Source organism: Triturus cristatus, chromosome 12, assembly GCF_964204655.1.
Source record: "Triturus cristatus chromosome 12, aTriCri1.1, whole genome shotgun sequence".
Lineage (NCBI taxonomy): Eukaryota > Metazoa > Chordata > Amphibia > Caudata > Salamandridae > Triturus > Triturus cristatus.
The window spans coordinates 309264223-309508015 of NC_140595.1; the positions used below are offsets into that span (position 1 = coordinate 309264223).

Sequence of the window (243793 nt, forward strand, 5' to 3'; positions counted from 1 at the left end):
GTGTTGGAACCGTCACCGTGATATTCAGCTTCGCAGCCCCTCGCAACAGCACCTCCTGGAACGAGACCAAGTCGTCCACCGGCGACACCCTAGTCCCCGGGGAGTCCGACAGCGTCGGGGAAAGGTCCCTGTCCGAGGAGCGCGACCTGGACCTATACCTCCTGCGGCGTCGTCTTGAGTCTGACGAGGATCGCCCTCGGCTCTGCGATCGTCGCCTCCTGTGAGAGCGGGAGCGCGACCTCTTCGGCTTAGGCCTGTCCGCCGGTCTCGCTGGTCCAGGCGACCGTGGGCGTCGTGGCTTCGGGGTCCCCTGCGGCGGAGTCGGGTACCGTGGAAGGGAAACCGACCTCGGGGGGACCGGCGGCGGTCCCGCAGGAGTGCGTGGCAGCAACAGAGGCTGGGGTGGCGGAGACAGCGTCCGCGGCCGAGGAGGAGGCGGTGGCGGAGGTGGAGACGGTGGTGGAGGAGGTGGCGGCGGTGGAGGAGGCAGTGGCAGAGGTGGGAGAGGAGGAGGCGACGGAGGCATCCGAGGCGGGGTATACACCACCGAGTACACCGATCCCGGCGACTCTCTCTTCCTCGACGTCGACCTGTGCCTCGACGTCGACCTGTGCCTCGACGGCGATCTTCTCGGCGTCGATCTCTTCCTCGGCGTCGACTTTTGTCTCGACGTCGATCTTCGCCTCGACGTCGATCTTCGCCTCGACGTCGATCTTCGCCTCGACGGCGATCTTCGCCTCGACGGCGACCTTCGCCTCGACGGCGACCTTCGCCTCGACGGCGATCTCCTTCTCTTCATCGACGGCGAGCTGCGATCCCTCGACGCCGAACGCCGACGCCGGGTCTTCACTCGACGTCGACCGCTGGACGAAGCCGAAGACGGCGTCGTCGCCGACGACGCCGATGTAGTCGACGGCGGCCTATTCAGGTCCCTCGACGGCAATCGTCGACGCCGCTTCTCCCCAGAGCCCTGGGGAGACGGCGAACAGACGGTGGTCATCCTCCTCGACGTCGCCGTCGACGCCCTCGACGTCGACGGGGAGCGGGAGCGCTTACTGGTCTTCCTGCCCCTGGGGAGCCCCCCAGAGGCCTCAGTATGGGCCAAATCAGCCCCTCCAGACCCACCTGGTGCCTTCAGTCTTCGCTCCTCCAGAGCTTGAAGCCTGCTCTTCATCCTGTCCCTCAGGGTCCTGGCTGAAAACGAGTGGCAGATGGTACAGCTTTCAGGCACGTGGGACTGGGGAAGGCAAGCTATGCACACCTCGTGTGGGTCGGTTTTAGCCTTCTTTCGACCACATTCCGGGCACTTGTCGAACAAGCCAGGCATGTTGACAGTACCAGCTACTAAACACAAGAAAAAGTGACAAAAATTGCCAAAATCTCAATGAAAACCTTGAAAAAGGGAGAGCTCAATGCTCCAGGGTCCTGCTAGCAGGAGCCAGAAAAAAGAACTGAAAGTAAATGGGACCTGCTGGGCATTCTGGGATACTGGGGAAAGTTCTGGAAAACTGGAAAGTTTTCTTAAAGGCACAGTATCCTGTTCCAAGCCACATAATGGCAGCCTATGGGGCTTGTCTGTCCACTCCTTCCTCTCTATCATTCCAGAGGCTTTTGCTGGTAGACACAGGGTTTTTTCCTATGTGGAGAAAAACTAGACAGGCAGTGCTGTTTGTGGATATTGGTGGAATTCTAGTTGAAGTACTGGACAGTGTAGCCTGTGGGTATAGGCTGCATTATCTGTCTTTAAATTAAATTCTCTCTTAAAGGTGTATGCAGGTCTGCATGATTTGTCACCTTTTAGAGATTATTTTTTATTGCTCCGGGGTCCACGCACATGGGCGGGACTATTCACTAGATTATGACTATACACAGAGATCCCCTACTACAGAACCTCCCTTTTGGACAGTTTCTCAGGCTCAGAAGAAATTGTTCTGAGACTAAGGACTTCAGAGCACATGCCAAAGACCTAGCTGAGAAATTACTCACTAGGAAATACCCTAAGAACTTGATATGAAAAGTTAAGAAGAGAGCCACAAACAACCACAGAGAATAGCTTCTGGAAACACATCAGAAACAAGACAGAGAAAAAGATAGAAGACCAATATGTATCACAACTTTCAACATTGCATCGGACTGTGTCACCAAAATGGTAAAAAAAACATTGGCGTACCCTCAACAGTGAAAAGCTTGATATCCCAAAACCCATGTTCTCACATAGGAAAGGGAGAAACCTAAGGGACATTTTGGTACACACCCGCCCCAAACTAGGAACGATAAAACACAACCATTGCTGAGCACGCTAACAATGGGTCACTACCCCTGCGGTAATTGTAGCGTGTCATCTTACCTCCACCACAAAGAAAGTGACTTTTAACAAGATGATTTGGGAACTACGTATTTTCACTAATTGCAAGACCCCTGGGGCGGTGTACATGATCACATGCACATGCAACCTGCATTATGTAGGTGTGACCACTAGAAAGGTCAGCACCAGGATATGCGAGCACTGAAGCAACATCAGGTGCAATAGGATCACCATAAAAATGAGATCACATTTTAAAGAAATTCAACATACCCCAAACGATCTGCATTGGGTGGTGTTAGAACACATCAAACACACTGACAATCTAGAACACAGGTTACTAGACAAATACAAAGATGGGTGTACAAATTACACATGGACACTGAAGGGTTGAATGACAACATTCCGTGGGGGCAATTTGTAAAATGATTCTGGTACGCACAATCTACAATTTAGATACAGTGTTCTAAGAACAATACTTCGCTAACAGTATCACTCAGGGGAATGATCAATCCTTTTAGGAGACCCACACTTGTAATATGTAATACAATTTTTCTTGGTCTCCTTGTCATCAACCTGATCACCACCGACATCCAACATTAAGAATGTATAAGCTATGTCTAACGAACGAGTTGCTTACCTTCGGTAACGATGTATCTGGTAGAGACATAGTCTAGCCGCAGATTCCTTTACTCAAAATATCCCCAGGCGTCAGACTGGATCCGGAATACTTTTCCTGCAGCAGCACCAGTGCACGCCAGGGGGCGGTGCTGTCCGGCTCCGCCCTGACGTTGTCCCCGGACATGACGTCAGTGGAGCCATATATGCCCCTCCCGGCCCGCTGACGTCAGTTTTCGTCAGAGAAACTTTTCCGTGTCAGAACGCGGAGCCATCACCAAAAAACTGTGAGAATATGGGAACAGTGTGCAAAAATGATGAAAAAATAGAAGAAATTGACAGGTGAGACAGAGCAGTGCTCTGAAGAGCCACCCCGCAAGAGCGACTCAATCAACGTTAAAGGGGGGACAAGGATGTGGAAAAACAGCCTGGCAGAGGATAGAAAGTCCACATCCTGAAAGTAAAACCGTGAAGGAGAACAGGTCCGGAACACTAGATTATGGAGAATTCACCAAAAAGACGTCACCAGAAAGAGATGTCGCAATCCCAATCAGAGATCCACAATGTACATAGCCAATAGACCTGAAGGAAAGGCCGCCGAGGTGGCAAAGACCACAAGGCAATGCGGGAGGGTGGGAAAAAGCATGAATAGATTTCACACCCTACAATCCAGGCCAAGGACTGGAAGGAACACATGATCTATGAACAGAACAAATCAGTCTGTGTTGGAGTGAAAGTATATCACCCTGCAAAAGGGCAAGCCACCCCAAAGGAGGCGAGTATAGAAAAGCCTCTACCTGAAAAGATCCTCGCAGAACGGGGAGGATGGGCGGGCGTTTAGGGATCTGCGGCTAGACTATGTCTCTACCAGATACATTGTTACCGAAGGTAAGTAACTCGTTCATCTGATAGAGACGTCAAGCCGCAGATTCCTTAACTTAGAATAGATACCAAAGCCATACCCATAGAGGAGGCGGGTCTGCGACTGAATCCCATGAAGTTCTAGAAAGAACTTAGGGGTCCATAAGGTGACTTAACACCATAAGGAGGACAGAGCGCAGGTAACCACCAGAGCATGACGCTCTAAAGGGAGCGGAAGCAGTGGGAGGCAAAGGCAATAGAAGCTGTCACGAACAGCAGGATAGAACCCAGTTTTGGAAAGTGGGTTGAGGCTAAGTGAAAGTTAAGGACTTGAAAGAGGGAGATGAACCCACCCAGAGTGGGAAAGATCTCCAGGATTTGAAGCGGCGACTAAAAAAGTCTAAACAAGTACAGGTCGTCCAAGAAAACAGTGTGAAAGAACACTGAGGAACTTGTACCCGCAACTGCACGTGGGACAGCAGAGGCAATAGGTTACCCCTTACCCAGAAAGCACCAGCATGGAGAAGAAACCATATCCCAGATATGGTGAGTTTTGTAGATGCAGATGGAAGCCAAGTTGTGAGAGACAGCAGCCGGTAGGACTGAGACCTCACATACCGGCCTAAAGAGCACAACAGCGAAAAGGAGCTCTGTGGAAACTGGCACCAGTAAGACAGAAGCGACATAAGTGGCAAAATACCAATTTATGGCGTAGGATGCCGGTAGCACGGAAGTTAGAAGACACGCCATGACCAGGCGATGGTGCCACAATATGTGAAGGCAGATTACAAGCAGTGGGGCGTTACCAACCAGAGCGAAGACAGGAAGGAACCCAAGCACGTTGTGTGGATACTGGAGCTATACGAAGGACGCAAGGACTTCGTGTAGGGTAGCAGAGCAGCCCGGAGGCACCAAACTGCAAGAAGGCAGCAGCCTAAAAAGGGCACCAGGCAGCCGGACACTTTAGTAACTGGCGGAATGAGTAGACACGGGCAGGACCCAAGGACACTGAATGAAGGAGAGAACCTTCACGAACCCGTCGGGTAAGAGCACCGAGGGGAGCCAGAGCAGGAGGGAGAAAAACGAGGCACAACCCTGGCAAAAAGTGAGGCCAGAGGTGAAGGTTCCCGAATCGAAGGAGCGAACATCCAAGGGAAAGACAGCCCTCGGAGAGTGTACAGCATGAACCCCAAGCAAAGCTTGGAAATCCCCGTACGGAAAAAGCAGGTATTAAGGACACTGCTATAGGATAAGCGGCCCCACATATGACAGACAACCTCTGCTAACCCAGTAGCTTTGTAAAAGAACCGCCACAACCAGGCGGTGCACCAGACGTGCGAGATAAGACAGTACACGACACAGGACCCACGTCAGATCCTGATGTCATACCGACAGACCAACCCAACTTGCAATAAGGCAAGTTATACGAGGAATCCTGTAAGAAGAGACAAGGGATTCGAGCAGGACCTCTGCTCAGAGACTCCATAGGAGCGTACAAAGACAACAGTAGAACCGAATGCCATCAAATACCCCCCATAGGGTAAGGCAAACCAGTATGGGTGTCCTCTTGGGCTAAGCACACAGTCAGAGGACTGAAAAGAAAGGAAGCTGCCAACCGGCTGCGCCGAACAAAAAGGAAAAATGGCTAACCAGCCGTGAACAGTAACCAGCCCAGAAACTGAACCTGTGCATCAGGGCGGGTCCCGGAAAATAACACCGAGAACACAGCAACCAGAGTTATCGCAGGCCGGACAAAATACGGGAGACCGCCAAATCTGCACGGCGGTCAAAAAGATCCACTCCATTGAACGGAAGATCCCTGAGGGCATCTCGAATATGATCAGAGAAGTGACTGTCGCGCAGCCAAGCATGGCGACGTAAAGTCACAGCGCGAGCTAGGACCCGTCCCATAGAGTCAGTTGCATCCAGGGAAGACCAAAGGGAAAATTGCGCCATGCATCTTCCATGGAGAAGAATGCGGAGCAATTCCGTACGTGACCCTTCTGGAATAGAGGGGAGAAGGTGAGCAACTAAGTCCCAAAGAGCGGCAGATGCGCGTGCAAACACACAGGCTGTATTTAAAGCCCGGAGGCCTGTGCTAGCGGAGGCGAAAAGCCTACGTCCACAATCATCCAGCCACCGAGACTCTCTTGTGGGAGGCAACAATGGTAAAGACTGTGAGGAGTGCAAATCAAAAGCTGCCTGAACAACTAGGCCTTGAGCAGGCGGGTGAAGAGACAGACAAAGAGGATCACCTGGTGCCGGGCGGTGCCTACAGGCAATAGCCCAATCAACCACGTCACCCGAAGAGGGTCTGGACCAAGTGCCACGCAGGGTGTCAAATAGCGAGTCCCCGAAGAGCAGCAAAGGTTCTACTTCAACAGGCTCCAAATGGAGCCGATCCAATAAAAGATCAGAAAGTAGAGGCACCACAGGGGGCTGTAGGCCAAGCACAGCAGCCGCCCCATGAATAGCTTGCGAAGGCAGCACTAGATTCAGTTGCCATCCGAGTAGGTGATAACAAATGGTCAGTAGGAGATGGTTGAAGGCTAAGTCTACCACTGGACATGAGGAGAGACTGACCGGAAGGCCAGGCTACACAAGGAACTTGCACCCTGGCCCCTTGATCAGGGGAGTCCAGGGAAGCCCCAGGATCCACAGGAGGAGGCGTCAACGGATGCCGCGGGGGAGACCTACAGCCGCCCGAGGAGTCGGGTGGGGATCATCCACCAAGGGAAACCGTCTCGACGCCAAAACTGACGTCGATCGGCGCCGTGGTGGAGTCACCAGGACGCCAACAACCTCCCTGGAGAGAGTACAACACCCGGAAAGGGTGGATACAGAGGATGCCGTACGCCTTTAACCGGCTCATCACGAGAGGAATGGCCGGTAGCGGCACAGGTGGAAGATCTCTGTAAGCGACGCCTGTGCTTACGCTTACCTGGTGTTACACGGCGGTCGCGGGAGCGACCTCGGGAATGAGCCCGATCCCAAGAAGAAGAGCGGCAACGGAAGGGAGCTGTTCCGGACAGCCGTGCGGCCAGCAATTTCATGCACCGCTCCCTCAAGGACTTCGGCTTCATCCGTTGATATGCGTCACAGTCCTTGGAGTCGTGGTGCACGCCGAGGCACCACATACATATGAGGTGCGGGTCAGTGGCAGACATCTGACGTGCACAGGCTTCACAAGCCTTAAAGCCCAGAGGCATTGCACACTGTTCCTCCCCACAACACACACAGTGTCGAGAAGGCCCAAAAACCAGGCCAAGGAACTGCTGGTTTTCCAGGATCCGCGTTCGAACACGGAAAAGAAGAAAACTAACGTCAGCGCGCCGGGAGGGGCATATATGGCTCCACTGACGTCATGTCCGGGGACAACGTCAGGGCGGAGCCGGACGGCGCCGCATCCCGGCGCGCAGAGGTGCTGCTGCAGGAAAAGTTTACCGGATCCAGTCTGACGCCTGGGGATATTCTAAGTTAAGGAATCTGCAGCTAGACGTCTCTCTCAGATACCTGTGTTGCGGTGGTCCACTTGTTTAGAGCCCCCGTATCATTACATTATTCTTAGACATTCCAAGATGGCCCCCGCCGTTTTTAGACATTTTAGGACGGCTTCCTTCCATATTATCTCCAATCTAGCCGACCTCTCTTTTCGAGCATTCTGTTTGCGCTCAATAACCAGACCCTTGAGTATTTTGCTTTTGGGTTGGTTTCATAACTTCAGTTCCCATTTCATTTATGAAATATGCCACACGGAGGTCTCAACGAAAGGCATCTGAGTCACTCGCGCAAGATGGCCCGCGGTATTGCCATATGGAGCGGCCATTTTGGAGGTTTACAGTCTATTTGTCAAAGCAATCCTGACTGGACGGTTCTGGCAGTATCTAATGGACTCTGGGAGACAGACACGGGAAGATGCAGTCTCCAGGAGTGCCATTAGGTGATTTGCCAGAGGGGAGCTTTGACGAAGTAAGTCTTGCTAACCCTTTTCTCCTTAAGTTCCTTTCCTAGGAACTAATGAGTTTTCAATCCCCCATTTTAGATCAATGTGAGACACCGGGAGAATTCCCCTCAGTTTCTTTCCTTGCTAATTACCACTCTGTGTCCCCAATATTTCCTTCCATCTACCCCTGCAGATCACGAGGCAAAATTCTGCCTAAACTAAAGCATGTGTCACTGAAATGCTGACAATTAAGTGTTATATGTTGTATGTCACGTGGTGTCTCTACACAAGTGCTTTTTCGTTATGTATTTACCCACTTATTTATTACCAGGCATCGCGAGTGTGAGATTCTTACCACGCTGGATGCTCGCACTAATTATTACTTTTAATTACACCCACCCGCTATAGAGGAGTACATTGATTAAGTTAAGACGCCGCATGTGTCAAGGGCCTACGAGCCTGGCTGGGAGGCGGGCACGTTTTTATTTATTTATTTGCTTTATTTCCTCAGATACTATGTGTCAGTGATTAACCGTATGTATTACATGTTAGGTGTATACACAGTAGATGTGCACCTCATTAATTCCTAATTGTAGGTTTGCTTACGAGTGGCACCAACAGGGCTGGTCCCCATGTGGTCCTGAAGAAGAGCTTTGAGGGGACAGCTCGAAACATGTCGACCCAATACTAGGGACTCTATACTCATTATATTTAGACTTTCTCTAATATTAAACCCCGATTTTAGTCATACCAACTAGGGGCAGGAATAAAATACTATCCCACTAATTAGGTATTTTTAACTTTGTTTTTCCACTCCACTTTCACTGCACTACACATTTTCCACAACTTAGTGCTCCTACGTAGTTCTGCAAGTTGCAGCACACCTCAATTCGCAGCGGATTGAGAGGACCTCACTGATGAAGCATGGCACCTAGAGGAAACTCTGATGGGTGAGGGGACTCTAGAAAAGATTTTGTTCTTTCTGGAAACAGGATTTTCATACATGTTTAGTGAAAACCCTGTTTTTCCCAACGGTTAGGTTTTTATTCTGGTATTCCAGAGTTTGTGAAACTGTCATAGGGGGCCGCCATTATGATCTGTACTGTAGCACCGATTGTCCCGTTGCCCTTGTACCACCTAAAGTTGTAAACACCATAAGCCGAGGGGAGAGGGTATTGCTCCTGTGCCGCTTAAAGTCATCAGCCCCCATATGCTAGAAGGTGTTGCCATAAAGATCAGCTCCTCTGGACCAGTTAGGTCGCTGCCCTTAAGTCAACAGCCATGGATGACAGAGGGTGCCACCATGAAGAGCAAAAGCCATCACCCTGGTACAGTGTGAAACCAGATCACCTTCTTGGGCATCAGAAACCGGGTCGCCACACAAAACCTACTGTCGGAATCAGACGAAGTTACTGCATCACCAGAGAGGCACCATGGAAGTCCAGCCACCCTGCCTTCAGTGACAAGACTATTTCTTATCACCAGTAACCGCTGCAGTGTACTGCGACACAAACTTCTAAATGCTCCTGGGTCTTCTGTATCATAACACCAATGGGAATGAGTAAGACTGATCACAAAGCTGAAGAGCCCCTGGAGAACTTGCTCTGACAAACAGCACTTCGGCTCTGGAACACTATGACGTCTATGACATCATAGTGGAAAGTCTAAGACTCGTATTCATTAGCCGGACCTAACCTGAATTTTGCCTCAGAAAATACAGAATAACCACTGTCAGTAGCCTGGGAAGTCGAACTCAGGATCCTACCCAGATAACACTAGAGTGTCAGTCTTACGAAGACTATGTATTTTTGTGTGTGCAGTATTTTGCTTAGTGTTTGTATATAAATAATACTTTGTCATAAAAATGAGTGTATGGCTGGACATTCATTTATTGGTCTAGTTGGATGTATTTTGAGTCTTGTGCCCTTGGACACGCTCTACCACAGAGTATCAAGTGCTGAAGGAGTAGTACTTGACCCAATTTCTCAGAGCCCATAATAAGCCTGGGGCATAAGGAGTAAAAGGCCTCAACCCCGATGATAGGACCCACTAGCTGTAGCTTGACCCGTGGCCTTCTGAAAGAGGTTCAGAAAATTGGCTGCAAGCGGTGGGGCACCTAGCGATTAGGAGTCCAGGGTGAAAGTGCTGTACAGGCCATTTCCAATTTAATGCCAGTAACATAATAAGTCCAGATTTCACGAATGAAGCCTGCACACATAAAACACTTTTAGAGTAGTCATGCTCTTTAAAAATGCATTGATTGATTGGACACAGGTTTAGAAATAGACCTATGTCTATAGATCAGTTGAATGATCTATGTAGGGACAGAGGGTGGAGGGCTCACAGAAGCAGTGACAGGGAGGTCCTTGTTTAATTAGGGACAAGTTTGAGAGGGTGAAAGGGATCAAGATGTGGAAGACTTTGCAGAGGGAACCATGGTAGGAACCCAGGAGGAGAGTTCTGTGGTGGCAGGCTCTCATATGTCCCTTAGCACTGCTCTATCCCAGTCAGATGTTCAGCATTTCCCCAATGCAGTTTCCAAAATTCCCACCTTATACACACACCCTTTAATTTCTAGGGTACTACTGCCACAGATTCCAAGAGTAAATTCTTTCAGTGGATTGAGTCTAGCAGAGGCCTTGAACTTGCAGTTGGATTTCCAGAAAGCTAAAGTCGGGCAGGAGGAGAAGGCCAAGAAATTTGAGAGGGAGAAACTGAGGCTAGCTCTCCTGGAAAAAGAGGAGAAGAAGCAGGAGAGATAGTCCCTAAAAGTTAACTGTAGAAGAGCCGAGCGTCTCTGGAGACAGGATTACAGTAATGAAATGAAAACAAACTATGATTTAGCTATCGAACAATATAAGGAAGCAATTATTGCCGCAAAAAAGCTATTTTTCACAACTAAGATAAAGGAAGCTGGAAATTCCACTAAAGAACTTTTTAAATCTGTTAATTTGCTGGCTAAACCGCAACAGGACAACGCTTTTAAACCAGACCAAGCTATGTGTAACAAACTGGCCCTATTTTTTCAGTATAAGGTGCAAGGGATCTATAACGGCCTTTTGAGTACTCCGGGGTTACAGGATAAAAAAGATCAATCACAAGCAGCTTGCTCTACTCACTGTAGACTATCTAGTTTTCAGACGATGAGGTACAAAAACTCCTCCTTTCCATAAAATCTGGCTCACCCACAGATCCCTGCCCCCCTGCCATCATGTATTTGGCCGGCAAGAAGATCTGCGACAATCTCACACCTCTTATCAACAAAGCTCTAGAATCAGGCTACTATCCAGAAACCTGGAAAAAAGTATCTATCAGACCTATTCGTAAAAAAACAAATCTGGACCCAACCGAACCAAAAAACTATCGTACTATCGCTGGCCTACCAATAGTACGTTCCTCGTACTCCTGGATCTGTCGGCTGCATTTGACACCGTGAATCACACAGTGTTAGTGCAGCGGCTGAGAGATGTGGGGGTGGACTGGCCCTCCTATCCTCTTTTTTGGAGGCGAGGGAGCAGAGGCTGTTCTGGGATGGAGTGCAATCGGATAGTTTCCAACTTCCATGCGGTGTCCCGCAGGGATCAGCCCTATTCCCGACAATGTTTAACATCTACGTCACCCCGTTGACCAGATTTATCAGGAGGTAAGGTTTTGCCTTGGTCTCATATGCTGATGATTCCCAGCTTGTTGTCTCCATCACTAATCAGCCTGAGGCCACAGCCGCCAGGTTTCATGTTTGTCTCACTGAGATCATGACCTGGATGAATCTTAGCTTCCTGAAAATGAACACCGACAAAACAAAGGTGATGGAGTTCTGTCTGGGCCGGCCCCTGTGGAATGATTCCTAGTGGCCGGCTGAGGCTGGGGATTGTCCGTGCCTTGTCTCTAAGCTCAGGAACCTCTGGGTCATCTTTGATGACCAGCTGAACTTTTCTGCCCAGGTGAATAGTCTCACTTCCTCCTGCTTCTTTCTACTAAAAACCCTCAGAAAAGTCTTTCCGTTCATTTCACAGGAGTTGCAAAAGACGGTGATGGTGGCACTTTTCTTGTCCAAGTTGGACTATTGCAATGCCCTTTTTTGGGGCATTGACAAGTCCCAGATGAGAAAATTGCAATCCCTACAGAACGCCGCAACAAGACTACTTTTAGGCATACCTAAAGGACAGTCAACTTCGGCAGGAATCAAATCACTACACTGGCTCCCTGTCCAACAGTGGGTGGAATTCAAGGCTTTATGCCTTGTGCATAAGCCACCCTATACCCTCCCACGCTCCCTCAGATTCGCCAGTCTGGGTCTTATTAAGATTACTAAGACCAGACGGGCAAGATGGGGGGGTAGGTCACTATCGAAGTACGCAGCAAAGTTATGGAATAAAATCCCTACGGCCATGAAACTTCAACCCAATTGGCAGCTCTTTAGGAAGGATCTGAAAACATGGCTGTTTACCCCCGCATAGGTTTCCGGTTAATACAGGGCACAGATCCTGTCTACACATTCTAGCGCCAAGACACCACGGCAATCGAGCGCTCTATAAACATATAAACATAAACAAACATATGGGCTCAGTGGAAGACAGTGAAAAGGAATGGGAAAGAAAGTTGGAGAGGGAAAAGATCGCCCTTAAGCAGCAGAAGCTTCTGATGGCAGCTGCAACAGCTCCATCTGGGAGAAGTGACTCCACCTCCAGTTCAGTCAAGGTTGTGACTAAGATTCCAAGAGATCTTGCACACTTATATGTCAAAGGGCAGGATATCGTGCTAAGTTTTATGATCACTGAGGGCACTTGTAAGGCACAGGCCTTGAATGAGGTGTCTAAGGCGCAAGCTTTAACGAGCCATGTGCTCTTTAAAAGGACAGCCATCATTGAAAGGACCCCTGTGGCCGACCAGATGGTCTATAAGCTAATGAAGGAAATGCTGATTCAAAGACTGGACTTTAGCCAGCTCAAGGAATGCAAGAGAACAGATGGTGCCTTGCTTGAGACCTGGATTCAGGGTGTATTGTGTGACTTGAGCGACTGGGTGAGAGGGCTAAAGGTCAAGGATTTTCAGTCCCTTAACCAGTTGTGATGCCAGAGTGGCTCAAGGAGGAGTCCTGTACCAGACTTAGGCAAAGCCTGTCTGATCTGAAACAAAGGTTACCCGTGAAGCTTGCATTGATGGCTGACAAGTGGTTAGCTAACAGGGTTCACCAGGGGCTAGAACAACATGGCAATAAGCCCAAAGGAGAGAAGAACTCTCCAACAAGTGGTTCCACACCAGAGGGTAAGGGCCAGGGTAATTCCTATGGGACCCGAGAAGCGCATAGACGAAATGGTAATGGTAATGATGTGTCTCGGAAGGAGCATCAAGAGAAGGGTGAACAGGAAAAATGTTCCAAGTTCAAGTTGGTGACTTGCACTAAGGGGCACCATCTGGGATACTACAAGAGGTACTGTCAGGTGAAAGACCCTGAACCAGCTAACACAATGGAGTTTGTGCAGAAAGTTAGTACAAAGTGGAGGAAAGTGCCTACCCTGAGTAATATTGGAGCCTTCCGCACTATGGTTGACAGGACGTACTTTAAGCCCTAGGAGATTGAAGGACACAGTTTTGGTAGCCAGCTAGGAGGGCATGGAGTACCCACTTGGCCGACTTGAGATTGAGCTTAACAGCAAGGCAGCCACAGTCAATTTTTGGTTAAGGGGAAACCTGGATGTCTTGTGGGTAATGATCTAATTGTCCCTAGCTTGGTGCCAGGGCACAAACCCCTTATGGCTTGGACCAAGTCTGCTATGCATGTCTCAGGATGAGACTTGGACCATTTGCAAGGACCAGTACAAAGTAGTTTGCTGGAAAGGGCAGACTCCAGGATGCACGAGCTGTGGAGGTCATCACTTCTGCTCCAGAGGTAGAGGCGGATGAGGCTCCTAAGTGGACCAGTTGTTCAAGACTTGGTCGCATACAGAGCAGCAGGGTTGGTTAGCTGCTGGAGGATCTACCTACGATGATTTCTCCAAAGCACGGGAAGAGTGTGCTACGCTTGTCGGACTTCGTAAGGAAGTCCAGGAACAGGCCAGTATAGAAGTGGTTAGGGAACACTATGTTAGGTGGGAAGATGGTCTACTCAATAGTGAGCCAGTGAATCCTGGGCTAGGATCTAGCAGAAGGCTAGTGGTTCCATTAGTGCACAGAATTTCCTGTTGTCACTGGCCCACTAAGTTCCCTTGGGCATTAGAAAAACCCAGGATAGGTTGGACCCTCTGTTCTACCGCCAGGGATACACAGAGGTTCCGTAGAACCTATCCCACTTGCCAGATGAGTTGTTCGTCAGGAGGGAGGACTAAGGAACCATTAGTGTCATTTGTAGGTTTTTCGTTTGTGTGGATAGGAATAGACATTGATGGTCCATCTGGATAGTAAGAGACATTGATGGTCCATCTGACCTCCCCCTCACAAGTGTATCTTGGTTGTGGTGGATCATGCTTTCAGGTATCCTGAGGTGGTACCTCTGAACTGCATAGGTGGTAATGAGAGCGTTCCCAGGATCTTTTCAGGAGATTTCCAAGGATGGTAATCTCTGACTGGGGAACCAATTTCATCTCCTCTTATGAGAGAGATGTGGGAGCAAGCTGGTGTGACATACCACTTCTCAATGGCATAGTACCCACAAGCTAATGGTTTGATGGAACAGTTTAACAAAACCCTAAAGAGCACAACTTTGTTAGAGAACCTCATGAGGAAGTGGGATTTTCTCCTGCCATGTCTTTTGTTTGCTTACCAAAAGATTCTGCAAAATGGAGTAGCGCACAGTTGCTTTGAACTTCTATACGGACATTCGATGTGGGGTCCACTCACTTTAACCAGAGAAGGGTGAGAAGGAACCTCAGAGTTTCCACAGAATTAAGTGGTTGACTATGTAAATGGCCTTAGGAAGTTAATGACACAAAACATGAGTGTCACTAATGAGAGTAATGTTGAGTATAGATGGACCAGTAACATTTTGCAGTATATGAGAAAAATAAGACAGTAATCTTTAGGTTATGCTCTTTATTCCAACTCTTGGTCGCAAAGTAATGATATAGTACTTTCTCTCTCTTCTTAGGTTGGGTTGAGGACGCTGGGACAACCATGAAGAAAGGATGCGCCTCGAATGAAGAGGAAAAAGCCACAGGAAAGTGTTCAGAATGCCTTTTCAGGTCTCGCATGGCGTTGCAGGGCAGAGCCCTGCTCCGCCTCAGCGAGAGATTTTGTAAGAGAGGACTTTCAGAAGAGGGCTTTAAGCCCCGCCCTTAATTTCCATTGGCTGGCGTCACCGTTTATGCGAAACGGTGACCTGCCATTTGAAATGAGGGTTTTCTGTTCACGCCCTTTCTCTCTGAGCCAGACTGGCTCACATGCTTTGCTGCTGTCGCAAAGCAGTTTTTTTTATCTTCATGGGGCCAAACAAATGGCCCCATAAAGATCAGAGATCGATGCTTGTTTTTAGCTGTCCTCGGGCAGCGTTGGTGCTCAGCTGATGGCTGCCTTTCCTTTCTCGTTTTAGATGTACTCGAGCAGCATGATGGCTTAGTTCATACACGGCCCTTTCTAGTCTATCTAGATCGGCTCGCATCTAGTCTTCATGGTAACGGGTTTAGAGAGCCCAAGCTTGAAATGTAACAAGCCCGAACTATGTTGTCATTAAACATAGATGGCTTGGCCATGACGCGGTAATGCCACACAATTGTGCACAACGGATGAAAAATTCAGGGGCGCGATATATTCTGTAAGGGGGAGGGGCATTATCCAGCATTGTGTCCTCCCTAACTTAACGCTATTACATTGCAATTACTTCTGTATAGAGCGTACTACTCCTCCTGGCGGGATCTTGAAGGGCTTTTGGGGAAGGGATGATGGAATATTTTTAGCCCATGGCAATCCGCTGGTATTCCTTTCTTCCCGGCTTTTATGGGATGTCAAATAGTGTGAATAAACAATTTACCCAACATGTTTTACCACTGTTGTGAGGACAGGATCATGCGCTAAGTGAGTTCCATAAAAAGTCTCATTTACAATGCAGTCTCATAGAAAACATTACTTTGCAGATTTGTAAAGCAAATTTAAGGGTGGATAAAAACACAGTGATTCACGAATAAAGCAAGGCCCATGAAAAACACGCGTGTATACTGTGCAGCGTCATTCTATCTGTTATATTATAAAACCCCTCCCATTTAGTATGTACCGCTGTGGGGCACATTAAAGCAATCGCCACAATAACGAGCCTCACTCAGCCAACAGCAGGCACACAGTCGCCCGAGGGCACCCCCAGATCGAGCGCATGCCGCAGGAAAAACAATGATTTCTAATGTAATCCTATACCAAACCGAGACACATGGATTTACAATCTAATGGCAAGGGCCGCTGGGAAGAAAACACGGATTTACAGTGTGCATCGTAAGGTAATAAAAGCTTTCGGGACACATGAAATGCGTCGGTTTGAATGCAGCTGTACGTGGCAGGTTACAAACACAGGTTTATGTTATCTAGTGGGGCGCATTAAAAAAGCATTTACGATGCAATCTTATTAGTCACACGGGTGCAACTGGGGTGCTATGCAAAGGCCAAAAACTGATAAACTAATGAAGAGAAATATAGTGCTTACCTGTCCCAGGGAGCTAGCTGGGTGCGTGTTCCGGGCTGGGCCAAGCCGATGGGTGTTGTGTTTGGCTTCCTGGGGGTGCTCTCCGGGGTATCCCTGCGCCAGGCTGGTCTGGCCTACTTGGCGCACAGTGCTCTTATCTTTGCCGGGCCCCTGGACGCACATCTGGAACTCATGCCTATAGGCGCGCCGGGACTTGAACCCAACCACGAGAAGCCATCCTTGGTGCCAGCTGTCAGCCGTGACATCAGCAGGGTCTGCCTTGAGAATAATGGCCCCATGATGGACATGAGCAGGCCCCTTCCTCATAATGAGGCAATCAGAACTCAGGCAGACCCTTATTGATCAAGGGTTGGTTATTAGGGGGTGCTGCACACACAGCAACCCCGTAATAACCAAGATATGATAAAGAGCAGCCTGGGGGCTTGCAGCTGGTTGTGGGAATTAATAGCAGGGTCTGTATTAACCGGGGAGGACGAAGGAAATACGTGAAGGGCTTTCACCTCTTCTGCAAACTAGAAAGTAGCATCAGAGGCAACAGCACGTGTGTTACAAACTTTCACCGAATACCATTTAGGTGCTAAAACTTTCACCATTTGAAAAGTGCAGTCAAGGTACCCCTCACTCCAAGCGTGTCATGGGGCTGCCATTCACAAAGGACACTACAGGCACTTCTCGGCTGCTAATGTTTTCAATCAGACGCTCCGGCACGTCTTCTCATCAGTGCCAGCTGGCAGTGGAAGATGGCTGCCAACCTTTTATTGGACCTGTATGGGTAGTTCTCTATATAGGCTGCTTTATTTTAATGGGAGATTACCAAAACACGTTGTATGTTTAATGGGACACAAACCAGGCACCGTGCAAAGATATTCTGTCCATGGGTCTAATCAGCTAATATAATGCCACTGGAGCACTCAGTAGTGTTGCCGGAAGTTGGACAACTCCATGTCGTACGCTGCGAGTGTAAGTGTGGTGGTATGGTCTGGCGTGACGTGTGATTAAAAAAAAAGCCCGGGGTTCCGGTGTAGTCAGAGTTGGGACCACCAGTGTGACAAATCATGTCCTTATTTGTGCAGGCCCATCTGCTTCCACACTACACTGGCGACGAGGGGGTCTGCGTTCTCCACGAGTTCTCCCCTCACACCACGTCCCCAGCAGCTCACCTCGCTGGGCCTAGTTGTGCTGCTTGCACCTCAAGCAGAACCAGCACTGCTGACGACAGCCACCAGGATCTCTCCGTCCGGCGCCGCCTTTGACCACGTGCAGTGGACTGCCTCGTCCTCTGGCAGCGGCACTCCCTCAGTTTGGCCCGAGGAACGGAGATCCCTCCCTTTTCCACCCAGCCAACACAGCGCTCCACCTTGCCCGAGGGGGCGCTTCATCGGCACGGCTGCTTGGTGCCACCCTGCTTTGCCTGGCAATGGAACACCCAGTCTGGAGAAGAGCCTACAGAGGTCAGTGGCTCGCCCCTCCAACTCTCTGTAAAGCTGCATGAGCCAGACTGTATATTCTGCATCACAGGCTCTCCTCACGAGTGAGCGGGCATATGAGGGAGAACTGTGCAGTCCTATAAGCCAACAGACTGTTTCTTCTGTGGAAGGCCCTCCTTCCTGTCCCAGCAAGTTCAGTCTTTCTCCAGCAGCTGATCTTGCAGCGCCTCAGGTCCCTGACAGTGACCTCCATGCACCACGATCGAACGCACTTGCTTGCCCTTATTTTATCATGTACATACACGGCATATCCAAACAAGGCTCAAGATATGAATTATTCCCAAGCATATCTTTACATTGAAAGGCGTAGTAAATAAGCCCATGTGTTCCCACGCTGACTTAGACACTTCGCAAATATATTTCTGAACAGCTGCATTGCATGTGCGTGCATCTATCAGTTACTCCGATAGTCTTGGGAATTGGCCAAAATGATTAAGACTACACTACACGATACCGGATACAACTTGAATTCGGGCAATGGCCGCGGATGTGATTACGAGCACGTATTTGGCATGAAGTTTATTAGCATGAGTGGTGCCCACATTAACAATACTGGTAAGTATAGTGGATAGTATATAGGAGCCGGCGTAATAGCATTTTAGTCACGGACTATCACACACACTGGAATGACAACTAGCATGTGCTCTTCCTACCCACGTGTTGATACGATGTTTATGCTGAATTGATGGGGTATCTATTAGCGGACTTGTGCTACTCCTAGTCTGGACGTAGTGTATTTATTTCAGCAGTCTTCAATATTGGTAATTCATTGGACATCGTTCATTTATTGGAATTAGTTTATTTGGGCGGCACAAGTGGAAGGTGCTTTTGAAGGAGGAAATTGAATTACCTACAGAGGATGTTGTGACTCTGACTAATGTCCTTGCAGTTCTGGTGATATGGACTCAAATTGACTTTTGTGGTTGACATCCAACGCATTATATGACTTATTGGTTAGCTCTGCAAGCATATATTCTTGCCAATTTGAACAGAGATTGATAATCAGGTGTGTATGATAGAGATTGATGATTGGTCTGGGTTTCTGTCTCCCGACATATGAAGATACTGACCTAGACGACTTCATCATGAGGAGATCTTTTCACTCATAAGGGGTCGAAAAATCAACAGATCTCTCCCTTGGTTCCCTGATTACTTGTAATCCACATTGTGCTATGTTGTGCGTACATGTATGTTGGAACAGCGTGGTTGAGAACCAGGGAGTATTAACTGTGTCTTTTGTATATAGCTTAAGTATTTTTGCACACACTTAAGCACTGCATCATCTGCACTTTTTTGTTATGAGTTTCACTGTCATTTGCATATTTATATATTTTGGAGCAGAATATAGAACAGCAACAGAAACCATCTCAGTCTGACAGTTTTTTTGTCTATGCAACCCAAATGAGAACTTACCAATAGGTTGGTTTAGTAATACATTAACCGTTGGTCACCCTAAACTTATACAAGAGGGTACCTACTTCATACAAAGAGACCCACGGTGGACTCTGTAGATATAGAGTCTTTCGCTGTTTAGCAATGTTCAGCTTCACTTCATGTTCTCGGATCGCCTTCGGACTCATAAAAGAACACTCCTCACACATTTTGGAGTGGTGCCCCAAACCCAGACATAGAGGCATAACTCATGGGGGTCAGTCACAGACATTTGTTTTTGACAGTCCCTACAAGACATAAACCCTTTAATTTTAGGAGCAGACATTGTTCCTTTGCACATCAGTTTTGATAAAAAATATTTTGAGAAATAAAAAAATGTGGGGAACAAATAAGAGCGAGTTTTTGGATCTGCCTAAGAAGGCCTGTAAAGAAAGGAACTGATGTCAAAGCACAGGGGTGGAGCACTTATGCGGCTCCATATTCACATCCTGGCAAAATGAAATCAAATTCGAGCACCACAGCGCCACCTACTGGTGCACGGGAGCAGTGCTATTTTACATCTTCTTGGTCCAGTCTGGTGTCTAGGGATATTCTAACAAGCATTTGCAATGCAATAGGTCTCGAATTTGCGAGAGTTGGAGCTATTGGCATTGTATATGACAATGCCTTTTATTCATTTGTTTAGAAAACCTGCAAGCGGTGCATAAACACGCACTTTGTATGTGTAGTCCTTGCTTACGAGAAGCAAGGCTGGCAGTAAAAGAGACTGCCAGCCTTGCTTCTCATAAGCAAGGGCTATAAGTACAAAGTGCTTGTTTACGCACAGCTTGCAGGTTTTAAAACGCATTAAAAAAAGGCTTTTACAATGCCAATAGCTCAAACTCTCGCAATGCGAGACCTATTGCATCGCAAATGCTTGTTTTTTAGGTCATGGGGATTGGGTGTTTGAGGGAAGACACCACCTTATTTTCCTATCCCGCAACCAGGTGAGGTTTGTTAACCAAATGGGTCTTGTTCTATTTATTTTTCACTAGAACCCTGATATATGAGAATTGCTTAACCAATAGTGCGTCAGAGAAAGTAAAACCAGGAATAAAATTAAAGTCGTAACCAAAATCATTTACTGACTTTTTAATGGGGTATTTACTCAAACACTTGCTATTTATTTATGATTTGTAAGGTAAGTTCCACCTTATTATTATGAATATAGTTAGACTGGAGAGCCCTTGACAGCTTCCGTCCCGGTGTCTCCCCACTTAGCCCCCTCCCAGTTCCCGCTATTCCTGAGCACGTACCTGGGCTAGCCATGCTCTTTCAGGAACTTGGTGGGGTGCTGCGCATAACCAGTGGCCTCCTGGCTTCCCTTTGTCTTAGTGGTTCCGTTCTTCTCCGACATCTCGGGGAATCCACTCTCTCCAGGTTCCTGTGTCTGCTGCGGTCTTCTCTCGGTCTCTTTAATTTCAAATGCCACTGGTTCTATATCTGATGATTTCTTTTATGGTCTCTTGAGTGCCATCTCCTTCTGTGATTGGTCCTCAAGCACGCCGCATTCTAAGGTCATAGGTCATGGCTTCCGAATAATAATGAGCTAAAAAGTCTTATTAAAGGGAGGATAGGCATTCCAGGGGGCCTGCGTAACAAGCGTCAGGGAAGGGCCAAACAACCGTAGAGTCTACGCACTCCTCTCCATCACACACCCCCTCCCTAGGATTTTCCTGATCGAGGAAAGTGGGAGACAAAGTAGGCATTGCTCTGTTATTTGCACTTCCAATGATGTATTTCAAACTGGAAGGGTTGCAATGTTAAGAACCACTGTAGAAACCTGCCATTGTTTGCTTTATTCCGTTGTAGCCAAGTGAGGGAAGCATGATCCGTGTATAGGACAAATGGTCTGCCTTTCAGGCAGTAACAAAGTTTTTCAATACCTCATTTAAGAGCAAGACATTCCTTCTCAATGGTAGGGTAGACATCAGACTCAGGTGCAACTTTTGAGGGTCAGAACTCGGACTCCAGGCTGCACCTCAGCTTCTTGGAGCTGGCCTCCCAAGGGTGCAGGCTTCTCTGTTTTTATAGCACTGTGGCTGTAACAGAGAGTCAGACAACTGACTCTTGGAGTCACCTTCTCTGTCTGTTGTTCGGGGACGAAGTTTCCACAAGTGGGACACCAAATGCACAGTCCTTTCTTTGCTAGCCCAAGGTGCAGAAGGTGTAGTCCAGCCTTTGGTGCAGCCTCTCTTTGCTGGGTCCAGAGACCAGAAGGCCAGTCCTTCTTTGGTCCTCTTTACAGTCCAGATATGATCTGAAGTCTGGGTGCCAGGGGTGCCATATTGTTAGCCCACCACAAGCCATGGGGCATGTGGTGACTAACTAGCCAATGGGCTACCCGGTCCCCTCTCACCGATGACTTCCTTTGAAGCGTGACATCTTTTCTGCCCACTCCCAACATGGAAAAGCACTTGTCTTGGTGTATGGCGCTCCCTATCCCAGCCCACGGGTGTGGCTACCTGGGGGCTACACGCCATCTGAATAAAACAGTTAAACAACGGGTTCTCCCTCTCTGCCCAAGAGGCCAGCCTGTCTCCTAAAACAAAACAACAGCCTCATCTATGTGCAACTACCATTTGGTCTTCAAAGGTGACCTCCACTTTGAAGTTCGCATTTTGGGCTTACACCCACTATGCAAGGAGGAGGACACACCTGCTGCCTTGGCAGGGCCTTTGTTCCTCTTCGTGAAAGTCATTCCCATCCCTCCAGAGGAGGGCAGAAATCTGCTTCAAGGACAGCAGCTTGTGTGCAATCATAAATGGCCACTGGAAACTCTGGGAAACAAGTGGCAACTTTTCTAATCTTGACATTTGTACATACATTATGTTAAAATCAATTTGAGCAACAATTCAGGGTCAATGCAATGATTGATTTGATACCTTGAAGTTCCATATTTAGTAGTCATATTTGGAAGTTTGCATTGCTGAGTTGTCAGCATATAACTCCATACTCACCTAAGGGGCTACTAGCCTATCAACAGTAAAAACAGCAAGGGGTTTTACTGTCAGGATATGTAAAGTTAATAAAACGCATGCCCATCTTTTTTAATATAATGCCCTGTCTTTAGGACTCAGTAGACCTGCCTTAGGGGTGACATAAATATTAAAAAGGAAGGTCTGGGCTTTGCCATTGACCTAAATGCAAACTCAGGTTAGTAGTTTAAAAAACACTCTGTGGCTGGAGTCACGCTTTGATTTGTCACACTCGTGGAGGCAAAATAAGTGCTGCAGTCCATGAGAGGTTTAATTTACAGGCCCTGGGTACCCCTGATACCATATACTAGAGACTTAGAAGTAAGTTAACTAATGCCATTGAAGGTAAGCCAATTGGACATACCTTTTTAAGGGTCAGAGCACAGGCACTGAGGCCTGATTGGCAGGACTCAGTATACTTTCAGAGTTGAAAAACCAGCAGCATCAGTACAAAATGTAGGGGTGATCATGCAAAAAGAAGCATTTCCTTACACACATATATAGATCTAATGCATTGTTATATTACTAACCAAATTCCCCATTAGACACAAGTGGCCAGAGCCTGAAAGGTTAAATTCCATAGTAGGTTTGCCAACATGCACACTCAGTAACTTTTTCCAACCATACTTTTAGAATCACATTTAGGCAACAAGCTAGGGAAAGGAGAATACAGCCTATTAAAGAGTGCTCTGCAATCAAAGAAGTGCCTTATCACTACCTAATTTTTTAACTCTGCGATAATTGACCATAGACCTTTGAAAGGGTTTTGCTTGACATGTCATCAATTTTAAATGAAAATAGTAAGCTTTTAGAGGGGAAATTACAGTTTATATGGTACCAGTACACCCCACATTAGATTAGTTGCCTAAAATCCTCATGTTATAGTTGATCTACTCGACATCAAAGGTATGCAAAAGAAGTAGAAGGGCTCTGATTTTAATTTAAAGTTTTGGTTTTATCCAACAACTGCAGAATTTATAGGCTGATCTCACGCAAACATAACAATACACCGAAATAACTTCCTTCCCAAAAACAAAAGAGGTGGAGGTCATTTCTGGCTTGTAATAAATAATGCTGTATTTGTAATATGTTTCAAAGCTTCATGAGATAAAGAAACAAATGTATAACGTTTGCACTATAGGAAGTCGGTAAAATTAATCTTGAACTTTAAGTGTATTTTTGTGTTTTGTGTTAGACATGCGATCAGAGGTAGCTAGTATAGTGCCAAGATCTGGAGGAATTTTAGTGTTTAGTGAGCCTCTTAGCATATAGAGCAGCTCAGCAACAGAAGGCACAAAGCTGTATTTTCTATTTGACACTTTGTACAAGGGAAATAGAGGCATGGAATTAATTTGATATGCTTTCAAGCTGCAACCGGTGAGCATATTTTTTGTATGATTAAAATACTCTACATGGTGTGAAAGTTTGTTGCATGGATATATAACGTAAATGCACACTTGGGGAATCAACTGAGGCACGATTAAAATGGTACAGAGAAAGTGAACTGTGGCATAGTCATTACAGATAGTTGCTTCTAATGCAGAAGTGATCAGAGATAATGTACATGTTTATTCATGGAGGTTTCGAAAATTGATAATTGAGTTTAATTTTTTTCTGGATAAAGGTTGTTTACATTGAGGAATTATGTGCCTGAATTATCTCTATGCAGATGTCATGGGTTGCCACAAAAATGCATATTAGGGTCAGGGGTTATGTGGTTCTGAATTGATTAATCGGTTGGAGGAATTGAACATACCCCAGAGCCAAACTTATGAATGATCCTATTCACTTATAAAGAGAACTGGGGACAGGGAGTGTGATAATTATAAACTGGTTTTCCTTTCTAGGTATTCCCCTTTTTAAGTTACACATGTTGATTAGATATGTGACTAATATAGTATATATGTTTAATAATATAATTTTTTTAACCAACACTCTAATCAAGTCTGCTCGAATATGTTCACAGTAGTTATTCTGAACTGAGTTATCAGTTTTAAATAATTATTGTTGAGTTGTGAACATGTTTCATGGAAGCTGATATTTTCATTTGTCATTTATTGTTATTATTCAAAGGGCATGGATTCAAAGAATGAAAATAAGTAAAATGGGTTCAGGCCTTTTTTCTGCTAATAGCTTAGTCTGAAATATTCAACAAGATAATGCTATATAAGCCAAGAACAGAGTGTGAAAGGCGAGGGAGAAACTTTGTGCCAGAAGACTGAGGTAGGACAGGTCATGCAGAATCATATCATATACTTTTGCTGAAGGCTAACAGGAGGCCCACTTAGCCTACTTGATTAAAATTCAGGTATTGAGCTCTACAACAACTTATAACTAAGCATTTTAAGGTCGACCTTGCAAAAGACAATATTGTCAGCTTGCCAACAACAGAGGGTATGCAGCCCGCTCATTGCTTACCAATGATTGACATTATTGCCACTTTAATTCCCATGCTTATTTGATAGCTTGTCTTGTGCATACTGTGTTTGTCCATCCCCTGGAGTGTATCCTCTTTACTTGTGTCTTTCTTCTGCTCACATTTAGGGAACTACTTTTTCCTTAATGATTAAGTACACCATGAGAGTGCATGTGTTTCCAGCTGTCTCCCGCTCCCTAGTGTGCTCCCCCCAAATGCCCCTGTGGTCTGTGCATCATTTACTTCTCCCCTTGCGCCTGCACTCTGTGTTGTACTCTCTTGCCCCGTGCTCTTTGTTCCTTTCTTCAACCTGCGTCTCTCCCACATTGCTCCTATGCACTGCTTTACCTGTTTTCTCCACTACCCACTCGCCCATGTTGCTCTCCTTAGTGTTCTGCTTTTCCCTGCTGCTCTTTCAGGCCCGTCAGCAGTTGGAACACCTTGTAGATACTGAGCATTGTAGAGTTCAAATATTTAACCTTTTTCTCTATATGTCAACAACCTCGAAGCACACACTAGCAGAGATGCCAGGATTGTGTGAATAAAGAAAGAACTTTGCACATGTTTAAGGGAAAAAAGGTCAACTGACTTGATTAATATCAGCTGAATTTGTATGTTGTGTTGACATTGGGGTGTGATGTTAAAGTTAGAAGCCTTTTTAATTAAACCTGTGCAGAACTGATTTTCAAATGTATAAACTGACACCCTTCACCATTTGCCTGAATGTTATTAGGCAGTAATTATGTTTTTGTTAATTTATTTTTCTTAATTTATATAGCATGGACCATATCAATTATTTCAATATAGCGCTTTATAAAGAAAGAGGTGGACATACATATAAAAGCTATACATCACAATGAGCTGAGGTCCTTCTATGCTAACAATCAGCTTAATACCAAGAGCAGAACATTATTTACATTTATTAGAACAATTAGATTAATAGGAACATGAAGGCTTGCATAAATATAGACATAAACATCTTTTCCATACCCTTCGTTGAGGGAGTGGCATTATAGTAACAAAACATAACTGGAGAATGTGTTCTTTATATCATTCTCATACAGACGTGACCCTCAATCATCAAAATCAATGCGTATCTGGAAGGTGCTTCCTTTACTGTTGAGTGCACTGCTCACCTCTTTCATTCCCTAATGAAGGCCCTGGACAAGGTTGTTTTTCATAGTGCTAGAGGGAGAGTGGTCCAAATTGTGGTGCAGCTTCTGAGAAGTACTGGTTAATGGTTGTTTCTTGAGTTTGAATCATTCTTGTGGAGAGCATTTCTTTGTTCCTAGAGTTTTAGTGTTTTCCAAGAATTTTCAGTTTCAATGGTAGATAGTAAGGAGTATTGTGATGGAGGACACTAAGTGTGATGCAAGACATGCTAAAAATGCACTTTTTAAAATTAATTGAGAGCCATTTTAGAGATCTTAAAACTTGAGAGATGCACTCAGGAGAGTGTCTATAAAGATATGTAGTCTACATCAAGAAATTACTTGATGTTACAGCTGCAGTCTCCATTCAGGGTTCTCCAATGTCGGTCCTAGACCTCAATGTAGATATGCTAAAACTCTGGCATGGATCCGGCCGGCCATCCAGGACCGACATTGGAGAACCCTGAGTTCTAGAGGAACATTTATAGGGCACCACAATGATCATTTGTCTTGAGAGCAAAAGAGAACAAGTGCATTTAGTGGTTATGGGGTTGTTTGCCATGGCTTTGTGGTTCAACTCCTGGCTCACCGTTTGCTCACAATGTGCCTTCCCGGTCAAATCATGTTCTATATTTAACCTTTGGGTTCGTTAGCTGTCACAAATTGAGAGCACTAAGAAACTAGCCCACCACCACTGAGTGTGGTATAAAAAACAGTATTTTATATTTAGTGCTCCTGGGTTTATGCTGTTTATTTTATAGAAACTGTGTCTGTATCTGTTCAGATTTATAGTTTCTTAATATATTGGTAGTTACCCATATCTTTTTGGTTGGTGGAAAAATTCATTTGTAACTAATTTATTTCCACATTTCTTTAACCAATGATAAATGTATGCTTACACTAAAATGTCAGTTAGATTTCAGTGCACTTGTTAGCTACACTCTCATGAAAAAGATAGAAGTGTAGTACAAGCACATGTGCATATCTGCAACTAGGCCATCTCCTACTTTGTAAGTTGAGCATGCCAGATGTCTGATTGGGTTTCAAAGGACCTATTGTGGACTTACAAAGAACCTCCAGCAGCTTACAGCCCACCTATAGCTTCCCATCAGTTGGTTTTATCGACACTCACATTTGCTTACGTCTTATTTAATGACTTTTCTTGCCCCTCCTTGACCCCTGGAGCAAAGTTTATTTACCATCTCTCTCACTTGGTGGCCTCTATCATTCCACAGCTCATGTTTACGGAACAACCGGTTTTCTTTTTGTTTAAGCACTCCATGAGAATGCATGTGTTTTTCAGGTCTCCTCCTTGTGTCCTTCTTCCACTCCCATCCACACTCCTTGTTGCTGTCTCCCTAATGTTCCTGATTATGTGTGTTTTCCCTCATCAGCCACATTCCCTCCCTCCCCCATGCTCCTTGTTGCTTGCCGATGTTGTACAGCATCACCTAAAAGGCATTGTCAAAGCCAGTAAGTACCAAAGGTCAGCCCTCCTGGCATTGCCAATGATTTTTTTTAACATGTTGTTGCTTTCTGTTTTACAATGTAGCGATTCCTTTTTAGAGAATAGGACCACCATCAAGACTTTAAAGGCTAGCTGTAAAATTGCTTTAACAAATTTGTTGAGGACAGCGGACCTGTTTACGTTCTGCAAATAACCCTTGCATGCATAGTACTATGTATTTATTATATGAATAGGATGCTAATTCTAACTATCTGGATTAGAATACAAAGCCCACCTCTCATGCCTTCTTAACAAGATTTGGCTACAAAAGCACTATTTTAGCTATAAAAACTGGAATGCACACTACATTATAAATGGGAAATGCAGGCTAGGATCTTTACATGTGTTGAGCGCATGGTATTATGGGAAATAATACAATAGCACTTTTTTGCAGTGTTAGTTACCAGAGAAAGAATCTTCAACAAAATGATCTAATGCAATTAATAACTGTTGAGAGTTGTGTGGGAAATTTTTAGAAGGTTTTAGCTAAAATCAGGTGTGCCCTCTTCTTATCGAACTGTAATAACAATTTATTTTTTGTATAGAATGAAATTTTCATACTGTTAGTTTGCAAACTATACATAAACTATGTTCAAAATGAAAATATGTAACGTACACTATTTTGGCCTGACTAAAGTCGCAAAAGTTGAGAAAGTCGCCTAAAAGGCACACTACCCTGACCCTACTAACTGCATATTTCCACAATCTTAACCAGATCTCTGTCAGTCACAACTTTGGAAATATTTCGCCTGACTACTGAAAGAGCTCCCATGCCACACTAATGGTAGAGTGTGTGAGCTATAAATTCCAAATAACAAGAATAACAATGTGTTTTATGTATGTTTTAGTAACCATGGATAAATGTGTGATAGCTTTGTTATTAAGGGCCAAGGAGCTTTTGCTTGTAGCCCAAGTTCAGTATGCGAGTACATTAAAATCCATATAAAAAATTAGTTCCTAAAAACAGATTTAGGAAACTATAACTGTAGTAGTGTATTTCTGAAAAAGGGTGTACATTCAGGAGTTATTGCAGCACATGCTATAAAAGTTTGATAGCCAAATTAATTTTGTATAGTGTATTAGCAACTAAAAATCTGGATTCATTGTTCATTTGAAATTTCTAATGAGCCTTCATGATTAACGTGTGGGTACTTGTGAATTGAGCCTGCACCTACTTTATTTCATTTTAAATAATTTTACTAAAGATATGAAGACAAATGACTATTTATTTCCGATCTTAATTTTGACCCCAACTCCTTTACAAAGTGCTCTCTGAACCATGGGTAATGCATTTTTTTATAATCTAAGCATAAACTATCCAATTTTTTGGTTTTGTGCTGTAAAATCTGTGCGTTTTAATCTGTCCATCTATCCTCGATCACAACTTTAAGGTTTAATCGTCGCCATAAGGTTATCTTCGGAATGGAAAGTCGTCCACAGTAACTGCAAAGAAAAAAAACTAGACAAGTCAAAAGTATCACTTTATTCGATTTGAACAATGCAAATCATAAAAGTACATAAAATCATGCAATTAATTTTGGCATAAAAAAGTAAGCAATAAAATTGGATGACAAATCAGACATTACAGCTCAAAAACCTGACTTTAAAACACCAGATAAAAAACCATGTTAAATAGAAATATACATTAGGAGTGGACAAAAGTTACAGAAACAGTAAGGCAGGCCGCACTGGAGTAAAATTCATTGACAGGAAAAGCGGGTGAATAAAATGATATCTAAGTGTATTATATTTGGGACAAATGAAAATAACATGCAGAGTGACCGGAATAGAAGACAAATCGCAAGTGCATACAGGGAGCTCAGAAAACGTGCACCATCCTAACATAAGCTGAGGGAACAAATTCAATCTGAAATAGGTCAGAAGTCTTCTATGATGGCAGGGCATATCTAGGGTCAGATAAAATTCAATATTATTCATTGATTTGACCATGGAATAATGGGTCAGTGAGCTCTTAGTCAATGCAAGGACTTCCCTTTTCGCAGGTGCCTTGGAGTAAAATGCCCGTTTGACCCACATGATGTCTGCTTTGCAAATACAATCTGGATCAAAAAAGATCAAGACTGGTAAGGTCACTCAAGGTACGCATGATATAATACAACCATGGTATACAATGCTACCCGTCCAGACAAATACGATCCCTTACAATATCGCTATTAAAGGTAATTTCACCTTTCAACCAAACTGAGAGGCATAGAAGCAGTGGGCGGATTTCAATGAAATCTAAAATATATCCCAAACCCAATTCCTCGTGGACAATCTCAAAAGGGACGCTTTGAGGGATCTTTCACACACGCCTCAGAAAATTGTTTTGTGCTACCTGAAGGCACAAGACTTGTGTCCCCAGATCTCACACCTAAAGATAATTGCAGGGATACATTTTGCTTCATAAATATCAATGGTCTACTTGATGTGAGTTCGTTCCAAGCGTCTTGTTAAATCACCTTTACTATGTGCAACTCTGTTGAAAGACTAAATTATTGTTAATCAAAGTGTGCCAGTTCAGCTGAGAGTCCAATAAAATATCCAAATATGGAAAATAGTCAACTCTTCTAATATGTTGGTCATTAATCATGTTTTCAAAGTTGTAACACTTTTTGGTCCAACCACCATAAAAAATGTGTTTTCAGATCCAAACTGTCCATAAATTTGACAAAAGGATCAAACAGATGTTGCAGGCCGTTAGCAGTACGCACAATCAAAACTGTGTCATCTGGGTAAAGCAGGGCTGGCACAGGTCTGCGCCCAACCTTTGGGACGTCCTGACACTGCTCAATTTAACAAGCATTTGCAATGCAATAGATCTCGCATTTATGCGAGTTTAAGCTATTGGCATTGTAAATGACGATGCCTTTTATTTATTTTTTAAAAACGAAAACAAAACTAAAAGGCATTGTCATTTGCAATGTCAATAGCTCAAATTGGCGTAAATGCGAGACCTATTGTATTGCGAATGCTTGTTTTTATATATACAAGAGATGGTATCTTGTGGGTAGAATCCTATATTAAAAAGCAGAATCGGCTTAACTCTACACCACAGTGATTACCATGGAGCCCTCTCCTACGCTGCCAACAAGTCTACCTTCCCTCATACCACCAGATAACTACGCCCAGCAAATAAAAGTCTTCCCTGGCCGGATGCTTTACAACTGCCCTCGATAGGAGGCCGTAGGATCTTTACTGAGGGCAATACACTCTGGAATGGCTTACCAGAAGCTCTTCTTTCTGAGCATATATTGATGTGCTCAAGAGTACTAGAGCCCTGTTGACATACAGTGACCTCTTTCCATACCCTCTAACATGTCTCACTAGTCCAGCAGGATTCAGTGTCAGTGACCATTTATTTTCTAGAAAGTAGATGCCCGAGCAGATCTTAAAGTCCAAGGTGAATGTCAGGTCAGGGTGGGCCTTAGCGCGCCCAAACCGCCAAGGTTTACTTCACACTGGTCCTGATGAAAGCCTGATTAATAATCACACATAGGCAGAAACATATTGACCACCCTTCTAGGGATAAAACTGAACAATTAATTTGGTTCTTTATCCCACACTAGATTTAAATTTATGTCTGATTGGCAAAACTAATAACATTTTTTTTTGACAGTCTAGACATTTTTAATTCAATCTTCACCCTTCACAAATCACTTGTTACCAGCTCCGCAGTAATTCTGGCGTTGCAGCACACCAGGGTGGCACTCGGCCTCTCCTGGTGGGGCCCGATGATGAAGTATGTCACCAACCAGGTTGGTGAGTGAGGGCTTTCTTAAGAAGGAGTAGTTTCTTTTCTGTAACTCCAGTTCTGTAGTAGGGGTATCTCTGTTATAGCCATAATCTAGTGAATAGTCCCGCCCATGTGCGGGGACCCCGGAGCAATAAAAATAATCTCTTAAGTTGTCAAGCCATGCAGACCTGCATCTACACTTAAGAGAGAATTTCAAAGACAGATAATGCAGCCTATATCCACAGGCTACACTGTCCAGTACTTCAACTAGAAAATTCCACCAACATCCACAAACAGCACTGCCTGCCCAGCTTTTTCCACAGAGAAAAACCTGCCTCTACCAGCAAAAGCCTCTGGAATGATAGAGAGGGAGGAATGGACAGACAAGCCCCATAGGCTGCCATTATGTGGCTCAGAACAGGATACTGTGCCTTTAAGAAAACTTTCCAGAACTTTTCCAGTATCCCAGAATGCACAGCAGGTCCCTTTTACTTTCAGTTCTTTTTGAAGGCGTAGCACGCCAGACCTGTAGCATTCCTTACATTAACATTTATCTCTCTACCGGGGAGGAGGGCGGGCGCTTATGACTATAACAGAGATACCCCTACTACAGAACTGGAGTTACAGAAAAGAAACTACTCCTTCTGTAGTAGGGGATCTCTGTGTATAGTCATAATCTAGTGAATAGAATGGCAAGCCCATCCCCACACCAAAACGGCAGTGGAGAAGACTACAAAATAATACCACTACTGTGCGAACAAATTTCGCAGCGAAGCCTGCCCAACCTGAGCATCTGCCCTGGCATCCGTGTCCAGACAGTAATGCTCAGCAAAGGTATGGCCCGACTTCCAAGTGGCCGCCTTGCAGATTTCTGCAATCGGAACACTACGCAGCAAAGCAGTCGTGGCAGCTTTGCTCCTGGTGGAATGAGCCTTAGGTTTACCCCCTAAGGTCTTATTAGCCTTTTGGTAACATAATTGTATACAGGACACAATCCACCGAGAGATGGACTGTTTGGAGGTAGCAAGACCGGTCCTGACTGATCCATAATTGATAAACAATTGGTCTGACCTACGAATATCTTTGGTCTTATCAAGATAACACTTCAACACCCTCCTAACGTCCAGGCAATGTAGAGACCTTTTCGCTGGAGAAGAGGGATTCTGAAAAAACATAGGTAAAGTTATGGTCTGGTTGACATGAAAATCAGATATAACCTTAGGAAGAAATTTAGGGTAAGTACGCATAACAACCTTAGCAGCATGAAATACCGTATAAGGTTCTTGGCAACACAACGCCTGAAGTTCACTCACCCTGCGGGCCGATGTAATGGCCACTAGGAACGCCGCCTTCCACGACAGGTGCTGCAACGAAGCCTTGTGAATAGGTTCAAAAGCCTCCCTCATCAATCTGGACAGCACCACATTCAATTCCCAAGAAGGCCCGGGAAGTCTGACAGGAGGGAACACTTTCTTCAAGCCTTCCAAAAAATCCTTGATCACAGTGATCTGAAAAAAGGAAGTCTGTGAAGGGCATTTCCTGTAAGCAGTCAGAGCAGCGAGATGAACCTTAATGGAATGGAAATTAAGGCCAGACTGCGCCAAATGCAAAAGGTACGGAAGGATGACATCTTCCTTACATGTCGTCGGGTCAAAGTTCTTGGACTTGCACCAGATGCAGAATCTCTTCCACTTGTAAGCATAGGAAGGTCGCTTAGCCTCCTTCAGTATATCCATACAATCTGCTGGTAGATTCAAATGGCCATATTGCACTATCTCAGGAGCCATGCCGCCAAACTCAAAGACGAGAGGTTAGGGTGCACCAACCGCCCCCCGAACTGCGTGAGAAGGTCCGACCTGCACGGCAGCCGTATGTGAGGAAGGAGAGACCGGTGAAGCAGGTCCGTGAACCACCACTGTCTGGGCCATTCCGGGGCAATCAGGATCATCCGAGCCCCTGACTGGGACAGCTTGATGAGCACCGCCGGAATCAGGGGAATGGGTGGAAAAGCGTACAGAAAGCTGTTCGACCAGTCGATCCATAGTGCATTCCACAGCGTCCCCCGCTGGTAGTACCTGGATGCGAAGTCTCGGCATTTGCTGTTTTCGGCGGTGGCAAACAGATCTACGTCTGGAGTCCCCCACCTTGCGAAGACGTCCCCTAGTACTTCGTCGTTTATGACCCATTTGTGGTTTTCCTGAATCATTCTGCTCAGTGCGTCCGCCTAAACATCCTGCACACCTGGCAGATGCGTGGCCATAATCTTCAGTCCTCGGGCCAGAAGCAAGTGCCAGATCGACTGCGCCTCCTGCGACAGAGTGCGTGATCTCGACCCCCCCTGCTTGTTGAGGTAATACATCGGGGTTGTATTGTCCGTCTGTACCCGCAGCGAGTTGGTCTGAAAGGACGGATGGAAGGCTTTCAATGCCAAGTAAACGGCTCTGAGTTCCAAGAAATTGATGTGGTACGTCGATTCCAACGGGGACCACTTTCCTTGTATCTGTAAGTCTCCGGAATGCGCTCCCCAGCCTTGGAGAGACGCATCCGTCACGATCCTCTTCGTGGGAATGTCCTTGTGGAAGAGAACCCCCCCTGAGGAGATTTTCCGCCGAACACCACCACTTCAGCAACTGAAGAGCATGCAGAGACAGCCGTATCTTGTCGTCCCAAGAACCTGTCCTCTGATCCCACTGATCCTCCAAGCACTCCTGCAGTGGTCTCATGTGCAGCCGTGCGTGAGGAGTGAGGAATATACATGAGGCCATCGATCCCAGCAGCGAAGACACCTTCCTCACTGTCGCCGATGGGGCGGTCATAAGAGCCTGAGCCTTCCGAAGGAGTGATAACCGTCTCTCCTCCGAAGGAGACACGCTTGCTGACAGCGTATTGATGGAGGCCCCCAAGTACTGTATGCACTGGACCGGAGTCGGGACAGACTTGGACATATTGACGTGCAACCCCAGCTTGTTCAAGAGAACGCACGTCTTCTGGAAGTGTGCTTGTGCTTCCGAGAAGGAGGCGGCCTTGATCAACCAATCATCCAGGTAAGGGTAGACAAACACCTTGTTCCTCCGCAGGTGTGCGGCTACCACCGCCATGCACTTCGAGAAGGTCCTGGGCGCAGACTTTAACCCGAATGGCAGTACTGTGTATTGATAATGATTGGCGCCGACTTGGAACCGCAGGAACTTCCTGTGCTTCCGTGCAATGGGCACATGGAAGTACGCATCCTGTAGGTCTATGGCACAGAGCCAGTCTCTCCGTTGCAGCTGAGGGTAAATCTGATGCAACGATAGCATGCGGAATTTCTCTCTGCGAATCCATTTGTTTGCTTGCCGCAAATCCAGAATGGGCCTGAACTCGTTCTTGTCCTTCTTGCGAACCAGGAAGAACCGAGAGTACAGACCTCTTCCCCTTTGAGACAGAGGTACATCTTCCACCGCCTTCTTCCTCAACAGGATGTCTGCCTCCGCCTGGAGCTCTCGCAGTTGATACTGTGAGCTTACCGGCGGAATCGCTGGAGGCGGGCTGATGAACCGAAGACTGTATCTATTGCAAACAATATTCAGCACCCACTTGTCCTGAGTAATTTTTCTCCACTCTGCCAGAAAAAATTGAACGCTTCCCCCACTGGAGTGGGTAACGGTTGCAGGGGAAGTAATCGCTCAGGGCCGAGACCCAGCCGGGCCCTTGGTCGCTGTAGCGGACTGCTGGCCTCCTCTACCCTTCTGGCGCTCTGGAAGGGTTTGCGGAACTGCTGCTGCTGTTGTTAATGCTGTCCCGAGGCCTGCCCACGCCCTCTTCCTGCCGCCCCGAACCGTCTCTGGAACGGGCGCTTTTTCCTCTCAGGCTTCTCTAACCCGACAGGGTCTCTGCCTCCGTCTTCATGCGGGCCATTTCGTCGTCCGCATGCTTGCCGAACAGGGTCTCCCCGAGAAAGGCAGGTTGGCCACTCTTTGCTGTGCCTCCGGTTTGAGTGAGGTCAGGCGAAGCCAAGTGTGACGCCGTTGGTTGATGCCATGACAATAGCCATGTGCCGCTAACAGAGACACATCGGCCGCCGCGCTGATGACCTGATTCGACACCAGCATCCCCTCACGCAAAGTCTCCAGAAAGTCCTCATTCTTGTCGCGAGGCAGCAGCTCCGCGTACTGCTGGAGAGACTCCCACAGGGCACGGTCGTAGCGCCCCAACAGAGCCCCGGCACTTGCTGCCTTCATGGTGGTAGAAGCCGTCCCACAGACCTTTCTGCCCGCCGAATCTAGCCAACGGCTATCCTTATCAAGCGGCACTGTCGAGGAAGGAGTGGTCGCATGCTGCTTCCTTGCCGCCGTCACAATGACCGAGTCCGGTTTCGGGTCCATCCTCAGAAAGGTTGGGTCCGATTCCGGTGCCCGATACTTCTTCAGGAGCCTAGAGGGGGCTGGTTTCGTTACCGCCGGAGTGAGGAACAACTCCGTAGCAGGCTCCACCAATCCCGGCACTAGTGGCAGCAGGGGGCGAGACAGGTGCTTCTGGTGCAGCGTCTCGAAGATCACGGACGTCGTAGGTGTTGGCACCGTCACCGTGATCCCTAGTTTGGCAGCACCCCTCAGTAGCACCTCCTGGAAGGAGACTATATCGTCGACAGGCGATACTCCCGTCCTTGGCGAGTCCGACAGCGTCGGCGAGTAGTCCCTGACAGACGATTGGGTGCGGCATCGGGCGCTGCGCCTCCTGCGGCGTCGCCCAGATGTCGACGATGCCCATCCACGGCTCCGTGACCTTCCTCTCCGTCCGCAGCGGGAGCGCGATCTGCTCGGCTGCGGCCGCTTTGGCGTCCTCTTCGGTGGCGTCGGATACTGCGGCAACGACACCGACTGTGGCGGGGCCACAGGTGGGCCCGACGGTGTGTGAGGCGGAATGTTATGCGGTGGAGGAGGAGAAGGAGGAGGAGGTGGAGGAGGCGGTGGTGTTGGTGGTGGTGGTGGCGGAGGCGGCGGTGAGGGCTCCCTTGGCAAAGGAGGAAAGGGTGGCGACCTCGGCTTAGGAGGGGTATACACCACTGAGTACACGGAGCCCGGTGACTCCGTTCTCTCCCCTCGTGACCCCGAGGAACTCCCGGCGTCAGGACTCCTCCTGCGCTGCCTCGGTGTCGATGAACGCCTCTTCGACGGCGAACGCCTCTTCGACGGCGAAGGCGAGCACCTACGCCGGAGCTGTTCTCGACGCCGATGACTCGACGGAGAAGTCGACGAAGATGCTGATGTCGTCGACGGCGGGCTGCTCAGCTCCCTCGACGGCAAGCGTCGACGCCGTTTCTCCCCAGAGCCCTGGGGAGACGGTGAGCAGACTGCAGCCACCCCTCTCGACGCCGTAGTCGACGTCGACGGAGAATGGGGACGTTTGCTGGGCTTCCTACCCCTGGGGAGCCCCCCAGGGGCCTCAGCATGGGCAGAATCAGCCCCTCCTGACCCACCTTGTGCCCTCAGCCTTCTGTCCTCCAGGCCAAGGAGCCTGATCTTCATCCTTTCCTTCAGGGTCCTGGCTGAGAAGGATTGGCAAATGTCACACTCCTCTGGGACATGGGACTGGGGAAGGCAGACGATGCACACCCTGTGTGGGTCCGACTTGGCCTTCTTTCTCTCGCACTCTGGGCACCTGTCAAACAAGCCAGGCATGTTGACCACACAGAGCACCCACAAGATGGAAGGCAACAAGGTACAAAATATATCACTTGAAAAGTGAACAAATCCAAATAAACCCTTGAAAAGGGAGAGCTCAATGCTCCAGGGTCCTGCTAGCAGGAGCCGGAAAAAAGAACTGAAAGTAAAAGGGACCTGCTGTGCATTCTGGGATACTGGAAAAGTTCTGGAAAGTTTTCTTAAAGGCACAGTATCCTGTTCTGAGCCACATAATGATAGCCTATGGGGCTTGTCTGTCCATTCCTCCCTCTCTATCATGCCAGAGGCTTTTGCTGGTAGAGGCAGGTTTTTCTCTGTGGAAAAAGCTGGGCAGGCAGTGCTGTTTGTGGATGTTGGTGGAATTTTCTAGTTGAAGTACTGGACAGTGTAGCCTGTGCATATAGGCTGCGTTATCTGTCTTTGAAATTCTCTCTTAAGTGTAGATGCAGGTCTGCATGGCTTGACAACTTAAGAGATTATTTTTATTGCTCCGGGGTCCCCGCACATGGGTGGGACTATTCACTAGATTATGACTATACACAGAGATCCCCTACTACAGAACCTAATGGGTGGTACTATACTCCCACAAACCTAATGGTTGTGTCTACATGCTTGTTCTTCGTTTATAATAAGAAACACTCTTTTGTTGATTTGTCTCTGTTTTACAACACTGCCATGCTTTACAGCTAGGTTTGCACCACATAAATAAATACGCATACATAAACCTATGTCACTGGACTCATAAGGTTCCCGAAAAGGCCAAGTACTAAACTGTAAAGGGCTAACTGCATGACTATTCTAGAGCGCTGTTTATCCAAGGATCACTTCATTTCTGGGCGTTTATGTGCAAACTTCACATGTATATTTGTAAAGGCACATTCACCCCAGTAGGGGAATTATGGCACTGACAGAAAAAACGGATGTTTATTGTTATCCAACTGTACTCCTGTCATCGACCGTGGAAGGATGAAAGCGTGTGAGCCCCCCCCCAGGGATCTGAACCTTGTGACCACACAGTCGAATACAGATTCCTGCATGAATATATTATCACACTGAGCACCCAGACCAAGCTTATATTTTGCTGGAACATGTGATTCCGCGGTGGCACTTCTAAAGTGTGTTCTTTTGCCTGGAACCACGCCTTTAGGGCATGGTTGCCTACATGCACGCCTCTTTGACAGGAGCAGGTGCACAAACACGGTTCGTTCCTTCCATCGCAAGGTGGACTGATGTGCTGTGTTACATCTTGCATACCATAGACCCTGGCGCTGAAAAGCCCATGTCCATCACACATTTTGTATCACTTTGAATAGTCTAAAAGCAGAGTTTCACGTTGTACTCTTCAGAAAACTCACATGCAGTTTCAGCATAAAAGTAACTCTTGTTTTTGATAGACGAACTTGAAGTGACTGTAGTAACGCTACCTCGGAATACCAATATTCGGGAATTTTTCAAAACTTCACTTGCGTAGTAAACCTTCAAGCACCCCTGATATGCATGTATTTCAATAGTAGGCCTATTACTCCCCTGAGTCACCTCACTAGACGTCAAGCGTGCACTGCAATTTTTCACTAAATCGATTTTTTTTGCAGAAAGTGGGAGGAACAGAGAGACCTGAGATGAACCTGCGTACACAAGCCTTGTGCAAACTGTGACAGCAACAGGCTGTTCGATGAGGCGAAGGACACGTTATCACCAGGGCACCAAGACTCACTCCGTCTCAGAGAGGCGGACATCCCTCGCCGCTCTGCCACGGATACCCCTGAAAGGCCATGTGTGTCTTAAGAACACAAACATTTCTCAGGGTACGGATCTACGTGTGAAGAGCTCACGTGGAATTCATTGCTAGGTAATGCTGTTTCATGCAATGCAACACTTTTGAGCTGTCGATCACTTAGAACACTGAGGCTTCATCACGACAAGCAGTTTAAGAAAAACAAGCGCGGTGAAAGCAGCCCACGCCGCGCTGCAAAAAACAAAAAAAGAGTGCTCTCCGACTTATGGAGTGTAACGCCACAAGCAAACGATCCAGTCCGGATGGGCCGTCCGAGAAGGAGACAGGGCGGTAACAAAAAAGCCTTGTTTTCAATCGGAGGCCAGCGTTTACAATAAATGATGATGCCAGCCAATGGGAATGATGGGCAGGGCATCAAGTCCCCTTTTGAAATCTTCTCGACTACAATAAGCCTCGCAGAGTGAGGAGCGCATGCGCGCTCCAGCGCTAGGTCTGCGAGACCTAAAAAGGACTCTATCTGGTTGATATAAAGGATAAAAAGAAAAGGCGCTAGGGTACAGCCCTGTCGGACTCCCCTCCTCAGCTTAAAGTGCATCGTGCACTCCCCATTGGGGCCATACCTCACAGAGGCCTTAAGCCCCTTGTGCAAATTATGCAAAAAAGTGACAATGGGCTTCGCAATCGCCATGGACTCCAACACGGCCCAGAGCTTAGCTCTGTATACAGTATCAAAAGCTGTGCTGAGGTCCATGAAGACCAAGTAAATAGTTCCTTTTTTGGCTTTCGTATATTTGTTGATAAGCAAATATACGTTCAAATTGTGCTCCACAATCCTTCGCCTAGGCCTGAATCCATATTGTATAACTGACAGGATGACATGCTCATCTGCTGAGGCTGGTAACCAATTCCGCAGGACTGGGTCAATGATTTAAAATTCAGCGTCAACGATATAGGCCTGTAGCAAGCGGGTCAGCTCTATTCCCTTCTTTAAAAACAGGGTCAATCACTGATTTTTGCCATGACATTTAAGTGCATGGTCATTAAAGGGGCCTAAAGATCGGGACAGGATTTATATAAATCCCCTGGATCGTCATGTTTGGCGTTGACATAAGTTGCGGAGACATATTTGTTGTTTTTCCACTGAATGAAAATATTTGTGCACTGTCTCACACACAGAGAACTTGACAACCCCCACATGGATGGCACTGGATGGCGCACACCGATAGACAAACGTACAGTCACAAGATGTACACAAAAAAACAGACAAAAGGACGCACAAACACAAGTTGGTATAGACACATGCATACCTTGAGGGAGAGAAACACACAAAGTCCACAGACCACGCATTCAGACGCACAGCGGGAGAGGCACATGCTGAGATACAAATACACCCGAACAGCCACAAACACTCATGCAGAAAAATGTCTTGTTTTGAAGACTGGGCGTGGCTCATTTCTACATGAAAGCAAGGACATGCAAAATTCACGTTTGTTACCCCCAAAGAGTAGTTTTGTTTATTTTGCCACAAAAGACCGCACTGACTCTCTTGAAGTGTGAGTTTTTCGCATCAGTGGCTGTGAAACATCTTTGAGAGGTGCCTGTCTTAGGCAGACCATGTCACCCTGGAGGTGACACAGGCTTCAGCGAATGGCATTCTTCTCGGCTCCTGCTTGTTGCAACCTTGAGGCTGGAAAGTAGGTGATTTTATTTATTTTTGGAATTTTATATAGCGCTGACGTGGCCCGAAGGCATCAGAGCGCTTTAAAGCAGTACCCTGGTATTTACCAGGGTAAAGCAAGTTACAGTTGCAATTCAAGCCATTAGGCCACACCAAGACACCAAGATGCCTTTGTGTTTAGCAAAGAAGGTGAAAAACATGGATGCAGGGCTCTAAAGTGAATGAATCGAGAAAATCCGGCTTTGAAAGTGGTGCGGGCGCGAACGCCCGCCGCAGCGAAATAAGTGAAAGCACATAGTGAGAGAAGGGAGGGGGTAGGCAGGGACGCGCTCACGCTCCAGATGGTGCCTCTGGTGCTGAAAGCTGGCGGCAGCGCGCGTGCACGCTCGCGTGAACGCAAGCCCTAGGCCGGCTGTGGCAGCACTTTCAAAACCTGTATACTAAATGTCTCTCCGAGCAGCGCATGCGCTGGCTCAGGTGAGACCTCAAAAGGAGTAACACTCCTAGAATCGTCTCAGCAAAAAGTAGCTAGTACAGAGTACATTCACTAAAGCCATCCCAAACTGTCTGAAATTTGATGAAGGAGAGAAAAAGACTAACTGACACCAATATAAAATCAATAGTTGTTCTGTAACCTCTGCCCTTAAACGTAGGTACTAAGTCAACAGAAATAAACTCATCCAGGATCAATAAACTGACCATATTAAAATAAAAAAACAGGTTGTTTAGCAACTCCTCCTGACGTGTGTGAAGAAATTGAACTTGATCAGAGACACAGGAAGGCACATCCATACCCTCATCATAATTACAAATTGTGCGGGAATGCTGATTAAAATCACCTGATAACAATATCACTGAATGTTTAGTCAGGTCCAGGAAGGAATATGCTACTTACCAGTATGCATCTGTTCTTGGCATGTAGAGCTGCAGATCTACACACTTGTACATAGATCGCCATCTGGTGTTGGGCCCAGATGTTTGCAGTTGTTTTTCCTCTTGGAAAGTCTTTGGAAGTCACGAGGTCGGTGACTCCTCCTTTGGATTGCGCATGGGCTTCGGCTCCATCCTCAGATTGTTTTGCGCCAGCAGGGAAATGATGGAGCGTAGTAATAAACAGTGAAGATGCCCATGTGTGTTGTATCTAAATAAGAAAAACTGGAACAGATAAAGGCAGCCGGGGAGGCGGGTGGGCGTGTGTAGATCTGCAGCTCTACATGCCAAGAACAGATGCATACTGGTAAGTAGCATATTCCGTTCGAGGCATATGAGCTGCAGATTACACACTTGTGCATAGATTATATAGCAGTACCCACCGTTAGCGGCGACTACCCATATCTGTTGCAGTGGTTTGAAATAATGTTTTGAGTACAGCCTGGCCCACACTAGCCTGTTGCTTAGCTTGCACATCTACACAATAGTGTTTGGTGAAAGTGTGCGGTGTTGACCATGTAGCTGCTTTGCAGATATCATCTAATGGGATGTTTCCTAGAAAAGCCATTGAAGCCCCTATTTTACGTGTAGAATAGGCTTTAGGGGGAACGGATAGCGTTCGTTTTGCTTTGTGGTAGCAAATCTGAATGCATTTGACAATCCACCTAGCTATCCCCGCCTTGGAGATGGGGTTGCCTTTGTGTGGTGGAGAGAAAGAGACAAACAGTTGTTTGGTCTTACGGAAAGGTTGTGTTCTCTCGATTGTAGTAGAGTAAGGCTCGTTTGACATCTAGTGTGTGTAGAGCTCTTTCTGCGACAGTTTGTGGTTGCGAGAAGAATACTGGTAGTTCTACAGATTGGTTTAGGTGAAAAGGAGAATTGACCTTAGGGAGGAATTTTGGGTTGGTACGGAGAACAACTTTGTTATGGTGCTTTTGTAGAAAAGGTTTTTGAATGGTAAATGCCTGTATCTCACTGACCCTTCTGAGGGAAGTGATGGCTATGAGAAAAGCGGTTTTCCAGGTTAAAAATTGGAGTTCACATTTGTGCAATGGTTCGTAGGGAGGCCCCATTAGACTGGCGAGAACGATATTTAGGTTCCACACAGGTGAGGGTGGCCGAGTGTTTCGGTGCGGGGCTCGGTGTCGAAGCGGAGGCCATTTTCTTTTTCCTTGGTCTTGCTCAGGCCCGGAGGCGAAGGCGTGACCGAAGCCTTTTTCGGTGCCGGCGAGGGTGTAGGGGGTAGATTAGTACTCACGGCCCTCTGTGCCAGAGTGATGTCCTCCACATCTGAATCGTCGGCTTCGGAGGCGCTGACGAGTCCCTCGTCGGTGTGGTGTTCCTCTGGAGCGTCGACGCCTTCCCCGAAGATGTCGTCCGGAATCGTCGTCGACGAGTGTGCCATGGTTCTTCTAGCCCTTCGGTCTCAAATGGTTTTCTTGGACCGGAAGGACTTACACGCCGGACAATCTCGAGCCTCGTGTTCAGGGGAGAGGCACAGATTGCATACTTCATGGAGATCGGTGTGGGGGAACTTGGACCCACATCGAGGACATTTCTTGAAGGGAGTCCTTTCCATTAGCCAGGACCAAAGCTTGGGGAGGCCCGAAGTTGGGGTGAGGATTGCGCGTCGATCGTCGAACTGGAAGCTGTTCGGAATCGGAGCGTGAAGATCACATCCGAGCCCGATGGTGGAAAAAAACAATCTGAGGATGGAGCCGAAGCCCATGCGCAATACGATCCAAAGGAGGAGTCACCGACCTCGTGACTTCCAAAGACTTTCCAAGAGGAAAAACAACTGCAAACATCCGGGCCCAACACCAGATGGCGATCTATGCACAAGTGTGTAATCTGCAGCTCATATGCCTCGAACATAATCTTCTAAAAACGTGCTAAGTTCCATAACAGGAGCTTTACTCATTGTAACAGAATTATATACATTTATCATTAACAACCGTAACGTATTAGGAAAGATCAAAAGAACACATAAAACGTTTAAAGAGTTGAAAGGAACCCTCTCCATTTTACAACCCAAATACAGATTCACGAAGGTTACAAGACCCTCCTTTGGACTACCGTGTGTCCAGGGTGTCCCATTAACCAATAAAAGGTGGCAAAGCCATCCAAATGTAAATTCCCCTTAGCAGTCCAGGTCTCCTGTAGACAGACAATGTCACTACGTCTTAACTTCCTCACACAGGGCTCATCTAAAACGAAGTCCCATGCCCCGTGACATTCCAGCTGACCACCTTCAGAAACCTAAGAGGGAGGGAAGAATCAACTTCAACACCAGGTACAATTTTGGCTGTGTCAATGAATCAGTCCTGTTCATCAAGCTGGGCCAGGGGAGCAAATCTATTACTAAGCCAAATACTGGGGCTAAAGCCCATAAGAAAAAATGGGAGTCCCCCGTCTCAAAAATGTTTAGTGACCCCCCCAAACTAGACAAATGAATAACAATGTTAAATGAATAGTACTATGTTTAAAGAAAATACAGCCAGTTTTGGTGACTAATATACATTAATTCGAACCTGCACCTGTTCTTAGAGCCCATTGGTTTCGAATATATCGCAAGCACTCACCTCCTGCAAACATTGCATTTCTGGAACCTAACAACATTCTAAACCCAGAGGATTTGTGCACCCACTTTCAATGTTGAGGAGATACAAATTGGTATACATAGTAATACTGCTAACTGTCTAAATCTTTGTCAATAATCAAGATACATAGTGCAATAGGGAGAAGTTATGGGGGCGACTAACAAAGGGTTACATTTTATTTCTGTAAATGTTCAAAAAAACTGTGTTTTGTGGATGTGAACATTTTCTTTGCATGAAGCTGGCCACTCTCCTGATGAAGTCCATCTTCACGTGGCGATTATGATAGGCATGCTGTGTAAGGTCCACATATGCTGTTTATATTTATTTAGACTGTACACTGCTCATCTTTTCTACACCACAATTTTATGCATGCATATGTTAATATTATTTGGTTCTATTTCGACACAGCACCTTGTGAAAAACTGACATAAAAGTATATATGTTCCTTTTTTGGGAATGATGCAGAGAGAAAAACAGTATGCAACTGGTGAATACTTTTCCCAGAGTTATTCGAGCCATGCGCCAATATTATGCTGGCGTATCTTGGAATACATCTATAGACACTGGTGGAGGTCAATGGTAAGTGTATATATTAAGGGCCTTATTACAAGCTTGACATTCCTACAGCGGACGGTGCATCCCGTGGTGCAACCGCCCGCTAGTACATAATACAAATATGGCCAATCTCCAAACATTTGGATTCACAGATGAACAGTTTGCCAATATGGTAGGCAGTTCAAGTAACTTTGGACATCAAACTCTCACAGGTACAGATAAAAATGAAGATGTAACATCACTTCTAGCACTGAGAAAAAAGATTAAACGCATTGAACTACATGGCCAATATATGTTGGAATATTTAAAGGCAGGAGTTATACCGCAAGGTTTAAGAGTCAGGAACATACCAGGATTGTTTGTTCAAGTTAAACAATTTCTTGAACGATGGGCAATGATTTCTAATCGCTGCTCCCGCGACTATATGATGCTGATTGTGGAGACAGCAAAGGAGGTAATTGAACAACTAGCCTCAGAAATCGCAGAACTAGAGAATAAAATCAAAGCCTCTTGTGCAGTGGAGATAGCAAAAAAGAAATTAGAAGAAATAGATAAAGATCTACACTCCTACACAGAATACCTTAATAAACGTAAGATAGAGAAATTAAGAAAAGTTATAAGGTATTTCAGCAAGGAAGGTACATACCCATACTTAGCAGAACAATTTTACAATCAAGCAGGAGAAATGCAATATGAATCATTTACGAATAGACCTACATTTGTCAGTAGGAAAGTCACCACATTCTCTGACACAACAGATTCTGATCAGGAAGAACGAGCCCAAGAGCTCAGAGATAACGGAATAAATACAGGAAGATCAAGAGGAAGACAGTCTAATTTTTTAGGGAGGCGTTACACCAGACGCCAAAATTGGAGACCCCGATATCAACCACGTTATCCCACTCCACAATTCCAACCGCGCTTCCAGGGCAATCCAACGATGGATTACGACCAATATCTGGTAACCCGGAACGCGCAATACTGGAGGGAATAAATACCCTACCTGTATTTAATTTAAGTCATACGCCCTTATCTGACTCAACTGTTGCCTTATTGTCCAAAGGATTGACGTTTGCCCCTCATTCAGGCCTTAATAAATTTGAGCTGGTGAGAGATCTTGTAGCCCTCTTCAGAAAAATAAGACTGAAGGTTTTTTTTGAAGGCGCAGACCCTCAACAAGGAACCCCAAATTTATCTGGTCTTGCTCCAATATCTGTATTCACACCTACCTTAGACCAACTACCACCAGAAGTAGCGGTATTCGAAAAAGTAGTCTACAACAAAGTCCAGAACATCATTAAATATGTTCCGGCAACACCGTTCAATTTAAAAAAAGAGGAATATACAGCAATGCAAACCCTTAAACAGGCATCACACCTAACAGTTAAAGCCTGCGATAAAGGAGGGGGAATAGTCGTATATGACACTCCCACATATGTCATAAAAATGAACCAAATGTTGGGAGACACTAGATACTATCGTACTATTACCAGAGATCCCACAGCACAAATTGTTAAACAAATACTCAAAATAACAAACAAGGCACTGAAAAATGGAGACATATGCATTAAGGAATGGACATTCCTTAATAAAGAAAAACCTAAAATGGCCAGCATCTACGGCATACCAAAAGTGCATAAGAACGCTAGTGATCCGCCGCTGAGACCGATAGTTACCACTATTGGATCAGCGACTGAGCCATTAGCTAAATACGTAGATGCACTACTTTGCAAACATATACCTAAAACTCCAGCTTTTGTAAAGGACACTAGACATATCATTAACCTTGTGGAGAATGCACCTTTCCGCCCAGATAATCAATACATGGTCACTATGGACATAGAGGCCTTATATAGCAATATTCCAATTGGAGGAGCCATTGCGGCCGTACATTGGTTCATAAAGGCATATAACATCGATTGTCCTTCTATCTTTGTGTTGGAATGTCTTAAAATTGTATTAGAGGATAATGTGTTCGAGTTCAATCAACAACTTTACAGACAGAATCAAGGCGTCAGTATGGGGGCGTCTTGTGCCCCAACGGTCGCTAATATCTACATGACCCTCTTTGAAAAAAACTACATCTATAATGAAATAGCACCTTTTTACGAATCAGTGACTAAATGGTCGCGATTTATTGATGATGTTTTTTTTATTTGGTCAGACACATATGAAAAACTACTTGAATTCATTGAGTGGATCAATCTATGCGATGAGAATATCAGCTTTACTAACAACATTAGCTCAGAACAAGTAGAATATCTAGATATCCTCATCAAACATCAACAAGGAGTATTAACGGTCGTGCTCTACACTAAGACCACAGCAAGGAATACACTATTGCATTACGACAGTTATCACCCCAAGAGCCAAAAGGACAACATTCCGTTCGGGGAGTTTTTACGCCTTAGGCGAAACTGTACGAACATCAGTGACTTTGATGAAAAATCAGAGGTCATGAAGAAAAAATTTCACGCTAGACGATATCCGAACAAAATTGTACGGGAGGCCTACAAACGGGCACGTTACTATGATAGGCAACACCTACTTACAAATATTAAAACTACATCAAATCCACCTCTAGTTTTTGCGACACGCCATTCTATGCTGAACTCCAGAATTCGACAAGCAATATGCTCTAGTTGGCATATACTAAATGTAGAGAAATCCAGGAGAGAGGAAATAATACCTAAACCGCTATTTGCATACAAGCGTAACAAAAGCTTGAGAGACCACATAGTACATTCAAGAATGAAAAATGAGACAAACTTCTCCCAAATCGATTTGGAAGGCTCTAAAAAAGTGGTGGGGAATTTCAAATGCACCATGTGCAAATCTTGCTCCATGGCCATCGAAGCAGTTACATTCACATTCAATGGTGTCAATATTTCACCCAAAACATTAAACAACTGTAAATCAACAAATGTCATTCATTTGATCATTTGTCCATGCCACAAGGGATATGTGGGAGAAACAGGGAGAGCGTTTAATGTCAGACTTACCGAGCACAAATCAGCAATTAGAACTCAGAAAACATCGGCACCCATGGTGCAACACTTCTTAGATCTGGGACATACACCAGAAGACATTAAGTGGTATATTCTGGAAAAGATTTGGCCCCGCGTAGGAGAACAGATGGACAAGATTAGAAAAATGAGAGAGGTTTATTGGATGTTTATCCTTAACACAGCTACATCAGGTTTGAACCAAGAAATACCTTGGGATCAAGCAATTAAAAATAATGGATAATTCATATTCATGATGACAGTCAATTTAGTCAAACTTAAACCTGTCTTCAAGTCAGGGTTAAGAAACTGAAAAGAAGAAGCAATAAAATTAAGACCTCTCATCAATAATATACTGATCTATTACATAGTGGTTCACAAGCAGAAAAAAGAGACCAGTTTATGCAGGATTGAAGTTGAGAAATGAGTAACTACTTCAACTCACGAGATCCTGGTATTATCATCTCTCTGTTATGGAAAGAATGATCTCTTTCTTTAACGTCGTAGGTCCCAATGAACAGACAAACCCTTATCACTGCATGCAAAGAATGGTCTCTAATATCACAGGGTATATAATATATAACCCTATTTATAATTTTTCAAAACAAATAAATAATTGTTGTATTTTTGTAACCCTTCAAACTGAATAGATCACAGTGATAGTGAGACTTTTTTACAATAAATAAGATAGGAATAATAAAGTTATAAAATAACCATTCAAACATGGCGCAGGTCGTGCAATTTCGACCGAACCACCAGTCCTATCTTTATGTGCATGACCGAGGACGTCCGAGTAACGCACGTATATCCGGCGTATGTAAATAGACCAAACATGGCGGCCAACATGAACACTGTCGAACCAGAAGAGGACGCGGAGCCAAACAGAGAGGAGATATCTACCAATTTGTTTCCCGAACGGGTAAGGAACGATAACACTGAGTGCTATTAGTTCATTTAGAGTTAGACTTAAACTAACAGGCATGCGGATTTTTTCACTCGCGGATACGAATTCTGTAGATCGTATCACAATAGCAGTGCTAATCATAACGATACACGCTCTCCGCTAGTCGAATATCTATTATAGACAGGGAAGTTAATCAGCACTAGTTGCAGATTTTTTAAACTATGGAGAGTTTTTCTAAAGAGAGTTCTTACTTGTTGTGGTGAAATTACTTTCAAAATGATAGACAATCACTTATGCTATTCAACAGGACGATGATATAGAGCGCGAAACGAAAGGGAAATAACAGACGTAACCAAAACAGACGACAACGACATAGAGAACAGAATAGAAAAATCAAGGTATGTGTATTATATACACATGAATGAATTATAATGGCATCCTCGAAGTGATTGGGCTAATTAGACAAATAACAACTTGTTAAATTACAGATCTTATCAAAAGTAACATAAATTAGTTTTCGTATCAGAGCCCTTCTGTTCATAAAATAAACAGTAGATAAAAGTGAACATCAATAGCATACTCGCTTATATATCCAAATCTTTAGGTCTGCTCTTATTTGCGAAGACAGGAATACAAAGGTGCGCACCCTTGACACCCATGTTTCGTTGGAAATCAGATGGTTAACTGGTGTAACACTTTTCAAGCAAGTAAGTACTCTAGTTAAGCACACCATAGACTACACCATATATTGCAATAAATAGAGTATAACCAGCCATTTACCATCCCTCAGTCCAAGTGACATACCTCTATCTTTCCTTAGAACCATCGTATACCATTCGTCCCCCAAAATAAGGACATAATCTGGGTTCTATCGACTATCTTGAGCTATACACGAAAATAGGCAATTGGAACAACAAGGGTTAGTATGGTTTCATCACTTTTTATTATCATATAAAAGTAAGATTAGAGACTCAGTAATCGTAACTTCAAATTCAACCGGTATACACCTAGAAAAACGCCTCCAAGCAACTTCCCATTTAAGAGTAGAGAAACTCGTCCTGTGCAATAAAAAAGAGGACTTGTTAGTACTCAATTCCAGCACATCCCAGGTTTCTATCAGATTGGTCATTGCCAGTATAGCTAAAGCAACATGGAAGTGTTTTTCCCCCTTTTAGTATTACTAAAGTCCTGGGGAATTCAATTTCTTTATCATGAATGTTAAGGTCAGTGCAGAGCTGAGAGACATTGGAGTGGATCTGATAATTCAAATGAATTTACTCATAATTGTTTATGTTAATGAATGATCATTGCTACATTGACTCCCTTAAACAATTTACAAAATGGGTTTTAATTGATACATGTGTTTTTTCTGTTGTTATTATTTCCTATATATAGTGTTATACTCAGAGCGGATTCCTGACGAAGGCCTAGCCGAAACGCGTTGTGTCAATCGACCGCCTATGTGCTCATTGTTTAACAATTGAGTATAAAGTTGAGATAAACAAGTTTTTCACTGATTTTTGATTTTAGTTTCTGTACATAGTGTGTGTGAGGAAAAATAATCATAGCAAAAGTAATGAATTATCAACACGATTAACACTAGCAGGCTAAGGACACCTCTTATGATCAATCAGTTATGAATCTATCATAGTCCACATTGTGTACATAGGAATTAATTTGTATAGATGATGATTTGCAGATATATTGTTGTTCATATGTGTTGATGAAGAAAAGAATTCATTGTGAAAAAAAGAAACTGAAAAACAAAAAAACTAAAAAAATAGATATTTATATTTTGTTACAATAAAAGAAATATATCATATATCCATTAGCCTGTATGTCTATCTATTTTACGACTTGCATTTGCTAGACATTATTTGATGATTGTTAGTAGAATGAGAGATATGCATGTTTATTGGGAGTCAATTTGCAAATAGTATTTATCCGACACTGTGCCCGGTGTTTACCCTTTTCCCATACAAGTTTATTCCCTACTTGGGCTATATATCAAGTCAGTAGGGGCCCCGTTGCTTTACCAAACGCAACCGCCCGCCAGAACAGGAGTTTTTTCCTGGTCTGGCGGGTGGTTCTGCAGCGGCCTGACCGCGGCAGTCTGGTAGGCACATAGAAGAGCCTACCATGCACAGCACCACTCTCAAAGTGCCCACCCACATTCACCTCCAGGCCCAGAGGCACTAGGGAGCCCTGTTAGACCCCCTTTGTTGCCTCTCCGCCACCCTGAAAAGGGTGGAGCGCCTATTCAAAATATGCTTAGCAGTGCTGCAACGGCACGGCCTACATATTTCTGCCTGTGACCGCTGTGCCACCGCCACGGGATCCTTGATCCCCAGCGGCTGCAGCGGTCCTGTGGCGGTCCGACCGCCACACTCGAAATGCGGTGCAAGGTGCCTCAGTGTGGCAGTGGTCGGACCGCCACAGTTCATAATAAGGCCCTTAGTATCCCTAACTTCACTTAACCTGACTATGTAGAATAAGCTGACGTAGTGAATGTGATATTTTTGTTATGTGAAATATCAAATGGAATATAGTGATCCCCCTTCCGTCCCCACAAAAACTGTCAAGTTCTCTTCTGAAAGGTTTACCAGTTCATGTCCAAGGGAAGGTGAATGTATATTCTTCAAAATAACGACTCCTACAAAATAGAAATAAACGTGAAATCTTTATTACCTTTTTCCTTGCTGTTGAGGTGAGATTCATGCTTGTTGGAAATCTGACAACGATGTTAGAAACTTGCATTTTTGCTGAAAGAAACAAAAAAAATGAAAATAAAATATGGTGCTTCCTTGCTGCAATCGAGGCAATGAAAGTGCTTCCTCTGCACTGAAAAAATGCTAAGGCATAGCACTCCAATCTGTGAAGAAGAAACGATAAAAAGAGCAGTGTAAAACTCGAATATTCTTTGTGTTTAATCTAGAGCATTATGTAGCAAACTAGGGGTTGTGAATTATTTTATATGAGCTATGCCACTTTTGGCAATAAAGGATAGTTTGAATGATGTGAATGCCACAACTAGTGGGGGAGGCAGTGCCATGGTTTCCACCCAAGACACACACTTTTAAAGATCAACTGGTTTCAATGTAGGCATTTTTTTAAATGTGTCCTTCAGAGGTAAAACTGAGCTCAGCTGGAAACCTAGCATTTCCCGTGACTGCCACCTATAAACTGTAAACACCCCCAGCCCAGAACAGAAGAAGCTGGAAGCAAAGTGAGTGTCACCTCCAACTTTGCAAAATGTCCAAGCTCTCCCACCCTAAAATATAACTTTTATGTCCAAGGTAAGTGAGTTGTCAGGTGAACCATCCCAGACTGATTTAGGGAATATTTCAGAGAGACTGAGGGCGCTATAAGAAGCGTTTGTTTGGTGTCCGTCAGTCAAAAAATTCAGTGTATTGGAACTGTGGCCCATTAAACTAAAACACACTTAGTAAAATACCAAATTACAATAGTTTTGTAAATAATTCAATAAAATCTCCTCTATCAACATCACAATACATGCACAACTCAAATATCATGCAAGGAATTAAAGTCTAAGAATGAATCCTGTTTAATGTAGGGGAGGGTTACCTGTATTAAGACAGCATGTGGTGCCTAGAAGGTGCTACTGGCGGAAGTGTCTGCACTTGAGGGTTTTCCCTGGGACTTGGGACTAAATGCCTCTCAGACCTGATGCAGAGCTTTAGTAAGAGAGGGTAAGGCACACCACTGTGGTGGAAAGGCCGGGGTGCTTAGGCTACCATTCATACACTGGTAAATAAAACTTAGGGTCGATTCTGAATGGCCCGGCATGAGATGCGATAAATATCACAACCAACACTGAGATGTTTGGAGTTTCTTGGTTGTGATAGCTATTACCTGTTCTGAGTTTGCCCTGAAAATGGGGCTTAACACGCAGACCTTGTTGCTTAGTGCAACAACATCTGCATGTCCTGCTACTTATTAGGCATTCTGTACCCATTATATTCCACAAGTTGGACCAGCCAAAATGTAACGGGGTGCAAACTTTATCATACAAACCTTATCGTACTTGGCAATTACTGGGCTACTGCCTTTTTCCCCATAACGTAGATTTGCCTGAGACTGCATTTCTGAGAGCAGGTATTTGCTAGGGTCTCAACTTTGGCAGGCAGAAAAAACTTACTCTGACTGCGATATGTCTATTGGAACTGCTATCCCCCCCCAAGAGTGCATTCCAGGAGTGCAAATAGAATAATCTGGCGTTCTTGCCGTTGAAGCAAAGGAATGCCAGGTTGTTGAAATCCAAAATGGCGCACAGAACTACAGATTGGAAAAGTGATATCTACACAAGGGCCATAGTTGAGTTCGCTGACTTGAGATCAGTGAGTGGCTCTTTCACCCTTAGGTTGGAAAAACAGGCAGTTATTATAACTTCTATTGTTTGTTCTGCATGCCCTGGGTGGGGGTGACACTTGTGGCCTATGCAATACAACACGTAAGGAATAGTGAACTTGTTCTCTCCTTTTTTGTGGTACCAGAGGGGCTGAATTGTACCAAATGGGACATTTTTAATTGCTCAAGTGATCCACTGAGATGTTGTCACTGTTAGTGTACACATTCTGTCAATGCACGTCAATGTGTTCTTTATGCTTTTTGAACATATTTTTATCAATCTGGATTCTGTCCTTTCTAATCCTGTTTTTGTCTCTTTTGAAAACAAAGGGGAATATTTACAAGGGCATTGCTCCAACAGACCATCACTTTTTACGACGCTCCAGTGGTGCAATGCCCTGCTCCATATTTACAAAGCAGCGTTAAGCCACTTTGCGTGGCTTAACGCTGCTGTGTAAATAATGTCCCCTTTCACACAGGTATCTGCGTGAATGGGGCCTGCAATGGGTATTGCTGTTGGCGTTTCACTGCAACACCCATTGCTTTTGACGCTGCCCCAGATTTACAAGGATCTGTAAATCATATGCAGCGTCAAAAACTAACGCCACTGAATAGCAGGCATTAGATTGGCACAACAAGGAGAATTTTTTTTATGCTCTTAGTATGTGTGCTGCATTTTTCAGCACACATAGAAAGAACAAATTGCCTTTAAAGATAGTTTACGTGCAGGAAGATGTCCCTTCTTGCACATAAACAATCCTTCCCTGCAACAGCAACTTCCTTGCATGGTGCAAGTTTGACTGTGTTGCAGGAAATGATTGTTTATGTTTATGCTCCACTCGAATATAACGTTCCATTCCTACTAGTATGCGGATGGAGCCGATGCCCATGCGCACTATGATCCAAAGGAGGAGTCACATACCTCGTGACTTCCAAAGACTTTCCAAGACAAAAACAAGTGCAAACATCCGGGCCCAACACGAGATGGCGATCTATGCACAGTGCGTAATCTGCAGCTCATATGCCTCGAACATTTGTTTTAACTTAAGATGGTGGTGGGTTTTTCCCGGTTTGCTACACCGATTCATAAAGGATGCTGAGAATTGGAGCACTCAAATGCAGAGCAGCATTGGATTGGTACTTGCAGAAAGTTAAGTGCATTCATACATGTATTTGTAGATCATGATGAAGTAGCCACGCATGTAAAGTATGAATGAACCTGGCCTCATGGGTGTCTGATTGATGTACATCAGTAGTACAATACAAATACAGATGTTGTACATTATGGCATCAATAAACATAAGAGTGGTAAGGAAGATTGACAGCTGAGCGCAGTTTAATATTTAAGGCATTGAAGGAGGTATATCTGTACAATACAAAAAGATATACTCTACACAGTGTGTCATTTTAACTCGCATATCATTTATCAGTTGTACTTATATTCAGCAAAGTACAATTTGTGCAAATCAACATAAAGGTTTAGAATGTGGTGCAAAGCAATAAGTACAAGGCAAATATTCCTTTTCACACTGTTTGTAATTTTAGGTTGACCTTATAAGGGTGCCCAGGAACATACCAATATTGCTCATAAAATAGCTTTAAATAATAAACAACATCAAGGGACCAAGGAACATATAGGTGTAATTTAGTGGAACCTTCAAACGAGAAATGACTGAGATTAATCCAATAACTCGAGCTTTTCTTTTTTGAGAGTCCCAAACAGTAAGCAAGTTTAGACAGTGTACTCCGTCCCAAAGCAGAGGAACGTGAAGTTTCAAAGTTCTGCACCCTGTACTAAGATAAACGAATTTGCCTATCTGTTTCTGTCTGAATTTGGCCTGGCAGATTGCCCTTGTGGTGATATAACAGGGAAAATGTGCATAGATATGATAGCTACTATCCTAGTATGCATTCTGCCATGGTGCCCAGCTGCAGTATATGTATTCTGATCCTTTATTACATGGGAAATACAGTGGCTTCACGATGGTCTCTCTGGGCCTGATTACGAGTTTGAGGTGCGGCACTGGGTCCGCTTCGCTACCGCACCGCCAAACCCGCATTTGGGCCGCCTGCTTGACTACAAGTATTTCTCGTGCCCGACGGCCTTTTTTTTTACATTCCCACAGCGGTGCCCTGAATAGGGGCACCGCAATGGGAACACCAAAAACAGTTCCTGCAAGGCATGGACTGTAAAGTCCATGCCATGCAGGAACTTGAGTGCGTGCATACAGGAAGGCACAACTACAGGGGGGCACATGTTGTGCCTCCCTGCATGCATTCACATGGCATGTGGCACCAGGGGGCCCAGTTGTTTCCTCTCCGCCACAGTTTTATGAAAACCGTGGCGGATAGGAACGTCGTAATATGCTTAGCGGGACCGCAGCAGTCCTGCCAAGCATATTGTGGCCGCCAGACCTCTGCAACACTGCCAGGGAACAGTGGTTCCCTGGCGGCTGTGGGGGGGAAATGGTGATCCGACCGCTCTAATTGTAATAGGGGGGTCAGAAGACTGCCACTGCCACGCCTCCGTGAGTTTGGTGGTACATGGACCGCCAGACTTGCAATAGAGCCCTATGTAGTCAGTCATTCTCAATCTGAGAAAAAGTCAAGCAACTTGCTTCTGGATTCCCCCATGTTTCTGCATTTCCATCCTGGGTAAGCTGGTGTATGTGATACTACAGTAAACTATGCCAGAGCTATTGTGAGTCCCACCCAATTAATGGACTGAAGGAAAAAGATAAAATTCTGAGCACGGTGAATTAGAAACTTACATGCTGAAAATCCCATGTATCTGCTGCATAAATTAGAGATCTTTGTTTCGAATAAGGGAACGGTCTACTACCAAGGCTAACTTGTGAGTTGAGTTTCAGGTATAGACTGGACATCCAGGTCTGGATGATAAGCAGGTAGTCTTTGAGGCGTTGGATGTCTCAAGCAGAGAAGTCTTGCAAGTAGAGTTGTATATCGTCAGCATATAGGTGAATATTGTTGCTGTTAATTGTGAGTAAAGCACCTTGGGTCAATGTAGAGGTTAAAGATAATGGGACAGTATGGGCCCCAGTTGGACTCTGCAGGTGAGAGGGGTTATTTGGGACCTGGAAGTGTGCATGTGAAGAAACTGATGTTGGTTAGAAAGGCAAGAGGAGAACCAGTGTAGGACATTGTAAGTGAATCCCATTTGAGACTCCAGAGTGTGGATGAGGGAGGGATAGTCAACTGTGTCAAAGGCAGATGAGAGGTCCAACAATATCAGGAGGCGGGGGTCATCTTCATCTGTAGTCAGGAGGGCACTGTCTATCATTTATAAGGTAGTGGCCTTTGTGCTGCAGTGTGATGTGAAGTCAGATTGGTAGACATGCAGGAGATGGTTAGCACTGATGTGATATTGAAGTTGAGCATATATAGTGATATTCCAATGGTCTTGCTGATGAACAGTAATTGAGTGATGGGCCAGTAGTCGCCAAGGTCATCAGCTCTAGTGTAGGTTTCTGTAAGAGTGGGATGATCTGGCCTTTCTTGTGAGATGCAGGGAAGATGCATAGGAGTGAGGGAGTCATTGATAATGGTGAGAAGTGGTGAGAGAGCAGCCCCAGAGAGAGCTTTGATGAAGGACGCGGATAAGACATCATCTTCACAGGAAGTGAGTATGTCTGCGAGGTTTACCAGAGATAGGACTTTGAAGGATGACCACTGTGGAATTTTGATGTGGTGCTTTTGCAAAACTAAATCAAAATTAGCACCATCTTCTATAGCATTTTCAAAACAGGTGATTTTCTATACCCCAATTAACAAGAGATCTTCTCGGTATGGACTTATCAAGAAAGGTATAATTGGCTACTTAACATCCCCTCAGCACTAGTAAAGTATAAATTACTACAGTACACTACAGTACAAAAGTATAAGTCTTGCATGTTGTCCTTACCTCATGCTGCTTTAAAGTTGGAGAAGGCAGAAGGATACTGCAGTGCGAACAGGACTTTAGGACATCGTACGCCGCGTTAGACGGATCAGCAAGCCCAATATGCTGATTTTTGTTATAGTTAAAAGAGGAATGCCTAGGCAGATCTTTCAAATGCAAAGATGTTTCTTTTCTGCAGGGGGTAAGACAACGGGATCCAAATGAGAACTCTCTTGATTCTTCCTTCATTACATTATCATCTTTCTCTGTTGATGCTTTGTCTGGGAGAGAGGACTGGATTTCATTCCAAGGTTTAAGCAAAGGAGAACAAGACCTGAAGTTGTCTGTATTTCTCCTGCATGGCTTGAAAGGAGCATGGCTTACAGACTTGGACAGTGGACTGCACTCATTCTGTAATTAAAGAGAAGGGCATGAAGACATTGAAGTATTTACATGAATGAAAAATTGGTTTTCATATCAAGAGTCACACTTTTTAAAAAGAAGGTCAATAAAAATGACTAAAGATTACAATGTAACAAGTCAAAATGTATCGCCCATAATTAAAATGCTTCACAATCCTTTGTATGCGAGAGCTCATTTTAGTTCTGGCTCCAGTGGCCATTTAGTATTACTAGGATTAAGCGTTTTTATGTTATTGTCTTAATAGACAAGCCTATACAGAATGTTTTACATTGTGTATACTCATTGACTGGTATATTTATGCTGCATTGCTAAGCGGATTGTTTTTAGGGAAAACTGAAGATCTGTTCCTGAGATTGTCTGAAGTGAAGGGGTTATAGGTGGAAATTCAGTATTGATTATGCTACTTACCAGTATGCATCTGTTCTTGGGATGTAGGGCTGCTGACATTCATATCTGGGCATAGATCACCGCCTAGTGTTGGGTCCGGATGATTGCACATTGGTGTCATGGAAGAGTCTTCGAATTATCACGAGATAGGTGGCTCCTCCCCTGGACTACAGTGCGCATGGGCATCCCCTCCATCCTTAGATTGTTTTTCGCCATTGTGGAATAGATGGAGTGTAATACAGTGAATGATGACCATGCTAACTAGGCGCCGGGGAGGAGGGTGGGCGATAGGAATGTCAGCAGCCCTACATGCCAAGAACAGATGCATACTGGTAAGTAGCATAATCAGTTTGAGGCATGTGGGCTGCTGAATTCATATCTGTGCATAGATTATATAGCAGTCCCTCCGTTTAGCGGCGGCTGCCCGTGCCAGTCGAGCAGTCTGAAAAAGAGTTTTGAGAACAGCCTGGCCTACAGCAGCCTGCTGTCTTGAGTGTACATCTACACAGTAGTGTTTGGTAAAGGTATGTATAGTGGACCATGTGGCTGCTCTACATATCTCCTCTAAGGGAATATTTCCCAGGAAAGCCATGGAGGCCCCCAACTTTCGAGTGGAGTGGGCTCTCGGAGGAATCGTTAGTGTGCGCTTAGCTTTTTCATAGCAAATCTGTATACATTTAACGATCCACCTAGCTATCCCTGCTTTGGAAATGGGGTTGCCCTTGTGCTGCGGGGAAAAGGCAACAAACAGTTGTTTTGTCTTCCTGAAAGATTGTGTTCTATCAATATAGTACATGAGAGCTCTTTTGATATCAAGGGTGTGGAGCATTCTCTCCGCTACATTCTCGGGATTAGGATAAAACACTGGTAGTTCTATAGATTGGTTCATATGGAACTGCGAAATGACCTTGGGCATGAAAGTAGGGTTGGTGCGTAGCACAACCCTGTTTGCATGAACCTGAATGAATGGCTCCTGAATGGTGAGTGCCTGAAGTTCACTAACTCGTCTTAGGGAAGTAATGGCAACGAGGAAAGCTACTTTCCAGGTTAGAAATTGAATCTCACAGGAGTGTAGAGGTTCAAAAGATGGTCCCATCAGTCTGGTGAGGACCACATTTAGGTTCCAGACTGGTGACGGGGGGTGTCTAGGGGGAATGACACGTTTGAGGCCCTCCAGGAAAGCTTTGATGGCAGGCACTTTGAAGAGTGAGAGGTGCTGCCTGTTCTGAAGGTAAGCTGCCAATGCGGTTAAATGTATACGGATGGAATTGTATGCTAGATTGCATCTGTATAAGTGTAATAAATAACAGATAATGTTCTGGGTTGACGCATCCAGTGGATTTATGTCATTATTTTAACAATACATGACAAATCTCTTCCACTTGGCCGCATAGCATGCTCTGGTAGTGGGTCTCCTTGCCTCCTTGATGATATTCATACAGTCTGGAGGCAAGTTTAGGTAGCCAAATTCTAGGATCTCAGGAGCCAGATCGCCAGGTTCAGCTGTTGCGGATCTGGGTGCTGAATCTCGCCACGGCTCTGCGTTAAAAGAGTGGGGGTGAGCCGTAGCCTTTGATGCGGTACCACGGAGAGTTCCAGAAAAGTGGTGTACCATGGCTGGCGTGCCCACGTTGGAGCAACCAGGATGAGCGTCATCGAGTGTTGCTTGAGCTTGCGTCCCACCAGCGGTATTAATGGTGCTGGGGGAAAAGCGTACGCAAATTTGCCGGACCAGTTCATCCATATTGCATTGCCTTGCGACTGTGGATGTGGGAACCTGGCGGCAAAGTTTTGGCATTTTGCGTTTTCCCTTGTGGCGAATAGGTCTATCTCTGGATGACCCCACTGTCGGAAGTACGGTTGGAGTACTGATGGATGTATCTCCCACTCGTGCATTTGGTGGCTGTGCCTGCTGAGCAGATCTGCCATCTGGTTGTCTTTGCCCGGCAGGTGTTCCGCCATGAGGAAGATGTTTCTCTGAATGGCCCACTTCCACATGCTCTGAGCCAGATGAGACAACTGTGGCGAGTGTGTCCCTCCCTTGATGAATACAAGCCCCAGCTAGGCCCGCAAGAGACAAGGGTTCGCTCTTCTGTAACGAAATCTATAAGGAAGTTGGCACGGAAACTGCAAAGTACAAAAACAACGTTTATTAACCCTTAAGGGTGGTCCTACAATCCACACAACACTCTTCAGTATTGCAAGGAGTAGCACACAGAACTTGCGTACATTGTCCCCTTTTATACACAACAGAGGGGCTCATGAGTGGGTGGATACCACACGAGGTTGAAGAACATTACCATTTAGGGTCATTCTCGATACAGAATCAATACATGGGCGGAGCTAACTCACTCCTTGAGCCCGCGAAAACACATGGTCAAGCAAAGCTAATTATAACAGATGTGGTCAAGTCTGGGCATGCGCCAGATGGACAGGAGGGCTATTTATAAACTGTTGCTAGGCAGATTACAAGAGCAACTAACACAGAGGTCGGACTCTCCTCGTGACGAACACGTGGCAGCATGTCAATACAAAATGGAGTCCGGACTTCGGTCAACATATTGAGGAGAACACGATAAAAGGGAAGCATTAATGTTTTCAGAAAATGCTTAATCACATTCTGCTTTAATTTACAACAGACGACCCTTTCAGCATTTACTGAAGACATCCGGCTTCCAAGAATAATCATCGTATATGTCAATTATCATCATTCCTGTAACCTCTTTAGCTAGACCCTTCTGGCGGGCAACATCGGCAATAGCTTTCTTATCTGGAATGCAGAATGAAATGCATACGGAACAGCACAATGGTCCACATTGAATGCACATACAGAGAAAGAACAGAATTGCTATGATAATACAGAGACCAGTTAGAACCTTCCAACCCCAGGCAGTAACCAACGCCCAAAACCATCCAGAAAAGGACCAAGTGCCGTTCTCTGTGTGGATTTCAGCTGCTATTTTGTGCAGCTTATTAATAGCGTTATAAACAGATGGCGTATGATCAGGGATAAACACACAGCAGCTGCTTCCAATAATTTTACAGGCTCCTCCTCGATCAGCTAGCATCACATCCAATACCATACGATTCTGCAATGCAACAATCCTGGTTATCTGTAATTCTTCCGTAAGATTCCCAAGAGCAGCAGCAGTCTGATTAGTCACAGCTTCTACCACTCTCGTTAATCTCCGGATCTTCCTACTATTCAAAGCAGCTCCAACAAAGAAAAACAGTCCTAAATTGAAATCAATATACTGCTGCAAGCTAGTATCTGTTTGATCCACATCATCAATTGATAAAGTACGTTTATATCTATTTACAGTCACGTTATTCAGCAATTTCAAGTCCTTATGATACGACGCGGGTGCTAGAAATACAGGAGGTAATAGGAATGATACATAGCATACCCCAGACCACCCAGCCGGCAAACGGTAATAACCTTTATTTCCACATACGAAATAGGTATTATGGGATGCTAGGAAGGTGCTGTTGTTCAGCCCGTCAATGTTTAATACTGTTATACAATCACTGACACCAACAGGGATAAAACCCACACTCTGGACACACAGGTCCGCTTGGGCTTGGGCCACTTGGATCACGAATTTTTCCTTCCCCACAGTGTCTCTGGTATTCGTGAAGATATAGGGAATGGATTCATTGTCCGGTCGGTACTCTTCCCATTCCCAAATTGTTCCATTTGCTTGTGGATATCCATTTCTGTCCTGATGACATTCTTTATTAAGTCTGAAAAGCAATCGTCCCACTGTTGGTTTCCGAGTAGCAAACAACAAAGTGTACCATGCTCTACAAGAGCCATTATGAGAGAAAGGAAGTGGTATGAATGGCGTACCTCCTTTCTTCTGATGGGCTGGCATCATCCCACATATCCAACAGTTCGTAGCGTTCGTAGCAACGTGGGTATGATGCAGCATCTGAATGAAAGTGTTATTCAAGTAGGACTGTCGATGCTTTAATTCTTGATACGGCAATGTATAAAAGTAGTGCTCCGCAGGCACCGGAGTCGTCAATACGAGTGTTTTCCGAGCAGGTGTGACCTCCTCCACAAACCATGTTGTTATGCCAACAATAGCTATTGTTAGCATGAACCCCAACGCACAAAGGACTTTCTTCGTCTCCATGTCAAAGAGAAACAGTACCCTGATATCTTCCTGTAACTAAAAAGGTCTGTCAGAACTCTTCCCCTTGGGCAGCGGTTGATTTCTTCACCAGCGGGCCAAGACGGGTGTCACTACACTAATGCAGGGCTGATCCCCCCCCCCTTGCCTCATCGGCTCTCCGTTTCACTAACCCAAGGGCCGTTCTGACAGTATGTCCCGGTACTGAAGATCTCACTTCCTTGGTCGCAGATGATATCGCCTTCCTCCAGAAGTCGTGTGGTCCGAAAAGAGCTCCTCAGTGTCGTTTGGCCTCGCAACACGGCCTGTCTCTGCTGCTAGGACTTCTCGTTGATCGGTCAGCACGGCAGACTCTACCAATCCGGGCGGTACCTTCCGACAGTGCAAGGAATGGATCCAATTCTTCCTGTTCGAGACTCGCACTGCCGTCCTCGTTGCAAGAAGAACTTGCTCAGGTCCGACCCATCTCGGCTCCAAACTGTTCGATCTGTCGAAGACCTTTATCATCACATGATCTCCGGGCCGGAGACCATGTCCTTCGCCAGTAGACCGATCAGGGAGCGCCTCTCGGACCTGTTGATGAATAGAAACCAAGTTGTCCGTTAACTGTGCCAGATAGTCACTCATCATCACACAAGGTACATCATACACAGCCTTAGGCCTTGGTGGTCCCCAAATATTCATTGGGCGTCCAAATACGATCTCATAGGGTGTAAGGCCGGTTCGAGAGTGTGGCACCGACCTAATGGATAATAACGCCAGTGGCAAGGCGTCTGGCCAAGTCAAAGATGTCGAAGCTTGGATTTTGGCGATCTTAAGCTTCAGCGTACCATTATACTTCTCGACTAGTCCTGCAGACTGGGGGTGGAACACAGCATGGAACTTCTGAGTGATGCCTAGGCCCTTCAAGACATACTTTATAACATCCGCTACAAAGTGAGGGCCATTATCACTCCACAGAAGTCTACAGACGCCGTATCGAGGGAAAAATTCTTTTAGCAGTACCTTCGCCGTGGTCATTGCAGTATTATCTTTCGTAGGGTACGCCTCAACCCATTTACTGAAGGCGCAAACCACTACGAGAACATACTTCAAATTGTTACAGCGCTCAAGCTGGATGTAATCCATCTGCAGAACCTCAAAGGGTGCAGTGGGCGTCGCAAATCCTCCTGCTGGAGTTCGCGTGCCTTTCCCTGGGTTATACTTCAGACAGATCATACAGGTCTGCACCACCCTCTTCGCTGTGCTAGCAATCTCTGGATGCTCCCAGACTTGGGTAAGCAATTTTACAATTGCGGAAGCTCCAACATGTGCTAGCCCATGTGCCATTTGAACCATAGGTTGTACGAAAGCCGTGGGTAACTTCCATCTATCCATCTGTTTATTTCTCCAACAACCCTCGTCATCCAACTTTCCCTCACTAGCCCATTGCTCCCGCTCCTTATCAGAAGCGGTTCTTTGTATTTCTCGCACTTCTTCCTTTGCATCACGCCATCTCTCCACCTGTGACTTCACTACATACATGGCAGTGGTACCGGGCTGCATCGCAGTCTCCCGTGCCACTCGGTCTGCTAACGCATTCCCTTCTCCAACTTTATCAACTACTTTCCTATGGGCACTACACTTAACAATGGCAATTTTCTTCGGGTATGTCAATGCAGTTAGAAGATTGTGGACTAACTCCCCATGCATTATCTGTACCCCATGTGACGTTAGAAACCCTCTTTCCTTCCAGAGTAGACCGAAATCGTGTGCTACTCCGAAGGCATAGCGGCTGTCTGTGTAAACATTCACACACAATCCTGTACTGAGCTCACACGCTCGTGTTAACGCTATCAGTTCCGCTGCTTGAGCTGATTTCTGTGGTATGCGTGCTGTCTCCACTATCGTTTGTAATGTGGTAATTGCGTATGCTGCTGAAGCCGTACCATCTGGTAGCTTCAGGCATGACCCGTCTACCCACAATTCTCCATCTACCTCTGAAAAGGGCGTATCCTGGAGATCAATACGACCCTTTGTTTGTTCCTCAGTCACAAGAATACAATCATGCGCTTTCTGTGCCTCCGGCTGGGTCTCGGGGTATGGCAACAATGTGGCCGGGTTTAATGTCACGCACCTTTTCAACGTAATATGAGGAGCCAAAAGCGTCAACTCATATCCCGTTAAACGGGCACTGGTCAAATGCTGCGTCTTTGTTTGATTAAGCAGGGCATCAACAGCATGGGGAACTAACACCAACAGTTTATGGGACAACACAATTCCTTCACTTTGGCGTATTGACACAGCTGTCGCCGCAACCGAGCGAAAACACCCTGGCAATGCGCGGGCGACAGGATCAAGTACAGCCGAAAAGTATGCACAAGGGCGTTGCTTATCACCATGCATCTGTACTAAAACTGATAATGCACATCCATCTTTCTCATGCACATACAACGAAAAGGGTTTCGCATAATCAGGGGTCCCTAACACTGGTGCTGAACAAAGGGCCTGTCGCAATTGCTGAAAAGCAGCATCACACTCATCTGACCAAGGGATTGGGATAGGCGTATCTTTTGTCAGGAGAGCTAGTAATGGCTTAGCCATGTGTGAAAACCCCAGTATCCACTGTCTACAAAAAGAAACAAGGCCCAAAAATGCACGCACATCCTTCTGCGTGGATGGTCTCGGTGTGTCCAGGATTACTTGGATACGATCTGGTGTGAGTGCACGCCCCTCCTTAGACAAAAGGTGACCCAAATAAGTCACCTTTGGTCTACAGAATTGCAATTTCTTCCTAGAGACCTTGTGATTGTGGGAGGCTAAAAAGGAAAGCAAGGATAGCGTGCTTTTCTCGCACAACTCCAGGGTGTCAGCCGCCAACAAGATGTCATCGACATATTGAATGAGGGCGACCCCCTCGAGTAAAGCAAAGGAATCCAACTGTCGTTTCAAAGCCTGACTGTAAATACTAGGGCTTTCTGTGTAGCCCTGGGGAATTCTACAAAAGCGATAAGATCTATTGTTTAATGTGAACCCAAAAAGAAATCGGCTATCAGGGTGAATGGGAATAGAAAAGAAGGCATTTTTCAAATCAATCACTGAGAACACGGTCGCCGTAGGCGGGACCAGGGTGAGCAACGTCGTGATATCGGGAACCACCGGGTACTGAGGTATCACGATCTTGTTCACCTCCCTCAAATCAATTATAAACCGATAGACCTTTGCATCCGTGTCCTTTTTCAGAATAGGGAGAATCGGACTGTTACAGATATTATAGGGAACTTCTTCCACTACTCCTACTGCGATCAAATCTTGCACAATCTGTATGAGAGCTTCCTCGCCCTCCTGTGAAATACGATACTGCGGGAGGCGTGGTAGCACCGCCCCCTCCTGGACACTAATGTGGACCGGAGGAATCACCATTTGTCCCACATCCGTGTCCGAAGTCGCCCATAAAGCGCGGGGGAGGGTAGCCAACAACGCATCCTCTGAGATCGTACACATCCGCCCAGATCGGGGGTAGTTGTCATTTAGAATCACCCTCACACCCTCAGGGGAACAGCGAATTGTAGCCCTAAAGTGTTTTAACATGTCAAGGCCCATAATGTTATCCGGTGTATACGGGGCAAGCAGGAACGGACAGGGCGCAGAAAAACAATCAACCTTAAATGTAAGGGGCTGCGAAAGAGGGCTTCGGGAGAGTGTACCGTCAAACCCTACCGATGTAACCATTGAGCCGGATGGGGGAGCCCCCGGAACCAAGTACCTAGACAATGCACTACGTGTCGCTCCTGTATCCACTAGGAACTGATCAGTAGAACCTAAAACCTCAGCCGATACATAAGGACCCGTCTGATCGACCGGCACCTCAACTGATTCAGACCCCCATCCAACGCATTCCTATGCATGCTGAGAATCGTGATATCCCGAGTGATCGATATCCGATACATGATACTGGTGCTGGCGATCAAAAACATTCGAGCTATCTCGGTGCTGTCCTGCAGTATCAAAACGGACATTATCGTTAGAGTTCCCTCTAAAGTTCGAGAAGCCCCCTCTACCTCTCTGGCCACCCGGAGTGTGCCCCTGCCGCGAAGCACGCAACGCTGGGCACTCCCTGGCCCAATGGCCCAACTGCTTACAGTACGCACATTGGTTCCTATTCAAATCAGGTCGGCCCGAAGGGGGACCATAAGATCCGCCCCTTCCCCTATTGTTATTACCCCGGCGGGGCGGGCCATATACTTGTGCTAACATGACTTTTGTTTTGAGATCTTTCGATTTCTTCTCCTCCTGGCCCTTCGCCTCGTGCTCCTGACGCTCATAATACTGGGCGATGGTCAGAAGGGCCGTCGGTGTCGCGGAGGACCAAGAACTCTCACTCGCTTTTAACCGGGCCGCAACTGCCGGCAGCAGATTGGCCACATATTTGTCCGCGAAAAGGTGGCGGCCTGTGTCGTCGGTAAGCGACTGGCCACTAAAGTCATGGAACGTTTCTTCAAAGCGCGTGAAGAAATCTGCCACTGACTCATCAACTTTCTGCTTACATGCCGCCAACATATTCCAGTCAATCTTTTTGGGGGGGATTATTGTTTTCAATTTAGCCACAATAGCAGCAGGGAGATCTAGAATATTCTGGGGTGGTTTCTGTGCGGGCTTCCGTTCCCTATCCTCATCCTCAAGTTCCGACCACCGGGCCTTAAAAGCAACTGCATCATCCACCTTTCGGACAGATCGCCACGTGTCCGGTGGTAGGATAAGGCCAAAGAACAGATCTATATCCGCTAAGGTCATAATGCAAGAATTCAAGGCCCCCTCAACTTCTTCATAGAAGGCCGCTGGATTCTTGCGGGGGTCAGGCAATGCATTCTTTAACGCCATAACGTCGGCCCTATGCCAAGGGGTATAAACCCAATTGTACACAAAATATCCCCTAGCATCGGCGGAGTTAATGTCCGAGCTAGTCCCTGCGCCTTTCGGAGGGACATATAAAGGTGCCGCCTCTCGCATCGGTTTAGCATGCACTACATTATCCTTATCTGACTGGGAGGTAGATGGGTGGCCCCCTGTCGCAACTGAATCCGATCGCTTCTCCTCCTCCGCTCGTTGGCGTGCTTTCTCTCGAAGGGCCAGCACCTCGTCCCGCAAGGCGAACAGCCGCCGAGCCGTCTCAGGAGCCTTAGAGGGAGAAAAAGTACCGTTACGTATTGCTCTGGCATCCGAAGACACTTCGTCAGACTCAAAAACATGAGAATATTTTCGAAAAGCATTAATCACTTCATCCGCGAAATGACCCAGAAAATACACTTTATCTCTCTCCTGCCATGGCCCCCAAATTTGAAATAATTCCTCCATAGATACCTTGCCTTTAAGCGCACGGAAGGAAATTTGCCGAAGCTCAGCCATTTGCTCGGCTGGCAACATGGACCGTGTGTCTACCTTACCCGAAGCCGGGTCAGAATCTTGCGGCCGCGGAGCGGATGCGCCAACATAAGGGGGCGGAGAGCGATCTAGTAAATAAAAATCATCATCCGGATTATTAAGGACAGGATAAAGCGGCTGGCGAACAACATATTGACCCGAAACTTGTAGCCTACGCTCTTTCTCTTGTCTATCCGTCTGCTCTTTTTCCTCCCGACGCTTTGCGTCCTGTGCTCGCACATGATCATTCTTTCGTTGCTCTTTATCAAACAGCGCTTTCTCACGTTTCTCTCGCTCACGCACTTACTTCACCCATAACCGCACACACTCAAACATATCCTGACGAGCACGTCGCTTACACATACACTGTTCCACATACTCAATCTTACGCATATCAAACGATCCATACAAAGGCCATCGCAACTCAGGATCCTTCTTGGTATATTTCCTCCACAACGTGCTGTACATTATGGAAGAAAGACCATGCTTCACGTACATATCCCTATTAGGAGTCCCCTCCGGGGGAGCTGGAGCAGATTCCTCGAGGTTCAACCGGTTCCCCAAACAGCAGCACCACTTACGGAGTGCGCTAAAAGCAGGCATGCTAGGAATAATGCAAAATATGCAGTATTATCAAGAAAAATGGCACTTAATCGTTGCGCCGTTCCAAGTTTACACAGCTCCGGAGAAATTTCTCCACATTACCTGCCTATATGTGTTGCAACGCATATATTTTCACAAAGACAAATTCAAAATATGACTAGTCACCATCAATCAAACTCAAATAGCCAAACCAGGCTTCAAAACTCGGAGCAAGTACCGTACAACGGTTCTTACCAATCAAGAGTCCAGGTTCCAACTGCCAAGCTCCACAATCGCCCAAACGGCTCTCACGGCAGGACCGACAGAAGAGGTCTCAGTCGATGACCGGCGCCACCCAGACGGTCAGCTCGGAAGGGAAGGAAGAAAAACCTCGGGATGCCAGGGCTAAGACGCCACTGGCAGTGATCACGTCCCCGGCCAAACTCCTCACCTTCGTCGCGACCAGTCCTTCGAGCATCCGAGTCGCCGATGAGCCCCACGTGACGGGCGCCAATTGATGAATACAAGCCCCAGCTAGGCCCGCAAGAGACAAGGGTTCGCTCTTCTGTAACGAAATCTATAAGGAAGTTGGCACGGAAACTGCAAAGTACAAAAACAACGTTTATTAACCCTTAAGGGTGGTCCTACAATCCACACAACACTCTTCAGTATTGCAAGGAGTAGCACACAGAACTTGCGTACATTGTCCCCTTTTATACACAACAGAGGGGCTCATGAGTGGGTGGATACCACACGAGGTTGAAGAACATTACCATTTAGGGTCATTCTCGATACAGAATCAATACATGGGCGGAGCTAACTCACTCCTTGAGCCCGCGAAAACACATGGTCAAGCAAAGCTAATTATAACAGATGTGGTCAAGTCTGGGCATGCGCCAGATGGACAGGAGGGCTATTTATAAACTGTTGCTAGGCAGATTACAAGAGCAACTAACACAGAGGTCGGACTCTCCTCGTGACGAACACGTGGCAGCATGTCAATACAAAATGGAGTCCGGACTTCGGTCAACATATTGAGGAGAACACGATAAAAGGGAAGCATTAATGTTTTCAGAAAATGCTTAATCACATTCTGCTTTAATTTACAACACCCTGCTTCTGTATGTAGTACATGGCGGTCATGTTGTCCGTTCGGATCAACACGACCTTGTTGCACAAGTGTATCTTGAATGCTTTCATTGCAAGGAAGATCGCCATTAGTTCCAAAAGGTTGATGTGCATTCTCCTTTGCTGTGTCGACTATAGTCCCTGCACTGTGTAATTGAGTACGTGAGCTTCCCATCCCTGGAGAGACGCGTCCGCTGTCAGTATGATTTGTGGAACAGGCTCCTGGAACGGTCGGCCCTTGCAAAGGTTTTGTGGATTCCACCAATGCAGAGAGTTGTATGCCCGACCGCTCACCAACATTAGGTCTTTTAACTGTCCGTGGGCCTGATTCCACTGACGTGCCAAGCACTCCTGAAGCGGGCGCATATGTAATCTTGCGTGTGGGACTATGAATATGCAGGAGGCCATCATGCCCATCAACTGCATAAACACTCTTGCTGGGAGTGAGTGTTGAGGTCTGAATTTCTTTATGAGCAACTGAATGCTGTTGATCCTCACTGAATTTGGTTGTGCCGTGGCTGCCAGAGTGTCTATGGTTGCGCCTAGGTACTGCTGTACGTGGTTGGGTTGAAGGTGGGACTTTGGATAATTCAGTGAGAAGCCCAGGCTGTGGTGAAGAAGGTGAATGGTGTGGGACATGTGGCTGGCACAGTGCTGGGCCGACTTTCCCTGGATAAGCCAGTCGTCCAGATAAGGATAGACATGTATGTGCTGTCTCCTTAAGTGTGCCGCCACTGTAGCCAGGCACTTGGTGAACACTCTGGGTGCCGTCGTTACCCCGAAAGGGAGGACTTTGAATTGGTAATGCTGATTGAGAACAGTGAACCTGAGATACATTCTGTGTGAGGGGTGTATGGGTATATGGAAATACGCATCTTTGAGGTCTAATGTTGCGAGAAAGTCTCCCTGACTGAGCAACGGTAGCACTTGTTGCAGAGTGAGCATGTGAAAATGCTCTGACAGAATGTAACGGTTTAGAGGTCTTAGATCTAGTATGGGTCTGAGAGATCCATCCTTTTTGGGGATCAGAAAATACAGTGAGTACACCCCTGATCCTTGTTCCTTTGCAGGCACGAGTTCTATGGCTCCTTTTTGGAGCATACTGAGAACCTCCTGTTGGAATAAGTGCAAGTGCTCTGCGGACATATGACGGTGTCTTGGTGGTATGTTGGGTGGAGTGGACGTGACTCCAGATAATAACCGTACTGGACAATTTCTCTCACCCACCTGTCTGTAGTAATGGATTCCCAGACTGGCAGGAACCTCTGTAGTCTCCCCCCGACAGGTGTTACGTGGTGGGGGGGCAGTGACAAGGCGTCACTGTTTGTTGGTGGCGGAGGACCTGGAGCTGTTGATTCCTCGGCCTCTGCCTTTGATGTTGTTTCCACGGTATCCACCTCTACTATTCTTGTTATAGGTGGGCTGTGTACCTCCGTTAGTGTACGACGACTGTTGGGAGTTCTGTGTTTTAGAAGGTCCTCTGCTGCTAGAGCGACGAAAGGACCCACTCCGAAACTGCTGGGATTGCAGAGCCCCCATAGACTTTGCAGTCTCTGTATCTTTTTTGAGGTTCTCTAGGGTGGTGTCAACCTCGGGGCCAAAGAGGGAGTTAGGGTTCACCGGTTGGTTGAGTATAGTTGTTTGTATCTCTGATTTGAATCCCGAGATTCTCAACCAAGCATGTCTTCTTAACATGACGCTGGTGTTGATAGCCCTAGCTGCAGTGTCAGCTGCGTCAAGAGCGCATTTAATGCAAGCGTTACTAATGAGGTTCCCTTCTCTAATAAGTGTCTCCGCTCCTTCTTTATACTGATCTGGGAGGTGCTGCAGCAATGTCTCTAGGGTATCATAATGCGCCCTGTCTTATCTAGAGAGGAGTGCCTGAGTGTTGGCAATTCTCCAGATGTTAGCTGCCTGTGCAGCAACCCTCTTTCCCGATGTTTCCAAGACCTTAGACTCCTTGTCGGGGGGAGGAGCATCACCCATTGTCTGTGAGTTGGCTCTCTTCCGAGCATTGGAAACCACCAATGAGTCCAAAGGCAACTGTCCTTTAATGTAGGCAGTGTCCACTGGAGCTGGCCTATATTTTTTTTCAATTCTAGGGTTAAGGACTCTCGCCCTAGTGGTCTCCTTAAAAATGTCATTAGCCTGTTTTAGGACCCCCTTCAGCATGGGCAGAGTTTTCACAGATCTTTCTGAAGTAGAGAAGGTATCCATTAGAAAGTCGTCCTCAATCGGATCAGTGTGGAGCTGTACGTCATGATTGTTGGCGGCTCTTTCAATTAAGGCATTGAAAGCAGCAGTGTCCTCTGTAGGAGATGTTTTTGCCACATATGCCTGTGTGTCCGGAGCAGTATGTGTGTCCCCTGCATCCGTATTGTCCACCCAAGGTTGGTTTTGGTCCTCAGGGTCAGTATCCACAGGATAAGTGCCCTCAGCATCACCATCCTCTCCAGCATCCGTATCAGAGTGTGTGGGCGAGAATGGCTGAGTTTCTGGGGTGCCAAATTGAATATGTTCCACCAGAACTGGTGATGTGGTTCTCTTCTTTTTTAATGGAATCTTGTATGGCTCCATTGGTGTCTCTGTTACGATTTTCCATTTGTATATGGAAAGTCTACCAGTGGTGGCGTCGATAAACTGCCGTGGAGCTCATCGTTGTGCGGCACTGCAACAGGTCTCTGTCCCATCTGTATTCCTGTTGGTGCATTGACAGTTTTCTTCGGGTCGAGAGCTTCTTGCGGGTCGAGACCCTTCTTTGCGTCGAACATTTTCGGTCGCACCGCTGGTGGGAGGCCGAACTTTATATGCGTCGACGCGATGTGGACCGCGCTGAACGTTTTCGGCTGCGGGGCTGTCTTCACATCAGTTGTGGAAACCTTGTCGTGGATGCGTAATAACGACTCCTACACCTTCTGCTTGACAAAGGGCGATGGCGTCGTGGATTGGACACGGTCCTTCGACGCCTTCTTCGTTGTGGCATCAAGCCCCGTACCAGATGTCGTCTTCTGGACCGGAATAGTGGGATGGGTTGGCTCTCGATGGCCGCCCTCCATATCTGTGTTGACGCTCTTTGGCGCCGATACTTTGGGGTCGGCGACCTTGACTTTGAGTTTCGGCGCCGCCCTTGGCTCGACGTCCCCATGACCTCTCTTGGCGTCGACAGCCGTCTTTTGTGTCTTCGGCTCCGAGGGCTTCGAGGCTTTGTCCCCGTGGAGAGACTCTTTTACTTTCGGGTTCGATTTCGGTGCCGTTGCCTTCAGTTTCGATTCTCGTTGATCGAGTGATGGCGGTTTGGATACCGATGGCTCTTTAGGATAGTTCGACACTGGGCGTTTATGCGGGGCGGAAGAACGAGAGGAATGATCTTGGGTAAGGCCTTGTGGCGATCCCGCGACCTGAGCCTTATCGAGTGCCTCCGTCGGCCCTGTGGCGACCTGAGGGCCTAGCTCATGTTCTGAGCCATCCTCCTCGGCCCCAAGGGCCTCTTCGTCATCTCCTACCTGTACGACGACGTCATCCTCCTCTTCATCTATTATATGTTTGTCTTCGGCATCATAGTCGGATTCACGCTCCGACGCCGGATCCGACATCTCTCCCTGAACTTCAAGGTCCACGACCTCCTCATCTTCGGTCCCGAAGATGTTGTCCGGGTGCGGCGCCGCTTTCTGCGCCTCGAGCCGAGCTGCTCGACGAATGCGAAGGGTCTTCTTCGATCGAAACCTGGAGCACGCCATGCAGGTGGCTTCGTCGTGGTTTGGAAAGAGGCACTTGTTGCACACCGGGTGCACGGTGAAGTGAGCATACTTAGCGTTGCAAAGAGGGCAACGCTTGAAGGGGCTATTCGATGTTTTTGATTCCATCGTCGATCTTGATCGGGCCTCGGACGTCGAAGGGCAAATGGCTAACTTCGATGAAACTACTCGGCGCCAAACGAAAACAATACAGACGAATAAAGGCCTAAATACTCTAAGAGCTAAGATTAGGACATCCGAACCCAATGGCGGAAAAAAACAATCTAAGGATGGAGGGGATGCCCATGCACACTGTAGTCCAGGGGAGGAGCCACCTATCTCGTGATACTTCTAAGACTCTTCCAGGACAACAATGTGCAGTCATCCGGACCCAACACTAGGCGGCGATCTATGCACAGATATGAATTCAGCAGCCCACATGCCTCGAACATAATGATTTAAAGGCCACTTCAAAATCCTAATTCATAAAGTGTACATCCTCTTTATTACACCTTTGGGGAGAAAATATTTCTACCCCAGCATAAAGGGTTGGAAATATGCTGCATTAAATGCGCTAACCACTGATACTGCAAGCATACAGGGCCAACACATTACTCCTTTATGCTTTTGATAGTCACTTGTGCTAGATCTGACCTGAGGAAGGTGAAAGATGGAGGAATACAGTGGCAGGCCGTCATCAAGAGAATCATGTTTGCCATGCCACTGAAACAAAGCACTATGTTGAAATACCCGTTAAGTCCAAAAATATACAGTTATGCATTCACATATGTTTGGGCTTGCACCTATAGGTGCGGCTCCAAGATGGAGAAGGAATATGCTACTTACCAGTATGCATCTGTTCTTGGCATGTAGGGCTGCAGATCTACACACTTTTGCATAGATCGCCATCTGGTGTTGGGCCCGGATGTTTGCAGTTTGTTTTTCCTCTTGGAAAGTCTTTGGAAGTCACGAGGTCGGTGACTCCTCCCTTGGTTCGTATTGCGCATGGGCTTCGGCTCCATCCTCAGATTGTTTTTCGCCAACAGGGAAAGATGCAGCGTAGTAATAACAGTGAAGAAACCCATGTGTGTTGTATCTAAATAAGATAGCTTGGAACAGATACAGGTAGCCGGGTGGGCGTGTGTATATCTGCAGCTCTACATGCCAAGAACAGATGCATACTGGTAAGTAGCATATTCCGTTCGAGGCATATGAGCTTCAGATTACACACTTTTGCATAGACTATATAGCAGTTCCCAACCTTTGCGGCGAACACCGGTATCTGTTGCAGTGGTTTGAAATAGTGTTTTTAGTACAGCCTGGCCCACACTAGCTTGTTGCTTGGTTTGCACATCTACACAGTAATGTTTAGTGAAAGTGTGCGGTGTTGACCATGTAGCTGCTTTGCAGATATCATCTAATGGGATGTTCCCTAGAAAAGCCATAGAAGCCCCTATCTTTCTTGTAGAGTGGGCTTTAGGGGGAACAGATAGCGTGCGTTTTGCTTTGTGGTAGCAAATCTGTATGCATTTTACAATCCACCTAGCTATCCCTGATTTAGAGATGGGGTTGCCTTTATGAGGTGGAGAGAAAGAGACAAACAGTTGCTTTGTCTTTCTGAAAGGTTGTGTTCTCTGGATATAGTAAAGCAAGGCCCTTTTAACATCCAGTGTGTGTAGAGCCCTTTCTGCAACAGTTTGAGGTGGCAAGAAGAAAACCGGTAATTCTACCGATTGGTTTAGATGAAAGGGTGAGATGACTTTGGGTAGGAATTTTGGGTTGGTACGGAGGACAACCTTATTTGAGTGCATTTGGAGAAAAGGTTCTTGTATAGTAAGTGCTTGTATCTCACTGACCCTTCTAATGGAGGTGATGGCTACAAGGAAAGCTGTTTTCCATGTGAGGAATTGCAGTTCGCATTTATGCAAGGGTTCGAAAGGCGGTCCCATTAGCCTTGTGAGAACTATATTTAAGTTCCACACAGGTGAGGGTGGCACTCTGGGGGGAATTATTCGTTTTAGGCCTTCCATGAAGGCTTTAATGGCAGGCACTCTGAAAAGTGATAGGTGCTGTCTGTTTTGTAGGTAAGCGGCAATTGCTGCGAGGTGTAGCCGAATGGATGTATATGCTAGGTTACATCTTTGTAGATGGAGTAAGTAGCATATGATATGCTGTATGGATGCGTCTAGAGGGTTGATTGTGTTGTTATGGCAATAAACAACAAATCTTTTCCACTTGGCAGCGTAGCAGGCTCTAGTGGTAGGGCGTCTAGCTTCTCTGATAACGTTCATACAGTCGGGGGAAGGTTAAGGTATCCGAATTCTAGGATCTCAGGAGCCAGATCGCAAGGTTGAGCTGAGCTGGGTCCGGGTGTCTGATCTCTCCATGGTTCTGGGTTAGGAGGCATGGTGAGAGGTGCAACTTTTGGAGTGGCACTACCGAGAGTTCCTGCAGCGTGCTGTACCATGGTTGTCTGGCCCATGTTGGAGCTACTAGAATCAGTGTGAGGGAGTGCTGTTGTAGCTGTGAGGTGGAAAGGCGTACGCAAATTGGCCTGACCAGTTCATCCATATCGCATTGCCTTTGGACAATGAGTGTGGGTATCTGGCGGCGAAGCTTGGGCATTTTTTGTTTTCGTGGGTGGCGAATAGGTCTATCTGTGGATGCCCCCACATCTGAGAGAACGGGTGAAGGACCTGCGGGTGAAGTTCCCACTGGTGGATCTGCTGCGTCTGTCTGCTGAGCAGATCTGCCATGGTGTTTTGGACTCCTGGGACATGCTGGGCAAGGAGAAAGATTTTGTGTAGAATTGCCTATCTCCATATGCTCTGTGCTAGTTGAGAGAGCTGTGGAGAGTGTGTGCCGCCTTGTTTTTTAATGTAGTACATGGCGGTCATGTTGTCTGTGCGAATAAGGACTGCCTTGCCTAAAATCTGTGTGTGAAAGGATTTTAGGGCTAGAAAGATTGCCAGTAACTCCAGATGGTTGATGTGGAGTAACTTTTGTTGCAGCGACCATGTGCCCTGCACTGTGAGGTGTAGTAGATGAGCTCCCCAGCCGGAGAGCGATGCGTCTGTTGTCAGGATTATTTGTGGAACCGGGTCCAGGAACGGTCAACCTCTGGAAAGATTTGGGTGTTCCACCACTGCAGAGAGCGATGGGTGCGACCGTCTACCAACACCAGATCTGTCAGTTGCCCCTGGGCCTGGTTCCATTGGCGCGCTAAGCACTCTTGGAGTGGACGCATCTGGAGTCTTGCATGAGGCACTATGAAAATGCAAGAGGCCATCATCCCTATCAGTTGCATAAACACTCTTGCTGGGAGGGAGTGTTGAAGTATGAATTTTTGACGCAAAGCCTGAATGCTTGCAATCCTGGCCGGATTGGGGTAGGCTATGGCTTTTGAGGTGTCTATGGTGGCACCGAGGTATTGCTTTATGTGGGATGGTGTTAGCTGGGACTTTTGGTGGTTCACCATGAAGCCTAGTTGGTGAAGTAGTTGGATTGTAGTGGCGGTGTGGTGTACACATTGGTTGTAGGACGCGGCTTTTATCAGCCAGTCGTCCAAATATGGGAAGACGTGAATGTGCTATCTTCTGAGATGTGCCGCCACTACCGCTAGGCACTTGGTGAATACCCTTGGTGCTGTTGTGACCCCGAATGGGAGCACCTTGAACTGGTAGCGTTGCCCGTCCACTACAAATCTGAGGTACTTTCTGTGGGCATGGTGTACCGGAATGTGAAAGTATGCATCTTTCAAGTCCAGTGTGGTGGGAAAGTCGTTCTGGGAGAGGAGCGGAAGTACCTGCTGAAGTGTTACCATGTGAAAATGGTCAGAATGTATGTGTGTGTTAAGAGGCCGGAGATCTAAGATAGGTCGTAGAGTCTCGTCTCTTTTGGGTATCAGAAAATATAGGGCGTAGACCCCTACATTTTGCTGATTGGTGGGGACCTGTTCTATCGCCTCTTTTTGTAGGAGGGATATTACCTCCTGTTTTAGTAACGTGGAATGTTCTTGTGACATTGGGCGTTGCCTGGGTGGAATGTTGGGGGGGTAGATGTCAGTTCTAGGCAGTACCCTGAACGAATAATTTGGGTCACCCATCTGTCTGATGTGATGGACTCCCAGACGTGAAGGAAATGTTGTAGTCTGCCCCCGACCGGAGTGGGATGGTCTGGAGGGAGCAGGGGAAAGTCATTGGCTAGGCGGTCTGGCAGAGCGGGCGGTATTTGTTTTGCCTCTGCCTTTATTGTTATTGCCTCTATAGCCGCCTCTTTGATAATCACTTGTGAAGGTGGACTGAGCAGGGGATTTGTAGGACGTGGACCTGCTATCTGAGGAGTAGCCTCTGCCCGTGCCCGGAAAGGAAGAGCGGCGAAAGGAGCGCCTAGGAGGGTGTGACTGTAGGGCTCCCATAGATTTCGCTGTATCTGTGTCTTTTTTTCATCTTTTCAAGGGCCTCATCTACCTTTGGACCGAATAGATGTTGTTGATCAAATGGATGGTTTAATATGGAGGCTTGTACCTCAGGTTTAAAGCCTGAAACTCTCAGCCAAGCCTTGGCGACGGAGTCGGACACTAGTGTTAATGGCCCTGGAGGCTGTGTCTGCTGCGTCTAAGGCACAGCGTATAGAGGTGTTAGTTGTGGTCCTACCCTCTTGAATTAATTCATTGGCCCTATTTTTGTATTTTTCTGGGAGATGGTGCATGATGGTTTCTAGTTCATCATAATGCGCTCTGTCGTATCTGGCCAATAGCGCTTGAGTGTTGGCGATACGCCATTTATTGGCTGCCTGTGACGCAGTGCGTTTTCCTGACGCATCCAGGAGCTTTGACTCTTTGTCAGGTGGTGGTGCTTCGCCTGACGCCTGGGAATTTGATCTCTTCCTTGCAGTGGATACCACTAGGGAATCCAGTGGCGCTGGCCCTTTGATGTAGGCAGGATCTGTGGGGCAGCTTTATACTTCTTCTCTATGCATGGGTTGAGGACCCTAGCCCTGACTGGGTCTTTAAAAACCTCTGGCGCATGTTTTATTACCCCTTTGAGCATAGGTAGTATAGAAGTAGACCTATGTGCAGTATCAAAGGTGTCTAGGAGGAAATCTTCCTCTACTGGGTAAGTGTGTAGCTCTACCCCGTGATAATGTGCCGCCCTCTGAAGTAGGTGGTGAAAACCTAATGAGTCTTCTGGTGGAGATGGCCTGGATGGATAAAGGTCATCTTGTGGGACATCTGGAATGTCTGGATTATTATAATCATCCCATGGGTCTGGGGATCCTGTAGAGGTGGGGTCTTGTGGCACATCTGCTGGGTCGTAATAAGGGTCCCCCTGATCATCATGGTCTGGAGACGGGGTCGGAGAGCGATGAGGCAGGGGTGGAGAAGGCGGAGGGGGCGGAGGTGGAGAGGGTGGAGGAGGTGGGGAAGGCACTCTGAAAGGGGAGGTAGCACAGTCTTTCCTCTTTGGAGGTGGAGGTGGAGCTGGTTTGTCCAAATGTCTCTTTTTAGAAGAGAGTGCCAAATGTCCAGTTTTTGGATCCTTGGTAAGTGTCTTTTGCAAAGGATCCGGTGTAAATAGTTCTTGCGACACTGGCTGTTCGGTCGGCGCCAAAGTTTTCGGGGCCGATGGCTTTTTAGGCTTGTCTGTGCCGTGCTTTTTTGGAACCTCCGATTTTTTGGTCGGCGCCGAGACAGGCTTCGGTGCGGGAGTGTCGGTGCCGAGGGCCTTACGATGTTTGGTCGGCACTGAGAGGCTGGGTTTCGACACCGAGGGCTTTCGTGCGGAGCTCGGTGTGGAGGTAGAGGCCGATCTCTTCTTCGGTGCCGAAGTGTGTTTATCGGCACCGCTGGCAGGCTGGCTCGAGCCCGAGCCGCCGGAAGGCTTATTAGGCTTCTTCACCGGGCCCGAAGGTGGGGTGTTCGAAGCAGTGTCTTTGGTCTTGCCTAGGCCGGAGGCGAAGGCGTGACCGAAGCCTTTTTGGGTGTCGGCGCGGGTGTGGGAGGGGGTATTTTACTCACGACCCTCTGCGCCGGGGTGATGTCCTCCACATCTGAGTCGTCGGCTTCGGAAGCACTGACTAGGTCCTCTTCGGTGTGCTGCTGTCCCGGAGCTTCGACGTCGTCCCCGAAGATGTCGACTGGAACGGAAGTCGAGGAGTGCGCAATTTTTCGTCTGGCCCTTCAATCTCGAATAGTCTTTTTGGATCTAAAAGACTTGCAGGTGGGACAGTCTCGAGCCTCGTGTTCAGGGGAGAGGCAGAGGTTGCACACCTCATGAAGATCGGTGTGGGGGAATTTGGACCCACATCGAGGGCACTTCTTGAATGGAGTTCTTTCCATCAGCCGGGACCGGAGCCTGGGATAGGCCCGAAGGCCGCCGTCGATGACTGGAATCGAAGGTGTGTCGAAGAGAAGGTGATTGAGGCGATCAGGATCTGAAAAATACCGCGAAGAGCGAGGATTCCGCTTCGATCGTCGAACTGGAATGTTCGGAACCGGAGTGCGAAGTATTACATCCGAGTCCGATGGCGAAAAAAACAATCTGAGGATGGAGCCGAAGCCCATGCGCAATACAAACCAAGGGAGGAGTCACCGACCTCGTGACTTCCAAAGACTTTCCAAGAGGAAAAACAAACTGCAAACATCCGGGACCAACACCAGATGGCGATCTATGCAAAAGTGTGTAATCTGCAGCTCATATGCCTCGAACATAGTATTTTTGCATCACCGAGCATTGTCGATCAGAGACTATATAAATTTGATATGCATTTGGGCTTTCCCTCTCATTTGAGGACCTGCCTTAATTACACTATTTGCCACGCCAACCATCTGCACTGCTTTTGCCTTTGTAGTTCCATGATTCTTATCTCACGGTGTAAATGTTATTCCCCTTGCCTTTGTTCTGTGAGTCTTTAATGCATTTTTCAGTTTTCTCTCTGCTACAGTAGCAGTATCTTCTCCTCGCTCACCTGAGCAGTGATGTTTTTTGCCTACATATGTGTCCTACCATATGCCTTTAGTATCTCAGGATTCACTAGAAGATAGTAGTGTGGCTGAAAACTACTGATTTAGCTAAGGCAACCAATCACACGTACTACTGTTTGCGGTGCTCGTGCTGCTCCCACATTCAAGCTAAGGATAGCAACTTAATTTTAGCTTCCATTTTCAAATTACTTCACATTTACAGAGTGTTTAAAAAAGTTTTTGTTTTTAGCTTTTTTATGTGTATATTATTTACTATTCTTTCTGCTGGTATATAATTTTCTAAAGTCACAAACACCCTGAGGAGATGAGGACCCCAGGATAGGAACCCAGGGTCTAGAAGAGTTAGACAACGCTACATTCTCATGACCCCCTTTCACAGAAGATTTTTCACAAGTCTTAACATGCTTTGAGCCCAATCTTTCTCACAGTGAAATAAAAATGTCAAAGCTGTGAGTGTACTCTTAGATCTTCCAACTGTTGTTCACTGTTGTTGGGAAAGGTGGTGTAGCATTCTCTAGGCTAGGTGACTCTTTGGATCACTTTACCTTACTAAACCATCTGGTCACTGATCATATGGGATTAAAACAAGCCATGAAGTCATGGACCATCCCCCCAAAAGTTTCCAAGGATAGATGTTTTGCTACCAGGTCATTATAGGTTGGCAGTTCCTATTGGGTGATAGCTACTTTAGTGGTAGGTTGTCATTCTACAGATCTCTGATTCACTGATTCACCAAACATGCAGCATGGAGCTTACCAGGTGACGCATGTATGTGCTTTCTGTCAGCATCGTTGAACACTTCGGGCAACGCACCTTTTTACTGAAACCTTTGAAGAACAAATAAGGAATGTTTGAGATATAGGAGAAAAATATGCATTGGAGCTATAAGTCCTATTACTATGAGTAAATCACAATTGTTTATTTTTGGCAAAAGCAAACAACATAAAATCATTGTAACAAATAGTTCATTACTATTGTTCCCTCTAATAATTTTCTTTGTGTGTAGCAAAAGGATGGATGTGTGCACACTCTTCTTAGCTGTGAGCTGAATCAAGTACTATGGAGAGCCGAAACGAGAGCCATTATTTGTTTTCTGGAGCAGGGGGCACATGCAAGATTTTTCTTAACAACTGCCAGCAAAATTAAATCCTGTCTCTATAAAGATATTTAAAAAAATGAACATCTCAATGGAATTATCATCATGATCAGGGATCTCCAGTTTATTGTGTACTTTTCAATGTTATGTTTGCCCCTGGAGTAACTCCTCAATCGATAACAGGAACGCTTCCATGTATAAATCAATGATACTCCAATACACACCAACATTTTTCATGCCTATGCCACATGTTCTACAGAATGAAGGTGAGGTCTGACTTCTAACCACAAGGCAATTCAGTGGCAGCTCACTCTCTCCTCCAGAAAATACTCCAACCATTTCATGCAGGACTGGGTGAAGCTAAAAAAATGTCCAGGTCTTGGCATGCCTTGACTACTGTGAGTGCAACTGGAACTCTGCGATCTGGAAGTATTCTCAACATAATTATAGATTTACTACACTTGTCACATATTAAACATTCGATACATTGTTTTTAGATTTGAAGAAAAAAAATTCTAGCTTAACAGGATCAAAAGATACTAAAAGAAAGTGCTCAATGTAGGACAACCCCTTATTTCAGGTTCACTGTTTACAATCTAGTTCCAGATTGCAGCACTGAGGTGTTGTGCTGAGAGTACCTATAATTGTAATTACACATGTAAAGCACTTCATACACTTTGAGAGGTCAGGAAGCACTCTGTTGTGTCAGAATGACAAAATAGCATAACAATTCTGCCACACAATGTGCCACATTATAACTCAAAATGTACTTAATTTGGAACATAATTTAGTAGACCTTGCTACATTTTCCGATCCCTAACTGCTGCGTAAATAACAGTGGCCTTGATTACCGTAACCTTATCTACACAAGACCTCTAAGGAAACTGAATATGCTACTTACCAGTATGCATCTGTTCTTGGCATGTAGGGCTGCTGACATTCATATCTGTGCATAGATCGCCGCCTAGTGTTGGGTCCGGATGTTTGCACGTTGTTGTCCTGGAAGAGTCTTCGAAGTATCCTGGAATAGGTGACTCCTCCCCTGGACTACAGTGCGCATGGGCATCCTCTCCATCCTCAGATTGTTTTTCGCCATTGTGGCAGTGATGGAGTAGATACAGAAAGTGATGACCATGCTATACAGTAATTCTGAAAACCAAAACTGGGCTTTGGCTCAAATCACCAGCAGAACTGAGCCGAATACACTAGAAAACAAAACACCTTGTCCTAACTGGATTTAGTTTAAACAATAGAATATTTTCAAACACTTTCGTGAAGTAAAACACGAAAAGGGGGCTTTACAAATTGCCTGTTCTTCAAAATACTTTTAGTTTATTCCACATCCTTATTTTGTGTGATAACGACAGAACAACTGTACATAATGCAAACATATATATACAATATAAATGACAATATACTACACAACACCCTAGCAGATTTAAACATTCAATCATCAAACAAACTTGGCCAATCCATTCATACCAGAAGCTGACTCATACTAAACTAAACTAAATGGTCCTTTAACCACTACTCCCTTTTGAGCACAGAATGTTGTCCTTATTTCATAAGTGTTAAGACATTTACTTTCTTAATATACACTTCAGAACCCACATGAACATTAAGGGCAAGACTTTTATATGGAGTGTGTGGTGGACCGACTGGTCGACGCGTTTCGAACCTCTATCTTTGTGAGGTTCTCCTCAGGACCAATAAATTCTGCAAAAAAAGAATCAATATAAAAATAATAAATGCAAAGCCCAATGAGCAGTTTAAGAACTTAAGCCAGCCCCCACTCCCGGCCTGGCATACCCACCTTAAGAATAAGCGTCAGCATGTAACCTTGACCAGCTTTGCGTTTGAAGACGATTCAACCAGCTAGAGCCGGAGCTGTAAACAACCAAATGTAACAATGTACTCACTCTTAAGATCATTCTCGCAGAAAGAAGACAAACGAACATGGACAAAACCACCGGTAAAAAAGTTCTCGCTCACCCTACGATTTCTAGTCTTCTTCCTTAACAAAGGGTTGGTGCAACAAACGTTCAAGCGATCTGTTTGCTGTAAGTGGTCGTACTCTCAGTCATTAGTTTCCATCAGAGACTGAAAATAGAAAGAAGGACGATGTAGTTACGAGTGTTCGTGACTACCGCCAACGCTTAAAAAAGTTTTAGCCGCCTCGTTAGAAGGAGTTGTTGCATCGTGGCTTACCTGGTACCTTCTCAATTACCGGCGTCCCGCGAGCCCGTGCAGCTGCAACAGGGACTGCTTGTGTTTCCAGGAAGTGAGTCCGATGAATAAAGTCGGGTCGAAATCATGCCCTAGACTCATGGGAGTTGTAGTTCTTTAACAAGAGGAGTGGGAAATGTAGTTTACTGTCGGAACGGTGCCGACTATAACTTTCTTGGAAGATATTTCTAATAAAGTTGGGTCGAAATCATGCCCTAGACCCATGGGAGTTGTAGTTCTTTTACAAGAAGAGTGGGAAATGTAGTTTCCCGTCAGAACGGTGCCGACTATAGCTTTATTGAAAGATATTTCTATCATAAAAAGATGAACTTGGTGAAGCAAATGGTACGAAGTCGTACAATTGTACGTGTGCAATCATATCCATTATAATTGGGGCGATCATCAGATCATATTCAAGTCGTGATCGGTCTATATATCTCAGCTATTTCATTGAGACCGTTAGTCGTTGTATTAAATTTCATAATGAGGAAAGACTCTCGTTGGCTCAAGAGTCCCTCCAGATCACCACCACGTGGGTCTTTCTCAATTTTGGACAATACTGTCCACTTGAAGTCTTCTTCACGATGTTTCAATAAGCTCCAATGGCTTACTAGCGGAGCATTTTCCACTTTCCGTCGAATCCTCGACTTGTGTTGAGTGATGCGCTGTCGTACTTCCTGAGTGGTCTTACCTATATACAGTTTGGGGCATGGGCATGTGACTGCGTACACAACATTTTTAGTCCTACAATTGGTGAAGGTATCATGCTTCCAATAAATGTTGTCAAAGGTGAATGTATCACCTTCGACGGTTTGTTCACAGCAAACGCAAGACCCGCATCTGTGGTGCCCAACAATTGGGGGTAGGGCTAGTAGACCTCTCAACGTGGGAGGCTGCTGTTTAGGCAAAGCTGCTCTTACGATGAAATTTGCTATGCTTTTTTCTTTTTTGAACACGAAGAGGGGTGGTGTAGAAAAATCATTATGCAGATCTTTAATCAAGTGCCAATTTGAAAGGACCAGTTTGCGAAGTTGGTGTGAATTGGTGTGAATTGGGGCAGAACGTTGTCACACAAACTGGCCTGATAGCCATCTTCTTCTCTTTGCTCACCAGCAAGGTTTCCCTTGGTGTCCACCAGGCTCTTTTCAGAGAATGTTTAAGTAGTTTTTTCGGGTATCCTCTCTCCAGTAGTCGGTCTTTAAGTTTATTGGCATGGAAAAAGTATTCCTCTTTTTGTGAACAATTCCTACGGATCCGTAGGAACTGCCCGTAAGGTAAATTCTGTTTCAAGCTTCGAGGATGGTTGCTGGTGTAATGCAGTGCCTTATTTCGATCGGTTGACTTCCTAAAAAGTGTAGTCTCTAGTTGACCCGAGAGATTTTCTACTTTGACGTCCAAGAATGTTATTGACTGGTTGGATGCCGAACAGCTGAATTTAATGTCTCTTGTTCGTTCGTTGATCTTAAGAGTGAGTACATTGTTACATTTGGTTGTTTACAGCTCCGGCTCTAGCTGGTTGAATCGTCTTCAAACGCAAAGCTGGTCAAGGTTACATGCTGACGCTTATTCTTAAGGTGGGTATGCCAGGCCGGGAGTGGGGGCTGGCTTAAGTTCTTAAACTGCTCATTGGGCTTTGCATTTATTATTTTTATATTGATTCTTTTTTTGCAGAATTTATTGGTCCTGAGGAGAACCTCACAAAGATAGAGGTTCGAAACGCGTCGACCAGTCGGTCCACCACACACTCCATATAAAAGTCTTGCCCTTAATGTTCATGTGGGTTCTGAAGTGTATATTAAGAAAGTAAATGTCTTAACACTTATGAAATAAGGACAACATTCTGTGCTCAAAAGGGAGTAGTGGTTAAAGGACCATTTAGTTTAGTTTAGTATGAGTCAGCGTCTGGTATGAATGGATTGGCCAAGTTTGTTTGATGATTGAATGTTTAAATCTGCTAGGGTGTTGTGTAGTATATTGTAATTTATATTGTATATATATGTTTGCATTATGTACAGTTGTTCTGTCGTTATCACACAAAATAAGGATGTGAAATAAACTAAAAGTATTTTGAAGAACAGGCAATTTGTAAAGCCCCCTTTTCGTGTTTTACTTCACGAAAGTGTTTGAAAATATTCTATTGTTTGAACTAAATCCAGTTAGGACAAGGTGTTTTGTTTTCTAATACAGTAATTCTGAGCGCTGCAGCTGCTACAGGCGCCGGGGAGGACGATATGAATGTCAGCAGCCCTACATGCCAAGAACAGATGCATACTGGTAAGTAGCATATTCAGTTCGAGGCATGTGGGCTGCTGAATTCATATCTGTGCATAGAATATATAGCAGTGCCCTTTTATTAGCGGCGGCTACCAGTGCCAGCGGCAGCGGTCTGAAAAAGAGTTTTGAGAACAGCCTGTCCTACAGCTGCCTGCTGTTTTGATTGCACATCTACACAGTAGTGTTTGGTAAATGTGTGTGTAGTGGACCAGGTGGCTGCTCTACATATATCATGCAAAGGAATGTTTCCTAGGAAAGCCATGGAGGCCCCTAACTTGCGTGTTGAGTGGGCTCGTGGGGGAATCGTTAAAGTGCGTTTAGCCTTTTGATAGCAAATTTGAATACATTTAACGATCCATCTGGCTATACCTGCTTTGGAGATAGCGTTACCTTTGTGGTGTGGGGCAAAGGCAACGAAAAGTTGTTTAGTCTTCCTAAAGATTTTAGTCCTGTCGATATAGTACATGAGGGCTCTCTTCACATCTAGTGTATGGAGTGCTCTTTCTGCGACAGTTTGAGGGTTTTGAAAGAAAACAGGCAGTTCAATAGTTTGATTGATGTGGAACTGCGTTATCACCTTGGGCATGAATTTGGGGTTTGTACGTAGTACGACCCTGTTGGCGTGAACTTGTATAAATGGCTCTTGAACGGTTAGTGCCTGGAGTTCACTAACTCTTCTTAAAGAAGTGATTGCTACTAGGAAAGCTACTTTCCAGGTAAGGAATTGAATCTCGCATGAGTGTAGAGGTTCAAAGGGTGGACCCATCAGGCGTGTGAGGACCAAGTTGAGGTTCCACATTGGAGCCGGTGGGTGGCTTGGAGGAATTACTCGTTTGAGTCCTTCCAAGAATGCTTTGATGGCAGGCACTTTGAATAAAGAGAGGTGCTGCCTGTTCTGGAGATAGGCTGATATTGCGGTCAAATGGACACGTATAGAGGTGTATGCCAGATTGCATCGGTATAGGTGTAAGAGGTAACAAATGATGTTTTGCATAGATGCGTCTAGCGGGTTAATGTCATTATTATTGCAATAAATGACGAACCTTTTTCATATGGCCGCATAGCAAGCTCTGGTAGTGGGTCTTCTAGCTTCCTTAATGATGTCCATACAGTCAGGTGGCAGGTTGAGGTAGCCAAACTCTAGGACTTCAGGAGCCAGATTGCCAGGTTCAGCTGTTGCGGATCTGGGTGCTGAATCTCTCCATGGTTCTGAGTCAAATGCGCGGGTTTGATCCGCAGCCTTTGATGCGGCACCACGGAAAGTTCGAGAAAGGTGGTGTACCATGGCTGGCGTGCCCACTTTGGAGCAACCAGGACGAGTGTCAGTGAGTGTTGTCTGAGTTTGCGTGCCACCAGCGGTATCAGTGGTGCTGGGGGAAAAGCGTACGCAAATCTGCCGGACCAGTTCATCCATATCGCATTGCCCTGCGACTGCGGATGTGGGAACCTGGCGGCAAAGCTTTGGCATTTTGCGTTTTCGCTTGTGGCGAATAGGTCTATCTCTGGATGACCCCACTGCTGGAAGTACGGTTGGAGTACTGATGGTTGTAACTCCCATTCGTGCATCTGGTGGCTGTGTCTGCTGAGCAGATCCGCCACCTGGTTGTCCTTGCCGGGGAGGTGTTCTGCTATGAGGAACATGTTCCTCTGAATGGCCCACTTCCACATGCTCTGAGCCAGATGAGACAACTGTGGAGAGTGTGTTCCTCCCTGCTTTTGTATGTAGTACATGGCGGTCATGTTGTCCGTCCGGATCAACACGACTTTGTTGCACAAGTGTACTTTGAATGCTTTCATTGCCAGGAAGATTGCCATCAATTCCAGGATGTTGATGTGCATCTTCTTTTGTTGTGCTATCCATAGTCCCTGCACTGTGTAGTTGAGTACATGAGCTCCCCATCCCTGGAGAGACGCGTCCGCTGTCAGTATTATTTGTGGAACAGGCTCTTGGAACGGTCGGCCCTTGCAAAGGTTTTGTGGATTCCACCAATGCAGAGAGTTGTATGCCCGACCGCTCACCAACACTAGGTCTTTCAACTGTCCTTGAGCCTGATTCCACTGACGTGCTAAGCACTCCTGAAGCGGGCGCATATGTAGTCTCGCGTGTGGGACTATGAAAATGCAGGAGGCCATCATGCCAATCAACTGCATGAACACTTGCGCGGGCAGGGAGTGTTGTGGTTTGAACTTGGAAATCAGCATTTGCATGCTGTTGATTCTCACTAAATTCGGCTGAGCTGTGGCCGCCAGAGTGTCTATGGTCGCACCTAGGTACTGTTGTACGTGTGCGGGCTGGAGATGGGATTTTGGGTAATTTAGTGAGAACCCCAGACTGTGAAGGAGGTGAATGGTGCGGGACATGTGGGTGGCACATTGCTGGGCTGACTTTGCTTGAATGAGCCAGTCGTCCAGGTAAGGGTAGACGTGTATGTGCTGCCTCCGTAGATGTGCCGCCACAGTAGCTAGGCACTTTGTGAAAACCCTGGGTGCTGTTGTCACGCCGAAGGGAAGGACTTTGAATTGGTAGTGCTGCCCCTGAACCGTGAACCTGAGGTATTTTTTGTGTGAGGGGTGAATGGGTATGTGGAAATACGCATCTTTGAGGTCCAGTGTGGCCAGGAAGTCTCCCTGCTTGAGCAGCGGGAGGACTTGCTGTAAAGTGAGCATGTGAAAATGCTCGGAAAGAATGTAGCGGTTCAGGGGTCTCAGGTCTAATATAGGTCTGAGTGACCCGTCCTTTTTTGGTATTAAAAAGTACAGGGCGTACACCCCCGTACCTTGCTCGTGGAAGGGTACGACCTCTATTGCACCTTTTAGTAGCATACTTAGCACCTCCTGCTGTAAGAGCGTTAAGTGCTCTGAGGACATAGGACGGTGTTTTGGAGGTATTGTGGGTGGGGTGGAGGTTAATTCTAGGCAGTAACCGTATTTGACAATATCTTTGACCCACCTGTCCGTGGTGATGGAGTTCCACGTGGACAGGAACCTTTGTAGCCTTCCCCCGACAGGTGTTATGTGGTCGGGAGGAAGGGAGAGGGCGTCACTGTTTGTTCTTGGGGGAGGACCTGGTGTTGCCGTACCCGCGTCCTCTGCCCTTTGTGCTGGAGCCACGATATCCACCTCGGGTGTTTTTATCGTAGATGCTTTGTGTGTTGCCCTTGTAGGTTTGCTGTGACCCCTGTCCTCTACCTGCTCCTCTATTTCCGGGGCGACGAAAGGAGCCGCTCCGAAAGGACTGCATTTGTAGAGCCCCCATGGACTTTGCAGTGTCTGTGTCCTTTTTTATTTTCTCTAGGGTGGTGTCAACCTCCGGCCCGAATAGGTAGTCGGGGTTGACAGGCTGGTTGAGGATGTTATTTTGTTCCTCAGGTTTGAATCCGGAGATTCGCAACCAGGCGTGTCGTCGCAACATGACGCTAGTGTTTATGGCTCTGGCAGCTGTATCCGCGGCATCCAATGCACACTTAATGGATGCGTTTGTGAGGAGTTGTCCCTCCCTGATGAGGATCTCTGCACCTTCTTTGTATTGGTCAGGGAGATGTTGGAGTAATTGTTCTAATGTGTCGTAGTGTGCTCGATCGTAGCGAGCGAGGAGTGCCTGAGTATTGGCAATGCGCCATATGTTAGCTGCCTGGGCCGCAACCCGTTTGCCGGAGGTCTCTAGCACCTTGGACTCTTTGTCCGGGGGAGGAGCATCACCTGTTGTTTGCGAGTGTGCCCGTTTGCGAGCATTCGCAACTACAATGGAATCCAGAGGTAACTGGCCTCTAATGTAGGTAGGGTCCCCAGGCGCCGACCTGTATTTTTTGTCGATCCTGGGGTTAATTACTCTTGCCCTGGTGGGTTCCTTGAAGATGTCCTTTGCTGGTTTGAGGACACCCTTCAACATGGGTAGAGTTTTTATATTTCTTTCTGAGGATGCAAAAGTGTCCATGAGAAAGTCGTCCTCGACGGTGTCAGAGTGGAGCTGCACACCATGATTGGCCGCAGCACGTTCAATTAGGGCGTTGAATGCGGCAGTGTCCTCTGTGGGAGATGTTTTTGCTCCATAGAGTTGCGGGTCCTGTGCATCCATAGGTGCACCCGAGTCTACAGGGTCATCCCAAGCTTGGTCAGGGTCCTGTTGGCCTTCAGGGTCCATCTCTCTGGGGTAGGGGACGTGGTCACCCATGTAGTCCTCCAAAACGTCTGTGTCGGAGTGTGTGGGAGAGAGGGACTGTGGATCTTGGTAAGACGAATGGAGAGGTTCATAAAGAACTGGTTCCGAATCCACTGGCAGCTTTCTCTTAAGCGGGATCCGGTAGGAGTCCAAAGCCGGCTCAGAAGTTATTCTCCTCTTGTGGAACATCATCCTGCAGGTGTCGGCGTCGATGATATGTGATGGAGACGTCTCCGCAGGAGAGCGTTCGGCAGGCGTGATCGTGGTGTGGGTGACCCGTGTTCTGATTTGGAACAGTTTTGGGGCCGTGGATGGCGGCAGGCCAAAAGAGATGTTGGCTGGTGCCGAAGAGGCTGTAGGAGCTTTTATCGGCTCGGAGCCCGACGTGTCCTGGAGGACTGCTTTGAGTTTGGTGCGTTGCGCAGCAACTGGCCGCGCCTGGAGCGCCATCGATTCCTTTGCGCCGACCGGTTCCGTAGAGGCGGGCGTGGACTTCTTCGGCGCCGGTGAGTCATCGAGTCGAGGGGCGTTAATGGCCGTCGACGTCTTCGATGAGTGTGCCTTTGGTGGTGCTGTCGAAGCGGTGTGAGACGCAGCAGGCAGTTTGACCTTTGGGGTCGGAGCCGACTGCGTCGGTGCCGGGAGCCGAGTAGGTTTGGTGGCACCGAAGGTCTTTTTCCGTGTGTCGGTGCCGACGTCGGCTGCTGCAAGCTCGGCACCGAAGTCTCGTTTGGTGCGGTCGGTGCCGACGGGTTTTGCTGGCGTCGAAGGTGTGGTGGGCCTCGATCCGACCAGCGTCACTTTTGGTTTCGGTTTCTGGTGAACCAATACAGCTTTCGGTTTCGAAGAAGGGAAACCAGCCGTTTTAGGTAGTAATGGCTGCCGCTGAATGTCCGAGGCCGGGCCAGAGGGCGGGGCCGAAGAACTGCGGGATAGGTCTTGGGTAAGGCCCGAAGGCGATCCCTCGACCGGAGCCATAGACTGGCGCACTGGGATATCCTCAGTTTGTACGGGTAGGCCTTGCTCGTCACCGGAGCTACTCTCTTCGGCCCCTAAGGCCTCATTGTAGTCTCCTACCTCGGTGTCGGCTTCATCTCTGTGAAAGAGTCGTTCTTCGACGTCTTCCGATCCGGAGTCGTGTTCGGAAGCGGGGCTGGAGGGTAGGTTCTCCACGTCTTCGACATCTTCGTCCTCGGCGCTGAAGATGTTGGCCGGGGCCGGTGCCGCTTGCTGCGCTTCGAGTCTCGCTGCTCGTCGATTCCGGAGAGTCTTCTTGGATCGGAATCGTGCACAGGCCATACATGTAGATTTGTCGTGATCCGGTGAAAGGCATTTGTTGCACACCGGATGGACGTCGATATGGGGATATTTCGCATTGCATACAGGACACCGCTTGAATGGTGTCCTCGATTCCATCGTCGATGACGTGTCGATGGTCGGGTAAAATGCGAAAAAATTGGTTCTGGAAGTTCGTAAACTAACAAGATACTATTGATACCGATCGGGAACAGTACCGACGCGAACTAAAGGCCTTTTGGCCTAGAAAAAAGTTTTTCCTAACTTGAGTCAAGATAAGCACATCCGAACCCAATGGCGGAAAAAAACAATCTGAGGATGGAGAGGATGCCCATGCGCACTGTAGTCCAGGGGAGGAGTCACCTATCCCAGGATACTTCGAAGACTCTTCCAGGACAACAACGTGCAAACATCCGGACCCAACACTAGGCGGCGATCTATGCACAGATATGAATTCAGCAGCCCACATGCCTCGAACTTATCAATATGCTGCAAATATTACAAAAGTAGGTTGCAAGACTGTGTTTGAAAGGATCAACTTCAAGGTCCTCTGAACAACTCAAGATGCCTACTATACCAAAGGCCCAAAATACCTACACCAAGTAGTTTCACACTGTACTCCAACCGTGACCCTACATTTACCAATTACATATCTAACCTACTGACAAATCTTAAAATGGCTGGAAAACATAAACAGATTCTTAAGTGTTCAGGACAACAAAACTGTGAAATGTGAGAATCCAAAACTGAGAACCAAACCACACTATATATGCAGCTGAAGAAACATTCAAAAACTTAGCAAATGCACACTAGTGATTATGCTACTTACCAGTATGCATCTGTTCTTGGCATGTAGGGCTGCTGACATTCATATCTGTGCATAGATCGCCGCCTAGTGTTGGGTCCGGATGATTGCACATTGTTGTCCTGGAAGAGTCTTCGAATTATCACGAGATAGGTGGCTCCTCCCCAGGACTACAGTGCGCATGGGCATCCCCTCCATCCTTAGATTATTTTTCGCCATTGTGGCATAGATGGAGTGTAATACAGTGAATGATGACCATGCTAACTAGAAATTACAGAATGCTACAGCTGCTACAGGCGCCGGGGAGGAGGGTGGGCGATATGAATGTCAGCAGCCCTACATGCCAAGAACAGATGCATACTGGTAAGTAGCATAATCAGTTCGAGGCATGTGGGCTGCTGAATTCATATCTGTCCATAGATTATATAGCAGTCCCTCCGTTTAGCGGCGGCTGCCCGTGCCAGCTGCAGCAGTCTGAAAAAGAGTTTTGAGAACAGCCTGGCCTACAGCAGCCTGCTGTCTTGAGTGTACATCTACACAGTAGTGTTTGGTAAAGGTATGTATAGTGGACCATGTGGCTGCTCTACATATCTCCTCTAAGGGAATATTACCCAGGAAAGCCATGGAGGCCCCCAACTTTCTAGTGGAGTGGGCTCTCGGAGGAATCGTTAGTGTGCGCTTAGCTTTTTGATAGCAAATCTGTATACATTTAACGATCCACCTAGCTATCCCTGCTTTGGAAATGGGGTTGCCCTTGTGCTGCGGGGAAAAGGCAACAAACAGTTGTTTTGTCTTCCTGAAAGTTTGTGTTCTATCAATATAGTACATGAGAGCTCTTTTGATATCAAGGGTGTGGAGCATTCTCTCCGCTACATTCTCGGGATTAGGATAAAACACTGGTAGTTCTATAGATTGGTTCATATGGAACTGCGAAATGACCTTGGGCATGAAAGTAGGGTTGGCGCGTAGCACGACCCTGTTTGCATGAACCTGTATAAATGGCTCTTGAATGGTGAGTGCCTGAAGTTCACTAACTCGTCTTAGGGAAGTAATGGCAACGAGGAAAGCTACTTTCCAGGTTAGAAATTGAATCTCACAGGAGTGTAGAGGTTCAAAAGGTGGTCCCATCAGTCTGGTGAGGACCAGATTTAGGTTCCAGACCAGTGACGGGGGGTGTCTAGGGGGAATCACACGTTTGAGGCCCTCCAGGAAAGCTTTGATGGCAGGCACTTTGAAGAGTGAGAGGTGCTGCCTGTTCTGAAGGTAAGCTGCCAATGCGGTTAAATGTATACGGGTGGAATTGTATGCTAGATTGCATCTGTATAAGTGTAATAAATAACAGATAATGTTCTGGGTTGACGCATCCAGTGGATTTATGTCATTATTTTTACAATACATGACAAATCTCTTCCACTTGGCCGCATAGCATGCTCTGGTAGTGGGTCTCCTTGCATCCTTGATGATATTCATACAGTCCGGAGGCAAGTTTAGGTAGCCAAATTCTAGGATCTCAGGAGCCAGATCGCCAGGTTCAGCTGTTGCGGATCTGGGTGCTGAATCTCGCCACGGCTCTGCGTTAAAAGAGTGGGTGTGAGCCGTAGCCTTTGATGCGGAACCACGAAGAGTTCCAGAAAAGTGGTGTACCATGGCTGGCGTGCTCACGTTGGAGCAACCAGGATGAGCGTCATCGAGTGTTGCTTGCATGCCACCAGCGGTATTAATGGTGCTGGGGGAAAAGCGTACGCAAATTTGCCGGACCAGTTCATCCATATTGCATTGCCTTGCGACTGTGGATGTGGGAACCTGGCGGCAAAGTTTTGGCATTTTGTGTTTTCCCTTGTGGCGAACAGGTCTATCTCTGGATGACCCCACTGTCGGAAGTACGGTTGGAGTACTGATGGATGTATCTCCCACTCGTGCATCTGGTGGCTGTGTCTGCTGAGCAGATCTGCCATCTGGTTGTCTTTGCCCGGGAGGTGTTCCGCCATGAGGAAGATGTTCCTCTGAATGGCCCACTTCCACATGCTCTGAGCCAGATGAGACAACTGTGGCGAGTGTGTTCCTCCCTGCTTCTGTATGTAGTACATGGCAGTCATGTTGTCCGTTCGGATCAACACGACCTTGTTGCACAAGTGTATCTTGAATGCTTTCATTGCAAGGAAGATCGCCATGAGTTCCAAAAGGTTGATGTGCATCCTCCTTTGCTGTGTCGACCATAGTCCCTGCACTGTGTAATTGAGTACGTGAGCTCCCCATCCCTGGAGAGACGCGTCCGCTGTCAGTATGATTTGTGGAACAGGCTCCTGGAACGGTCGGCCCTTGCAAAGGTTTTGTGGATTCCACCAATGCAGAGAGTTGTATGCCTGACCGCTCACCAACACTAGGTCCTTTAACTGTCCGTGGGCCTGATTCCACTGACGTGCCAAGCACTCCTGAAGCGGGCGCATATGTAATCTTGTGTGTGGGACTATGAAGATGCAGGAGGCCATCATGCCTATCAACTGCATAAACACTCTTGCCGGGAGTGAGTGTTGAGGTCTGAATTTCTTTATGAGCAACTGAATGATGTTGATCCTCACTGAATTTGGCTGCGCCGTGGCTGCCAGAGTGTCTATGGTTGCGCCTAGGTACTGCTGTACGTGGTTGGGTTGAAGGTGGGACTTTGGATAATTTAGTGAGAAGCCCAAGCTGTGAAGAAGGTGAATGGTGTGGGACATGTGGCTGGCACAGTGCTGGGCCGACTTTCCCTGGACAAGCCAGTCGTCCAGATAAGGATAGACATGTATGTGCTGCCTCCTTAAGTGTGCCGCCACTGTAGCCAGGCACTTGGTGAACACTCTGGGTGCTGTCGTTACCCCGAAAGGGAGGACTTTGAACTGGTAATGCTGATTGAGAACAGTGCACCAGAGATATTTTCTGTGTGAGGGGTGTATGGGTATATGGAAATATGCATCTTTGAGGTCCAATGTTGCGAGAAAGTCTCCCTGACTGAGCAACGGTAGCACTTGTTGCAGAGTGAGCATGTGAAAATGCTCTGACAGAATGTAACGGTTTAGAGGTCTTAGATCTAGTATGGGTCTGAGAGATCCATCCTTTTTGGGGATCAGAAAATACAGTGAGTACACCCCTGATCCTTGTTCCTTTGCAGGCACGAGTTCTATGGCTCCTTTTTGGAGCATACTGAGAACCTCCTGTTGCAATAAGTGCAAGTGCTCTGCGGACCTATGACGGTGTCTTGGTGGTATGTTGGGTGGAGTGGACGTGAACTCCAGACAATAACCGTACTGGACAATTTCTCTCACCCACCTGTCTGTAGTAATGGATTCCCAGACTGGCAAGAACCTCTGTAGTCTCCCCCCGACAGGTGTTACGTGGTCGGGGGGCAGTGACAAGGCGTCACTGTTTGTTGGTGGTGGAGGACCTGGAGCTGTTGTTTCCTCGGCCTCTGCCTTTGATGTTGTTTCCACGGTATCCACCTCTGCTATTTTTGTTATAGGTGGGCTGTGTACCTCCTTTAGTGTACTGCGACTGTTGGGAGTTCTGGGTTTTAGATGGTCCTCTGTTGCTAGAGCGACGAAAGGACCCACTCCGAAACTGCTGGGATTGCAGAGCCCCCATAGACTTTGCAGTCTCTGTATCTTTTTTTTTTTTTTTTTTTGAGTTTTTGAAAACCTTTATTTAAACATTGCGGTACACAGCAAAGAGCCTACAACCCTGCGGGCCGGCCGCGAAAAACACATTTGGATGTATATCTGATCACACAGCCCTATGCCGTCAACCCGGAGGTACGGCGGCGTTGAGGAGTGCACACGTACCGAGAGGTAGTGAAGAAATTTACTTGTCTCAGACTTAAGCAAACATTCACAAATTAGGTCAGGCTGCCCAGGAGGCATAAAGTGCCGAAACTTCCCACTCCCCCCCCCCCCCCCCCCCCCCTCCCTCCCGAAACATCGGTCAACACTGCGCTTTCATGTGTGCCCTTGGCTAGCCAGCACCCTTCCCCCCCCTCTCCCAGCTCCCCGAGCCGCGATAGCAAGTGTCTAATCATCTCCGGGGTCTTCCTGCACAATGGAAGGAGGTTCGCAGAGTCCCCCCCTAAAATCATTCCACTTGGACCATACCTCAACCCACTTGCGCGGGCACCCTCTCGCCACATATACTGTCTTTTCCTGCAGCATGCACCAGTCCATGTCGCTGGTCCAGTCTGAGAGTTTCGGTGGAACAGCGCTGCCCCAGAGCCTGGCAATGTTCCTTTTTGCTATCATTTGCCCGAGTGTCACCCAGATCCTCCCCTTTGGCGGCAGGTCAGTTGGTTCCCATATGTTGAGGAGGCACCTCTTGGCTTCCGGGCGAATCTCCACCTCCCACACCTCTTCCATCTCCCGCACCACCCTCCTCCAGTACCTCTGAACCTTCGGGCAGTCCCACAGCACGTGAAAAAAGGTTCCATCGCCTCCACACCCCCTCCTACATAGCGTTGTATCAGCCCTACCCATCATATGTAATCTTGTGCAAGAGATATAAACTCTGTGTAGGATCTTCAATTGGATGAGCCGCAATCGGGCCGATATCGCGACCTCACGTGGAGAAGCCAAAGCGTGCATCCACTCCTCGTCATCTATTTCCAGCCCTTCGGCGACCCACTTTTCTCTAAGGGGAAGAAGCAAATCTGGGGGGTTGTTAACAAGTTTTTTGTAGGTGAGGGATATGGCGTGTTCCGCGAGGAGTCCGTCAAGCAATCTATCTTCGAGCGGGGAGGCTGGCGGCAACTTGACCTCCGGTGGGATGTTCGCCTGCAAGGAGTGGCGCACCTGCAAGTATCTGTAATATTCGGCATCTGCCAGTTCGTAGGCTTCCTGCATTTGGGCGAATGAGCGGACCCCGGCAGGTCCCCACATGTCTTTGATTTGAGAGATGCCGATAAGATCCCAATTGCGGAATCCTTTGGTGCGTCGCAGATTTCCCAACGCTTCTGAGGCCCATAGTGGCGTGGCCATCGTGAGGACTCCGGACCATCCGAGCTTTTTCTGTGCGATGTGCCACAGCTGTACCGAATGCAGTGTCGGGCCGGTGAGTCTGCGCACACCCCGTCTAGAGTAAAGTGCTATTTCATAGTTCCCTCCGGGCAGCAGCCATCTATCCATGCCGTAAGCCGGGTCATTCCCGTCCCCGTATGTCCCTTGGTTGATTGCGGATAGGTGGGCCGCCCAGTAGTACTTGCGAATATCGGGGAGAGCGATTCCGCCATCGTACCACCCCAGTGTTAGTTTGGCCAGTGAGATTCAGGGCTGCCCGGCCCAGAGGAGGTCGCGCAGCGCAGCTTCGATTGCTAGGAAGTAACTGTTTGGGACCAGGTGCGGGTAGTTTTGAAGTGCGTATAGAAACCGCGGGAGCGAGAGCATCTTAAATAAGGCTGCCCTGCCCAGCAATGACAGGGGCAGATGCTGCCAGGATTTCGCCTCCCGTTGAAGCCGAAGGAGCGGCGGCTTGAGATTGTGCTCGTAAAGCAGAGCATTATTAACAGTAATATACACTCCGAGATACTTAAACCCGTCCTCTGCCACCCGAATAGGGCAAGAATCAGGGAGCCTGGGAGGGTCCCCACGGAGGACGTATAGATGCGATTTGGCCCAGTTGACTCGGAAGCCAGAATTGCGACCGAAACTGTCCAGTATATTCAGCGCCGCGATCAGTGACCCACGCGGCTTCGAGAGGTAAAGAAGTATGTCGTCGGCATATAGAGATATCTTATCCTCCCATCCCTCCGCCCATGTTATGCCCTGCACGGTGGCCACCTGTCTTATCCAGGCCGCAAGCGGTTCGAGGGAAAGGGCGAATAGAAGGGGGGACAGGGGACAGCCCTGTCGAGTTCCTCTGGCCAGCGTGAAGACTTCAGACACCTTATTATTTACCAGCACCTGCGCCAGGGGTTCCGCGTACAGTAATCGCACCCAAGCGATAAACTGGGGTCCAAAGCCCAGCTTGCGCAGGACTGCGAACATGTAGGGCCACTCTAGGGTGTCGAAGGCCATGGTGGCATCCAACGAGACCACCCCCGCGTCCTCTTGAAGACGGTGGCACTGCCCTAGCACCCCATGCAATCACCTAATATTGAGGGCCGTATTTCGGTGGGGCATGAATCCCGATTGGTCAGGGTGGATTAGCGACGAAAGCACCGGCTTAAGCCGATTGGCCAGCGTCTTGGCAAGTATTTTAGGTTCCGCGTTTAGAAGCGAAATGGGTCTGTATGATGCACAAGAGTCTTTGGGTTTACCTTCTTTCGGAATTGCCACTATAGTCGCCAACCGCTGGTCCCGGGGCAGCAGCCCTAATGCTTTACTGCAATCGAACATGAGTTTGAGGTGCTTACTAGTGACGTCTGGCTGGAGTTTGTAGATCTCTATGGGTATGCCGTTCGGACCGAGCGCTTTACCAGGACGGAGGTCCCCTATCGCCTGCTGGAGCTCAGTCTCGGTGAGCGGGCTGTCAAGAGCCTCCCGATCTGTGTCCGAGAGAGTGGGCAGTCGTATGTCCGCGAGGAGGTCCCATGGAGTCCTCCTCCGGGCGGTCCGACTCTCGCCTGTAAACCTGCCGGTAATAGTCGGCGAACTGTTGTACTATTTCCCGGGGTTCCGTGAGCACTCTCCCCGATTCAGTGTGCAACTCCGGCACCACCCTGCTGGCCTGTTGTTTCCGCTCAAGCCAGGCGATAAGTTTCCCGGCTTTGTCACCCTGATCATATATCCTACCAATTCTATGCCGAGCCACCGTCTGGGCCTCCTGGGATACCAGCGCTCTGTACTCCGCCGCCTTAAGCTGCATCGCGTGCCTGAGCTCACGGTCGCCGCTGGTCGTTGCCTCCCTTTCTAGGTCCCCAAGTTGCTCCTCTAGCGCTACGGTCTGTTGGCTACGTTCCCGTCGCCGAGCCGCGATAGCCGATAGTGCCTCGCCTCGCACCACAGTCTTAAACGCCTCCCACAGGGTGGCAGGGGAGGCGACCGACCCATCGTTCTCTGTGAAGTAGCGCGAGATTGAAGTGGATATGTGTTTCCTAGTGACCTCGTGTTTCAAGTGCCAGGGGTTAATTGGCGCAGTGCAGCCCTCCCGTCTACTTCCGAATATTATCTGTGCAAGGACCGGTGAATGGTCGGAGATGCCCCTGGGGAGGAGTTCGGCCTCCACTACCGCCATGTCGTGCTGGAGCAGGGTGAGGATGTAGTCCAGCCGTGAGAAGGAGTGGTGCGCCCCGGAGAAGAAACTAAAGCTACTTTCAGTGGGGTGGAGTAGGCGCCAAACGTCCGTCAGCCCAAAGGACTCGAGGAAGTCCGGCAGCCACCGTTGCCCCTGGGGCAGGTCTCTAGGTGGTAGTCTGTCTTGGGCTCCCGATGCCACTGCGTTCAAGTCCCCTCCCAGAACGAGCCGACCCTCGGGTAGCGATAGTAGGAATGAGCCCAGGTCTGCGAAGGCCCGGGCCTGTAGGCCTGGGGAGATATAGACTGAAAGAAGATTAAGCGCCCGGCCTTCCCAGCGCCCCGACACAGCCGTGAACCGGCCCTGCGGGTCGGTCTTGGTGATATCTACATGAAGGGGCAGCGAGCGGCGCAGGAGTATACCCACTCCTCTCGATCCAGTGGTGAAACCTGAGTGTGCTGCTAGAGTGTACCCATATCTATTTAGGGCGTGACAGACATTCCCCAATAAGTGTGTTTCCTGCAGAAGCACCACATCTGGCTGGTGCCGTTTGAGGAACTGCAAAACTATAGTACGCTTGAGTTTGTCCCCCATACCGTTGACGTTCCAGCTGAGAATCTTAAGGCTTTTCTCCCACCTTCTAGCCATGGCTGTGTCGTAAGAGGGTGTCTTGTCCCACCACCCGGGCATCAATTGAGTGAACATAGTGTGCGTGACCGTAAAGGATCCCCAACTCCCACCCCTCCCTGAGTCCCACCCCACAATGACAAACCATACAAATTACAACAAACCCAACAAGCCGGACGTTCAACTCCCTCCCTCCCGGAGCTGGCCCTGACCTCCCGGCCCCCCCATCCCAAAACAACTCCCCCCACCCTGCCCCCTGCTCCGTGGGTCTAGAACTGCCCACCACCCCAATTAGCAGAGCGCCTGTCGCCCCACCCCACCCCGGTGAACCCACCGAGAAACTCAACTTGGGAAGTTCGTGGGCTAGTCCCCTTTGGTCGCCCGTCCGTGGTGTCCCAGTTCGTTCAACCCCCTTGTCACGGAGTCACCCATAGAGGGAAGCCACCCATAGAGGCAGTGAGGCGGCCAGGGTACCCCAGAGTTAACAAGTCTCAAAATAAAGGCACGTGAGGTATACGTTACTGTCTGATGTCTTCTCAGCGCTATCTCTCGTGGTCTCAGCGCGGCGTCCCTTCTCTGGACGAGCCCCAGCGGGGACTGTTGGACCTGGAACGCCAGGACCGCTGACTCGGCGCACCACCCGCAGGGCGGCCCGGCGCCGACTCCGTGGCGGGCAGGCCCGCATCTTGCCGCTGTACTTCTTCACGCCGGGAATCCTGCGTCGCCTCTCCCCCATCCAGCCACTCCTGCACCGCTTCCGGCGTGGTGAAGAAGAGGGATCGCCCACCGGCGATGATTTTCAATTTGGCGGGAAAGAACATCATATATTTGATCCCACGCTCGCGGAGCGCCGCCTTGACCCCTTGGAAGGAGCGCCTTTCCCGTTGGACCTGGAGCGTGAAGTCGGGAAAGAACCGGATCGTGGCCCCCTCATACCGTAGGTCACCGTGCTGTCGTGCCGCCTGAAGAATTGCGTCCCGGTCCCGGAAATTCAGAATTTTGGCTATGATCGTCCGTGGCATGGCTCCAGGCTTGGGTCGTGGGATAGGGGCCCTGTGCGCCCGCTCAATGGTGAAGAGCTTCGAGAGACGCTTGGGTTGAAGGTGTCGTAGGATCAGGTCCTCCAGGAAGAGCTCCACACTGTCTCCGTCAAGTCCTTCCGCCACACCCACGACGCGGATATTACTTCTCCGAGCCCTCCCTTCTTGATCATCGAGCCGCAGGGCCATTAGGCGGTGCTGGTGTACTAGTTCATTCACCCTGCCCTCAAGCCGCTTCTCCGAGTCCTGTAGGGCCTTAATATCGACTTCATTAGCCTTGGAGCGGTCAGTGGTTTTCCCTAGGTCAGCTCGGAGCAGGGCCACTTCAATAGTGATCTTATCCATCTTGGTTTCCAAGTTCGTGCCCAGGGTTTGGATCGCAGCCATGATGGACTTCAGGGAAGGGTCCGCATCATCCTTCGGAGCCCTTTCCGCCGGAGGCGGCGCCTTGGCTACTGTGTACTGGTCAAGCTTGTTGGCCTGCGTTGCGGCTCCACTCTTAGGTCGCATGGCGGTCCGGGCACCCTGCGGGCCGTAGGCGGCACCGCCCTCCGCAACACCGAGGTGTCCTGTGGTCCGACCAGCGTTCGCGGACGTAGCCCTGGGCCCACCGCTATTGCTCAGGGACTGATAGAGGGAGGAAGACCTCCGCCGCCACAAGAGAGGCCCAGAATCAGTTCCAGTACACCGTCCCACTCCCAGTCAGCCAGGCGGTGCGCAGTATCCAGTCGCGGCCGTGGGCCTCACCGGATGAGTGGGCCGGGCGCTCCCACGCAACAGGCCACCCTCTGCTCGTCAGTGGCCACAAAATGGCGTCCCCTTCTAGGCCAGGGAATCACTCCGCCGCAGCCCCAGTCGCGATCGTGCACCTTCCCTAGGACGACTGGTGGTCCCTTCCGCAGCACCCAGGCGCCCCTTGATCCGGGCTGGGTGTGACGGACGGAGCCTGGAGCCCAAAGTACTCTGTCAGCGATCAATAGGGGGAAGAGGGTCTCCGCCGCCACCAGCCGGGTCCGATGTATAGTAGAGCGTTCCGTCCCACCTCCGGGCAGCCAGGTGGTTCGCAGTCCCAGTCGCGCTCTGGAGTCTCACCGGAGGGTAGGGCAGGGCGTCCCTCAGCGGTAGGCCTCCCTCCGCTCTCTCGTGGCCGCAAAATGGCGTCCTCTTCTCGGCCAGGGAAGCAGTCCGTCGCGGCCCCAGTCGCGATCCCGCACCTGCTCCGATGAAGCCGATGATCTCCGGCCCCGATCCGCGATGTTAGCCGCGTTCTCCTACGACGGCGTCACTCTGTGCGCGTCGGTGGGCAGGCCCTCGCCGGGGCCTCAAGTAGCGCCGGGAGCCGCAACAGAGCTCCGGAGCCGAGGCGTCCGGCCGCTGTCGTCCACCGCGGCCACCCTCCTGTGCCGTGCGAGTGTCGCCTGGGGTCGCCGAGCCGCCCTCGTGGGCACTGGGTCAGGGGGAGCCGGGGGAGCTCCAAGGGCACTCCCCTCAGCGCGGATTAGGTCCGGATTTCGGTGGAACACCAACGGTCCCGGCGGAGCTCCGGGATCAGGCGGCCATTCACCTCGGCGCCTAGCCACGCCCCCTCCTCTGTATCTTTTTTGAGTTTCTCTAAGGTGGTGTCAACCTCGGGGCCAAAGAGGGAGTTAGGGTTGACCGGTTGATTGAGTATAGTTGTTTGTATCTCTGGTTTGAATCCCGAGATCCTCAACCAAGCATGCCTTCTTAACATGACGCTGGTGTTGATAGCCCTAGCTGCAGTGTCAGCTGCGTCAAGAGTGCATTTAATGCAAGCGTTACTAATGAGCTTCCCTTCTCTAATAAGTGTCTCCGCTCCTTCTTTATACTGATCTGGGAGGTGCTGCAGCAGTGACTCTAGGGTATCATAATGCGCCCTGTCGGATCTAGCCAGAAGTGCCTGAGTGTTGGCAATTCTCCAGATGTTAGCCGCCTGTGCAGCAACCCTCTTTCCTGATGTTTCCAAGACCTTAGACTCTTTGTCGGGGGGAGGAGCATCACCCGTTGTCCGTGAGTTGGCTCTCTTCCGAGCATTGGAAACCACCAATGAGTCTAAAGGCAACTGTCCTTTTATGTATGTAGGCAGGGTCCACTGGAGCTGGCCTATATTTTTTTTCAATTCTAGGGTTAAGGACTCTCGCCCTAGTGGTCTCCTTAAAAATGTCATTAGCCTGTTTTAGGACCCCTTTCAGCATGGGCAGAGTTTTCACAGATCTTTCCGAAGTAGAGAAGGTATCCATTAGAAAGTTGTCCTCAATAGGATCAGTGTGGAGCTGTACGTCATGATTGTTGGCGGCTCTTTCAATTAAGGCATTGAAAGCAGCAGTGTCCTCTGTAGGAGATGTTTTTGCCACATATGCCTGTGTGTCTGGAGCAGTATGTGTGTCCCCTGCATCCGTATTGTCCACCCAAGGTTGGTTTTGGTCCTCAGGGTCAGTATCCATAGGATAAATGCCCTCAGCATCACCATCACCTCCAGCATCCGTATCAGAGTGAATGGGCGAGAATGACTGAGGTTCTGGGGTGCCAAATTGAATATGTTCCACCAGAACTGGTGATGTGGTTCTCTTCTGTTTTAATGGAATCTTGTATGGCTCCATTGGTGTCTCTGTTACGATTTTCCGTTTGTATATGGAAAGTCTACCAGTGGTGGCGTCGATAAACTGCCTTGGGACCTCATCGTTGTGAGGCACTGCAACAGGTCTCTGTCCCATCTGTATTCCTGTTGGTGCATCGACAGTTTTCTTCGGGTCGAGAGCTTCTTGCGGGTCGAGACCCTTCTTTGCGTCGAACATTTTCGGTCGCACCGCTGGTGGGAGGCCGAACTTTATATGTGTCGACGCGATGCGAACCGCGCTGACCGTTTTCGGCTGCGGGGCTGTCTTCGCACCAGTTGTGGAAGCCTTGTCATGGATGCGTAATAACGACTCCGACACCTTCTGCTTGACAAAGGGCGATGGCGTCGTGGATTGGACACGGTCCTTCGACGCCTTCTTCATTGTGGCATCAAGCCCCGTACCAGATGTCGTCTTCTGGACAGGAATAGTGGGATGGGTTGGCTCTCGATGGTCGCCCTCCATATCTGTGTTGACGCTCTTTGGCGCCGATACTTTGGGGTCGGCAACCTTGGCTTTGAGTTTCGGCGCCGCCCGTGGCTCGACGTCCCCATGACCTCTCTTGGCGTCGACAGCCGTCTTTTGTGTCTTCGGATCCGAGGGCCTCGAGGCCTTGTCGCCGTGGAGAGGCTCTTTTACTTTCGGTTTCGGTGCCGTTGCCTTCAGTTTCGATTCTCGTTGATCGAGTGATGGCGCTTTGGATACCGATGGCTCTTTAGGATAGTTCGACGCCGGGCGTTTATGCGGGGCGGAAGAACGAGAGGAATGATCTTGGGTAAGGCCTTGTGGCGATCCCGCGACCTGAGCCTTATCGAGTGCCTCCGTCGGCCCTGTGGCGACCTGAGGGCCTAGCTCATTTTCTGAGCCATCCTCCTCGGCCCCAAGGGCCTCTTCGTCGTCTCCTACCTGTACGACGACGTCATCCTCCTCTTCATCTATTATATGTTCGTCTTCAGCATCATAGTCGGATTCACGCTCCGACGACGGATCCGACATCTCTCCCTGAACTTCAAGGTCCACGACCTCTTCATCTTCGGTCCCGAAGATGTTGTCCGGGTGCGGCGCCGCTTTCTGCGCCTCGAGCCGAGCTGCTCGACGAATGCGAAGGGTCTTCTTCGAGCGAAACCTGGAGCACGCCATGCAGGTGGCTTCGTCGTGGTTTGGAGAGAGGCACTTGTTGCACACCGGGTGCACGTCGAAGCGAGCATACTTAGCGTTGCAAAGAGGGCAACGCTTGAAGGGGCTATTCGATGTTTTTGGTTCCATCGTCGATCTTGATCAGGCCTCGGACGTCGAAGGGCAAATGGCTAACTTCGATGAAACTACTCGGCGCCGAACGAAAACAATACCGACGAATAAAGGCCTAAATACTCTAAGAGCTAAGATTAGGACATCCGAACCCAATGGCGGAAAAAAACAATCTAAGGATGGAGGGGATGCCCATGCGCACTGTAGTCCAGGGGAGGAGCCACCTATCTCGTGATACTTCGAAGACTCTTCCAGGACAACATTGTGCAATCATCCGGACCCAACACTAGGCGGCGATCTATGCACAGATATGAATTCAGCAGCCCACATGCCTCAAACAAACAGATTTCTTCGCAAGAGTATAGAATCAAATTAAGGCAGAGTCGTTCACATTTTTTGTGCATGCACGACATGCGCATCAGAGGCACAGCGCATGCAGTGAATCTGAACAGGTCCAGATTTAATGCGAGGTGCAGAAAGACAGTTCTTTGCTGGAAAATATTCAACATGATATTTACCTCCATTAAATCACTGTACACACAGCCACTCAATTCAGAGTTTTGGAATACTATTTTCATCTTGTTTTTGATAAACATAGAAAAACATTTTAGGCCGGACATTACTTTTTAATGTCCTGTTAGAAGTGAAACATTATAGCAAGAATGCCTTATTGCCAAGAAGAATGTGCTTTGAGTGAAGTCCATATGTCATATGTGAGCTGCAACAGAGCAGCTTCGCTCAATGAGCTCCAACTTCATGGGGTGCTGTGGTTCACAATAAAGTGGTGTACACTTTCATCTGATCGACACACATTGGACAGCAAGCTCACCAACCGTTAACCAGAGAATAAGCAGCAAGTCAGGCACCAAACGAGTTGGGGGTTTAAAGGTCCTCTATTATGTGTTATAAAGTCAAATTAATTGCAGAGACTAGCTTTCAAGACATGAGTGCACTAGGAGGAAAGATTGTACATCGGCACCTACAGAGGAATGCAAGTACACAGGCCACAATCCTTTACACATTTGCTTTACCTTGCAATAACGCCTGTGTGGACATGGAAAGAAGGAAAATGTTACTTACCCAGTAAGCATGTGTTCTTGCAAAGAGCTGTAGATTCACATGCTTTGCATACTCCTGCCATCTAGTGTTGGGTCCGGATGTTTGCAAGTTGTTTTTCTTCGTATAAGTCTTTCCAGTCACGAGGTAAGGTGACTCCTCCTTTCGGTGATAGTGCGCATGGGCATCAACTCCATTGTTAGATTATTTTCCCGCAGAGGATGAGAATGGAGTTAGTAAGTGTAGAAAAAGATGTTCATGCATATGTATATGAGTAAGAAACTGCAACAGGTATAGGTATCCGGGAAGGCGGGTGGGTGCATGTGAATCTACAGCTCTACATGCCAAGAACAGATGCTTACTGGGTAAGTAACATTTTCCATTCGAGGCATATGAGCTGTAGATCACATCTTGTGGCACGAGTAAGATGGTAAACCTAACCAGGGAGGTATTGGGACTGACATATGCATGCTACAAATATGCTGGCCCAGATGTGGTGAGTTGTTGATGGCACTTTTAGTTAGTTTGAGTGTTTAAGAAATGACATCTTATTTTGCATTTTCCATTGGTCCAAATGGCATATTCAGATGTAGGCCTCCACGGGTTTCCCTTACAGGGCACAAGAATAAAGAACAAATATCGCAGCTGGAGAAATATACATTATGAGCAACTGAAAGTCACAGAAGTGCGATTATTCGGACACTGATATGCGATATAGAGTACAGTGGACATTGTACATTATTTTTTTATACTTATGTAGAACGAACTTCAAATTCAATAAGAATTGTGCATGTAATAACACCGCGAATCCTTAATATGTAATATGCATTGTAATGTCCATCAACATATGTATACATGTAGTTCACGATGACTCTGGAAATTTTTTAAAAACGCAATAATTATATATAAAAAATAAAAAAATGTGAGCTGTAGATCACATGCAGATGTCTGAAAGAGTGTTCTAAGTACTGCCTGGCCTACATTAGCTTGCTGCCTCACTAACACATCTACACAATACTGCTTGGTGAATGTGTATGGTCTAGACCATGTTGCAGCTTTGCAGATGTCAGCTATGAGAATGTTTTCTAAGAAAGCCATAGTAGCCCCTATTTATCGAGTAGAATGCGCTCTAGGGAGTATTGTTAAAGTTCTTTTTGCTTTCGCATAACATGTCTGAATACATTTGACAATCCATCTAGCAATACCTGATTTGGGTATAGGATTACCTTTGTGTGGTGAAGAAAAAGAAACAAAAAGTTTTGTTCTTTCTATGTAATATAGCAAAGCTCTTCTAACATCTAAGGTGTGTAGAGCTCGTTCTGCCACTGAATCTGGTTGAGGAAAAAACACAGGTAACTCAACAGATTGATTGATATGAAAGGCAGACACTACTTTAGGTAGAAATTTAGAGTTAGTACGAAGAACCACTTTGTCTTTATGAAGCTGGAAAAAAGGTTCTTCTATGGTTAGTGCCTGTAGCTCACTTACTCTCCTCAGTGAGGTAATTGCAATGAGGAAAGAGATTTTCCATGAAAGAAATTGTAGTTCACATTTATGCATTGGTTCAAAAGGTGGACCCATTAATTGTATAAGGACTATGTTAAGATTCCACACTGGGGCAGGTGGAAGTCTTGGTGGTATTACTCTTTTTAGTCCTTCCATAAAGGCTTTGATAACTGGTACCCTAAACAGAGATAAGTGCTGTCTATTTTGTAGGTGCGCAGCTATTGCAGCAAGAAGTATGCGGATGGATGCGCATGCTAATCCTGACTGCTGCAAGTGTAATAAATAACAGATGATACTTTGTATGGAAGCATTTAAGGGATTGGTATTGTTATTATTAGAATATATAAAAAATTGTTTCTATTTAGCTGCATTACAAGTTTTTGTAGTAGGCCTTCTGGCCTTTTTTATGGTGTTCATACAGTCTGGTGGAAGATTCAGATAACCAAACTCTATGACTTCAGGAGCCAGATCACTAGGTTGAGTTCTTTGAGACCTGGATATCTTATTTCTCCATGACTCTGAGTGAGAAGACTGGATGTGAGATGCAGCTTTTGACGTGGAACTACTGACAGCTCCAACAGGGTTGTGAACCAAGGTTGACAGGCCCATGTGGGAGCTACTAGGATTAGTGTGAGGGTAGTTTGCCTAAGCCTCCAAACCACAAATAGAATGAGGGGGAGAGGCGGAAAAGCGTAGGCAAATATCCCTGACCATTTCATCCATAGTGCATTGCCTTTGGAGAATGGGTGTGGATATCTGGAGGCAAAGTTGGGCATTTTGCGTTTTCGTGTGTGGCAAATAGATCTGTTTGGGGAAAACCCCAGCTTTGAAAGTATGGGAGAACTTGAGGGTGAAGTTCCCACTCGTGGATTTGCTGTCTTTGTCTGCTGAGAAGGTCGGCAATTTGTTTGTTTACTCCTGGAAGGTGTTCTGCTAGGAGATAAATTCTGGGGTGTATGTCCCACTTCCAAATGGCTTATGCTAGGCGTGACAGTTGGAGAGAGTGCCCCCCCCTATTTTTAGGTCTTGCCTAGCGATGCAGCGCATGCTCTGCTCGCTCTTAGCGAGATCTATTGTTGTGGCTTTAGCTTGCGAAGCGAAGGTGGAAGCTCCACCCATGCTTCTTATTGGCGCGGCTTCCAAATGCATGCTTTTTATTGATGCATGTGCATGTTTTGTTCCCTCCCTGTCTTCGTTCGGCGTGCCTGCCCAGACAGGGCATGTGCACGAGCCTGGACAGGAGATATGCACACGTATGCTGTATGAGTTCAGCGCGCTGCTTTGCATTCTGCAGAGTTCCCCGGGCGTTTTGTGTAATTACAGCATCTTAGCAGAACGCACGCATGGCGCGCTTTCACTTTCTTTACTCCCCGCTTCCGCTTTATTTTGCATTGCCTGCTCCTATTTATATTTATGCCCTTCACCCCAGGGTACTTCTGTGCGCTCCTTGTTCTCTCACCGTCAGACCCGTCGCCCCTTTATTATATGTTGCTGCTGGTCACTACACAAGCAGACATCTTCAACTACCGGCAGTTAAAACCATACTCTTACAACATAGCCTTCCCCCATGGACAAGTGTACTACCCATTTGCTAATACGCTTCTGCACTTTGGGCATAATAAATAATTGGGGCTTACGTACTTTCCACGGCCCAGACGCATGCCCATGCAATTTTTGATGTGCCTCACGCGTTAAATTTAAAACAGCTTCCCGCACATACTTTAAATCGCCCTTCGTTCGATCCTTCACTCCCATCCACTCCTTCCTCCTTCCATTCTGTGCCCGTGTTGGTTACATTTTAATGTAACTATTAGCAAACAGTGTAAGGGTCTCAAGCCTCTACCCAAAAACCACTGCATTATACACATAGAATGTGCACAGTTTTGCATCTCCACACTGTGCTACCGCAATAATCTTGCGCACAACATTATCCCACAACGTCCCACTACCCATTTACTAATACGTGTGTTTGCCCTTACTACCTAAATTTGTCTTACAAACTGTTCGCGGCACATACACATGCCTTACAGTACCTTTTTTTCCTCCATATCTCTGTATAATTTGGGGGGCCTTAAACCACAGATTTTTGTTTCCCTTTGCGCGCTCACTTCCTCTCCTCGGTCCAGCCCCTCCTCCCTCCACTCGATTGGTGCTAGTCACACGTCGACGCGGCTATAAACAGTCGGCTTAAACACATGCCCTCCAGCCCTTTTCTGCTGCCTCAAAGACTGATTTCCAAATTTTATCTTTCGCATCATCTTGCAGCGCCTTACCACATGGATTCCCGTTCAACCTTCACCTGCTTTGCTTTTTACCTCCCCTCGTGTTGTCCCTCGTTTACATTTCTTCTACTGCTGGTCAAAAGGTCGTATGGGTATAAACAAACGCTGTAGTAGTTTTAAGCCGCTGACCCGAAATAAACAATATCCCACAGAGTATCACTAACCACATTTAATCGGCTTCTGCACCTTTGATTTTGCCCTTATCAAAAGATTTTGCCCTCCATACTTTGCAGAGGCCCCACACATGCCATAAAGCGCTTTGCCCACCTTACAGGTTAATTTGTAGTGTTCATACACAGAGTCCCTCCCTCCCCTCACTCACAATTGTAATTCACATACTTACCATCCATGCTCATGCTACATAAAAACACAGCAACTAATCATTAGCACTCAAACACTACACACTAAAGCTAATTACTGCTCTACCACGAGCACAACCTGCAACATACATGATACATCTACACACTACATACCAGTAATTACATGTAAATTACATACACTACACTCAAAACAACACCAAAAGCAACATTGTAATTAGAACACTAATAGCACTAACCTACCTTATGCGAGACCTGTTGCATTGCAAATGCTTGTTGTATTTAGTACATGGCTGTCATGTTGTCCGTGTGGACTAGGACAGTTTTGCCTACAAGGTGAATTTGAAAGGCTTCGAGTGCTAGAAACCCTGCTAGCAGCTCTAGGTGATTTATGTGGAGATGTATTTGCTTTTGACTCCACAAGCCTTGAATTGTATGATGTTGAAGATGAGCTCCCCAACCAGTGAGCGACGTGTCTGCTATTAGCACTGTGGAACAGGGTCGATGATGGGCCACCCTTTGGACAGATTTTGTGGGCTCCACCACTGCAGAGGGTGCGGCCGTTTGAGGTTCCGTGTGAGACGGGACGGCACTTTTGAGTGGTGACGAATATGGATGAGTTTGGTATCTACGAACCGCAAATGACGAGTATAGTGGGTGTACGCAGTTTCGCTATGCAACCACGTATGGTTCATCTTATTTTTGGGTTTGTTCATCCGAACCCTCGGGTTCCATTTTAGATACAGCATCCATTTTGTTTCTTGCCCTCAGGTAGCCAGCGAACGGACTTTGTCCGCCTCGTGACCCTGGGACTCCCAAGCTTACACGAGGGACACGTGTTTCTTTGAGGTGACTTTTACGATGAGGGAAATGACACGACTAAGGCAGATGGCCCCGCTCGAGGCTCATCTTGCCGCGCCGGTCTATTGTTTCAGCCATGCATACATTAGACACGAGGTCTTTGATCCCTCTATCAAGTTTCCTTTATTGCTCCTAACACTCTTTTCTAACCTGTTGTGCATCCTTGTCCTTTCCTTGCATCTGTTTTTCGTCCTTCCTCTTAATGTGTTTACGGTTAGGATGAAATGTGTTTATTGCAGAGAAGATATGTTTTTACAGTTGGGAACCGGCAAGACTGTTGTAATTGTGTTCCGGCCTCCTGAAACATGAACGCGACCCTTTTGAAGTTTATTGTGGGAACTGAGTTGTAACCTTTGTTCGCCATACTGTGCTATGGCAAAAACTTGTATAAAAGGACCGATCCACTCCTACAAATTTGAAGCAGTCTCCGAGAACCTACACGTTGTGTACTTCTTGTGACCTCTGTATCCCTGCAGTAAATAAACGCTGATCTCTGACGTCGCTGGAAGTGTCCCGTGTCTCTGTGTTTAGTACGCCAGAACAGGTAACCCACGAAGGTTTCAGGTGTTGTTCCCTGGCACCGCTGGGTCTTAAGAATAACCCAGTCCTTCAGTTGGCGCCCAACGTGAGGCCGCATCAACGGTACCGGTCCAGAGCCCGACGATCGTGAGGAACTTCGTGTGAAATCTCCGAGGGAAGGTGCACCCCGCTTCATCGATCCAGTTGTCGAAATAAGTGGCCCGACGTCTTTTCCCGCGAAGATCCCCGCCTCCTGACGGCTGCGACGGACCGATGCCCTGACTGTCGACCTGTTTTGGCGCCTGGCGTAGTCCTTTGTACGGCGAGACGATCAACGGGCCTTCCTGGTGACGCCATTGTTCTCTCAGTTAAGTATTTGTGGGTCGCTCCCAGTGTTGCTTTGTTGTTTGCATGGTTCCATAGCATTCGTGGTTCTTAGTTGTTGGGTTTTATTTGACGATTGCAATTGCCAAAAACCAAGGGTCTTGCATTTTTGCGAGGACATCGTAATTCGATAGCCCTTGAAGTTTGTATACTCGGTTAGTGTGCATGATGCCTGGCCGTAGTACTTTGTTTGGGTTTTTCAAATGTTGCAGCATGGATTCCCGGCTGGAGGATTCATGTCCGATACCTCCGGTTGGAACTCCAATTTACGAGCTCTATAGTCGTCATGGCGTGGGTCCTATCGTATATAATGAATATTGGGTCCGCTACACTAAAAATGATGGCGTCCTTAGTTGGCCATCTCATGGTAGTTTCGAAACTGCCGTTTTAGATAATTTGGAAGCTAAATTGTTTAAAAAGAAAGCTAGGCCGGCCATGTTTGATTCCTTCCGGTTATGGCGGAAAGAGGCCAAGCAGAAAGAAATCAAACAGAGTAAGAAAAATAAAAGAGAAGGTGTTATTACGGTGATGCGAAATGCAGAACAGTATCAGTTAGACAAAGATGAGAAAGAGCAGGAAGTTAGTGCTCGGCTTCATCATATGGCGGTGGATAAATGTTATCCGGTGCTACCTTCTAATATCGATAAGACGGGAGAAGAAGCGATGGAGGATTCGCTCTTGTCTTATCTGTTGAAATCACCACCTCCCTATGCTCCCGATGTTATGGGTCCCGTGCATCCACCTCTTCCTCAACCCGCTGTTTTGGCGGCTGCTGGTCAGCCCGCCGTTCCTCCCGCTCTCCCGAATCCCCTTGTGCCACAGATTGTACATCCTCTTGTTCCGGCTTCTCTCCCTACTGCGCCTTTCCAAGTCCCTCCTCAGCCTGTCGTTCCCGCTACTCCTGCTGCCGCGTCTACTTCTACTGTTTCCACCCCTACTGTTGCTGCGCCTGCATCTTCTTCCTCTTCTCCTTCTGTTCGTAGTCGTCTCCTGACTGCTGTTGCTACTCTTTATTCTCCGCTTTTTGGGCCGATACTCGGCTCGACTCTTTCAGATGTCGCTCAAAGGCGCAGCCAGCTTCCTGATGGTAGGGAACGTGAATCGTTGGTGAAAATGGCACGTAGATGGATTCGTAATCCTGTTAAATACACCTCACGTATAGTGTTTGAAACGTTTTCTCAGTTTAATGCGCCCACGCAACGATTCGTGTTTGAGGAACTGTGTAAATCGTTGAAGGAGGAGTGGGATGATGATGTGGCTGATAATGTACCGTCTGAGGTTTCTGAGCTCCAGCATCGGTTCGCCACAGGTGTGATCGTAGGTGACAAGGTTCGAGAGGCTCTAGAACGCTTGTTATCCTTTCGATGTACAGTGCAACCTCGTGCGTTGTTTAAGGAAGAGACTGCAGAATGGATGGCACAACCTGGTCAATATCCTATGCGGGAAGTTCCCCCGGTATGGATGCCAGGTGATCCTACTGCTAACCCTCCTGTCCCAGGCCGTTTCCAGAGAGTGTGGATACACCTCCCTTGGAAACGATCGGAAGTTTTACAAGTGAAGCAATCCTTGCCTGATCCCCGTAAAAATCCTGCAGGTTATTATAAGGAGCTGTCCCAATTGGTGGATGCTACCGTTATGAACCTTGCCGATATCGACATGTTGTTTGGCAATGTGGTGCCTCAGCCGATTTGGGCGAAAATTCGTCACGAGAATCACGCAGCCGAGTTAGGCGGTGACTGGGCTGCCCTTACGGCGGCAGACGCCCAGCAGGTCGGTGGGGCTAAGCCTGAACAGCTTATTGTGGCTTTGCCTCAGAGGATAATTACCCTCATGAAAACGCTTATGCCAGCGATGCGCGTCAATTGGGACAAATTATCAGCGTGCAAGCAAAAGAGGGATGAAAGCGTTTCTGATTTCTTTACGAGATTTGAGGAAGCGTTTGTTGATCATAGTGGTCAGGACATGGGTTCCGACGGTGGTCAGCGGCTGTTCGTCGATAAGTTTGTATCGAACTTGTTGCCCGACCTTAGCAACAAGTTGAAGAATTCTGAGAGTTCGTGGGCTGTTTCTACCACTGCTCAAATATTGGCTACGGCCCAATATTACGAAAATAGAGAAAAGGAGGAAAGTGAGCGTGCAGATAAGAAAACGAAGGATCTTAAAACCAAGGTCTTATTGCAGCAAGCCTATCCTCCGCGCTCGAATTTCAGTGATACACAGCAGCTAAATCGATCACAATCACAGTTCTCCAGATCGCAGACGCGAAATGCCTCTCCCGCACCTCGCTTTGTGTTGGGATATAATCAATGCGCATATTGTCGTGGGGAGGGCCATCTGAAGTTTGATTGTCCGGTTCTCCGTGATAGGAACAATGGTGTGTCGGCTCGAGGAGGACGTAGTGGTCCTCAACAGGCTTCCCGTGGTAGAGGTCGTGGAGTTACTCAGAATCAGGCCGAACGTTTTGCCACGTCTTCGGACTCGCAAAATTGTTTCGATCGGCGCGAACCATCGTCCGGTCGGTCTGCACAGTATCATGTGGATGACTGTTACGTTGAGTGTGATGTTGATACGGACGGTATCTACTAGGACAGCCATAGACAAAGGAAGGGAGAAGTATCAGTTCCGGTTGATCAGAGAGGGCCTTATGTTGCAGTAGCCACTTTGGGCGTCGTTGAGCCTTTTCTGTTGGACACTGGTGCAGCAAAAAGTTCCATCATGCATTCGAAACTCCCTCGCGCGCCTTTGTCTGGCTTAACGAATGTTTCCGTTGGATTTTCTGGCGCCCCCGTTAGCAATCCAGTTTCTAGCCCCTTGCCCCTTACAATTGGGTCTCATGAGCTAGAAGCTCCTTTGATTTTGACTACTGGTTGTGGTGAGAATCTTTTGGGCTTGGATTTGTTGAAAAGGTTACATGCGACTTTGTACTGTTCTCCTACGGGCGTGGAGCTTACATTGGGTAAGAGCGTGATTTCCCCTATGTATTTATCGATCGATAAGCTCCCACCGGAATGGAGTTCTCTTCCGGTCTCTTTGTGGGCGACAGGTCCCAATGATGTGGGCCTGCTGGATATACCACCTTATGTTGTTCAATTGAAAGTTGGTGCGCGCTTGCCGCGCATACCCCAGTATCGTATTTCCCTTGATGGTGAACGGGCACTATTAGCGATCATTTACGATCTGATCGGTAAAGATGTTATTGAGGAGACACGGGGTAATGTGTGCAATAGTCCCGTGTTGCCTATTCTGAAACGAACGGATCCCTCCAAGCCTCCCGTGTACCGTCTAGTTATCGACTTAGGGGAAGTAAATAAAATTGTTGTTCCGCAGTTTCCTGTGGTGCCAGACATTACAGCTTTACTGACTCTGATTCCAGCCACTGCATCATGGTTCTCGGTAATCGATCTGAAGAATGCGTTCTTTAGCATTCCGATTGCTGAGGAAAGCAGAGATTTGTTCGGTTTCTCATTAGGTGGTCGCAGCTTCAGGTTCAAACGCGCACCTCAGGGCTACTGTGAGAGTCCATCAATCTACAGCCAAGCTCTTAAGAGTCAACTTGATGCGTTTGTGTTACCGGCTGGTGCGGCCTTGATTCAGTACGTTGATGATCTGTTGGTAGCTGCTGACACTGAACAACTTTGTAGAGCTGCTACAGTGTCACTGTTACAGCATCTTTGTGACTTACATCATAAAGTGTCACCTTCCAAACTGCAATATTGTTGTCAAGAAGTAACCTATCTAGGTCACTTATTGTCAAAGGCGGGAAGAAGGTTGACCCCTGAAAGAATTGCAGCAATTGCTCGAATGACTGTGCCAACAACTCAGAGAGATGTGCGTGCCTTTCTAGGTATCACGTCATACTGCAGACAGTGGATCCCGAACTTTTCACTGTTAGCGAAGCCATTGGTAGCTCTCACGTGCAAGGACGTTTCGACTCCTTTGCCATGGACGGAGGAATGTCAGAAAAGTTTTTCTGAACTACGTGATGCACTGTGTTCGGCTCCTGTGTTAGGTACTCCTGATTACAGCAAGCCTTTCACATTATACGTCCACGAGAGGGAAGGTTGTGCGTTGAGTGTTTTAACGCAACAATTTGGTGGTAAGCAGCGTCCGTGTGCATATTTTTCCTCGACCTTAGACCCGGTAGCTAGAGCGTTGCCAAGTTGCTTGAGGGCGACAGCGGCGGCGTCTATTCGGCAGTCCGCAGGTCTGGTCATGGATAATATGCTCATAGTGATGGTTCCGCATGCAGTTGATACGCTCTTGAATCGGACAAAGACTCAACATCTGACGAGTGCAAGGTTGTCTGGGTACGAGCTGACCCTTTTGGCAAGTCATATACAGATCAAACGTTGTAATGTACTGAATCCGGCGACATTGTTGCCGATTAATATGGAATCAGATGATGTACCACCACATGATTGTTATTTACGAACTGAGGAAGAAACAAAAGGTCGTGTGGACCTGAAAAACACTCCCTTGGCAGATCCCGATGGTACCTTGTATGTGGATGGCTCGTGTTTTAAATTGCCGAATGGCGATGTGACGACTGCGTACGCTGTAGTGACGTTGAGCACGGTTGTGGAAACTGCGAGATTGAACCAGAATTCAGCACAAGCGGCAGAGTTAATTGCATTGACAAGAGCGTGTGTTCTGTCGAAGGGAAAGCGAGTGAATGTGTTTACTGACAGTCAGTACGCATTCGGTGTTGCGCATAATTTTGGAAGATTGTGGAGAGAAAGAGGATTTATGACATCGCATGGTACGAAGATCCAACACGGGCAGCTCGTGAATGATCTTTTGGATGCACTTACATTGCCTAAACAAGTGGCGATCGTTAAATGTAGTGCACATCGGAAAGTGACGGATGATGTTGGTCGTGGTAATGCGTTTGCGGATGAGATTGCTAAGGAAACGGCTAAGAATCTTGCGACTCGAATGTATGTCACGAGTTCAGTGAGGTGGCCGACGGAGACTGGTATGTGTGAAAATACTGTTGAGAGTGTGAAAGCAATTCAGAACGAAGCTACTAAAGCTGAAAAGACCAAGTGGAAAGAAAGTACAGGAAGATTGGATATGCATGGATGTTGGGTTGACCTGACGGAATGTCAGAGGTGGATGTTACCAGATGCGTACGTATTAGCTGTTGTGACGATGGCTCATGGGTTGTCACATATTAGTGCGAAAGGAATATGTAAGTTCTTGTCCCCTGTATGGAGGAATGAGGGTATTGCTAAGTGTGCCGAGAGAGTGGTTAAGAATTGTATGGTGTGTTTGATGCACAATCCCGGAAGGGGCACCCCCACTCCACCTGGTCATTTCGCTCCTCCTGCTTGTCCCTTTGAGGTTATCCAGCTGAACTTCAGGCGGATAGACTCATGACGTTGCAGAACCGTATGGTTCTAGACGTTGTTCTTGCAGATAGAGGTGGTGTGTGCAAAGTTATCCATTCGAGTTGTTGCATTTTTATTCCTGACAATGCTCCAACTGTCTACCAAGCCATCTCGAAGTTGCACAAGATTTCCGAGTCCATACACGTGGACGAAGGTAATTGGACGCTCCTAGGATGGTTTTGGGGCCTGATGTCAACCTGGGGTTGGAAGATTCTGATGATCGTAGGGGTTGTTGTAACGTTTCTGTTCACATGTTGTCTTTGTGTACAGTGTGGTCCTGCCTTATGTGGCCTATGTGCTACAACGTGTATAAGGCGGCCATCTGTTACCAAGGAGACGTTGATGAATAGAATGATGTTCCAGCAGCAGCTGAACGATCTGATGAATATTGAAATAGATTCCGATCTTGACTAGTGCTTGCCTACATGAGGGCAAAAGGAGCGTCTGAGGTTCCGTGTGAGACGGGACGGCACTTTTGAGTGGTGACGAATATGGACGAGTTTGGTATCTACGAACCGCAAATGACGAGTATAGTGGGTGTACGCAGTTTCGCTATGCAACCACGTATGGTTCGTCTTATTTTTGGGTTTGTTCATCCGAACCCTCGGGTTCCATTTTAGATACAGCATCCATTTTGTTTCTTGCCCTCAGGTAGCCAGCGAACGGACTTTGTCCGCCTCGTGACCCTGGGACTCCCAAGCTTACACGAGGGACACGTGTTTCTTTGAGGTGACTTTTACGATGAGGGAAATGACACGACTAAGGCAGATGGCCCCGCTCGAGGCTCATCTTGCCGCGCCGGTCTATTGTTTCAGTCTTTGATCCCTCTATCAAGTTTCCTTTATTGCTCCTAACACTCTTTTCTAACCTGTTGTGCATCCTTGTCCTTTCCTTGCATCTGTTTTTCGTCCTTCCTCTTAATGTGTTTACGGTTAGGATGAAATGTGTTTATTGCAGAGAAGTTATGTTTTTACAGTTGGGAACCGGCAAGACTGTTGTAATTGTGTTCCGGCCTCCTGAAACATGAACGCGACCCTTTTGAAGTTTATTGTGGGAACTGAGTTGTAACCTTTGTTCGCCATACTGTGCTATGGCAAAAACTTGTATAAAAGGACCGATCCACTCCTACAAATTTGAAGCAGTCTCCGAGAACCTACACGTTGTGTACTTCTTGTGACCTCTGTATCCCTGCAGTAAATAAACGCTGATCTCTGACGTCGCTGGAAGTGTCGCGTGTCTCTGTGTTTAGTACGCCAGAACAGGTAACCCACGAAGGTTTCAGGTGTTGTTCCCTGGCACCGCTGGGTCTTAAGAATAACCCAGTCCTTCACGTTTACCAACACTAGTTGAGTTAATTAACCCTGCGACTGGTTCCACTGACTTGCCAAGCATTCTGAAAGGGGACGCATGTGAAGCCTTGCATGGGGAACAATCATGATGCAAGACGCCATCATTCCCAGCAGTTGTACATACACTTTAGCTGTTAGTGAGTGGTTGAGCTGAAACTGAGCAATTAGAGTATGAATATTGCGAATTCTGGCTGCATTGGGACAAGCTAGAGCTTTTTGAGTATCTAAAGTGGCTCCCAGATACGTTTGTGTGTTGGAAGATTGGATATGAGACTTTAACACATTTACTGTAAACCTCAGTCGGTGCAGTAATTGGAGTGTTGGAGACACTTTGGGAAAGTGCTGGCTTTGATGAGCCCGTCTTCCAAGTACGGCAAGACATGAATGTGTTGTCTTCGCAGGTGAGCAGCGACTACTGCCAGGCATTTGGTGAATATTCTGGGAGCAGTGGTGACTCCAAATGTAAGCACTTTGACCCCGCTATCACAAATCTGAGATAGTTGCGATGAGCGGCATGTATTGGAATATGGAAATATGCTTCCTTAAAGTCTAGAGTAGACATAAAGTCGCCTTGCTGTAAAAGCGGGAGCACTTGTTGAAGTGTCACCATGTGAAAATGATCTGATTGTATGAAATGATTCGCTCTCTGTGGTCTAGTATGCGTCTGAGAGAGCCGTCCTTTTTGGCTATTAGATAGTATAGGGAGTATACGCCCGACCCTTGATATTGTAACGGTATGGGCTCTATGGCTCCCTTTAGTAGGAGACTGAACCTCTTGCTTGAGGAGGTGTAGATGCTCTAGTGAAATTTTGTATGAATGTGGGGGAATGTTTGGAGGATTGTTGGTAAGCTCCAGGCCATACCAGATTGGATATTTCCTAGCACCCACTATTGAATGCCAGACAGGGAAGAATTGTGAAAGACATCCCCTGACAGGTGTTGAATGATTAGGGGGGAGCGGAGGTAAGTCACTGTTTGTTAGGTGAGGGGGAGGCATGTTTTGTGGAACCTTTACCTCTACCTTTGCCGATGTTGTCTCTGTACCCTCCTCTAAAGAAACCTCTTGAGGAAGAGGACTGATTGTTGTCTTTGTATGTTGTAGAGGCAGTGTCCAAAGAAATATTCTTTGACTCCCCACGATAGAAGGAGCGACAAAAGCAACCACGATTGGACGGGTACTGTAGGGCTACCATAGACTTTGCTATGTCTGTGTCTTTTTTCATTTTCTCTAAGGACGTGTCTACAACGGGACCAAAGAGATGTTGTTTGTCGAATGGCGTGTTAAGAATGGCAGCCGGAACTTCGGGTTTAAACACGGAAATCCTTAACCAAGCGTGTCTTCTTTATAATACACCAGTATTAATTGCCCTAGCTGCAGTATCAGCGGCATCTAAAGCACACCTGATTGAAGAATTAGAGATGAGCTTTCCTTCTTGTATCAAGTCTTGAGCTTTGGATTTATGCTCATCTGGCAGAAATTGGAGCAATGTCTGCATTTCATCCCAGTGCTCTCCATCGTATCTGGCTAGAAGGGCCTGGGTATTAGAAATACGCCAGTGATTTGCTGCTTGGGCTGCTAGTCTTTTCCCGGAGGCGTCTAGGAGTTTAGACTCTTTGTCTGGAGGGGGGGCATCTCCTGACATCTGTGAATTGGCCCATTTACGGACATTAGAAACCACTTAAGAGTCTAATGGTAATGGGCCTTTAATTAAGTCTGGATCTGATGGAGCAGGTTTATATTTTTTATCTGTTCTAGGGGTGAGGATGCGTGCACAAACGGGGTCTTTAAATATGTTATCCGCATGCCTCAACATGCCTTTGCAAAACCAAAGGGGATGATGGACGGAGTGTTGAACATTGCAAGCACTCACCCTCAGTCAACTGATCTGGGTTTAATCCATCATCATTCTTTAGCTCACTCCGCCACCCCAAATCTGACAAGGGGATGATGGACGGAGTGTTGAACATTGCAAGCACTCATCCTCAGTAAACTGATCTGGGTTTGGGCTGGACTGTTCCCATGGGGAACAGGGTCAAGACTGATTTGCATATAGCTGGGTTCAAACTGGAATGGCATGGTGAGCAAAAAAACGATGGATTTAGGCCCAGATCTCTGTACTGGGGTGAAATATTATGACATTGTTCTGCATTCTGTCCATCAACTGTTGTTTCACCATGCCTTTGAGCATTGGGAGTGTATAGCTTGATGTTTGTGAACCACTAAGAGTCTCAAAGAGAAAATCCTTCTCTAGGATTCATTATGTAATTGAATCCCATGATATTCAGCAGCCCTACTTAACCGCTTCGACGCGGCTGGAATTCCCCCGCTGTGCGGGAAAATTCCACGCGTGTTCATGTCGGACGGCCCCCGGCCGTCCTCCGCACATACCCACCGTGACATCGGATGGCCGGGTGGCGTCCGACGCATGGAAGGGGTTAATATTTGTATGAAACCTTCATTGTCATCTGGTGGAGAAGGTTTTGTAGGATAAAGGTCAGGATCATTGTCTGTGGGTGAATCAGTATTATAATCCTTCCAGGGGTATGCAGGCAGAGTATCATCTCCCCATCATCCTGATCATCAGGTGTTTGTGGTGAATTAGTAGGTGTACTTAGTAAATGCTGGTTTTGTGGGGAAGGAGGTGATAGAGGAGGAGGAGAAGGGTTAGTACCAACATGCTTCTTTTTTAGAGGAATATGATAAGTGTCCACTACATCAGGTTAACGTTTATGTGGCAATTTAGTAGAAATATGTCCAGTTTTAGGATTAATATAGAGTTCTGTCTGTTTCAGGTCCGGCTTTGAACGCGGGACGTCGAAACGAGGCTCCTGTCGAGCTAGAGGATAATTTTTGTGTCTCAGTGCCAAGATTTTAGGTGCCCGTGTTCTCAGATCCGAAGTCGATTTTTCTTTCAGTGTTGAAGGGACCGGCTCCGAGACTGGGTTCTGTTTCGGGGCGAAGGTTTGGGCTCGGTGCCCGAATGTGCACAACTCGATCCCGAGCAGGATGGCTTTATTGCATGTTTCGGTGCCGAGCCGGAAGGTGGGGCGTTGGAAACATTTTCTCGCTGCCGACCATGGCCCGAATGCAGAGGTGGGACTGGAGCGTTTTTCTTGGGGTAATTTGTACTTTGGGGCAAGGGAGGGTCCGTACATACGATATGCTGACCCTGCAGAACGTCTTCGTCGATATCGGAGCCGGATTCTGAGATTCTTTTTTCTCGACCCCTAGTGCATCGTAGGTCTCTTGCTCGGAATCTTTTCCAAAGGGGTCCGGAATGGACTAGATGTTTTGGCTCTGCATTTCATGACGTCGAGCCCGACAGTCGTGGAGCGTTTTCTTAGAGCGGAAAGATTTGCACGTGTCGCAGCCCTGTTCATTGTGCTCCGGAGAAAAGCACAAGTTGCACACTTCGTGTGAGTCGGTGTGCAGGAACTTCGCGTGGCACCGAGGTCAGAATTTAAATGGAGTCCGATCCATCGACTGCGAGTGGACCGACGCGGCTATGCCCGACGGCCTTCCACGAATTTTCCGATCAAAATAGAGTTTTTATATAACCGATACAATACGTGAAGAAATGGGAAACGCGATCTAAAACAATACTGTCGAGGGTAAGTGGATTGCGCACCAAGGGGAACGTGAGGAACAGTTTCAAACCGGAGCGCAGCAATACACGCCCGAACCCGATGGCGGATAAAAACAATCTAACAATGGAGTCGATGCCCATGCGCACTATCACCGAATGGAGGAGTCACCTTACTGCGTGACTGGAAAGACTTCTTCGAAGAAAAACAACTTGCAAACACTCAGACCCAACACTAGATGGCACCGGATGAGTGGTCTACAGCTCACATGCCTCGAACACATGCTTCACTTTTTTTGGGCTAATAAGAGTTGAGGCATGTATTTGTATATTTTCAACTTTTGTATGCCTGCCCTCGGAGCATTTTATGTGCGGTAACAGGTGGGAAGCCAGGTGGGCACACAGACGTGCAGGCTAGAAGGAACCTAGCTTACTTGTAGTCCTGGTTCCGTAATGTAGGAATCTTCAGTGAAATCATAAATGTTAGAATACGTTAGCGCTGAGTGCTGGGACCTGGGAACACTTCATATCAAAATATATATCCATATATGAATGGAAAGGGTGCAGAGCCCAAAATGTCCAGATGTTGCGCAGCACCCTCCCATAGCCTTTCATAGGCAAAAGTATCTGAATTTTAGGCTATATGCAACATCAAAAACCCTTTCCCAATCTACTGCAGCACCTATATCACAGACTGCTACCTACATGTCTAAGTAATGAGGAAACGTGGATATTGACAGGCTTATAATAGGAGTTAAAAAACACATCCTGTCCCTTTAAGGCTCAAGGATTAAATTTCAGATGTTTTGATACTGGATGGCTAAGAAATTAAGCCAAGAAGGAGGGCGGGACAGTTATGATTTCAATGAACATTCATACAATGCAGAAGCAGGACTACAAGTAAGTAACCATTTCTTCCACATTGCAGCATATTCAATTATAGAAATAAATGTTCTTTTAGAGAAATAAGCAAAAAACACCATTAACCCTCATGGCTCTTAGATGTAAGGAATACAAACGGTAACTGACACACAAAACTGGAAGAACTCTGAATATGGAGTTAATAAAAAAGAATCCTAGAGTTAACTTTTGTAATGGATTCAAGAGAAGTTTGCCTTGGAAATGTGTATAAACTGGTTTTCAATTGCACTCCTTGCATATGTGTAAAGCAAAATATTTCTTTGCCAGGCTGTGGTAGCTGCTTTTCCTTTAGTGGAATACACTCCACGATAACACTGTGCTATGCAAGATACAATCCAATGAGAGATGGATTGTTTTGGAGTGAATAGATACTGGTGAATATGACTATAGTTGATGAAGATCTGGTTAGATTTGAGAAAGATCTTTGTCTTGTCGAGATAAATGTGAGGAACTCGCCTGAAACCCACAGAGTGGTCTGCTGTTGAAGATGGATTCCTAAGGAAAACTAGGAGAGTACTAGTAGGGGTAATAGGAAACTCTGATACCAGTTAGGAGACTAAAAAAGGATGGGTTCTCTATACTACTCTATTTGCATTGAACACCACGGAGGGTTCAACTGATGGAAGAACTTGATTTTCACTAGCCCTACAAGTTTAAGTAATAGCCACTAGAAACATGTCTAATGACTGAAATGTTAAAACATGAAGCTTGATTAGGGTGCGTCCTATCAGCTGCTATAGCTAGAAAGTGGACTTTGATGGAAGAGAACTGCAGCGCTGCTTGAGCTAGACGTAATAGGTATGGCAGGTGACAGAAGTATACCTTTTTTATTGTCACCATAAGCAAATGCTCTATTATTTGAAGGGATAGCAAGCCCTTGTTGAAGGGGTTTTAGCCTCCCATGAAATGTCCATGCATGACTGTGGCAAATTCAAATACCCATGTTGTATCATGACCCATGATGCCAAGTTCAAGGATGTACGGTTCAGGGGAAATGTATAGCCCTGTAATCTGGTGAAGAGGTTTGATTTGCATGGAAGGCTCTTGTGTGATTTCACTGACATTTGCAGCAATTCAGGATACCTTCACTGTCTGGTCCACTCTGGAACAATGAGGATCATTGTCGCCTGACAATTTCAGAGCTTCAGGAATCAGAGGAAAGGGTAATGTCTTTAGTCAATTCTTCAAAAGCACATTGCCCAGGGAGTCTGGTTCTGGGATCCTCGATGTGAAGTCCTGACAATTTTTGTTCCGAGACATGGTGAAGGCATTACTTGTATGGATAACCCCGTTCTGTAAAGATTTCCTGAAGAATACCATTGTCTATATATCATTTGTGTTTTTCTTCGTAAACCTGCTTAGGAAATCTGCCTGCTGGTTTAGGACTTTTGGTGGGAGAACTGCCTTCAAAGACAGATCTCTGGCAACGCCCACAGCCAGAATCAAGATCGTGTTCGTTATCAGAAACAATTACAAGTCCTTGAGACCCCGACAGACTGGTCTGAGTTCCAAGAAACTGATGTGACCTCCAGGGGCAGCTCATCCATTGGGGAAAAGCCATTAGCCACCTACTGCGAGCTGCTACCTCCAAGGCTCATTACTTTTTTTCAATTAAATACTTTCCCTGTCCCTCCATTCACTTTACTTCCTAATGGGGTGGTGCTAGGGAGCTGTCTCTCTTAGCAAGCAGAGGAAGGTTAAGACGACTAGCTGAAGCGGTGTTTAACTGAACTGCGGATATCAGATTGGCCGGTATTTTGCTGTGGCTAGCCTGACATGCGCAGTTCAGGTTTCCGCATTCAAGGCTATCACTGAGCTGGGAGAGTAGAGACACAGCCCAATTGGTGTTCTATGGAGCGTTGTGTCTGTATGCCCCAGTCAATCCTAGCGCTGCTCTTATGCTGTTTGGTATTAGAAGCAGCATGAGAGTAATGCTTGAATTGCCTGCGCTGCTTGAGAATTATGTTCCCCAGGCTCAGCAAGCACATCTTTACATCCAGGCAGTAGGAGGCAGGACATTTGACCTCGGGAGAATAACGGTTTGCATCTTAGAGTAGATTTAGTACACTCAAAATGCTACAAAAAAAAAATCCTATTGTAGCGTTAATCGGGCTCACTTTATTCATAGGTATGTAAGGAAGGAATATGCTACTTACCAGTATGCATCTGTTCTTGGCATGTAGAGCTGCAGAGTCACACACTGAGGATAAGATCGCCATCTGGTGTTGGGCTCGGATGATTGCAGGTTGTTGTTGTCTTCGGAAGAAGCCTTTGGTCACGAGGTTGGTGACTCCTCCCCTGGACAACAGTGCGCATGGGCATCCACTCCATCTGCAGATTGTTTTTCGCCATGATGGGAAAAGATGGAGTATATAGAAAAGAAAGAAAGGATGTCCATGTGTAATGTCTAAGTAAGACGGATGCTGGAACAGATACAGGTCCCGGGGAGGCGGGCGGGCGTGTGTGACTCTGCAGCTCTACATGCCAAGAACAGATGCATACTGGTAAGTAGCATATTCCGTTCGAGGCATATGAGCTGCAGATCACACACTGAGGATAGATTATACAGCAGTGCTCCCCTTAGCGGTGGTCGCCTGTATCCGTTGCAGCAGCTTGAAATAAAGTTTTTAGGACAGCCTGGCCTACGGAGGCCTGTTGTTTGGCCTGCACATCAACACAATAGTGTTTAGTGAAGGTATGCGTGGTAGACCACGTGGCTGCTTTGCAAATGTCTTCTAAGGGAATAATGCCTAAGAAGGCCATAGAAGCCCCTATTTTACGCGTGGAGTGCGCCCTAGGGGGAACTGTAAGTGTACGTTTAGCCTTGAGGTAGCATATTTGGATGCATTTAACTATCCACCGGGCTATTCCTGATTTGGAGATCGGGTTGCCTTTGTGTGGTTGTGCGAAAGCAACAAAGAGTTATTTTGTCTTTCGAAAAGGTTTTGTTCTGTCGATGTAATAAAGCAAGGCTCTTTTGACATCTAAGGTATGTAGGGCCCTTTCAGCTACCGAGTCTGGGTTTGGGAAAAAGACCGGTAGTTCCACTGATTGGTTAAGGTGGAAAGGGGAAATCACTTTTGGAAGAAATTTAGGGTTTGTCCTAAGAACCACTTTGTTACGGTGTAGTTGTAAGAAAGGTTCCTCAAGTGTAAGGGCTTGTATTTCACTTACTCTGCGCAGGGAAGTGATTGCGATAAGGAAAGCTACCTTCCATGTTAGGAATTGCAATTCACATTTGTGCATAGGTTCAAATGGGGGACCCATGAGTCTTGTTAGAACCACATTGAGATTCCACACTGGTGCAGGTGGCAATCTTGGGGGAAGATTTATTTTGAGACCTTCCATAAACGCTTTGATGGCTGGTACCTTAAAGAGGGACAGGTGTTGCCTATTTTGCAAGTAGGCTGCCAAGGCTGCTAGGTGTAAACGTATAGAGGAATACGCTAGATTGCATCTTTGCAAGTGTAGTAGATAGCAAATGATGTTTTGGATGGAAGCATCCAATGGATGTATGTCATTATTAGCGCAGTAGATGGCAAATCGTTTCCATTTAGCGGCATAACACGCTCTAGTAGTAGGGCGTCTGGCTTCCTTTATGATATTCATACAGTCTGGAGGGAGATTGAGATAACCGAACTCTAAGACCTCAGGAGCCAGATCGCTAGGTTCAGTGTTTGAGGATCTGGGTGTCTGATTTCTCCATGGTTCTGGGTTAATAGATCCGGGGAGAGGCGTAGTCTTTGATGTGGAACTAAAGATAGTTCCAGAAGTGTGGTGAACCACGGTTGACGTGCCCAAGTGGGAGCCACTAGTATTAGTGTTAGTGACTGTTGTTTCAGTTTGCGTACCACAAATGGAACTAGTGGGAGAGGCGGAAAGGCGTACGCAAATCTGCCTGACCAGTTCATCCATAGGGCATTGCCCTTCGACTGTGGGTGTGGAAACCTGGCGGCGAAGGTTGGGCATTTTGTGTTTTCGGGAGTGGCGAACAGGTCTATGTCTGGTTGTCCCCACTTTTGGAAGAAGGGGAGTAGAACCTTGGGGTGTAGTTCCCATTCGTGGATTTGCTGTGTGTGGCGACTTAGGAGGTCGGCCACTTGATTGTGGATTCCTGGGAGATGTTCTGCTAACAGGTAGATGTTTTGGGGAATTGCCCATCTCCAGATTTGTTGTGCCAGTTGGGACAGTTGGAGAGAGTGTGTCCCGCCCTGTTTCTGTATATAATACATTGTCGTCATGTTGTCTGTGCGTATGAGGACAGTTTTGTTCTTTAGGTGAACTTGAAAGGATTTTAGTGCTAGGAACACTGCTAAGAGTTCCAGGTGGTTGATGTGGAGCAGTTTTTGTTGACTGGTCCATCTGCCCTGAGTGGTATGGTGAAGGAGGTGGGCTCCCCACCCTGTGAGAGATGCGTCTGTAGTTAGCACAACTTGTGGAAGAGGCTCTAAGAACGGTCGCCCTTTGGACAGGTTGATGGTGTTCCACCATTTCAGTGAGCGAAGTGAGCGACTGTCCACCAACACCAGATCGGTAAGTTGTCCGTGAGCTTGGTTCCACTGTTGTGCTAAACATTCCTGTAAGGGACGCATTTGAAGTCGTGCGTGTGGGACTATGGAGATGCATGACGCCATCATGCCTAGGAGCTGCATGAACACTCTTGCTGGAAGAGATGGATGAGTTTGAAATTGAGAGATGAGATTTTGTATACTGGCTATCCTGGCAGTGCTGGGATAAGCAATGGCTTTGGAGGTATCTATGGTTGCTCCTAGATACTGATGTAAGTGGGAGGGTTGTAGGTGGGATTTGGGGTAGTTGATAGTGAATCCCAAATCGTGGAGAGTTTGAATTGTGCGATGAGTGTGGAGAACGCATTTTTGGTATGTGTTGGCTTTTATGAGCCAATCGTCCAGATAAGGGAAGACATGGATCTGTTGTCTTCTGAGATGCGCTGCCACGACTGCTAGGCACTTGGTGAACACTCTGGGTGCCGTTGTTACTCCGAATGGGAGAACTGTAAATTGATAGTGTTGCCCATCTACCACAAATCGTAGATATTTTTTGTGAGCGGGATGCATAGGGATGTGAAAGTATGCGTCCTTGAGGTCTAATGTGGCAAGGAAGTCTCCCTGTTGTAAAAGTGGGAGGACTTGTTGGAGAGTGGTCATATGAAAATGATCCGAATGTATATACTGGTTTAGTAGTCTGAGATCCAGTATGGGCCTTAGTGTTTTGTCCTTTTTGGGAATGAGGAAGTATAGAGAATATACTCCTTTTCCCTGATGTTGAAGGGGGACTGGTTCTATCGCATGTTTTTGTAACAGGGATTGAACTTCTTGTTTGAGGAGAGAGAGATGATGTGAGGACATTGGACGTTGTTTGGGCGGTATGTTTGGGGGGGATTGTATGAGTTCGAGGCAGTAGCCAGACTGGATAATCTGTCTTACCCATCTGTCTGTGGTGATGGAAGTCCAGACAGGTAGGAATTGTTGGAGTCGCCCCCCGACCGGAGTGGAATGGTCTGGGGGGAGTGGTGGCAAGTCACTGTTTGGTGGCTGGTGAGGTGCGGGTGTTGTTGTTGTTGCCCCGTCCTCGACCTTTGTTATTGTTTCCCCTATAACCTCCCCGGAAATAACCTCTGTTAGGGGATGTTTGTCCAGAATTTTTAAAGGTGGACGTGGTCTCAGTTGATGTGTTTTTGGAGCCTCCTCTATAAAAGGAGCGACGAAAGGAACCCCGGTTTTGAGGAGACTGCAGTGCTCCCATAGACTTGGCAGTTTCATTATCCTTTTTCATTTTTTCTAATGCAGTATCCACTGCAGGGCCAAATAGCTGCTCTTGGTTGAAAGGTTGAGCTAGAATTGCGGTTTGAACCTCCGGTTTAAAACCGGAAATACGGAGCCAGGCATGTCGTCTGAGTAAGACGCTAGTATTGACCGCTCTAGAAGCAGTGTCTGCTGCATCTAAGGCGCATTTAATGGAGGCATTAGATATTAATTTGCCTTCTTGGATGAGGTCAGAGGCTTGGGACTTAAAGGGTTCAGGCAGATGTTGCATAAGGTCCTCAAGTTGGTCATAATGCGCTCTATCATACCTGGCTAACAGGGCCTGGGTATTCGCAATACGCCAATGGTTAGCCGCCTGCGCGGCGACCCGTTTGCCTGAGGCTTCTAAGAGCTTAGACTCTTTGTCTGGGGGAGGCGTTTCTCCAGTTGTCTGTGAGTTAGCGCGCTTCCTGGCATTTGATACGACTAAGGAGTCTAAAGGGAGCTGGGCCTTAATGTATGCAGGGTCTTGCGGGGCTGGTCGGTACTTCTTTTCGATGCGTGGGTTGAGAACCCTAGCTCGAACAGGGTCCTTAAAGACTTCAGTAGCATGCTTTAAAACCCCTTTAATCATGGGCAGTATGTGCACAGTCTTTTGTGACTGCTCAAAGGTATCAAGGAGAAAGTCCTCTTCAAGGGCGTCTGTGTGCATTGTGACGCCGTGGAATGTTGCTGCCCTATTTATAAGTTGGCCGAACCCTAGGTGGTCATCAGGAGGGGAGGGCTTGGAGGGGTAGGTAGTGGGGTCAGGCATGTCAGGTATAGGATAAGACCAGTCATCCATGGGTGCTGGGTCTGGGAACGTAAAAGGGTCGTTTGGATCAACAGGATCATTAAATAAATCAGGGTCCGCCCCTCCCCCTAAGTCATCATTATCATCCTGTGGAGGAGGTGAATGATAGGGAGATGGTAAAGGTAAAGGTAAAGGAGAATCAGGAGGAGGAGGGGGGGACGGGTTAGGAGGTAAAACAGGAGAGGAAGGACGAAGTGGTGAAGTAGCACAGTCCTTTTTCCGTACGGGAGCTGGGGGAGGTGTAGTGTCCAGCTTCCGCTTTTTATATGGGATGGCAGTCACATGTCCCGTGTTAGGATTGATGTAGATCCGCTTTTGAGTAGGATCTGGTCGAAAAAGTTCATCTGGCTCCGAAGGTGGTGTCTGGGATGTCCGCTTCGGGTCTTTATGAGCTTTTTTCGGCGGGGACGCAGTTTTTGGCGCCGATGATTTTTTCGGGTCCGATGGATTTTTCGGAGCCGACTGAGTTTTTGGTGCCGACTGAGTTTTCGGTGCCGACTGAGTTTTCGGTGCCGACTGAGTTTTCGGTGCCGACTGAGTTTTCGGTGCCGGTGGACTTTTAGGCATCGATGTTGAAGAACGTCTCGGTGCCGGTGGAGACTTCGGTGCCGAGGAACGTTTCTGTGCCGAAGGAGATTTCGGTCTTGGAGCCTGTTTCGGTGCCAACAGTGGGTTTTTGGGTGCCGAGGGTGTTAAAGGCACAATCAGGTGAGGTTTGCTCGAGCCCGAGCCACCCACAGGCTTAGATGTCTTCGGAGCCGGGCCCGAGGGCGGGGCTTCTGAAGAGGATTTCCGGTCGCGACTGGGCCCAGCTGGCGGAGTCTTGACCAATGCTTTTTTGGATGGGGCAGGGGCAGGGGGGGTGGTACTCACACGCTGCCCTGGAGTGATGAGGTCATCGGAATCGTCGGCCTCGGACACGATCTCGAGATCTTCGGTGTCGTCTTCGGGAACATCTTGAGCAAAGATGTCCTCCGGTTCTGGAGCTGGTTTGGCCATAATGTGGCGTCGAGCTCTTCGGTCCCGGAGGGTCTTCTTCGAACGGAAAGCGGAGCAAGCTGGACAGGTGGACTCGTTGTGTTCCGGCGACAGGCAGAGGTTACAAACCTCGTGGTGGTCACTGTGGGGGAACTTCGCTCCACACTGGGGGCATTTTTTGAAGGGTGTCCTGTCCATTAGCCGCTTGCGGAACCGGTCCGAGTTGAGTTCGACGTCGATGGAATGAAGATTAAGTATTTAAGATGATTGCTAGAAGTTTTCTGCTGGAGCGGAAAAAAGTTCATCCGAACCCAATGGCGGAAAAAACCAATCTGCAGATGGAGTGGATGCCCATGCGCACTGTTGTCCAGGGGAGGAGTCACCAACCTCGTGACCAAAGGCTTCTTCCGAAGACAACAACAACCTGCAATCATCCGAGCCCAACACCAGATGGCGATCTTATCCTCAGTGTGTGATCTGCAGCTCATATGCCTCGAACAAATACTTATCTTTTCGCCCCACCACTTTAACACTCTCCCTCGAGAGCCCGTACCATGTGACCTGCCCCGCTTTGAGCTCCCGGAAGTCCCGAGCTCACCGAAGGCTCCGGCTCTTGTACCGCTGACATTGGGTTACCAGACCACGGCAAACACTGCGCTGATTTTCCCGCTCCGTTACTCTCTACTGCTTACACCGGCAACCCTTTTCCTACCAGCACCCGTGAGCTTGTCTCCACTGCCGTTCTGCGATCCAGACTCGGACCGTCAACATTGTCTATCGCATTGGCGCTTCGGCCCTCTAGGTGCGGACTCCGGACGCCCCTCCTCCGCCTCATTCGAGTGTGCGCCTCAGCACCTGAGGCTCCTCGGCCACTCATTCCGTCAACTTGTGGCTATCTAGCTAACTTCCCAGGCATCCTTACCACCGCCTTGTCCTGACGAGATCCCACTATCCGTATGGGGATCGAAACGTCGTCGACCTACGTCTCTAAACTCAAAACCTTACTGTACATTTGTTTTCTGAGTACGAGATGTTGATTTGACTTTACGTATTTGCACTGTTAATTCTAAAGTCACCTTTTTAAGTCACCAGCCTGGGTTAAGGAAATCGGCTGATTTCCCTTCTAACATCCTCACGGCTAGCTCACTCATTTTGTTATTTATTACGGTTTCAAAAAATCAACATAAAAACTTTCTTTCATCACATGCATTGTTCATTCTCTTCAATTCCTATTCCTTATTGTAGTAATTGTGATATTTATTTTGACTCCTCTTGAATGGGACCACCGTTCCTTGAAAATACCCACCACTTTAACAGTCATCAGCAGCCACTGGTGCCCACAACACCTCCTGGCAGGCCTCCCCACCCTGACATAAAGACATCTATTGCAAGCTTTTGGTGGGAATCACCTGCTTGCAGCGATTTGGCGCCTTTGCACCACCAGAAATGTGAAATCTTTGCTGCTATTAAGATGAATTTGTTATCCCTTCTCCTTTTGAGAGCACTGATCTTCCAGGCATTGCTGGAGAGTTCTCATGTGTAGGCTTCTAATCAGGACAACTGAAATTCAGGAGGCCATGGAGCTCAGTAAAGTGGAAATTCAGTGTGCTGGAGTTTTGGCAGTCTTCCACAGAAGTGGACATTTCAGATTGATGACACTCTCTTTCCTGAAGTAACACTTTTCTTAGTAATGTGTCCAAGTTTTCTCTCAGATAATATAGAACTTTTACATGGGTTATGCCAGACTTCTGGGAATGTAGTTGTTGATCTATTCAGTGCAACAATTAAGTTGTTTTTAGCACGTTCTGTACTGCTTTCTGAGCACCATTGCCTTTGATGAGCTAACTGGATAGCTAAGGGTAAATTAATTCTTTGACATTGGGGGTAGGCTGACACTACTGACATTTATTTAGGCCAACGGGAAGCACTGCCTACTAGTTGTGGGATGTTTCTTCTATGAATCTCATGATTTCTCTGTGTCTTTTCAGTATTGGAATGTTGAAGGAGGCATCTTGCAGATCTAGGGCACATATTCAGTCCCCTTTCCTGAGATGCGAGAACATTTGATGAAGTGCTAACAGATAGAATTTTCCCTTTTTGATGACCATCTGGAGGTCTGGGATTGGTCTGATTACTTTTTCTGTACTGTTTTAATGAACCAGAAAATTTATTGAGTAAAGGCCTCTTCCCTTTGTGGGGAAGAAACAGGTTCTACTGCATATTTCCTCAGTGATATAAAGGTTTACTTTCACAGATCTGCTGGTTTGTATTTTGTGGAACACACAGAGGAGCTGTGTTGAAAAACAGTGAATACCCATTCATGACAACAGCGAGCACCCATCAGTCATCTGTGATTTTTTTCCTGATTTTTCCATTCCCCGCTAGAGTGATTCCCAGGAAGATGAAGGGATGGAGGTTTCATTGGCGAACACTGGAAGCTGGTGGGCCTTGAAGATTTGACAATTTGAGACTGGCCTAACTTGTTCTTCGATCCTCTACTCTATTGGTAAGGGCATCCTACAGCCCTGCTAATGTTTTTGAGGTTGTTGATAAGGACAACAAGGGGAAAAAACCCTCTGATGAGGATAACTGCAGCAGTCACTCTGCCTGTACTGAAATTTGAAAAATGTCTTCTTCTGCAGACCCAGAGACTTCAAGGCCTCTGCTTCATTTTTCATCTCTCCCTCTATGTATTGCTGGAGAAGGAAAAGCCAGAAATTGGTAGGTTAAGTATCTTTAGCTGAGCATCAGGTTTAAGAGAAGTGAGGCACAACCAGGAAGAATAGCACAGGGAGATATCACGGCAGTGGCTAGATGCTGCCAGCTCTGCCAGGTCAATTACCAAACTGAGGACTTATTTTAGAGACAATGGATCTCTCTGGAACCATCTCTTTAAAATCGTGCCTGCAATGTTCTGGCAGTTCTTCTCCAACTGGATTAAGGTCATCCAGGATTTCCTGGATGTATGACTTATAAGGGCAGGGGCACTAGCCATCTTCAGTACTATGACACAAGTCCCACACATCTTCCTAACTGGCACATCCATCCTCTTACTTTCTCTGTCAGGAGGTGCTAGTTCCATACGCCAATGCACCTCTTCTTCTCCTTACTGATGGAAAAAAGGCCATCATCCCTGTATACACATGACCATCCTCACTGTGAGTTGTTGGTTGGTTTAAAACTGGGGCAGAGTTGTCTGAAAATTTTGAATTCATATGGGATTGGGGTAGGCTAATCCTGTTTGTGTGTTTAGGATTGCTCCTATGTGTGGTTGAAATTGTAATGGTTGTAGGTGAGATTTGGGGATGTTGATAGTGAACACAAAACTGTGGAGAAGATCTATTGTCATCTGAGTGTGCTGTTGTCACTGATAAAGAGTGCTGGCTTTGGTAATTCAGTCATCCAGGTAAGGGAATATGTAGATTGTCTGCGTAGATACGCTGCAACCACTACCAGACATCTGGTGAATACTTGAGGTGCATAAGTTATCCCGAATGGCAAAACTTTGAATTGCTGATGTTTGCATGCTATAACAAATTTTAAGTATTTGCGAGGAGCTGGAGGTATTGGTATGTGGCAGTAGGCATCGTTTAAGTCTGGTGTTGCCATTTAAGTCACCCTATTGAAGAAGTGGAATGACATTCTGTAAGGTAACCTTGTGGAAGTGTTCTGATAGGGTGTATTTGTTTACCGGTCCTAGGAGGCCTGTTTCCGGTCCAGGGAGGACCTAGCTTGGCAGTTTGGGCTGGACTGTTCCCATAAGGAACAGGGTCAAGACTGATTTCCATATGGCTGGGTCCAAACTGGGGTGGTGTGGTGAGCAAAGGAATGATGGATTAAATCCAGATCATTGTGACTGGGGATGAATGTTTGCATTGTTCAGCCTTCTGTCCATCAATTGTTTTTTTTTTTTTCATTGGTTACCCCGAATGGCACAACTTTGCATTGGTAATGTTTGCCTGCTATGACAAATTTTAAGTATTTGCGAGGAGCTGGATGTTTTGGGATGTGGCAGTAGGCATCCTTCAAGTCTAGTGTTGCCATTTAAGTCACCCTGTTGAAGAAGTGGAATGGCATTCTGTACTAGAAGTATATAAGTATAGAAGTGTTCTGACAGGATGTATTTGTGTAACGGCCTGAGATCCAAGATTGGCCTTAAGGACCCATCCTTTTTTAGGATTAGGAAATACACAGTCTATCCCAGAAACTTAATGTTGAAGAGGGACAGGAACGCTCCCGCTGTCCGTGGCTGGGAGAGTAGCAGTCCTGAAAATGGTAACATTACCACGCCTACTATACTATTTTGGGACTCTACTGGTGTGGATCCTGCGAGCGATGTTCAAAGAGCTTGACTCAATGATCACATCATTTATTTGGGGTACAGGCCGAAGGAGATTGGCGTTGGCCTCACTGCGGTGCCCCACAGCGGAGGGTGGGCTGGCGGTGCTTGACCTCGAGAGTTACTATTTAGCTGCACAACTATACTGGCTGATCCAACGGTTGGCAGCGGATCGTAACCCAGACAGGGAACCATGCCCAACTGCACCAGACACTGCGACTCTAGCAAAAACCCTTCTGCAAGTGCGTCGGACTAGGTCCGAGGACACAACGGCAACTAGGGTGGTGGTGCGCTGCTGGACCAAATACTTGAAGAAGGTGGGCGCTGCGACTCCCTATTCCCCTGACATACCAATCACGATGCTGCACTACCTTCCACAGGGGGAACACTGGGCAGGACTGGAGGATTGGGTTGAGGCAGGACTAAGAGAGATGGGAGACCTAAACCGAGACTTCACGCTACTTCCCTTTGAAGACCTGCAAACTGCGTTTGACTTACCTGGGGGGTCACTTCCTGAAGCATAGGGCCCTAACGCGCAGGATTAGGACACATTGGAGGGGTGGGGGTGCGGAGCCGCGAGCACTGGCGGGATACAGGTAAGTTGCGCTGTCAGCAGGAAGAATTAAGACGGTGTCCTGCCTCTATAAGGCAATACGGAGGGATATGCAAAAGCCGTTCGAGCGCTTGCGATTACAATGGGAGGAAGACCTAGGTAAACAAATACCAGAGAGAGAGAGTGGGATAAAATCCTAGAACGTACCCCAAAAGCTTCCAAGAATGCACGATTTAAACTAATTAACTATTATGTGCTGCATGGAGCATATCTAACGCCGGCCCATATTATAAGCATTTTGGTGCGGAATCGGCGGCTTGCCCGAGATGCGGGGAAAGGGAGGCGCACATACTCCATATGTTCTGGAACTGCCCACTATTGCAAATCTTTTTGGGGGAAATACGGCAGGTAATAGGCAACCTGGTTGACAAAGAGCTTCCACAGACCCCAGAGCACTTCCTCCTGGGGTGGTTTCCTCACACAGCCAAAAATAAGGTGACAGGAAAGTTTCAGGACCTTGCCTATGTCTTGGCCAAGAGGGAGATAGCCAGGAACTGGAAAGCGCCGGGAGGGCCGCGGATCACCACTTAGAAAAAAGAGCTCAAGAGGTGGGCGGGAGCGGAAGGCAGATTGCTACTCCAAGAGGCCAGCCGGGGAATAGGCAAGATGGAGAGGGCCAGAGCCTGGGAAAGCCTAGTATGTGAACTGTTGGCAACTGAGCAGGACGATATTAGTGGGGCGGGCACTCCAAGGGTGGCAGAACCGGACCCAGACGATGGACAAGAGGGGCAATCGGCCTAAAACAAACAGGAGGCATAGCATTATAACACACAGACTTTGGGGGCCTCGCGCACGAGGACCCGGTAGTATGTAGACACCACAGCCTGTCTATCAGAATTCAACTCAAGGGGGGATAGTTTTGTTTCTGCGGGACTGTTGATGAACACATACCAGAGAATGTCAATGGTACGTTTTGCGCACTTGATATTAGATCCGAACATCCAAATGAATATGTGTGTTGACACTGTTTAAATGCCAATAAAATATGGTAATATGAGGATAAGAGCTTGAACTTCCTGTGTGAGTAATGCTTGATGCTTGTGTGGAATCCTGTGAACATGAGGTGGAATGTTAGGTGATGTGGAAGAGATCTCCAGACAATAGCCATGTTGGATAATGGCTAATATCCACTTGTCTGATGTGATGTATTGCCAAACGGGTAGGTAATTGTGAATTCCGTCCCCGGCAGGTGTTATGTAATCGGGGGGGGGAAGGATAGGGTAGTCACTGTTTGGTAGAGGATATTAATTCACTTGTAGAGGCACCCTTACCTCTACCTTGGGCGTTGTTACCTCTATAGGAGCCTCAATAGTAGCACTTAGAGAAGGATCCCTGACCTTGTTGTCTTTGTTGAGCGGTGGAAGCCTCAGAAGAGGTGTATTTTGAGGTTCCACTGTAACCTGAGTGAAGACAAAAAACACTGGTAGCAGGTGTATGACGGGCCCCCATACATTTGGCAGTCTTTTTAATTTAATCTAATGTGGGGTCCACCTGAGGACCAAACCGATGTTCCTTGTCAAAGGGCATGTTTAAGACTGCTTGTTGAACATCAGGTTTAAAACAAGAGATTCTGAGCCAAGCGTGTTACAGAAGTAAAATGCTGGCATTGACTCTTCTGACTGCAATGTCAGCAGCATCTAATGGACAACGTATGGAGGTGTTAGTAATAATTTTCCCCTCAGAAGAAAAATATTGACCGCGTTTTTTGTGTTCCTCCAGGAGATATTGAAGTAGATCTTCAATTTCGTCCCAGCAGGTGTGGTTATAGCATAATGGTAGAGCTTGCAAGTTGACAATACACCAATAGTTGGCAGCTTGAGCTACAACTCTTTACCCTGCAGCATCTATTCTTTAACTCTCTTTGACAGGAGGCGGGGTGTCTCTGGTGCCCTGAGAGATGGCACACTTGTGTGCTGTTGTGGTAACTAAAGAGTCTGGCAGCAACTGTCCTTGAATGTATATGGGGTCAGATGATGCCGGTTTCTATTTTTTATCCATCCTAAGCGTTACAACCCTAACCATAATAGGTTCATAAAATTTGTCATTAGTATGACTAAGCATGCCTTTTAACGTGGGCAGGTATTGGGTAGCCCTCTGTTTGGTGGATAGCGTGTCAAATAGGAAGTCATCTTCTAAAGGCTCTTGATGAAGTTCCACATTATGAAAAGTAGCAGCCCTTGATTAAACATCCTGTTAAGAGGCCGCATTCTCAGGAGCAGAAGGACCTGCAGAATAAACACTAGGATCCGTGGCAGCCGTGGATCCATGTCATAGGTGTCCCAGGGGTCATCTCCCTGTGGTCCACCATATCCACCAGTATCTGACTGAGAAAACCCTTGTGATGAGTCGTGTAGTCGCTCTCCTGGAGGAAATGGTGGTGCAGGAGAGTGTGGTAGTTGGGGAGGTGGGGGTGAAGGTGGTGGAGTTGGTATGAGATGTGCAAGGAGTGGAGGGTGTGTAGCCTTGTCCATAATCTTCCTCTTAGGAGGGAATGGCTTATCCAAAGCCTCTTCAAAGTAAGCTTCCTTTTCTATGTTGGAGGAGAGAAAGCTATGGCCAGTATATGTCCAGTATGCGCCTGGTGTGTACCCAATTTCTCCTGTAACTTATGCAGTATTGGTTCCACTTGTGTCTCGGGAACAAGCTTGGAGATTGGTTTGGACAGCTTCAGCGCCGAAGCTTTAAGCTGCGAGGTGAAGTGAGCACTTGGTGTCGAGGTGGATGATGGTGGCTGTCGGCTCGGCACTGAAGATAAACCTAATGTTTGTTGGTGGTCTCAGTCCGAGGAAGCCGATGTAGACGGTTTCGGATTTGCATGTGCTTTCAGTGCTGAGCCCGAAGGTGGGACAGTCATAGTGTTTTTTCTGTGCCATCCATGGCTATTCAGTAGTGGTGGCCGAGGAACCTGGAATTCTGAGACCAGAAGTGCTGAACGTTTTTTAGCAGGAGTGGGCTGGTGGACATGTGCAGGGGGAGCCATACTCACAGGTTGTTGGGGCTGGAGTAATGCCCTCTATTTCAAAGTCACCTTCGAGTTCGGAGACAGAAATTTCATTGACCGAGAAGGGCCACTCCTTGTCAATTGATGGCTGCTCCTGGGCATGATCCTCACCACAGATGTCGGGAGTGTCATCAGTGACTCTGTAGGACATCCTGAGACGAAGAGCTCTAGATCCCGGAGGGTCTTTGTGACGAGAAATGACTTGCACATGGCACAGGCCACTTCATTGTGCTCAAGGGACACGCACAAGTTGCACACCAAATGTTGATCTATGTGAGGATACTTTGCGTGGCAACGCGGGCAGAACCGAAAGAGCGTGCGTTCCATTACCAGTGGAGCATTTTTTGAGAAGACTAGTAACAATAGGGAAGGTAGGCCCCAAAGGGGCTTCAGTCAAATGGAGTTGAACCGGTGGAGTTTTCATAGGAGTCGCAGATGGAGAAGCACAAACGATAACAATACTGTTGACTACTACTTGCGCAACTCTGGACCCAACACTAGATGGCAGGAGTATGCAGAGCATGTTTATGAACAGCCACACATGCCTTCATACATTGTATTCTCTTTTTGCCTGATCTCATATCACTTTTGCCAAGCTACCCAGCTTATTGCTACTCCTTGCTGCCATTGGAACTCATGAGCTGCAGAGCACTCTGTCAGCTGCAAGCTCTCAACTCATTGAGCAATCCTCGACATTGGCTTCTCCTGTGCTGGGAAATCAACAAAAACTTCTATGAACTTCTTCCTCAGAAAAGTGAATGAGCTGCTGTATTCTTTCTCTGGGGTAAACTTCTTTGATTGACGCAAAGTTGTGTTACAGGCAGTGGCGGCTCCTCCATTGGGGCATCGCCCACAGCTTTCTCGCAGTGCGAGAAGCAGAAACATAAAATGGTAAAACTACCATTTTATGTTTTTGCTTCTCACACTGCGGGAAAGCAGAAGTGCCTGGTTGGGGCGGGCGGGTGAGCGGTCGGTCCTGCTCGAGTGCAGGGGGAGTGGCTTGCCCATTGTTGTTGGCCCTGACTGTTTGGTCGGCCTCAGGGCCGACCAAAGCAGTCATGCGCACTCTACATTTTCTTTATGTAGGCTGCATGCAGCCTACATGGAGAAAATGGCCTCCGTACAGGCGCCCGGCTGGGGCGCTGTCCGCTGCAGCGCACCAATCACAACGCTGCAATTGCCGCGTTGTGATTGGCTTAGGGGAGGGGAGGGAGGCTGCCTGGGTAAAACGTTACGCAGACTCCAGCAGGAGCTGAGGCGGCGGCGCGAGTGACCCGGAGGAAGGTACGTTCTTTATTTTAATTACCGTTCCCGCCTGTGCGTGACCTCCCCCCCCCACCCCCTCGTTTTGCCTGCCGTGACTGCAAGTAGGTGCTGTGTACCCTCCGATGAGCAGGGTGCTGGAAGGATTCCAAAGTTGAAAGGAGGATCGGAGGGTGACGTGAAGATAGGATCAGTGTTTGAGCCTCAAAACAAATGAAGGCCAGCGGCGTGCTGACTACTGGCTTGAGGTCCAGGCCAGTGAAGGGAGGTGCGGCTGAAAATGGAAACGAATTTTGGGCTCCACCTGGGCACCGATGTGGTTGGAGGACAGACGAGCACCATGGGGCTTTGAATGAGGAGGCACTGAGCACGCCAAACAGGGGTGCAAGAATGAAGGTCATGTCGGGAACTTTCGGATGCCGGAGTTCAGATTGATGAAGCCGAGGGAAAGCATCGAGCATGGCAACGACACTGCACGGACAGGCAGTGAGTTTTGCTGATGAAAGCACTGGGCTGCCGCAGACGAGGCATGGCCTTGGGAAAGAACAGTCCTGTGGCCGCAGCTAAAGATGCCATAGACATCTAGTGGCCACACTGCTCATTTTTGAAGTCTTGTAGATTTGGGAAAATACACCGGTTTCACTTGTTCCTTCGTTTGTGAGCAAATTGGCTAAGCTTCTAAAAGCATTACTGTTATTTTCCGGAGTGAATCCTCTATTGGTGCAGCAATTGGTTGCACAGACAGATGCCTATTTTCATGGCATATTTGGGTTGTCTCACGGGGTATGTCAAAACTTTCTGTGACTTTGTGCCAACTACTTTCAGTCTGCTGGCGTGGGTGTTTACTGGTGGTTTATCCTCCAGTAGTATTAACCAATGGAGGGGAGAGTGGCAAGATTTTATTTGGGGTCAGTTAATGCCCCTGCTTTCAGAAAAAACACACCACACAACCTTGCAAAATGAGCCTATACTTTTAAAACTCGTTCAACAACGTTTTTTATATAAAACAATCTTTATATTTATACAGGTGTTTTTAATGCCTTCTTAATTTCATGTTCCGATCCAGGCTCTTGCCAGTTTCCTCACCTCTCTGTTGGCTGCTGGGTGTCAGTGGTCGGGCTTCTTAATAAATTCCTTTTCTAAATAATTCATCACTCTAGAATCATTACATGTGGCCTTTCAGGTGGCAATCAAGATCCGCCTCACCCGCTACAGACACCATACTGAGTTGATAGCAGGCATCGTCCATTCACAGCACCGCAAGAAATGTCGAAAGTGCAAAGGTTCTCAGTACCAATGCAACCTTGAAAGTGCATTGTGCTTTACGGAGGAAGGTTGACAGAAGGAGGAGGCTATGCAGAGAAGGGGCATTTAGGTCGGGAGGGTGCGCTTGGGCGTTTGCATCAACTAGCAAATTTTCAAAGTACAAATTAGTCAGCGCAGATGTGACAGCAAACCTCACTACACTAAAAACACCCAGATTGATTGTCTAGGGTACAAACGCCAGTCTACTGAAATATTAATAAGCATCCTAAAGATGTTGTAGCTTTCAACATTAGACTTCCAATCTATCCTGTCAGGTTACAACCCCATAAGGTCACAGGTCTTGCCTAGTACACCCAGAAGGACACACATTACTATTAGACCTATTAAATACATAAGACCCACATCTTTGAGAGTGCCTAGACATAAGCATGCTGGCAGTACAGCCTCTCGCATTCCGGCTTTCAAGTCTTTGATGTTTGTTAGTACAAGGTAAAGCTGCTTTTGAGACGGTATTTCTTTCAGATGTTGTAGGTGAGGAGACTGTTTGCCATGGTCTTTCTTTATCCGTAGCCATTCGCATTCCAAAGCCTGCCTTTGATGTGCTGCTCTGCTTGTAAGCCCCGTGAAGACGTGGAGTAAAACTCTACTTCAGATGAATTAATTGGTATTTCGTGAAGGACTGGCACAGCGTTTGTCAGCCTTGTCAGAAGATTGGGGAACAAACATTCCATGGTGTGTTCTACAAAATGGTATTGTCATTTAAGTTTTAGCCTGTGAAGGTTTGCATCTTTCCTGAATGACCGAACCCAAACAATAGAAATGGGATCTTGCTCCTCCTTCGCCAAAAGCATTGATTACGGAGTTCCTCAGGGAGCTACTTTGAGCCTCACCCTTTTCAATGCTTATGTCTCCTCTCTGGTGGACATCAGCAGGAAATTGGGGTTTGATATCTGCTCATATGCCGACGGCACACAATTGGTGATCCCTTTGGTTAATAGGCTGACCAATGTTGACACTAAGAACAATCCAATCAACGCATCACTGAGCTTGCAGGCTGGATGTCTGGACACTGCCTAAAACTAAACGCCGGAAAGTCTGAGATCCTACTTTTCGGGGGTGCCTATGCAATTTGGGACAATAGCTGGTGGCCCCAGGCGTTAGGCACCGCCTCAGAACCAAAGCGGGCTGCAAAGAATCTGGGTATCATCTTCGATGATACCCTATCTATGCAAGATCAAGTGCGCACACTGTGCGGAAAAGGCTTTGCCACACAAACTTTTCAGAAGACTTTTCCCCTGGTTCCCTCCGAACTGCAGAAAAACGGTGACACAGGCCCTGTTTCTGAGCAGGCTGGACAATGGCAATGCCCTCTATGTTGACATGGCCGATTATCTCTTTTCCCGTCTTCAGGTGGCCCAAAATGCTGCTGCCAAACTGATATTCAATAAAAGCAAATACAGTTCTGCATCCCACTGCATGAAGGAGTTACACTGGCTGCCAGTGCGCCTAAGAGCCAGTTTTAAGCTCCTCTGCTTTGCACATAGAACCTTGCATAAAACAGGCCCACACATTCTGCGAGATAAAATAGAATTCCATGTTCCATCGCGCAACCCGAGACACGTTATCTGGCCTTTGCTTCAGTCAAACGTACGTCTAGGGTCAGGATGGGCGACCGTTCCTTCTCTTAATCAGCGGCGGTACTTTGGAACAACCTCCCACTTGATCTATGCCTGACAGACAACAATCTACTGTAAAGAAAGAAATTAAAAACTGCCCTGTTCCCTAGATACTGACCCAACTAATGATCAGTCTTAGAGTTTCTGCACCGCATTGCACTCAGTCCTAGCGCCGTGATGTCCCCCGAGATGAATGTCGTGCTTTACGAATACCCAAAAATACAAATACAAATACAAGCTCTGTGATGCCTACAGTTATATAATGGAAATCGTAGCACCTAGATACAACACATTATTTGGGAATTGGATTTTTTTTTTTAAAGTACTATTCACTAAGGGGCATATGCATCAACATTGGCATTTGCGATTCCTTATTAGCGAAAAATAAGGATTCGCTAATAAGGAATAGCAAAAGGCTATGCATGTAGGAATCGCTATTCAAATAGCGATTCCTTAACTTTCCTTAATTGCTACTAGCAAATTGCGAGTAGCAATTAAGGAATGCCATCCCAATCATTCCTATGGGCCTCCAGGCCCATAGGAATGAACTGGAGATTGCATGAGCAAATAGCGAGTACCAGTAGGTTCTCGCAAATTGCTCATGCAATTTCAAGGGTGCAAGGGTGTCAAAATGACACCCTATTGCACCCCTGAAATTGATATGTGCACATATGTTGCACACACACATGCTCTAAGGGCATGTGTGTGTGCAACATGAAACTTTGAAAAATGCACAAAAGTGCATTTTTCAAACTTTTTGCAAATTACCATGCAGTTCATCTTCATGGTAATTTGCTCCCCCTATTAGCGAATTCGCTAATTTTTTAACTTTCATGCATTGCATTTAAGGAATCCCAAATTGAGATTCCTTAAATTAAGGAATCTCTATTTGGGATTCCTTAAATGCTATCGCTATTTAAGGAATCGCTATTTAAGGATTCCTTAAATAGCGATTTTTGCTTTTGGGTTGATGCATTGGGATTGGGTATTTTTAACTCAATACCGGGAGCTATTAGCGAATCGGTATTTTACCGACTGTATTTTGGCTTGATGCATGAGGCTGATAGTCCTCTGGAGGGGTTATTGATCTACAGCACTCTGCAATGACAGTGTGATCTTGATTCTTCCGCGTGCCTCCTTAGCTCTCAACCAGACATTCCCTGCTCTTTTCTCTCGCTCTTGCAGGTTCTTCCTTTCTCCCTTTGCCAGTTTCCCCTCTTTTTCTTCTATAGTACCCGGGGCTTAGAGTGCTTACTATGTCATGCATGATATATTATGAGAATGTTGTTGGTGCGTATTCTACCCGAATCAGTAGTCCTGTGGCTTGTAGTTGTTTTTGAAGGGAGGAGGTTGTGTAATAATCGGGGCTTACAGTGATTACTATGTCATGCAGTGATGTATTATGAGAATGATGTTGGTGCAGGATTCTACCCGAGTCAGTTATCCTGTCAGTTATCCTGTGGCTGGCAAAGGAGAATCACGCTACGTCTTGGTGCTCCTGAATAAAGAAAGGTTAGTTATACCTTTATTAATCATGCGGAGCTGACACTTCACCATCTTCATTCTTCCCACTGTATGTGTTTTCTCTCTCTTGTTCTTGGTCAACGTATGATGAGCAGTGCTTATAATGGAAATATAGAGGTGCTAGTACTCTCTATACAGCCGGAGAGCGATGCGTCCGCTGTTAGAATCACCTGAGGAACCGGGTCCAGGAACGGCCGCCCTTTGGAAAGGTTTGTGGTGTTCCACCACTGCAGAGAGTGATGGGTGCGGCCGTCCACCAACACCAGATCCGTCAGCTGACCCTGGGCCTGGTTCCACTGTCGTGCTAGGCACTCTTGAAGTGGACGCATGTGGAGCCTTGCATGGGGCACTATGAAAAAGCAAGATGCCATCATTCCTATGAGCTTCATAAACCCCCCTACTGGAAGAGAGAGTTGAGGAAGGAATGTTTTGCGCAAGGCTTGTATGCTTGCGATTCTGGCTGAGTTTGGATAGGCAATACCTTTGGAGGTGTCTATAGTGGCCCCGAGATATTGCTTTGTGTGAGATGGTAGGAGGTGGGACTTTTGGTAGTTCACCGTGAAGCCTAGCCGGTGGAGCAGTTGAATGGTGCTGTTGGTATGTTGCACACATTGGTTGTAGGACGCGGCTTTTATGAGCCAGTCGTCTAAGTAAGGGAAGACGTGAATATGTTGACGCCTGAGGTGTGCTGCTACAACTGCTAGGCATTTGGTAAACACCCGTGGTGCGGTGGTGACCCCGAAGGGGAGAACTGTGAACTGGTAATGTTGACCGTCCACCACAAACCTGAGGTACTTCCTGTGAGAAGAGTGTATTGGAATATGAAAGTATGCGTCTTTCAGATCCAAGGTAGTGAGAAAGTCTCCTTGACAGAGGAGCGGGAGGACTTGTTGTTGGGTGAATGGTCTGAATGTATGTACGCATTTAGAGGCCGGAGGTCCAGAATGGGCCTCAGGGTCCCGTCTTTCTTTGGTATTAAGAAATACAGAGAGTAGACCCCTAGATTTTGCTGATTGACGGGGACCTGCTCTATAGCGTGTTTTTGGAGGAGGGAGAGCACCTCCTGTTTGAGCAGTGTGGAATGTTCTTGAGACATTGGACGGTGCCTTGGTGGGATATTGGGTGGGGTAGATGTTAGCTCGAGACAGTACCCTGACCGAATAATTTGGGTCACCCATTTGTCCGATGTTATGGATTCCCATGCGTGGATAAAGTTTTGTAGTCTGCCCCCGACCGGAGTGGGATGATCTGGGGGGAGCGAAGGGAAGTCATTGTGCGGGCGGGGTGGCAGAACGGGTGGTGTTAGTTTTGCCCCTGCCCTTATTGTTGTTGCCTCTGTAACCACCCCTTTGGTAGCCCTTTGAAAAGGTATTTTGAGGAGGGGATTTGTAGGAGGTAGAGGCGCTATCGGTGGAGTAGCCTCTGCCTGTGCTACGAAAGGATGAGCGTCGAAAGGAGCGTTTAGGGGCCTGTGATTGTAGTGCCCCCATAGACTTTGCTGTGTCTGTGTCCTTTTTCATTTTTTCTAATGCTTCGTCCACCTTTGGCTCGAAGAGAGTTTGTTGGTCAAAGGGGTGATTTAGTATGGACGCCTGGACTTCAGGCTTGAACCCTGAGATCCTGAGCCAGGCATGACGACGAAGCAGGACACTAGTATTTATGGCTCTAGAAGCAGTGTCAGCTGCATCGAGGGCACACTTAATGGAGGTGTTAGTAATTAGTTTACCCTTCTGTATCAGGTCATGAGCCTTGCGTTTGTGTTTTTCGGGGAGGTGCTGTATAAGAGCCTCAAGCTCGTCGTAGTGTGCTCTGTCATAGCGCGCAAGTAGCGCATGTGTATTTGCAATGCGCCACATGTTTGCAGCTTGGGAGGCGGTGCGTTTGCCAGACGCGTCTAGAAGTTTGGATTCCTTATCTGGCGGTGGGGACTCTCCTGAGGACTGGGAGTTAGCCCGCTTTCTAGCTGTGGACACAACTAGGGAATCTAAGGGAGCAGGGCCCTTAATGTATGCAGGGTCTGTGGGTGCCGCCTTTTACTTTTTTTCTATTTTAGGGTTCAATACCCTGGCCCTGACAGGGTCTTTGAACACCTCTGCAGCATGCTTGGTGACACCTTTAAGCATGGGCAAGATAGATGTGGACTTGTCCTGAATGTCAAATGTGTCCAGTAGGAAGTCGTCTTCCACTGGTTCACTATGCATTTCCACCCCATGGTAGTGTGCTGCTCTCTGCACTAAGTGGTAAAACCCTAAGGAGTCCTCTGGGGGAGACGGCCTGGATGGGTATAGGTCGTCCTGAGGCACATCCGGTATGTCAGGGTTTTGGTAGTCTTCCCATGGGTCTGGGGTCCCCGGTGGAGTGGGGTCCATTGGGGCGTCCGCCGGGTCATAATCTGGATCCCCGTAATCCAGATCTGGGGACGGGGTCGGGGAGTGATGAGGCAAGGGTGGCGGAGACCTGGGAGGGGGAGGGGGTGGAGGAGGTGGAGGAGGCGGAGGAGGAGGTAGTGGGGAGGGCACTCTGAGAGGAGAAGTACCAGAGTCCTTCCGCTTGGGCGGTGGAGGAGGAGCCGGTGTGTCAAGACGTCTTTTCTTGACAACTAAAGTCAATAGCCCAGTCTTTGGATCTTTAAATAGAGTCTTTTGCAAAGGGTCTGGTGTAAAGAGGTCCAGTGGCACCGAATCGTCCGCTGGCGCCGATGTTTTCGGAGCCGAGGATTTCGATGGTTTCTCTGCGCCATGCTTTTTTGGAACCTCCGGTTTTTTCGGCGTCGATGTAGTTTTCGGCGCCGGAGTGTCGGTGCCGACAGATTTGTGTTTGTGTTTTGTCGGCACCGAGAGTCCAGGCTTCGGCACCGGTGGCTTCGGAGTCGAGCTGGGTATCACTTTCTTCGGTGCCGGACGGTGTTTTTCGGCACCAGGTGTCGGCTGGCTCGAGCCCGAGCTGCCGTGAGACTTTTGAGGCTTCGACACCGGGCCCGAAGGTGGGGTGATAGAAGCTGTGTGCTTGGTTTTACCCAGGCCTGCAGGCGAGGGCGTAACCTGAGTCTCTTTTGTTTTGGGCGCGGGGGTGGGAGGGGGTACAGTACTCACGACCCGCTGCGCCGGTGTGATGTCCTCCACGTCGGAGTCGTCGGCCTCGGAAGCGCTGACGACGTCTTCCTCCTGCTCGGTGTGTAGTTGCCCCGAAGCTCCGGCGTTGTCTCCGAAGATGTCCGGTGGAGCTGCGGTCGATGAGTGCGCCATGGTGCGTCGAGCTCTTCGATCCCGGATGGTCTTTTTTGATCGAAAAGACTTACAGGCGGGGCAGTCTCTAGCCTCGTGTTCTGGAGAGAGGCAAAGGTTACACACCTGATGGAGGTCGGTGTGGGGAAATTTAGACCCACATTTTGGGCACTTTTTGAACGGAGTCCTTTCCATCGGCCGGGACCGGAGTCGAGGAGGGCCCGAAGGCCGATGCCGATGTGCGGAATGGAGAAAAGTGCCGCTTCGAGAGATGAAGAAACTCGAAGAACGAGGATTTTCCGTCGAGGCTGGAACCGTAGAAGTTCGAAGCCGGAGCACGAAGTATCCACATCCGAGCCCGATGGCGGAAAAAAACAATCTGAGGATGGAGCCGAAGCCCATGCGCAGTACGGACCGAAGGAGGAGTCACCAAACTCGTGACTTCCAAAGACTGTCCAAAGAACAAAAACAAACTGCAAACATCCGGGCCCAACACCAGATGGCGATCTATGCTAAGTGTACAATCTGCAGCTTATATGCCTTGAACACAAGGTTTACAACGTGCAGATAAGGAATTGGAATTGGCTTGCCGCAGAGAGGGGCTTCCAGATAAGGATGTAGGGCCAGGGACAATGGGAGAGCTACAGAGATGCAAGTGGGAACCTGCAGGCTGCCTGCTTTAAGCAGGAAGTGGGATAAGGGAGGGGGTGGCAAATGGTCACGCAGGCTGCCAAATGGTGCGCGCGCCCGGCGCACATGCACTGTAGTTGGCGACCTGAAAGCACTGGTTTGCACTTCCAAATCCCCCTTTTACAAAAGCTCTTGCGAGAGCAGCGCTAAAGCGCTGGCTCAGGCGAGACCTAAAAAGCAGGGGCAGACGCCCTTTGTGGACCCTGGGCAGGAGTCACCGGCACCTGAACAGGCAAATACCGGAGGCGAGCGGCACAGCAGCACGTGTGCAGCTCAGAGCTAGAGTGCGACCTAGAGGGCCAGAGGGGACCGGAGGCCTCGGCAAGGACAAAGCCTGACCCCCATGAGGGGGAAAATCCATGCAGACGGCCATCACACAAGAAGCGCAATGAGATGCAGGGCGCCGCTGAGTAGTGGGGGGTGAAAGAGTTGCCCCGACTGACGCACGTTGAAGCCCGAAGGTCATGAAGCAAGGACGCTACAACAGGTCTGGGACCCTTGGAAGGCGAATCTGCGAGCATGGGGAAACCGGACACCAAACAGCCAAAACCGGTTTTTGAACCGCGCAGGACCCCACGTGGCCCCCCTGCCGCCGAAGACCCCCACCGGGACGCGGAAAAATCAGAGGCACCCCCACCTGAGGTCGACATTAGAGAAATGTTTAGAGACCTAAAGCAATCACTTTCTGCAATTGATTGCAAAATAGACTCACTGTCTGACCAGAGGCGCAACTAGAGGCAAATTTCTGGGGGGCTAAGAAAAAATTTCGGGGGGGGGGGGGCTGAATCTTTTAGGCCATAGGCAGAGTGGAGCTGCAGGGGCTCTTAGAATGGGTGAAACAACAGCGAGGCCTCATTAACATGCAAATGGTCTTTTAAAGACCTGTGAAGTGCTCGGGTGCGGCTGTGTGTGTGCCTGGAAGCTGTCTCATCCCAGGATAAAAGAACAGGTAACAAACCATGAAGAGCGCCTGGAACAAGTAGAGCAACGCACCTCCTCACTCGAGAACAAAGGAACAGAAACGTGCGAAAAGCTCCTAAAAATTGAGAAGGTGCTGGAATTAATCTGACAGAAGAACGAGGATTTGGAGACCAGGTCACATCGCAACAGCCTATGAATCACTGAAGTACCTGAGCCCACAGCCATGGTGCGAGTAGAGGACTATGTCGAGGAGATGCTGAGTTCGACGTTTGGGGAGTCCCTCTCCCCCATGTGCACAGTGGAGCGCGCCCACCGCTCCCTTGGCCCAAGACCACCCCCTGGAGCAGTTGCCAGACCCATAATCGCGCGCCTACTCAATTACCGGGACAGAGACACGTGCTCTGCCTTGCCAGAGTAATGCAAAGCGTGTTGTATCATGGGAACATGATTTCCTTTTATCCAGACATCACCCTGGCGGTCCAGGCAGCCCACAAAGACTTCCTCCTGATCAAGCGTTCCCTCCAGTAACCTGAAATAAAGTACTCACTCCTCTACCACGCTAAGCTCTGGATTTTTCACGCTGGGAAGACGATCTTCTTCACAGACCCAAACAAGCATTGGCATAGCCAATAGGTCTCGCCTTTGGGACATTATAAGTGTTTAGCCATGCAACAGTTGCATAACTAAATACTTATAAGGTCCCAAAAGCGAGACCTATTGGCTATGCAAAGCGGCCCTGCGGCCGCGAAAGTGAAAGTGATCGCGATCAAATATCAAAGCGGCCCTGCGAAAGTGAAAGTAATCGCGGTAAAAGTGGCGCGCGCGCCCGCGCACATGCACTGTAGCTCTAGGCTGGCCTGGTAGCACTTTTTCGAGCCCTCTCAATAAGTCTCGCCAGACCAGCGCATGCGCAGGGTCAGGCGAGACCTAAAAAGGCAGCGCGACATGTGAAAGATTTGCGACTGGCCCAAAGACCTGATTGACAGAAGACAGACCCGGAAGAGGGAGACCGAGCCAGCGACAACGACTAACAAGCTGATGAGATGTACACACCAGACCTGGGCCCCCTCTGATGGAACTTTGCCTAAATCTGAACTGCCTGACATATTGGGACTGAGATCCACACCTGTCACCTGTATAATTTCCAAGTGCAACACATTGTAGAAAATGTTGAACCAATTTTCCTTACTGTTTGAACATGACTGCATTGATTTGTGCTGGGTGTCCTGCAGTTTGACCCCTGTGGGCGGTCGGGTTGGGCTCCTATCTCTACCCCCTAGGGATGATTCCCTGCCACTGTATATTTTTTTTTTACTTTTGGGGGAAGTGGTTCACTGGGGAACATGCTCAGTCTATTTGGGAGGCTGGAGTGGGTGGGGTGTGGGGGTGTTGTGGGGTTTACCTGTATGTAATTGACCAATCTTGTTCCCTTCCCTATCTTTCCTTGCTCATCTCTGTTTGCTCCCTCCCGCACGGTGCGGTGCTATTTGCACCTCCGGCCAATTGGCTTCACGAAGTGCCTTGACCAGGATTAAGTGTATCTCTTGGAACAAACGCGGCTTGAACGATGCACGCAAGGCTAGAACAGTGGCAGCAAAACTAGACAGACATAAAGCAGATATAGGATTTCTGCAAGAGCTTCAGCTGACCCAGCACACACAGGGGCGCCTGCGAGCGGGTGGATCGGCGAAAAGCACATAGCACACTACTCCAATTATGCCCACAGGGTCACCATTATCATCAGAAAGGGCCTGCACTGGCACACGCGCGATCACTCTTAGACAAACAGGGCAGGTATGTCATGCTTACAGGCAAGCTAGGGAGCCACCCAGTTAGACTTATTTCCATATACGGGCCGAATTTGGATGACCCTGGTTTCTTTCCAGAAGTTTGGAGGGTGGCGGACTCTCTAGGTCCCGGGACTATAATATGGGGCGGGGCTTCAATGTAGTGCTAGACGACCCCTAAGACAGGTCTGGAGATTCCCGGCACCCTCACCCCAGCACAGCAGCGCAGCTTCAGACCATAATTCGGGACGGACAGTTGATGGACATCTGGCGACAGAGCTACTCTGACGAGACCAGCAGTACATGCATGACTGCGGCGGGACCCTTGTGGTCGCGCATAGACTACTGGCTGATCTCCCGGGATTCCGCAGCCTGGACGGTGGAGGCTCAGCATCTACCCCGTACCCTTTCCGACAATGCCCCAATAATGCTAGCACTGGATGTTCCGGACTACCCCACCAGGGCCTTTGCTTGGAAGCTCCCAGCGGAAGCACTGAGAGACCAGGTATTTCGCAAATCTATAAGGCAGGCAATAACGGACTACTTCTGCAACAACGAGGGCTCAGTGGATTCCCCCTTGACCTTGTAGGAAGCCTTCAAAACAGTCCTACGAAGGAGTGCATAGCGAAGCAGGCGGGAGTGCTCAGGTCTCTGAGAGGAGAACTTCAGCGATTAGAAACAGAAATAGGAGCCCTCAAGAGGGAATTTTTTGAGCAAAAACATCAACACGCTCAACAACATTCGAACCAAGATGATTGAGTTCCAAGAAGCCGCTCAGAGAGAGACCCTATTCCTGGGCAAGGAAGCCAAGGCACGGTGATATGGTGAGGGAGACCGTGCAGGCAAAACCCTGGCATGGTATACTACGAGGGGATGGACACCTTTGGTTCTCCAACTCACTTCGCTCACCCTCTCTTTTTCACTAAGGGCATGTAATGGAAGGTTTCCGGCAGATAATCCAGGGAAATTTACATTTGAAAGGAACGGACAAGCTTCCACTATTGACTACATATTGTTCAGTATGGGATTGTGGTCTAGGATCCTGGATTTCCAAGTAAAGCAACGTTGTGAAAGTGATCACAACCCCATTGTTGCAAGTATTGAGGGTTTCAGAAATAGCTTACACCAGGGCAGAGATCTGGTTCCTCTAACGGCCATGGTCACAACCTGTGGCACCCGAAGAGTTAGCTGGGAGAAGATCGCCCAATCCCAAAGGGAGTTAAAAGATATGTATAGGAGATGGCGGCGGAGTAAGACGTGCTTTCAGTCCCTCCGCCGCCACATAGAATTGGCGTTGTATTGCGCCTTCCCTCGACCCTCCCGCTGGACACCCTGAGCTGGCACCGGCCCACTGGAGGCCCAGGAGGACATCTGGTGATTTCTGCGCCCGGGAGGCAGATCCGGGGGCCCCTGATGACCTTGGGCCCAGCGGTGAGATCGGCGGCCGCAACCGGAGGCCTTGCGTAGCGACGCGGCTGGGGGCGGTGACCTCTGCCGCGCTACTGCGGTGCCGCAGACACCCGCGCCTGACTGCCGGACCGGGTGGAGCGCGGCCGGAGGGCCCGGCGGAGAGGAGAGCCCTGCTGCCCACGAGGCTGCCACGGTGAGGAGAGCGCGTCTGGGGCTGCTGCGGCCGGGAGACGTGGGGGGCCCGCCTACGAGGAGCAGCGAGGAGGCGCGGACGGAGACTGGGGCCGAGGCCCTAGAGGCGACGCTGGGCCACTGACGCGGAGAGGCGGCTGGGCGTGTGGCCGTCGGACGTGTGGAGCGTCCCGGCCCTGGATATCGCGGGCCCGAGGCGGCTCCCCCTATGGAGGTGTGCCGCTGAGAGTTCTCTAGTGCTGGGGGATGCCTCGATCCGAGGGGCCCTTCCTGCGGTGAGCCTGCTGACGAGCTGCTTTCAGGGAGACCCTAACCGTGTGCCTGACATTGCTGCTGGGGCCGACGTGCGGAGGTGAGCCATAGCTGGTGCTTGTACTTCTGTGCCCCTGGGGTGCCTAGAGACGGCTTGTGTTTCCCGGCGTGACGGCAGCTACCATCAACGCTTGACCGGCCGCATTCTCGCCTGTGCGGACGAGGCTGGGACTGGGGCGCTGACCGGCACGGCGGCCTGGAAGGTTGGGGCTGACCCTGGTGTCCCCTGCTCCCCCTGGTGAACTGCTGCCCGACGAGGGCCTTTGGAGAAGGTGGCCTGGCCCTGGCCCGGACTCCGTGGGTGCCGGGAGGTGCTTGCTGAGGTGGCTTGCGGGTGCTTGGGCCTTGGTGGGCTGTGAGGCGCTGACCCCGTGTGTGGCGGAAGGGGGAATCCGAGTCTTGGAGCACTGTGCTCGTGCTGGCACCAGGTGAGACATACTGGTGGGTTTGCCCCTTGTGAGGCGACTGGAGCTAGCGAGGTGGGGGACTGCAGATCGCGATGTCGACTAGGCCCCGTAAGGACAAATCGGGCAAGGAGGGGCCCCCGAGGGGTGCGATGCCAACGACGCCCCCGGGTACCAGCGCTTCCCCCCGGCAGAAGGACGATGATGCGCCGGCCACCAAGGCCTTCATGTTGGAACTATTTTCAGCCATCAAGGAAGACATCTCGAATCTCTGCTCTCAGCTTGACGCGGACCTTGGGGAGGTGCGACGAGAGGTGGATGGAATTGGCGAACGCGTGGCGACGCTGGAGGAGCATGATCTTGGTTTGGCTGGTGACGTCCATCAGCTCCAGCAGGATGTGCTCCATCTAACGGAACAGAACTTGGACCTCCAGGCCCATGCGGAAGACCTGGAAAACCGGTCTCGGCGACACAACATACGGATCCGAGCGGTGCCTTGGGACGGCGCAGCTGGAGATCTCCGTGGCTATGTGGAGGCTCTTTTCCTGCAGGTCCTGGGTGACGAGGACTTGCACGAAGTTCGCATGGACATGGTCCACGGAGTGGGCCTACCGAGGGGCTCGGGGGCCCCCCCTCCAGATATTTTGGTCTGTGTCACCGACTTCCAACTCAAGGAACGTATCCTTCGGAAGGCGCGGACCATTGCTAACTTGACTTTCAGAGATCATCGCCCCCAACTCTTCCAGGATCTGGCAGCTTCCACGCTGCAGAAGCGGCGGGACTTCCGGCCTGTGACGGCTTTTTTGCGCGATCGCAACGTGGCATACTCATGGGGACATCCCTTCCGTACCGGCTGGTCCAGGTTCGATCACTGCAGGCTGCCAAGGATCTCCTGGGGCTAGCTGATGTTGCGGACTCCCCCGGGGGGGGGGGGGCGCTCGCCATCGCGACGCAGAAAGTGCTCTTCATCCTGGCACAGAGTTGGGCGGCCGGCGGCACAGACTGGGCCGGACACTGCGACCAGCCAGCAGGAACGGGATGGAGCTGTGGCCTCTGTGGTGAATGTAACAGTGTCGTCGCCGCGGGACAGCTCCTCAGCGGCTTGACTGTAGAGGGAAGGCAGGCTGGCGGCGGGGGGACACCTTCCCCCTGTTCAGGTACCGTGGGTAACTATGTACTTTGGGGGAAGACACCCCGGTTCGGAGAGCGGCTGGGACACCACCCACTGCCCGCGACCCCGTTCTCCGAGGGTCTCAACACCAGCCCTCTTGGTTGCACTGCTTTTTTTTTTTACTTTCTTTGAGTGGAGTCCGTTGGCTCCTTTGTTGGTTGAATTTGGGGTTTTGATCATCTTTTGGGATGGGGATTTTGGGGATGGGGAGGGGGGGGCCTGGGTGGGAGTGGGACGGGGAGGGTCCAGTGGTGGTAGCCTAGATTGGGCGCGAGGGCGGCTATGTGGGCTGTGCTCAATGGGGGTTCTGGAGAGGAAGCCTGTGAGGATAGAGGGGGTCGCTCTTGAGTGGCGGAGTGGGAGTGCCGCTTGCTTTGGGGGGGGCTCTGATCCTGGGAGGGATGGGGGTGAGAGGGGTTGCTGTCGGAGGGGGCGCTGCGCTGGCCTGGTGTGGGCTGAGGGCCACCTTCGGAGAGATAGCTTGGGCTGGTCGGCGGGCGGTGGTCCTGGGGCGCACTATGTGTCCGTTTCTATGGAAGGCTTTCTGGACGGGTTTGACTCTGGGACGGGAGCGGGGCTGGGTCTGGAGCTGCCTTGAGAGAGCTGAAAGGTGGGAGATGTAAAGAATGACTGTTACCCTAGGCACTTGGAATGTGAAGGGGTTGAATTCACCCCAGAAGCACCAAAAAATCTGGAAATATGTCCTAGATCACCACCTAGATGTGGTGGGTCTCCAGGAGACCCACCTGGCTCGGCGGGATGAAGCTAGGTTGAAGCATAAGCAGTTCCCCCTTATTTATAAGTCCTCAGCGGTTTCTAAACATAGGGGAGTGGCTCTGCTGTTCCGCTCGACTCTCCACTTTCAGCCTTTGGGAATCCGAAGCGACAGGGAGGGCAGATGGCTCCTGGTTAAGGGGGTGCTCCTCGGGAGGACTTGTTCCTTCCTTGTGCTGTACGCCCCCAACGTGGGGCAAAATAGATTCCTTTTGCATTTACTGCGGACGATAGAGGACTTTGTGGAGGGGACGTTCTTCGTTCTGGGGGACTTCAATTTAGTTTGGGATCCTGACTTGGACTGCTCCCGCTGCCGGAGAACTGAGACTGGTGTTTTCTCTGCTGAATTGCGCCGGCGGATTGAGGAGCTGGGGTTGCTGGATGGGTGGCGTTCCTTGCACCCCCTCTCCCGGGACTACACTTTCTTCTCCCATGTCCACCAATCGTACTCCCGCTTGGACCGTATTTTTTACAGCCAGTCCCTCAGGTGAGGCCCAGATCTTTCCCCTTTCTGTCTCTGACCATAGCTTGTTCGCATTGGGGCTACAGTGGGCGCCGGTGGGGGAGGCTCCACGCAGGTGGTACTTCCCGGCGTCCCTGGTGAGGGACGATTCCTCTTGCAAGGAGCTCCGTGTGGCGATTCGGAACTTTTTTGACCTTAACCCGGTGCAAGACACTTCTGTCTTCACTACCTGGGATGCCTTTAAAGCTTCCGTGAGGGGTAGCTGCTTGGCTATTAATGCGGCACTTAATAGATTAAGGAGAGCGGAGCGCGAGGCTCTGGAGGCAGAGCTGGCGGTGCTGGAGCGTGAGCATAAGGAGCAACCCTCCAAACATAAGTGGCGACCGCTCACTGCTCTCCGGGGCAAGCTACGGGCTCACTACAATAATAGGTCGGAGTTCACCCTCCTGAAGCTCCGCCATCTCTCCTATGCTCAGGGGAACAAAGTAGGGAAACACTTGGCCCGCCAACTGCGTCGCAAGCGTGAACGTGACTACATCGGGGGTATTCGGGACACGACGGGGGCGCTGCAGCACTGCGATGCGGCCAAGGCTGCACGCTTCGGCGAGTTCTATGCGGCGCTATACGCGGGGGACTCACTGGACCCCGCTGCCCAGGGAGATTACTTGCGTGCTCTCCCGCTCCCGCGGGTTTCTGCGGCCTGGAACGAGCTGCTCTCTGCTCCCATCACTGCGGAGGAGGTGCTAGACGCCATCAAGGCACTGAAGCCTCGTAAGGCGCCAGGGGCGGATGGATTCACGGCCCTCTTCTATCAAACCTTTGCCACTGATCTCAGTGATTTCTTAGTCCGCCTGTTTAATGCAATGGCCGACTCGGGGGTTTCCTCGGCCTCTATGGCGGAGGCAGTTATCTCAGTCATCCCAAAACCCGGTAAGGACCTCGCTGTCTGCTCATCGTACAGGCCGATCGCCCTGCTTAACATCGACGCCAAGCTCTACTCTTCCATTCTCGCGACCCGCCTGCAAGACCTGATGCCGGTGCTCATTCACCCGGATCAATCGGGGTTCATTAAGGGGCGACAAACCCATGACAACATTCGAAGGGTAATTCACCTCATTGAGAAGGCCAACCGCTTTCATATTCCGGCAGTATTACTGGGCCTGGACGCCGAGAAGGCGTTTGATCGGCTGGATTGGCAGTTCCTCTTCCGAGCCTTGGAAGCGTTTGGGTTCTCGGACAGATTCCTCACTATGCTGCGAGCCAACTACCACACGCCCCGTTCACGAGTCGCGGTTAATGGCTACCTCTCGCCCTTCTTCCCGCACTCGCGGGGCACGAGGCAGGGTTGTCCACTCTCTCCCTTATTGTTCGCTCTGAGTATTGAGCCGCTGGCGCTGGCGATACGGGAACACCCGGACATCCGAGGGCTACCCTTTACGGGCGAACAGCATAAGATCTCCTTGTTCGCGGATGACGTGTTGCTCTCCCTTGCGGATCCGGCGCACTCTCTCCCCCACGTGCAGATGGCCTTGTCGCGTTTCGAGGCAGTGGCGGGTTTCAAGGTGAATTATGATAAATCCTACATCCTTAATCTCACGCTCTCGCCGGACGAGGTGGAGCGCCTCCGACCGCTCTCGCCCCTGCCTTGGACACACTCCTCCTTATTGTATCTGGGGGTGCACTTGACTCCCACAGTGGGGAAATTATATTCGGCCAACTTTCCCCCTCTTCTGGCGGCGTTACGGGCTGACTTGGATCGCTGGAAGCCGCTGTTCATCTCTTGGCTGGGTAGAATCCATGCGATTAAAATGACACTCTTGCCTAAACTTTTATATCTCTTCCAGGCGCTCCCGATTGTCCTGGACACTGATTTTTTCCGGCGTGTTAAGTCTCTAATGCTTCGATTCATATGACAGGGGGGGCGAGCTAGATTTTCTTTTGCTACTCTCCGCCGCCCTCGGGGGGAGGGGGGGTGGGTCTCCCTGACTTACTTCTCTACTACAAAGCTGCGCAGCTGCGGGTCTTGGTTGAATGGACCCAACCGCTCTCAGAGAAGCACTGGTTACACATGGACAGGAGCGTGGCGGGGCGCACAATATGGGATCTGGTATGGAAACCTAAGGGGGACAGGCCCCGGAATGCGTACATCAGCACGCCTACTGGCACCACCCTTAAGGTCTGGGACTCGGTTTCCGGGGATGAGCGCTGGACCACGTTCCCCTCACCCTTTACTCCCATTCATTTCAATCCAGCCTTCCCGCCCGCGCTGCAGGAGGGCCCATTTGACGCATGGAGAAGCGGGGGCTGTCTCGCCCTCACGCATTTGTTCCATGGCTCTGCACCGCTCACCTTTGACAATTGTGGACGGGACTATGGGGTTCCTCAGACGGAGCGATTCCGCCACGCCCAGCTGTTACACTGGGCCTTGTCTCCGCCGGTCCGTGAAGCGGCAGTTAGGCCGCCCACGCCCTTTGAGGGCTTTCTCTCGCGCGCCTCGACGATGCGCGGAACCATCTCCTTTATATATGGCCATCTTTTAGCCACTGTTCTTTCTCCGAGGCCTCGCTACATGGGTTTCTGGGAGGACGTACTGGGGAGGGCTGTCGCGGATGAAGAATGGTTCGATCTGTGGCGCGACTTGACTAGCCACAATCACTCAGTGGAGTTGCGTGAGGCACACCTCAAGACTATGATGGACTGGTACCTCTCCCCCGCCAAACTGCATCGCATCTTCCCTACCTCTTCAGACAGATGTTGGAGGGGCTGTGGCCTCTTGGGGGACTTCCGCCATATTTGGTGGGATTGCCCGGTCATCCGGCCCTATTGGCAAGAGATCCTATCCCATATTAAAGAGATCCTGGGCTATCCGATCGCAGATTCACTAGCTTTCGTGTTGCTGGGCCTTCGGGATCCCCTCCTAGAGCACCAAACACGCGCGGACAAAAAGATCCTTTGGCTGTGCATAGGGGCGGCTAAGATCACCCTGGCGGCAGCTTGGAAAAAGAAGGAAGCCCCGGCGATTTCATTGTGGCATGCGAGGTTGTGGAAGTTGTTGAGCATGGAACGGATGGCTGATGTTTTCCTGGGGTCCTTTAAGAATTTCAGTTTCCGCTGGGGACCTCTAGTGCGCTTTCTCTCTAGGGGGTTGCCGGCAGCGGTGTGTCCCTCCTCGATTCGAGCCCTTCACCTGTTCCAGGTATAGTTGTTGCGTACAGGCGCTCCTAAGTACGATTGAGAGATACCACCACTGGAGGGGAGGGTGGGAGGGGGGGAGGGTGGGAGGGTCTGGGAGGATTGGGGTGGTCGCGGGTGGGGGGGCTTTCTCTTTTCTTTTTGAGTTTAGTTTGGGCAAGGCGCCGACAGCGGAGGGGAGTGCGGGAGCTTTCTCGAATGCTGGGCCCGGCCGCTGCCGTGGCCTTCTCATGCACATACTACGGGGCGGCCGACTAGTCCTGACATTGACTCTTTCCTTGCTACATCGGTCCTAATCTGGGCCTCAGACTGGATGTATGGCGTATTGTCTGCCACGGTTGTTGCACTTGCTGCTGGACTGGCCTCCAGGCCTCCCCCCCGAAAATGCGTCCCCCTGCGAGGGAAGGTTTGCGGAATTGTCGCCTGTGTTCCTTTTTGTTGTGTTTTCCTGTTAATAAAGACATCTTTTACAAAAAAAGATATGTATAGGGAGATTTATCCCCTTTTGGAGAGGATGCTGGGTGAGGTTCCTCTGGGAGAGGGCCCTCCAGATCAGGTTATGATAGGAACCGCACATGTAGAACTCTGCGGCATTTTGGCGGCCCATTTCTATTGGGAAACCAGGAGGAAACCGGAAGCCATGAGGGGGAAAAATGCTTGGTACAATAAACCCTGTAGGGAAGCCAAGTTAGCTCTTTTAACAAATATAAAAAAGGGAAATAAGACACTGATTAAGGAAGCAAGGGTATATTTTAAGAAAGTTACAGAAGAAGCCAAAAAAGATTGGGAATTTAATAGATGGGAGGAGATCTCTATTGCATTAAAGAAAAGGGACTCGAGGTCATTTTGGAATTTGGTTAAAACAGGGTCATCAAGTTCCCATCACGCAATACAACCTAACTTAGGGGAGGAAATATGGCGTCGTCACTTTGAAGACCTTTATGCCTCTAAAATATCAGAACCAGACGTCCCTGATTCCCTGCTTAATGAAACTTTACCCCCTTATTTGGGTGTGGCTCAAATGTATACGCTTGCCGAAGTTAAAATGGGTAAAGTTCTCCCAAACAAGGCCCCTGGCCTGGATAGGATCCCAGGTGATCTATATAAGAGTGAGCCGGACATCTGGGTTCCCTATCTACAGGCTCTTTTTAATGCAATCTTGGCTGGAATGCCGCTACCTCCGACATGGGCTGGCGCTGAGATCATACCTATTCACAAAAAGGGCTCCCCCCTTGATCCGGCAAATAATAGGCCGATCAGTTTAATTGATGTGGCACAGAAGATCTTTGCGCGTATCTTATTAGGGAGACTCCAAGAATGGATGGACGACTCCAACATTTTAACACCACTGCAGGCGGGCTTTAGAGCTAAAATGTCAACAATAGACCAACTGTTTAGATTACAGATGATCCACTGGAAATCTATCATTTTAGAAGGAGGCAGCCTTTATCTCTCTTTTGTAGATCTAAAGTCTGCCTTCGATATGGTAGATCGTCGACAGTTGTGGGAGTTGTTAAAAGGGATGGGAGTGCCCCCCTACCTATGTCATCTACTAGAGCACTTACACAAAGATACCTTTGCCAGAGTTAGGTTCGGCCTAAATGGGGAATTAACCTCCCCTTTTCGAGTTGAGAAGGGAGTCAGGCAGGGCTGTGTACTTGCCCCAACCTTCTTCTCTCTTTTTTTAAACGGGTTGCTCGATGAACTCTTGGATCTAAGGGATGTAGATGCTCCCAGGCTGGCGGGCAGGAAAATACCCGCATTAATGTTCGCAGACGATACCTTGCTTTTATCCAGGACCCCTATGGGGATGGAAAGGGTCCTGGATTGATTTGCTGCATTTTGCAGGAAAAGGAACCTGGTTATTAATGTGAGTAAGACCAAATACATGGTTCTTCATGCGGACACTACAAATTGCCCCATTCCAAAATTGGACGGATTACATCTAGAACGGGTGAGCATTTTTGATTATTTGGGCCTAACACTCAATAATAACATGAATTGGGGCCCCCAGATATCAAAAGCTAATTTAAAATGTACACAGATAACAGGGGGCATCTTAAAGATGTACAAAAATAGTCCATTAAAGTTAATTAGCCCACTAGTAGAGGTATACAAGGCCCAGGCGAGAGGGGTGGTGGCTTATGGTGCTCAACTCTGGGGTCACAACACAGCCCAGATTTTATCCAAGTCAGAAAACTATTTTATGAGGCAACTATTGGCACTACCTATGAGCACCCCCATTCACCCTCTCAGGATGGACCTGGGCATACACCCAATTGCCGACCTGGTAGCTTCACGTCCGGTCATGTATTGGCGCCGTCTATGGAGCACCCCTGAGCTGGCCAACTTCCAGGAGGAATTGAAATCTATTCTGATGCTCCCAAAGGCAGGCGCCATTCCGTGGCTAGCCTACGTAAAAAAATCTTTGAGGGCAATCGGGAGAGAAGATCTTTGGCTCACACCTGAGGAGTCATGCCCCATTTTACCAAAAAAGATCTTGGCCAAAGCTTTGGAGGAATATAACTTGATGCAGATCTTACGGTCAGAGAATAGAATCAATCTGACTTCGGTATTCCTCGAGGTGAAAACTGGATACAGCTTTGAGCCTGCATTAGATCTGATACATTCATTAATTGCTAAGAAATTATACATGCAGTTTAGACATGAATCACTCCCCTTATTCTGTAGAACGAACAAGTGGGCTGGTGCTAGTAGACAGCATTGTCCTGGTTGTGGTATTGATGAAGAGACAGAGGTGCACTTTATATTTTTTTGTACGGCTTACATAAACCCCTGTAGAAAATGGATCATTCAGCTTGCCAAAAATTTGGGGGTTAGAAACTATAGAGATTTGTTGAGGCTGCTGAAATATGATCCTTCGCCTGTATTCGTTATAGTGATAGCTAAATTTTTGTTCTCAATGTGGCTGATTAGAAGACGTTTAATACTATGACAAGGTATTGAATATGCTACTTACCAGTATGCATCTGTTCTTGGCATGTAGGGCTGCTGACATTCATAGATTGTTTTTCGCCATTGGGGCAGTGATGGAGTAGATACAGTAAGTGATGACCATGCTATACAGTAATTCTGAGTGCTGCAGCCACTACAGGTGCCGGGGAGGAGGTTGGGCGATATGAATGTCAGCAGCCCTACATGCCAAGAACAGATGCATACTGGTAAGTAGCATATTCAGTTCGAGGCATGTGGGCTGCTGAATTCATATCTGTGCAGAGAATACATAGCAGTTCCTCCATTAGCGGCGGCTACCCGTGCCAGCTGCAGCAGTCTGAAAAAGAGTTTTGAGAACAGCCTGTCGTACAGCTGCCTGCTGTTTTGAGTGTACATCTACACAGTAGTGTTTGGTAAATGTATGTATAGTGGACCATGTGGCTGCTCTACATATTTCCTGTAAAGGAATGTTTCCTAGGAAAGCCATGGACGCCCCTAACTTTCGTGTTGAGTGGGCTCGTGGGGGAATCGTTAATGTGCGTTTAGCTTTTTGATAGCAAATTTGAATACATTTAACGATCCATCTGGCTATCCCTGCTTTGGAAATGGCGTTGCCCTTGTGTTGTGGAGAAAAGGCAACGAAAAGTTGTTTTGTTTTCCTAAAGTCTTTAGTTCTGTCGATATAGTACAGGAGGGCCCTCTTTACATCTAGTGTATGGAGCATTCTCTCGGCGACATTTTGTGGATTTTGAAAGAAAACAGGCAGTTCAATAGTTTGATTCATGTGGAACTGCGATATCACTTTGGGCATGAATTTGGGGTTGGTACGTAGGACAACCCTGTTTGCGTGAACCTGTATGAATGGCTCTTGAATGGTTAGTGCCTGGAGCTCACTAACTCTTCTTAATGAAGTGATTGCCACTAAGAAAGCTACTTTCCAGGTGAGGAATTGAATCTCACATGAATGGAGAGGTTCAAAGGGTGGACCCATTAATCTGGTGAGGACCAAATTGAGGTTCCACACCGGTGCCGGTGGGTGTCTTGGGGGAATTACTCGTTTGAGTCCCTCCAAGAAGGCTTTGATGGCAGGCACTCTGAATAAAGAGAGGTGCTGCCTGTTTTGGAGATAGGCTGCTATCACGGTTAAATGGATACGTATTGAGTTGTATGCCAGATTGCATCGGTATAGGTGTAGGAGGTAACAGATGATGTTCTGAGTGGATGCGTCCAGCGGGTTAATGTCATTGTTGTTGCAGTAAATGACAAACCTTTTCCATTTAGCCGCATAGCAAGCTCTGGTAGTGGGTCTCCTGGCCTCCTTGATGATATCCATACAGTCAGGTGGCAGGTTTAGGTAGCCAAACTCTAGGACTTCAGGAGCCAGATTGCCAGGTTCAGCCGTTGCGGATCTGGGTGCTGAATCTCGCCATGTTTCTGCGTTAAAAGTGCGGGTTTGATCCGCAGCCTTTGATGCGGCACCACGGAAAGTTCTATAAAGGTGGTGTACCATGGTTGGTGCGCCCATGTGGGAGCAACTAGGATGAGTGTCAGTGAGTGTTGTCGCAGTTTGCGTGCCCCTAGAGGTATTAATGGCGCTGGGGGAAAAGCGTACGCAAATCTGCCAGACCAGTTCATCCATATCGCATTGCCCTGTGACTGTGGATGTGGGAACCTGGCAGCAAAGCTTTGGCATTTTGCGTTTTCGTTTGTGGCGAATAGGTCTATCTCTGGATGACCCCACTGTTGGAAGTACGGTTGGAGAACTGACGGATGTAGCTCCCACTCGTGCATCTGGTGGCTGTGTCTGCTGAGCAGATCCGCCATTTGGTTGTCCTTGCCGGGGTGGTGTTCCGCCATGAGGAATATGTTCCTCTGAATGGCCCACTTCCACATGCTCTGAGCCAGATGAGACAACTGTGGAGAGTGTGTTCCTCCCTGCTTCTGTATGTAGTACATGGCAGTCATGTTGTCCGTCCGGATCAACACGACTTTGTTGCACAAGTGTACTTTGAATGCCTTCATGGCTAGGAAGATTGCCATCAGTTCCAGAACGTTGATGTGCATCTTCTTTTGTTGCGTTGTCCATAGTCCCTGCACTGTGTAAGTGAGTACATGAGCCACCCAACCCTGGAGAGAGGCGTCCGCTGTCAGTATTATTTGTGGAAAAGGCTCTTGGAAAGGTCGGCCCTTGCAAAGGTTTTGTGGATTCCACCAATGCAGAGAGTTGTATGCCCGACCGCTCACCAACACTAGGTCTTTTAATTGCCCGTGAGCCTGATTCCATTGATGTGCCAAGCTCTCCTGAAGTGGGCGCATATGTAGTCTCGCGTGCGGGACTATGAAAATGCAGGAGGCCATCATGCCTATCAACTGCATGAACACTCGCGCAGGAAGGGAGTGTTGAGGTTTGAACTTTGTGATCAGCAGTTGTATGCTGTTGATCCTCACTAAATTCGGCTGAGCTGTGGCTGCCAGAGTGTTTATGGTCGCGCCCAGGTACTGTTGTACGTGTGCGGGTTGGAGATGTGATTTTGGGTAATTTAGTGAGAATCCCAGACTGTGAAGAAGGTGAATGGTGAGGGACATGTGGCTGGCACATTGCTGGGCTGACTTTGCCTGAACAAGCCAGTCGTCCAGGTAAGGGAAGACGTGAATGTGTTGTCTCCGTAGATGTGCCGCCACTGTTGCTAGGCACTTGGTAAAGACCCTGGGTGCTGTTGTTACTCCGAAGGGGAGAACTTTGAACTGATAGTGATGGCCTTGAATAGTGAACCTGAGATATTTCCTGTGTGAAGGGTGTATGGGTATGTGGAAATACGCATCTTTTAGGTCCAGTGTGGCTAGGAAGTCTCCCTGACTGAGTACCGGGAGAACCTGCTGTAGAGTGAGCATATGGAAATGCTCTGAGAGAATGTATTGGTTGAGGGGTCTCAGGTCTAGTATAGGTCTGAGCGACCCGTCCTTTTTTGGGATTAAGAAGTACAGAGAGTACACCCCTGTCCCCTGCTGGTTGACGGGTACGATCTCTATTGCACCTTCTTGCAGCATACTTAGCACTTCCTGCTGCAATAATGCCAAGTGCTCTACGGACATAGGACGGTGCTTTGGCGGTATGTTGGGTAGAGTGGACGTTAATTCGAGACAGTAACCGTGCTGGATAATGTCCCTGACCCACCTGTCTGTGGTGATGGTTTTCCACGCTGATAGGAACTGTTGGAGTCTCCCCCCGACAGGTGTTATGTGGTCGGGGGGCAGGGAGAGGGCGTCACTGTTTGTTTTTGGGGGAGGACCTGGTGTTGCCGTAACCACGTCCTCTGCCCTTGGTGCTGGAGCCACGATATCCACCTCTGTTGGTTTTATCATAGGTACTTTGTGTGCCCCCTTTAGTGTACTGCTGCTGTGACCCCTGGCCTCTAGCTGCTCCTCTATTCCCGGGGCAACGAAAGGAGCCACTACGAAACTGCTGCGTCTGCAGAGCCCCCATTGATTTTGCAGTTTCAGTGTCTTTTTAAATTTTCTCGAGGGTAGTGTCAACTTCAGGGCCAAATAAATAGTCTGGGTTGACCGGTTGATTTAGGATATTGTTCTGAATCTCTGGCTTGAAGCCTTTGATTCTCAACCATGCATGCCGTCTCAACATGACGCTTGTGTTGATTGCCCTCGCCGCTGTGTCGGCTGCATCCAGTGCGCACTTGATGGATGCATTGGTAAGGAGTTGTCCCTCTCTAATGAGGATCTCCGCTGCCTCTTTATATTCATCTGGCAAATGTTGGAGTAGTGATTCGAGTGTGTCGTAGTGGGACCTATCATAACGGGCCAGGAGTGCCTGTGTGTTGGCAATGCGCCAGATGTTCGCTGCTTGCGCTGCAATCCGTTTGCCTGATGTCTCCAGCACTTTGGACTCCTTGTCTGGGGGAGGAGCATCACCTGTTGTTTGTGAGTGGGCTCTCTTGCGAGCATTAGCAACCACCATGGAGTCCAAAGGTAACTGACTCCTAATGTACATAGGGTCTCCGGGTGCAGGCTTGTACTTTTTTTCAATCCTGGGGTTTAGCACCCGTGCCCTGGTTGTTTCCTTAAAAATTTCTTTTGCAGGTTTGAGAACCCCTTTTAACATGGGCAGAGTCTTGACAGTTCTTTCGGAAGAGGCGAAAGTGTCCACCAAGAAGTCTTCTTCGACAGTGTCAGAATGGAGTTCTACTCCATGATTGGCAGCAGCCCGTTCTATGAGGGCATTAAAGGCAGCAGTGTCCTCTGTGGGAGATGTCTTTATGTTATAAAGCTGCGTGTCATGGGTATCTGGTACGGTACCCTGGTCTGTGGGGTCATCCCATGCCTGATCTGGGTCTAGCAGGTGATCATCAGGATCGATATCCCCAGGGTAGGTGGTATCATCCCCTACATAGTCCTCTACTGCGTCTGCCTCTGAAGGCGTCGGAGAAAAGGACGGTGGATCCTGATGGAAGGGTTGAAAGTGTTCATGAAGCACTGGCTCTGACCCTGCCGGCAATTTGTGTTTGAGAGGAATTTTATAGGAGTCCAATCCCCTCTCTGGCGTGATTTTCCGCTTGCGGAGCATCAACCTACCAGTGTTGGCGTCGATAAATTGTGGCTGTGAAGGCTCGAGATCTGTTTGTCCAGTGGATGGGGACTGTGTCTGGCGGACACGTGTCCGAATCTCGAACAGTTTCGGCGCCGTGGGCGGCGGCAACCCAAACGTGATGTTGGTCGGCGCCGAGGGTGCTTTGGAAGCCTTGTGCGCGTCGGGACCCGACGTAGAGTGGAGGGCTGCCCGTTCTCTGATGCGTTGCAACGATGCTGAGACCTGTTGCACGGTGAACGCAGATGGCTCTTTGGAACCGGTCGGCACCATGGAGGTAGGCGTCGAAGCGGCCCCCGACTTCTTTGCAGTCATGGGGTCATCGATCCGAAGGGAGGTATCGACGCTCGTTGGAGTCGATGACTTGGCAGGCGCCGCCGTCTTAGACGTCGACGTAGACGGGGTGGCCACCTTGACTTTGGTGGTTGGGGCCGATGTCTTCGGTGCCAGAGGCCGAGGCGCCTTGTGGGGTCCGAGGGCCTTCTTCTTTGGCTCGGCAACCGTATCCGCTGCGGTGAGCTCGGCACCGAAATCCCTTTTTGCGCGGTCGGAGCCGATGACCTTTGCCGGCGTCGAAGGAGTGGAGGGCTTCGAGCCGATCACAACCAGTTTCACTTTCGGTTTCGATGGAACTGGTGCGATGGATGGTTTCGGTTTCGCTGAAGGGAATCCAGTCGTCTTCGACAATAATGGCTCTTGCGAAATGTTCGAGGCCGGGCCTGAAGGCGGGGCCGAAGAACCGTGAGATTGATCTCGGGTAAGGCCCGAAGGCGATCCCTCGACCTGAGCCTCATGACGACGTATTTTGTCGGCCTCCGTATCGACGGGTTGGCCTAGCTCCTCGCTGGAGCTATCTTCCTCGGCCCCAAAGGCCTCATCGTAGTCTCCTACCTCGTCGATGACTTCTTCTCTCTGAAAGATCACCTCATCGTCGTCTTCCGATCGGGAATCGTGTTCGGAAGCGGGGCTGGAGTCTACGTCTTCCACGCTCTCGGCGTCCTCGTCTTCGGTGCTAAAGATGTTGGCCGGGGCAGGCGCCGATTGCTGCGCCTCCAATCTCGCTGCCCGTCGATTCCGGAGAGTCTTCTTTGAGCGGAATCGGGCACAGGCCATACATTTCAACTCATCGTGATCCGGTGAGAGACATTTGTTGCATACCGGGTGGACGTCGATGTGTGGGTATTTCGCGTGGCATAAAGGACACCTTTTGAACGGAGTCCTCGATTCCATCGTCGATCGAAGTTCGATGTTCGGACCAAGCGGATCCGAAAAGCTGGAAGAAGGTGCTAAAGCACTAAAGAAACTATTCGATACCGAACGAGAACAGTACCGACGATAACTTAAGGCCTTTTGGCCTTAAACTGAAATTTCCTAACTTGAGCTAAGATAAGCACATCCGAACCCAATGGCGGAAAAAACAATCTAAGGATGAAGAGGATGCCCATGCGCACTGTGGTCCAGGGAAGGAGTCACCTATCTCGTGATACTTCGAAGACTCTTCCAGGACAACAATGTGCAATCATCCGGACCCAACACTAGGCGGCGATCTATGCACAGATATGAATTCAGCAGCCCACATGCCTCGAACCTCTCTGCATCACTCTTTTAATTACAGTGACAAATTTATTCATTTGGTCTAAGGGTATACTTGTATGTCTTTTTAATCACTTTTTTTAATGTCGCTCTTTTTATCATGTTTGAACTTTTATGGCTGATAGCCGAAATAAAGTTTTCTGACTGACTGACTGGTTATTTAGGAAACCATGGGCGAGTGAATATATTCCCAAGCTGCACTCAGCAGACGACGAGATAGTGACGGGCCAAAAAGCGGTCCAGGAGGAAATGGTCTCATTTTATACATCCCTTTGCCAGGCACAGTTGCAACCTGATGCACCTGGGGTGGAGGAGTTCCTTGACACCGTGCAGCTACTATGGCTCGAGGCTGGCCACAGAGCTTATCTCGATGAACCCTTCCCAGAGGAAGAGGTCATCGGCGCCATCCGAGCCCTCCTGGCTAGGAGGACGTCGGGCCTCGCCGGCTTATCATCCGTTTTCTACAAGGAGTATGCTGGCCTGCTCGCCCCATGGCTGATCAACACGTACCAAGACTCGGTGGAGTGCGGGACGCTTCCCCCATCGCTCCGGGAAGCCCTCATTGTCACAATCCTAAAACCCAATAAGGACCCATTAAAATGAGATTCGTACCGCTCACTCTCCATGATAAACGTGGATCTTGTTAGATCTTGGCGAAACTGATTGCGGCACGCCTCCTTCCCCTGCTGCCTATCATGCTTCACCCGAACCAGTGCGGGTTCGTCCCTGGCAGGTCCATTGCCCACAATCTTCACACCCTGTTCGCCACAATGCAGGAGATAGATCCGCAACTACAGGCAGCCGCAATCCTCATGGACGCCACAAAAGCGTTTGACTCCCTCGAATGGCCTTACCTATTCACCCTGCTCAAACGTAAAGGTCTCAGCCAGAAAATTCCTTCATTTAATATTGCTGCTCTCCTCGCTTCCCACAGCCCACATTAGGGTCAATGGGGGTAATTTTTTTTCCTATCCCGATCTCCAGTGGCACGCTACATGGGTGCCCCGTCACCCCTATTATTCGCCATCGCCATGGAGCCACTGGCCACCAGGCTGCGGCAGCACCACGCCCGTGGAGGCCTGGCATTCACTCCCCGGGTGTTGCTGGTGTCACTATATGCAGACGATTTGACACTCTATGTCAAGAACCTCAACGACAATCTGGACCCAATGATCAGGGAATTCTTGCGCTTTGGAGGACTAGCCGGGATAGTCATCAACTGGTCCAAATCAGTGATATTCCCGCTCACTGAGGTCACGACGCAGACACAGATGGAGTATCCACTACAATGGACACAAGACCGGTGAAATATCTGGGAATATGGATCAGCCGCAGCCCAGACGAGCTGTGGCGCTCCAATTAAGGAAAATTCATAGACTGGCTGGAACAGCACATAAAAAGATGGATCACACTGCCCCTCTCTCTGGCCGGGAGGGTTGCCATCGCCAAGATGGTGGTGCTGCCAAAACTCATCTATCTCTTTGCTAATATCCCGCTCCCACTCACATCTTGCTGCAGGAGGCGGCTGGGCTCAAACATGGTCACATTGGCACGGGCGGGCAGGCAACCTGGAGTGGCATGGGAGGTGCTCACTCTCCCATTTGAGCAGGGAGGGCTTGGGGCACCGGACCTTGACTTGTATTACTGGTGCACTCAGGTGCAATTTGCATACCACTGGATCTACCCCACAAAGTTCATGGCACAGACGGCACGGGAACATGATCAAGTGGATCAGGTCCCCCTACCTGCGAACCTATAACAACCACGACCCAGACCTAGGAAAGAGATAGACACTGTGGGGTGTATGGTGACGGCCTGGCAGGGCCTGCACAGGAGGGCTCATCTTGACATCATGCACGCCCCTCTAGTTCCCCTGATGAAACACCTGAGCCTGTCTTTTCTGGCGGAGTCCGGCCCCGTGCTCCAGACTGAGAGCGATGAAACTCACAAAAATGTGAGACGTGTACCCGGATGGCACCTTCATAGCCATACACCCGGTCAGAGAAGGCCAGGAGCTTATTTCCAGCTGTGAGCCGCGCGCTTATCACCCTTCCTTCCCCGAGGTGCCGGCCACCTTCCAGGCCCTGGAGAGATTTTTAAAAACCCATCCCCGCATAAGCTAATCAAGCGCCTCTACACAGACATGCAAAACACTGCCCTGGTATGCGATACCCGTGCCACGACAGGAGTGGGAGACTGCACTAGGCACACCTATCAGGCAGGAGCAGTGGACGTACTGCTGCGCACAGGCGCGTGCCTTTCCCCCGAATTATCGGCTGCGCCTTACACATTTCAACTTCCTGCATCGCACATACAGAACCCCTACATGGCCTTTGCGACTAGGATTGGCATCAGAGGCACGCTGCCAGCGATGTAGCGCAACCTTTCTACACCTAGCATGGGATTGCTCCCAGATTTACACATACTGGGGGACTGTGTTTGATGCAATATATGAAATGACCGGCACACTTATAAATAGATCCCCACTGACGGCGTTGTTAGGATACATAAAGGATATACCTACAGTGGGCAGGCAGCTCTGCGCGCTGCTACTGCTGCTTTCCAAAAGACGCATCGCAATGATATGGGGCAGGACTCGTGTCCCCAAGAAAGCAATGAGGCTCAGGGATGCAGCGTTCTGCCAGGAACAGCTGGCTGCCTTTTGGGACTTTATGCTCACTCAATCCAGACCCAAAGATATCTGGGACCCCCAACAATACATTAGTGCACATACGACAGACGTGGCTGCCTCTTCCATGCCCCAGCGATAGATGAGTGGCTCTGCTTACTGCCTCTCTCACCACAAAGTGCACAATGAGACTCACCATAAGACCACCTGGCCTGACTGCGCGCCTCAGCACCTTCTCTCCCTCATATCTTCCCTCGGACTCCCCCCCCCCCCCCCCCCTTCCGGTTGTATGCTTAATGTTATGCTCTTCGGAGCGGAATCAACGCAACCAATGGATGTTAGACAGACTCCTGAGTCTGCATTCAAGCTGCACAGTGTCCCTAACTAAAAACCAGCGTGAGCAATGCTGAGAGTAGACTCTATCCAATAGGCCACACTTGAACAATGGACATTGCACAGTGGAATTTAACTGTTGATACGCTGTACATGCAAGTTCAAATATGATAACTATTGTGAATGTTCTTACAAAAATGAATAAACATTTTTTAAAAACAAGCATTGGCATAGCCAATAGGTCTCGCTTTTGGGACCTTATAAGTATTTAGTTATGCAGCACAATATCCTTGGTGCAACAACATCAACCGTTGCATGGCTAAACACATATAAGGTCCCAAAAGCGAGACCTATTGGCTATGCCAATGCTTGTTAACCTCTCTGGATTTCCCTTCTCTTTTTGAAACGCAGAAATGTCGTTGTGGAAGCTTTAAGTGGAAGCTTTTTCAATTTTATATACATTAAGCCATAGTTGCTGCTTATTTATCTTATTCAACTAAGAACCATTGATAAAGCTAATAGTTCTGGCTTGTTGCTGGCATGATATTACTTGTACCAGCCTTTCCGAGGCCCGCCTGTTGAGAAACCTTCCAAATCCTTACAGGAGAGAGTCTGCATGTGGTTCCCAATGACATTACAAATTTGTCTCAGATTCATCCACAGCAAGTATCTGTACTACTGCCCTCCAGTATTTTGGAAACCACACCAATCCACCAGTTCAGGCCACGCCAACTGTTTTGAATGGAAGCATGAAATCTTCAAGCGCTCTCCACTTTCCACTGAACAAGAGTTCCGTAACTCAATCTACTGTGTCTTGTCACATTATTTATTCAGCAGGTTAGTAATGCGGGTGAGAAACTATGTGAGTGCTTCAGAGTGTGAATCAGTGAGCAATACGACGAGTTACACAGGCACCAACTATAAGCAATAGCCTCTGAGTGTTATCGAAACACGGGGCGCTCCAAGGAGCGCAAGTGCAGGCAGCTGGTTGAGGTATCAAGTGGAGGAATGCTGTGGTTTAAACCGCAAGATGGTCCTGCGGTAACCCCAACAATAGAAGGCACAGCGTAAATCTTGGCACAATAAGAAGTGAGGAGCATTGAGTAGTCTACAGCCAATACTGATGGCTTGAAACCCAATAAAAATAAACTTTATGAAAAGATTGCCCTTTTCCCAAGATGAACAACTATCTGCAGCTTCTATGCATCTGCATGCTTTTCTCTTAGGTGCTTCAGAGCCGATTTTCAGTTCTTGTCCATGTAATTGATACATTAGGTGTTCAAGAACTTCAATATGTCATTTGACCCCTATGACAATTATTGCTGTTTACCAGCGGTCAATTTGACGTTCCTGCTTCCCTGTTTGTTCTACCAACTGAGAGACGCCCTGTGAAATCAGTTAACAAGCATGTGAAGTTTCCTGAAGAAATCGACGAGGCTCGACTTCCTACAACTACATATGGGTGCCTTTTACACCTGTTATTTTATCCCTGAGTTGTAAAAGGTTTTATAGGTTCAGCTGTCAAAATAAAGAAAGACAAAAGACTGTTTAGGGACCGTGTTTCACTGCTCAAATGTACATCGCAGGCATAGGAGTGTTCTACGCATAGCAGCCTAGTTTCAGCGACTTACGGGCGACAGACGATTCCCACCCATGGGCTGCGTTCCGGAACCAAATCACAGAGGGGTCGATGGGGAATTGTCAAGAAAATCTCTGCTCGCTCTTCAGGGCGACTCAGCTCCAACAGAGCACGTAACACGGCGGGAGCGTCAATGGGCCCAGGCGTGCACTTACCCTCCGATACATATTTAATTATGCATCAGCTTTAAATATGATGAGATTAAGTCACTGAAAAAGGCACAAATTGGGTTTGTCTCTAATGAACAACAGACTTCCTCACGAGTTTTGAAACTGTGGCATACGGGGCTGTGTCAGGGTGGGAGACACGATGGATCTCGTAATCCTTTTACAGAAATCTGTTTGTTACTTTGACAACAATTCCCGGCTTGGTGCAAAGCGGAAATGAAGTGAAATGCAATATAAGGAGACCGTGGGGCGGAGGTCTCCAAATTCCACAAACAAAGAAGTCTGGCTTGGCAACAATACTGTCCTACAGATCTGCGAAACCAATTACTTCCACGGTAAAGAAAAATACATTCATCCATATACAGTTTCAGTATTTGAAAACATAAGTTAGTAGCTCGAAAATCCTAACAGGCATTATGGATTTGCAAAGGGTGCTCTATCAAAACTCCGAACAACTTCAAAACTCATGCACTATGTCACATAAAACAGTTCAGCAGCTTTGAAGCAGACCCCAGCGAGTGGCAATTGGAAAAGGCTTCGACAGGCATGCGGGTACAAGTCAGACACACAGCACAGCTTGCACTTGTAGGAGTACTGCCCAGAGAAGGGACCCCTTCCATTGGACACCCGAAGGAACAAGCTTTTATGAACGGGTGAGCTTTCATGGGACACTGAAGAAAGAGCTGTATTACTTGCATGTGACCAATATGCGACTCCGATTTTGATAATGGAGTTTGAATCTGGTCGCCCTTGTACAGTGAAAATAAAAATAGCGAGAAAACCGCAGGTGCCTCAAGAGTCCGTTCTAGAAAGACAGCAAAGAGCAGGTCTCCTTATTTAGGATTGTGCGCACCGTGCTGTGATCTCAAAGTACAGATTGGCAAAATAAAACAAGCGCACGCGCCTCGCGCTGCAAGTTAAAAAAAAAAGGGAGGCGCGAGTGGTGTGCGATGTACGCCCACCATGACGAGAGAGGAAAGCCAGATGCCGCCTCTGCTCGTCATTGTGCGCGTAACCGCACGCTCTATGCCACCCAAAAAGCTGTGGTCGGCTTTTTAAAGCCCACTCACTAAATGTCTCGCCACAGCAGCGCATGCGCTGGCTCAGGTGAGACCTAAAAAAGGTTGGCCCTTGCCATTATTTAAAGAGGATTAATTCAGCAGTCATTAGCATAAATTTGACATGGATCCCTGATATTCAGGATTAGGTAAGGCCCATATAGTACCCTGGGCTGTACAAAAGTAACAACAGGAGTGGCAGAGAGGATGAGGTCTGCGTTGTTTACAAGGGTGCGGTTGGATGTGATGGCATGGAAGGTGAGGTTAAGAAGGAAAATATTTTCAGCAGGTATTCTCTCATAAATTCGTTGTGGGGAAACTCAGGAAGTCTCCAGGGTAGATGTTTTTGGTTTAAAAAATAGATGTTAAAGAATTAACTCTAAAGAAGTCCAGGTTCTCTCATCGCCAGGGGATACAAAGTGAAATAAAAGATGATAAAGTGAGTGGACCATCGCAAGAGGTGGCAAATGAGACAGTGGTTTTATTTATGATGGCTAGGCTGCCATCTGGGATAAGTTCAATGAAGATATGCGTGAAGGTGGAATGAGATAAATATCAGTGATAGAGTGGGCATCCAGGTCATGGTAAGATATGAGGCCATAAATGCCCTACACACATTTGTGCTTAATGAGCACTTTTAAACATGCAAGGGGGGGGGGGTCGATGAGGCATGTGGGACAACATGTATGAAGATACTGTGGTTAGATGGGATGACTTGGAACGGTGAGGAGAACAAATGTGGGGAGTTTGGTTTTGTGCCTTGGGTCCTGCGTAAGAATATGCATAGTGGTGGTGGAACAATGCACATTGAGCCTTAGTAGAGCAGGGATGCCTTCACATATCAGTTTCTGGGTCCTTACAGGCCAGAAACTGCTATCCTTTCACCTTGCAAGACTAACCTTGGAAGCTGGCAAGAGTCACCAGAAGCTAATTTGCACCTTCATTAAGAGGCCGGCGATAGATTCCATGGAGGGTGCAGCTATGAGGCAGACGGAATAAGGTACATTACTTTAGTGGACTATTGAGTCAAGAGAGTTCTTTAGAAGCGAGGAATGCAAACTGTAGTTTTTTGCAGAATTCTCACATGTTTCACTGTATCTGATGTCAGATGACCGAGATGAGGGTGTGGATTCCTGGGAATGAAGGGAGCCTTATAGGAATAGTTCGATCTTATAAAACGAAGCTGGTCATCAGATGACTTCAAGGATTTGTCAGAACAGAGAGCAAACCCGTGGAAGCAAGCAGTGATGATGTAGTTTCAACTGAAATCAAAGCCCCCTCCCCCAATGTTAACAGAACATGGCACTAGGAATCCCCACTTGTTCTGTGGGTTCCTGGGAAAAGTGAAGTACTCAAAGAGTAGTTCCTTCCTACTTGAAAAAAAGTGAATCTATAAGTTAATTAACATCAAAGGACCAATCACAAGAGCCGGGGAGTCATCAGGGTGGAGGGAGATGATGTTGTAGTTTCTGCTTCAAAATCCTCACAAGTTTCAAAAAAACTGGTGCTGAGTTGTTCCGGGATAGTGTGGGATCCTGGTGAAAAGGGAGGTTTGCAAGATCAACATTTCCTGCTAGTAAACACGTTCATTCGTTTCATTGCCTATGTGCTCAGGTTTGTCACTACCTGTACAAGGACCCAAGCTCTTCACAGGTGGTTTTTTCGGAACAGAAGGAGTATTTGAAGCAAGAGCAGTCATAGTGTTGGATGAGCATGCACTTCAGGTGAGTCTCCTGAGGGTGAATGAGCACTGCAGCAGATGGTTACACTGATGCGGAGAATGTACCGCAGGCGGCTGCACTGATGGTTGGAGGGGCATGTGGAGAAAGGGGCAGCAGAGGCACCAATCAAGGAAAAAAGCTGCAAAAGAACCAGCAGCAGTAGGCCACACTGCCCCTTGCAGGGCTTAATTAGAAAAACAAGTTACCGCAAATGTCAATGGTATGCACTTGCCTGTTCAAAAAATTAATCAATCACAACATCCACACACTGATAGCAGATATTTAATCGCACAATTGTGAGATTAAATATCTTACATTGTCAGATGCATTACCTTTTTTCCGTACGCTATTGTCAGGCGCGGCAGTGGAAGGCAGGCAGCTGCGCTTGTGGTCTTCTAGGTCTTTGAACATTACATATTTCTTGCAATCATGGCAGAGTTGTGTGCGACTGCCGCAGCTATCAACATGGTCCTGTAACTTGCAGAAGGACAGGTCCAGCTCACAGAATTGACATCTTACTGCGCGCTCGGCGCACTCCGCTGCCTTCAAGTGGAAAAGGGAACATGAGAACATTAATAGCTACCATTTTGTATATCTCATTCTTAGAATATGGGCCTCAGTAGAAGTGGTCTGTGACAATAACACTTTGGAAAAGTGTCATATAAATAACAGATTATTATTATTATTGTATAACATAATCTCTGAAATAGCTGCCAACAACTAATAATAAATTGATGTTTATACATATCCACATACTTATTATCCAGTCCAGTGTAAATATGCAGGAGAGTTACTATGTCAATCAGAATACAGGTGGATAAGAAGATGATAGTGAGTCTGTGTTCAAAGCTGACCTTAGGTCTTGGTGTCACCTAACAGGACCATGGGGTCTTACATATAAGATGCCAAATCACACCTACCTAAATTTCCCAAGGTCTTTAATTGTTTTTTAAATACCTGTCATCTGTAGGTCTCCCTGAATGCCAGAATACCACAGACACAAAGGCTGTAGAAATCCCAATACTGCATATTATGTGCATCCACTCATTGGGGTAGAGTTTTTAAAAGAAGGTGTATCGAAATGCAGGCTAGCAGGACTATTTCCCAATAAAGACTGTACCATACATGGGAGGATCGGTATATTGTACTTGAGTGCAACATGCTAAAAACCGCTACTACGTCACACATTTTGGATTGTTTCAATTTTTTCATTGTGTGGACAGTGGATCCAGCAAATCTTAGCAGCCGACATCTTTACAAAACTCAAGATACAGTAGAATACAGGGCAATATTACTGGCATGGAAGGCACCAACTTTTCATGACATAAAACTCTGCAATTGTCAAAGTAATGCTAAAAATATTATTTCATCACATGAAAGGACCAAGCCAAAACTCACAACATTGTCATGAATATTTTGGAATCACCACTTTTAACTGAAATTTGACATTAATGATGGATTCAACTATTGGTAATGGGGATGCCGGGCACCAAATGAAACCGTACAACATATTTATACAAAATAGAGACCCTAGATTCAGTGGGTTGTGACTTGCGATAATATCCTGCAATCATCAAACTATTAGTAAACAAAACACTATTTCCTTACATTTACCCGCCATAAAATACCAAATTTTACTGACAATGTCAAACGTCTTCTTAACATCACCAACAATCCAAAGCAGACCACCCATATGCCTGTACTGGACCGAATACTGGCTATCCCTATCCCCCTGATCGGCGTCCTACCAACAAACCAAAGATAGCACAAAACCGAGGATCAAACCTTCAGATCCTTCAAAGACCTCTTGATAGACAACCTTATGCTTGAACTCATCTCTCACCCTATCAACTCAACATCCAACACCTATCTAAACAACTTCTAAACAATCTCTCCCTCACTTAAGGCATCTTCCCAGTAGCTCTCAAGACAGGCCAGATCTTCCTACAGAAACCTACACTAGACCCTAATGACTTCACCAACTACCGACCATCGCTAACCTACCATTCACCAAGAGTATCGAAAAAGGAGTCCAGATTAAACTCCAAGAGCACATCAGTGTTAACCATCTTCTGCACGACTAACAGTCTAGCTTCAGATCATGCTACAGCATGAAGACTGCTATTCACAAACTGTGCCCTCTTGACCACAGATGAAGATTAACATTGTGTCCTGATATTCCTGGACCTCTTAGCTGCCTTTGGCACAGTCAACCATTCCACTTTCAGATGCACCTTTGAGTCTTCAATGGGATTAACTTGCACTATCCTTCACTGGTTCTCTTCGTACCTTTCCAGCCAACACCAGCTTGTTCACGTATGCACAACCAGATCACAAAAAATCCCTATCACCTGTGGAGTCCCCAAGGGCTCCATATTGTCTACTGTCTTTTTCAACCTTTACATGGAGCAGCTTGGTGCTCTACACACAAATAACATCAAGATGTATCAATAAGCTGATGACACACAACTTGAAAGTCTCCTCTGCTTCAGATATTCAACACCTCAAACAGTGCTTGCACATCAACCAGATCTGGATGTCCAGCGCCTACCTTTAACTCAACCAAAACCCAATACAGAACTCATGTTATTTGCCACAAACATGATTCAGTACAAAAATGACACATGACATGAAACTTGAACCCCAACTTTCACCAATCTGACACTCAAGGAATACATTGTCAAAATAAAATAAAAATGACCTGTTACCAGCTCTCGCTTCTAAAGAAAGTCAAACCGTTTCTTTTAAAAAGAACTGATCTTCAAGTCCACGTATTCCCACAGCTGGATGGTGGTAATGCCCTACTTCATGATCTCCCACACTCCACAGTGTCACTCCTTAGCAGCATCCTACACAGCAGCCCGTCTCATTTAGGGCCAGAAGAAGTATGATCATATCGCCCTCATCCTGATGGAACTCCACAGGTTCCCCATGCCAGACCACATTATCGTCATCATGACCAGCACCCCCTTCTGTCTTGAGGACGAGTTCACCATCCCTGCTGGTTCTCAGCACACTCATAGCCAAGGCTCCATCAGACCACCTCCAACGTTAATCAAATTTAGAAAAGAGTTTAAGACTCATCCCTTTAAAGAATACTACATACTAATGCATTAACTATCCAGAACCCAGCATCCTATTGTAATACTCGTTGCTTTTTTGCTCGTCTTTGACCATGTATAAACCTCCACTGCTTTTTGGATATGTTTACCCTGTAGAAATACCAAATAAATGCATACATATATACACACATGTTTTGGACTGTCCGGCAGTTGGATACAGGCTAAACCAGGAACATTGAACTGCTTTTCTTAAGAGTTAACAAACATTTCCTTGTGATTTTAATGTTCACATTATACAACATGTTCCATTGATTCCACTCAATAATCAGCATATTTTAAAAAGAAAATGCTTGCTCTAATACATATATGGTACTGAATATTTTTCCTGACCTTGTGCTCTTCCAGAAGATACTGCTGGATATTTTGAAGGCAAAGATCACAGCTAATCTGTAAAACAGAGAGAGAGTTGCATAAATGTAAATGTACTAAATTAATTTGCATGTTCTCCCTTTGCGAAGAAGCCAGATAATGCCCCCCCTCATTGGCAAGGGTTATAGGTTTTAATACCAAATCTCTAGGGGCTATTCTTGACAGTTGCGGGTGCCCTATGCTGACAAAATCCTTAAGCGCGCTGGAACACAAACCATTGGTCACATCTAGAAGAAGGAATAACACCATTACCTGAAAAGGTTTAAACACCATTTTGGAAAAAGTCACAAATTACGATATGTGGCTCCCGATGTGATGGTAACCAACAGAACTGGTGTCTGCTAACACTATATGGGTATAGGCAGAATTTAAAACTCCTTGATCTTTCAGGGCGGCTACTTCAACAATGTGGAGGGTCTGCCTTTCTATCAACACCAACACATGATAAAGCTTTCACACTCTGAGGTTTTAACAGGAGACCAGGTAACACTGGTTAATATTAAGGCCCCGATTACAAGTTGAACGATGCTGGTGGGTGCATACTCCGCAGATATGCGGAGAAACTGGAATAACTGTGTAAACATGGGTTTACTGTGCTCTGTTTCCTACCATATTCCCTGTTCTGCAGGGGTTTGATACACAAATTTACCACCTGCCTTAACCAATTTTACCGACCAGAATTTCTACTGGTAAAATGAGTCCAGTGCTTCCAGCACCTGGGAACACTAGGCCAGTTGTGATCGGGCAAAGCGGAATTCCCAAGGGAATTCTGAACTCGCGGACTCATAATCAGGGTCTGTGTGTTAAACTATTTCAAAGAGAACTTTTACTTCAGACCTAATGCTCTTGGGGCCCGATTCACAAAGAGACAATGCACTCGTGGCAGAGGGTCCGTCGCCGTGGGGGAGCCTCCGTACTTGTGGAATAATCTCCGCAATTAGAATTCTCATTGCAGAGATTCCACCACAACTGCGGAGCCTCAACCACGAGTGCGGAGGCTCTTTGTGAATCAGACCCTTGGTGATTATCACAATCTCTTTCTCTGGAAACAGGACGACTAGGACTTCTTGCTGTGGTCCCATGGCTTACAACGCATTTTGGTTGTACTGACCCTGTGCTTTCCACACCTTGCCCATCCAGGTACTTTCTCAATAGGTTTTTACCAGAAATTCTACTCCTATAATACAAGTTTGGTCCTATCCTGTGACCCCAGATTGTTATTACTCGTTGGATGAAGATTGGATCCATGCCAGATTTGGGGTATAACCACTTTCATTTATGTAGTGAGTTGAGCCTGATAATCTGCTATGGATGCAGTCCGTCTGGACCAGCACTGGATACTTCTGCAGTAGAAGGTCAGAAAAACTAAGGAACACAATCATTAAGCTTTATCCCATGAAAAGGTGTGACTTGCTACTGGAAATGTATGTGTAAATTACACAAAGGGGAAGAGTAAGACAAAACTACTCACAGAAAATGCATAGTGATTGACACCCTATGTCAGTCAAATTGCAGGTGGTAAGAATGCCAACTATATCCCAGACATAGTTTTTAAAACTGGTGTACAAATACAGCACAGGCTTTTAGGTCCTCCAGATTAAAAGTGGGGACATTTGTAAGGGGGGAAAAAATAAAATAAAGTACATTATTTTAAGGCTTTGCAGTTAAGAGAAAGGGAAAACATGTAATATTACAGTATTATCCACTCTCCGACCGGGGGTATTGGTAATGCCTTGTGTACTACTGCATTATGTTACTGTGGCACTTGGAATGAGACCCTACGTTTCTAGAGGAAAAGATATTTCCATGGGTGTGTAGTACAAAACCTGGAATGCCATTTTTAATCAAAGTGCAGATGAGTATCCAATTCAATAATATGTATTCACTTGCCCCGGGGGTAATCTCAGCTGGTCATTTACAAATGCTTTGCAAATGATGCAACTTTTTGCATAAATTGTTATCGCAATATAATGAACTGCTAAAGTCATTTTCGAGCTGCAGCTTGCAAACGGTTTCTTATGTCATCAGTCAATAATTTTATTTTACCAGTTGAATTACCCTTATTTTTTCAGTTCAGCATATATAGTCCAAAATGAAGTAGGCTTCGATAGGACCATGTATAAACCATTGCTAGAAGGTTAACTATAATTTAATCCCCAGTGTGTATTGTAGGGAGTAAGTATTTTTGCCACTGAGTTGTACACTTGCTTGACAATACTGTGCTTGTTTTTCAAAGCAGTCCATAACTTGGAACACTGTGCTTTATTAAAGCATTATAGCCCGCCACCAAGGGCTATACGTCTGTCAAAAGTCTGCTCCTGTGTTACAGGGACGTGGCTCAGGCTAAGGCAGATAACAAGGGAGATGGTCTTTACAACCATTGTAGCCCAAGGGCAAAGGTCTAAAAAGTTATTAGAACATTCCACTCAGTGAGGGTAGAAGGCTCTTAAATAAACAGGGAGAAACAGAAAGACAAGCACTCGAATGTTGGAGAAGACAGTGTCACGGCTCCCCGAGTCTCCTTCAGGATCTGGGCGATGCTTAAAGGGGTCCCCCTCCAGACATCCCCACACTCTGATTGAATAATGCTACAGAGTGTTGAGGCGATCAGGTGAGGGAAAGGAAAGGGTAGGATCTGCGTGGGAAGGGACACCTGCAAAACAAAGGACATGTGATTACTATCTTCTCTCACAGTTCCCTACTCTCATAAGGTCTCACTAGTGAATTCTCATACCTGCCACTGTGTCTCCCTGAACTCCAGTCTTCTCTCAGAAATGGCAGGGTACTATATTTACTGAAAAACAAAAAGGCAAACACTGTAACACAGGAATCCCTGACAATTCATTCCTCTACCCCTTCCACACTCCTTTGTCCTCATACGTACCAAACACTTCCTCCCCACACGCCTGGTATTTATGAACCGAAGAAATAATAACAGAACAGTGGCTTGAAGAACCCTTTTTGTCAGGGCTTCTCTCTCCCACCAATAGGTCTCGAATACCTCAATATCGAACCCAGCTCCCACTCCGTGGTTTTGCTGCAGGCTCCGGATATTTATCAAACAAAAAGAAAGCACTGGGCCGGCTCCACCCACATGGCTGCCCGATGGCCCCTAACAAAGAACACAGCTATAACAAAGAACTCTTTACACCACAGTCGTCTTGACTCCAGCAACGGTTTAGTTCGCCGTGCTCTAGTTCACGGTTTACCTGACACGGTGTGCGGGTTTCCTGGCGTGCTGCTCCGAAGAAGCGGAGAGAGAGGGAGGAACTCCCCGTCAGTTGAACCTCAACGGCGCCTTGCCGCGACCCACGCCGTCATCCGGAATTGCTCCGTCAGAAAAGTCCTGGGAACCTCGGCCGATAACCCTCGGCGGTTCCTAACCGGTTGTCACGAAAATCTCCTCCTGGCAGTGGAGGCTTGAAATAGTTGAGCCGCAGCAGCTCACAACTCAGCTGCTGCCTCCTGGTTCCAGAATCACGAACAACGCGTCCGGGCGTTGTTCGGGTCTATAAAGTCATTAGCCCCTCCCCTTCCTCTGGGGTTGCTGGGACTTGTAGTTCCGTCGGAAAGAAACTCGAAACAATGTAGGCGCCCTGGCTCTCAAACCCTGACAGACAGAACATAATTTGCCCTGAGTTACTTCATTTTCTTAAATAGAGCTCGCAACATTTCAGCGTTCTAAATTCTAATAATAAATCTAATTTTACTCATCTCTATCATGAAATATGTGTGTGTTTTTTTTAGTTTTTGCTCTTGATAGATTCATGTTTGCATAATGTAGGGGTTCTTTTCCACTGCATCACTGCTAGAACTACTCCTAAATCGCATGTTCCATCCAATAACCAACTCCTGAGCACTCTGCTACATGACGACTAACATATTACACTGTAATCTCAGTTTTTAAAACCCTGAGACAAGGCGAAACACACATACTCATCAGAAGCATGTGTCCAAGCGTAAGCAATTTCTTCTGTGTTAAAGCTGGATTGTTGCGGACCTATTACCGGCTAAGACAGAGCAAAGGATAGTGGGTTAGTGTAACTAATAAACTTTGGTGATCAAAATAGGAGTTTCAGGGTTATCATGGTGGCTTACTTTTCCTTACTCGTTTGTAACTAAACGACTGGAAGTTGGTTACTAGCATAATCTAGCCCAGTCTTCAAGTGAATGATTTGCTAAGACAATTGTGGTGAAATGGTGAATGTACTGTCGAACTGTGGAAGTGGTAGCATAAGAGAGCTACAATTACAGAATGAATGAGAGCATACAGCTATTTTATAGATGTACTTGACATCGAAGTGTTCTTGGAAGCCACAGTTGTCAACTTGTTACGTGAAATGACCATACCTCTTATTTGCTAAAACTGTTTGAAAAGTAAGAACTCACTCAGTAGAAAATAATTTAAGAGGACCTTGTTCATCAGTTCTATTTTCTATAAAGGTGTCAAATAACCCAAATATATGGTTAGACTCATTGGTGATCAGTTAAGACTTACTGAGAACTTTTTCCTTTCTAAGTTACGGAATGTTTCTTTAAGTAGAGTGAGGTATGTCTCCAGTTGTGAAGATAAGCTGTGAGTGACCAGAGAGCAAACAGCGCAATTAGAGAAAGGAACTGCGGCTCTGAGCAACAAACATGAGCAAATTGAAAACCACTTAAGATGCACCAATACCAGAATTACAGCAGTTACAGAGGGGAAAGAGAATAATGTAGGCTCCATCTCCTATGTTGACTCATCAATTCGGATTAATGTCCTTTTAGATTACCCTCAAGACTTAACGGCATGCTCACAGGGTCCCTTCACAAATGCCACACAATTATATCCACATACAGTACTTATTAATTTTGCGAACTGCAGTGCAAAGGAATTGGTTTTAGCCAAAGCCATTAAAGAAAAAGCCTTCTCTATACAAAATGACTTCTTGATTTGGGTAAATCCTCAGTAGAAAGAAATTTGACCAGATAAAAGGATGGAGACAATTTTCGGGAATATTTCTGAATATCACAATAAATCTCTAACACGTCTCCTTCCCTGCATAATGAGAGCACTGCATGATGCAGCACCTGAACTGCTGCTGCTGTGCCCCTTACACAACACCTGTGCATGGCACAGCCCACGATAAGCAACTGATGGTTGCCGTTAGTGTGGTGGGCATACGAAGCATTGAAGGGGACGGACACTGCAGCTGGGAGGTTTTATTCGCTTCAAAACAATAAAGGCTTGGCTAACAGAGAGTCATTAATTTTTCTCTCTTAAGATCTGCTACTGCCGTGTGGATACCTATCTCCACCTGTTCTCTGGCACCCTGTCCAGTATACTGCAGTCCCAGAACTCTCAAATCAGAAATCTTAAAAGGAGAACTGCTATCAGTCAATCCGCAACAACGTACATCCTCTCCCGCAGCATGTGAGTGAAGGACACTTACTAAAAATAAGTGAAAGAGTGAGAGGGCACCTCACGTATGCAACACCAGGGAGGCTACCAGCAGGTTCTCACCCGTATGCCCACGTATATCATCATTGGTTGTCCACTCACAGAAACAAAGAATATATAGTGTCCAGTAGAGAGACAAAAGAGCAGAAAGAATTAATTTATTGCCCCAAAACAAAAACCCCGTGATTTGCAAAGAACCGTGTGCTTCATGCAATTTAAAATTGAGTTAAGAATCACTGTTAGGTTGCCCTCTTTATTCACAATTCTGAGCTTATTCAGATTAAAAGCACTGCATGTTGCTAACCTTTTCTAAGAAGGCCAACATGTTTCATTGCCATTTACTTATGTTGTGGCAATTTCGTCAGGGCGTGGGGTTCGATCACTCGCCTCACTGGACAATAACTTATGTTGCGGATAGGCTGATAAAACAAGAAAAACAGCAGTTCTGTCTTAGTAAAAAATGGCCAACCAGATGATGTAATAGGCAAACACGATGTATATCATTCAATCATAATTTTGGAGTGATATATATTTACCACGTACAGGCTGAGGGCACTAATACCAGCCTCCACCAAACCATAAGGAGTTGTGTTCGTCACTCTTACCTTAAGTTAAAAAGCACTTCCGTTGCCTAACGTTACACCTGTGGAAATAATATTTCAACATTAGATCGAGATCCTTCATATAATATGTACCTTACATTTTTCTAGAGTACCCCATCTTTATTTCAATGTTAGAGTCTGTCAGATAGCATCTTTCTCAGGCTGGCTGCTAACTGTTACTGAGCCATCCTGTTTCAATGTGTGCACATCGGTACTCAATACGTATATAAAGTTGTGAGTTTTCACAAGCATACCACTCTTATATAGTACGTCCTGCCAGCGATTCACGAAGCCTCTCAAAACTCGTTCCATCTCCGTGTGCTGACATGTGTACACCGCCCCCGTTACACACTTGCACAGGGTTTGCCATGCGCTTTTACAATACTCATTCACACAATTTAATACCACTGCGATAGTCTCGCGTTGCCGGTAACTTAGCCCCCGGAGCCTGCACACACGCTCTTACTGCAACCGCTTCTATAATGAGTAGCGTCTCATACCTGCTTCAACCCATACCAGCGTCTGGTGGTATAGCTACCCCCAGCGCGACTGCGCGCTTGTTACGTCTGAACCACATGATCAGCCGGTGTTGGTCCATACGTTTTGTTACCCTTGTTACCAGCTACACAATGATATTCGACCACTCCTCGTGCATGGATATTTCTCAGTGCTCATTCTTTAAAGTGCCACTGTGACCAGCTGCAATTTGATATTATCAACTGCCCCTGCCCGTGAATGGAAACTTGTCTCAGTGTTGCTCGTGAAATATTGGAAAAGGACTAAATATATCACTTATTGTGTGTTCTTAGTTTAATTCACCCAATATTGCGGCATTCTTCTCGAGGGCACTGCTGCTTGCTGCTCTTTATTACTTCAACTGCTCTTTCACTCATTCTAGTATTATTTGCGGTATTATAGAACCATTGTTGGAACAAAGGTGTCTATGTATATTTCATGTATTATGTACTATATCCATGCTCCTCACACTAGTGCACACTACTCTGGGCTATATAGTCCTCATTCTTACAACCACCAAAGCATAGTCTATTAAATAGGAAGTTCTCTTTCTCATACATTTAAGTTAATGATGTGGTTATCCCTTACATTTCAGAGTGCCTCCATAGTTTAGCACCCAAATTCTTACAGAAGTCAGTCGTAGGGCCCTACTGTCTACTGACTTTGTTCCACTCAATGGGGGCATTTAATCCGGTTTGGTCCACCTTTTCAGAAAAGATCCAACGAGCTTCCTTCGTTGCCAGTACTCTTTCTATGCTGTCACTGCCGGCTATTACCCTCTCTAGGACAACCCATTTAAGAGCTCGAAGGTCATGTTTATGTTCACAGAAATGCTGGACCAGGCGCATGGTGAGCTTGCCTGTTTTGATGGTGCTTAGGTGCTCTTGGATGCGTACCTTTACTTTCCTGGTTAAGCCAATATACTGTTGCCCACACTGACAAGTAAGTCTGTATATTACATTCACTGTGTTACAGAACTTATTTAAATACCACGTTTTACCACTCTACAAATGGACACTGTTGGTTTTCTCTGTCAGTTCACATACAGAACAACTACCACAAGGGTAGTGTCCAGCCGGCATTGTGGTTGTCTTTGGTTTCTGCTGTGGTCGTGTGTGCACTAATTTATCTTTCAAATTATTCGCACGTCTAAATGCAAATCTGGGTTGAGGCATTTTAAAGTCTGCAGTGGACAGCAATGGCCAATGTTTCCTCATTACTTGTCTAATCTTTGAGGTAAAGGATCGAATGTCATAACAACAGGCAAACAATCACCTGCTTCTTTTGTATTCCTTTCTAATAGTGCCTCCCGAGGTGTATTGCGGGCTCTTTTATGTGCTTTATTGACTATCTTCTTGGGATAAGCTCTTTGTGTCAGTTTGCTTGCCAAATCCTCAGCTTGCTGCGAAAAAGTCTCTACAGTGGAGCAGTTACGTCGATACCTAAGAAACTGGCCTACGGGCAAGTTATCCCGCAGGGCTCTAGGATGGTACGACTGATAATGTAGCAATGAGTTCCTATCCGACCCTTTCAGATGGACCATAGTACTCAGTTTGTTCTCCTGCACAATGATGTCAAGATCTAAATAGACTGCATGCTCGTTGCTTTTCGTCCAGGTGAATCTCAAACAGGGATCAAGGCTGTTCAACTAGTTCAAGAATTCGAAGAGGAAACTCTCCTCCCCAGTACAAATACAAATACACAGCACGTCGTCAATATACCTCTTCCAGAGACCAATGTGTCTCTGGAAGAGGGTTGGACGAATGGTACAGGAAGTGTTCCTCAAACTGGCCCACATAAATGCAAGCTAGATTGGGCGCAAAGGTTGCGCCCATTGATGTACTGGACACTTGCAAGTACAAATCATTTTTGTAGCATAAGTAATTACGTGTAAGGGCGAGTTCGATGCACAGAAGCATGAACGATTGAGGAGTATCGTAAAACCAGTCCTGCTCCCCCAGGGCTCTATCTGCTGCCACCAGCATAGCTTCCTGGGGGATACTAGTGTACAATGACTCTATGTCTATTGTAACTAGAAATTGTTGCGTGGAATCAAATTACAAATCATTCCAAATATTTAGGATATCTGTAGTATCCTGTACATATGATGGCTGCCTGAGGACAGACTCCCTTAAAAAGAAGTCCACAAATTGAGACACCGGCTCAAGGATAGATGAAATTCCCGACACTATTGGGCGTCCCGGCGGGGGGCGCTGTGCTTTATGCACCTTTGGTAATATATAAAAAGCCGGTGTTCTGGGCTTGCTGTTAACTAAAAACTCGGCCTTCTTGCTCGTAATCAATTTCTTTTTCCTGGCCTCCGCCACCATCTTAGTGATCAGATCTTGAAGTTCACACAGGGGATCCCTAAGAAGGGGGTGATAGTTCTTATGCTCACCCAGCAGCCTCAAGACTTCGGCGTCATAATCGGACAGAATTGGCAAGGGCGTCGCAGATTAGTTGAAAATACCGATTGTGGTTCTGTGTCTTTATTAACAAATGTTTTTTTTAATTTGATCTTTCTCAGGGTTTCATAAAATTCAGTCCTACATTTGAAGGCATCATGTTGTGGGGTGGGGACATACCCAATCCTTTATTGAAAACCCGTGTTTCACTGGATGTCAATTCATAGTCCGACAAATTCATGACTATATTATTTACAACGGGGTCCTGCCCCGACTGCGTGTTATACGTGGCGAGAACATTGGCCATTGCTGTCCCTGATTCTGATTCAGTCGAGCACGGCCTCTGCCCCTCTGTCCACCTCCTCTGTTGCCTCTTTGAGTATGTCCTAAAAAAGAACGCAACAAGGCACCTAGGTCTTCGTTGGACTTGGACTGAGGGTTAAACCTTACTCTACCCGGGTTAGTGGCAGTGCATGTGATTGTTTGCCTGTTGTTATGACATTCGATCCTTTAGCCTCAAAGATTAGACAAGTAATGAGAAAACTTTGGCAGTTGGCTGTCCACTGCCGACTTTAAAATGCCTCAACCCAGATTTGCATTTAGACGTGCAAATAATTTGAAAGATAAATCAGTGCACACACGACAGCAGCAGAAACCAAAGACAACCACCATGCCCGCTGGACACTACCCTTGTGGTAGTTGTTCTGTATGTGAACTGACAGAGAAAACCAGCAGTGTCCATTTGAAGAGTGGAAAAACTTGGTATTTAAATAAGTTCTCGAACTGTAACACAGTGAATGTAATATACAGACATACTTGTCAGTGTGGGCTACAGTATATTGGCTTAACAACCAGGAAAGTAAAGGTACGGATCCAAGAGCACCTGAGCACCATCAAAACAGGTAAGCTCACCACGCGCCTGGTGCAGCAGTTCCGTGAACATAAACATGACCTTCAAGCTCTTAAATGGGTTGTCCTAGAGAGGGTAATAGCCGGCAGTGACAGCATAGAAAGAGAACTGGCAACAAAGGAAGCTTGTTGGATTTTTTCTGAAAAGGTGGACCAAACCGGATTAAATGACCACATTGAGTGGAACAAAGTTAGTAGACAGTAGGGCCCCAAGATTGACTTCTGTAAGAATTTGGGTGCTAAACTATGGAGGCACTCTGAAATGTAAGGGATAACCACATCATTAACTTAAATGTATGAGAAAGAGAACTTCCTATTTAATAGACTATGCATTGGTGGTTGTAAGAACGAGGACTATATAGCCCAGAGTAGTGTGCACTAGTGTGAGGAACATGGATATAGTACATAATACATGAAATATACAGAGACCCCTTTGTTCCAACAATGGTTCTATATTACCGCAAATAATGCTAGAATAATGGTGCGATATGGATCTACGCCACTTAGGGATTCAAATTGGAAAAACCCGTGACGATATTCTACGCCCTAATTATGGCACGGCCATAGAACGCCTTTCCTGCAATGTCACGCGCTGGATAGCTTTGCCTTTATCAATGGCTGGCCGTGCCTCCTTGATAAAAATGGTGATTCTTCCACAGTCCTTATATCTCTTTCTGAATATTCCGTATCCTCGAGGGCGACGTTTTTTCGCATCCCTCAGAACCGAATTGCTGAGATTATTTTGGGGAGGCAAACAGCCCGCCTGAAATGGACAGTACTCATGAGGCCATATGTGCAAGGTGGGTTTGATTTACCAGATTTTGAACTGTATTTTGAATGTGCGCAGGCACAGTACGCTCATTGCTGGATGAACCCCCCACGCTGTATGCCTCAAATTGCGGCGGAGAGCTGGCTGGCTGACCCGATTCCGTTGAGTGGGATGATTCATGAATCCGCTCCGGCCAGAAACGAGCCACCCACCACTCTCACGAGTACTGTCACCGCATGGTATAGAATGGGTCGTCGTCTTAACGCCACATTCATGTATTCCCCACTAATGCCTCTCTCCTATCATCCCCAGATGCCATTATTACAAGAAATGGGGTTTCATAAATGATGTGCCCGACTGAACATTGTTACATGGGGGGGATCTTTTTATCCATGGGAAGTTTTGCTCTGCTGAACAATTCTTCCGGCAGACAACTCCCACTCCGTTAGATACATTCTTATATTTACGGTTACAACAGGGTATGCGGACCGTTATCCCGGGGTTTCCCCAGAGAATCAGAGCCCCTAGCGCCAATACATCGTATGCTGACTGCTGATGGCCCCGGGCACATGGTCTCTACGTTATATCACACTATAAGTACTCACCAGCCGGAGCCTACGCATGCGGCACTGCATCACTGGGCCACCGATCTGGGTTTTGAATTAACACTTGAGCAGTGGGGGTACTGTTGTATGCAGGTTGCACGCATTTCCGCCAGTTGCAGATTGCGTATTATTCACTTTCGAAACATCCAACGTATATATTGCACACCCGCAAAGCTATACAGACTCAAGCTGAGAGACACTGATAACTGTGACCACTGCGGTAGCCCAGGGGCCGGTTTTTTACATATGGCGAGGGAATGCCCCCGGGTCTCGGAATACTGGGTGAAGGTCTTTGAGGCACTCTCACAAATGACGTCGGCTGTCATTGAGTGTAGTCCACTTTTGGCACTGAGCAGATTCCACGGGCCTATCGCCGTTATGTCACACTTGCGTTACTGTTAGCAAAAAGAAGGGTGGCGTGCAGATGGGGTAGGGGACGTGCCCCCAAATTTAAAGAGTGGCTCGATGATATGATTTATAGTCAAGACCAGAGTGTCATATATGCAGAATCGTTACCTCGCAGATCCAGACCCAAGGATATATGGGGACCTCTCAAACAGAACCTCCTGCAACACACCCCTGAAGACTCCGCATAAGCTGCTATGTTGATCCTGCTGTGATAACTGTTGGGAAATAAGCTCAAGGTCCTCTAAGTGGCTCATGAGATGGGAGGTAGGGTGACGCTGCGATGCTTTGTTTCCCCTGTGCTGTGGGCATTCGCTGAAGGCTGTGTGTGGGGGCCTGGATGGGGAGCCGGGGATGGTGGTCGCAAAATGAGCTTCCCCTTCTGGAACGTCTTAATGCCTATGTCTTTGTGGCCCACTGGAGAGGGCATGGGCGTAGTATGGAATGATGGACTGTGGACTTGTCCGAAAGCCTTTGACTCCGCTAATATGAACATGGGGTACATGTACTGTGTTACATATCTTAATGATGTATATTGCTTTGGTTTGTATTACTTGCGGATGTGCTGTAGTGACTGTCTGTTTTTTTTTCTTGTTATTCACAATCAAAAACTAATAAACAAAGTTAAAAAAAAATAATAATAATAATGCTAGAATGAGTGGAAGAGCAGTTGCAGTAATAAAGAGCAGCAAGCAGCAGTGCCCTCGAGAAGAATGCCGCAATATTGGGTGAATTAAACTAAGAACACACAATAAGTGATAGATTTAGTCCTTTTCCAATATTTCACGAGCAACACTGAGATAAGTTTCCATTCACGGGCAGGGGGCAGTTGATAATAACAAATTGCAGCTGGTCACAGTGGCACTTTAAAGAATGAGCACTGAGAAATATCCATGAATGAGGAGTGGTCGAATATCATTGTGTAGCTGGTAACAAGGGTAACAAAGTGTATGGACCTTCACAGAGCTTTGCCTGTTTTAAAATGGCCGCCGTGTTGATGGATTAGAACCATTTGATCTGCACAACACCGGCTGATCATGTGGTTCAGATGTAACAAGCGCACGCTGGGGGTAGATATAGTACCAGACGCTGGTATGGGTTGAAGCAGGGACGAGACGCTGCTCATTATAGAAGCGGTTGCGGAAAGAGCATGTGTGTAGGCTCCGAGGGCTGAGTTACCGGCAACGTGAGGCTATTGCAGTGGTATTAAATTGTGTGAATGAGTATTGTTAAAGCGCATGGCAAACCCTGTGCAAGTGTGTAACGGGGGTGGTGTACACATGTCAGCACACGGAGATGGAAAGAGCTTTGAGAGACTTCGTGAATCGCTGGCAGGACGTACTATATAAGAGTGGTATGCTTGTGAAAACTCACAACTTTATATACGTATTGAGTACCGATGTGCACACATTGAAACGGGATGGCTCAGTAACAGTTAGAAGCCAGCCTGAGAATGATGATATCTGACAGACTCAAACATTGAAATAAAGATGGGGTACTCTAGGAAAACGTAGGGTACACATTATATGAAGGATCTCGATCTAATGTTGAAATATTATTTCCACAGGTGTAACGTTAGGCAACGGAAGTGCTTTTTAAATTAGGGGTAAGAGTGACGAACACAACCCCATATGATTTGGTGGAGGCTGGTATGAGTGTGCTCAGCCTGTACCTGGTAAATATATATCACTTCAAACTTATGACTGAATGATATACATCGTGTTTGCCTATTACAGCATCTGGTTGGCCATTTTTGACTAAGACCGAACTGCTGTTTTTCTTGTCTTATCAGTCTATCCGCAACATAAAAGTTATTGTCCAGTGAGGCGAGTGATCGAACCCCACGCCCTGACGAATTTGCCACAACATAAGTAAATGGCAATGAAACATGTTGGCCTTCTTGGAAAAGGTTAGCAACATGCAGTGCTTTTAATCTGAGTAAGCTCACAATTGCGAATGAAGAGGGCAACCTAACAGTGAGTCTTAACTCAATTTAAATTGCATGGAACACACGATTCTTTGCAAATCACTGGGTTTTTGTTTTGGGGCAGTTAATTCTTTCTTTCTGCTCTTTTGTCTCTCTACTGGACACTATATATTCTTTGTTTCTGTGAGTGGATAACCAATGATAATATACGTGGGCATACAGGTGAGAACCTACTGGTAGCCTCCCTGGTGTTGCATACGTGAGGTGCCCTCTCACTCTTTCACGTATTTTTAGTAAATGTCCTTCACTCACATGCTGCGGGAGAGGATGTACGTTGTTGCGGATTGACTGATAGCAGTTCTCATTTTAAGATTTCTGATTTGAAAGGTCTGGGACTGCAGTAAACTGGACAGGGTGCCACAGAACGAGTGGAGATAGGTATCCCCACGACAGTAGCCGGTCCTAAGAGAGAAAACTTAATGACTCTCTGTTAGCCAGGCCTTTATTGTTTTGACGATTCGTGAGAGGAGGGCGGCCTGGTGTATTCCCTCTAAAGCTCCCTGTTGTGAAGAGGTTTTATTCTCTACAAAGTCAATGCAGCCTTTCATTCTCGCAGAGGTTGATAAAATTATTCACACTGAGAATGGTGACAACAAAATCGATTACAAGAACAAAGAGACAATTGAGTTTGAAGCAGTTAGGAGGGCTTACTACGGTGCATGAGACGTAGGGTCTAGAAGAATCAGTTTTCTTTGGCAAGGGCATTGGGAGTTCATGGATTCAACAGACAGGGCTAGCAATAAAAATCTGAGGCAGAGAACACTCCTAAGTCATGTGTGTCTTCCAGATCTCTTGTGGGTGCAACGCAGGATTATCCTCACCATCAACTCTAGAACTAGGGATGTATCCGGCGAGTTCTTGCTGTATATCTCCAATTATTTATTTGCATTTGTTTATCATGCCTCGGCAAGTATGACTAGACTTATAATACCAGAATCTTCAATTACTCTTTGGAACATTTGGCAGCCTATTTTTCCCCTCTCTTTGCACATACCCTTATAGATGTTGAATGTGTAAACATGCTTTGATGGCCCTGCTGCTTCAACATACATACTGCAGCTGGGATTTCCGCTCACCTTTCTATGGCTCTCCTCTTGATGTTGTTTCATATCCTTGTGTGGGACTGATTGACCGCATTCTGGACACACCGTGAGAAAACGCAGGCAATGGAGTTCATGGAGAGAAAAATTTGACGAAGCCACATCTTTTTTGCTGCAAAAGACAGAAAAACGCAATAAACAAAAACATATATCTATATCTATGTATATATGCGCGCACACACATATATATATATTAATTACACAATGGTTCACTAATGAAAATCTACCAGAAATCATCAGGAAAATACTACTTCATCTTATGTGACACTATATTTGCCCATATCTTTACCATCAGAGTCAGAAGTTTGATGTCATGCAATGAAAAAATCTTTGACGCTTTGAAAAAGACAACACATTGATTCCCCATTGTTAGACCTGTCAGCCCTTTGGCAGTTCCCTCCTCATTTTATTATTTTTATCCCTTGTCCCCTTCTCATTTTTTTTCTGTCTATCAAACTTTTTAGGTGCTAATGTAGAGGTTCTGGGCGCTTCACCCTCACTACCTGAGGGAAAGGCGCAAGGTGCTCCTCTGAGGAAAACTAGGGAGGTGAGATTCTAAAATGGTGGCACCAACTGTCACCTCAGCACCTGGACCATGACTGCCATGGGGGTTTCCGGAACTTTCTGGGCCCTTCTGGCAGGTCAGGCCCAAGGTGATAAATAGAGGTGACCGGTGAGCGGCCATTTTAGAAGAGGACTGTGTGGCATCAGGAGTAAGGCGCCTGTGTGAGGAGGTGGTTGTGCCTGACAAGGAACAGACAGGCTTAAGGGCCTGCACAAACTTCCAATCCAGGTGACGGCACCCCTAACCTTGTGACCGGGCCCTGAACGCCGTTGGAGATCTGGTGGGCAACGTTATCTTGGGATTCACCTGTGGCCACTTCCAGGAACAAGGAAGGTTCTGGACTCCAATCCAGCGGCCCCAAAGAATCACTGGCACCCTTAAATTGGCCCACCCACCACTTCGATTTCCCTCAGTAAGACCCTACCAGAACTGGTCACCGTCATCGTCCCAATATCGTGGGGGGACTCTTGGCATCCTCTGGAGGTGGTTCGCGGCTTGCAGGAGCTTGTGGTTGGGCTCCCTGTGAGGAGCGGGTGAGCCGTGGCGCCGCTGCCCAGGTGAGGAGAATTGCCTGAGAGAGGAGTGAGACGCGACCGGCTTAGAGGCCGGCATCCTCCTGTCACGTGAGAGGGGCCGTAGCGCCGCCCCTCTCTGCTGCCAGTAACCCCGGAAGGCCACGCCCCGTCTGACGCTGATGCTGGAAGTATCAGGGCATCCCGCAACGGAGGCTGAATTGACCCGGGACCCGGCCGGCTGGCCAAGTCCCCAAGGAAGTGAGGCCCATAGCGGAAGGAAGCGTCGAGGGAAAGCCAGCGGCAACGAAGGACACCCTCTCTACAAGTAAGCGTTGGGTGATTCATTTCAGTGAGGTGCCTAGTGAGACGTCCTCCGACCCTTCAGCAAGATTTCCCCATTGGGTGTCGTGAGTTCAGACACCCGGAAACGAGATCCTTCAGTTCAGGATTAAGCTACTCGCAGGACGACCAGCACGAACACAGTAAGCAGGGCACTAGTAGCAGAAGGGGGGGCGATAAGGGAGTCCCCAGAGGCCCGTGGGAGTACGTCACAGTGGGCAAGAAGTGTCCTAGTATTCCTTGAGTTCTTGGCATATAGTAGAGGGGAAGTGACTGGATTCGACACGAGACTGACTATTGGGGAATACAGTCCTATCACACAGTGTGGGAAGGGATCATCTCCCAGTCAGTGACAGCTGGAGATCGAATTCCCTGTTAATAAAAATGTGAGGGGTTGATCGTCAAGACATAAGCAGAGCTCGGCAGACTGTCTAGAATGGATCACTGAGTTGCAGCCAGTGGAGGTCCAACGTAGCGCCTAGAAGGCGGAAATTGTATAGAATTGGCAGTATAAGAGTCCCGAGGTACAGCTGTGAGGGGAACTCTCAGATCCAATATTTAGAGGGGACTAAATGTTCTTTTGAAATGTGATTGGAAGCACGCCCTGTAGAAATGTAACTAGGTTTCCCGATTCAGGGTGGGAAACGCTTAGAGGGTGTTTCAGAATCTACTGTATGAAATGTGTTGTTTGAATAGAACTGTCATCTTAAATGCAAGTATAATGTTCATTTCTGTCATGTGGAACTGAGAATTCCTGTAAAGTAAGAAAGTTGGAAGAATTCTAGTAAACGTTAAAAATACAATCAGTGTAGTGTCCTTTTTGGAGTGGTGTCGCGCTAGATTGCGGACTGAGGAGGATGCAAACACGAAACGCCAGGTTGAGATGAATGCCTGTTAACTTAAGCCAAGCTACCCCCAGGACACTAGGTCCAACAAGTTGGTGCTCAGCGGTGGGATGACTTATTCAGTGCTTGCATCCGCTTAGTGGCAATTTAGCGTACATCACCACCTACACTGGATTGTTTTGACTGGAGTTTTCTCCAGATTGTTTTCTAATTGGAGGATTTTTGAAATTGTCCTGTGTATATTCCCTTTCTTGAGTAAAGTTCCTGTGTTGGGGTCCCATCTGGTAGGATGGAATTCGAATTGGGTAGGCTGGAGGAGTATACAGCGGCCCAATTGAGGGAGTTCTGCCAGGAACGGGGGGTATTCTTTAAGCAGGGGGCGAAGAAGACAGAGCTCCAGGCAAGCTTAAGAGCCTGGGTTATGGCCCACCCTAGCGGGAAACGGGAAGAAGAACCAGCACTAGATCCCCAAGAAGAACCGGAAGTCCTTCTTCCCCCTGGGAGCGGTAATATGGACATTGGGTCCAGGGCCCCATCAAGAGTGGGAAGTAGCGCCTCAGGGGGGAGCCTGTCCTCTGCTGACCTAGTTGATCGGAGGGAAGAGAGACAGCTTAGAATGGATCTGGCCCGGTTGGAAAAGGAGAGGGAGGAGAGGAGGTTCCTCCACGAGCTTCACTTAAAAGAGTTAGAGCTCAAAGCCCTTCAACTTAGAACCCCCAGCAGTCCTAATGGTGGCAGCATACCGAGAGAAGTCCCGAGAGAGTCCAGGCCCTACCTGCCCAAAGATGTGGTTGCTAGCTATGGCATAGGGGATGATATTGTAAAATGGCTGGCTGCCTATGAGGTCTCTCTAAGAGCCCATGGGGTCCCCGAAGCCCAGTGGGGGGGTGGCCTGTATAGGTATATGCCTCCGGTGGGGAGGGATGCCTTGTTAGCGCTAGAATAGCCAGACCAGACCCGGTACCCTGTTATGAAGGTAGCCCTAGTAAGGAAATTTGGACTGACCCCTGAAAAATTCAGGCAGAGGTTTCGGGGTAGTCAGAAGTTGTCCACTCAGAATTGGGTGGACTTCTTGGACTATGCCAGGAAGGCCTTAGAGGGCTGGGTGCAGGGTAGTGAAGTCAAGGACTATGAGGGACTGTACAATTTAATCTTAAAGGAGCATCTCCTCGAGAAAAGTTTTCCAGAGCTGCGTCAGCACCTAGTAGACAGAAAGCTCAATAATCCCAGGAAGCTTGCAGAGGAGGCAGATATCTGGGCAAGTACCCGGGTATCTTCAAAAGGGACTGGAGGGAATTTCCAAGGGGCTGGACAGGGCGCCCCCCAGAAGAAAGGGGGGGAAGACAAAAAGAGGGAGTTCTCTAAAGGCCCCCAAAAGAGTTCACCAGGGAAGGGAGTAGGATTCCCTCCTAAGGTTGGTCCCCACAAACCCCCTTATCCTGACCGTGGTCAGCAGCCTAGGGTTGTCCGATGTTACGAGTGTGGTGAGGTTGGGCACTATAAGGGGGATGCCAAGTGTCCCAAGAGACCACACCCTCCCATTGGAGGAAAGACCCCTGGGGTGGCGAGTGTAGTGCTCGGGGAGGAGTTGCCCCTAGATAAGGGAGGTGAGTGGGCAGGGCTAACCTTAGTGTCCTTAGGGGATTGTGAGATGGTTCCTAAGATCCAGATGCCCTCGAATACTACTAAGTACAGGCAATGGGTCACCATCAATGCCCAGAGGGTGGAGGCTCTGAGGGACACAGGAGCCAGCATGACTATGGTAAGGAGTCAGCTGGTGACCCCGGAGCAGGTGGTCCCCAATGTAGTCCACCCGGTTGTGATGGCTGACAACCGCGAGGGTCACTATCCGGTGGCCCAGGTTCCCTTTGAGTGGGGAGGGGTTGCGGGTCCTCTACGAGTTGCGATCATCTCTGCCATGCCGGTCGACTGCCTGTTGGGAAACGACCTTGAACACTCAGCGTGGAAGGAGGTTGAGTTCAGGGCCCACATGGAAATGTTGGGGACCCCTGAGTGGACGTGTGCCCACACTCAGTCCGTGACCACCCGAAGAGGGGATTCACAGAGGTTGGAGCCTGGGACAAAGGCCCAACCAGCTGCCGGAAAGGGTAGACGGGGACGGGGAAAGCCTGCCCCGGCATCTGACCCTCCAAAGGTGGATGGGGCAACTGAGGTGGTCCCGGAGTCTACGGAGGGGGATGTAACGTCCCTGGAGGGCTTGCCTACCCCTGCAGACTGGCAGGTGGAGGGAGGACCTACTAGGGAAGAGTTTTGTCGGGCCCAGAAGGAGTGCCCTACCCTTGAGGGTTTACGGCGGCAGGCCGAAGCCCAGGCAGCGGGTAACGATTCGGGGAACTTCCACATATACTGGGAAGATGGACTCCTGTATAGCGAACCCAAGGCTCCGGTGCATGGTTCATCCCGGGCCTTGGTAGTTCCCCAGCATTACCGAGCCTTCCTATTAGGACTGGCTCACGAAATACCCTTGGCAGGACACTTGGGACAAGACAAGACCTTTGCTCGACTTGTCCCTCATTTTTACTGGCCTCAGATGAGGATTGCGTCAGATACTTTTTGTAGGACGTGTGTAACCTGCCAAGCTAGTGGGAAAACAGAGGTGAAGCTGAAGGCTCCCCTGGAACCACTGCCTGTCGTTGGTACCCCCTTTGAAAGGGTGGGCATCGACATTGTCGGGCCATTGGATCCACCAACGTCAGCCGGTCACAGGTTTATCCTGGTTCTGGTGGATCATGCCGCACGGTACCCAGAGGCTATCCCTCTGAGGACCATTACTGCACCTGCGGTGGCACGGGCCCTTATGGGAATTTTTACCCGGATGGGATTCCCCAAGGAAGTGGTGTCGGACAGAGGTACCAACTTCATGTCGGCCTACATGCGGGCCATGTGGAAAGAGTGTGGAGTTACCTACCGGTTCTCCACTCCTTATCACCCCCAGACTAATGGTCTGGTGGAAAGGTTTAACAAAACCTTAAAGGGCATGATCCGGAGTCTGCCCGAGAGCCTGCGGAGGAAATGGGACGTCCTCCTACCTTGTTTGCTGTTTTCGTACAGGGAGGTGCCACAGAAGGGAGTGGGCTTCAGCCCCTTCGAGCTGTTGTACGGGCATCCCGTGCGTGGACCCCTTAGCCTGGTGAAGGAGGGATGGGAAAAGACTCCCAGAAAACTTCCCCCGGATGTGGTGAGCTACATGCTGGCTTTTCGTAGCCAAATGGCTAGGTTGTGGAAGCAAGCTTCTGAAAACCTAGAAGCCAGCGAGACGGTCATGAAGGAATGGTATGACCGAAATGCTCACCCGGTGGAGCTGGAGCCTGGCCAGAAGGTGTGGGTGATGGAACCTGGAAAGCTTAGCGCCCTCCAGGATCGCTGGTCAGGTCCCTTTGAGGTGGTTGAGAAAAAGGGCAAGGTTACCTACGTGGTAGATCTTAAGACCCCCAGGCAGCCCCATCAGGTGTGCTCCATGTCAACCGCCTCAAGCCTCACCAAGAGAGACCCGAGGTCACGTTAATGATGGTGACTGATGGGTCAGAGGAAGAAGAAAGTGAACCTCTTCCCGATCTGTTTGCGTCCCAAGAGAAGGATGGATCGGTGGAGGGAGTGATCCTTTCACCGTCACTAACTCCTGAACAACGGAAGGACTGTCGCCAGGTACTGGAGTAGTTTGCTTCCTTGTTCTCCCTTATTCCGGGAAGGACTCATCTGTGTACCCATGATGTGGACACAGGGGACAGCCCACCTGTGAAGTCCAAGTCCTACCGACTGTCGGATAAGGTGAAGGCTAGCATCCATGAGGAAGTTACCAAGATGCTAGAGCTAGGAGTAGTTGAGCCTTCAAGTAGTCCCTGGTCCAGTCCGGTGGTACTGGTACCCAAAGCTGCCCCACCGGGCACTACCCCAGAATTCCGGTTCTGTGTGGATTACAGGGGACTGAATTCAGTGACAAAGACAGATGCTCATCCTATCCCGAGAGCGGATGAGCTCATTGACCGGTTGGGAGCTGCCCAATATCTCAGTACCTTTGACCTTACATCCCACATGGGAGGCCAGCGCCTTAGGCATACATGGGCGACACAAAAATGAGAAGGTGGAGCGGCGTTTTGCTTTCTTGGGACTTATCCTGGCTAAAAGATGCATCACTATGCACTGGAAAGCACCGGAGGGACCTCCCTTGGCGGCCTGGGTGGGGGCAGTTAAGAAATGGGGGAAGGCGGAGGAAACGCTGCTTCGGACGGAGGAAGCCCGGGGACACCGTAAACACCCGATTTCCCTATCCTGGGCGATGCTGATGCACTCCTTCACACAAGAAGCACCACCGGCGGCGGGCCCGCGAATAGCTGGCTCTCAGGACGCCTCCGCGACTCCGGAGGGCGGTGACCAGGAGGCTCGGATGACCGGTGGGCCCTAACCTGAAACTGTATTTGGTACCCTGGTCGCCCCCTACACAAACAGGGATCTATACTCCCGCCATCAACCCCTACACCTCTCCTCCCTCGACTCTTCCCCGCGTCAGCGAAAACTTAACACGACGATAAGTTGGGACATTGCTCTCCGACGTTAGTCTCACACGGTCAATAATCCCAGATATGGTGCACTCCCCAGTTTACATGTCCCCAGTTCATTAATAGTAATTAGTTGGCCGCGCTTCACCGACCTGAGGGGCAACTCACTCAGGGAAGATGGATCCACATAGCAGTCCTCATATGATGCGGCATCCACAGTGCGCGTCAGCGGGGGTGGGTCCGGATACAGGATAGGGCAGGGCCCTGGACCCTCTAAGCCTGTGCGATCCGCGGACTACACTAGTCACATCTGTATACGATGATCCAAGGGTATATGTTTACTGTAAGTCCATAAGTGCATATATTTGCTATGTGTTTACTACAAATGCCAATAAAAAGTTTTATAAAAAAAAAACCTTTGACCTTACATCCGGGTACTGGCAGATCTCCTTGACGGATGGAGCGAAGGAAAGGTCAGCCTTCTCCACACCCGAGGGTCACTACCAGTTCTGTGTGATGCCCTTTGGGCTCAAGAACGCCCCTGCTACATTCCAGCGATTGGTGAACCAGGTCCTCTCTGGAATGGAAGCCTTTTCAGTTGCGTACCTGGATGACATTGCTGTCTTCAGCCGCAGCTGGGAGGACCATCTGAGTCACCTTCAGGCCGTTCTTCAGGCTTTGCAGCAGGCAGGTCTGACGATCAAAGCCAGCAAGTGCCAGATCGGGCAGGGGTCGGTAGTGTACCTCGGTCACTTGGTGGGTCAGGGTAAGGTGCAACCCCTCCAGGCCAAGATCGAAACCATCATGGCCTGGGAGCCCCCCAAGACACAGACGGAGGTCCGGGCCTTCTTGGGCCTCACTGGTTACTACCGACGCTTTGTCAAGGGATACGGTACCATCGTGGCCCCCTTGACTGAGCTCACTTCCAAAAAGCACCCTCGACGGGTGATCTGGACCGAGGGATGTCAACAAGCTTTTGACACCTTGAAAAAGGCCATGTGTGCGGCACCTGTTCTCAGGGCCCCTGACTTCGCTAAGGAGTTCATCGTCCAGACAGATGCGTCGGAGCACGGTATTGGGGCAGTGCTGTCGCAACTCAATGATGAGGGTCTAGACCAACCGGTGGTTTTCCTATCTAGGAGACTACTCCCCCGGGAACAGAGGTGGAGTGCAATTGAAAGGGAAGCTTTTGCGGTGGTGTGGGCTCTGAAGAAGCTGCGGCCATACTTGTTTGGCTCGCACTTCCTGGTTCAGACCGACCACCGGCCCCTCAGGTGGCTAATGCAAATGAGGGGCGAGAATCCCAAGTTGTTGAGGTGGTCCATTTCCCTACAGGGGATGGACTTTAGGGTGGAACATCGCCCAGGAGTGGACCACGCCAATGCTGACGGTCTATCCAGGTATTCCCGCCTTAGTGAAGAGGACTCCCAAGGGGTTGGGTAGCTCTCCCCACTTTCAGCTGGGGGGGACGCGTGTTAGACCTGTCAGCCCTTTGGCAGTTCCCTCCTCATTTTATTATTTTTATCCCTTGTCCCCTTCTCATTTTTTTTCTGTCTATCAAACTTTTTAGGTGCTAATGTAGAGGTCCTGGGCGCTTCACCCTCACTACCTGAGGGAAAGGCGCAAGGTGCTCCTCTGAGGAAAACTAGGGAGGTGAGATTCTAAAATGGTGGCACCAACTGTCACCTCAGCACCTGGACCATGACTGCCATGGGGGTTTCCGGAACTTTCTGGGCCCTTCTGGCAGGTCAGGCCCAAGGTGATAAATAGAGGTGACAGGTGAGCGGCCATTTTAGAAGAGGACTGTGTGGCATCAGGAGTAAGGCGCCTGTGTGAGGAGGTGGTTGTGCCTGACAAGGAACAGACAGGCTTAAGGGCCTGCACAAACTTCCAATCCAGGTGACGGCACCCTTAACCTTGTGACCGGGCCCTGAACGCCGTTGGAGATCTGGTGGGCAACGTTATCTTGGGATTCACCTGTGGCCACTTCCAGGAACAAGGAAGGTTCTGGACTCCAATCCAGCGGCCCCAAAGAATCACTGGCACCCTTAAATTGGCCCACCCACCACTTCGATTTCCCTCAGTAAGACCCTACCAGAACTGGTCACCGTCATCGTCCCAATATCGTGGGGGGACTCTTGGCATCCTCCGGAGGTGGTTCGCGGCTTGCAGGAGCTTGTGGTTGGGCTCCCTGTGAGGAGCGGGTGAGCCGTGGCGCCGCTGCCCAGGTGAGGAGAATTGCCTGAGAGAGGAGTGAGACGCGACCGGCTTAGAGGCCGGCATCCTCCTGTCACGTGAGAGGGGCCGTAGCGCCGCCCCTCTCTGCTGCCAGTAACCCCGGAAGGCCGCGCCCCGTCTGACGCTGATGCTGGAAGTATCAGGGCATCCCGCAACGGAGGCTGAATTGACCCGGGACCCGGCCGGCTGGCCAAGTCCCCAAGGAAGTGAGGCCCATAGCGGAAGGAAGCGTCGAGGGAAGGCCAGCGGCAACGAAGGACACCCTCTCTACAAGTAAGCGTTGGGTGATTCATTTCAGTGAGGTGCCTAGTGAGACGTCCTCCGACCCTTCAGCAAGATTTCCCCATTGGGTGTCGTGAGTTCAGACACCTGGAAACGAGATCCTTCAGTTCAGGATTAAGCTACTCGCAGGACGACCAGCACGAACACAGTAAGCAGGGCACTAGTAGCAGAAGGGGGGGCGATAAGGGAGTCCCCAGAGGCCCGTGGGAGTACATCACAGTGGGCAAGAAGTGTCCTAGTATTCCTTGAGTTCTTGGCATATAGTAGAGGGGAAGTGACTGGATTCGACACGAGACTGACTATTGGGGAATACAGTCCTATCACACAGTGTGGGAAGGGATCATCTCCCAGTCAGTGACAGCTGGAGATCGAATTCCCTGTTAATAAAAATGTGAGGGGTTGATCGTCAAGACATAAGCAGAGCTCGGCAGACTGTCTAGAATGGATCACTGAGTTGCAGCCAGTGGAGGTCCAACGTAGCGCCTAGAAGGCGGAAATTGTATAGAATTGGCAGCATAAGAGTCCCGAGGTACAGCTGTGAGGGGAACCCTCAGATCCAATATTTAGAGGGGACTAAATGTTCTTTTGAAATGTGATTGGAAGCACGCCCTGTAGAAATGTAACTAGGTTTCCCGATTCAGGGTGGGAAACGCTTAGAGGGTGTTTCAGAATCTACTGTATGAAATGTGTTGTTTGAATAGAACTGTCATCTTAAATGCAAGTATAATGTTCATTTCTGTCATGTGGAACTGAGAATTCCTGTAAAGTAAGAAAGTTGGAAGAATTCTAGTAAACGTTAAAAATACAATCAGTGTAGTGTCCTTTTTGGAGTGGTGTTGCGCAAGATTGCGGACTGAGGAGGATGCAAACACGAAACGCCAGTTTGAGATGAATGCCTGTTAACTTAAGCCAAGCTACCCCCAGGACACTAGGTCCAACACCCATGATAAAGATAATATTAGCCTTCATAACAGTGGCAAACTCTTCTCTTGTCAAATAACAAATAAGAACGACATTATATTACAGCTGTACAGACCATACTTAGCATATTTGTTCATAGATGACTGCATACCCCTGAAACACCAGACCTTCTCTCTTTCCACCTTAAATGTGCCTGCTCACATCCCTAATGCACCATAAACACCACTACGGTACAAGACTTTGAAAATGCAATTCCAAACTCTCCCCCCACCCAGACCACAATCTTGTCAATATAAATAATCACACTGCTCCCAATGTGTGTGAGCAATCTGTACCTTTCCCTTACACCTTTATATACTTGGGAAACTCCAAAATCACTTTTTGTGGTTATTGAGAACTGGGGAAGTCACTTTCCTGATTTGCTTAACAGACTTAATTGGATCTGTCTGTGCTGCAAAATGGCCTGAGATTTACAGCCTACATAGAGGAACTAGGTGCTGTGAAGCTGCAAACATCAGCATCTCAGACGAAGGAAATGATCAGAGAATCCCAAACCAAGGGAACTGCCAGATAAACTCGAGCTCTGCAGACCTCTTAGTACAGGTCGAAAAGGTTTTGTGAAGCTATGAGAAAGCCCACAATCCTGTATTTGGAATTGAGCAAGGAAGAACTAAGAGTTTTAGAAATGTAGGCTGAAGAAAGGTATGAGTGAGAGGGATATCTTTCGTGTAGTGTGGGGGGATAAGGCTGGACATTGAGCAACAGAATGGGCGAGCAATGTGTGTGGCTTAGAAGCCACACAGCAAGTGTGTTTGACCTAGGCAATATTTCAGGGTTCAAAACTAGTAATTTGGCGTAACACTACATCACTACAAATGTATCACATGGCTTTTGACTCAACAGCATTTTATGAAATCGAAGTACATTTAATAACGCAGATTTCAAGTTGTTTCTTGTAAAGTATGGATAGATTGTCACAACTTGGTTTTATTGTGGTTTTGCGCTTCCCCAATATCCAATTTGTAGGTCTGCAAATCATGGAATGCAAAGAAAAAACAGTAAGAGCTAGATATCTACTCAGGCCTGACATGTAAAAACGTGAGACATCTGCATTGCGTGAACCAGATCAGAGGAAATCACTGTGAGGCCAAATTACATTATGAGAAATAAACGCCATTAGGTAAACTTGCAAGCTTTGAGCCTTAATCCTGCTATTACAAAGTAGAACAAACAAGTACATAAACCATGTAAAATGTTTTGTTAACTTGCCGCGTAAATGTTTTGTTCATTTCCATTGGTATAGATTTTTTTAATGTTCACAGCCCTCCTTTTTAAGCTTTTTTCATGACTTTTAAGAGGGAGCTCCTTCAGGGCTTTTTATGGTAGGATATGTGCTTGTTTAGGGTGCCAATTAGTTTGCTTGTTTAGGCTGCCAATTAGTATGTCCTTTCCCTTGTATAGTGTTCTTTCCAAGAGAGATTATGCTGGTTTTGGATTTCAGACCTAACAACACAGCAGCAAATTAGCAGAGACTGGTGTTTACTGTGTCAAAGAAGGAGGGAAATCTTACAAAAGGAAATTGGAGAAGGGACATGAGGGGCACTGTAGGATTAAGACTCCGGGGACCTGTAAGAAAGGCAACTGTGTAGTAGTCATTTTAGAGGGAGCACTGGCGATGTGGGCACGGGAAGGTGAGGTAGTACCAGACACAGAGAGTTGGTCATTGAGATGGTTGGAGGTATTTGTTGCAAGGAGAGAGTTGATAGCAATTAAAAGTGGGAAATGGTTTGAGAGGGGCATCTAAAACACTAAGTGAGGGTGGACATAAAGATATTTATGATGGACATGTGAAGGGCGCAGAGGGCGTTAATTGGGGGGGGGGCTCCTGAGACATGGAAAGGGCATCTACTCTGCAGATAGTGGTAGCTGCAGGCACTAATAGCGAGTAATTAGTGTTTTGGTACAGGTGGTTTGAGTAGCTAGGGTTTCTGGGAAACACTTAGTGGTAACAGCTGGGAAAAGACAAGAAGAGGGGACACATGTTCAGGGTAACATTATGGGCTTTTAGAAAGGTGGCCTCTGGGACATGGAGTGTTTTTTGCAGCTCTTCAGGAGGCTGCTGGGGGCTGGAGCACAAAGGTTAGATTTTTATAAAACCTAGGGTATGAATCAATTTGGGGTATGCTGTGTTTAACTTTTGACTGCACTTGAACAAGCCTCACAGTGCTAAGTGACCTAGAGGAGAGGTATGCCGACTGGCACTGTGCAGCACACCATAATAACCCTTAACACGCCAGGCTGCGCCCTCGCCAAGCCAGGCCCAACTGGCCCTGTCAGTGGCCAGAGGAGGCTGGACTAGGCCACCTTTTTTGGCTTTAAGGATTGCATTTGATTACTGGCAGACTTAAAGCAAACAGAAGTCACATGCTGTGAACCTTTTGTCTAATGTGATGGGGGTAATTGATAATGAAGTTCTAAATATTGAAGGAAGGTCATAACTTTGACAAAGAGCAGTTAAAGAGGCGTTTACCACCGATCCTATGACTAATGGTTCTGAAAACTAGCCTTATGAAAAATTCTATTGGCGTAACCAATACCAAAGCTGTGGCTAAGTCTAACCTATGTGATTCTAATGTTTCTTTTTTGATTGATATATCCCCTCCTAGGTTGACTGAGTTCCCACCGGCTAAGAAAATGAAAGCTGCCCATTGACCTGCAGGTCAAAAGGAAAATTGATCATATCAGAGAAAGTCCAGGGCAACTGTACCTGTGGGCAATTAGGAAAGGACAAGAACATGTCCCAATAGTGGTCCTTATTAGAGGTGGTTGTTAATTGTAACAGTCTAATGGAGGGGGCTATTTCAGGAATGTCGCATACTGTTCTTAAAAACACTTAAAGGGTTTGAGTCTACAGTGGCGATTCCACCATGGCAACGATCTTAGCCACAATAAGTATCCCGAATCAGTCCGCTGAAAATGGGGCTAGGTGTTTGCCCAAGATAGTACCAAGCGAGCAGCAGAACATGCCCTTAATTAACTCGATGTAGCAAGAGTGCTAAATTGGGGCAATTGAGGGCAGTAAGGCAACCAATTCATTTGTCCTTAGGGGCCCAGTACAAAATGATCCAAGTCCACTGTTTTTACCCCAGGGGTCTGACATCACCTACGGATGATGCCCTGCATCCGAGACTGCCACATGCTTTGCATCTTCCCCCTGAGCAATGTCCTGTCAAAATGATTTTTAACAATGTACTGCATCAGTGGTATACTCACGTTGACTGCGCTCAAGAAGAAGGCGGTGCACTTGTGAACATGAGGGTGGGTGGCTTCAAACAGCTCTATCACGATATTATCATGGTGAGAATAGTAAAGTGGGTAGGTCTTGACCTACGCCATGTTAAGTTGATTGCGTTGTTGCGAACTTTCGGTCTTGATCCATGGTGGGAAGTATATTGGCTACTATCAGCTGTTTAATCTCTAAACCGAGTACTATAACTGCTCTCCCGCCGGGCTACTTATGTAGACTTCCTACTTAGACATGTTCTGGTGTAATTCAAGGGCATGTAATACCAGCGATGAGGCCAAGTACGACTTATAATATTCCAGTAAGCAACCTTTGCTCCTTTGGATTCTCACAATGGCTTGGACAGATTGCCTCAAGACTATGCCAAATCTGTGTCAGGAGCAACTGAACTGATAAACCAGAGCAGGAATTGCAGTCTGCTAGAGATCCCCTTCCCAACATCAATCTACCCACAGAGGAATGAGGATATAGGAGGGCACACTGTTCTAAATTACAATGTGACGAATTTAGTTTTGTTAAATATAGCTGGAATAACTCAAGACTGGTTTATTTTTATTAAGGATTTTATTTGCCTTCGGGTGACATGGGTTACATACAATTTTCATGTAGACGGGTATTCCACTTTCTCTTCACCCGTTTTACCATTGCCTGCAGGACGGGCTGGGGCGTTGGGGGAGCGGAGCTGGCTATTCTGGTAGCAGTCCTATTCCCTGGGTAAACCCCGCAAATTCTCGTCAGATTCCCTATCAGCTGTTGTGGTTAGTTTCCCGAGGGGATTTCCAAGTGGTTGTGATTAATATGCATAACAACTTGTTTGGTTGACAAAGTGCTGAGATTTTTTATACTCTTGATAAAGATTTGGGAAACGACTTAGCAAGTAAAAACAAAGACATTTCAATATTCTGGGTGGGGGATTTTAATGCTCGTTTATGTAAACTGCCATCCATACAGGTATGCAGCCTGATGGATTATGAGGGAGATGTTATGTCACATTTTATTCATAATTATTATGGTGCAGTGTTGAACAACTGTGATATGAAATATAACCTTGTCTGTGCCCAAGATTCTAGTTCCAGACCAAATCAATCACCCAGTGTACTACTACCAAACGGAGCAGGCGGCTTCTTCCAGTTCATTATCAGATTCATCGTATGCTGGCCTGGCCTTTATCAAGGAGGCCTACGCATTCATTTTGTACACATGCAATTTCTCCCCCAGGATCGTACATCACTCCATGCCCTGAAAAAGTTCATTGTATAAGAACGAAACGAGTTGGCTGGGAATTTTTGCTTTTGGATACTTATGAAAATAAAGGATTTACTAAGACATTAAAATAAGACTATATGACTTATTGACAAACAACTTTCCCTTTCTAGTGGTGCACCACTCCAGATTTTTGTGATTAATCTTTGAGATAGATTTTATTGTAATTATTGCACTGACATGAAAGGTGGTACCAAAAAATTAAGTTGTGGTGGTGATGTTCGCAATAGATTATGAACACCATGGACCAAGTTTTATTGTGCCTATATATAATTAAAACTTTTACTGATGTGAGAAAAATATCAGAGTGCCAGAACAAATAAAAAACAAATAGTACATCCCTAGCTGAAAGGAGGGATAATATCTGAAACATATGCTGATTAGCTGCACCTTGATCTGTAATCAACGGGCTATACGCTTACTTTAGTGGTCTTTAAAAAACACGGCATCACGGCGCATTAACAGTAAATGTCGATTATCAGCTACCTTTTCAATCACTCGGTGACAATATCTTTGCCTTTGAACCTGTATAGTGCAACACGGCTTTTCAGCTAAGACTGGGCTTTACAAACACACACACACAAACTAAAGCACACTCATCAATGCTAAGTTTCAACCGCAACAAATCCTTCAGGTAGCCTTCATCAAGACCCCAAATAAGTATCTTTTTCAAATCATCTAATCAAAAAAGGCAATCCTCCTCCAAATTATGGGCTGTGCTCCTATCCAATTAAGCATATATTCAGAAACAAATGCTACAACCTATGGTGTCACTGTTATCTCTGTATCCCCTCAAACTGATCACTCATTTGTAATATCACCTTCATAGGGGACACGGAATTTGTTGTGGTGCGGCTTATTATCACTGTCTGGGACATAAACTCCAAAGAAGATTTTATAGAACTAAAGAATCTCTAAATTAACTTTGGAACTCAGCAACTATTTTAATAGGGTCCATGTCTCAATGACTTTGTAGCATCAAAACAGCACACAATTTTCTCATTGTCGCATCCATGTAAGAAAACATCATTGTTCACTTTGTGGTTCGTGAAGGATACTAAGTTACACCAGCGGTGGTAATAAGATTACAAAGAGGGTACATCAAGCGGACACAGTAGTGGGGTGTGTGGGACCACTTAGGTGTAATTAGCTCTGGAGGACACGTGCCTAGCAGAATTTGGATGGGCTATGGAGACAAAGATTCTGGTCTTTACCGACGGACAATTAGGACAGAGGGAAAACATAAAGGAGGCAATGAGGACTGGCCGTCCAGCACCGGGGTTACCTGGAGAGTGCTACTGGAATGAGTGCCTCATGGGAACAAATGGGGCTGGGTGTGTCTAAAAGAGATATATATTGTGATGCACAGGGCGTGGGTGTCTGGGACACAGGGTGGTGTTACAAGGGAGGTATCAAAGGGGAAATGCAGAGCTCTAATGAAGACAGTGTCAAGGGCTATTGAGAGGAGACAAGTGAAGCTGAGGCGCATTACCTGGGTACTGAGACTGAAGATACATCAGCTAGAAAGCCTGTTACAGCTGGGGCATTTGAGGGGGACATGTGGGTTGGTAGAGGCCGATCGGGGATTACTGGAGGAAACATGGAGGGGGCACAGCTTGGGGCACTGCAAGGTGCTGCTTTGTTGGTGTGTGGTACAAAGAGTACAATTACTAGCAGACCTCTAAGGGGGTCTTAAAAGGGATGGATGTCATTGGGACACAGCGCCTAATAGTACTTCATTCGGGCTTTGGAATTACAGAACAGGGAGACAATATATGGAACAATTTAGTATGGAGGTTAGTTACAAAAGGATTAATACATTAGAGACACATAGGAAACAAGCATTTGCAATGCAATAGGTCTCGCATTTATAAGAGTTTGAGCTATTGGCATTGTAAAATTACAATGCCTTTTATTTATGTTTTGGTTTTAAAACAAATAAAAGGCATTGTCATTTTCAATGTCAGTAGCATAAACTCGCATAAAAGCAGTGTGTGGAGTGCAGCAGTGTGCGGCGTGCAGCAGTGTGAGGCGTGCAGCAGTGTGCGACATGCAGCAGTGTGCGGCGTGCAGCAGTGTGCGGCGTGCAGCAGTGTGCGGCGTGTAGCAGTGTGAGGCATGCAGCACTGTGACGTGCAGCGGCGTGCAGCAGTGTGCTGCATGCAGCAGTGTGCGGCGTGCAGCAGTGTTTCGTGTAGCAGTGTGAGGCATGCAGCACTGTGGCGTGCAGCGGCGTGCAGCAGTGTGCTGCGTGCAGCAGTGTCGTGCAGCATGCAGCAGTGAGTAATGCAGCAGTGTGCAGCAGTGTGTGGCATGCAGCAGTGTGCCGGTTGCATCAGTGTGGGGTGTGCAGCAGTGTGTGGCGTGCAGCAATGTTTCGTGTAGCAGTGTGCGGCGTGCAGCAGTGTGCGGCGTGCAGCAGTGTGCGGCGTGCAGCAGTGTGCGGCGTGCAGCAGTGTGCGGCGTGCAGCAGTGTGTGGCAGTGTGTGGCATGCAGCAGTGTGAGGCGTGCAGCAGTGTGTGGCGTGCAGCGGCATGCAGCAGTGTGTGGCGTGCAGCAGTGTGAGGCGTGCAGCAGTGTGAGGCGTGCAGCAGTGTGAGGCGTGCAGCAGTGTGTGGCGTGCAGCAGTGTGAGGCGTGCAGCAGAGACACGTGGAGTCTGAGGAGAGACACGTGGAGGGTGAGGAGAGACACGTGTGGAGGGTGAGGAGAGACACGTGTGGAGGGTGAGGAGAGACACGTGTGGAGGGGACACATGTGGAGCGTGAGGAGGAGACACCTGTGGAGGGTGAGGAGGAGACACCTGTGGAGGGTGAGGAGGAGACACCTTTGGAGAGTGAGGAGGAGACACATGTGGTGGGTGAGGCGGAGGGTGAGGAGACACGTGTGGAGGGTGAGGAGATTCACGTGTGAAGGGTGTAGAGAGACACGTGTGGAGGGTGAGGAGAGACGTGGAGGGTGAGGAGAGACACGTGTGGAGGGTGAGGAGAGACACGTGTGGAGGGTGAGGAGAGACACATGTGGAGCGTGAGGAGGAGACACCTGTGGAGGGTGAGGAGGAGACACCTGTGGAGGGTGAGGAGGAGACACCTGTGGAGGGTGAGGAGGAGACACCTGTGGAGGGTGAGGAGGAGACACCTGTGGAGAGTGAGGAGGAGACACATGTGAAGGGTGAGGCGGAGGGTGAGGAGACACGTGTGGAGGGTGAGGAGATTCACGTGTGAAGGGTGTGGAGAGACACGTGTGGAGGGTGAGGAGAGACGTGGAGGGTGAGGAGAGACACGTGTGGAGGGTGAGGAGAGACACGTGTGGAGGGTGAGGAGAGACACGTGGAGGGTGAGGAGAGACAAGTGGAGGGTGAGGAGACACGTGGAGGGTGAGGAGAGACACGTGGAGGGTGAGGAGAGACACGTGGAGGGTGAGGAGAGACACGTGTGGAGGGTGAGGAGAGACACGTGTGGAGGGTGAGGTGGAGGGTGAGGAGAGACACGTGTGGAGGGTGAGGTGGAGGGTGAGGAGAGAGACGTGTGGAGGGTGAGGATAGACATGTGGAGGGTGAGGAGAGACGTGTGGAGGGTGAGCAGAGACACGTGTGGAGGGTGAGAAGAGACACGTGTGGAGGGTGAGGAGAGACACGTGTGGAGGGTGAGGAGAGACACGTGTGGAGGGTGAGGAGAGACACGTGTGGAGGGTGAGGAGAGACGTGTGGAGGGTGAGGAGAGACACGTGGAGGGTGAGGAGAGACACGTGTGGAGGGTGAGGAGAGACACGTGTGGAGGGTGAGGAGAGACACGTGTGGAGGGTGAGGAGAGACACGTGGAGGGTGAGGTGGAGGGTGAGGAGAAACAGAGTTGGAGGGTGAGGAGAGACGGAGTTGGAGGGTGAGGAGAGACGGAGGTGGAGGGTGAGGAGAGACGGAGGTGGAGGGTGAGGAGAGACGGAGGTGGAGGGTGAGGAGAGACGGAGGTGGAGAGTGAGGAGAGACGGAGGGTGAGGAGAGACCGAGGTGGAGGGTAAGGAGAGACCGAGGTGGAGGGTAAGGAGAGACCGAGTTGGAAGGGAATCAGAAGTGGAGGAGAGAGATAGGTGGAGGGTGAGGAGAGACAGTGGTGGAGTGGGGGGGAGGGGAGGATATCACTTTTACTTCCTCTCCTAGTGTAAGGTAACGCCCCCACCCCACAGGCCCTGCCGGGGCCGAGAGCAGATCACTGTTCGCATCAGCCGTCACCCGAGACCGCTCCGTACTTGTTGGTAAATAGAGATTCTCTATCTGTTGATAATGGGATTCACTTGGGGGGCTGACTTACCTCCTTCACCCCCAGGGCCAACACTGAGAAGGCATCAGAGACCTGGTGCTGCCTATGCTGCAGTACTGCGAGAGAGAGGGATGTGGGGGCGGGCAGAGGAAGAGGAGTGGGGTTAGAGAAGGGACAGGTGAGGAGAGAAAGAGGAGAGAAGGGACAGAGACAAAAAAGGAGCAAAAAAAGAATTAGAGAGAGTAAAGAGGAGAGTTGGGCAAAATGAAAACATTACGAGAGAACATGTAGCAAAGAGGTGGAGAGAGAAGATGGGAGAGAGTACGGACGCAGCCAAGAGATAGGGCAGAGACAAAAAGAATCGAAACAATACAAAAGTATTTTCCAAACTCGTAAATAACCACAGGCCAAACAACTGATCTGCAATGAAGCATCCAAATCCGGTATATCATGACGTTAACCATGCAATAAAAAATAAATTAAAAAAAAATAAAAAAACACCCAAAAACACGTATACACCATGTTGACCCTTTTCCATGCAACGTATTCTAAAACGCCATTCTCATTCATACATTCACAGCAAACCTGTTGACAAGAGTGACAGAAAATGTGGTATTAGTGTTACATTTTTGTTTACATCCATACCCGCTCACTTATGCAATTAAAGGATTCATGACCACACGGTTAAACAAAACATACTGATTGGCCTTGCCGTGAAGGAGAAACACGTGTTGACACACACTCCCGATCTGTGAAACGTTCACCCCACTTTCTCGAAATTGAAACCAGTGCATGTGTCCGACGAACTTCCTGCCGCTTATCTGAATGCACCAGTGGCAGAAGATAGTCACCATCTTGCAACAACACAATTAAAGGGAGGCATGTCTGTCTCTCCCCACCGCCACATGTCTCTGAGTCTTACTGTCTCATGCGAGATCTCCCTCTAGGAGACAGCTGACACCGACTCTTCCCCTGAGACAGTACGGGAAATGCGTGTGTGTGTCTATATGTATATATCTGTGTGTGTATGCATGTGTGTGTTGGTGTGCAAGTACGGGTGTGTCATTGTGTTCATTTGTCTTCATGGATGTGTACACATATGTTTGTGTGTATACCTATGTCTGTGTATGCATGTTTGTGTGTATGTATATGTGTTTGAGTATGTTGGTGTGCGTGCTTGTTTATATGTGTATGTGGGGTTGGTGTGTTGGTGTGCATGTATATGCATATGTTTATGCATGTCTGTGTGTGTTTGTATATGTTCATATGTGTGTGTAAATGCATGTGTGCGTTTGTGTGCATAGTTGTGTATGCATGTGATCAGATGGAAGAGTGCACTTGAGGGCAAAGAGGAAAACATACAGGGAAGAGTATGTGAGGGCAGAGAGAAAAATAGAGAGGGAAAAGAACGTGAGGGCAGAGAGAAAAATACAGAGGGAAGAGTCCATGTGAGGGAGGAGAGAAAAATAGAGAGGGAAGAGCTCATGTGAGAGCAAAGCGAAAAATACAGAGGGTAGGGCGCATGTTAGACCGGAGATAAAAACCTAGAGGGAAGAGAGCATGTGAGAGCAGAGAGAAAAATATAGAGAGAAGACCACATGCGAGGGCAGCGAAAAAAATACAGAGCGAAGAGCACATGTGAGAGCATAGAGAAAAAATGCAGAGGGAAGAGTACATGTGAGGGAAGAGAGACAAATACAGAGGGAATAGCATGTGTGAGGAAAGAGAGAAAAATGGAGAGGGAAAAGCACATGTGAGGGCAGAGTGAAAATACAGAGGGAATAGCACATGTGAGACCAGAGAGAAAAACATAGAGTGAAGAGCATATGTGAGGACAAAGAGAACAAGTACAGGCTATGCCAAGCGGAAGTGATCGCGTTTGCGATCAAACATCAAAGCGGCGAAAGTGAAAGTAATCGAGCAGAGCATCAAAGGGCTGGGTGAGAAGGGAGGGGGGAATGCAAGGGTCAAAGCGGCTAAAGTGAAAGCAATCAAGCAGAGCATGAAAGGGCTGGGTGAGAAGGGAGGGGGGAATGCAAGGAGCAGCTGTGCACGTGCACACCATCGTGCACTTAAGCCCTAGGCCAGCAGAACCATGTGGGTAGCACTTTTGAAAGCCCACTTACAAAATGTCTCAAAGAGACAGCTTTCGCTGTCTCAGCGAGACCTAAAAACTGGGGCACCTAGAGACAGCAGTTGAGAACTTGGGTACTTCCAAAATACTAATGGAGCTCGAGTCACCTTGGGGCACATGTGGCTAGTGTTGACTAAGGAATTAGTACAATCCCGGTAGTTGGAAGACGGTATCTGAGCGTTACTTCTCGCCCTTCATTTCATCCGACTTTACTTTCCTACAATTACTATAACAGCGCATTTACAGTGTTACACCACTGCTTTGCACAAAGTTTCAGGAAAACAACTTTTAAAGTAAATACAAATGTGTATTAGTGTTAACCCCTTCGCCGCGGCGGGAATTCCGCCGCGGCGCTGGGGGGTGCGGGGGGGCAGCGCGGTGGCGCTGTGCTCATGACGGAGCCGCTCCGTCATGAGCCACGGTTGAGCTGTGCTCATGACGGAACGGTTCCGTCATGACTCCGCCCAGTTGCGTTGTCCCCCCGCACAGGCGGGGAAACAGCGCCGCGTGGGCGGAGCGGCCGCCAACGGTCGTGGCATGACGGAACCGTTCCGTCATGAGCACACGGCAACCATGGCTCATGACGGAACGGTTCCGTCATGAGCGGGGAAGGGGTTAAAATAAATCAACAATAAACTATCTACAATTAGTTGATTTATAATTCATGGGATTCTGTAATCCCTGTATAAAATGCAGTCTCTAATTTCTTTATAATCGGTGACTTGTGGCGCACCAAGTTGCCGATTATAAAGAAAAGACGTCAAAATTTGACTATTATAAGTTATTACTATGCCTTTCTGCCAGCAGCGAAGTGAAAGGCAGGTCAGGTCACGGAGCATAAGTTTAGTAGCTGTTTAAAGCAACAACTGGAACGTTGCTTTTCTTTCTTCTGCTCTATTTTAATAGCTTACCATGACAAGCAGATAGAATATTAATATTTTTTGCACTCTTTAGATAAAGACAAGCTAGAATATTTCTGCATGTTTCTACACATTCTGAGCTAGGCAGCCTTAAAAAAACAACTAAAAAATACGGACTTGTATTGAACTGTTTTTAATATCGGTTTGCAACAAATATCTAACAGGTTTTGATGTGTTTAATTTTCCACTAGAGGTTTTATTTTTATTCTTCATGTTTGCAAACATGCTCGCTCTTTCACATGAAGGAGCTACCCACCAAGGTTTTAAGTGGTTTGTGGGAAAGGTAATGGTGTGACCATGTATTATATGGGATAAAGTACCTCCTGGCGTACATGATAAGGAAATTGCAAGCCACCTCGGAGTTCCATAAACTTGAGCCTTGTTCCTCTATATGGTTATGGAACCCCTCAGTGACTTGCAATATCCTTATAATGTACTGCAGCGGGTACTTTATCCCTAATATATTGATGCATATTTGAAATATATTGTCATATCATTAATTTCATTATATTCACTTTACAATAAATCAATAAAGTTTATAGTTACATTTACACTTGTTTAATAGGTTAGGTGTAGCATTACAGTTAGAAAAAAGTGCATTGTTATTAATTTAATTAAATGTATTGTTACCGTAAGCATTAATTAAAAGCAATAGAATTAATGTAATTGAAGTGAAATTATTTAAATGGAATGAGTTACATGGTTTAAACTACCATTAGGATTACAATAAGGTTATTAATTATTTTAAAGTAATGACAGATTACAGATAGGTTTAGAGTTGATATTAGTATTATATATGTACTAAAAAAAGTATCTTGGTTTAATTTCTTTTAGAGTGGGGAATTAGATGTAGCGTTAGGATAAAGCAACTTCATTTTGTAATTAAATAAGAAAATGGCAATTAATTTAGGGTAGGGGTTGAGGTTAAAATTGATGAAATCTGATTAACTCAAATGTAAGATATATAGTTAAAGAAATGTTTAACATATTGGTCAGATTTAGGGAAACGAGTAGGAATTGAAGTACAGGCAGAATAAAAAAAGTGGGTGGAGTAAAAGAAATTGCAGCATTTTGGATGCATGGGAGAACCAACAGTAGGTTAAAGGAAAGGTGGTGAATAAAGGCATGGGAAAGTAAAGATGTACAAAAGTGAAGACAACAGACATAAAGGCAAACAACAAAGAAGGTGGTAGAGTGAGAGAATGCCTTTGGATATTGAGAAGGACTACTGGGGGGTATTAACAGGGCACATTCAGGGCACAAGTGAAGTAAATATTGGGTGGGGCTTGGAGAAAGCAATAGGAAATGGGGGGTGACAATGTTTAGCTGTACTTCTAGGCAGTGAAGGGGGCACATCTCCTGGGGGCACTATGAGGGCACAGTTTAGGCTGGGGCACTTTTATGTCTTACTGGGACAGGGCATTAAGAACACAGTGCAGTCATAGGTCATGGGATGGGCACTGTGGTAACCAAGGGGGAAGTGGCTCGGCATTGGTTGGTGGCAGGAGGCACATGGGGTACAAAGAGAGGAGGCACTGGATTGCAGGGGAGGTTGAGAGTGGTCTTGTGGGATAGAGGCAAACCAGATATGAGGATACTTAAAAGAACAATTGTAGCAGGGTTAAATACCTGTGGGAGTGGACTTTTGGCAGATAACAACTCGGGAAGGGATAAGAGAAGGCAATTGTTACTTGAAGGCAAAAGAAACACAACGGGCATCTGGGCTGCTGCATTTAGGGATCATCCTAATGGGTAACCTCAAGTACTGTGCAGCTTTGGGTGGGGGTCTGAGGGACAAAAGAAGAGGGTGTTCATAGGGACAAATGGTTGTGGGCTACATAGCAGTGAGTTAATGTATGAATGGAGTACAGAGTAAGCATTGCATTAGACTAACTGGGCAGACTCAGATGAAGTGGCAATCTGAGTGTCCCTTTAACTGGCTATCACACCATTACCATTGATAAAAGGCCTGTTGGTCCTGGGCCCTTACAAAGACTAGGGACTTCTGTGACCACTTCTGGCTTCTCCAAGGTTAACCAGAAAATATATTCTAGACATTTTTGGGGGATCCAGTGAACTTTGAGTGGGGGGGCTTTCAGTGAGGGTTTTATATTTGCTGTGGACAATTTTTGGAAGGCTCTTCACCACCAGTGGTGAGCCTGCAGGGCTATCCGACTTGAACAAAGGGTGTCCAGAAAATTAGACCAAGAAACAGACATATTATGGTAAAGTAGGCTATATTATGTCCGTATCCCTTGTCCCAATGACTGAGACTGGTGAACAAATGTCTAGAGTAACTAAGTCCTTTGGGATGGCAGAAACGATTGTGAAACTCCAGTTTATTGGTTTACATTGGCCATAAGAATCAATAAAGGTTTATCTTGTCTTTCAGTTGAGAATCAAAAACATGTTTGGACTGCTAAGATTTCCAGTTATTTGAGTATAGTCTATTTGTAGCTGCCCTCTATCACTTAGATGTAAATGAACACAAATGCATTTTCTAATAGCTCTGCATAAACACAGAGTTCATTGCTGGAGTACTATTGTCTGAAAGACTGTTTTCTGGAGTCCCAATTGTAAACCTGGCTGTTAAGATCCACTGTAAACAAGAGCTGAAAAAAGCAAGAGGTGTGGCATTTTGAGGACTGTACAGTCCAGAAGAGGCTACAGTCAAGCAGCAGAATATTCCCATTGACTAGCCAGAAGCTTCATCAGCAGCAGAACAAGAAGTAATTCCTTGTAAGCTCTAGCCACAGACAAGCAGGGGCTCCTGACACCTCTCACCAAAGGGCACAGGCAATCCCCAGTAGCTCAGTGTAGGGCTGGGGGGAGTAGGAGCATACCAGTGAAGTTGACGCAAGCACAGTACTAACATGGGAGCAGTTTTAAGCTTGGCTGGAAGTTGTGGATATCCACTAGTACTACATCCATTGAAACATAAAACGGGCTAACATGTTGTGGATGCAAAGCAGTATTACAAAGAAATTTGAATATCAATTATTTTAACATAACTCCCTTGTAACACCTTATTACAGGATATCCGGTCCTGTCAACAGGCATCAACTTCTTCTTTTTAGGCCTGGTCTTTCTGTCTCACCTGTTTTTCATAACAATCGTACACAGTATACATATACAAAAAAGTTCCTTGGTCAGCATCCTTAATCCAAATTGTCTGGTAAATTGTTATCGACTTTTTACTTCAGCATAACACAGCAAACATCATAGGGCAATGGGTCATCTTATTTTACCCATTGGCTCACTTCACTTTCAGTAACAGCACAAAGCCTGAATGCACTGTTCACATCCACCTAAAAATAGTTCCTTTCCTTGCAGTTGGAGAGTAGGTCGAACATGTGCTTTTTATTCTATTTATTTTTTATGTTTACATTAGAAAATGGCTATTTTTTACCCCGCAATTCAGATGCCCTATTAGATGGTGATTTTTTTTTCTTCTGCTTTTTCCATTGAGCCTACCAGATACCATGAGCTGTCTGGTTGCGAAAGACATACTGTGGACTTATGAAGAACATACAGGAGCTTGCAGCCCACCCACAGCTTACTTTTGGTTGGCTTTACAGATACTTTTATTTGCTGGCTTTTTATTTGAAGGCTTTCCTTGTTTCAGCCTGTCCATCTTGAATTTGTCTCGCCAATGGAGACTAGCCTCTCTACCATCCCTTTGATTGGCTGGCTGTTACGCTTCCTCTGTTCTCTTTTAGAGAACTTCTTTTCTCTTTTTAGGTCTCGCTAGCGTAGGCTGCGCACATGCGCAGTCTCGCTGGCGAGATTTAATGTTTTGGGGATTTTTCAGTAAAGGGCTTTAAGCCCCGCCCCTCTTTCCCATTGGCCAGTGTCACCGTTTATGCTAAACGGCGGCCAGCCATTGGGAAAGAGCTGTTGGTGACTTTTCACTCGGCTTTTTCTGCCGTCCAACTTGGACGGCCCTGCCTGCTTTCTTTCTGAAGTAAAAGGTTTCTTATCTTTATGGGGCCAAACACATGGCCCCATACAGAGCAGAAGGAAAGCAGGCCGTCCAAGTGAGATGACAGAAAAAGCGAAAAGTCAACGTCAACCGCGGCTGCCTGGCGAGCGCTTACAGACTTGTTTACTTTACTCGAAAAGGGCAGCTTCTCTTCGCAGAATGCAGCATGGCAACAGAAATCTCAAGGTGTTTATACAAAGCAATCCATAGCGGCTTTTACTGTCCAAGCTAGATGAAAAAAAGTACGCACAGCTGCAGTCCATTTTGTAAGAGAACCTGCGAGCATTTGTGGTACATAGTAAAGGGCAGAAAAAAACAAGCCAAGCATGTGGCGCAATGGTCAGAGCTGCCGACCTTGCAGTTGGGGAACCAGGTTCGAATCTCAGCGTTGCTCTTAACATGCTGTGATTTTGGGCAAATCGTTTAATCTCCGCGTGCATACCAAAAATGAACGTGTCCTTGTGTAAAGTAACTGGTGCTAATCTAAAGCGCTCCAATACCTCCGGGACGAGTTTGCGCCATATTAAATTAAAGTGCAAACAAAAACAATACTGCAATTAGTCCTGGCAATGCACATGGTTGTGCACAATGTTTTGCAACCACACCTCCTGCCACAAAGCATGGCATGGATTCACACTGTGAAGGCAGGGGGTAACTGCGGAGCTCGCTCTCTCTCTGCCTGTACCGACTTGGAAGGAGCTGACAGCGGTCCTACCGACTGATTTATGCTGCCTCCCATCTCCCATTCATAATGTGTAATTCTTTGTTGTGGCTGCTTACTATAAGGGGCATTATCTGCTCTGTTTCTTTAAGGAACAGGGATCTCAGTGCCGACACACTGCAAATTCAGATGCTGAGAGGAACGTCTGCTGTCGCAGGCAGGTCACTGTCTCGTCATTGACTTTAGTGCGCCATTACTGCCCCATTCATAGCATGGGGGTGGGGGGTACGTCACTGCTCACAGCCCCACTCCGCTGTGAAGGATTAGTGAATCTTTTGCTACACAAATGCAGCTCGCAGCAGAACGGAAAGTTCTGCACAGCTAGCTCCCATGATCCCTCCTGCTGACATCGTTCACAGGAGAGGGGAAATTACCAACGGTTGGGCGAATAGACCTGGATCAGTATCAAATAGATTCACCCCGCTGTCTGATGTAGCAGTAATGGACGAACTGGACTGACTGGGCCCAGGTGTGAGTATGACGAATGTCATAACACCAGAGAGCTCATCGTTGATCAATGCTGATGGCTCGATAGGAGATCCAATTACAACCATTATGCACCACAAGGTTGTTCTGCGAGAAATAGGGGAGAATGGTAAGGTATTAGTCGTAAGTAGGCCAGTAGTGAATTCACCATTAAGGCAGGTTAATTTAGATAGTAGAGTGGAAGACCCAGCATCTAAAAAGCTCAGAGTGGTCTCGTGGAATGTTGCAGGGATTTCAGCCAAATTAAAAAATAAGGAATGGCTAGATTTTAGTAGACAATTCCACATTATCTGCCTTCAGGAAACGTGGGAAACTGATAGTAGTGTTTCACACTTAGAGGGATACAAAATGTTCTTTGTCCCTGCTCGAAAAACAACAATGGGTCGAGCCAAGGGCGGTCTAATAACCTATGTGTCGCTGTCTATACAAGGGTCCTGGGAGGACTTGGGCTGGAGTTCGGACAACATTCAAGGCATTAGGTATTACAAGAAGGGCCTAAAATTCATCCTGATAAATTTCTACAATGCGGGCCAATCGATGCAGAGGTTGTACGAGCTTAATGAAAAATTGGCAGGTATACAAGAATTAGAAGACAGACGCCCCCAGTTGATTTTATTGGGCGACTTTAATTGCCATCAATGTCCATATTTGAGATGGGGCGGGGGAAAATGGGATTCCTGCCCATCTACAAAGGACTGGCACTTAGAGCACACCAGAGAAGGTGGTGAACTAAGTAAGATCCTGGGCATTTATGACCTAACCTCCACGATGGATTTAATCCAGGTCGGGTAGTCTAACATAATTAATCCTTCTTTTAAGGGTAGGGGTAAGGACACAATTATTGACTTTATTTTTGTTTCATACGCACTTAAATGTAGGGTTATAGATTTTAGTATAAAGATTAGTGTTTTTAGTGATCACAACCCTTTAGTATTGTCCTTGAGGGATGCTGATCAACTTATCCAGCCAGGGAATATGATGACTAGGGGCGTATTGTAAGCAGTAGACCAGGGCAGGCGAATAAGATGGAGTGATGTAGACGGGGAAGCGTTTTATAGAAAGCTTATTAGAATCTCGGAAAGTGGGATATGGAAGTGCCTAGATCAGGCAGTGGAGGGTAGAGAATTGATTAGTGCCTTTGAGAGCACGGCAATGGACATTGATAGGCTATTGAGGGGCAAAACAATGCCCATGTCCAACCTATCCCCAAAATGGTTTGACAAAGCTTGCTCTAGGGCTCAAAAGGACCTGAAGTTGGCACTTAAAATGGTCCCCAAGGACAGGAGTAGGATTGCGGAATGCAGGGCCCAATAAAAATCTGCCACAAAACAGAGGAAATCTACCCTTCAACGTGAGGCATGGGAGACTTGAGGGAGGCAGCCGAGCGTAGGGATATGACTAGATTTTGGAAGGTGATTAATGATCCCTGTTTTCAGGCACCGAATAACGTGAAGGTGGCCTGTCACATCTTGCCTGAAGCTTGGGTATTACATTTCAAGAACCTGTATAACCATGGCAGCCCTGTTGATCGACAAATACCAGATGTTGGTATTTTACCTAGTACATGGATGCGTTTTGCGGTGGGTGAGATTAAGGAAGGAATACACGCCCTGACACGAAACAAGGCGCCAGGTCCAGATGGGATTCCACCAGATCTATTTAAATCTCAGGTTGATCTATGGGCTCCTATACTCACCAGAGTTTTTAATACTGCAGCGGAAATAGGAATACCCAGGTCATGGTCAAAGGCTAGTATTGTACCTTTGTTTAAAAAGGGTAACAGGAGCGACCCCCAATGTTATCGCCCGATTTCGTTAATAGATGTGACAGTGAAAGTACTAGGTAAGGTCATTCTAAACCGTCTGATGGCTTGGGCTGAGGAAAATGAGATTATTACTGCCTCTGAGTATGGTTTTAGAAATGGCCATTCCACAACGGACCAGTGCCTTAATCTCTACCACCTGGTGGCCAAGTACACCTTGGCAGGCGAGGGGACGGTCTTCCTGGCCTTTATGGACCTGACTGCGGCTTTTGACCGGGTAAACCGCGAGAAGCTGTGGGAAATTTTAGGGCTCCTTGGTGTTGATTCAGGACTGATATATATCCTAAAAATGTTACACCTGAACACAACCGCACAGGTCAGATATAGCAACGAGGGGAATCTTACTGAACATTTTTCGTGTACCAGGGGTGTAAGACAAGGTTGCATTTTGGCGCCTTTTTTATTTACGCTATATATAAATGGTTTAGACAAAGCTCTTATAGAGCTGGGTGTAGACTGCCCACGAGTAGGTAAGAGAAGTATACCTGTTCTCTTATATGCGGACGATGCGGTCCTTTTGTCCCGTACAGGAAGGGGACTTCAGTCTCTCATTGATGGTTTTGGCAGGTTCATGGCGGATCTAGATTTATCTCCCAATCTTACCAAATCATATATAATGGAAACAGGGAAAAGACCGACAAAGAACTTTATTTTTAAAATTGGGGCTCACAAATTAGAAAAGGTTGAGGCTTTTAATTATTTAGGGATAATATTCGATAAACACCTCAGTTTTAAAACACTAATCTCAGACAAATGTAGTCAACAAACGAGTACGATGGGTTCAATAATGAATCGCGCTACGAGATTAGGTTGTTGGTCACCAAACGAAATTCTGCATTTGTATAATTCGATATGCTGTGCTAAAACCCTGTATGGGAGTGAGGTATGGGGCTTCAGAAACACCTCTTTGATACAAATGGAGGAAAACAAGTTCCTCAGAAGGATTCTGCAAGTGCCTCAAAGCACGCCTGCTCATATCGTCCACGAGGAGTTAGGCATTCTTATTTTAGCGATAGGTTAAGTCTTAAACCAATCATGTGTTGGATCAAAATCTGGACCAACCCCGAGGCTAGCCTAAGTAGACAAATACTCGAGGACTGTATTAATCGAGACAAAGGTTATCGGATACCCTGGATGAAATATGTAAAGGACACCCTGAAATGGTTGGGATTCGCAAACTATTTTGATGAGCCCATGACACTGACGCCCCGAGTTAAGGGGGTCATAAAGTCCGAATGCCTTCGGCGCTTAGCTTGTGCAAGGGAAGACAGTGAATTATTGAAAGTTTCAGTGAGAGGCCACATATTAACGAAGTCATCATCAGGCTTAGAACCCTACCTGGCGTACATCTATAACAAAAATGATAGATTTTTAATGACTAGATTCAGATTGGATCTTTTGCATCATATATTATCTGTTCCCGCAGGGTACACAAGAGATGTTGAAACAAAGGGTCCTTGCGGCTGCGATCTGGGATCTCCGCAGGATACCCTACATTTTGTCTTTTTTTGCCCCTTTTACGTGTACCCGAGGGTATTATTTTTAAAAACCATTTTAAGAAAGAATAAATTTACCCAGGTTAGCGTGGCACTCTTGTTTTTGAAACTTTCTTCTGACCCCCTCACGTTGTTCTGTACCGTGAATTTTTTAAGATTAGCCGCAAAATTAAGGAAGACCAGAAATGAGGTGTAGACACCTTTGACTTAGAGGGTAGGGATGGTCGGGCCTCATAAATGTAGTTGTTTTTATGTAGTTTCTAGGTTTCTTTTTTCCTTAACATTGACCTAGCCAAGGACTCAACCAAATTATGTATGGACTGGCACATTTTTTTTAATAGGGCGTGTCATGATGTTTACAAAGATTTGGTCCATGTTGTAGCACTCTGTTTTAAATTGGCTATAGTCCTGCACTTTATAATTTCATATTTTGCTGCTACTTTAGGGGTATTTGTCAACAAAGCAACCCACGTTTTTCATGCTTTAATGCTGTTGCTTTGGCCATTTTCTGTATGGACTGGCATATTGTTTTTAGGGCGTGTCATGATGTTTACAAAGACTTGGTCCATGTTGTAGCACCCTGTTTTAAATTGGCTAAAATCCCGCACTTTATAATATCATATCTTGCTGCTACTTTAGAGGTATTTGTCAACAAGGCGACCCACGTTTTTTATGTTTTAATGCTGTTGCTTTGGCCAATTTCTGATGATATGAAATATTTTGAATGTTTTATCTATGTATAATTTGTCTTGATGATGAAATGTTTGATTTTGTTAAATGTCATGTTCTTTTGTGGATATTTTTATACTTGAATAAAGATTAATTGACTAACATCATTCATCTGAACAATGCATGTGTTTAAATCTTTATTTATATTCTTCAGATATTTGAATATCTCTATCAAGGGGTGTTCCGGAAGCTCTCCCCAAGGGAAAACAAGCATTAAAAATGCGATAGGTCTCGCCTTTCATTAAGTTAAAGCCATTTGCTTTACTTTACAATACCATTAGCAAAGCAAATGGCTTTAACTTAATCAAAGGCGAGGCCTATTGCATGTTCAATGCTTGTTTTTCCGGCACTCAAAGAAATCACGTGTTTTCCAGCTGTCTCACTTGTGAGCTTTGCTGCCCCTTGAAGTTGCCCTCTCTAGCCCATGTCCTCCTCTCTCCCCATCAGTATTCTTGTTGCGCTCCTACACCTGTGTGCTTCTCTCCCCGGTGTTCCATGTTGCTCTTTTTCGCTTGTGTGTTTCTTTCTCTGTTTTCTTCCTCATGTTACTTGTCCCCGCGCCTGTCGTGTTACTTCGCCCCACTACCCCAACACGCAATCCACTCATCCCTTTTATTATTAGTTTATTTTTAAAAAGCCCTTTTACGTAAAGTTTTTAGAAAGCGCTTTCACTTTTTTGGTTTTTTTTTTCACTCCATCCCAGTTTTGTGAGTAAAAAGAAACAAGCATTGCCATAATCAATAGGTCTCGCTTTTGGGACCTTATAAGTATTTAGTTATGCAGCACAATATCCTTGGTGCAACTACATCAACTGTTGCATGACTAAACACTTATAAGGTCCCAAAGGCGAGACCTCTTGGCTATGCCAATGCTTGTTTGCTTTGGTATTTGGGTATTTTCTTTATAGGTTCACGATCTCCTTTCTTGACATGTTGAAAAGGAGTTTTGAAATGTGTTCTTAATATCTGTATATAATAATATTCGATTGAAATGTTTCACTATCACTATGAAATGTTTCACTATCACTAAATAAATTTATATAAATTTTGCATGTCCAAGTAGAATAAAAGAAGAAAAAAAGTCAAAATTGAGACCCGTAATTGGGTTAACTTTGCAGCCCTGTTGAAGCCTTGTTGAAAGCAAAATGCCTTGGCTGCACTTGCATGAATTGAAACAATAAAGCAAGATTTGACTTCAAGATTGAAGGCCCAAGAACCATTCTTTGTTTACTCTGTTCAACTATTGTTGCCTCTCTATTCATGTGTGTATTATTGTTTTGTATGGTCTATAAGCAGCGGACCTTAGAGGCGGGCAACTTTGTAATATTTAACAAAACAAAAAAATTGTGACTACACCAGGAGGTGCAACCACAAATCCATTGGCTGCTGCTTAATTTGCGTATAGTGATACGATATGTACTACGATAATCTTTATTAGGTTCTCTTATGAAAGATAGTATTTGGCTGTATCAACTGTATTACTCTGCACTAAATCCTACAGACAGGTATTTTGTTACATGGAAACTCACATATTATGGCAATATGCAGGGGTTATGGTACTGGTTACCCCCCTGGACCAACTTAGTATAGAAGATTTGCACTGTTAGGACAGGTATGGTCTGTTTATAGTGAAAAGTTATGATCCGGGTTGCTGGAACTGCGATTGTGCAGTTGTGGTGGCATTTACACTTACTTACGGATTTAACATAATCCATCATCTGCTACACAGTCTGCATATTTCAACAAAAAACAATGTTTCCAGTTCAAAAGTTACTAAACGCTGTGACACGTATTGCCACACAGTGGAAAGCCCTTTGCAAAGGCTGACTGGCTACTTTTCTGTTGCTTATAGCTATACTTGATTGTTAATCTGCTAGTAATGAAGTGCAACGAATGCCCAGACAGTGTTAAAAACAAGCATTTGCAATGCAATAGCACCTCGGGTTTGTGAGAGTTTAAGCAATTGGCACTGTATAGGACAATGCCTTATTTTTCTGTTTTGCTAATTAACACATAAATAAAAGACAGAAATTTACAATGCCAATAGGTCAAACTTGTAACTGCGAGACCTATTCAAAGAAGCGACCGTCATTGTCTCGGGCTGCTCGTAAAGTGAAATCACGCATGGCGAGCTGAATATTGCAGGGAAGAATGTCTTGCCTGCAGTAGGAGAAACTCATTAAAGAAAATAGTGCTTACAGACTAAAAAAGACGTACCGTGTAACAACCGAAGTAAAAGGGCCAGTCCTCCTGGGAGGTTACAAATTAAGACAAGGTGGTACTAAGGAGGGACTAAGAAACCTATTAACAAATCAGAAGTCAGCATTTTCGAAGGGGAATGACACAAGCCAATGACAAATATGGGCGGAGAGTGGGCGGGGCTTCTATTCCATACTCCAATACAGCATGCCGCAGAGCAGCACATGTGCTGCCCGGTCTGACCTAATGAGAAAATAATGAAGTAATACTGTCGCAAAATGTGCTGCATTATACGGCATAATTTAGCCAACCCTGCCCCATATTTGGGCCTGTGCTGCTGCCTAATTCCAGTGGCGCTGTTTATGATAAAGGCAGTAGGACTGACATATTGATTGTGAGAAGAATATATTAAAACATCAACAGGCATTTAGGAGTGGATTGCTATTTCTCTGTATTAAAATCAGACCACCGATATTTTGTAACATGAAATGTTACAGACTACATTTGTATGGAGGATTTTGGCTTTGGTTACTGCCTCATAAAATCCTACGGCTATAAGATTTGCACTGTAATAGTTCTTGCTAGCATCTCTTCGGAGGCCCTGACAAGCTCAGCTGTCTGGCACAAAACTTGTAATAAACAAATCATTATATAATAAATATAGCCATACAAATACATAGAGGGTCTTTGGGTGAGCTCTCTTCTGCCAATGGTCTGTCTGAATGTCATCTACACTCTTCTTCCATCCATGACCGTGTACTGCATGGGATAATGGTTCAGTTCACATCAGTGACTGTCTCTCCTGCCCTGGGTGTGACAGTATTTTCTCATCACATATACATATCCACAGAAAAATGGGTACTCTTCGGTGTCGGTGCTAGTTGCTCCTTTAATTTTCAATGGTCTCCTTTTATAATTCCTCTCATTTATTTGCTTCTCTTTTTTATCATCATTTTTCTTAAGAGGATACTACAACCTCAAAGGAGTACGGACAGGTCGCTTGCTGCTTATGTCATCTGCAGTGCACAGGATCACAAGTTACCTGTTCATCCAAACCAAGAGACCATTCTGCAACGCTGTTGTCCATAATATATCCTTTTACCATTCCAAGATGTCAAAAATGTTGGTTCTAAATGTGGCAACCATGATGGAATTTTAAGACAACCACAGACTGTGTGCTATCCCTCACGAAACAGACACCCATTGCTATATTCAGTTTCAAGCATATGCTAGTAGTGTTTAGGCTCCAGGCGGTTTTCTTTTTTCTAAATGTATTCTTTAAATTTATCTTTAAAATATTGTTGTGCTTGCATGTTTTTTATTACAGTTGTGTCAAAAAAGGCAAAAAGAATAGTTTATCTGAAGAAAACTGACACACATGACTCCACTTAGACTGCACTTTCATAACTACAACACATCACAAATATTTACTAATACATTAGCAGAGTCTTTTACTTTATAGCAGCAACTGACATATAGTGCAGAGACATTAGGACGCATGGGCTGTTAGGTTTATGCAAATAGGAATAAACTGCCAGATATTTTGACAGTCAATATAGTTCCCTATATAGTTATCTCGATAACACTATCTAGTAGCAAAATGCAATAGGTAGGGTGAGGTAACCTACTTACATGGCTGGTAGACAGAGTGCCTAAAGCAAGTAATATTTATTAAACATGCGGGCTGGTCAAATACCCGCTGTGTTTTCCTCTTGCTGGCTACTGATTGAAGTATGTTACCTGATTATCAGAAAAGTAGTCTATGGCACCACAAGGATAATATTAGGATTTTTCAATCTGAAGCATAACATCTGGTTGTCACTGCAGACCAAGTGTTACTCAATATTTAAATGCAAGGACAAAAGGAATGCTGTACGCCTGGCAGAAATATCACTGCATCTTAACACATCTGTACAATTGGAAAATCAGAATTCCATTAAATGAATGGCTCAGCCCCTAGTTCAAGCGTGAATTTAGGGAGTACCTTCATTTATTTTCCCACACCTAAAGAGCGGAATACAAAATAGTGTAATGGCCAATGGTCAGTTCTCTTAAAATGAGAAAGAGTTATTATGGTTTGTTATTGGTCATGCGAAATCACTAGACCCAAAGGACTCTTGGCTACCTTTCAACAAACGGTTCCAGGTTTCTTATAGAGCCACTGAGTAATGTGCCGATTTAAAATCCAAAATACAGCGCCGGATGGCCGTGGTAACTTTTTGATGTTCTTAAGACTCTAGAAAGTTGGACTGGATACCTTAAGGGCGGTGGCAGTGTCCCCATCCAAGGCTTGGCGTACTCAGTGAGCAGGCAAACTTGGTTTGAAATACCTAGCGCACAGATGCGTCATCGGGGAACAACGGAGTGCCTGCTCGCAATAACAAAACCGCCCTGAACCAGCGAGTCAGACAGGTGAGTCAGGAAGGTGAGTCAGGAAGGTGAGTCAGGAAGGTGCGGGGCTCGGGTTGCGCAGGCGTGGTAGCACCGCAGGCAAACCAGCCCTGAGCGAAACCCCAGGCCCGTTTGCAACAGGGGCTTAGTGTGTCGGAAGAGAAACAAAACTGAGGAAAGTAACATAAACCCAGGTTGAATCAAGGCTGTCAAATTAAAGAGGCGCGGGGGTTGGCTGAGGCCTTATGTAAACGTACGTAGTGCTCGAGTTGTGAGGTGTGTGGCTAGCACCTGGGAAACAATCTGGGGAGGAGAAAAGAGCATTAAGCAAACAGGGAAACCGGTTTAGTGAAGAGAAGGTGCGCACACACGGTAATACTGGAGAGACACGTAGCAGCAGCAAGAGCCAGGTGGCGCTGCTGCTTTTAAGAGGACTAGGTTGCCAACTTTTCTAATGTATTTACATTATAAGGATCGAAATGTAAGGAGGCTGCATTTAAAACACACAAAAAAACAAGCCAACGCGGCCGCGAAAGTGATCGCGATCAAACATCAAAGCGGCCGTGCCGCCGCGAAAGTGAGTGATCGCGATCAAACATCAAAGCGGCCGTGCGGCCGCGAAAGTGAAGGCAATCGCGGTAAAGTGTGGCGCGCGCCGCCGCGCACGTGCACTGTAGCTCTAGGCTGGCCTGGTAGCACTTTTTGGAGCCCTCTCAAAAAGTCTTGCCAGACCAGCGCATGCGCTGGGTCTGGCGAGACCTAAAAACCCTTTGTCCTTTTGTAGGCATATGCATGCATGTTGAATGCATGCACGTGCCTACAAAAATAAGTGGCGGCCGCATCATCATGCCTTTTCCTTTTGGCAATGCGTACAGCATTGTTAAAAAACATTGGTAAAAGCCAAAAGCTCTCACAAGCGAGACCTATCGGGCTTTGCCAATGCTTTTCATATTTGTTGATATAAATGCTTTAAGTGACATTGCAGCTGCCTCCGATTTGAGTACTTGGTCAGATGGTGATTCAGTCGTGTCTTCTTCACAAAAAATAATAAAAGGCTTTTCCCAGCTAAAAGACTTGTTACCTAAAAACATCACTACTAAAACAGCCACTTCAGTTAATATTTTTTACATTTATTTTTTTATTGCAAGCATTCAGTGGCCATGTTTAAGTGGTGGCATATTTTCTTTATTTTCCTTAAATTTTTTTGGATCCTGCTTGCAATAGAAAAATTATTTAAAAAAATAATGCACTAGCCTGTCAGGGCCAATGCTTGTTCTCCTAGCACTCCTGTGCTAGATGTGTGCAAATACAACATAGTCCAGAATTGCACTTTTCTGGGAGAAGTAAGGCTCTGTGGTGTGGTGCATTGTTTAGCTAACAAGCTGCAGTGGTTGGCTGACCAGTATGCATATCTGCACGAGGAATTAGTTAGCAGAAGCTGATTCTGTGCTCTAAGGCTCTCTGAGAGAAGAGGTGAAGGAACTAAATAAAGGCTATTGACAAGATTTCTATGTGGATTGGGAGGAGTGTCAGAGGACATGAAGAGACACATGGGTCATATTTGTTTGTGTTCCTTCACTTTTCACATTGAAAACTAGCACATGTTATTCTCCTAAATCAGGGATACCTACTAAGACTACACACAACAAAATACCCGGGACTAAGAGAAGCAATTATTTGAAACCAAGAACGTCAGTGAAGTATTCCATTATTAGAACGAGATCCCTCACCCACCAGAGGTGGCATGCTTCATCATAGGGATCCCCCTCACACCGTAACGGCAAGTCGCAGAGAAGGCTTCAACTCCCGCTATAATCGAGAGGAGCTCTTCGGATGTTTTAGTATGTTATAATGTACCATGTGAAGTCAATCGTGGGCAGAGGCTAACAGAGTGTGAAAAGTGCTGTGGTACAGACAATAAAATGTAGGGGTGTGATTAAAACTAACTCCAAAACAGATTTTATGATTTATTGTTGTCTGTCTGGGAGAGTTATTGGTACCAATATTGGTGCCCACTTTCTTTATGGTTTTGTTTTTCTTTTTATGCATTATTTGGCATTTTTTACTGAAAGCAGAAGAAAATTGTTTGAGGTCCTGATGCCCCGACACCTCAGTTGAGGGTTCTAGTGACGGCAAAAACATGTTGATCACAAGATAGTACATCGGGTGGGGCAAATAGAGGCTTCCCTGCGTATTCACTTATTTTTTAATCTTGACCCAGACAGACAACAAGAAAGCATAATGTCTGTTTTGGAGTTAGTTTTAATCATGCCACTTACATTTTTTGTTTGCAACAGAGCATGTTTTCACATTCTGTTAGCCTTACCACACGATTGACTCCATAGAGGACATTATAACCATTACAACAAGGTAAAACATCCGAAGAGCTCCTCCCAATTAGAGCAAGAGTTGTAGCCCACACAGTGACTTTAGTTACAGTGTGAGGAGTATCTCTATGATAAAGCATGCCACCTCTGGTGGGTGAGGGATTTCGTCCTATTAGGGGAATACTTCAGGTTACTTCTAGGTTTCAAATAATTGTTTTTCTTAGACCCGGGTATTTTGTTGTGTGTAGTGTTTACGATTCGGGAGTGAATACCCGCAGGTCTTAAAATCTCCTTCTGCCCCCTTTTTGTGTTTCTTGAAACCTTCTTAGAGTACCATTTAACAGAATCAACCCTGGTATACAGGGATAAATCCTTTTCAAGAAATGCATCGAATAAAAATACACAGGACAGGATGTTGCTGCTTTGCACTTGATATATGTACTGTTGGGTGCATAGAAACTGCATTCTTTATCATTTTTACTTAAACCAGATCTTATTAGAATTTTTCTAATTTTTAGCAGAGCAAAACAGAGCAGTCATGCCTGTTGAACAGCAAGAAACCAAAGAGGTACTCTTCAATATTGCATCTTGCCCAAACAGAGGGTCTGACCAGAAGTTCCTTATTTCATTAAATTTAATATAGTAGATAAATCATGAGGATGGGGTGAGCAGCACTGCCAAGAATCATGCTTCAGAGTTTAGACTAACACATTTTAGTGCTGGTATCCGGATCACAAAATGCTTTAGGGACACATTATTAAGCATTTAGCAACGCAAAGAGGTCCCAAAAAACACCTTGGCAAATCAATCAAGCATTTGTAAAGAGCACTACTTACCCGTGAGGGCCTCAAGGCGCTACGGGGTGGGGGAATGCTGCTACTGTTCGAAGAGCCAGGTCTTGAGGAGTCTTCTGAAGGTCTGTAGGTCTTGGGTCTGCTGTAGGTGGATGGGAAGGATGTTCCATGTCTTGGCAGCGAGGTGGGAGAATGATCTGCCGCCGGTGGTCACTCTTCGGATGCGGGGGACAGTGGCGAGGGCGTGGTCGGCGGAGCAGAGCAGGCGGGTGGGGGTGTAGAAGCTGAGTCGGCTGTTGAGGTACGCTGGTCCGGTGTTGTGGAGTGCTTTGTGTGCGTGGGTGAGGAGCTTGAAGGTTATCCTCTTGTTGACGGGAAGCCAGTGCAGGGCTCTCCGGTGGGGTGTGATGTGGCTGTGGTGAGGGATGTTGAGGATCAGGCATGCGGAGGTGTTCTGGATGCGTTGGAGCAGTTTCAGGAGTTTTGCCGAGGCTCCTGCGTACAGGGCGTTTCCGTAGTCCAGTCTGCTGCTGATGAGGGCCTGGGTAACCATCTTTCTCGTTTCCGTGGGGATCCACTTGTAGATCCTGCGGAGCATGCGGAGGGTGTTGAAGCAGGAGGAGAAGATGGCGTTGACCTGTTTCGTCATGGAGAGGGTGGAGTCGAGGATGACCCCCAGGTTGTGTGCGTTGTCGGTGGGCGCTGGAGCTGTTCCTAGTGCAGTCGGCCACCAGGAGTCGTCCCAGGCCGAGGGGATGGATCCGAGGATGAGGACCTCCGTCTTGTCCGAGTTCAGCTTCAGTCGGCTGTTTCTCATCCAGTCGACGACGGCCTTTATTCCCTCGTGGAGGTTGGTTTTGGCGGTGTGGGGTTCTCTGGTGAGGGAGAGGATCAGCTGGCTGTCGTCGGAGTAAGAGATGATGTTAAGGTTGTGCAGTCGGGTGACGTGGGCGAGCGGTGCCATGTAGATGTTGAACAGCATTGGGATGAGCCCTGGGGTACGCCGCAGATGATTTTGGTGGCTTCGGAGCAGTAGGGGGGGGAGGCGGACGCAAAGCTAATAAGTTTCGCCTATGCAAACTTTATTGGGTTTGTTAATGTTGTGCGGCCATCTTATTTCATCATCCGAAAGGTTAGGGCCTCTTTGCAAACAGAATGCGCATAAGGAATGCATTGTTATGTTTATGAATGCAAGAAGGTGAAATCAAACACGGTATTAGGTAACGATACTGTGACACGCGCGGAAACCTCCTCACTGAAATAACAGTTAGCTCAAAGGAAAATACAAACACGGCGATAATTTCAAAATAAAAATGCATTAAGACCGTTCCCTGATCACTGCGATCGCAGGAGGATGGGGTCAGGTGGTAAGAAACGGACAGTGGGAGCAAAATACAAACACAGAAACGGCTTCAAACTAAAAAGGCATTAAGCCCGTTCTCTGATCACTGCGATCACAAACTCCCGTGAACCGGGTAAAAACAGAAGGTGAGAGGGGTGGTGAGAAATAGACGGTGGGAGCAATATACAAACACAGCAATAACTTGAAAGTAAAAATACATGAAGCCTGGTCTCCGATCACTGTGATCACAAACTCCTGGGCAAAAACAGGTGGCAGGAGGAGGAGGGGTTCAGGGTGGTGAGAAATGGAAGGTGGGAGGAGGGAGTCGGGTTGCTGAGAAAATGAATATGGTTAGAAGAGGACACTGTAGGAGGGAAGGTACGCAATCAACATGGGAGGAGGGTGGGAAGACAACCGCTAGTGCTGCTGAGGGTGCGGGGTTAAGAAGAGGTTAGAGTAAACAAGTGTTTATAGCAGGAATGATGTGGGAAGAGTGCCAGGGAGAAGAGATGCACTCGTACAGAGTGCTCAATAGCAAATTTTAAAAAAAGTACCTTCAAGATGTGTAGGCAGTGGGAGCATACTGACCACTAGCAAGTGGCCAGTAAACGGAGGCTGTACTTGGGCCAAGATCCATCACATTGCATGGACAGGCAAGCAGAACAGGAAGTGATGATGTGCTGACTAATAAGAATCGTGTAAATTAGAGCGACATTGGAATGAACCAATGGTAAGTTCAGGTAAGTATTGAATGGGTTCTAAGCCCCTTTTAAGATTTCTTTTTTTTTTTTTTTTACAAGAGATTGCTTTGCAGGCGAAAACTAAAAAAGTGCTGTCCTGTTCCCCCAGGCAATGAGCTAGGCCGGGAGGTGAACTTGTTGCTTGTGATTTAAGTTAAGTATAAATTACCAGATCCCCAAACCACGTGGATCTAGCAGGAATCACTGGAAAGCAGGCAAACAAATGATTCTGTCACATACTCATGGTCAAGGTCATTCACATGGGCTTATCCCTCTACCTGTAAATACAATCGTTCCAAGCACACCAATTGACATTTGCTGTTTACTAATATGATGCTTTAAAATTACTAGAGAACTCTCAAAGTTGCAATGAGAGAAGTGTAACATTGAAATACTCTTCAAAACTTGACATTTTTGCTAAATTGGCTTGATCTTGATGCTTCTTTTCACAGGTCACAACATAAAATTGGCTTACCCATTTTTGACTGAAGGGGAGGGTCTTTGTGAAGCTTCATGTAGGCAACACGCAATCTCCATTCTTCGGCTTCACCAATTCATGTCTGATGGGAGTATTGTATGCTGCAACTGCTACTAAAGTGGTACCGATTTACACTGACCTCTAAGGGCACGCATACTAAACAGTAACAAAGCAAGGCAGGCTTCATCAAATTCTCCCAAAAAAAATCAATTTCACTGGTATGAGTTATGAGCCAAGAAGTGGAAACTGAGCACACACAGGGGCTTAATTACAAACCTCTTGCGCCGCTGGTGCTTCACTTTTCAACACATAAAATGTGATGCACAGGCATTGCAAGGGGCTTGTAAATAAGTCCCACAATTCCAACCCTGATGGCCAACAGTATCATTTGTACATGCTTTGATGGCACTTCCAACCAGTGGCGGCTGCCACAAACAAAGGGTGGTGGGAGCACGCAGGAGGGGGGTGTTAGTAATAATATATATTGAAAAAATAACTTACCTGAAGCCGCTGGCCGCCTCACGTCGCACCTCCTGTCCTTTCCTGGTCCCAACAACCCCTATGACAGACTCCATCCAATCCCTGTGCTGCTCTCATGCTATGAGAACAGCAAGGGATTGGCCTGAGGACAGGGAGTCTGTGGGTGTTTCTCCAGCTCGGCTGTTCAATGCAGCCGGGCTGAAGAAACCTAAGTGCGTATGTGTGTTTGGTCTCAGCCAAACACATATGCGCACTTAGGGAGTGCCCATAGCATTCCTCCTCCCATACCCCACCCTGCACAAGCTGGCAAATAGCCGGGAAATGAAAAATAAAACGATGCTAGAACATAGTCTTACTTTTCAATTGCTGGCTCTGAGCCAGGCAGTGGGGCAACGCTCTTCCGCCATTGAGGAGGAGCCGCCGCTGCTCCCAACTTCAAAAAAAGAGCCTACCAGCACCTTCATCACCAGCCTCGAGTGTTGCCAAGGAATTCATGCCGGAACAGTTTGTGAGTGTTCACAAATCTGCAATACTTTACCTCTTCACATGGCCTTCCTTGCTTGGTTTTACTCTCAAGAAAGTGTAATTCGAGGTGTCACATTTGATGGTAGAATGCCACTCATACGTATCCTGAAACAGTGCTTTAAAAAGGCAGGTACTGATCCCCTGTACTTCTTTATGAGAGGGAGAGTACCTGCACTTCTCACCAGAGGTACAGTACTCTAAACTGGAGAGTACCGGCACTTCTCACCAGAGGTACAGTACTCTAAACTGGAGAGTACCGGCACTTCTCACCAGAGGTACAGTACTCCAAACTGGAGAGTACCCACCAGAGGTACAGTACTCTAAACTGGAGAGTACCTGCACTTCTCACCAGAGGTACAGTACTCCAAACTGGAGAGTACCTGCACTTCTCACCAGAGGTGCAGTACCCCAAACTGGAGAGTAAAGGCACTTCTCACCAGAGGTACAGTACTCCAAACTGGAGAGTACCGGCACTTCTCACCAGAGGTACAGTACTCCAAACTGGAGAGTACCGGCACTTCTCACCAGAGGTACAGTACTCCAAACTGGAGAGTACCGGCACTTCTCACCAGAGGTACAGTACTCCAAACTGGAGAGTACCCACCAGAGGTACAGTACTCTGAACTGGAGAGTACCGGCACTTCTCACCAGAGGTACAGTACTCCAAACTGGAGAGTACCGGCACGTCTCAGAACCAAGTACTTACCCTGGGACAGACAACCTGCACTTCTATTTTTCCATTTCATGCACTCACTGAGAAACCCGGCTCCGGGAATTAAGTTCAGCAACAGCATGACTAGCTTTATCAGGAATGCAACCTGCAGATGTGTCAAAGTCCCCTGTCTCTCATTCCTACAGGAAATGTAGAAATGCGCCGTTCGAGTACTAGGCAGCTGTCAGCAGACTCCTAAGTCAGTCGCACTAGTGGCAATAAATACCGCCAGTGGCAATAAATGGACAAAGTGCCAAACAGTAGCGAAGCCAGTGGGTCACGGGCCCTAGGGCACGGAAGAAAATGCCCCCTGGCTGTTGTCTGAATGATAAAATACAGGACTAATCAGGGTTCATTGGGCCCCTGAGGACGCTGGGCCCAGGTGCCACTGCACCTGTCGCACGAAAGGAAGCTACGCCCAGGGTCACACTTGGGGAGAGGATGTGGCTCAGCGGCCAGTGCTGCCGACTGGGAGCTGCAGATCCGAACTCGAGTCTCGGCGTCGGCGCAACAGCCTGCCATACTAAGCAAATCACTCGATCTCCCGTACCCATGGACAGCGCCTGGATACCCCACGGGTGATAAGCTGCGCTATATAAATAAACTAACAAACAATACAATTAAACCTTCTAAGAGCCCCCCCACGACACTTTCTAAGAAGCATAGATTCCCCGAGTTGTCTTATGTTTGCTAATTGCATTGCTGCCACACTTTCTTGAGATCTAATTAAAAACACAAACGTATGCAACAAATAGTCTTACCAGTTACCGCAAAACTGTGTTTCTTCTTCCATATTCAGCCCCGTTTAAGGTCTGTTCCGCCTTCTCTCGCCCGTTTCTCTTTCCTTTACTCGGGATGAGAAATGAAACCGAAACACCCGTGCAAGTTCAGATGGCTCCTCCCAGCCCATGCCAAGAGCGTGAGAAGGAAACCCCCATGAGCTGTATGTAGGTGATTGTCGGTTCCGGTCGTTTCCATGTGCAACACAACAAGGTCCTAATGTCCCGAAGGACTACTTCACAACATTCTAAAGTTGGTTTAGGTGACGTTTTCAAAGTGCACAGGCCAGAACCGACTTGCAAAATAGACAAAAAGGATAATAAACGATCACTGGCAAAACCAAGTCTTGCTTTAATATGCTAGCTGTTGCAATCAGCCATCATTTCTTACCACTTTAACGCCACAGCTATTGGCCTCTCATTTCTGCAGCTATAAAAACATGCCGGAAAATGGATATTCTAGCCAATTTTGCACAGCAGGACAATGCTGCACTGTTCCCCAATGTTTACTGTCCCTCTATTGCAACATCCAAAGAGTTGCAAGCATTGCCATGGCCTCTGTGACATATATAGGGCTGCTGGAATTATGTAGAAAGAACGCACAATTTATGTGGCATTGTCAAATAAACTATGTGCCAAGTAAAGGAAAATTATGTGGCAACATTTTGCATATTTTGTGGCATTAATATTTCGTATTTTTTCTCATTTTAATACACATCATCACTGGTTGACCAAAGTTTCAGATCATATAGACAATTGAATAACAAACTACAGCAATGAGCAACTGGAATGTGACTAAATAACCTTTGCAAAGGGGGCTACACTGTACCACGTATAGTGCTTTGTTTCAGTCACACTTGATCGATTTAAGTACAACATATTTTTTTTGACTGGTTTGAAATCTGAAAATTATGAAAGATGGTGAATTTTGTGGCAGGTGTAGTAGATCCATAATTATCTGGCAAACCTATGACCACAGAAATGCATAACCCCAGAGGCCCTGGACATGTGTAAACAGGTAGTCTATTCATGCGAAAACCTGTAGATCTACAGCCTATGCCATATGGGAAAAAGTATAGCATCTTACCGATACATGTGCAATGCGTGAGCAGTGGGAATATATGGCATATTGAGATGCACCTGTACATCTATAACCTGTTCCAACAAGGGTAGAGCTCATCTATTCTTGGCAGTAAATGGACTTTGATATATGCTCTAGGAATTACATAAAGCAACATGGGTGTAAAATATGTTGCAAACAGGCTAAACAATACTGTAATAGAAATCAGGCCCTACATATGACACAGGAAAGCTGTCTCAAGTAACATCTGGGGTGAGGCACTACAACATACACATCCTGGGGGTCAGCAAAAGTAGGTGGACCAAATCGGGCAGAATAAAAACCACACACACAAAAGAGAAATAGGAGTATATAGACACACACTGATGTACTCAGTGGCACATGCTTTGTATTTTAAAACTGCCCTCACACACATTATGTGGCATGCTTCATCATAGGGCTTGCTAAACAACACCCCGCGCTGACCAACGTGTGGGATGGAGCAACAGGGAGGGGGAAGACAAAACAAACATAAAATTGTAGGCATCCAAAATGAAGATATAAGTGAAGAACATAGAATCTAAAACTGGTTCAGGAACATCCGCCTATATATTTTATTCCTGTATTTCCTGGTCAGGATTAAAATAGATATAGGATGGTGGTATCGGGTTTTTTAGTAACCCCTCACCCCTCCTAACTGCATATTTGTCAACATGTTCAGCCAATTGAATGAAGCCCATGCATAGGTCTTTACGGTTTTCGTCAGGACCTAAGGTCCCCTATATTTCCCTTCTCTCCTACCTTACTTTAGTAGGGTGAGGATAGACCCACTCTGGTCTGGGGCTGCTTAAGTACCGTTAGATGAAAATGTAGCAATCATAGTTTCATGCCGAGAGATATGGCTTTCTGTGTTGTGCAACCATGTAACATGCATGAGTTCTATCTTATCACACTCATGGCACTCGTTCATTGTTTCCAAGCATAGTAACCACACGGGGTCTGGTTCACATATACCCAGGTAACATGACTTCATAAGCTCACTCAGTTTTGTGATAGCCCAACTCTTAATAAGGGAGAAATTCTGGACCTCATCATATCCAAAGGTAACACTATCACATTGGACTCCATTATCCCTTGCGACTGGTACGACCACTATTACATCTCCTTCTTCATTAACAGGGAGGTGTTAGCGAAGGGCGCTCAATCCAAGAAAACGAAGCAATTGACAAGGAAACTTAGAAATATTAACACTGAAGAGCTAGCAATCTGCTGTTCAAAAGCCTGGTCTCCTCACTCGGAAATTAAAGATGTTCATGTCCTCACGGATTTCTATAACGCCTCTATCTCCGGTATCATGGACGATATAGCCCTGCTACAACAAAAAAATGCCTCCTCCAAAATCTCCAAACCATGGTATAATGACAACCTTAACTTGAAACGCCGTAATTCAAGGTCAGCTGAAAGATCTTGGAGATCTACACCATCGACCGAATATCTTACCCTCCTTAGAGCAATCAGGAGTTCATACAACAAGAAAATCAAGAGAGCTAAAGCGGACTTCTTCAGATCTCAACTTAATCGAGCCATAAATCACCCAAAGAAACTATTCGAAATTGTTAATCAACAATCGATCGAGGCACCGTCCACACTAATCCTGGTGAAGTCACTCCTACTTGCGATGATTTCGCCACCTTTTTTGTCGAAAAAATGTCAAGCATCAACTTAGTCCTTGAATCAAAAAGGGCTCCTCTCCTAAACTCAGGATGTACGGCCCCATCTTACCAACAGGAACTACCCGTCCTCCTTGGTACTAGCCCCAAGAACAATGCCTCCTGGCATGCCTTTACACCCCTTAGTGAAAACGACATCTACAACACTCTTCTTGGATAAAACCCTGCAACCACTTCAATGACCCTCTACTTCTTCTCATATTCAAAGAAATTAAAGCTGCTGTCCTTCCCATTTGGGCTAAGATTGTTAATGCTTCACTATTGCAAGGCATGATTCCCGACTGTCTAAAAGCTGCACAAGTATCCCCCATTCTAAAAAACCCAAACGCAGACAGTTCTGATCTGAATAACTTCCGTCCAATCTCCAACATCTCCACACTGGCGAAACTCTTAATAAAGTGTGTGCAATCTCAACTCTGTGCTCACATTGAGAAATTCCAACTGCTGGATCAACACCAATAAGGCTTTCGGAGTGGCCACAGGACAAAATCGGCACTCACTCACATCTAGGATAACATTTTAAAGTTGCTTGACCAAAATGAATCCTGCCTCCTCATTCTCCTCGACCTATCTTCTGCATTCTACACTGTTAACCACAGCAAACTACTCTCCACGCTAGAACACCGGATGGGTCTATAAGGTGTGGTCTTGCAATGGTTCTCTTCCTTTCTCCACAACAGATCCCAAAGAGTAAAAATGAATCAATCCCTATCTCAGCCGTCTACAGCCCTGATGGGGGTTCCACAAGGGTCCGCCCTTTCTCCCATACTCTTCAATCTATTCTTGGAACCTTTAGCTAATGCCCTGAATTCAGCGAACATTCTCTTTCACATGCACGCAGATGACACCCAATTTTATTTGAAAGTCTCCTTCCCGGAAGTCTTCATTTCACTCAACTCCATCTTTTTTTTTATTTTTTTTTTATTCCTCATATACCAAGAGATAAGGGCAATCCTGATGGGCGGCCGTAACCTCTCCTCAACGGTCATCCTGTCCCAGCCCTGGTGTTTAAGACCGATGCGGAAAAAGGAAAGGCTCAAAGCAGCAACCCTCAAGCAGTCACCACTTCCGCAATCCACTTCTCTTCGCAATGTGATATAAACCAGCATCGCATTGAAGGGACCAGCCAAGTAGTGCCCAGGTGAAATCATTGGAATATTCCCTATCTGTTCCGCCATGCAACCAAGGCTGCCCAAACATTACCGTAACTGTTCCTGTCACATGCCATATCAGATTCACTAGTATAAATTATATGTTTCAAGCAATCTATGAAAGTAGGAGCATTTATATTCTTCCAGGCTCTACATATCTCACGTCTTGCCAAGATAATGACATAAAATATAAATTTAGATACCGGATTATTAAGATGATAGTCAATATGTAATCCAAACATAATCAATCCTAGGGTAATTTCAATCTGTTTATCCAGTACCTCAGCTAGAAAGGTTTGCACCTTTACCCAAAAATCTACTATTTCAGGACAACTCATGAACATATGATAGTCATCTGCCGAAGGGAGTTTACATCTTGGACATTGATGATGTTGACCTGTAATCTTAGTTAGCTTTTTTGGGGCTATATATACTCTATAAGTGGTGTATAAGTGATTTCTTTTAAGAAGAGCCGATTTTACCACAGCATGTAACATGGCGTAAGAATCTCCCCATAATTTCATCAAATTATTTGAGTCCATACTAATAACGTTGCCCCAGAGAGTATGGAGTTCCAATTCTGATATCCCTTCTAGCTCTAGAATAGCCGAGTACCAGAAAGACACCTCCTGATTCCACACGCCCCTTCTCGATACATAATCAAACTTAGAATTCAGTGCATCAAAATCCCAAAACTTAGTTGCCCACCACCCTGCCAGCTGATGGTACTTGTATCTGGATAAGGTACCGTCTGTCAGGCCAGAAAGCGACTCCCAATTCAACAGCTGGGAATCTTTCTCTAAATCCTGCCAATAAAACAGGCCAGCCATTTTAAGGGGGCGAGACAATTGATCATTAAGACATTCTGGTGTACCCGGGGAGTCCCAGATCGGAGCTTGAGGTGCATAGTACGGGATTTTCAGGCTTTTCCTAAGATATACCCAATTCTTAAGGGCTGTTTCCAATACCTTTAGTCTTACCCTCTTGAAGAACCTGGGATCACCGTACTTAAATAAAAAATATTCTTGCCCCTTAGGTATACCGTGTAATAGAGCTTGAAACAAGAGGCCCTGGGAGGACGCATCTGTCTTTCCAGCTAACAGTCTGAAATTCTTAAAGTGGAATGAGTGACAGTAAACAGATATATCCGGGAGGGCTAACCCTCCCATTTTTAAGTTTCTCCTTAATTTTTTCCAAGAGATCCTTGGTGTCTTAGCGTTCCAAATAAAGGAACCAATTCTCCCCTGTATTTTGGCGATATCAGATACAGGAAATGTCAACGGGATGGAATTAAACAGAAATGTGATCTTTGGGAGAATGATCATCTTTACTAAGTTTACTCTACCGTAAATACTCAGAGAGAGGCCGGACCATCTTTGTAATAAATCACAAATATCCTTATAAATTCTCGTCATATTTACTTTGGCTATTTCCAGAATATTTTGAGACAAAATTATACTCAAATACCTCAAACGTGTCTTAGCTACAATAGTTCCACCAACCTGATTCCAATGCATAATCTCTGTTTTTTCTTTGTTTACCTTATATCCTGAGATTTCTCCAAATAATTCTGCTTGTTCAAACAATCTCGGGATAGCCTCCCCAGGGTTAGAGGAGAACATTAGAAGATCGTCGGCATACAAGGCAAATTTTAACTCGAGATCTGCGATTCTAAAAGGGTGAATCCCCGGATCCGCCCTCAACAAACAAACAAAGGGTTCGATATAGAGATTAAACAACAGGGGTGATAAAGGACACCCCTGCCTTGTTCCACGTGAAATTATAAACCAGTCTGAAAGTAGACCATTTACCAATACTTTTGCCCGTGGACTCTCATATAGGGACCGAACGGCTACCACAAAATTCATGGGAAATCCAAACCTAGAGAAAACCGACCATAAATATGGCCAGTGTACTTGATCAAAAGCCTTAGCCGCATCAATAGCTGTAAGGGTCAACGGGAGTTTCGTAGCTATAGCTACATCTATTGCCGCTATGGCTTTAAAAGTTAACTCGTTTAACTGTCTACCAGGGATAAAACCCTTTTGATCCTGGTGAACAATTGTTTTTATTACTTTAGCAAGTCTTGCTGCCAAGACCCCCGCAAAGATTTTATAGTCAGAATTCAACAATGAAATAGGTCTACATGACTCAACTTTAAGAGGGTCTTTGTTGGGCTTCAAGATCAAGGCTACTGTAGCTTCAGACCAAGATTCTGGTATCGTATCCCCCTGTAGGTATATTCTATTAAATAGGACCGTCAAGGCAGAGACAGCTTCCCCTGATTCTATCTGGTATATCTCGATTGGCAGCCCGTCTGGGCCAGCTGCCTTACCTCTGGCCATCTTTTTTTATCTGTGCAAGGACTTCTTCTTCCCTAATGCCTGCGGCCAGAACAGTTCTATCAGTTTTGGTTAACTGTGGAATCTCTGTCTGATTTAGCCAATATTCGATATTCTGAGTGGAGGGACACAGATCATCTTTATATAAATTTTGCATATATAACCTTGCCTCCTCCCGAATCAGAGTGTCATCGTGAGTAATTGAACCTGTGTTTTGAAGGCAGATACAACTAATCTGATTTCAGACTCTGTCCGCTCTGGCCTTCCAAGCGAGAAGTCGGCCGCATTTTTCCCCATAGGAAAAATTATGTAGCCTGCTAGAGTCCCACCTGTCTTTTAATATTTTGTCGAGATTTGCTTGGAATTCTGCACGCAAAAAGTCTAGTTCATTTTGGATATTTATTATATTAGTATTTTGAAGGTCGGCAGAAGCCTGCTGTAATTGTTCTTCCTTTTGCTTAATCTTGGCGAGGCTCTCCTTTTCGGCCTGTCTCTTGATCTTATTCCTCCTGATCATTACCTTACTTAACGTCCCTCTAATATAGGCCTTAAATGCCTCCCATATATTCTGATCACTTGCTGTCCCATGGTTAAATCGAAAATATTCCTCTATACCTAATTTTAGATTGCTGATTACCTCATCCTGTAGCAGTATAGATCTATCTAGTGTCCACCTCCTCTGCTGGTTTTCACTCTTTAAATTTATGGTTAATTCCACAATAGAGTAATCGGAGAGTTTAGC

The 243793-nt window shown here is 47.2% G+C and overlaps 1 protein-coding gene across 2 annotated transcripts; it reads right to left on the reverse strand.

Annotated features, from left to right (window-relative positions):
• Positions 1 to 25451: 25451 nt before the first annotated feature.
• XAF1 (XIAP associated factor 1) lies at positions 25452 to 236864 on the reverse strand. Of its 2 annotated transcripts, none has more exons than XM_085639973.1 (8): positions 236751 to 236864; positions 192644 to 192779; positions 177894 to 177950; positions 174774 to 174984; positions 79921 to 79991; positions 56414 to 56800; positions 50812 to 50885; positions 25452 to 28760 (listed from the first exon to the last, which is right to left on the reverse strand). In XM_085639973.1, exons 1-7 carry the CDS (start codon positions 236780 to 236782, stop codon positions 50838 to 50840), a joined length of 942 nt encoding a protein of 313 aa, XP_085496099.1. In that variant the 5' UTR covers positions 236783 to 236864; the 3' UTR covers positions 25452 to 28760; positions 50812 to 50837. The 2 variants fall into 2 exon arrangements, with proteins under 2 accessions (XP_085496099.1, XP_085496100.1); XM_085639974.1 differs by lacking the exon at positions 236751 to 236864 and adding an exon at positions 211764 to 211829.
• Between the last annotated feature and the right edge of the window lie 6929 nt (positions 236865 to 243793).

Excerpts from the sequence above, each read along its gene's own strand:
- XAF1 (XM_085639973.1), bottom strand. The coding sequence starts at position 236,782 with ATGGAAGAAGAAACACAGTTTTGCGGTAACTG. Across the intron at positions 174,985-177,893 it reads ATCTTCTGGAAGAGCACAAG|GCAGCGGAGTGCGCCGAGCG; the intron begins GTCAGGAAAAAT and ends TTCCACTTGAAG. Across the intron at positions 79,992-174,773 it reads CAATAGCGTACGGAAAAAAG|GTTTCAGTAAAAAGGTGCGT; the intron begins GTAATGCATCTG and ends TGTTCTTCAAAG.